At 39.3% G+C, this 288,358-nt stretch overlaps 1 protein-coding gene across 1 annotated transcript; it reads right to left on the bottom strand.

Annotated features, from left to right (window-relative positions):
- Positions 1-75,912: 75,912 nt before the first annotated feature.
- Positions 75,913-258,268, bottom strand: CDH8 (cadherin 8). Its single transcript, XM_077830891.1, has 11 exons — positions 258,017-258,268; positions 205,465-205,759; positions 178,737-178,856; positions 157,780-157,947; positions 153,174-153,361; positions 150,483-150,736; positions 141,686-141,822; positions 116,756-116,877; positions 108,332-108,449; positions 77,744-77,995; positions 75,913-76,406 (listed from the first exon to the last, which is right to left on the bottom strand). The coding sequence occupies exons 1-11, from the start codon at positions 258,266-258,268 to the stop codon at positions 75,913-75,915; spliced, it is 2,400 nt and encodes a 799-aa protein (XP_077687017.1).
- Positions 258,269-288,358: the final 30,090 nt, after the last annotated feature.

The raw sequence follows: 288,358 nt of genomic DNA, 5'->3' as shown, positions 1-288,358 counted from the left end.
GCTAACCATGTACCTCAACCGTAGTCACTTATTCATCACAACTGGGATTTTCAAGAGAAAATAAGTGTCCTTTCAAAATCCTAGGCCTCCTCTCCAAACTAAAAATCTTTGTCCTAATCTTTTCAGACACTCCTCAAACAAAGTCTCTTCATGCATCTAATCAAAGGGACACCTGTCTCCCACACCCTTCTATTTCCAATATATCTTCCTGAGATAGGGGGACAAGAAAAACAGACAGTATTTCAGGTATACCTTCCGTTTATAAATATACACCAAACAAAAAAAAAGAATCACCACCCCCCACACACCAACTTTGTTGTGACACAGACAGGTGTGTTACATTGTGTAACACTGACAAACTACGTAAGTAAGGAAATGGATTAATGTACATACTCTCTTCCCTTTCATCCACAGGCACACACCTCTCCATAACCACAGTTACCATACATAGCAGACCACACACCCTAACCTTAACTCTACTCCCTAAACCTTCCCTTTTCCACACAGCTCTTTACCAAACAAGCCTCTTAATACTCCTAACTGGTGGATGTTTCATGCATGCGTGAGTTGGTCTGGGAGAAGATCATTTGGTAAAAGGGGTGATGGAAGTCTGGTATCCCAGGGGAGGAGGAAGAGTTAAGGTTGCTGTATATGAGTTATGTTAGTTGTGGTAATAAGGTACATATCAATACATATATACAAATGATAAATATATATCTATATACCTGTACATACACATGTAAAACTATTTACCTCAAACTTTCAAAGTTAATAGTGAAAGAATGCTAAATTTGGATGCTTATCTAGAGGCACCTTAAAAGGGTCTGATTTTTTGAAAGTGCTGAGTGCCTGCTTTCTGAAACCCAGTCCACTCTAAAGTGTATCAAATTGGGCACCAAAAATTTAAGCCATCCAAAAAAAATCACATCACACACAGAATATAAAGTGGTCACCCATTTAAAAAAAATCCAACTAGTTCTACAGTTCATTTTGCACATATCCTATGCAAAAAGCAGGGAGAAACTGTGTTCTCTCAAATACAACCATGTGGTGACTTTAGAATATTGCCTACTACATTTGTAAAACCCATTGATATTAGTTCTATAAATAATTCTAAAAATGTAACAAAAGTTACCCTGAAACAAAATATAATGAGGGCAAACAACCAAGGAAAGGATAATTGGATTTTTCTCAGGCTATGCTCATCTGCAGACTATAAATGCTGTCTGGTTACACTTGAATATTGTCAATTTGCATGTAGCTAGGAGCACCACAAACATATTAGATCATGACTCCTGACACTAAGTGCTCTTTCAGACTTCTCGCATTTCATACTGGAATTAGTTGACTGGGCATAGTTAGACACAAAACTATCATTTTGTAGAGCTATAAATCAGAGGAAATTATTCCTAATACACTTTTAAATTTGAGTGTATATGTATTTGATCAAGTGTTTTCAGTAAGCAAAAGCTAACTACAAGCTATATGCTTATGCCTTGTCTGGTGACAACAATCACTGAGACATTGGTATTCAGACAGTAAAGTGCTTGTGAAGATCAAAATGCTAATCATTGCTTGCTGGGAAATTCAGTTGCTCCCAGCTGTAGTGAAAGCAGCATGTAACTAGAAGCAGCTGCAGCTTATTATTAGTACCTAAATCTTAATTGGAGTAGGATACCTGTGCAAGATATATCAGAAAATGGTCACCAATGAGTCCAGGAAAATTTACAGACCATGTAAATACAGTGCTTGTACTAACCGTTAAAAAAAAATCCAGAACTGGTATCAGAAGACCTGTAATTCTTAAATTAGGTTATAGTTTCATCCAGCAGCAAAACTAAATGCATTTTCTGGGATTTCCTGTAATTCTTCCCCCTCCATATCCTCAGTAATAACCCATTTGCCTACTGCATCCATCCAAGATAAAAGTCATAAATGCCATTCAGTTATGCTGGTTTAAGGTTTGAAAGGTAAATTATACCAACACAAATGCCTCTCTCATCTTTGTGTTTTGCATGATATTCTTCCCACAGGGGTGTGGGAGAGAGGAGGGAGAGCAAAATTACATTTTCATTAAATCTCTGCCTCTTTAGAAATAACATATAAAATAAAATCTATAATTATTTAAGCAAAAGATGAATTTGTGAATATGCTTGGTATCTCATAACATAGCCAGAAATGAGTCAGGGGATACAAAAACTGTTTCAATAAAATATCTAGCAAAGTTAAACACTGAAACCATCATAGGAAAAAAATTAGAAGATGTACCACAGGATGCAAATTAGGACCCTTTTCTGAAGTCAGATCTATGCAGGTGGATCCCTGTGCCAGCGTGAAGCTCCATGGACCTTAATGGAGCGCCATACAGGTATAACTCTGCCCGCATGGCACTGGCTGCAGAATCAGGGACTAAAACATCACTCACACTATCATGCAAAACAGAATTGCTTGGACACACTGAACTACCATACACATTACCTCCAGATCAGCAATTATGTTTATTATGTAATTATGGTGAAATCAGTATATTCTAATCCTAGCAACCTGTCAGAAAGTCATTGTGGGCCACAAAGACCTAATAAAAGGCTTTTTTATTTAAAAAAAATCCTTATAACATGTAACTTTTAAATGCACAATAAAATATTTCATCAAATCCCAACTCTCATCACAGAACTGATCAGGCCAGCCAAGCATATTGATCCACCAGCCTCCCCGTCTCTGAGAACCAGCCACTATCTGCCAGAATTGCAGGGAAAGTTGCCTCCCCATTCAAAGCTAACCACAGGAAGGAGCCTTTTCACCTGCAGAGGGATGTCACATTTTTCCCCACAAATTTAGAATCCCATGCCTACTAGAGATCCAAGATGATAATGCTTTTCCCTAGCTAAACTCATTTATTAGAGAGATCCCACTCAGGAATCTAACTTCAGGAGTGTCATGATATTTACTTGGGCCCTCAAGCAAAAGTTAGACGAGAGTTCTCTGCCACCCACAGTCTGCCCTGTTAGCCTCATGAACCCAGAATATCCAACCAGTCTATGCCACACTCCCATTGCGGTGCTGACTCCCTCCACAATCTGAGTTCAAAACTGTGCCCATCATGCCATTAGACAATCTTTCTGTTTCGGTCTGATGGATTTTCTGCCATGTGTTAGTGAATTATAAACATACTTAACTGGATTGAAATATTAGAATACTTTATCTTTCCATATTCTTCATTCATTTGTACTTAGAGGCATTTTCATGTTTAAGGCTGATGCACATCACTGATGACACACATCTGCCCTTCACACAGAGGGAGGACAGGAGAAAAGAAAAGAAAACTACAACAGAGAAAACCTGAAAGTAACATCAGTGAAACTTATTATACCTGCAGGACCAAAAAGTTATTCCCACCCCACAACACCAGTGACAAACTATAAAAATGTCTAATAGCAAGAAAAAAAAATATAACACTTCTTCTGGAAAATTATGGTTAGTGTCTACCAATGTTCCCTCTAATTTTTGACAGGCCGTGTGCGCAAGAAATTTCTTCTGTGCAAATTGTTGTGCTTCTGTGCAAATTTCTGTGGGTCTGGTGTTCTGCTGTGTGCGGGGGGGTTAGGATCTGTGTGCATGCGTAGACACACACACAGCTTAGAGGGAACAGTGGTGTCTACTTAACAAGTACCACAAACAAGAGGAAAGGGAACTATCTATATTTATCTAGAACACTTATGTTCCCATCACAGTGCGATTAGGCATTTATAGTAATGGTAATGCCTCGTGAAGAAAAAAGGTTCTCACTAACAAAGTACCCGTTAATACTTCTAATCATTCACCCAATAAAATAATTAAGACTTCATGGGGGCCACAGAGAGAATAATCAGGTAACACCACCTAATGCAGATTTTCTCAGTAATCAAGCAACATCTAAAATGAGTTATACTTACTATTTAAATATTTTAAAAGAAGGGAAAAATTGCACAATTATGATGATCTAGTCTGTTGCTAGAGACACATTTCCAGGACACACTCTGCTTACCTTTTCAAGTATTTAATATTAAAAACAGTTGCATTAAACAATGGAAAAGGAGTACTTGTGGCACCTTAGAGACTAACCAATTTATCTGAGCATAAGCTTTCGTGAGCTACAGCTCACTTCTGAGGAACAGCCGGGGGGGGGGGGGGGGAGAGGGGAGGGAGAATAAACATGGGGAAATAGTTTTACTTTACCATCCTCTCCCAGACTCTATTCAAGCTTAAAGTTAATTGTATCCAGTTTGCAAATTAATTCCAATTCAGCAGTCTCTCCTTGAAGTTTTTTTGTTGAAGAATTGCAACTTTTAGGTCTGTAATCAAGTGACCAAAGAGACTGAAGTGTTCTCCGACTGGTTTTTGAATGTTATAATTCTTGACGTCTGATTTGTGTCCATTTATTCTTTTACGTAGAGACTGTCCGGTTTGGCCAATGTACATGGCAGAGGGGCACTGCTGGCACATGATGGCATATATCACATTGGTGGATGTGCAGGTGAACGAGCCTCTGATAGCGTGGCTGATGTAATTAGGCCCTATGATGGTGTCCCCTGAATAGATATGTGGACACAGTTGGCAATGGGCTTTGTTGCAAGGATAGGTTCCTGCGTTAGTAGTTCTGTTGTGTGGTTGCTGGTGAGTATTTGCTTCATGTTGGGGGCTGTCTGTAAGCAAGGACTGGCCTGTCTCCCAAGATCTGGGAGAGTGATGGGTCATCCTTCAGGATAGGTTGTAGATCCTTGATGATGCGCTGGAGAGGTTTTAGTTGGGGGCTGAAGGTGATGGCTAGTGGCATTCTGTTATTTTCTTGGTTGGGCCTGTCCTGTAGTAGGTAACTTCTGGGAACTCTTCTGGCTCTATCAGTCTGTTTTTTCACTTCAGCAGGTGGGTATTGTAGTTGTAAGAATGCTTGATAGAGATCTTGTAGGCGTTTGTCTGTCTGAGGGGTTGGAGCAAATGCGGTTGTATCGTAGAGCTTGGCTGTAGACAATGGATCTTGTGGTGTGGTGTGGATGAAAGCTGGAGGCATGTAGGTAGGCATATCGGTCAGTAGGTTTCCGGTATAGGGTGGTGTTTAGGTGACCATCGCTTATTAGCACCGTAGTGTCCAGGAAGTGGATCTTTTGTGTGGACTGGTCCAGGCTGAGGTTGATGGTGGGACGTAATGTAATGTAGGGAAACAATTGTATTGCAATTAGTTTTCCATTGCTCCCTAGTTTTGAGTGTGGTAGTTTAAGAACATCCATCCCAGAGGACATGCTTGTTCTTGCACTTTAAATAAGCCATTTCACAAATTAATTACTACATAATTCTCAATAAATGCATGCTAACTAGATGCTGTAAACATGTTCCATTTAGCTTCAGCGTATCTACTATTTCTTTTTATACACAGCGTTTTTCCAGAGAGGGTCAATGATGAACCATATTGTCCCTTGAAGTAGTCTAAACATCCAATATTATACCCCTAATAGATTGACATCTATATAATTCTGATGTTATTTCTGAAAGGAACATCAAGCATGTTTTCAAAGATAGCATTACATTTCCTTGGGTATTTGCATGTTGAATTCAAAGACTAAATCTGACATGTTATTCTGGCAACAGGCAATTTTTTGAATAATCAGACCTTGAGCACCTTTCTGAGCTTCTCAAACAGTAATCTGTGATAGCAGAATTGCTCAGTGTCAACTACTACAAAATTTATAACTCATTCTATGAAGGTGAAGTCACTTGTTTTCATCTCCTGTTTACGTGAAGAGTTGCACCCAATTTTTTTCTTTAATGTTATTTTAAGTTAGCAGTCTGTCATTTGGCTGTTTTAGAGCAGCAAAGCACTTTTATGACAAAGCAAATCAGTAATTCCAACAAACAAGTTATAAACTAGATTTGGATGGTTCTTTTGACATTGCATAGTTTTGCAGGTCCAATAAGTCACCAGAATTATCTGAAGGAGAATAGAACTATTAGTAGCCTCAGTAATATTATGTAGGAATAACAAATATATAACTGCCAATTAAATATACTAAATGTCTCTTTTGACCTTGTCCTGAAGTTCAAACACAGACGTAAAGACCTCTGAAGTTGTGAAGGGTGGGAGTAATTTGGGATTAAGGGGCAGACCCTTCTCTAAACAAGTTTCAAATCCCTTTGTAGTTTAGGACTAATCCAGTAACATACTTAATAGGTATAAGTACATGCTTAAATTTAAGCACGTACATATATGCTTTGATGGACTGTGTCTAAGGAACCACCAGTTGACCTCTGTCTATTAAGAAAATTAATATCAGTAGCTTTGAATCTGTTGACTACATCTTGAGAAAGCTCAAGAAATAGCACTCGCTACCATGACCTACGCTTTGATCACTTGAAGATTATGGTCTAAATTCTTCCCTGTAGTGCAGCCATTTTGTGCTGTACTGTCCGTGGGATCTGGCTTTAAAGGTGGTTTAGCTAGTCCATGGAGATTCATACAAGGGGGTAGAGGAAATCCTCCCACAGAACAGAGCTAATGAAAAGACTTTTATGCCATTCAACTTCCCTGCTGCTAGTATACCACGGAAAAGGTGTTGAAGCCTGGGAGCCTATACAGATGGTGATCCTTGCTACATTTTTGGTCCCCCATGGGCATTGCAGCCCAATGTAAGTGTGAGAAATATGCAAGTTGCTTTAGAACAAAACACGGGAATTCAGTTGCACAAGGATCAGTAGAGAGAAATATGATTTTTAAAAGACCTAAGGTGTTGGAGGAAGGAAAGTTTTGGTTTGGTCACATTTGTTGGCTGACTGGCTTGTGTGTGCTAGGATGGAATTTGGTGCTATTTTTCTTTAATAGGTATGTATTTGCATGTAACAGAAAAAGCTGAGGAGACATCTGTGTTTGCGCGCTTTAAAAAAAGTTAAACTAGGATTTCTTTGAAACAGAGGATGTTTATTTATGAATATAAATTCCACTCAGTAAGGAACTGTCTACATTCATTATCAGATTTGCATAAAATGCTCAGATTTTGTAGTGAATACACTGATTTTCCAAGATGTTTTGCAGAAGGAAATTTGAAATATTAATATATTCTGCCTGGCAGGGAGGAATACATCATTTTTTGCAGTATTAAAGTTTAAGAAAATACAAATAAAAAAGGCATTATATTTCCTTGTAGTTTTTATGCGAATGGACAAAGTGCACAGAAAAGGTAAGTATTTTATGAGTTAGGAATTTCCAGACAGTAAAAACAAACCACACCATCCTTCCCTCTACCCTCCAAGCATTCTGGAAAGGTCCTTACTATTTTTGTCATCAACCAGATTTCATTTCAGCTCTGACAAATGTTCCCAAGTTATAATACAGAAATTTCCTCCTATTTCAATGATCCCTGACAATCGCAAAATAAGTTCATATTGGAGGACTGTTCACTCTTATTAGCTGAATATGTTTTCCTCTCTTACAACGAAAAGGTGTTGTTCTTGTTTGACACAAATTATTTCCTCCCCATCCCCAAAAGTGTCAGTGATGTTTGTGTATTAAAAGGGACCAGATCCCTTGCTTTTTAAACTATGTGTACTAATATATGATTTAAAACAAACAAAAGGAAGTATTTCCCCCCACACACACACACTGTGCAGTCAACCTGTGGAACTCCTTGCCAGAGGATTTGTGAAGGCCAAGACTATAACAGGGTTCAAAAAAGAACTAGGTAAGTTCATGGAGGATAGGTCTATCAATGGCTATTATCCAGGAATGGTGTCTCTAACCTCTGTTTACCAGAAGCTGGGAATGGACAACAGGGGATGGATCACTTGATGATTACCTGTTCTGTTCATTCCCTCTGGGATACCTGTTATTGGTCACTGTTGGAAGATGGGATACTGGGCTAGATGGACCTTTAGTCTGACCCAGTATGGCCTTTCTTATGTTATGTACTAATGAAATACTATGATAAAGTTTTACCAGACAGACAACGTAAATCAGTGAAAGCTCATAAGTGATCAAATAGGAGATAAGAAGTAATGATTATGCCAATGAATGTAATGAGCTATCAGGTTATGATTTTTTTAAATGTAAGAAAAATGTTACATCAGCCAGTGACCCTAAAAGAAAATGGTGCAGTACAGAATACCGAACAGCATGCATCTGAATGGTTAACAATCCAACCTACATTTAGCGGTTTACAAATAGGTCTTTGTAACTTATTTTCTGAGATAACAGTTCACACACACAAAACTTGATATACCAGAAGGAAAAAAAAAAGCCATAACTAGAGCTGTTTGGGAATTCTTTGGTGAAATGCTTTTCCACCTGAAAATGCTGATCAAGCAAAACTCAACAACTTCTTTGCAAAGATGTATTGCTTTTGACAAAAGGATTCTCAGGGCCAGACTGGAATTTCTTTTCAAAGTGGAAGAGAACCATCCCAGAATAGCCAAGAGACCAATGAGCAGGGCACTTAAACCTAGGTCACCCACATCCCAGCTGAATGCCCTAACCACCAGGATGGAGTCAGTCTCTCTCTGGTCCATTTAGCAATTTATGTGGAACAGCTTCAACAGAAGAGACTGATCCTGTAGCCTGGTGATTAGGGCATTCAGCTGGGATTTGTTAGACACAGATTCTAGCTCCTGCTTCAAATCAGAGCAGTGACTTGATCTTTGATTGTTTCAGTTAGCTGAAACATTTTTTGCTTTGGAGCAACCCAAAATGTTGTTTATTATTATTAGGTTCACCAAGTGACCAACTATGAACAGTTATTTGCATAGCTGTACTTTAGAGTATGTTAGTCTGAGTCTATCCTCCTCCAAGGATAGATGATCATTATTCAAAGTAAAACTATTTCCCCTTGTTTATTCCTCCCCCACCCCCTCTCACTGTTCCTCAGAGGTTCTTGTTAACTCCTGGAAATGTGCTGGAAATGGCCCACCTTGATTATCACTTCAAAAGATTTTCTCTCCCCCCCACTCTCCTGCTGGTAATAGCTCATCTTAAGTGATCACTCTCCTTACAGTGTGTATGATAAACACCCATTTTTTCATGGTCTGTGTGTATATAAATCTCCACACTGAATTTCCCACTTTATGCATCCGATGAAGTGAGCTGCAGCTCATGAAAGCTTATGCTCAAATAAATTGGTTAGTCTCTAAGGTCCCACAAGTACTCTCTTTCTTTTTGATACTGTTGACTGTTTTTAGTTAAGCATCTATCTAAATGCCTTGTGGAGGAAAAAAAACAGTCAAAACAACAAACAAGAAAATAGCTCTATGCAAAATATGTTTCATTTGAAATATATGTACATATTTATGAAAGTGCAATTTTTCCATAACAATCAGACATGGGAAGGTAAGAGCATCAGTTGAAAAATACAAGCAGATGGTAATTAAGATGCACAAGCAATAAAAACATCTCAAAGTAATAACACCAGTACCAGAACCAGGATGATATTCAATGAAACTGTCACATCAAGAGTTAGAAGAAAGGAAGAATTCACCAGTGTCTAGGGTGCTAGTCTGGGATTCAGGAAACAAAGCTTTAACTCCCTGTTCTGTCAGGATTCTTGTGTGATCTTTAACAAGTCATTTGAAATTGGAAGTTAGGTTAGTGGGATTTTCAAAAGTGCCTTATTGCCTATCTGCATTTTTAGGCACCAAAATACCTTTAAGAATCTGGCCTTTAGTCTCTCTATCCCTCACTGCCCTATCTGTGAAATAGGAATAGTAGCACTTCACTTCTTTACAGGTGTGTTAGGAGGATAAACACAGTTTGTGAGGGTCTCAGGTACTATGGTAATCGGGGACATGTAAATATCTTAGACAGAAGCTTTTGTTGAGACTAACAAAAATAATTTTTAGAATTTCAAATCTCAATCTTTGTTGTTTAATTTTTAAAACCATTAACACTGGTCCTTTAAGGGTAACATTGAATATCCTGTAGCATTAAGGATTTGACATCCTCATTTTCAGAAAGCATCTTCCACCATACTTAGTTTGATGAAACAAAAACTGCTTGAAAAAGAGAGTTGCGTTGATCATTAGGTGAGAAGTTTCAATATTCTTATTCATTTTAGTTAAAAAGGCCTAAAGTTACAAAGAGAACAGTGGGTGTTCTTCTATCAAAGAAAGTTTGATCCTTTTGATCCAAAGTGGAAAAAAAAACAACAAAACGCTGTCTTGTAAGCTGCCAATTGCAGGTGCTATTTTGACATTTTTTGCTCATTGCCATCCTTGTTCCATTTTCCATATTGACATTAGCTTGTCACACCTGACACTACAGGCTACTGCTATCACTACTTTAATGTAGCTCTAATGGAGCCCAGTTGGATCCATTTCTTGGAAGTGGATGAAACTTTTCTTTTTAGTCAGTAAATGCACTGCTATTTTTCTAGCTCTCCTTTTGATTTATACTATATATCATACACCACATTACTGGTACATCTTCTACATCTAATAATTCTATTACATGCCCTAATGTAGAATTATGCCTTCATGGTAAATTGTGTCACACAAGTTAGACTATACAAGGGTCCTGCAGAGAATTAGACAAGAGTTAAGTTCTCAGTACTTATCCCCTCATCTTTTCATTCTAGTTCCTATGTTACACTTGTACAGCAGCCCTCTGTTCTATTGCCTCTTCTTTTTCATAGAGGTTCCATTGGTTTCTCATGAACGATCAGGACAGCTGGAGACCACTTTACATTTTCCCTGTTCCATGGTGGGATAACTTTGGTGTTCTTAAGGCCATCTAGCTTGTGATCATAGGAGTCCCAAGCAGCATAGATCTAATGAAGCTGCACTGTCAGGGACAAGAACAAGATCCACACTGTACTAGGGCTGAGGATCCTCCACTGCCTAGCTCTAGGTATAGTCATTTAACACCCATGCAAGGCGAGTGTAATGCATGCAAAGCACTAGAGAATCAGGGGCAGTAAGTCTGTATGCAGTGCAGTGGTCTGCGCATAGTTGCAGCACATTGACACGTTACATTATGCAGAATTAGTGTTAGGACTGCTGAAATCCATTGTAATTCAGTCCCCATAACTGTATGTCTGTATAAGTATTTAAAGTGACAAAGGACAATTTAATAGCGATAGAGAATGCACTCAGAACCTGAGGAAACCATTGAGAGCCCACTGATGATATAATTGGTGATGAATGTTGATGCATTAGAACTAAAGCTCAAGAAAGGACAGTGGCAAAAGGGACTGGAGTGGGATTCAGGAGATTTGGGTTCAACCTCCTGCTGGGCCACAGACTCCCTGTATGACCTTAGCAAATAACCTGTAGCGTAGGCAAGCCCTTATGTCAGTATAATTTGTGTCACTCAGGAGGTACAGCTGCACCACTGTAGTGCTTTAGTGTAGACTAGCCCTTTAATCACTTAAACCCCATCCCAGCAAAGCACTTAATCATGTGTTTAACTGTAAATATGTGAATGGCACCACTGTAGTCAACCATGTGCTTAAGTGCTTTGAGGGAGTAGGACTTCACTTGCTGTTAGAACGGAAGCATAATCCATATATTTCCTTTCTACCCTCTTTATTTTTATTTAGATTGTAAATTATTCTGAGCTGAGACCTTACTTCAAAATGTTGATAGCAATGGAATTGTGTAGGGAGTAAGGAACTATTCAAAGCAAATCAAGTAGCCCTGGTGCTAATCCCCAGAGTGGGGCTTCTTGCCATAATAGAAAGAAAACACTATAGTGAAACTCTGGAAAAAAATGTATAGGCTGAAGGTAAGAAGTCACAAGTGACTATGCCTATTTTATTAGTGTGAGCTTCAAGCCAGGTGGAGTTGGCATTCATGTCTTTTATAGATGGTGGTAGAACCTTTCATTGGCTGAATCCTTCAGTTCTATACCTTTAATATACTCCATATTTTTGATTTACTTAACTGAAGCTGCTACTATTCTCTTAAATACGTGAAGTAAGGCAAAGGGTTATGTTTAAAACCCACCCAGGGGGACACTTTCATGAATGCTTTCCAACTGGAATTGAACAGGAGAGCAAAGAAAAATTGCTGGCACCTAATACAGGAAATCTGTGCCAACCATTGGTTTGAATAAGATGAAGTCCACATGCTCCTCATTTTACAAGGATATTTATACACAAGTTTCCTATAGGGATTATTTCCCCGCCACACACACACTCACTTGTAAAATCCATGTTATGTGGATACATATGTCATGAAAGTATTTGAGAAAAAATCTGGACTGGATTACTTCTCCAAAGTGATATTTGTTAATGTTACACTATGCCAATATTATGGAACAGTGCCTATATTTACTGTGACAAGTGATGTAATCACAAAGCTAAGTCTTTAAGGAATGATAGTTTTGCCCATCTGTCCAGCACTAGAAAATAGACAATACTTATGGTACAGTATTTCATTTCCCATGTGTTAATCTGATAATGCTCAATTTTAGCATTATCATATGCAATGGTAAGACAAAACTATTTTATGAGGTGTACACTGCACTGAGGACATGCAAAATCATGGACAAAGAATGTATGTTTAATACAGATGTAATCAGGACACCCAGAACTATTTATGGTTTGGCTTAGTTCCAAAGTTACTATTAGTCTGCTTAGTGTGCAGTATGTTGCATGTGAAAGCAAAGCAGAATTCAATCTTGATATTTGGATACCAAATTGTAATGTGCTTCTTTGGCAAATCTGAAACTAGAGCAGAGTTCAAGCCACAGACTCCAAATGAAACTTTCCTAACGTTCAAGGGATTTGGGAGCCAGGGTTTTGGTTTGGGTACCACTATACAAGAAAAAACATTGTATTGAGGGGCTTTCTGCATTGGTAGTGCATAAGGTAACATCTTCAGTGATTGTAGCCATCACCATTAAATTAGATGTCATGTTCTAATCAGGGTATTTCCTTCAGCAAGGAATGATTAGTTATAGATGAAACTCAAAAGGGTCTGAGGTTAAATTAGCTAAAAACTGTATATGGCTTATGCAAAAGTTATCAGAAATAAGTATTCTGGATCTAGGGTCCTCCCGATCCCCACCTTGTCTCCCTGTCCTCAACCCCACAAGATTTCACTTATATCTCAGCTACTTTTATACCAGGCTAAAACTTGGCATAATAAATTTCAAAGCCCAAAGGACACAGACATGAGGCAGAGGGTTAAAAAAACCCACCCACCCAAAAAAACGAACTTCATTAGAAGACAGTAAGAGCCCCATGGTCTCTTTTGACCTTAACACAACATACATAAGAAAAAAGAAAAGGAGTACTTGTGGCACCTTAGAGACTAACCAATTTATTTGAGCATCGTGAGCTACAGCATCTGATGAAGTGAGCTGTAGCTCACGAAAGCTTATGCTCAAATAAATTGGTTAGTCTCTAAGGTGCCACAAGTACTCCTTTTCTTTTTGAAGACAGACAATTCAATTTTTTTCAAACTTGGATCCATTAGCATTTTATTGTAGAGATGATATGCCACTCTTACATTCTAAAAAGTCCTTCAAGAAGCTACATTTTGAAGAAGGTCTTAATAATATATGTAAGAGCATTTTACCTGTAGTACTCATATTATTGATCTAACACCATTAAGGTTTACAACATTTTTAAAAACCCATTACCTTCCTGTGTATTAGCTCTCACTAGCAAAAAGCACACCACTTTCTCTGTTAAAGGCTGGCAGGCATCAACACAAAAGGCAATTTTATCTGCTGTAGTGTCTGCCTGATGGCTTGATAATCTCAGTTAATAAGTAAATTCACTTTCTTACAGTTACTTGTAAAAAAGTCTACTATTGATTCATATGCAAATAGAGAGATACAAAAATCAGAAATGAAGAGTATTCTGACATTTTAATGCTTGGAATAGAAATACATTTATTAATGTGTACTTTACAAAGGAAACAGGGGCTGGAGAATACCAGTTTGGATTTACTACACTGCCCCCTTTCCTGTATGAGTAGCAGGTCACCACAAACACTGGTGAATCATGGAAGAAAGGCCAGAGTTTCAGATAAGGCTGGCACTTGATGATCAATTACTTACTAAGTGCTTTTGTTGAACCATTAGGGAAATCCTTTCCTCTTGCCTCCCTGTCCATTCACCCAGAAGGGAACACTAAATCCTTATTTTAAAAGTTTCACACACAATTTTAAAAGGACCACAGTTAAATAGCAGTCAGGTCAATATATGGATATAGGCACGGGATGAATTGCTCTGCAAAAAAGCCACACCCAGAAATACTGTTACAAGCATGAAAGTGCTTGGATCTTCTTCAGGATTTGATCGCCATGAGCAATTTTGCTGTCTGAGTGGAAGTTTGCAGTTAAACTATTACAGCAAAATGGGTCAACCTCAAAGTATTCAGAGTTCAAGAGCAATGAGTTAAGTTTAGAGGCCTATCTGAACCTCTTGTGGTGTTTCCAGGAAATATTGGAAATTCCTAAGTCCACCCTTTTGGGGAATGTTTGCCTCATATCCTGAGGAGAAAGACCAGAGAATGTGAAAAATGGAAAGAAAGCAAACCAAACATTGCCACGCTCTCCAGTTGCAATTCAGGTCTCATTCAATTGAAGATTTGGGTAGAGGTAGAGCTCAGTACATCTAATGATTTGGGATTCTGGTTTAGTTGAGATAAGTATCTGCCTAGTTAGGATGGAATTCTTATGAGAACAGGCTCTCTCCTAAAACTGCTTGCAATTTTACTTCTTGTCCAAGGTGGAAGTTGTACAAAAAGCAGCCTTGCTTATGGCATTTCCACAATTCCAGCTGGAAACCAGAAGTGCAACTACACTTTTCTGAACATTTCAGACACCTCCAAAGGGCTCACTTAAATCCATACTCTCAACCTTCTCTGTCTATCTCTTCTGTGTAGCCTCAAATGGTCCCATTAAGAGCAATTCAGATTAGCTCTACAGTGAAGAACTTTTTTCTTCTGCCTTCCCAACTCAGACCCAGAACATAAATAATTAAAGAGCCCCTCCACTGAAAAAAACAAAAACTGTAGCATCTGGTCTGGGCAATGGACTCTATGCAGGGCTTTGGACAGTAGACTTGCATAGCTCTTGGAATCACTGATCACAATGCTGATATTGATGCTAGTTTCCACTGCGCATGAAATGCATAGTATTGAGCCCTATGTGAAAGACACTTACAATTTTTGTATTAACAGTAAGTCACTCATTTTTGCATTACATAGCAGGTTTTTTTTTTCTTTAGTATAGTCAAGTATCAAACCAACATATAACAGAGCACATATGTAGTAGTAAACTTTGAAGTTGAGGATAATATACACTCTAACCCATTAAAGATGAAATGTACTATCAGCTTGAATGACAATGGGAGTATAGCAAACAGTATCCATTAGTGCATTAATACTACATGAAGCCATTACACTGTTTCCATCTATTAACATAACTGGTGATAATATCGGGGGTGGGAAATCAATATTTTTGAAGTCTCAAAAAGGGGGAGAGGAAGCTGTACATGTACTTTCAGAACATTTCACACTATGGCATGACTGCAAGACCTATAACGATGCAAAAATACAGAACAGGGTCACATATGTTGGTGTTTACCAAGTGCCTCCAAAGCTGTCTGTTTGTTATTTCCATTTTTAATTTGAACATACAAGCTTTTTGGTCTATCTTCCAGCCACTCAGCTCAGGAGACCACATTTACAAAACTATGGGCTATATCTTTGTGTAAGGCAAATCACTACAGCTTAATTTAATTCAGTGGTGCTACACTGATTTACACCAACTGAAAATCTGGTTCTAAGTATGTGTATATCTACAGATGTGTTTACATACATTTATACTCTTTGTTCTTTAGAGACTAGATTATATTACCCTTACCAAATAGTACTTTGCTACAGAAGTCCTCTCATTCCAGCCCTACATTTTTCAGCTGTACAAAGAGGTGTGTATGCATATGCTCACGTGTCTGAGTACGTACAGGCAGGGTGACAATATCTTTGTCTTCAGACTGTAGAGTGTCTTGAACAATAAAAGAGGCCAAGATTTTCAACTGTAGGTGCCTAAAGCACAGTATGAATTCAAACACATATGCCTTAGTTGTCAGTCCTTAATAGAGATCAGCTAGAGTTATCAAAGCTTGAAGACTGATTATTAATCTGGCACAGCAATATGTACATTCAAATATGCTTTTAATGCGCCTTCATACTGACATAAGAGAACAACAACAACAAGGTTAGTTCCCCATGGTGCTATAAGACTATTATATGGTATCATGATGCTGGCCAAGGTTATCAAATAATTTTGAAACTGTGTCTGGCCACAATTGCCACAAGTATGCATGCAAACATTTGTGTGCACAAATAGGAAAATATGGACTTCTACTTTAACAGCACTTCCAGCTGCCACTTCAAATTTGATTGGCATGTGCCTATCAATTTGATATTTTCAAGGCCAGATAATCATTAGAACCACCAGTCGAGTTTTTAGTTTGAGAATGCCATTTTGAAGCTGGTGTTATGTCAATTGAAGATTGATTGGGGGGGTGGGGGGGAGAGAACGGAAGTGATTGGTTCTTTCCTTTGACTTCAGTAGGCTTTGGATGAGGCTTTTACTGCCTTGTTGCTTAATTACATAATTGGAAGTTATAATGAGTAGGTTTTCCTTTTTAATGATATGAATTGTGCTCCCTGAGATCACAGCGTGTCATAAATATAAAAGGAAGTGTAAACACCTTTAAAATCCCTCCTGGCCAGAGAAAAAAACCTTTCACCTGTAAAGGGTTAAGAAGCTAAGATAACCTCGCTGGCACCTGACCAAAATGACCAATGTGGAGACAAGATACTTTCAAAGCGGTGGGGGGGGGGGGAGAGAGAAACAAAGGTTCTCTCTGTCTCTGTGATGCTTTTGCTGGGAACAGAAAAGGAATGGAGTCTTAGAACTTAGTAAGTAATCTAGCTAGATATGCGTTAGATTCTGTTTTGTTTAAATGGCTGAGAAAATAAGCTGTGCTGAATGGAATGCATATTCCTGTTTTTGTCTTTTTGTAACTTAAGGTTTTGCCTAGAAGGATTCTCTATTTTTTGAATCTGATTACCCTGTAAGGTATTTACTATCCTGATTTTACAGAGGTGATCCTTTTACTTTTATTCTTCCATTAAAATTCTTCTTTTAAGAACCTGATTGCTTTTTCATTGTTCTTAAGATCCAAGGGTTTGGGTCTATGTTCACCTATGCAAATTGGTGAGGATTTTTATCAAGCCTTCCCCAGGAAAGGAGGTGTAGGGTTTGGGGAGGAAGACATTTCCAAGCGGGCTCTTTCCCTGTTATATAAGTTAGACGCTTGGTGGTGGCAGGACTAAAGTCCAAGGGCAAAAGATAAAATAGTTTGTAGCTTGGGGAAGTTTTAACCTAAGCTGGTAAAAATAAGCTTAGAGGGTTTTCATGCAGGTCCCCACATCTGTACCCTAGAGTTCAGAGAGGGGAAGGAACCTTGACACAGTAACACATTTAGAATCCTGTAAAAAGATAAGATTCCTTGCAACCCTGAAAAATATGTTTGGTTACAGTGTCAGTGTGAATTATTATTCTAGACTAGACTGCGCTTCCATTAAATTCAATGTACGTTTCACCCATCACCTTTTCAATGGCAACAGAATTGGTCCGTACACTAGTAAGTGAAATGTTAATTTTAGAAAGGTTTATAAAAATCCAGAGTGACTCTACAGACTTTATTTTAAAAAATCAGGTACCATTATTGCACATATAGTATTACCTCTGTGCTCTAGGAGGCAATGTAGTATTTTTAAAAAATCTGGATAAAACCAATAATGCTGATGTCGTGGATCAAGACAATACTTTAAGCCAAGATGATGGATGCTTGGGGGAAATCCTGGCCTTTGAAGTCAGTGGCTAACCTCCCAAGACTTCACAAAGGCCAGGATTTCACCCCTTAACCTTACCTATTTGATTGCCAGTGCTGGGGGTGGAAAGGGGAAAGAAAAGGCAGGGAAGGGCCAGTGTGTAAAGGGACAGCTCAGATTCACAACTCATTAAAGTCAGGGTAAAAATCCATACAGCTAAATTTGGACATTTGCCCTGATATTTAGTATTTCAAACATTTTTGTTAATTTGCTATATAGCAATAGAATAGAAACATTTCAAAAAGCAATATTGAACACAGGAGAGAACTCAACAGTCTGGTTTTGAACTTGCTAATGATTTCTGCTTAGGATAATGCTGACTACCCAAACTGCTTCAGCTAGTGAGGAAGAAATAGTCTAGATGCAAATTAATATTCAGTCTTTAGGTTACACCCATGTCATCAACACTATGGAACTCTTAGGGAAATAAATGTTTTTCCCTGTGTTATGTATGTACATGCATAATCTATATTCAGACAAATCTACTTGCATAATGATAATATTCAAGTATATCTGGAGCTAGATTCCATTTTCTAGTGCTGTTTCTCTGCTATACTATAAGAATTATTCCCCCGCCACCTCCTTCAGATGAAAAAGAAAAACATAGTTAATCAATTCTAGGTAAGTAGTGGAATGAAGTCATTGTTAACGATTTGGCAACCAGGACTATGGTTAATTACTCTGCTTACTTTTGGAAAGATTTCCATTACCATGGTTAAAATTTAAAACTAGGTTGTCCAGAAATAACAGTTTGGAAATCTTTCTGCGTTGTTTTCAGGACACAGGGCCAGATTCTACACTGAAAAGTTCTCATCTGTTAAGGTTTCAAAACAGTTCTTATTTATGGTGAGGTTGAGATTTTAATCTCAGCTCATACCAAGGACAGCACACAGCTCCAGGAGCAAACCAGGAAATGAACTGTGATCAGGAGTCAGAGCTTGCTCCTGGCTTCAAGAATGAGGCAATTCAGAGATTTTGAGGCCAGGAATTTCATTAGATCATCTAGTATGACTTCCTGTAGAATACAGTTTACAGAATTTCACCAAGTTATTCTTGTGCTGAGTCCACAAAGGGATCCACTTTTGGATACCGGAATCTGGCAGTCACTAACACATGCCTACACAGCTAGTGCTAGACATCTGGGAGGAAAGTGTTTTTTTGCACCGTCCTACCCCACTATGGCAGCCAAGCAAGATGGAAAAAAGTGACCAAGCCGCACGGCAATGGGGCTGGCCCAGTGCCCCGGGAAACTACCGTGGACACCTGCCTCTAAACCAGCCCCATGAATTGCCCTATAAATGATGCCCCCTTGAAAGTATATAACATAGCCTGTAATCTTGCCCTAAACAAGCCATAGATCAGAAATACAATACAAACAAATTATACAATCTTACTTTGCCCTTACCCTTTGGAAGGGTGTGCAGTGTTTCTGGGCCAGATCATCCAGAGGGCAGATTTGAGGAAGATCAATTGAATGAAAAACCCAGTCATGAATAAACCTCCTTCTCTGACAAGGAGGTGAAATGGGTCAGAGCCTCCTGACAGACCCTTCTGGCAGGAATATACCCCAACAGACCCCCATCAGCCATTCCAAAGTCGCTCTTTCACCAACACTACCATCACCAAACAACTCCAAAACCTCCTCCTTTTTTTTCCATAGCCAGGATTCAAGCTCACCCAACTATAGCGTTAAAGTCAAGCCCAAATAGCATAATTTAAAAAGTTCTCACATGACTCCTGTGATTTGCTGTCCACCCAGTCTTTTCTTACTTCTGTCACAGCTCTCCCTTCTGATTAGGGACCACCGGATTTCCCCCAGCATCACCTGATAAATTCAGAAACACAAACAAGTAGTCCTGGGGTTAGACAATAGTCCCACATAATTAGTATCTATCTCATCTCTCTTTAAATCTAACCTGGGCTTCTCTCCACCCCCACTATTCAGTCCCTCAGATGGAGCAGCAAACTTCAGGGCAATTCCTCAGAGCTATTCTCAGATTCTCCCACCAGCACTTTTTTGTTCCTTTACTAGAGAACTTTCAGCTCCCCAGGAACATGCAGCAAAGTGCTCTTAAGCTTTTCTTCATTTGAGAACTCTAGCATCCTTTATGGCTGACCCTACCTGAGCTTCCCAGCTGTAGGCAGCTTCCCCTCTCTAATACAGGTGATCCTACCAAGAAATTCCCTTTTCCCACTATAGTTTCCTCTTTACTTTACCCTGAGCTCCTTTATTTATGAGAAGCTCCTACCCACTCCCTGCTGGGACTAACAACAAAAGGAGCAGGCTCCAGATGGAACCAAATGAGCTAAATAGGCCCTAATGGGAGGCAGCTAATTAGTCACAGAGGGTTGCTGTGGTTCCCTCTTAAAGGGGCAAGGCACCTGTGACAAGGGAAATTAAAACCTCTGGTGCTGTGGTGGGCCATCAGGGTAATCTGACTGCAGGCCACGAGACATTTTGCTGACATTGACGGTCCGCAGGCATGGGGCCCTGCAGCTCCCAGTGACTGCCGTTCGCCGTTCCTGGCCAATGGGAGCTGCGTGAAGCAGCAGGCCGTATGAGAGCCTCTTAGGCCTCACCTAGAATCTGTTCAAAAAGAAATATTTGGTTTTTTTCCCCGCATGCATGCATTCTAAATTTAAAGAGGTTTTAATGAAATGTAGGGTCTGGTCCTCTGTTTTGCATGCATGTGCATATGGCAGAACCTGGTCCTGAGAGGGGCTGAATGCTTTTTTTGAAAGGTCAGTAGGAGTTGAGGGCACTCATCGCCTCATTAGGAACTTGATCCAAAGTCCACTTAAGTCAGTATAAAGACTCTAGTTGGCTTCAACAATCTTCGGATCTGGCCTAGCCCATAATTAATGTTATCTTCCATAAAACCAGCTGAGGCTACTAGGCAAGGAGCAGTAAACCTGGAAACCTAAGCTCACTACCTTCAAGAGATAATTTGCTTTCAATCACTGATAGGCCAAAGAAAATTTCCAGCTCCAACAACAATGCATTCACTGGTTCACTAAATTTGGGCCTTTTATAATGAATAAACCTCAAATTAGATATATTTTCAGTATCTAATTTACATTGTAAGATGTTTGTTTTTTGAATTCCTGAATTTAAGCAGTGGAAGAAAAAGGAAACTTTGATAAGTTTTTAATTAAACTGATAGTATCTTTTTAAAGGCTAAAATACCTATAGTAAAAAGGACCCAAGTAATAATAGACAGGTTGTATAAGGCTTAGCAGGCAGGCTATTATAGCATTCCTTCTTAAGCACATTGCTTGCTTTGTGAAAGAGCCAGACTGCTTTTGTAAAGATGTGTATTTGGTATCTGATTGCTTCTGTGAAGAACATTTAAAGAAGGTTAGTCACCTCTGGCGCTAAAAATCATTCTGTGTTAAAAGTTCCACAATACACCACTGATCTATGCTTCAAAATGGGAGAGCTGTAAACCTTTTCTACTGCATTAAATAGCTTGCCATCTCACGCTCTGGCTCTGAAGCTGGGCTTTGCCCCTGCACACACTAACTTCTGTACTATCAAATATGACTTTACTGTTCAATTACATTGTCATTCCAGTGTAACAGTCAGTCTATTATAAAATATTAGCAATATCCTGCATAGGGCCATATTTTCAGAGTGGCTCTTAATCCTGTCAATGAAAAACTTAGCCGTCTTGGTCACTGCATGTGTGTACCGAAATAGGTTTGTGTGGGTAAACTAGGTAGCAAATGAGGGAGCAAAGAGGAGTGGGAGTCAGGCACCTTTCACTGGAAGCTGACAAAACTCCCCTTTATGCCTGGCCCTTTGAAAACTTCACACTATGTGACCAGCCAGCTGTAAAGATTTTGTTTCATGCATACAAATTTTGACCCTGACTCTGACATCAGAGCCTCACCCAAAGATCCTTATACCCACATGGAGCATGCCTGCAGTCACTGTGTCTTTCCATGGGTGCAGGGGTCTGCCCACACAGTCCTGATCTCAGGATCAAGCCCTCAGAGATGACGATGAGATCATCTGAACTATACTAAAAAGGCCAATCCTCAGCTAATTTAAATCAGGATTCTGACAGACATTGCAACCACATGCAGCATCTTTGAGGACCAAATTGTATTTTAAGTTTAAGTTTAAAGCATAAAACCCTCAAAAAGCCATTACATTAGATGGGCTTTGGAATAATCATAGCCCTGTATATCAATACAGGTGATGTGTAGTTGTGTGTTCTTGGCCGACTGGTTGTGGCTTTCCTGCAGAATCTGGCATGCATATTCTCCAACTCTGTTTATGCAAAAACACAGCCTTTTGAAGCTTTCCCCTAAGGAGAAGACCATTGCCTGCTGATGACCTGTTACAGAAAGCCAGAGTTCAAAAGCACAAACTGTATACATAAATGGCTGAACTGACCTAAGGGCATTCTTGTTCTAGATCTGAAACTTGACATGAACTAGTAACCAAGAGAGCAAACCCTGCTGAGAGTTTTGAAAGACTGACACTCCCAGAGCCCTGTGCTGAAACTGAAGAGGGGTAACTTCTGGTAAGGCTTTAGCATGGATGTAACACTGTTTATTGTTTTTATGTTTTCTCTGTAATGCTTTTGCCCTATAAATAAATGTACTTTGCTTTGGAAGAGATGTGTGGTAACTTGGAACTGCTGGCACACACTGTTCATTGTCCACAAAGTAATTGTTTTTAGATAGACTGGCTTGCAGGAGCTATCTCACTATCTGGCAGGGTTCTGCACAGCCTTTAAACTCCTGCTCAGAAGGGAGTGTGACACAGATCTCTGCCCAGAGATGGGTGACTGCAGGAGGTCTCAGACCTGATTGGGCATTCTTGGAGTTGACTACAGTGGAGGAATACAGGTGCAGTTACTCTGAAATTGTGACAATCATAGCTCCACTGAAGTCCATGTAGCTACCCCAGCTGAGTATCTGGCCCAAAGTCTCTTTGTTTCTTTACATAATAAGGGAAAACTTCTCTTTCACCCATACTGTGAATCTGTGTTGTTAATTCTGTGCAGAGAAAAACCTACTGGTATCAGCATGAGTTCTGTGCATGGATCAAGTGCAGAATATACAATAGCGAACCACGTTGAAGAATGAAAAGGGAGATTTTTCAATAATTTTCCTTTTGCCACCTTTCTCTCCTTGGCTGCATGAAATAATCCAATGATCAGTGCCAAAGGAAGCCATCACAATATTCTATGTAATATTTATTTACCACTCATCTAGCACGGTCCAGATGTCAGAGCCTAACTTCCATTCAACACAATGGGAGTTTGATGTATGGAGGGGCTGGGAGATATTGTTTATTATGTCACTAGAAAGCAAATCACTATTGATTTTGTATTTTCACTGGGATTATTTTGACAGTTTTCCACTAGCTTGATATTTTGAAGGAAGTACCCTATGACTAAATAACCGAGTGCTTTATGTTATAAGTAATTGCAAAGAAAAGAAAGTCATTTATTTCCAGCCCTGTCATTTCTTATCTTAATGAGCCATAAATTGATAGATTAAGCAAGCTAAAATTATGAGTAAGAGCTGGTTTCAAAGTTATTTCCCCATTTATGGAGCTTAATAAAAAAAAAAAAAAAACTTTAACTGCAAATGTATTCATCGTGACCTCCAGTTCGTGGACTAACCTGAGACTCTTCTACCAGAAGCAAAAAGGAGAGATAATTTCAAACAACATTCAAACAATTGAGATGTTCTGAATAATCCATGGTGCAATGCCCAAGAATGATTTTATCTTTACTTACCATATGGCTCTCCTGCTACCATACAGATGTGAATGATGGGAGAAGTATATGAAAGCGATAAGATGGGAGGCTCCTGAAACTGCCCTCTATGGCTAGGAACTGCAGGTAATATCTCACAACTGAAGGAATTATTTGTACCGGAAGGCAAGTTTCTTGCCCTGCTCTTGATCCTGATGGCAGTCAGTACATTGTTTTATAAATACTAGAGGTATTTTCCACATTAATACTAACTCTATCCCTACCATCTGGCCATCTCCACCATCTCTCTCCCTCGATCTCCTTACAAAATACTTATCTGGAGTGTCTGTTGAGGAAGAGTACAGACAAAATGCTCTTCTGCTAGGAACAGCAGAGAGAGAGAAGGCTCTTATGGGTTTTTTCCCAGCTTCTAGCTTCTGATGCTGCCAGCACCAGCTTTATCTTCCTGCAAGTGCCCATTCTTTGATGCTGCTAGCGTCTTCTCTCTCCTACTCTAGTTTAGCTGATTCCCACTGCGAACACTAGCTCCATTCAACTGACCTCATTGGACATCAGTGATGGCTTCTGACATGGCCTAATTTTCTTCGAATGTGACCAAATATTAAGCAATAATATATTAAGGGGGAGGGGGGCGACAAAACAAACAAAATAGAGGTAAATGTGTTTTAATACATAACAGATATGGGGCTATTCCAGATGTTTCAGTTGCTTTATATTGTATTAAGTATATTTTTGACATTTTAAAAATTCTATTCCATACATTTTATGTTTCAAGAACATTATATTAATACAGATAGCATATTTTCTCACATGACTGGTATGTACATGGTGTTAAAATTGTAATCTATTACTTTACACTTATGGGGTTTCCCTGGTCTTGGTTGCAGTGTAAGGGGCTCTGTAGGGAAGGGTGAAATGTGAGTCTAGTAGCAGTCATTTTGACAACAGCCAGCCTATGGTAAGGTGATATGAGTTTTGCCTTTCAGTCTTAGGGAGCAGCCTGCTTTGTCTCTCTCTCTCTCTCTCTCTCTCCATATATATATGTTTTGGGGTTCTTATGTGTTATCATTCTAAGAAATAAAGTAGCATTACTAGCAACCTTCCAGCAAGAGCACTTTGTTTTTATCTAAAGTCTCTGTGTTTGCCATGAACATAACAGCTTTGTTTAAAACAAAAACCAATCAGTCTCTAGGGTCATACTGCTTTCTGGTTCCTACCATCAGTTGAGAACTAGCCAAAAAGGTATAAGAAAGTGGTGAATTTATTACACACATTGTTTTCAAAAGCCATCATATTTTCCCACACTGTAGTGTTACCTTAGGAAAACATAAGCAAGCCAATTTGGGCAATGTGCAAAGCAAGGCACTTGCACAAGTTTTCCATGCTTGCCAGCATGCACAGCCAATTCCCCACACTTCAGAGCACACAACACATTTGTCCCATTATCAGCAGTAATAAAGTCAATTTACAGAGACCAAATGGTAAGCTACTCAGCAACCATGTCAATGCTTTTAAAAGCATTTACTTTAGAGTTTTTCAACCTTGTACATGTAGCATGTTGTTCCATAGAATGAGAAGAAACTGACACATGTTGAGTCATACATATGAAGGGAGAAGTTTTTCTCTGTGGTCAGATACCTCTGAGGCTTTTACACATCAGCTGCTCTGAAAACCATGAACAATCCTCAGCAGAGTTTTACCCATCTATTTATTATGTGCAAGTTTGTACCTGAATATGCCAAACATTTAAGATTTCTGTTATCCTTCACCAACAGCACTGCCAGTCACCATTTAAGGACTCCACTCCCAGCAATATATATTTTATATGCAGTGTCCAAACTTCAGAAACATTTTATTTATCATTTTAAATATTTTTATTCAGTTTTACAGCAGATGAATTAAGAATGTACAAAGCCTCCTCACACCTAAGCTCTGATCTGGCAACTGAACCCACCCAGCCCCAATTAAGTTAATGAGACCCTATAAGAGTACAGGAGTCCACCCATGCAGAGCACATTACATGACTGAGGCCTTCATTTTAAGGACCGATATTTGTAGAACTGAGAGAATAGTGGATCAAATGATTCAAACACATTTTTTGCAGATTTGGAAGGGATTTTCATTTTGGATTGGCTACTTTTCCATTAACATTGGCACTTATTGGTTACTATTTGTCCAGATATTTGGGAAGGAACCTTTATTTGTGTGAATGAGTGGGAATGTTTGTTTGGCTACCCTAGATATGGCTATGTATGTTTGGGAATGGTGACCATGGGGTAGAAAGGTATGGAGGGCAGGAATAGACTAGAAGAATGGTTTAGGATTCACTCATTCTATCAACTAAATCCACACAACATTAGCGTGAACAGCAGAGTGTACGAGGAGGGAAGATACGGTCAGGAGGGATGCCTGAGCTGCACAGACGATTCCTTCAACACACCCATCACGATTCCCGTACTGTAGGTAAGGAAAAGGAGTGAGAAAGAACAATCTGAAACGGGGGGGAGGAGAGGAGGCTGTTTCCTGCAACCTTTTAAATCAGCAAGAGGAGGAAAAGGAGATGGGTGACATTTAGCTAATAGGTGATATACCAGCATAACATCCTTAGACTATGACTTGCAAGGCATTTGAAGTAGATGAATGTGGGCGTACTTTATTTTTTTCCCAAACTGAATGACAGAAGCATGTTACACAAGGATGAAATTTCTCAGGCAGTTTCCTGCTGTTGATGAATACTAAATATAGCTAGGCACGAGGCACACTTTTCAACTTTTTTAGAAACTTTGTCAATAATAAAGTTCTTTGGCTTTTCTAAGTGGTCAGATACCTTGTAGGGAGGCTAGCCTTCCATTGTCCCATTTGGCAAACCAATCTTTCCCAATTCAGCCAGATACTGCACCAAGCATTCACAATTACTAATGTATAACCAAAAAAAACCCTCCAAACAAACAGAAAGGGGTGTGGGCAGAATGACAAAACAGGAACAGAATTAAAGTTGTATGTGGTATACGGTAGTTGTCATGATAAAGTGCACGTCTGATGGCAAAGGAGTAAAGGGCATGTGGCTTAACTTTTCATTTCCTTGTTTTAATGTATTTGTATTATGTATTTGTTACATACCAAATTTAAGTGATTCACAACTTTTTTTAAAAGTTAATTGAACTAACTCTCTCTCTCTCTCTCTCTCTCTCTGAAGGAGTCAAGTAATTATAACAAAGTATATGCAATATGTGAAGACAAGAGATTTGTTCTACATAAACATATTTTATTGAGAAACAGACTGAATAATTTATTTTCATTGGTCCCGCCAAAGGGTTTTCACAGTCAGTATTAAGTGTGGAGAGGAAAGTGACAATTTAGTTCTTACGGATCTTTAAAGTGAAAATAATCATCATTACAGCTAGTGAAATTTTAACATCTATTTCTCTTCTTTAGTATTTGTTTACAGCTGGCTTTAAGATTAAGGGGAAGAAAAAGTAAAAATAAATAAGAACTTCAATTCACAAGGCTAATATAGATATAAGTCAAAGTGATAGGTTATGTGATGTCTTCTCTGATACCTTAGGCTACTTTAGGATGTTCCATTGGCCAGTAAACAGCAGTTCAGTAGGGCATATATTTTTCACTTAGGTTGCCAATATTTTATTCAAATAATGAGTTAATAACATTCAGGATTACTCTGCTGTTCATTTGTATCACTGAGTATACTACACTTTAGTTAAAGCCAGCTTAACAAAACAGCAATAGCATGATTAAGTAAGGTGCATGATATTTTCAGCTGTTTACATCTTGTCAGTTTCTGACGTGTAATACATTCATCTTAATGTCTAATAAATTATCACCTGTGCTTAATTGTTTGTTGGGAAACAATCAACTTTTAAGTTTGGGAATTTTTTTCTGGGTTATTTATTTCTTTTTTCCAATGAAAAATGTTGTGTAATGAGTTGGTGTCAAGAAAATGACATCTTTAGGGGAACATATTTCAAATATTCTTATGTTAACTAAAAGATGTAGCTAGATAATATTATTCCACTGTGTATTAGAAATTATATTCCAAACAAGGATATTTAGGGTTAGATTGTGTCTTTAGGCACAGCCCTGGAAATCAGTTGATGTTTAAACTGTGCCATCCCCAAAATAGCCTTAGAAGACATTAGGACCCAGAGTTAAATCAAAACTTTTCTCCTGCATCTTCCTTGCTCTAGAGAATTCAATGTGCTGCTGGACTTTGCCAGCAGCCACTTAATATGCCCACCTTACACTGGATCAGCTGCACTGACCAGTAGATCCCTAGGGTGAAGCCTAGGCTCTGTTTATTCCTCACCGCTCTCCACTTTCTGCCCTGGAGAAGGAATATATTGGTGCATGATTTGATTTGGCAATCTCAAATGGCTATGAACCTTTGGGACCATAACTGGATCCCTGACCAACTACCCCCTGACCCCACCAGCTCACCAAGCTAAAATTATATCAGCAAATAAAATAACACACACTCTTCACTTCTCCCCCATCAGAGGCCTTGTGCTATGGTAGTGTTCTCTCAATCTGAGGAGAGCTGGACATTGTCCATTCTGAGATTCATCAATATCATATCATCAGCCAGAGAAAGATAACTTGAGAAGGGTTGTTGGTTGTTTTAATGTCTCTTCCAATACTTAGTCTAACTAGTTTCTTTCTGATAACGTTGACATCCATAATTTGTGTTCTGTCTTCCTTGATTTTCTATCTTTCGAACACCACACAGTAGCCTAATCTCAAACGCCTTCTTTACACTTACACACACACAATGTAATCTTACAGCAAATGCTACCTTCTATTTTAAACATCTGTTCTCCCAAATGTAAGCGTTTATGGGCCTGATGCCCAATTGGTGTAAACTGACATAACACTATTCATGTCAATGGAGTTGTGCAGATTTGCACCCACTGAGGATCAGACCCAATATTTTTAAGCTAGGTTTATTTCTGGTTCTGTCTTCATTTTGAGTCCATTAGATGCGGTTTAGAATAAGTGCTACCAGTGAAAGTTAGTAAATTCACAAGTTGAATTACATGTACACAAAATTGCTATTTCACCTATGTCCTCCTGCAGGATAAAAAGTGTACTGTGGGTTTAATCTGATTCTTCTTTTTTAAGTGTAGTAAGAACATGTGACAAAGCTGGAAATGTATTACAGCAACAAAACTAAGTCCAAAGCAGGCTTCACTTGAATCAGACAAACACACTGCCTTTGGTTACTACTGATTCATGACAGTTTCTACTTTGCAACTAAAATGGGAGTCATAGTTAGAAAGCAAATGAAGACATCAAAAGCATCAATCATTTCTAATAGTTCAGATTTGGGTGGTAATTTTGGCAAGAAAATAGCAGTCTCTACATAAAACTCAACAATTTTAACCCTCATTACATCTATTTTTCCTGAATAAAACTGGGGAAACCAAGTGGTGAAATACAAGCCTGCTCTTTTCCAGCTGAAGAAAACATGATGACTATATTGAAATTGTCTCCCCTGGCTATGCTGAGAGCTAATCATCCATAAGACTAGATTTGTCAGAAAAAGGCAATCCATTGAAGAAAGTTGAAAGTAAGATCCAGTCTTCAAAATTTGAGCTGCATTAGGTTTGCACTGAGTCCCAGGGGAGATAATTAGGTCTGCAAGTGTAATCATCCAATGCAATGTAACAGCCTTTATTCTCTCCAGGCAGTACTTATTTCGGTTCACTATCTGAGAAATGGGAATATTCAATGTCAATAATCAATTGACCTAAATAAAGAAAGATCTTGCAATTCAAGGACTTCAGAAGCTTTGTAAAAATCTGGTAGTCTGGGAACAGGTGAAAGATTCCTTTGTCCATAATAATTTGATTGTCTCATATCAGTAATTAAAGGTGTAAAGTGTGGTGCACAGTCTCCACATATGAGATGTAAACAGAATCCCATAAGGGTAGACTTACTGTGAAACTTAATTTAAAATGTCTTTTTTTTTTTGCAAGATCTAGTATAAGCAATATTTAGTCATGAAATTTATTGCTAAAGCTATGAGCTGCATGTAGCATGGGGAGAAGAATATGGGCTATGTTTCAGGATGCAATTTCTGACAAGGCTAAAGTAGGAGTTCTTCTGGCCTTTGACAACAGACCAACTCTTCTGGCTGATGTAGCAGCCGAGAGGGAGGAAAATTTTATTGTCTCTCCCTTCCCTTCCTCTTTCAAACTGCTAGCACAAGCAGGGAGCCATGTTTCATTTCCCCAAAGGCTTCTTAGCACCTACTGAAGAGGAGATTTAATCTGAGAACAAATAATTATGTTTCTGGAAAATCTGAAGAAGAGTCAAACTGATTTTAAGTTGCAGGTCATTTTTTTTCCATTGTAGCTGCCTATCAAACCGTATATAAATCATTAAGAACTTCATAAATCTTACAATGACCATGTAATTAGACTCAGCTCAAGTTTTCAACCTTTGTGTAGGTACCTAGCTTCAGGCACTTAAATAAACAAGGCACTTAAACTGATTTTTCAACATGCTGAACACTGAACTCCCTTTAAAGTTAATGGGATTTGGGTGCCTTCCCGGGGCTGTAGGAGTGTATTTGTACACATAAGAGTTTCCCTTCACCCTCTCCTTCCACTTGTGCATTTGCAAACCACTGGACCCATATTGCTATTATCGATCCTTGTGCAACGAAACAACCATGTGGGGCTTCAGTGGCAGCAACAATTGAACCTGGGAACTCGATCTAAAAACGTGTGCCTAATCTAAAAGACCTAGGTTTATTATCTCAAAGACTGTAGATGCATACTCCTTCATGTAGTACAGCCACTAGAGGGAGACAAAGTCACACTTTGTAAGCATTAGTTACATAAGAAAAAAATGTCAACAACCTGTGTAGTGTGCAGCAATTTGTTTAGGAAATTCAAAAGATTAAAATGGTCAGAATCTTTGAGGCTGCTGCTCACTTGCATCGTCTGAGTTAATAGTTTTTCCGATGAAACAGAAGTGGAACATGTAGTATTTTTTCCATGGGGTCTAACCATGATTTGTAGCATGATTTGTAGCACTTCTAACATTTTGATTCAGATTCTTTCTATTGATTCATCTCAATACCTTATTTACCTTTTTACTATAGCCGGAAACTGAGCTGACAATCCTTCCCTTTGATATATATTTCATACCTCTCATTGGTTATTTTGCTATGGACTTCAAGGGGAGGAGGGTTAGCCTTGAATTTTAGTTGTGCTCTAAATGCATTCCATAGGGTCTGACCCTACATGCCTTGTGTACCCATAACTCCCACTGAATTCCAGCTGGGAGTGATGGGTTCACAAAGAAGGCAGGATTGAGCTCCGTATTACTGATTCTGCTTCCCTTAAACTTGTTTATTGAGGCAAATCTCCCTTTCCTAGTTACATCAACCAGAGATTTGGCTCAGAAAGGTCTCCAGTATTAGGCCTGTGTAATCTATATATTTTAACAATTTAGTCTCCAATCCCACCAGTGTATCCCACTTGTGAATATGTGTTACAGTTATCTCCTCAGTGTCAATTTTCAGAGGATATGAGTTATAATCTCAGATCCAGAGGCTTGGTTCTTTAGCTCAAGCTGTAGTACCTTGTGCTTTTAGCTAAGAACGTGTCCAGTTCAATCCCCAGTGTGTCAGCCGAGCACATGGGGTGGCTGTTGCACCAGAACTTATGCAACATATGCTTAACTTTACTCACTTGCGTAGCCCCACTGAAATCAAGATAACTACTCAGATGTTTAAAATCAAGCATGTGTAAATATTTCTAGGATCAGGCCTTCATAGTCATAATCACCTTACTTCTCACTCAATGAGAATTTCGCTAGAATTCAAATGAGACTAGTAAAATGCATTTCAATTAAAGCTAGGAGAAAGAGTTTGCTCCGAGTAACAGTGTCTTCTTGCTTTACATTTCTTAAATTGCAGTCTGACAGTTTTGCTTGCTGTTCCTGGAATGGCCCAAATTCATCTCAGGTGAATTTGATCCAAGAAATTAATAGCAAAATAATTGATCTTGAAAAATAAAGCAAGTGTTGCACGGGGGTGTTTTATTTAATAGCGTTCTTTGTTTTTTAAATAGTCTCTGTCACTATCTTAAAAAATATACCATTTATTGATAGTATGCTGGTCATGCACAGGAATTTCTTTAAATGATGCATTATTTTAGTAAATTTTCTAATTCATTGTAAAGGGCACTGTATATTTACACATTTGCGAAAATATATTTAAAATAGCTTGGTCTTTCCTATCTGCTGAGTATATTTGCAGAAAACCAAACATGACTAAAAATGGCTGGTATGCACGATACCCCTCTTTGCTTTACCTACTTTTGTTGTACCTGTGGATTTTCTTAAACCATTTACCAAAGAGACTAATCTTACATACGAGAGGAAACAGAAGATGTATTCAAACAAAGAGAGTAGCCGTGCAGAGCAATGACCTGAAGGGTTTTTGTTTTTTTAATTATTAATAGTACTAGCTTCACCTCTTCTCACAGCACATCAGTTTCATTTCAGTTACTATTCATCTGCAGTGCAAATTTTATGTCACACTACCAACCACCGCCAGTATGTATTTTTTGCTAGAGTTTCACTTTGTAAAAATAAACTATTTCCTGTTTGGGAGGTACCCTGGTGATTGACACTGTGTAAAAAGAAAGAGGAATGGTGTCTTCACGTTACCAAATTCTTGTAACCTGAGATACGGTAGAGTTGCTGCCCAAAATGAATGCTTAATTGGACTTCAGAAAGAAGAAACCCCACACTACTGACCCCATATCTCATTCTCCAGGCAAAGCACGGCTGCATAAATCACTGGATACTGTGTGGGAAGGAAAGGAATAAAAATATTCTTAACAGGAAACTGCCTGAAGTTGTGAACATCCAGCAGGCAGGCCTTACTCGTTGTTTTTCCAATTTCCATCTGTGTTAAAATCATTGCACCAAGTCCACCCATGCTATATAACAAATTGTATTTGGGAAGGGAGGCAAATGTGACCTCACAGCTAGGATCAAAAACTCACACAATGCTAAAAGCTATTTCACATAATGGAGGGCTGAAGATCACATAATGTTTAAGATCATTGTTGGTGTAGATAGAATATGAGCAAATGTTGCTCTTTCCATGCACCAACACCTCGCAAAGAGACATTAAAATAGGAGGCCTTTTGATAATTAGGGGCACATACAAATTTCAGTGCCTACTGTAGCTGCTATAGAAGCCCATAGCTGCTGTTTTGCAAAGATGTCTTTTGTCTGCTTATGACATTTTAGAATGTTACTACTCGATTAGCAACAAATATGTGACTATTACTTCATGTTGTAAAAATCACATACAAAATAATCCACAGAAAATCTTGAAAATTCTTTGCTACTTTCCACAAACTTCAAATTTTTTTTCTGTAATTTTCTATTGGTTCTGCTTACTTTCCAGTTCTTAAAGTAATTTTGTACCTAGTGACCTATGTAATTCTACTATACAAAGCAGTGGGAAATGGACATTAAGAAAAAAGTCTCTTGGAAAGCACCTAACATTTTTAAAACTAAATACCTACTTCAGCTTTGTTAGCATTAGCAAAAGTTTCAGGACAACACCACTGAAACACCACCACTCCTAAATGAGTTAGAAACCAAATTAATTTGCAAACGGAAGGTATGTAATATCAGACTCTCTTTTCATAAACATATAATATCACCTTGCCAATATCTCTCTATTTGCCCAGGCTAGATATGTTGCATAGTTACTAAGAAAAACTAAGGATAATCCTCATTTGTGACCAGTGCACTAAGCAGGATGATCTAGCTTGGCTAATGAGGTTGCAGGTGGTAGAGGAAGATCTTTTTCTCTAAGCACCCGCTTGACCTCCCTTGTCCCCAAAATTATGAAATTTCTGGCAGACTGAAGGACGTGCTGAGTGACCTGTGGTATTTCTCTACAAAACAGCTTCAACACATGTGTGACCCAATCCTGCTCCCACTGATTTCCATGGGCACAGAGGCAGGTCCATAGAATATTAATATGTACAACAGTGGTTCTCAAACTTTTGTACTGGTGACCCCTTTCACATAGCAAGCCTCTGAGTGCGAGCCCCCCTAACCCCCTTATAAATTAAAAAACACTTTATATATATATTGCACACCATTATAAATGCTGGAGGCAAAGTGGGGTTTTGGGTAGAGGCTAACAGCTTGCAACCCCCCCATGTAATAACCTCGCGACCCCCAGAGGGGTCCCGACCTCCAGTTTGAGAACCCTCAATGTACAACATTAAACATAAAGGCTTCTGCCAAGCCAAATACTTTTGGCTACTGGAGATTTAGAACCCTGTGTCATGTCTATAATACATATTGATTTGTATATGCCCATCACCCATGCAGCTGGTTGCTTATACAGCTGTAAAACATTACCTAAAATATGGGGTTGGGTAGGAGAAGGGGAAGAAATCACACCAAAGCCAAACCAAATAAATATGTCGGTATCATAGCTGAAAGAATACTAGTGTCTGAGTCCAGTGAACAGTGAAGGGGAGTGAATTCCAAAAGTGAGATTCCTAAAATGACAAAGTCCCAAACCAGGAGAGCTTTGCAAGTCAATGGAAGTTAGAAGCCTAACTCATTTGGCAGCTTTTGCAAAATCCCATTCTGCACCTGTCCACAACTTTAGGCACCTAAATACATTTGTGAATCTGGCCCTAGGAACCCAAGCTTCATTAATAGCCAATGGGATTTAGTGTTCTTAATGCCTCAGTTGCTTTTTAAAATAGGACTTAGCATCCTTTTGAAAACTATATGGGTCTTGCAATGAATTATTTTTACATCAGCTTTGAGGTGTTGGCAATTTTGCACAGCTCTTATTAGTTATGCATGTTTTGGTTTTCTTCTAATTCACATCACAAAAGTGACATATTTATTAGGTATAACATCCAGACTCTGATCACAAGTATACCTCACATTTTGGATACAACAGAGACTTACTGTTTCAAGCTTAGGGGAGGATATAGTGATGCTTGTTTATAAAATGAGTATTTGAGTAACTGTTGTATGCTATAGCTAGCCAGGGAAAAAACAAACGACATTAGACTTCTCCTTTGACAAATAATGATATATATATAATGAAACATTAAAAATACCCAAAGATATGGGAGCTTTAAAAGAAGATTTTGTCTATCCTCTCCCTTTTACAATACGTAGCGGTCTTTCAGCTTGTGAACCTACAAGGAATTTAATTATAGTTAATTACTGTTATTTTAAAATATGTCTGTTCCCACTAATCAGCATTATTTCCAGTGGGTCTTGCTGTGATTTTTCATAAAGGCACGAATTGAGATATTTTAAAGTGACAGGCCTGTAAAACAAACCATTCTTTTGTTTTTCCTACACACAGTGGGGAACTTCCCCATATTCAGTGGGAAAAGAATATTCATTTTATTTTGCTTTCTGCATATTTCCATCTTGCTGCCTGCTTTGAACCAGAATGCATGGCACAGCACTTCCTTCTGGGTCAGGCCAGCGGAGGAGAGAAGGTGGGGAGGTAAGAGGAGAAGAGCCTCTCAGCTGTCCATCATCTGCTCTCAGCCAGAACACAAAGTGATTTCCCCTCCTGGCTGAGAATTCTTTGATTGAGAAGTGCAAAAAAGAGGGCATGCTAGGGTTCAAATGTCACCCTACCCAAGGAGGGTATAGAATGTGGAGTGTCTCAGAGAAGTAGAAGGGATTGGGGAATGAGAAGGGTAATGTACAGTGAGATTGCAGAGGAAGAAAAGCATTGCAAATAGAAAAAAAGGAAGAGCTATTAGTGTGAAGAACAGAAAGAAAGATGGGCTAAAAAAAGGCAAGAGAAAGGGAAGGTTGGGAGGAGAGGAGAGGAGAGTCACAAAAATTAGATTTATGTCAAGGGTCTGCAACCATATTTTAAGTTAAAAGAATAAAAGATAACACCTGCAAGCAACATGTCCTGGCAGCAAGAGATAGATATCTAGAGTTCTCACTGACCCACTACTCTTTCAACAGCCTAACTGTACCAGGTCTAGACATTTTACGTAAATCAAGACTCTGCCAGGACCACACAGTCCCAAGGCCCTGTGATCCCAAGCAGGGAAAAAACACTAGGAAAGGGCGGCAATGTTAAAAAGAGAGAGGGGAAGAGAATGGGATATTTCACACTAAAATGAAAACAACATTTTTGGAGACAAAAAAAATAAAAAAAAAATTTAGAAATATTTGGAGAAAACAGAGAAAGCCAACAACAAGTTTTCACACCAAAATTTCTGGTTCATTTCAAGGCCATTTTACCATCAAAAGAGAAATACATTAAAAAACTCAGCCAGTTCTAAGTCCCATAGGATTGCTCACAGGGTCAAAGCTTTGCAGGATTGGACCTGTAGGACTGATTTATGCTCAGTCTCACACCCAGGAGATACCTGAAAGCATTGTGTTGGACCCTTTCAGACCCTAGGGCATGTTCTTCCATAATGACACCTGTTGGCTGATCCAAACCACTCTACTTTTGCCTCTCCAGCTCAGACACTGTCTGACAGAAGAGGGAAAGCTATTCAAATCCATGCTTCCTTTCTCTTTCCTTTTCCCCCTCTCACATCCTCTATCACATATGGCATTACTCTGACTTCCATCTTACTCCTTCCCAAGTTACTTTCAGATGAAAATCAAGCTGCAGTGCTAGTGAGCTCATTCTGTCATGAGCCCTTAGTGGCATTATTGGGTTCAAAACTCACTCAATGAACTTCTACCTAGGATTTAGAGATTTCAGCTCTGGCTGATGTGATTTTCTTTCAACACTGAACACATAACAAGGATACCACTCACAGCAGCAGACACTCAATCTAGAGTCTAATTAAACAGCCACCAACAGAAGATTTCAAAAAGATGTCAAAGACTACAAGTCAAAGACTTCATCTGGCAACAATTTCAGCATCTGCCAGCTGTCTTCAGCAGATTACAGATGAACAACTAAAGGATGAGACTTGCTAAAAACTTACTCAACTCTGCCAAAGAAGATCAGGTTAAAGCAATCAACTTCCAAAAGATATAATACCATATGGACTGAAATGACCTTCACATTGTTGATGGCCTGCTTCTGAAAGAATAACACACTCTTATCCCAATGGTACTTCAGAAAGAGATGGTCTCCAAAATCCCTGAGGGACATTCAAGGTATAAACAAGTGCAGGACATGAGCACAGCAAGCCATATGGTGGCTCAGTTTGAGTAGGCAAATTCAGACCTCAGTAGAGGGGTGTGATATATGTAACCAGGGAAAAAGGGAGCAGGGAATTTACATCTGAACTACTACTCTCTACAAAGCTACCTGGCAGACCTTGGTAGCAGACAGCCACAGATCTTTTTTTCCCTGGTAAAGACCCACATGCATGATAGCAGTCAATTATTTCACTCATAGCATCAATAGAGCTTAAATCTATGTAGCCGAACATGAAAAAAGGTTGAAAACAGGAGGCTGAAATAAAAAAAATCCTCAGCAAAAGACTGAAATGATCAGCACAGAACAAAAAGCATTACCTAAACTGAGACCAGAGAACAAAGTTTGGCTCAGAAGCTCCCAAACACTTAGAACTGTTCAAAGTATGGCAGAAACTCCCAGATCCCATCTAGCGGAGACTTCAGAAGGACCTTTCCAGAGGAGTCCAGTTCATCATCCTTATTGCCCAACACAACAAAAAGAGACTCCGAAACTGGCAGCGACTCAGTCGGGAAGAGAGTCCCTTCCACAGGGAACTCCACACAAACTCAACAGAAGTGAGAGCATGGTTTGAAAAACTGATCAGACTCCCTCAAAGACTAGACCTACAGAAAAATGCTTAGGACCATTTAACTGCAATTCGTAAGGGGACATAGCAGGATAAATAGTTTTAAGGAATTTGAAGTTTATTTTCAATTATTGTGAATATATACAGTGGTGTATAATTTAAGTTTTAATCTTCGGATTATAAAGGAAAGGAGATGTGGAGTGGGTACAGGATTCCTGGTCCTCCAGGTTCAGTGAGGATCAGGATATGTTGCGTCTGGGAGCTCAACAAATGAAGCAACTTACTGTTTTCAGTTCTCTGGTTGTTGTTCTTTGTGTTTATGTCCTCACACTACACTGGACATGCAAAAAATAGCATTTTCGGCAGTCTCAGTGGTAGAAATTTAAACATTATCTTTAGACTCCCTAACAAATGGATTCAGGTTCATGATGAAAAGGGGGTCTAGAAGGCCAAACAGAAGACAGCTTCCAAGTTAAAATTGACAAGCTTAGACAAGTGCCGTTTGCCTGAGGATGCAGCTGAAGTGAATAGTTTGATAGAGCCCTAGTAGTTCCGGCTCAAGTATGTTTCACTGGAAACAATTCCTAGGAATAATGTAAACAAAACTAGTATTATTCATTCCACTCCATCCTCCCCATTTTTGAGCATTTTCATCTCTAATTTTACTGAAAATTCTGTAGTCTGCCTGGCAAAATGTTGCAGTGATAAATTCATCATTTCATGTTTGGGGGCTAATATAAAACACAGCTTTTGATATAAGAAAATTAACAGATCAAAAGTGGTTTTCAGGCTAAAGGTTCAGTGACAATGCTGCTTGTTATACATAAGTAAGTGATCCCATTGGGACTGACCCTGTACATTTACCTACTGAACTCAATGGGGGTTACAAACACTGAAGACTTGTAGCATCAGGGCCATTCACTTTGATGAGATTACTCACATAAGTAAGGCAAAGCACAATTTGCCCCCAATTAGAGAGATGAATCATTCCTTAGGGAAGATGAAGGTCTTGAAATATTTTTTTTTTTAAAAGGAGGGAAGGCAACTTTTATTTCTATAGAAAAGAGGCCCGAGTTTAGCTTGTAATGGTTCCTTATCAAAATAATAATAATTTAAAAAACTGGGAGTTTTATGTGGTTTCAGAAAAAAATATTGAAGGAAAATGTTATATAATTGAAAAGAGTGAGGTACTGATTTAAAATGTTTCCACCTTCATTATCATTATGCTTTTATCTTTCTTTCTAAAAATAAAAATAAAAACCACTTTCTTGTTTTAATAAGAAAAAGAAACATTTTAAGAGCATACAGAGAGCCTAGCATACACTACTTATTTTTTAAGAGGCTAAAAAGTAGCAGTAATCAGTTCTCCTGTTTCAAAGACAGTAGTAAATAAATAATTTCTCCATATATGAAATTGAAAAATCACTTTTCTTACTAACACAAGCATGTATTTTAGACTACTTCTATCTATAATGTTTCAAAGTAAATGCCAGATTTGTTTACTTTTGCTGGAACTTTATGTATTAATGAACAACTCAATTACTCAGGAATTTTTTGTTAACATCAAACAAAACTGTTAACCCCTACGTTTAGCTCTAAATGAATAGCCCCACTGGAGTCAATGGAACTACTTGTGTGAGTAGCTGTGAATTCCTTACTCATATTGGTAACTCTGTGGGCCAAATGATTCAGCAAAGCATGCTGCATTCAACATTTCTCAAATTCATCAACTTCCATGATTTTAAATAAGAGGCATTTATTATCCAGTAGAGTGAAGGCTGGGAAAAGCAGACACTGTAAGCAGGTATTTTAAAGCCACTCTAGGATTTGAAAACTATTGATTTACTTTTTTCTTTTTTGACATGACCCGCAATCTATGATTTTATCAATTTGACCTGCTTTAAATTCAACTGACAGCATAGCAGAGAAGAAGGGTGATTGAAAGTTATAAGTTTGACCTCATAGATTTGAAATGAAGACCATAGGCCACTTGTTGAATTGAGCCAACTCTAGAAATGTTCGTGTGGGCAGAGTTTTAAACCCAGAGTGGCTTGCTGGAAAGAAAGTCACAATCATTAGGACTTTGGATAGACTTTTAAAAGTTCTCAGAAGAGAATAAGGCAGACATACGTAGGGTTTGGCTCACAGTATCTTAGTGATGCTCTGTGGCCCAGACCTGGTTTTAAGTATCCACAAAGCAGCCTCATGGCCCCTCTGGATAAGCCTCCCCAGTAAGTGCAGAGCTGCCTGTGTAGCTTCCCTCGCAGGGCTCCCTGCCACAGGGCTGTCATGTCCAGTGTACCTTCATGTGTGACATTTTATCCAAAATTGTGCCATGAGCTAGATTGCATCATTTGAAAGGTTTGGGAGTGACAATAGTAATGACAGGTGACCAGTTTCTCTCACTTAGTTCCCTACATGTGGGAACAGTTGTGGGGTGGAAGGACTTTATATCTCATATCCATCAGAAACAGGATGGGAAGAAGGATGGATGAAGGGAGCCAGAGAAAGTCTGAGGGTAAGAATGAACCTGGGAGGGATTCCTAGGTGGTGGCATTGACCTCAGTCTCTCATAAGCTCCTGCACCCATGCTGTTCCACATTTTGCTCCTGACCCTCCCCCCAATCCTTCGGCTGTTGTTCCCCCTCTTTCTCCCTGATTGGACCCTGCTTTCCAATAAGTGCAGCTCCCGCTCATTAATTCCTGTTTGTTCTTCCCATTAGCTTCTCAATGGCCCTATTTATGAGACATTGGCAATTATGATGCTGCCTTCCCTCTCCACACGGCTAAGAATGGACAATGGAGTAGAGAGCAGATCGAGGGGTAGGCAAATAAGCTTTCTTCTCAGCTGTAGCAGCCCCGGCTTTGGCCAAGATCAAATGCAACTCCAATGTTCCTGTTTGTCCAGATGCCAGCTGCATCCATGGCATTAACAGTAGGCTGTGGGTATGCATGAGAGCGGAGTAGCCTGCAGGTGGAAGTGTCACACCAGATATATAATACCTGGCAGATCTGCTGGATGTTTGGGGCATTCTAGTGTGTGTCTGGGAGCAGGCAAGGAGGGTGGTTGTGAGGTGAAAAGAGGTGTAGCTAGACATGCCTATTGCCTGGCTGCCATAAGGACCACAGGGACCATGAGAGCTGGGTGCAAGTTATGACAACCCTCAGAACTGCTCTAACCTGCACCAAGAGTTAAACTGCCCTAAGGATGGGGGCACTGTAATCTGCCTCCCTTCAATTACTGCATGGGGCTCTACAGTGGCACAGGAGTACATCAGGCCGAGGAGCTTGTTGTGGCATGCCTCTTCGCCTCACATATCCATCCCCTCAATTACTTATTTCAAAGCCATTCCTAGTAGGAAAGGGCTCATATTCATCACCGGAAGATTTTTCTGTAAATTAACAGGGCTTAAGCAATGCTAATAAACAGGTAATTCTGTAGTTACAATGGGATCAGCTAATTAAAGTGGTGCCAAATGGGAAATATCCACTGCTCTATTCTGGCAAAGAACACAGAAAAAATATCTGCTTCGAGTATGGAACTTGAGCCAGTAACATCTTTCAGTAATTCCACATTTCTTCCCTTTCTGATTTAAGGATTAAAACTACTTGTGACAGGGTTGCTAATAAGAGAGGAGCAAAAAGGAAAGTTTAGGAAAATTTTTAGTGTGAGATTCTGCTTTGAAATTTGACTGTGTAAAAAAATGGCACCTTTACCCTTTTTCATCAGATCTGATCCCTGTATGTCATCAGTTTTATTTCAGCTCTTGACAAACCCAGGCTTTCATCTCAGGGAGGCAACCAAACAACAACAAACTGGAATATGTTTCCTTGTTTGTTTAATACCGGCAGCCCTCCACAGTCAAAGCAGGAGGGGGCTGAATTCTTCACTTTCTTGGGAATCAGAAACAGAATTGTTTACTGAATTCTAGTCAATTTCACTTGTGTAACTCCACTGAAGATAAGGGGTTGCCAAGGTGTAATGGAAGGCCAAATTCATCCTGCAGAACTTTTATACACTCTTTTAATTCCCAAAACATATTTGATATGAAAATCATTGATATGAAAAACATAGCCTCACATAATGCCATTTTAGTTTTCAGACAAGAACTGAAATGTTTAATTAGATCTGTGCATGCACTTGCAGATTGTAACCTCCATTCACACCTGTTGTGATGGATGAAAGGGGCAAAGACAAAAAAAAAAAAAAAAGGATGAGAGAATAGCAAGATGAGGAATGTATTAAATGTATACATCTATTTTTATGTAGTGATATGGGATCCTCAGTGTGCACTGACTCTACATAAAGCAACTTGGTATAAGATATAAAGCTTGTTAAATTAGCAAATAAATAAGGGTGAAGGGGAATAACCATAGTCTGTATTTATCTGAAGCCTCTTACCAGCAAGAAAGATGATTTTTTAAGGCAGTATAACTAGGGGTGGGTGGGATGAAATTGAGAAAAGAAAAAAAATATGGAGGTGAGTGAGTATTGGAATCACATAAGGGTAATAATGGAAGTCCCATCCCTTGGGTACTTTAGAAATAGGCTAGACAATGCACTAGTAAAGGAGCTGTATGGAATAATCCTGCAGTACCAACACTGATACATAACCTAACACATCTTTTCCAGGTCTATCTTCTGCAATTCTATGATTTTTATAAAATGCTATTATTGGGCAACTACCATTCTCTATCAGAAGCTATGGTTACACATTTTTAGTTCATTTTTAAATTGTCACCATTGACAGCCACTATGTTTCCATCTTTCTGACATTCTTTTAAATACAACTGGAAGTAAAAGACAGAAAATGGAGGAATTATGATATTTAATTTGCAGGAAAAGCAAGTGCTGAAAATTTTCTAATTTGAATTTTCTTTTGTCAGTAATAATGGTTGTATGCTAGCCAATATGCAGTCTTACATGCTGAATGGTGAGCAGTTGAAGGATAAACCAACAAATTCTTTCAATACCAGACAGATCCCATAGATGTTTTCATGTTACTGTATATTTGCCAGCAAAAGGGTCTGCCACTGGATTTACAGCTTTGTTAGGATGAAAATACTCTGTATACAGACCCATTAAGTTTTTATTTATGTTTTCAATAGCATTGCCACACTCTAGTAAGGACCTCATCCTAGAAGAATTATTCTGGCAGTTGCCGGTCAGTGGATCCAATTCAGACTGGGTGTAATTAAATCAGGGGTGCAAGTAGAAATCATTTCTTGCTGGTACTGAACTCATGGGATACCCAAGGAAGGGGACACATGACCTCCCCATGTGACCTCCATGTGACTCCTCCCTGCCCCGCCCCCAGCCCAGGGCCCCCATGCTCTCCCCATTCCCTCTGACACCCCCCCCTTTGTATATACAGATATCAACATGCTTAACTACTCACTTTTCCCCCACATTTGTAGTATTCAGTCTGTTTATATGGAATATGGGAGTTGGGTGAGGAGCCATTTCAGCATATGTATGACTTATTAAAATAGAAATATTAATTAGAACTGTATCCTAAGCTGCTTTATGGTATTGTACCCAAACACTGCATTTCAATGGGGGATTCAACTTTGTTTATAGGAACAGACTCCTGAAACTCTTACCAGGCCAAAAAATTGGTCCATAATCATGCAAACAGTCCCCTTTGTCTTCCATGGGATTGATCAAATGACTAAGGGTTTACAGGATTAGGTTCCAAGTTTGTAAATTGTTCTAGATGAAACTGACAATGCCTGAGCTATCAGACCAGAAGGAGCTTCATTCGAATAAAGGTGGACAGATGTGTGATAAGTCTTAGTCTTAGCTAAGATGAGGAACGTATTTTCAGCAAAGTTCTTGGAAGATTCCTAAGGCAGCTGGTTTAAGGTTGTCAGCATCCGGCATTATAATCACTTATAGTTCTCTCACCCACAAAAACTGGAACAGGGCATTTGTTTTCTTTGTTTTGTTGCTCCATTTCCAGTTAACAAAATGAATGGAAGACAAGTTTGGCTGCAAAGAAGAATTCTATGTACGCTGGGGACAACACCTAATTCCTGTAAGGCTGCAGAACATGCTCTGGTCAGTACAAGCATCCAACCATCCTCTGGTTAGTGCAAGGAGAGGTATTCCTCTAATGCAGTGGTTCCCAAACTTGTTCTGCTGCTTGTGTGAGGAAAGCCCCTAGTGGGCCAGCCAGTTTGTTTATCTACTGCATCTGCAGGTTCGGCCGATCGCGGCTCCCAGTGGCCACGATTCATTGCTCCAGGCCAATGGGGGCTGCGGGAAGCGGCGGCCACTACGTCCCTCAGCCCGCGCCGCTTCCTGCAGCTCCCATTGGCCTGGAGGCAGCGAACCTGGCCACTCAGTAAAAGATTTAAGGGTGGCAATTTTGCAACAGAAAAGCTTCAAAAACAGACTCCAATGAGAAACTGCTGAGCTTGAATTAATATGCAAACCAGATACAATTAACTTGGGTTTGAATAGAGACTGGGAGTGGCTGGGTCATTACACATATTGAATCTATTTCCCTAAGGTAAGTATCCTCACACCGTTTGGGAGCCGCGATCGGCCGAATCTGCGGACGCGGCAGGTAAACAAACTGGCCCAGCCCGCCAGGGGCTTTCCCTGCACAAGCGGCGGAACAAGTTTGGGAAACACTGCTCTAATGATTTGGACTTGATGTGATGCAGAATGGATGTCATGGATAATTCAGACCAACATGGAGAAACAAAATAAAAAATATTGTTTAAAAATCCTTCCGTCCCCCCCATCCCATCCCACCCCTCTTGAGGAATCCTGACGAATGGGACAGCACAATATATATGCTAACAAACTTAAACAAAGCAGCATATGTATTGTGCTGTTAAAGCCATTTAAAGAATGAATGCCCACCTTAGTCGCATTCTGTCCTTTAAGTGTTTGGGGGGAGCTAGCCCCAAGTCTTTCCAGTACCCCATACCCGCTAAAAATCTCTTGCTGGCACTGCATACTCATGGATACCACCGTACTTGCGCTCCTGAATTAAATGCAACTACATTAACTTCAATCCTACTTTCAATGAAGTCAATGGCAACAACAAAAAGAATCCACCAGCAACTCAAATGCAACTGACATCCAGGGGAGTAGCACCCGAACCCTACAGGATAAAGGAAACATTAATAATAATACCTGGCTCTAATATAGCCATTTTCATCCATAGATCTTAAAGTGCTTTACAAATTAAGTCAGTATCTGTATTCCCATTTTACAGATCAGGCGTTGAGGCAGTGAGGACAGTAATGGTCCCCAGCAAAGCAGTGGCAGAGCTGGGACTAGAACCCAGATTTGAGTCCTAGTGCTCTATCTACTCGGTAATGATGCCTCCCCATTAACAATATGAGTTTGTAAAGATCAAAGCTTGCACAATGAACTTTACTGCTCTTTTGTTTTTGATGAAATTATAAAATGAATGGATGTAGTGAATGTAGAAGATAAAATGACCTGTATGAAGAGCAATAGGCACAGCTGACAAGTGAGGACATAGAGGTGGCATTAACCCACTTTTGCAGCCAGTCCTGGGGCTAGCCCCACAGCATAAATTATAGCAGCCTTAAGGCTACTTTAATTTTTGTCCATAGACTCAAGGAGTCATTCTGGCATCTAAGGAATGCTGGGACAACCCAGCCATGCCCCAGTTACTGGGAGAAGGTATCATGAGAGCTGTTTCAATGCCTCCATGCCACGAGGGAGACTCCTCCAACAGCTTGGTAAATTCACTTCAAGGTTGATTTGCACCAGAGATGTGAAAAATGGCCTCTTAGAGAGGGGGATCTCTATGGTAGTAAATGATTAGACACACAGTCTTATGCAATCTTCCAAAAAGCAATTTGAAACGGCTTGGACGCAAGCCAGTTGGACTGAAAACTGACTAAAAAAACTTCAAGCAAATGGTAAAGTTAAACAGCAATGCATTGAGCTGTCCACTCAGACACCAGAAGGAGCAGTGTTCTGTCAGCTCTTATTTAAAGTGTAGCTGTGCACTGGAAAATGGCTTGATAAAATGACACCATCTTCCTTAACACATCTATTTCCTGTGTACAGTCATGTATGATTAGTGATAAAAATTTATTCCTATTACCCTTCAGAGCCAAAACAGTTGAGAGTGAGCTGGAGTGTATTCATGATAGTATATCATCAAAATGGTTTACTAGGTTCCAATCAGTTATACCTGTGTCATTCCATGGTTGCACAGGTGTCATTAAGAGACTAATCTGGCATGTAGAACCTTTATAACTGGTGAAAATGCCAGAGATGGAAAGAACCCTGCTTGACTGTCCGGGCACAGCCTAAGTTTTCAGGGGTGGCAGGCAGACATCTCTTTACATGTCAGCCGAGCACATCCAATGGAGATTCATAAAGGAACAATAAGCATGGAGCCCCACACCACCCTGTTCACAGAGTCACTTTTTAGAGTTGACACACACACTTAACATATCTGTTAATGATCTGAAAAAGGCAGGAAAGAGCCTGCTAATGAAGATCACAATTGACACACAGAAATGAAGGCCTAAAAAGAACAGAAAGGAATATTGGAAAGTTTAAAATACAGTGCACAAAGTAAGCTTTTAAAATAATGGATGCTTAATGTGTAATTATTTTAGTATTTCTGCTCTGGCAATCTCTTAAAATACTTATGCATTCAGTGTCTTAAAGTGTACATAAGCTGATTGTTCTGGAATTGCCTTTAGTTCTGAAAGCAGGATCCATGCAGTGACTAGATACTCCTTTTCTTAGCTGAAATTCTAGTGACTGTCTGGGGAAATGGTACCAAAGCCAGCAGGTGATATCGATTATTTTAAAATAAACTAAGCTAAACGTGTACAATACACTACAATGTTAAAGGTTGCAGCATACGGCATATAATGGATTTCTTGTGGTTCATAAGTAAGCCTCAAGTATTGACTTGGTGTAATAGGAGCTAGTACAAATTGGGGAGGGGAAGGGGAGAGAGAGAAAACTTAAACTAAATTCTAAAGTACTGTGGAACTTTTAAAAAAAAAGTTCTAGTAAACAAGAACATCTGTTAAAAAGAAGTAAAAAGACCCCTACGTGGAATGCGAAACAATAGTCGAAATTTGGATGTTGCTCTGCTGCAAATTTTGACTTAATGGTGACCACTGAAGAATCATTAATCAGAAGAATAGAGTGACTCAAACATTTCTTACTCTTCCTTCAGGTTTTCCAGGAAACAAGAATGCACTACATTTTTTTTCCTGTATCACACTTCCTACTGTAGGGTAAGCCATGAGTAATTCCTTGCTGCAGTATTTCTGCTGTAAGGATTTGTCTACTTACAGTTTCCAACTTGAAATGGATATTTCCCAGGAGGGGGCTTCACAAAATTATATCTCCTGTGACCAAAAAGGAGGGAGAGAGAGAGAGAGAGCGCATTTTTTCCCCCAAAATCAAACAAGCTGTTTCTACAGCAACCAAACACAAATCTCAGAGTAGCAAAAAAAAAAAAAGCACCTCCCTCCTCCCCCCCCCCCATGAAATCCTAATAATATAACAGAGTTCTCCCCAGGCTGTATAAGTTCCCACAGTAGAATCATCTTCCTCCCAGAATTCATGAGGAGGGGACACTTTGGACACAAGTTTTCACCCATCCTGCTCAGAAGGGAGTGCTTCTTGTGGTACCATCCAGCCCTTCTCTGTACCCCACAGAGGGGTCTCCGCTGGTCCAGGCTCTGTGCTGGAGAAGACACAGTAAGACAGAGTGTAGTGGTGAGCAGATTAGGAGGTTAATTAGTGGGGAAAGTGATGAGGAACAGCCATCACTGGAGGAGCCCCTGGTTGAATGGGTCCAATGACCCTGGTTTTCCACAGATTCACCTGGAAGAATGGCGATTCCTCAGTTTTGGAAGGGACGGTCTTGTAGAGTATTTTCAAGGAAGAAACTCCTCTAGCCCCTGACGGAATGATTGGGGAAGAATTCCAAAAGATAATCTTCATAGTGATTTCCTTCCAATATTACCCTTACCCCACATTAGGGGGAATTATTTAGGAGTTCTGGATTGACATCAGCAGAACTTTGTCACAGTTTCCAACGCTCAGAATCCTCCTATTAAGATAAAGGCATGACATTGATATTACATTTGACCCCCAATTATACACAGTACAGAATTTCCCCCAATGTTAGCCTTTCCACATATTTAACTATGTCTAGAAACAAAACCCCGGATCTGAACACCCCAGCCTTCTCAAAGACTGGATCCAAACTTTATGACTCATTCCATTTCTAATTATGTTCAATATCCTCTTTCCACTTGATGTTATACTTTTTAAAGGTTGGCTCTCTCTGAAAAGTAACTCTGTGAAAATAACTGTTACTTTACATTACAAACAGAATGATGCATTGTCTAACAGCTAACCTTGCAAATTTAGCCTTAAATCAGAACATCTGCCTCATATTTCACCAAAACCAAACATTGTGCAATTGGATCTTAGTAAACAATCCCACTGATTATGTTTGAGTCCCAGTAAAATTGTGCTCATTCTCCTCTCACTGCTTTGCAGTGCTGGTAAGAAAACAGTTGTATAAAAGCAAGTTTTCACTCCAAATCAGCAAATATGACTATATAAATAGAACAGATCAGATGGGTGAGAACCTGCCATTTTTAGAGTCACTTGTCAATTAGAATTATACTGCAGAACACCTTTAGTAGCAGTACCTCAAATATCTCCCTAGCTTTATGCTGCCATTGCTTGATTTCCCTTATTGTTAGGGACTTTTTCTTAATGTCTGACTTAAATGTTTCTTTTCATACAGTCGTTTCACATTATTGCTCCTTATTATGCCATTTTCAGCCACAGTCAATAACACAACAGGGATTCTTGCTAGTCAATTATTTGTAGACAGTTATGTCCCTATCATATTCTCCTGTTATTTCCTTTTTTCCTGGTTCTGCATATCAAAGTGTGGTACTAGTTGGAAAGCTGAGATCATGGGATGCAGTATTTATCCTCCATCATTAGCATTTATCATATAAAAATGGTACAGTTTGCATATAAAAATAATTCTCCCACACCCAATGCATCAAACTCAGTCTGCGCTCTGCAAGTCCAGCTGTGTTCCTTCTGCCTCATACACCACCATCTATAACAAAAATTCTGCAGTGGGACTCAGCAGGCAGTTCTGCCGATGATGCAAGGGGATAAATATGGTGCTAAATATAAATCCATTCACTCTTCCATTGTCTCTGAGGTTCTAATAGCAGTAGAAACTAGTTGTCACTCAAGCATAAGTGACTTAATCTGGGGCAAAGCTATGCTGTCAGCATTTTATGCTTAACCTGTCATAGAAGTCCTTACTTTGGTGGATTCGAGTTCTGAAGCTTAACACTGAGAATTTGTGACAATACATTCTGTAGGACAGAAAACTACATCTCTTTTAACTAAGTAATTTCACATGCATTAAACACTATCTTTCATTGTGCTCTTTTCTATTGAACAATTTATTTTCCCACTAGTCCTAAACTGTTATTAAATGTAGTACTTTTTCTAATATGAACTCATTACAGGATTTAGATAGTGTTTGTTTTGTGTGATGTATTAGTGAAAGTAGAAATGGATTTTATAGAATGTTACATATCCTTTAGAAGTACAATGGATAATTTTGAGTTATTGTGCACCAATGTCAAGTCTGCTTGCTTAAATTGGTACTCATGCAGTTTTTATTTGCCTTTTAGTGACCAAATTCTCAAACTATTGACTACATGGTTGTGAAGTTAACCTGGCCATGCCTAAGGTTGCAAAGGAAGTACATAACACATGCTTTGCCACCTTTATTGGACTATGATATGGACATCTTTACAAAGCACCATTTGTTTTCTGTGATGCATGAAATATAGTGTTACAGTCACATGTAATATTTGGCTTTTTAAATAGTAATAATTCAGAGTGCTTGTTCATTTTGTATCAATGCCTCACATATACACTAGGCATTTGTTGAACCTAGAGGAACATTTAATCTGATACTTTTCTATAACTCTCCAGGAACAATTGACTCTCAGATGGATTCTGAAGCCTGGAAGCAACTTTCTAGTATTCTGCCTAACAATTTTTACATTTAGTACAGAGTAAGGAGTCAGACCAAACATTCAGAGATAAAACAACAACAGAAGAGACCATCTTAAGTACTTGGAGGAGATTAGCATTTAGCTCATCAGACCATGTGTAGAAAGGTGAATTTTTTGGGATAAAGCATGTGTCAAAAAAAAAAAATGCAGATTCAGGTCTAGCAAAATGATTTGTGAATTTGTGTTGAATTTTATTATTTTTGGTTGAAACCCCCAATTCCAAAAAAGGTGTGGGGGGATTAGAAAATATCAAAATGAAACAGTACTGCTCAAAATGACTTTTTTCAAATTGTACTTCAATTTTGTAACAAAAAATGTTTCTTTTAATTGAAAATGTAAAAACTAAACAAAAACATTTTGTTTTGAGTTTTAAAGAGCGTTTAGATTGACCCAAAATGCCCCCCCCCCCTTTTTTTTTTTAAATACAAATTGGTTTGGCCACTGAACTGGAAAAATCATGTATCTGCATAGCTGTAGTCATGTTGTATTTTTAGCTGCCTAGCTAATGTATTAGAACATGGTAACTGGACTGCATTGCTTTTATAAGAACAAGAGAAATTAACAGATATGACAAAATACAATAAGATGGTACACCGTGCAGCAATATTTTGAAATTACTTACCTGTTAGCAAATCAAGCACACATTTTTTAATAAAGTTTTTTGTGCAGAGAGTATTACAATACAGAGGGATGTGCAGCAGCTAGAGACACAGGCCTAAATGTCAGACCCTGATCTATTAAAGCACTTTGGCATATGAGTAGTCCACTAATGTCAATGGGAGTGATCACATGCTTAAAGTTAGACATGTTCTTAAATTCTTTGCTGAATCAGAGACTAAATTTGCACTTGATTAGGAACAACATTGTTAATGGTGTGTACCCAGTTATCATAGTCATTGATAGGTTGGCATATAAGATTTAACGCAACCACAAGACAGCTTTTATATCATGGCCGTACTGATAATATACTTAAAGTGATGCAGTCATTTTCTATGTAGAATATAGATATAGAAACCATTCCTAAACCTTGGCCATACTCTTAGATTTTAATAAATAAGAACTACTGTTATTATGAAATAAAATCTGCTAGTTAGAGGAGAACGCAAATTCCCTAATGGACTACTTCTCTATTTAAGGTATTTTAAATTTGATTGGAAACAATTAGGAGATAGAGAGATGCCTATGAGCATTCATTATAATAGGGCATATGGATTGTGACTTGATTTTTTTGCTGTGCATCTAGAGCTGTTTACAGTGATGGCACAGTTTTGTCATAATAAAGATAACTGTTTCCTATAAAGGTTATCCTGGCACAAAATCATATTAAAACATATTAAATCTTTGAGAAACTTTCCAGTGAGAAGCAGCATCTTGTTACCCCAGGGAAATTTCTATCAGATGACAACCGCTCACGGACAATTTAATTTGCTGTTTAGTTTAACAGCTTGTAAGTCTCTCTCCTATAAATAACATGCAGTTGTAAAAGCTGACTGCTAATGAGATGATTGACCCTAAAAGTCATACCAGCAGAATCCCCCATTGTTTGCTTAAGGATATAATTTTCATTTTGTCTAACTGAAAATTGACATTCAAACATACTGTGATGAGGAATTAGACCAAAAAAACAAACTATGTGCATCGTTAGGACTCTCATCTGTTATGGAATTTTCTTTGAGAAACATTTTCACTAAGGGACTAGCTTCGATTGAAATGCTTCTAAAGTTACCCATAGTTTATCAGATGACCCAACAAACAGGGATTCTCTATGTTTTGAATCTGATTACCCTGTAAGGTATTTACCATCCTGAGTTTACAGAGGTGATTCTTTTTACTTTTTCTTCTATTAAAATTCTTTTAAAGAATCTGAATGCTTTTTCATTGTTCTTAAGATCCAAGGGTTTGGGTCTGTGGTCACCTGTGCAAATTAGTGAGGATTTTTATCAAACCTCCCCCAGGAAGGGGGGTGTAAGATTTGGGAGGATTTTGGGGGGAAAGACGTTTCCAAACGGGCTCTTTCCAAATTATATCCCTGTTTAACGTTTGGTGGTGGCAGCGGAAGTCCAAGAGCAAAAGGTAAAATAGTTTGTACCTTGGGGAAGTTTTAACCTAAGCTGGTAAAAGTAAGCTTAGGAGGTTTTCATGCAGGTCACCACATCTGTACCCTAGAATTCAGAGTGGGGAAGGAACCTTGACACAGGGTCTACAGAGGGCAGTTGCAACTTGCATTAAAATGTTGCATTGGATGTTACCCTTGTAGTCTGCACTGCGGGGCCATGTAGACAAGCAGTTAGACTGCCTTGCACAACACTGGAGTGGGTTCAAGTAGCTCTAAGGAAGTCTTACTGAATGCATAGCAGGTTCAGTTGGTGTAAAAGTCTAATTTATATCCTATTACACATCTCATTTGAATTTGGCCCAAGGATTCTACCAGCCCAACAGATGCATATACAAATCAATAAAGATTAATATGTTAAAACAGTAACAATAATACTTTCAAGTACAGAAGCTAAAAGTGAATTCCAAAATGTATGTCGATACAAACCTCAGAGCCCCTCTGTCCATGTCTAAATTTCAGTGTAGTTTTAAAAATCTTCTGGTGACTAATTGAGTAAAAATAAATCCATATGTGAACATTTCTGAGACTTTCTTAAATCACTAAATGTTTTTCAAAGCATTATCTTCCTGTCTTCTCCCTGACATATTTCAGTTTAGTCCCACAAGCATACATAAGGATGAAATAATATGGAATTTTGAGATTACAAGCAAGACTAGTTTATCAGAAGTAAGGGTCTCCATCATCACTCACTGAAATCAGTAGCAAAACCACCACTAATTTTGATGGGAGCAGCATCAGGCCCTAAATATTCAGAATAGGATTTTATCATGCTGCATAATGAGGGTAGACAGTGCTCAGATTTCTGATTTGGTTCCATTAACTAGCTTGGGAACAATCCAAATCTATATCAGGTTCATGATCTAAACTTCATTGCACAGACCCATCGCTAGTTCTCATTTAGTTTAGCAGGCATCTATTGGGCTTCTGTGCCAATCTGCGCCTTGATATACAGAATCACCTGATTAATAACTATCATGAAGTAAATCCAGAAATTATAAATTCTAACCAGAGACAGAAAAGAGAACTAATCATTCAGATTAGTCCAACACTACTCATGAATAATGTATACAACAAATGTTTGCCTGTCAGCTGTCGAGGTATATTTGTGAATAATTTTGCTGATTTGACCAACCATCAGGGAGACAGGGTTATGACAGCAGGCTTGTAGTATCACAGATAGAAAAGATATAGATAACATATCTCAGTACTTGACCTCCTCGATAAAGTGCTTGGAGATATACAGATAAAAGCACTATATATGAGGTAGGCATCACACACAGAGTTTATATCATGATCATTAGTCATGTAGAATGCAAAACTGACCACTTATTAAAAATAATTACTTGTTTCAAAAAGGAACACTTTTGTACATTCTAGAGCAATCTTCCAGCTTTAGGTTTTAAATGAATCACAACAAAATTACTTCAGATGGGCAGTCCCTGGTATTTAATTCACAGCAAACATATACCAGCAGGGTGATTAAGATTAGCATTAATGCTCATAGATCAATCCACAGGAAAATTATAGGCTGTGGGTAGGTGGACGGTACCTCATTTTTAAAGGCATGCATATTCACCAACCTAACAGGAGCTGTGTTGTTTGTATGGCTAAAATAGCTGGCCCATTTACATTTCTAAAGGTTTGACAGCATGGCACAAGGAATTCAAAGTCTCCATAGCAATTCTGTAGGTTGAACATCTGTGCATCTGTTTTCATGAATCAAAAGCGATCTCCATGTTTTCATTCTCCTTATGGTGGCATGCAGGCTTGCTGAGCTTGAATACAGCCCAGCTTTCATTTTGAGCTCTTCTACTTTCTAGCTCACTCTTCAATAGTTATATGCTCTTTTAGGGGCAGGAAGACAGAAGAAGCATCACACTGTTTGGATAGGAAGAAAGAGGAAGAACTGCTTCACTGTAGTGGGTGGAAGAAGGGGTAGGGATTGCTATGGTTTGGAGCTAAGCAGTAGAACTTTCTGATTTTATCAGAAACAAACCGAATCTCCAAACCTCTCCAAATTCCTTACCACTTTGGCAGCCCTGACTCTCCATTTATTCACTGGTTAGAAAGGCAGAATATACAGTCTCCTCAAAGACCAGCATTACCATCAAACAATTAACCATCACCTCTGTGATGTGACCAGTCCTTCAGCCTCACAACTCTTGCCTACACTGGAAAAAACTATATTGCATTAAATACAGCCTACAGTTCTGTGTAATCAGCAGCTGTCATGTTTATCCTAGCATCAGCTATCTCTAGGATCCAGGACATTGCCAGTCTACAATTTGTGTTATTAATGTTATTATATTAGTTAACCTCATCTTTTGGGGTCAGTACCCACCTCTCACAAGCACCCCCTCTGGGTGGGTGTGTCTGCATTCTTTCAGTTCTGGTGACCCCTTTCAGTGGTTCTCAGATGTTGTTTTCAGTGTTTCAACCCTTTGGCCTCACAAGTCTGCATGTGAATTAGAATAGACCCCTTCCAGGGTATACAGTCCTCCAGGGCCTATCTCAGTACCTCTCTAGCCCTCCCTGGGCTCAGTCTTTAAGTCATTGTGGCCCTGGTATGGGGCCAAATCCCAGGGCTTCCTCCCTTTATCTTCCTACAGCCCTGCCTGGGATCAGTCCTTACTCAGTCCCAGCAGCCAGCCAGGGGCTCCCCTTATCCCTGCCAGCAGACTGTCTTTGGCTCAGTCCTAGCAGGCAGCCAGCCAGCAGCCTCTCACTCCCCCAGCCCCTGCCCACACTAAGCTGTCTGTGGTCCTGCTATTCTTCCAGGCAGGCAGGCAGGCAGGCAGTCCTTTCTTGTTCAGCTCCAAGCAGCAACTAACTACTGCTCTGTTCTGCAGCTCCTTTTCATAGGGCCCTCCTGGGCCCTGATTGGCTGTGTCCCCTACAGCCACTCTAGCCTGCTCGGAGGACTTCTCCATTGCTCCTTACCTGGGATGACTGTGCAGGACACTGAGGACTCCTAGAGGAGGCCTTTGAGCCTAGTCCACATTTTCCAGTGTAGAGAAACCATCAAGGGCTAATGAGTCGAAACATCACCTAAATCCTGCTGCCATTACATACATACATACAGTTCTCCAAACGAAAGGAGAACATTTTCAAACAGATGTAAGAAATAGAGCTGTGTGATAAACAATTCTTTAAAAACAGCATGCAATAAGAACGGAAAAAAAAAAAAGTGACAGAGCAAGAGAAAGACAATTCCGGTAGGAATACTTCAGGGATTTGTCAGATGTCTGCATAAAAATATGGTGTGCAGAGATTATCTATCTATCATCTCTTTAGCAACATCAGAAGTGTAATTTTCACTTATTCCCTCAGTTTCTTTCTCTGCTGACCCCTCTCTGTTTGGTTGTTGATTTCCATTGGTGCTGTTCCAAAAGTAGCATCTTTTAATATCTCTACAGAGATGCCATGGATGATGGTAAGGATATTACATTAAACGCAATTTCTAGACCCTCTCAACAATTTGCTTCTTAGCCTGTTGGTGATATTCACAGCCTACGCTAGTCAGCATCATTTCTGTATTAAGGAAATTATGGTTCCCACAGAAAACTGATCTTTGAGCTTGGCTATTAAATTAGAGCTGGGAAAAAAAAATCAGACTAATTGTTTATTCACCAAAAAATGAACTTTCAAGTCTACCATGAATTTGTGTCAAATTATCTGAATATTTCCAGCCAAAAATAAAATACGATAAAAAATTTGGGTTAGATTCATAAGGGGACTTCGGTACCATTTACAAAGAAGGAGAAAAAGGTGCTTTTATACTTTAGTGACTGGAGCACTCACCTAGGATGGGGAAGACCCAGGTTCAAGTCTCCACTCTGCCTGATTTGGTGAAGGGATTTGAATTTGGGTCTCACCTCTCCTAGGCGAGTGCCCTAAGTACTGGGCTGTAGCAGCATATTCTGGGGGTGGGGCTCTCTCAAACTCTTCTGTTCAAGCTGTATTTGTATAAAATACATAAATATTCACTGGAGCAGGGAGTAGAACCCTGGTCCTCCCTCTCCCCCGGGGAATATGCTTACCACCTTAGTAAATGGGTGGCCAAACTCCACATACGATAATCTTCAGAAGTTCGAGAGCCTGCTGGGAGCCAGGGCTCGGGGCTTCAGCCACATTCCTGCTGAAGCCCTGGCAAGTGCGCCATGCCTGGCTGAAGCCCCCAGCCCCCTCTCCCTGTTGGACATAAGTCCCAACCCCACTGCAAGACAGAGGTCCTGAGCTCCCCTCCCAGTTTGCTAGTCAGAGAATAGGGGGATGTGGGGGACATGCGAGCTGCACTTTAACTGTAAAAGAGCCACAGTTTGGCCACCCCTGCCTTAGAGTGTCACACTCTCTCCCTCAATGAATATTCGAGTATTTAAGCAAAGTGAAGCAGCTTCAACTGAAGATACTGAGCGAGACATACCTTCTTGCCCAGTGGTTAGGGCACTCATATGCTGTGTAGGAGACAGAAGTTCAAAGCCCAGCTAAATCAGGCAGAGTGGACTTGAGTCCTATGTAGCATGTGAGTGCTCTAGCCCCCAGGAAGGGAGCCAGCACGTATTTCCCCCTTTGGCTTTGTGAACATCATTTCCAGATTTCCTTTGTTTTTAATAAACTGCAGTGGTTAAAAATGCCCCAAAAGCAAAACAAAATGTTCAATTTCAGGTCAAACAACATGTTTTGTTAGATCCAAGATGATTTTCTTTGTTTGGTTTTGGTTGTCCAAGAAAACTGGAAAAAAAATCAATTCAGTCAACAAGCCAAAAAAATTGATAATTTGCACAGCACTATATCTATCACTGAGGAGCAATCTGGGTATTTTTCTATAAAGGAAGTGAGTCCTGACTTCCTCCCTCCTCCTTAAACTGATGGTTTGCATAGAGACCCGTTGGATTCACGGCTGTGTTTTTAACAGCCAAACAGGTTGCAAGAGAAACGTCATGCCATCTACACAAAGCTAAAGCTAAATGAGGTGCTGGTTGTCAAAGCAACACTCCATTTTACCACTTGGATGCACCCAAAGTTCACATACAATTACTTTAGTGACACAGCAGGTAAAACCATTCCTCATGTAATTTTTGGTTAAAAAAAGATAAACAGAGATGAGTCAAAATGGTGTGAAACTCCTTAATAGTTCTGAGCATAAAAGTGTTGAAAGGCATATAATGGAGTGAGACCTCTTATTCCCTATAGTTTTTCACTGTGCACATTTTAACTGTTGTCAAAAGTGTAAAAGTGAAGCCTCGTGTGTGTGATTTTGTGTGTGCATTTGAAAATGAAAAGTAGTTTTCACAGGTAAAAAAATAGATACTGCTTGAGTAAGGGCAACATTTCACTCCCTTCCCTTCTCTGCTTCCCAAGAAAAAACTGTATTTCCTAACAGAGATGACAAAATTACAACTTGAACCAAATTTGTGACCTTTGGCTTATGATTTTTAAATGAAAAGCTCTAGGTTTCTGTTCCCCCATAATTTACTCTGTATAAAATCTCCATTATTGCATTTTACTAAAATAAATTTTATGTTTTTTTCTACACATACATAATTTTTTTCAAAATATAATACATATCCCTAGTATATCCAGTATTCTATGTACTTATGCATCTGCCATTTAGATTTCTTTTTCATTCATGTAGCTTTACAGCCACTTCATAAAGTGACTATCTAAAATGATAAGCATAGAGGATTGAATTTATGCTATCTGATATTTCCAGGATCTCGTGTGTTTCTTTTCAGTGGCAGAAACACGTAATCCAACAAAATGCATGCAAGAATGTTTGTAAGCCTCCATTACTTTTTAATAAATAACACTTATTACAGTTTACAATCATGAAAGGACAATTATTACCTATTATTTAATGTAATCCATGGCACCTAAATAATTTAGAATCAAGTAGGTGGAAAGAAAGGAATGAAGGATATGGAGAAGACAGAATACACTGGGTGATCCGGCTGAAGGAAAGAAAAGTGGATGGGTAGTATATTTTATTTGCATCACAGTCCTACATGACATGCATGTGGGATGGATTTTACACTTAGGCCTCCAAATCAGCTGAAAGATGCACACAATGGCTTAAGGTTGAGATTTCCATATGTACCATGCATCTGAAGAGACTCTTACTCATTGTTCAGGCCAACTTCCTGAAGTAACTTTTGTTTGTGCAATGTCATGCAGCAACTCTTGTTGTTGACAGCAGTATGAAAACAACTGAAACAGACCTGAAACAGTTAGGGAATCTCAACTTTTTAGTGAATTAGGTGAATATCCTAGCTGAGCTAATAACTTTGGGAAACCAAGACTATCCTGCTGTGGCTAAATAGATTATGCCACATGGCGGGAGGGAGGTTATGAACATGTCTATCACTCTCAGTTTAGAGATGAGCTTTTAAATTCATCTCCAAAAATGAATCCTTGGAAATCTAGCTGAATAGAATAAAAGCATTTAAGACTTAAGCATTTTTTATCCAGGAGAGAATAAGTGTCCTAGGTTTGAAGAGTTGTACTTTATTCATAGCCTGGCAACACAGGGTAATATTCTGTCTTAAAGAATTGTACAAAGGAGTTTATTGGACTCATCTCAACCCCTGGTGAACAAACCTAATTACTAAACTGCCATGGAAACATCAGCACAGTTCCAGTTGATTGATAGCCTTTGTTATCTTCTGAAACACAGAGAGCGAGGAGGAGGAAGTATTTAAGTAAATGAACAATGCTTAAATGTAGGGGAAAATGTTGCCATATTCCTAAAAAACATTGCTGTTTTAAAAGAGTAGTGTGCTTATCAAAACAGGATACATTATCTCTTCCCTTTATCCATAATCACATAATAATAAAACCCCACAACATTCTTTTGCAGGGAGTCTCCCCAAGCCCACCAAATCTGCTGAACCTCCAGAGCAAGAATACAAAGGATCTTCAGATATCTGGAGCTAAAGAAACACTTGGCAACATGAAAAATACAGACGATCAGAGCAAAAGGGTTAACAGAGATCATGGGCCAAACTCTGCTCCCAGTTACACCAAGATACAACCACAAGGGTCTAATCCAAACCCCACTGAAGTCAGTGGAAGTCTTTCCATTGACTTTAGTGTGGATGGTGGATTACACTGTAGCATCGCTGGAATTACCATGGTATCAATAAGAGCAGAATTTGGCCTCGTAGCTAAGAGGATAATTTTATTACCCAAAGCCTTCTTGATCATGCCTTTTACAACATCTCTTGTCTGTTTAGAGAGAGGTTGTTGCAGCCACTCTGTTTACTTAGCTGACAGCCTGACAACCTCATTATGATATAATGAAAAGAAAAATAACAAGGTTGTCAAGCACACACTGTTACATGGATTTAAGTAAGAATTCTTCAAAATCCACAATTTTACTCCAGTTTTACATGGAATGAGTTTCCATTTCCTTGAGCAACATCCATGCCAGCATTTCTTTATCTGCAGTTTGGATCAATGGCTATTTTCATCATAGAAGCTTGCAAAAATTTAATGAGAAATCTATTCTCGCTCAAAACCAGGTAGCTTTGATTGAAAAATTTGCACACCCAGGGCCTCCACACAGCTGATCAGCCCCTCTGTATCGCTTTTTAAGTTCCTCTCCCCCTCCATTCCCAGCAGTACAGCTCATACAGGAACAAGGAGACCGATTTGCCCATAATAAATATATTTACTCCTCAAACTATGGGCAGTGCATTCTGGATTCATGGCATAAACCAATCACCCACTATTTCTATATCTCTTCAGGTAGGGGGAGAGAGAGAGAGAGAGAGAGGTGAATACATTATTGAAATGTACAATTCCAGAGCATGGAAACAATAGTCCTTGCCACATAATCTCCATTGAGATTACTTTAGAGTGACTAGAAACCAAATGCAAACTTTAACATTAGAAATAAATAGTTTTGTGCAGAGCAAACTTTCACCCCTACCCCTTGCTTCTTCCCAGAATTTGTGTTTCCTTTGGCAAGTCATTAAGCCTCTTTCTGCCTCACTTCCTCATCTGTACCATGGGGTAATATTACTTCCCTACTTTACTGGGGTGTTTTGAGGATAAATACATTAAACACTGAGGCATTCAGATACTTGGTAATGGGGATCATATAAGTACTTGGAGAGACAGAAATAATTAGTAGTATATAGAGATAGCTATCCCTCATTTTTTTCTGAAAACACACATCCGATGGCATCAAACTCTAACGATACATTTCTTAAAAGATTTTGAAATCCCAGAGTCTCCTGAGTCCAACTCTTAATGTGCCCTCCCCCACCCCCATGGAAGTGAATAGCCACTCTAATATTTCAAACACCAAATTTAAAAAAGAACCTTTGTGACATCTTTGATTTAAATTACTCTTTTGTGTGTCTTTTACCAATCCAGCTAGCTACATATTGTGGCCTCCTTTCATATTCTGACAGCTAGTACCTTTCCACTAACCTCAGACAATGTGAGGGCAAACCGTTCACATTTTTCTTTATTGATGAGACAGACTCCAGACATTAATTGACTTGAATGTTCCATTTTAATTTATCTTTGGAGACTTTATAATTCAAAATGTAATTGTCTTTGGTCAAGTTGATAAAGATACACATACAAATGGCACCAGTTCCTAACACAGACACAATTTTGGCAGGGGAAATTCTTGTTTAAAGGAATTAGGCTTATTTTTAGCAGTTATATCCATCCAAAAGCCAGGCTAGTTTTAGAAGGAGCTGGAAACAGCTCAGATGTACTACACTAAACAAGTCTATTATTACAAGAAATAATTGCCTAAGTGATTCCTATACTACTGAGGTGCATCTACTTTGAGTGTTTGCCATTAAGGGCCCCACATATCACTCTCTGAATGAAAAAAATAGATTACTTGAAGGAGCAGCAATAAAGAGGAAAATATGTTTCTTAATAAAACCAGGTACTAACCCACACCATGTAAAACAATTGGCGTGTGGCGTATTCCACAGAAACATCATCAGTGACACACAACCATCGATAGATAAAAGCCAGGAATCTTCCATGAACAGCACATAAAATAAGAAACAAGAATAGAGTAATGGCTAATGAGGAACTGACCACTTCTTCCAAAGCACCTACTTGGGAGCAAGCCCTCTTTACTGTTCCTTGTATTATGACAATTCCCATCCCATAACTCAAGTTATTTATAGTGTTATATAATTTATTGATGCTTATTGTATATTTTGACAAAACAAGATATTGAAGCGGCCTTCTTTTAAGTTCTTGAGACAGCTTTTCTTCAATAAAATATGATGCTAGGATATAGCTACCTCACTGTTAGAGTCTAAAGGCAAAGTAAACTGGCTACCAGGTAAACTGTAAGTTCCAGTGTATTCTAGAAGTCTCAAAAGGCCAACGTATAGGATAATAGATAACATACTAGATAATTCATCTGGTCATTTCCACCCCTGTGTCTTTTATAGGCCAAATTCTGATACTATTAAATATGAAAAAGATATGTTACTTAAATCCTACCCAAAGTGAGTAAAGGAATCAGAATCTGACCCTATGATACATCATTTATGAGACAGCAAATTATTTTCATAGAAAGCTGAAGTCATCTGGGTCTTCTTCCAGGCTTTTCTTTTTGGAATATATGGATAATAACAGGCATGTTGTCTGGGTACACATGGCTTATCCAGAGATACCCAACCTACTTGTGTTCCATCTATTTGAAGAAATACTGACAACTAAATTATACTTTGGCAATCATTCACTTTAGAAACAATATACATATTCTTGATAAAAATAAACTCTTCCTTTTTTGGCAAAAGTATCTCTAGGCTTCTATCACAGAAGGATATTAAAATTATCTGATGCGCCAGAGCATCAGCTGGAGTAAATCAGTGCATCCCCAACAGTGAGTGGGTATGGTTATTTATGCCATCTGATGACCTGATTCATGTGCAACTTTCCAGGTCTATCATTATCCAGTCAAATAGTTGAATATCCTGTCCTAATTATTTCCTAACCCTTGTCAGAATCTAAGATCAGCCATTTCTTTAGGTAACTTAATTTTAAGGGTACACATATTGTTTTAATGTATGTCTACACTGCACTCAGATGTGATCCTAGCACATGTAGACATACCCAAGCTAGTTATGATGTAGCTAAATCAAAGCTAGCTTGAGAAACAATAGCAGTGAAGCCATGGCAGCATGCATAGTGGCCACTCAAGTATGTATCCACGGTCATGGGCTGAGGGACACCTCCTGATTGAAGTGTAGATATATCATCAATAGGAGGTATTTGAGAAATTATGGTGTTTATTTGTGGAATCCGAACAGCCGAAACTAAGCTGTTTAAACATACGCTGGTTATGTCAAAAAGATACATGTGTTCTATGATTGTTGTATAGTTCATGATTTCTGTATTCAGAACTGAGATTTTGCTATTCATCCTGAGCCTTGACACTCCATGAACTTCATCTGCAGAAATTCTGTGAAGATGGAAGGGTGGGGGGAATGGATGGCAACAGTCATGTTGCTCTTATGAGGGCCATTGTTTATTAGGTGGTTTTGAAGTGTGTACACTTATCTGTCTTCAGCTCATTCTACATCACCCACTCTAACAAGTCTGATTCATTGTCAGTCTGGTTTGGATTTAAATTTGTTGCTTAAAGATGAAATTTCCTGAGCCATCCACTCCCCTTCAGTGACTACATTAACTCAATGTTAATGTACACTCACCACATGTGATTAGCCCTCCTTCGACCACAGCTTTCACACTTGGTGCAGAGCTCTAACAACCATCCTTCAGCCTCCTCAGTCTAAACAGTTAAATTCTCCTTTACTCTTCTGAGAAGAGCTCAGGATGCTCTTCCCCCTTCAGCCATATAAGCTCCACAGCACCACCATGCACTGTAGTGTGGCCTGTGCCCTCTACAGGCCCTGGGACACTACGTCACAAAGGGGCTGTCTGCATTCCACCTCAAGCCCTCAGCTTTGTTTTTAAGGACTGCTCCCCACAGTGCCTGTTATCCCAAAGCCTGTGGCCGCCAAAGGGTGGAAAGGCCATGGATGATTAAGAGGAGTACGCCTTTAACAGCATATCATTGGGGGAGGGAGGGGAATGATTGTTTCATTGTCCAGCTTTCAGATGTATGGAGAATAATTATTTACAGGGTTTTTTTAGTATCTTCCCAGATTATTTCAGCTCAGCCCTCCTAGGCTATTTCTCAGAGGTTCTGGCACCTGCACCTGCTTGCTTAGCACCACTGCTGCTACTCCTTTCCCTGCTCCCTTAGCAGGGAGTCCCACACCAGATTTTACTTCAATCAAAGCCTTGCCTCAACACTTCCTACTCCCTCCAAGTCTCACTCTTTTAAATGAAGCCACTTTGTTTGTTCCCTGATATTCCTTCCCAGAATGCCTTGCAATACCTTACACTCCCCAGAACTCCTTTTTACTATGCTGCACAGGACCAACCGTGTTAACCTGTATTAAAAGGTCAGTTCTTGAACAGGGATGTGCTAGCTAGAGCTGTGCAATTTTTTGTTTGGATGAATAATGTATTCAGTTAAAAAAATGCACTTTGGGGCAACCTTAAAGTATTTGCAAATTTTACATGATTAGTTTCAACTGGGAAAAACCTTTTTTCCAGGCCAGCAAACTCCTGTGTGTGTGTGTGTGTGTGTGTGTGTGTGCACATGCACACATCCCTTTAACCCAATAGTTAGGGCACTGGCCTATGATGTGGGAAAAACAGGTTTGAATCCTTATTGTGGAACTGCCACTTGAACTCAGATCTCTCCCTTTGAGATGATCAGCCTAACCACTAAGCTATCACAGTGGGGGAGAAAGCTGCTCTCAGTCTCTCCTGTGGAAGCTGTTCCGGAGTGTATACACATTTATATAACCATCAGAGTAGGGACTTAGTTTCACCCCACCCCTTGCCAGGTGAATGTCTTAACCCTAGGCTATTCTGCTCTGAAGTTGTCCTATTGATGATCTTCCATTTTGTATAAATACTTAAATATTCAGTAGGCCAAAGTGAGTGAGAATAGCTCAATAGCCCAGTGATTAAGGCACTTATTAGGGAGATAGGAGATATGGGTCAAATGCCTCTAAATCAGGCAGAAACTATTTGTCTTTTAAATCTATGTTTCCTACTCCACAGCTAAGTGCCTTAATCAGCAGCCTATGAAGTAATGCTCACTCTTTTGCTTTGGCCTACTGAATAATCAAGTATTTATACAAAGTCGAACAGCTTCTACAGGTGAGATTTAGAACAATGAACAATCCACCTCAAAATAGCCTCTTGCCTGGTGGTTAAGCTGCTCAGTCAGGAAAATGGGAAGATAAATTCGAGTCCTTGCTCCCCAGTAAGGATTCAAACCTAGATCTCCCACATCCCATGGAAGAGCCCTAACTGCTGGGCTAAAGGTTATAAGACATGATACACGCCCTGTAATGGCCTGAAAAAGACTTTCTGACAAATTCCAAACACTTTTGGAACAGAACCAAATATTTTTTCTGATTTTTATGTTTGCTTGTCAAACCTGAAAAATCAATTTTTCATCCAGCTCAAGTTCTGGCCTATTCGTAAAAAGGGATAGAATTCCCTGTCACAATTACCGATTTATATATTGTTTTCCACATATATTCTGTAATATTCACTTAAAGTTCAAAATAGTTATGGGGATTCCTTTGTATTTGCTCAGCGTATGAAAGATTCATGTTAAAATTTATCTCCTCCACCTGGGGTACTGGTGTGCCATGCTCACTTCTCGTTTCCCTCTATCAACCCGTAACATAAAGAATTTGTCTGTGTTGGTTTTACAAAAACAAACAAAACAAAACAAAAACACAACCACCAGAAAGCCCAACAACACACCACTTAGGGTAAAATCCTGCAGTCCCTAGTCAGTTCTGCTTGGACAAAATACCCATGCACTTCATTGGGAATGTTTTCTTGATTAAAGATTGACAAATAGACTCTAGCTTCCAAATACTTTCCTCCTTTAAAAATATACTTTTGTGTGTTCACACATGGAATTTTAGACTCTAATGAAAACTCTACATGAACAATCCAGAGACCCCAAGAATATTCAACAATAGAAGAGTAGCTGCTTGAAAGTAAAAGAATGCTTTCTACCAATAACAGTACTTCAACTTTTGGTATGTCTTCTCTTGGGATGAAGGAGAGGATTTTCCCTGTGAACTCTCTATCAAAATCGGAACATTTGGTAAGCATTCCTTGAAGCTATCTCTTGCTCCCCTCCATTATGCAAAACTAACCAGAAGACATTGGCTCCAGTGAGCTGGGAGTAGGGTAACCAGGATCCAATGTTTAAGTGTCAATGGAATCAGTAGCTACACAATGAAAACCAAACAGAACCATTTCCAAGGTTAAAAAAAAAATCCCACAAAGTATCATCTTTTCCTTGTTATTTTAAAATTGTGTGTCTTTGCACTTCTGCTTTCTGCTCTTAATTAAAAGGGGATAGTCACAAATACTCATTCAGTATCAGTCTGTGCTGGTTTGGTCATTTAGATAATGTAGGAGGAAATAAATCCTCGCTATTAACAGATTTTGTTTCATATCAGTGTTAAGAAGATGCTCAAAACAGTTAATTAATTCTTTGCTGTGCTCTTAACTGACAAAATATATATAGAGAAAAGGCAACTGCAGAAAAGACTGAAAAGCAGTTATTAAGACAATCACTGGTTCTTAAGATATTACTTTCCGTCCATAGCTATTATTAGCAGCATGAGAGAAAGGGACTAATTCCTAATAGAGCTGAATCAAACAGCTCTCAAATGGGCTCTTATGTGGATGAGGGATGATAAACATAATAAATGGTTAAACAAGCAAAGTGCATTCATGAGGATAGGATAGAGAGAAGCCACTAATGTCATCTGCCCCTCTGGTCAGATACCAACCTGTTATTATGGGATTCAGCCTGGGTTTAAAAAGTCCTCTTGATTTAGCTATGTGAGATGTAAGAAACATAAAGGATCTGCATTTATACTGTAGAATACTGTAACATCAATTATTTTGACGGGAAGGATTTCTGTTATGCAATTATGGTGATGACTGGTCTTTGGCATGAAATAGGGAGCTTGGAAAATATCAGTTTTAAATAATACAAAGTGTAGAGAGTCACGCTTGACCTTTTTCTGCAAAGATTAATTACTTCTCTTCTGTATATTTTGATGACATTATATTGAACAATGACCTGCCTTCTTTTGGCCTAACATGCTATATTTTCCATGAGACAAACATAGTTGTGGCTGCAAAGGTTGAAAGGTTGAAAACAATGTTAGCTGGAGCTTGGAAAAGTTTACATGATGTGTATTTGCAAAAAAAATTAGGATTGTTTAGGCTTCCAAGGAAGAGTTAGAGAAGGTTTGTTCAGATCTGTAAGATTATGAAGGGTATACTCAAACCTGCTGAGTTTCTCCTTTTGACTTTCCTGTTGACACAGGACCTGTTGGTAGAGTTAATAGCTGGGGAATTAAAAAAAGTTAGTATATGGAAATATCACCTTCTACAGCATGTGTAATTAGGTATTACAGGAGGACATAGGGTCAAAGGTCATGATTCTCCTCTCACTGGCTGGAAGACTGGTCTATAAAGGAAGGATAGTCTCATGGTTAAGTCACTGGACCAGGAGATTTGAGTTCAGGTCTGGGCTCTGCCACAGACGATGTGAAGTTGGACTATAACTCAATATAGATTTTTGCTTCATGCATAAGTAGTCCTTTTCTCGTCCATTTTTTAGGTCATGGCATGTCCCTGGGATAAATCATCAGCAAAGGAAATATGGAAGTAAAGCCCCAGGATAAGCATTTTGGCTCCATAGTTTAAAGATCTGGTTTTCAAAGACCAGCTACCCATTGGAATGAGCAAAACTGCATTCACATTTGCACAGTCAAGCTGCATGCCAAATGCACGTGTAAAACAGATACAAATTCCCAAATGGGCATTCATTTATATGAAAAGCACTCCATTCCCTTATGCAGTCACAGTAATTGTGCAAGCATTCAAGCACACCGAGCTGTTTGAAAAACCAGTCCAGAAGTGATTGTGTATTTATGTCAGGTTTCAGAGTAACAGCCGTGTTAGTCTGTATTCGCAAAAAGAAAAGGAGTACTTGTGGCACCTTAGAGACTAACCAATTTATTTGAGCATAAGCTTTCGTGAGCTACAGCTCACTTCATCGGATGCATACTGTGGAAACTGCAGAAGACATTATATACACAGAGGCCATGAAACAAGGTATTGTTTTGTATTGTATTGTACCTTGTTTCATGGTCTCTGTGTATATAATGTCTTCTGCAGTTTCCACAGTATGCATCCGATGAAGTGAGCTGTAGCTCACGAAAGCTTATGCTCAAATAAATTGGTTCGTCTCTAAGGTGTCACAAGTAATCCTTTTCTTTTTGTGTATTTATGTGGAATTTATGACTTCTGGAATGTTGAATCTTTGTAAAGGGGATTTGACGTTCCCTGTATTGCCACTGCAGCAGCATGTGCAGATATGTTGGTTTTTCATACGAACATCTGAAAATATCTGTAACCTATGAAATATGATGGCACTGTAAGGCTGGGTGTGCTTTAATGCCATCCACTCCTTGGGTCAGTGTTGTGATCAATAGACGTTCCATTTATGAAACTAGAGCAGAATATCCAACAGAGAATTATGCATTGCAAATAAGATATACTATGAACATCAGGGAGGAGAATTTTGCCCTTGTTAAAAAAACAACAACACTAGAAGTTATTATTGTGATACTCCAGAACTCACTAAGACTGAAGATATTGGGCTGTATCTTGGACATATTAATGAGGACATATCTTGATTCTTAGCTTACTGAACAACTGGTATATGTGTTATTATGAGACCCTGATCTGGGCAACTTGATCTCCAGGGAGGTCTGAAGGGCTTGGGGGGACATGACACACCACACTAGCGCATCCTGCTGGTCATCTTGCAGATCAGCTCCATAGGTTGGTACGCTGACTCCTGGTGGTGTCTCACCCGCCATCACTTATGCTCCTCAACCGTTGCTCCAAGGAACATGGAATCCTTTTCAGGACACAGCCCTCCCACTGTGTCGCACTCTGTGCTGTTCCCTTCCGGGGGGACAGTACCATAGTCTGAGTGTCTAGCCACTTCCTCAGTGGTGAGTGTGTGGGGAGGGGAAGGAGACTCAGGCCTGCCCATATGCCAGGTCCCAGCCCAGGGACCCTGTAGATAGCAGCCATGTACTGCATCCCCTCCAACCTCTCAGTCTACTTCCCTAGGCTGCTTCCCCACAGCCCCAGCACCTTCTTCACCCTTGCCTCAGGGCCTCAGCATGCCAGTGTTAGCAGTCAGCTAGGAGCTCACTCTCACTCCCAGGATCCTGCCCAGCACTGCTCTGTCCAAGATGATAGTGTTCTTCCTCCTTTAAGGCAGCCAGATCTCCATCCTCAACCTCCAGGAAGCAACTGAATCTGCTCTGCTCTGCAGCTCTTCTTTTATGGGCCTGTCCAGCCCTGATTGGCTGCTCCTCACAGCCCCACTCCTTACAGGCCAGTTTGGGTTGGACACCCTATCACAGGAGGTAACGAGCAGACTTCACACTTTTTGGATAGGAGAGGAATATCTAGTCAAGGAGCGTTTTGTTTGTGTGTATTTAGAAGGCTTCATTTTCTCCATATGTTTTTCAGGTGCCCTCCATCCACACATTAAACTGAGATGTCATTGTCACACTGAGCATACTAGTGTGGGACAAGGTCCACAGCAGTGTAAGCGAGAGGGAACATGGCTTTGTACATTATATTTCCCCCAAACATGATGACTAAAGCTGCAGCCTTCTCTTCATTTTGTTCATTTTTATTGGATTAATTTATTGGCCAAAAGGGAGCGTGTGGCTGAGGAAGAAGTAGGTGTGTTACAATGCTAATGAGTACATTTGCCAGCCTCTGCCAGAAGCTGACTGCCTCAGCTTGCCTTTGTTAACCATTTTGGAAAATGTCTCAGTTGCAGATGCACAATAGCAGTTGTCAGTGCTTTTATAATTTCTCATTTAGAACACTATGACATTATTTGGAGTAGGACTAGTTCTGCAGCACTCAAGCCTATATCAGTATTGTATAATAGAGCAGCTAGACTCATTTTGCAGTGTGATTACAAAACCCATCACTGTGAATTATACAGCAAGCTAAATTGGTTTCCAACTTCTGCAAAGCCAGAATATTATCTTGCACAAATAGTGTACAAATGTAGAAATAATATGAGCCCGACTTATCTGAATGATAGACGACAGAAAGCTTCTACTGTTCGCTCCATCAGTGCTGTGTCTGCTGCTAATGACACCTACCACATTCTGAAAGTAAATTCTAATAATGCCAAATACTCTTGCTTATTTTCCCCCTACAAAGGCTCAGTTTACTACACCATTCCGCCAATTGCTGAAACATTCTCCCAAACTGAAAATTAATTTTTCAAGTAACTTAACTACATTTCTCTGGGTCAGAAATACTTGTGAACATATTTGATTCTAATGTACATACATCCTGTTAACTGAACATTACTAAGAATGTTTTTGATGTATTTTCTGTATCATTTTACATATAAAACTCTATCATTTTTGATACACTGTAGTTTTATATCATTTTTACATATATTATTTAACAATAAATAACTCAGATTGTTCACTGCAGTTTCCCCTCCTTTTCTTTGTGTGTTTTTTCCTTTAATGTGTTTTATTTTTCATACTGTATTTGATCCATATATTTTTATGCTATAGTTCTGGTCCGTATCTGGAAGAGCAAGCTGACTTTGTGAGGATTTTTTTTATGTAACTGCATATATAAGATAGTGTAGAAGAAGCAGAGGGCTAGATGAACTGAGATATGCTGCCATACCTGGCTGTCTCCTGGTGCTGAGCAGCAACAAGATGAGATAGTGTCAACACCACCTTGGGAGAGGACCACGGGGGAACAATATGTGAGCAGGGAAAAGGGAACCAGGGTAGACTGAGACCTGTGTTAGCTATTTACACTTTTTTGATGTAAGAAACAGTTTCTGGGTTGCAGAAACAGGGTTGGGAAGGAGGGAGGCCCAGTGTGGATCAGGAGAGCAAGCTGAAGAAGATGGATGCCTGGGGAAATAAAGGACAATGAATGGGTGACAAGGCTAAAAGGAACCAGAAGAGCCAAGAACAAAGAGACAGCTGGGAAAAAACCAATGAAGATAAAAATAGGGACCAGGTGAAAGAGAAGAAACTCACCTCATTTGCTCACATGGATGTAAAGAATTTCTCTGTGTAGAAACTTGCAGCTAATGAATGGCATGCAGGGGCAGAAGTGACAGGTGAAAATGAGGGTGTGTAGTGGGCCACAGCAGCATGTGGTGTGAAAAGTGGCTGGATGAGGTAACAGCAAGAAGTTTGGAGCCCTTGATAATCAGGGGAAACAGCTGTGAGTGAGAGCACTCAGGGAGTTAGAACGTGGACTAGGTGGGAGGAGGGTGAGAGGCAGATAGATCAGCTGCTGGAAAGGAAATAGGTTTCTTGGGGCACAGACATCAAAAAGAGCATGTTCTAGTTTTTGCACTGGGCCCAGAGTCTGAACTTTGGCCAGCCGTACATTATGTTTATACACTATGCCCTACATTCTAGACCAGTGGTCTTCAATCTGTTCCAGGCTGAGTCTCCCTTTTCCAAACAAGGACCCTTCCACTGGAATCCCCCCCATATTGTAATGGGGGAATGGCGGGGTAGTTATGACCCCCTGACATATGTTGGTGAACAGCTAGGAGTTAAGAACCCCTGAGTTAGCTCTTTCTTTTCTTAATGAAACTCTGTTTCTTAAACATTATGTGCAGCAAATGGCAACAAAGGATGGGTGACCTGGCTTCATAACATTAGAGCCAGCTTACTCTTCAGTTAAAAATGTTAAGCAAATTTATCCTAACATTAAAAAAAAAAATCACATATACACAACCTTAACTCCTCTGGGAATTAAGATGTGGATAGTTGCATCTGCTATATGTTATACAAATTAGGTGTATCCTTATAGTTTCTGACAACATGCCCCACAGTTGGCTAGATCTTGGGTATCCTTTCCATATCATCCACCAGGTTGTTCCCCAATAAACAGTGTTATTTTTACACATTGTGAAAAAACAACCCCATATGCTTAGTTTCCTCTCCATGTTATATCCAAGGGACCCATTTCTTTGCTATCCTAGGGACAGATTTAAAGGTATTTAGGCACATAAAGATGCAATTTCTAGCGGCTAGGTGTCTAACTCCCATTGATTCTAATGGCACTTTTGAAAATTTCTCTAGGCACTTTAGGAACCCAAATATCTTTAAAGCTCTGGCCTTTGGTGTATGGGGTATTGCATACTATGGCGTTTGAAATGCTATCTTAATGTTATGTAGCATACTGAGACCAATGACTGTTTACTTGAAAGGCAAATGTTAAACTTGAAATGCAAATATGAAACTTTATTTTCCTGATATGTTCCATGGTTTTTCTAAATGCATTTGTGAAAAAAAGCTATAAACAATGGCAGTTGAAATTTTTGTTTTTATTATCATCGCCAAGTGCATGTTCCATGATTTAGGTTAGATTATCTAGCATAAGCACTTGCCATCTCCCACTGTACCATGACTTTAAAGGACAGAGACGAGGAAGATCTTCATATTCAGCCAAATTCTTCGAGCCACAGGTAGTAAAGGTTAATTTTATATTATTTCCTGTTTCTGGGATATATTTCTTATGAGTGCCAAGTGCTGAGAACATTGAACTAGATTCACAAGGAGGATTTAAGCACCTAACTGCCACTTTAGGCACCTCAGTCCAACACTGAGGCACCACAGCATTCACAAAACCACTGCTCAGCTTCCAACTAACCCTGTAGGTGTCTATGCTTCCAAGACGTTTTTCAAGGTCCATACATTTCTGCTCCTGAACATACACAAAGCTGCCTAAATTCCTGACACTGGCAGGGCAGCTCAGTGTATGTTGCCTAAAATCTGGTGGGATTTGCAAACTATTTCTCCACTTATCTCACCTGTGGGATCCCATCCAGTAGGTGTGCTCAGAGGCCACCTAAGAGCATGTTAAGAAGATCAAGGCCTGAAGAAGATGGTGTCTCATTTATAGCCTAGATAACTCACAGGTTCATTTATCCACACAGCCTGATGTGGAGCAGAGACATAAACCCAGATCTCCCCTCTCACAGAGGAGTGTTATAGCCACTGGACTAGTCATTATTCTAGGGTGGGTTTCTCACAATCAATAGTTATGTGTTATCTACAAAATGGAAAAGCTTCAACAGGAGAGACTGAGAATAATCAACCCTAGAATACCTTAAAGCCCAGCATTTAGGTTATTCACATGGGAGATTGGAGACCTCAGTTCAAGTCCACATCAGAGTGGGGATATTAACCTGAATCACTGAAGTCCTAGGGAGTGCTCTAACCACTGGGATATGGAGTGTAATGTCACCACTGTCATCATCACTTTTTTTTTCCCCCAGAGAGGGGTATTTGGCATAGATATGTAACTCTAGGAGAGAGTTCACAACCATGAATGCTGAAATTTAGGTATTTGCCTAACTACCTTTGAGATGTGGCTTAGGCCACACCCTTCTCTTTGGCATTTCCTACTGGCTAGTTTAGGGGGTGCTCCATTCACCTTGCTGTGAATTCCTTTTTCCAGGGCCCAACTCTCCCCATGCACTGGAAAGCCTGGGCACAGAACCAGGCTATGAATTCCATTGTGTGGCAGGGTGCCAAAAGTCATGCTCTGCGATTCCTAAATCCCCGACGTGAATCTATACTATCTTGTCTCCTCTGTGCTTTCACCCATGGGATGATTTACTTTTGTATCCCAAATGAATGAGGTAGCATGGTGGGTCAGGGAGGAAAAGGTAGAATCTAAATTAGCTGGACTCTGGGCTATTTAGGGCTTGTAAGGGATTTGGGGAATTTACCTTAGGAATTTGTAAATGTTATTTCATTCTAATGTAACCCATTTTACTTGTCATTTAAGTTGATCCAACAGCTAAATCAGCCTAATAAAAAGGGACAACAATTATTTTATGTGATTAAAAAGAGTATTTAGATAAAAATGTCTAAATCCTGCTGGAAAATGAGGGTTGGTATGATTCTAATCCCAAGGATTATAAACCATCAACGTGGCACACAAATCATGCAGCACGATTCCTATCCAAAACAATTGCACACTGAACTAATTTCATCCACACACAGTGAGCAAGCACTGAAAACTAGAGGTCAACATTTCACTTCCTAAAGTGAAAGGACCCACAATGCCGTAACTCATCCATTCAAAGTATGCTGAGTTTCCTTGTTTGCCGACTGAACCTTTTTGCCATTAATATTGTCAGATTTAAGAAGAAAACGTTGCATGTTACCATTGGTAGATACAACAGTTCCATTGCTTTTTTGCCCCCTCCTTTTCACTGTTGATGTTTATGTTTAGAAGCTATATGAAAGCACAATTAAAGCAATACCTACTAGTAGTGGTAACCTTATCTTTTCGACTGACAAAGATGAAATTTATGTCATGCTTTACCTCTCCTATAGTGCTAGTGATGGGATTTTTTTGAAATCTTATTACTAGGGTCACAGTCATGGTCTCAGACAGAGCTTTCAATCAAAAAGGCAATCAGAAGGTGATACATTTGTGAGTTTCCCTACAAAGGAGCCCTGCAAAGAGCCACAGTGAACAACAAAACACCTACTCAGGAGCTACTTGCCTTATATCTGTGTGTGGATATAAACAATAATCTCATCCATAATTTACATCACCTTCTTTTGCTCCAAGGAGTGTGGTCTAGATTAGAACTTGGTGTAACATCAGATGGAAATCAGACCTTAACACTTGTGCTACTGTAAGATGGCACATTACACTACACAGCACACTTTCACTTTGGCCAAATGATTAATAGAGCCTTCACAAGAACACATTCGACTGTTATTGAAATATATGACAAAATGTGTTGAGTTTAATTTGAAACCCTGGTGAATGCAGCTTTTCTATCTTTAGATGACTCCTCTGTTTAGTGTACATTGCTGAGAGCGTTGTGTAAAGCTATTCAGATGGAACTTGTGAATACAGCCTAATTTAAATAAATTGGAGACTTCATTAATTTCATTAAAACCTTTACAATGCATTTAGAAGTGGTGTTAGCATATTAGTTATCTGCAAACTGCAGTCATTAAAGGCAGCTGCGGCATAGCTGAAGAAAATGTCAATGTTTCCATTTTGAAATGCATGCAGAGTTGGGGCTGATGCGTCAAGCTATTTTTGTTTGTAGAAGAAACATAACTGAGATTCCTAGAGACAATAATTTCTTTTTATTAGCAACATTCAAAAAAAGTTTGGGAGGTTAATTTTCAGCATGGCACACAGAAAATTAGACATATGCATAAATCCTCTTGTGGTATGAGGTTGCTGCATGTTTAATTCTCCTTGCACTGTCCCCAAATTGCCCCCAACATCTTTTTCTTTTGTTATTCTGACTTTATCCCCTATTTTAAACAGGGTATTGATATGATTACCAATAGTGAACTATTTAATTGATTAATAAATGACTGAAGAAACTGTAGCACTCAGAGGTTTATAAAGAACTTTTTAGCTATTCACAGCTGATGATTCCTCTCTGTAGGGTACAGGTTAAACTGAAAAGAAACAGTGATCACAAGAAAGGTATTTATAAAAATATATTTCACAAAGTAGGAAACAATACAGGAGTTTCTCTGAATACAATACATGAAGTAAATAAACAAATGATAATATAGCATCAAAACAAAGTAGAAAATTAAAATGATTTGCATGTAATACTCAGTCTTATTATACAATTGCTACTTCTAAATGGCAAGTTTGCATTACAAATTGAATATGCTTGCAGCTCCTAGTGCTGTTTTCTGTGTGTGTGCAAGAGCCCTGGTGCATCACCATGAATATTATATAAAAGAAATGCTAGTAACAGAAGCAGTAAAATTATGTACATACTGGTTCCTGCTCTAATACAGTGGAGAACTATAAGCATTGTTTTACTGTACTGTGTAATGTGTGGATTTCTAAAAGTCTACAGTTTAAATATTCACATGAACCAGTTTACTTCCAGCTGTTTGTGCTTGTATTAAAAATGCCAGTTACTAGATTTATGAAGAAAATATAAAACTGTCAAAAGTTTTTATCTGGGAAAGTTTTATTCCTGCCAGCATTCACTTAAAACTCAGCTACTGCAAATGGATAGGTTACTGCTTTAACCTGCAACAAATTGTTATTTTCTTTTCAAAATGTACATGTATTAAACATTGATTTTATATATAGAAAAAACTCTAAAGGTTTGTTAATGGATATAATTTAGTTTTCTTTATATTCTTACTCTATAGATTATTACCCTTAATAAATAAAATCAGTAATGGACATCAATAAAATATTTATTTCAAGGATTAAACAAATAAATTCAATCTTTAGCAATAAAATCATTAATTGTTTCATATATGTAAGTTCATCTCCTTTCACAGTTTCTTTTTCTTTCCCCTTTCAGAAGATGGAGTAGAGGATAAGAGTGTTCCTTCTTCTAGAAAACAATCGTCTTTTAAAGTAGGGTTTTGAACCCCCACTCTTGAACCTCAGCATATTGGTAGGGTTTATAATCCCATCACTGGAATGGATTAAGAACATGTGAATATTTTAAGGCTTGACACAATATTTAAAGATGACATTCAGTCTGTGGTTATGTGGCCAACAATTACTGTATGTACAATGTATGGTCACTGCACAGTAGAAGCCAGTAGGGATTTACAGTGCTGTTTCCATTCAGCATTGCAAAGAAGACCAGATATTGCTTTTAACATTTTTGTGGCAGGATCTTTGTTGGCAATGCGGAAACAAACCATTAGCTTTACATACTGACAGCCGATTCTGTTCAACAGCAGAATCATTGTAAGTCCATTATCTAGAAAAGCACCTTTTTCTTTTCATTCCTTTCATTTCACTGAAGATTATCAAAGATCCAAATCTCCATCTTCAGAGTGGTCAAGTGAATATTGAATATCCAAAGACTTCTAGACACTCCACATACTTTACTTCACACTCCACAAGACTTATACCTCCTAACATATACTTTTTTTTTATTCAACATTACAATGAAGGTGATTTTATGATTTTTTAGATGACTGGCGCTAAACTTGCCTCTAAAACAAAAAGCCACATTAGTCGTAACTAATAACAGTGGCCCTAGAATATTATATGATCCTTAAGTCAAGAGTGAAAAAGTTTGTAATCCACTGTCAAGTTTCTTTGTCACTTTCTCCGACTGAGTAAAGTTCTCCAAGTCTTTTAAAGCGGGGACCCCATTCACTGAGGTAGTCAAAATTCTGATCTGAGTCTGATGTAGAAGACTCCAAAGAACTAAGGGAACCAGCCACTGAGCCTCTTCCTTCATAGCCATAAATCTGGATAGAGTCATAAGGTGGAGCCGTGGGATCATTATCAGCTTCATGAAGCCTTACGTTAATAAATTCATCAACGTCAACACCATTAGGAACAGGTGCAAGCCCCTGCCTGGGCATAAATTGAAGATCAGGCTTAATATCCTTACGGGGTAAAAATCCATTAATTCCATCTGGATTTTGCAAAGTTGCAATGTCAAAAGCTTCTGTATCTTCTTCGCCACCTCCTTCATCATCATAACGGATTATATTTTCCCTCACGTCTTCCTCATCTTTGATAATCAGAGGCTCATTTTTATGTCTTCTCAATGTCACAAACAGCACCACAATAACTGTAAAAAAGCATCACAGGCTGATTAGTTAAGAAAACATCTAATCAAAACATCTGTAAACTAGATTTTTTTGTAGAGGGCTGCAGACGGTATCCTTCTACAAGAGTAATAAAGCCATGATAAAAGCTGAAAGAGCTAGAAATGTAACACACTGGTGGAATGATGAAAATTTGATCAGGAGCTAGGGGGAAGGAGCTCTTCCTTCCTATTACTGTAACCCTATATTTATAAAATAGTTTATTTAGGCCCTTTTTAAAAAAAAGTCAGAATTTTGAATGTCTCCATTTCTAAGCTTCACTTCAGACAGGTTTGGCCTGATTTTCAGATGACTGATTTCTGAGAATTCCCAATCCCAACCGAAATCAATAGGAACTGCTCAGCATCTCTGAAAATGAGACCCTAGTGCCTAGATGCACAAAGGTATTTAGGTACTTAACTCCCATTGATGTACTTTTATGAATCTGGGCCTACTTGTCTAAAGATGGGCAAGCAAAAATGGAAACAACCAAAATTAGGTGACACTTTTTGAAAATATGGCTCTGATCATAGTCACAGGAAGAAATCTTTTGTTGACCTGTTGCTCGAAGGCCATACAGTACCACAGGAAGGAGAGTGAAAATATAATTGGGGGGGAGGAGAGGGTTAGATCATGTTAATTTTAGAATTATCAGTAGGTGCACAAAGAGTTGGGCTTTTGTTACTATTTGTTGGTTTTGCAGCTTAATTCTGAAACCTGTTACTCAGCAGAGCAACAGAGCTCTTCCATCACAGTTCTCTTTTACTTGCTGATGTCATATTCTACTTTTTTATGTGTTTGATTCAAATATACTGTGCTGCTTATCTTGTAAAACTGCAATATCCCCTAAACCATTACTGTCTGGAATAAACTCATACAAGTCTTGGAAGAAATAGCATATAACAAATAATTCATTTTCCATCATCCACAATATAGTCTCAGTTCACCTTCTTATTCAACATTTCTAAAGCCTGATGTGACTTGGTAGATTTGATTTCATAATACAACTTTTATTTAAATTCAATTTCTATGAAAGGATCTTTGGAATAGGGACTGTGCTTTCTGTTTTTGTACAGCATCTAGCACAATAAAGCCAGTCCTGACTGGGTCTTAGGGCACTAATATAATTCATATATATTCTTTTTCTTCTTCTAGCCTTAGTCCCAGCTATATGCAGTTGAAGCAATTCCTCCAAAACTCCACAGCTACTCAAATCTCTCTATATTAATACTAATAATTAGATAATATTTTTCCAGATAGCATCACCTTTACCATTTGGTTTCTTTGTTTATTTATAACCAGAAAAATGTTGAATACATACCTAGCAGCAAAATGATGCATGCTAATATGGCAATTAAGGCTCCCATACTGAGTCCAATAGGAAGTACATAAGCTTCAACATTACAGGACTGGACAACACCATCACTGCTGCAACCGCAGACCCGAATTGTAAGGGTGCTGGTGCTGCTCATGGGAGGATTTCCACTATCACTTATTATGATTGGTAAAAGATACACTTCTTGCTTCTGACGGCTGAATCCACTGTGCTTTGCCAAAATGCTGAGTGTATTATCTGGAAAAGTGAACATTTAAACAGTTGGATCATTTCAAAATAGCTGCTAAAACAATTTTCCCCTAGTTCATAAATCCCCCGCAAAAGCACATACATACTGTGTCACGCACATCACCCCTGTTCCCCAGCCCCAGCCCCGCTTACCAGATACATAAGGCACTGACCTTCTCAGCTTGCCCATTCATAAAAACTAACTTCACTAAACCAGTGCATGGAAAAGTATTATTTTTTAAAGTAATCCCACCTGCTATTAGTTCATTTAATAAAATACTTCAATCAGTCAACACAAATTGTGTTTATTAATTTTACATTGAAGCTACATAGTATTGCTCCCGCAGTAAAAGAAGAATTTTTGTTGTTTAACGTGGCAGAATTGTATAAAAGAAAACCAAAAGGAAGTGATAGTTTGGATTAAAAACTGTGGGCCTGATTTTCAAAGGTGATTAACATTTATTTGAATGGTAGTCATTGGCACCTTGAAAACTAGACCCTGTTTTCTTTTGAAAAAAATAAGAGAAACTGATTCCAGATCATCCTAGCCCGCAATCTTGCAAAGACTTATGAACATGCTTTAATTTTATGCATGGTAGTTGCCCCATTGACTTCAGTGGGATCGCTCGTGTGTAAAGCTACCCTTTACCATTGGCAACATCTCCAGCATTGTGCACTGGAACTGAGCGCAGTCACTAATGCACGAAGAGTGACAAGGGAAGAGAAGGGATTTGCCACAATTACAACTGGAAGAACTGCCTTCACTTTGGCAAGTTTTTTTTCCAGTGGTGTTTTAAACAGAATTTTGGTAGGTTGTTGGTTAGGAGATTCTAGGAAGTCACCATCAAGAGATCAGTTTTGGCCATCAGCTGCCTGTTTGTTGGCTTTGTTTTTTGAAGAGATATATGTGGTAATGAAGTTGTGCTAATATCAAGGATCACTCAGCTAGATGGTATACATGAGCATTTGCTTTACCCATGTGGTTAGGTGAATATTTGATTTACGAATCACACGTACTGCTCTCACACATATAGTTAACCTCTTATACTCTCACAGCTTTCAACCACAGTGGACACAATTAAAACAATCAAGATTTAACTCCTGCAGTAGTTAAATTTACTGTGCTATTTGTGATATTTTAAATATAGGCAATACTGTAAATACTGTGATGTGGCAAATGTTGATTTTGTTTAATGGTACCTAATATGTGTAGCTGTACATCAGATAACTGACTCAGATTCTCAAGTAATTACTGAATTTAGTTCCTCGCTTAACATAAGAGATTTTCTATTGCCTTTAGGTAACCATAGAATCCAAGCATTTACCAGCCCACCCCTTTCTGATATAAATGATTTTGTATGTGGCAGAATGTTCACATTTTAACCACTATAAGTAAGCACTTAAAATATACAAGGCACTTTGATTTATTTACATACCTTTCATTCATCTTAGCTTTTAACTGCTTGATTCAGAGGAACAAATAATAAAAATCAGTGTTTTGAGTCATGCCCTAACAAAATGCATGGTGATTCACGTTAACTTGCTTTGTATATTCCTTCACGAAAAATAATAATAATAAAATAATTACCCCAGACCCCCTATATACAAGTATTATGATGTTTATATGTCTTTCTGAAAACCCTAATATCACTCATGGAAAATGGAAAGATAAAGCTATATATCACATTTGGGGCTGAAGGGTTAGATTGCACTCTTCTCAGTAACCTCTTTTCTCCTGTATTCCCACAGTAAATGTGCTTGAAATACTATGAAAAAAGCAGTCTCCTGATATCTTGTGTTATGAAATGGTTTTGACTTAATCGCTAAATGACATTTCATGGAAAGCAGGGAATTGAAGAGGGAGGATTGTGTGGCTGGAAGGGAGAGAAAATTGAAAGATAGGCAAAGTTCATACAACCGACAGATAGTACAAAGGCCCCTCTCCTGAGATGTGGCTGAAAAACATTCAGTGCAGCTCAAGAGGTGGTGGGTGTACGTGGGCACCAAGGTACCTCTGAGATACCTTTGTGCTCCCTTGATCCTGGTGCCATTCAGGTTTCTGGTCTACACTGGAACTCCCTTAAGGCTGTTCTATTTATACCAAATTTTCACGGCCTCAGGGGCCATTCCAACAGCAATAGATCACTGGGGCAGTGACCACTAGCATGAGCCCAACATAAAAGAAAGCAGGTTCAGTGCCCCCAAAGAGCTTGAATCCTGTAAAATACAAAATAAACTGCAAGAAAGAGACGGAAGGTAGGGGAACGGGTGGGGGGAAGCTATTCAGGTGGTTGGTCACATTCTGATAAAGTTTTAAAAATATAGTGCTCTATTCTTGGTGTGTGTGCCCACCCGTGCATGCACACGCATTCATTTAGGTGAGGGCAGATAGAGAATACAGACAACTCCATACTACCCAACGATAATACCCTAGGAAATACTTACTAGTAGATGTGGTATTAGTGATATAACAGGAGTAACTTCTATAACTGATTGAGCCTGTACCTGGGTATTAGAAACCGGAAAGGTTCTTGTAGCTGACCAATTAGTTCCATAAACAGAAGAAGAAAAGAGGGAGTTGGCTGGTGCTTAGAGCAGGGAAAAGAAGATTAGGACTCCTTGGAACCTACTTCTTCACTCGCATACACCAGTTTCATGATGGTGTAGCCACAAGGACTGGGTGAGAAATGGTTTTCCCATCCCATGAGAATGTAAGAGTTCAATAAATGTCCCCATCCCAAACTGGGAGAAAAAGTCAAATTCTCAAAAAAAAAAATTGTGGTCCAGAACGCCTTCCTCCCCCCCCCCCCCCAAAAAAAAAAAAAAAAAAACCAAACAAAAACCAAACAAAACAGTTCAGGTCATTCAACACATTTTGTTTCAATAATTTCAAAACACTTTTTTTAGATTTTGACCTTGTTTTCCTCTTTTTTATTTTTTTTCATATAAATTAAGTTACATTTCTAACTGAAGTCATTTTGAACTAAAATCAAAACCCCTTTTTGTTTAGAAATTGTCAAAATGGTATATTTAGGCAATTTAAAAACTTTTACTCACCATTTTATTGAGTCAGGAAACCTGTCTAAAACAACCCTTTCCTGTGAACAGTTTCAGTTTCAATGAATCAATATTTTTGGCAAAAAAAGTGTAATCAAAAATTTCCCAACCAGCTCTAATAATCACGTGGGGTGTGTTTACACTGCATCTGGCAACAAGTTTCCCAGCCACGGTAGACAAGCTCCCACTAGCTTGAGTCAAGCGAGCACACTAAAAATAGCAGCATGGATGCTGAAGCTTGGGCTCCCAAGCCCACCTGACCCACTGGATCTGAACTCAGGTGGTAAGCGTCTGCCAGGGCTGCAAAATTCACGCTGCTATTTTTAGCATGTAAGCTTGAGCCAAGCTAATGCAAGTCTATCTACCAAGCTGGCATGCTCCCAGCTTCAGTGTAGATACACCCATAGTGTAGCAGAGGAGAGAACCAGGTCTGCTTCTACCAGGTTCAATTTCAAACATCCCTCCTCCCAAAATTCAGGGGTGCTTAGTTTCACAGTTCTGATTTAAAGAGGACCTAAGTATTTAGATCTGCGTTTGAATTTTAGAAATATTTAGAATAGACATTCAGACAAAGACCACCATAAATCAAAATAGTGAAATTATAAAGGAACATTTTTGAAGTTGAAGCTGATTAGAGCTGAATACCTCTCTAGTACAGAAAGGATTCTCCTTCACTTTTCAACCGTGGGAATCAGATTTTCCTTACGTCTTCTCAAGTTAGCAACAGTCACATCACAACTGATGGCACCATGGAGCTAAATAGATAGTCTAGTCCTTTCTCATGTCCTTTTTGGAATTATAGGAAGCATGCCTGTTTATTAAAGCTAAATTTCAGGTGTGAGTTCTCAAGGATTTAGACAATCCAAACAGCATCAAACTCCTTAATTATACCCCTTATTCTGTGTGCCACTCTGATGTAATGGAGAAGATATATGTGTATGGAATCAATGATTAGTACATCTTCAGAATGAAGCACAAACTGCACTTCTTTACACTGGTTAAAAATGTCAGAGGTGACACTGAAATGCACATATAGTAACAAAATCTCCCTCCTATCTCATACACACTCACCAGCGGAATTGCATGGTATCAAGCATCCAAATATAAAGAAAAAAAGCGACATTACTAAAATTATGCTGTAGTTTAGTTTATTTAAGGGTTTTTTTTTTAAATTAACCTAATTTCTTTTGTAGGAATAATCTTGGAATATCCTAGCAGGGCACGTTCAGCAAGTTGTGTTTTCTCCTTCCTAGTCCCAGTCACTATTTTGGTGAGATTTTTTTTTTAACACATTTCTGTACTTTTTTTTTTTTTTTTTACAATGACCATTTAAAGAGGTTTAAGCATGAGTTAGATCCATAATCCTTTTATTTAGTAAAACAAAACTAAATCCCAGTTCTCCACTGAGAACCACACCCCTGTGTTGAAGTCCATGGGACTGCACATAGTTCTCAAGGAGCAGGACCATATATGGTTGTTTTGTTCACATTGTTCCTATTCTCTCTTCTTTCTCCAGACATGATTTAAAAAAAAAAAAAGCAGCTGAACGTCTTGAGCTCAATCCCTACCCTCTCGCTATCTTGTATCTAAGACATAGTCCTGCATGGGATAGCATCGTGCATGGGGTCATTTTCCTATTGGGAGCTCCAGAGGGGCTTGTGCCTTAAACACATACAATGATTTCCAGTTCCAGAGACCCTCCCACAAAGAAACCACTTGCCTCTGTGACTAGCCAACTCTGCTAAACCTGGCCCAGCCTGCACCCTTTGGAAAGGGTAGCACTACTGTGAGTTCACAGTCTTTATGCTGGTGGAGCACAAAGCCCCCTTGGGAAGGCTCCTTGCATTCCATTCCTGGCCTCCTCCTCCTCTCCCCATTACAGACAGGAAGGGTCAGACACCGGCTTTGACATGAAACAAAAATATATATTTTTTGTTTGCAGCTCCCCCTTCTTTCTGACGCAGTCACTCTATTCCTATTCAGCCCAGTGTCACATGTTGAGGGTGTAGAACAGGCAGATTCAGATGAGTCATGAACAAAAAGGACAGGCTCTGCAAAGAGATATTCTCTTTACTGGGCCCTGCTTGCACAATGAGCTTCATAAATAGCTACTTCTCCCATGCTGCCCTTCCCCTATTACCCTTTCACACACAAGAGCGCATCTAAATCATTCAGCCACTAGGTGGCTCCACTGAAACCTCCATGAGAAAGAACACTGACTCACAAGAATAATGCAAAAACGGCAGCTGCCATTGCATGAAGAGGGGATTCATGTATGTTTAAAGATGTTTACAAACAATGCGATGACAACAGATCTTTCAGTTACAGCACAAGGAAGAGGGGATGGAACAATGTCTACTGGGAGGGCCAGAGAGGGGGAAGAGAGGAAGAACTGGAGAGCAATGTAAGAGGGAGGAATTGGATGCCACGGGGCTAAAGTGGAAAGGCAAAGTGTATGTGTGGGGGCGGGGGGGGGGAATTGGGGAAAACACATGGGAAAAGGACTGGAGAAAATGGGATGGAGGAGACCTGGGATGGGGACAATGAAGGACCCATTTTTTCCACCCTTGCTCATGCTGGGTGGTATGTTACCTTGCAAATAGTCCTATTGATTTCAAGAGGACTACTTCTCACTGAGTAAGGTACTACTCAGTATGAGTAATTTGGCCCAGAAGAAGGGGAAAAGAGAGGACTAAACTTGCTCTTTGGGCAGTGACTGTCATTTACTACATATTTATACAGCTAGCACCTAGCACCATGTGAGCTAAACCTGGCTGGCCTGTAGGTACCAACGTGATATAAGATGAGACAGTAGACAAAAAGAGGAGAGAGAGAGAGAGAGAGAGAGAGCTTTGTGAGCTAGAAGAAGACTACTGTTGAGTTAAATGATAATTAACCTTAAATATGGTGATGTAGATATCGAGGAGACACACGGGTGGGGATCAATGAGATGTGTCCACAGTGGTAACCTGAACCTGTCCTCAGGAAAAAAGCAGAGGGTGACATTAAGAAAATTGTTTTGACAATAGATAGAAGCTGCTAACTGCTGCTGTGGGAATCATGTTAACAACAGCCTCTAATTTGCCACCTCAAAGTAAAAGAAGAAGAAAATGTCACCTAGTGCTGCTGGAAATATGGCCTGTACATGAAAAGCAACAGCCCCCAGCTTGCCTTTTATTTAGTTCCTAAAACTTGAAACTTGCAAATAAATCACACCAGCTGATTACTAATAAATTCAATTTATCTGATTTGCTTTCCCCTCCCTGTGGACCCTTTCTTTATAGTACTTGTAGCTGCAAAAGCAGCAGGCAGCTCCTCCAGGAACAAACACCAATGCTGCTGCATGAATTAACTTGGCAGCAGATGCTCAGCAGGGTAGAGGATGATCACTCTCCACTCATCTCTCTAATTAACCTGCTGATCCTTCATTATAGCGCTGTCCATGTTATTTATTTATTCACACTACTTTTATCATAAAACAAAGAAAATTACATAAAGTGGGGGACAAAAAAAAACCCCAAAACCCTCCATGTATTAATAAAGCTCTGACTGAAGCTGACAGAAGCAGAGATATTCAAAACTGAGGTTCATGGATGCACAGAGGATTCAGACACACTGTTCAGAGAGTCCATGAACATCCAAAGTAGTCACAGTGACAAACACCCTTGCTGCTGAATTCTGCTATGAACTATAGGACATTGATGGAGTTCATTGGAATACCCAAGTTTCTTTAAATATCAGTTGTTCACTGGGGAGGGAACAGGAGATGCATTTTATCCTGAGGCCTGGAGAATGGTGTGATATGAGTCTGGAGTGAAGAATTAGGCCTCTGGTAGCTCAGTCAGCATAGTGGTCAAAAAATTTGTCTTGATTCAAGCGAAATTCTGCTGTTATTTACTCCAATAATTATGTTTTTTGTAACTCAGAGCAGAATTTGGCTTTGACCATTTATTTTAACCAAACACAAAATTGGTAATTTAAGTCTGAGAATGAGTTTCAGTTTCTTGGCATGTCTCAATAGAATGTACTTCAGTGGAGGCACAAAAATGGGAGTCCTGGAACAATGAAATATTAAGCGTATGCTGATTGTGTTGTTTAGTGAAAGCATCATTTTGATAAATAGTTTGGCAATGTCAAATAAATCTGACATCCTATGGAATCACATTGTTTTGATTTCATTTGTGCACCTTATGTTTTTCTTGGAGTTTTTACGATGTTTCCCCCCTTTCACTCTCCTTGTGCTCAAAACTGGCTGAATCATTCTTGCTCAGACTTCCACACACACACAAAAATATCCACAATTTTGGATGGATACCAATCTTAGAATATCTCAGCCAAAATGATGAAAGTTTCAAAAATTACAAGGGACTAAAACGCAGGAGGATAGATTGGATAGTGTGCAACTTTATTTATGCCAGTTGCTGCTGCTCCTACTATCATGAAACAAGGACCAACCCCAATCCACAATATGTGCAAAGCTTGAACATGATCTTTCTAATGATTCAAAAGCAGTTCACTGAAAATATTTAAAAATTAGCGTTGTGGCTGTCTCTGTACTTACAAGTTTTGTCTACAAGTGGATTTGCCAAATTCCCATAAAATAGACAGCTGTGGAAATATTTCCAGCACAACTGAAACCAAGAAGTGACAATGGTGCCAGTACTTGTAAGATGGCTAGTGTGATTTCTAGACCCAAATGGCATGTAAAAGCACCACTTAGAACTTGTTCCTGCACAGGGCTGAGTGCTTCCTGAAGGCTTCCATGAACCCTCAGCTCTCACTGAGCTGTTCTGAGATCGCTGGATGAAATGGTACAAGGGCAAGCGAAAAGTGTTATCACAATGCCCAAAAGTTTCAAAGTAAAAAGCCATGTTCATGTCAAAGTGTGTTGATTTTATTAAGCAAAATGCTAACCCAAAACATATGTACATAAAAGTGACATAGTAGACATGAGTGGGCTTTATGACACTGGCACCAACCTTGATTAACCTGCATGTGAAAATAAAAAGTTGGTCCTCAAAATGGAAAGACGCATACAGAAAATGTGATTTAAGATTTTTTAGCGTTTGAAGAAAGTAACACCAGCAGTCAGTTTACATTCAAGTGTAACTTTGTGCACGCACCTCATCTTGCTTCTTTAATTCCTTGACACACTCTATTTACAGATCAGTAGATTTTCCTGCTGGGTAAGCTTCCACCTTCCTAGCTTTTTTTCTGTCTCTCTCTTTCTCTCCCTTTCACAGTGCCCTCAGAAAGATCAAATCATTAATGGTATTAAAGACTTTGTGGTAGAAATTATTATCTATGCTGGATATATTACTTACATGAAGAAAGAGTTTTTAATTGGAAATTTTACAGCTGGAAACCTCAGCACTGTAGAGCTGTGTATTTCTTCACATTTATTGGAGCTAATATGTATTGTACAGGGTTTGAATAAATACTATTATCATAGGTGGCTTTTTATATACACTTTGGAGAGCTAAAAAGCAGTTTCTCCATAATACAAAGAGCCCTGTCGGATATTATGGACAGCAGTAACGATATCCTTATTAAGATGTTCCGTGCATTTTAGAAGTGAAAATACGAGGACATTTCATTCATTTTTATCTCGTTCCATAAGTGATAGGAGTTCTCCTGGAGAGTTTTAAAGCATTTAATAATAAAGTCATCAGTAAGTAAGTTGGAATGGGAACTCTCACAAAACAAGCACAGAATCAAAGAAATGAAAGTCATACATTTGGTAGCCAAATATAAGTCTATAGAGGGGGAAAATACCAGACAAATGCTTGGAGAACATTTCAGCTCTTTACATGACTATTAATCCACTTTAATCCACATGACTATTAATCCATGATGCCTCCTTACTACTATTAACTATGATAAGTCAATGTCTTCAGATCACCTAGCAATACCTTGTTCATGTATTAACTGCTGATTGACAATTATGGTCAAATTTTCAAAAGGTAGAGACCCCAGCCAACCCCCAATACATGCACATTGAAAGAACTCTAACTTAGATTGTTAGCTCTTTGAGGCAGAGACCATCTTTTTTCTCTCTGTTTGTACAGCACCTAGCACAATGAGGTCCCGGCTCCTTGATTTGGGCTCCTAGGCACTATTGTCATACAGTAATAATAACAAATGAACACTTGGTGCCTCATTGTTCTACACACTGTACATACACAGTAAGAGACCGTCTCTGCATTGGAGATCTGACAGTGTTAAGTTGGGGTTTTAAGGGAGTCTAATACACAAGATAGATACAGAGCGGGAGGAAAGAAGGATTATTATCCCTATTTTACAGTATGGAAAATGAGGCAAAGAGAGATTAAACGACTTTTCTAAGCTCACACAGTAAGGCTGCTATAGACCCAGGGATTGAACCCAGAGCTCCTCAGTCCCACTCTATTGCCTTATCACAAGACTACCTTCAGAGGGGTAGCCGTGTTAGTCTGTATCAGTAAAAACAACGAGGAGTCCTTGTGGCACCTTAGAGACTAACAAATGTATTTGGGCATAAGCTTTTGTGGGATATAACCCACCTCATCAGATGCATGGAGTGGAAAATACAGGAAGCAGGTATAAATATACACATGTGAAAAGATGGCCCCCCACTTCGTAAGGTAACTCCCATCTTTTCATGTGCTGTATATTTATACCTGCTTCCTGTATTTTCCACTCCATGCATCTGATGAAGAGGGTTATATCCCACAAAAGCTTATGCCCAAATACATTTGTTAGTCTCTAAGGTGCCACAAGGACTCCTCATTGTTAAGACTATCTTACTTTCTTGTATTCCTCTATGTTAACACAATCACAGTGACAATAAAAAAGCAGTGAACCCCAAAACTGTAAAGTTTTTATTTGTAGAGGCAGGACCAAAATTAAGTACACACCAAACAAGTCACTCTCACAGTCCTGTACATTTGGGAACCCTCTGTGAGCTCAGCTGTTCAGGAACGCATTTCCCTTTTCTGGTTCTAGCAGACTCAGAGAAAAAGATCAATCTCTTTTCTAGCATCAGGAATTTAGGAGCTAACTCAAAGCCCAGCCCCTTCACCACTCACAATGTAACAGGACACAGAAATCCTAGGTAAGGCTACGTTTATGTCATGGAAAACATGACTTCCAGAGACTTCCCTGTCATTTTCTGCTTCAGCGCCTAGGTCTATGGGACTGGAGCTGGCAGCCAGTGGGGCCCAGGCAGGGTTCCAGAAGGGCGACAGCCTCCTCAGGTTACCCCTACAGGTGTCCAGTGATAGGAGACAGCCTCCTCAGGGTCCCACTACAAGTTTCCAGTAACAGGAGACAGCCTCTTCAGGGTCTACCTGCAGGGTTCCAGTGACAGGCGACAGCCTCCTCAGGGGGCCCTCCTCAGGGTTCCAGCCACCAGAGACAGCCTTGTGGGCACGGGGGTGTGTGTGGGGGAGGAACCCTGCAGCTCCCACCCACCAGGGTGGCAGGGGAAACCATGGAGCCGCAGTAGCAAAAGTCACAGGTAGGTCACAACTTCTGTTAATTTTTGTTTATTGCCCATGACCTGTCCATGACTTTTACTAAAAATAACCATGACAAAATCTTAGCCTTAATCATAAGGCTAGCCTTGCGTTGTAAAACTGGTCTAGGAATCCCAGACTATGCTAGCATACAAGGCACAGACACTAGTTCATTGCTCCTGAAAGGATTTTATTTACACTGCTGAAAGATACATCTGTGGTTCTTTTACTTAACAATGTTCTTTAGTGTCACACATTTAAACCGTTGTAAAAGGGGAACACAGAACAGGACTACTTTTGATGATGCAAGTTACCGTTGCAAACCATATGAGCAAGTGAACATGTGATTAATTTCATTGTGGGAGAGGAGATACAGCATTTTTTTTTTCCTAGAGCAAATTGAATGCTTTGGAATACCTAGTTGTATGCCATGTAGTTGTAGATGTGTCAGTCCCGGGATATTAGTGAGACAAGGTGGGAGGAAGTAATACCTTATATTGGACCAACTTCTGTGGGAGACCTGAGTTCAGTTCCTGCTCTGCCCTAGCTTGTCTCTCTCATCAACTAGTCCAAGTTGGTCCAATAAAAGATATTACCCCACCCATTCTAAAATACCTGGTGCATCACACATATATAACACCGTACAGTAGGTAGGTTCACATGCAAGGTCTGCTTTGAAAAAGGATATTTTAGTAAAAACAAAACGAAGTCATGCTGATCACAAGCACAATATTGCTTGAGTAAAGCCTTTGCGTAATCTATACAATAAAGATAAAAATGTCCCATTGAACCAGAAGGCTTACTAAAATAATCTGAAACTAAATTATGTAGTTTTTATGGTAACTTTTTGGGTGATCTATGATAACTAAGCTTACAGGCACAGAAACATTCATGGATATTTCAAAATGACCTGCTTTTCATGAGAGCCAACATCTATGATGTATCTTCTGAAAAAAACAGATTGATAGCTGTTATCAAATTTGATAGTAGATACCAGATACAAAGAAAAAAAATTGCACTGTACAATTTTAGCTGGCTGATCAAATTATGTCATTTACATCCTATTATGTCACATGTCATGCTGACACATGGCTGCAGAGTATAATTTAAGTCACATAATAGATGGTGGACATACACAATGTAACTTCCTAATTGTGAACTCTATTAGTCTGGGGAAATAGCCTTCCAAGAGAAGTATGGAAGACCTAAATGTCTTGAATCATTTAAAATACTGAATAAAATACCAGAGAACCTAGCAGAGAGAACAATATTGCACAGATGGGGAGATCCACTGAATAATTTCATAAATCTTGTACATCCCTAAATTTATGGTTCTCTGCCAACAGCTTAAATAATACTTGTTTATAACATAAATTAACCACTGGATCAACTGGCGGATAATCAGCCTAATGTGTTTACAGAGTATCTATTCCTATGCTGAGATTAAAGTGTACCACGAAGAATTTCAAAATAATGAACAAACTATTTTGTGGTTTATTGTTATCGTTCTTATAAGTTAAAATTCCTCAGAAATGAAAAACAATAATGTTTATTCTGCTCTAGTGCAGCACTGACATAAAAAGGGATTATTTAAGTAATAAAAAATAGAGGCAAACAATGCCAAGGTGAAGGAATGGACATTTTTTCCTCCCTTTTGAAAAATGTGAACTTTAAATAATTGTCTGAATAATTTCTAGTTCTATGCCTTTGGAAAAGTCAGAATTTTAGATAATTGTCCCTTAAGTATTCTAAAACTTTCCTGTGACCTTTAGTCCAGCAGAGCTGTAATCATACTTGTATGGTCATTTCTAGTCTAGTGGCAACTATTATATTATACATTTGGGTCTGCTAACCCTTTAAAAGCTGGATAGAAACTGCTTTGTCTATGAGGTGATCATACAGAAACTTTGTATTGACAGTATGAGACTGTATTTGTTTTATCTTTAACAGGAAGATGAAGAAACAAGTCAATAATTCAGATGCAGAATCTCTACTTTTTTTTTTCTTAACTTACATGCAACTATGTATGCCGAGGAGTGGGGAGGTACAGAGGACAGCAGCTTTGGTTTCCAGATCTATCTCATGTACCTATACGGTCCCCATCACCATGCAGTCTTGAACTGATTTATCTTCCCAACACCAAATGTGAGGGAGGGAAATGCTACCATCCCAATTACAGATGGGGAATTGAGGCAGAGTGACTTGTCCAGGGTCACACAGGAAGTCTGGGGTAGAGTAGGAACTGAACACCGTCCAAGTTAGTGCTCTAGCCAGTGGAACATCCTTCCTCTCTAAACTCCTATTGACTTCAATGGGGTCAGGTTTTCACCTGAAGTTCTTATCATAGAATCATAGAATATCAGGGTTGGAAGGGACCTCAGGAGGTCATCTAGTCCAACCCCCTGCTCAAAGCAGGGCCAATCCCCAATTTTTGCCCCCTTAAGGATTGAACTCACAACCCCGGGTTTAGCAGGCCAATGCTCAAATCACGGAGCTATCCCTCTGTATATTGTACCCTTGTTTCTGTTATTTCTCTATTCCATAGTTGCCTGGTTTAAAAAAAAATCACTGCTAAAAATAAGAGTCTCTTTTGTGTCTTCAGCACACTTGTGTCTTTATCTGAAATGGCAGAATAGTCACCTGGGATACTAACAGATTTAGGGTCAATTTCTGCTCTCAGTTACACTGTTGGAAATCTGGAGTGATCCATTAATTTCAGTGACCCTTGGATTTTGGTCTTCCCTCTAATTTCTGTGTGTTTTCTCAGTATTAATTGCCACTTATGTGTTTTTCTTAAGAAAGGATGTAGCAGACTTCAGCTGAACCAAGAGGACTCCAAGCTGCACGTGGAACATCCCTGGCCACATAAAATTTTGTGTGTATGAATTACCACAATTTTCACTGAATTGCATCCTGTACAACTTCTTTACAGTCAATAGCCTGATTCTGATCTCACTCACACAGACTCCAGTGGAGCTTCTTCTGATTTATACCCTTGTAAATGGAAATTGGATTCAGACCAATGGAATTGCAAGAGTCATTAAGTTAGCACAAAATTTGGCTCCTCAGTTTTGCCCAATGTACTCAGTTAGCCAGACACCTTTTTTATTTGTAATCATATTGTTTTGACATGTTGAACATTTCATTCGGATCACATCCCCACATATCACGTGTGTTGAACGTTGCAGCTGTAAACTATGAGAATTAATGCAAGATGCCAAGCTCTAGTATGGAAAAGAGATGAAATGGTTGTCAGATGTGCTTAGCATTAAACATACATTATTAACATGGTAATTTGCATCGTCTAATGGATCATTTTCAGCATCTATATATTATATTTAATTTGATTATGTTGTTCATTTAATCAAAAGTTTCAAAAAGTAATAAGGTACTCCATTGGTCATTATTTTAAAATTCTTTGGTGAAACTAGTGGCTATATTCTGACCTGGAGTCATGAACTTCCAATTAATTAGTATTTATATTTGCCAAATTTGAGCCAGGTGCTATGGGGGCAAATAAAAAGCTAATAACCCCATCCAGAGGGCCTTGCAACCTGAATTTTACTTAAAATAGAATGAAATTTCATAGTATTGTGACTGTGCAAGAGGCATTGACATGTGAGATTTAGACGTTGAAAATAATGGAAGATATGCATCTAACCCCCTAAATCATTTTGAAAGTTTCAATTGAGAGAATCTTTCAATGCTCAGCCTCAGATGACATGGGTTTTAGTATACACACACACACATATATTTTATATATATATCTTTCTCTCACGCAGGTTCAATGAAATTCATGAACCTTTCATTAAACAAAGGATGAGTTTCAAGAATCCCTTCCCTAGCCCCATCTCCTTCCCTCACCCAAGGTATTTTCGCACACGTTCTGGGAAGGATTTCTTAGCTTAAATCAAAACCATGAGAAACTATGAAATTACTCTTGCTTTCTAAAAACCAAACTGAACTAAAAAAAAAATGAACCCCATGCTATGAAAAAATAAAATAAAAGCAGAGAGAATTTAAAATATATCTATTTGTAAAAAAAGTGCGTATGGGGAACTTAAGGATCAGGAGTTTCTTTTATATTGGCATTAATCAAATGTTAGCACAAATAACTTAGCATCTCACTGTCAATGCTGAGATGACTCTACGGGTATGTCTACACTGCAAAGAAAAACCTGTGTCACCAAGTCTTTGGGCCTTTCCGGGCTCAGGCTATGGAGCTAAAAATAGCAGGGTAGATGTACCTACTCAGAAGAGCCCAGACTCTGAGACTGTTCCCCCCAACCGGGTTTCAGAGCCTGGGCTCCAGCCTGAGAAAGAATGTCTCCACTGCTATTTTTAGCTCTGCAGCCTGAGCCAATTGACCCAGGTTCTGAGACTTGGCGCTGTGGGTTTTTCTTTGCAGTGTAGACATACCCTTATTCACACAGATGCTGACTCTACACACATCTGGAATTTTAAGAGATTTACCAACAGATCGTATAGCACTCCACTACAGCTGACCTGGGATCAACCATATCAACCATATCAAATTTCTATTAGAACATTTAAAGGGGCAAATGGAGGCCATAGTATTTTAGTATTGCCAAACCATTAATTCTTATAATGTGCACTTTGAGATAGTGGCAGAAAGTGGCCACCTGACTATAAAAACTGACTAGAATTTATCAGTGAAGTGCCTGTTGGTAAGTTGTAATACAGGTTCTGTCAGCACTTCCATTACACATTCTTATTTTCAGGGGTTTATAACTCAGCTGTAACTTGCTATGAGAAAATTTTTAGCATGCATAGTCTTTGCCTAAGATCAGTCCAAGCTAAATGTGGCTTAAATTATCTGAGACACTTTAAGGGAAAAAAAAATTGTCACTTGAAATTTCCTTGGAGCTGCCGCAACTCAAACATTGTGCTGTGGTTTTGACTGTGTCTGATCCCGCAGTCTGTCAAGATGCAAAATTCCATTGGACTTCAGTGAGAATAAAGTGTGGGTGTGACTGCAAAAATGTGCCCTTACATATATTTGTAAATGTAATCCATACTGTAAACTAGTGACAGCAGGGGTTATATTTGCTTTTAAATTTTTAAAGTCTGAAATATTGAGGTGTATAAAGTGGCCCCTGGGCACTGGCAATCCAGTAACTATTTTATAAAGGATTTTAGTGTGCACATTATAAATAATAATAGTTCACTGTTGTTCTTATTCCTGTATAAAGTGCCATGGGATATTCTGGAACCCAGTTTCAAAAGGAAAATGCATACAGGCACCCATTTTCTGCATGTATTACCACCTAGATAGCTATAGATAGCCGCAGCTTGCACGTGCATTTAGGATAGTATATGTCAAAGCAGGTGTGCATATGCACATGCACTGTCTGTGAATATCAACTCCTTAATGTAAGCGCAGTGTGGACAAAGGTCATAACTGAAGACCCACACACAGTAAAAGTCATAGTTCCCAACATATCTAGCTTGGAAAGGTGAAGGGTTGTCAGCATATGACACTTTGCTTCTGGGGCAGAAGAGTTATTTCAAACCTGATGACTAAGCCATGTAAATGCTATAGGCATGCAAACTAATTTGCACCACTGTCAAAACTGGCAGATAAAGTGCTCAACAGTTTTGCAAAAATTGAAACACTTGGCAGGTACAATTCATTTGTGTGTGAGAGGAAACAAAAAGCCTATTTAGTTAGTTAGTTTGTTATGAATCACTTTTGTACCAAGCCAAAAACACGTGAGGCAGAAATCAAATATGGAATCCTTCCCACTGCCTCTTTCCTAAGGGGTCTCACTATGTTGATTTTGTGGCTTCTGGGTAAATTGTCCCTTTTCCGGAATTGCCCAGAATTTTAGATTTGTGCACACAATTGGCCAGTGAGATGCCTCAATTGCTTATGGCAATTAAGTAGATTTTTGCAGTTGCTCTTCTGAATACATGGTCTCAATCTCTGGGGCACAGCTTGCACCAGTGTTACTGATAGCCATATCTTGCTTGCCCCTCTGGATTTGCTCCCTCTATCATCTGTAATTCATGGATGAAGAATCCGTAACGGTACAGACAGTAGCTGAGATAATACAACGTGAGATGGACATAGTAAAAATATTAAAAGGAATAAGAATCTCGAGTGATTCTATTGGCTGAGATTGGGGACATGAGAAGATTTTAACAATAATCCAACAAATAATTTTGATCACTGCAAGAAGGCTGAAATAGCTAAGCAGTTAATCAGAAGAGTAGAGGGAAATAAACTTGGAATAGCATGAGAAATTCTGAAGGAGAATGTTAGGTACTCTGAGAAAGATGTTAGCTTCCTTACTGGATGAAACAGAAGATCACAAGGCCAGATTAAAGGAATCCCAGAACAAGATGAGTGCAAGAATTCTTTATACAAAGTTGTCTGAAGGAACTTCTTCTGAAGTCCATTGAATTCTCAACAACAACAACAACAAAAGGAAAGGCATATTTGCTGGTAGCTTTCTGTGTGCCAGGAGACAGTCACGAAAGAAGCATAAAATAAGAGGGTGGATTTTTCATGAAAAAAATCAACTGGAATCTTTACTGATTTAAAAAATTGAGATGTTACTAGAGAAATGGGACTAGTACCACTTCTGGAATAGACTAAGAAGATGCAGAGTGAGATCTGAAGTGTGGTATCCATCCCCAATTACCCTCCTTTATTTTTTAATACTAGAGATCAGCACAAAGATTGTATCCAGATGAACAAGGAATTGGGGAACCTGCTGGTATGGTACCCACCAGCAGGAGCAACAGTATTTCGTGAGACTAGTCCCGCCATGTAGTTCACTTGGTTGAGACCTAGAAGCATTTACTTATTTATTTTTATGAGGATTTCCTTTGTGGCTCTTATGAAAAATCACAACTTGTATTGATTTATAAGCTGTTATGGTCTCCACCATCATCTGAGCACTAAGCACACATGAAAAAAATGTACCCATACAGCCCTTCTGGGAGATGAGTATTATTCCCATAGTATATACGGGGAAATGACACACACACAATGATTAAAGAAAAGGAGTACTTGTGGCACCTTAGAGACTAACAAATAAGCACTCCTTTTCTTTTTGTGGATACAGACTAACATAGCTGCTACTCTGAAACCTGACACAATGATTAAGTGACTTATCCAAAGCTTGTACTATTTCTAGGGAAAGACACTCTAAATCTCAGTCCAGTTCCATAATTGCAAGGACATCCTTTGGAGTGAGGCTTGCTAAGGTTTAAAGTGATACTGGAATGACTTTCCTGTCAGTTATAGGAAGGAAAATAGTTAGAAAATGGCTACATCAAAGATTATTGTTGTTTATTATATTTATCGTTGTTGTACCTAGGATCCTTAGAGGGAAACTTAGGTATGGCAGTTTACAACAAAACATTTTGATTTCAGTTCTTATGAGTTCCCACCTCCTATATTTTGCTTTGAATTTGGGGTTAGGTTGAATCAAAATCTCCAAGAGAAACTCAAACAATATCATCAAATTCTACCTGGTTTTAGGTGAAAACCATATAAAACCACCAAGGCATTAATTATATCCTAAGAAAAAAAAATAACCAGCTTCCATGTGTGGGACAGGCATAAATCTGCCTAAATGTGCAAATATCAGCAAAGATTGCTCAAGTGACCACCTGATTTTTCTCTTGAACAACCTGAAAATTCTATAAGCACTGTGACAAAATGGCCAATGTTGGTATGGTGAGTCCCACGCTTTTCTTGGTGAGGGGGCTAAGACACTATCCTTTTCCCCTGCTCTTGGGCACCGAGGGCACCGCTAGTAGCCCGGGAAGGTGGTAGAGAAGGGAAGCAAGGGAGGGGTCTGGGTTTGCACCTCACTCTGAGCCCCAGCTCCTCTCAACCCCTGCGGGTTTCTTCCTCTCTTCCCCCTTGGGTAGGGTTACTCTCGGTTCTTGACCCCAGGGGAGGGAGTCTCTCTGGCCTGCTGGGGCAGGGTCTCCCTTCTTTTGGTTCTCTGGTCTTTCAGGTCTCAGCAACACACCTCCAAACTCCACTCCTCTCTCCTTCTTCACACCCCATGACTGCCTGAAGCAGGGTTTTTTTTATTAGTTTTCTGACAGGGCCTTAATTGACTACAGGTGCTCCAATTAACCTGTAGCAACCCTCTCTAGCCTATATGGAACCACATCTTAATTAGCCTGGAGCTTATTTATCTCCCCTCTATCACTGTCCCACTGCTCCCTGGACCTTCTGTATCACCGCACCCAATGGCCTATGATCTTGCTGATTTTACTGAGATGGTTATAAGCGCCACAAGGTAGTATTCTCATTGAAACTCCTGCAGAACTCAGTCTTGCATCCCTTTTCCTATCAGCTCAATTCAAAATATGACAGCCAGATCTTCCTCTGGCATTCTGAATATTATATTTTGGGTCTCTTGTTTAGTGGGTCCCTTAAGGCTCCAGATTGACGGTATTTCCAAATACCAAATACTAAATTCCAAATAAGAAAGAGAACTTTTAGGAAGAGAAATATTTTTGTTAGCTAATCGACCAATATAAATCCCTGCTTTACACTGTATGTTGTCTGCAAACTTGATTCTCTCCCTGGAAGAGGTGTATTTATCTGTTTAACTGTACTATAACTTCAGGCAGTGGGAATATCAGTTAATTCTCATCTACTGAGACCCAATGGTTAGAAGAGAAAAAAAAAATACAACTGAGGGGTGGATGAATTAATTGATATTCTTCCTGACAGCCATTGGAGGATGATTAAAACAGAGCAGGTATGCGGAACCCTTACAAAATTAAATGCAAAACTAAAAATGGACTCATGCCATAATTGCCAATTAGCTGCTCAGAACTACAAAACCAAACACATGCACACAGACCCCCAGCCAATAATGAGGCTGGGGAGAGGGTAGGGAGTGTTTTTTAAAATATCATGTTTTTCCTGACCTGTGACCAGCTTAGGGACAAACATCAATGGCAATTTCCCCTCCTACCAGCACCTCCACTTCTGAGACATTATTCCTTTTACTCAGTGAATAAATGCCACTTAACAAAATATCCCTAACATGGATAGAAAGCATATTGTCCATGAGCACCTCTACTGAGGGACCTGATTTTTGAGTGCAGAAAACTTGGAGGGGTTAATTCCAAATAAGAAACCAGAAGTGTCTTATATTCTGACAGAGGCATCTAAGCTACATGTTGCAGAAGACCATCTCCTGAAAATCTGGAAAAATATGTTCAAGTGTTCCAATGTACATTTGGTAAAAGAAGTCAAGGCAAAGATAGCCACTCTGCTTATATACATGATTCCAGGCAGGAAGCAACAACCTGTGTAAGTTGTGGGGGGATAGTTTCTTTTGCTCCCACATAGGTTGAGTTCTGAATGAGATGCGGTGATCCAGTACATTGTGAACATTGTAAAGCTACAATTGGAGAGATCCAGCAATCATCTTCTTGGAAGAACATTCCCCCTTCATAAACACCTTATACTTCTGGTGCAAACCATCAGATGTTAGAGCAGAAATACTCCACCATGCACAACAACCAAATGAGACTGGCAAACCTGACAAATAATGGTGAGGAACAGACTGTGAAAAGTTTTCCCCTCAAATACACTGATTCTAAGCCCCAACCTATATAGTGAAGTTCCCACACTGTTTCCGAGGAGAATATGGCCCACTGTCCTTATTATTGAAAGACAATTTATATTATAAGTCTTAGCGTTTCTCCATCCACAGCCGAACCCAACATGTGACAGAACACTCAAGCAATTTGTAACAGGGATGGAACAGGAGGACACGAAGAGTTACTGTTACTAAAGTTTGCTTATTTATAGATAAGTTCATTGGTTTAGACATCAGAAAGATACTGTCAGGATACACAAAGATCTGAAACACGGACAAACCTACAAGTGTCCAAGCAGATGTTCCCAGATAAGAAAGAGGAATCATCTCTCGAAACTCCTGTTAATGTTAAGGTTTATTTTTCTCTGGTTTCCTTTCAATCACTTTCTTTATTTTAATCATGGTTAATGCTTATATTAAAATGACAAAACGGGAGGAAATGTGTGTACGTGGGGTGGGGGGGTAGAATATAGTTTAATAGTCTGTGTGTACTGTGGAAGTTTTGGTGAAGAGCTACAATATTGCTGCTATGTTTGACTACATGTTGGCCCCCATTAAAGACAAGTGGAAACTGAAGTGGTACCGAAAATAAACATGATGAAGGAAACATTAAGTCCTCTCATCAAATTATCCTGTATGTGCTGAGGCTTCATTAATTTATGTTTGTAAAACACTTTGAGATCCTACATACAATCAAGACATTGCTGTACATCTGAGAAAATGTCTAAAATTTCAGAGGGATCCAACTTTGGATTCCTTTATTGCTGGGATGCTCCTGGATGTGAAATTAGCACACTTGCTACCATCAAGGCCCGAGGTCCCTTGAGTGTGTCGAGCGGTATAGGTTTAATATGCCATTTTTCATTTTTTCTTTTTCTTTTTTTGCCATATTGTTTAGCTGAAATTATGTCAGACTGAAGCTTTAATTTGTTCTTATCTCTATGTGTCTACTTGGTCTTGTATCCACATTCCAGATTTTCTTTGCTAAAATGAATTTATTCTTTCATGGTGATTTCCTGGCCCATTTTTTTCTTTTTTCTGATTTGTTTTCTTAATCTTTTTTTTCCCCCTTATGTGCTGTTTTAAAATGATGCCACCGTTACTTACTTTACCATATTTCTATTGACAAGTTAATGAAATAATTATTGGAAAAAGAAAGAAAACTATATTAAACGATTGGATCTGGCAAACACTGCAGCAGAAAAATTTGCAATGTTTTCCATTGTAGTGCATATGGTGCTCAACACTGACCTCAGATCTTTTTCACTTAGATTGCATCTGGTTCTTAATGAGTTTGATTTATAAAATGAAACATAACTGACTCCTTGTCAACATTATGTTGCTAGCAGCACAAATCATAAATTATGAATAAGTGAAGTAAAAGCCTTTTATGATCATGTATGCATAATGGCATGCTGTACATATACAATATTATCCCTTCCTTTATTGCTCTCCTTTCATATTTGCTTGTACTGGTTCATGTTCACATAAATATTCTGAAATAAATTGTGTCATTGTGACTGATACATCATGTGGAAAAAAAAGGCTCTCTCTGGAGGGATATGATGCTGTGGAAGTGAGCCCTCCATTTGGGTATATGGATTCCCTGATGATTGGCTGGATACTTTTATCTGTGGGGGTGGTGGAGAAGCCAACACAACAGAGATAGGATGAAGACAGGACTGAAAAGGTTAAAAGAGTATCTGGAACAAAAATGCTCCAGTAGAAGCACTTTGCTAGCTATAAAATTGCAAAAAGAGCAGGAAAAATAAAAATAATAATAATAATAAAAAAACCCCAACAAACAAAAACCCCCAAACCACAGGACAGCTGAAGAAGAGCCTAAGGATGCCTAAAAGAGGACAGTCAGCTTACCAGGTGGCCCCCTTCCTGCTGGCTGGAACATCAGGTTGGCCTGTCCGGTCCAATGAAGCCTTGATTGATCACATCTGGCTTATGGCGGAGGAGAGAGGGGATGTGTCTGGCTGGTGCCCTGCATCCTGAATACAGGAGAGGAGTGAATAAGGTTTCAGCTGGACAGAATAGACATCATGGTCAAAATGCGGAGGAGGTTGGTAGCTGTGCTAGAATTTGTGGATCTGGTTCTGTTATCTGGCACTGGGTTTCAGCTAGAACAGAGGAAGTTCTTTCTCAAGCTGCCAAAAGGAGGGCATTCTTCAGCCTACAGAGGTGGCAAAAACTGCATCAATCATTGAAAGAAAGTGTAGGCAGCAGCCAGGTAGGGTTAAAAGGTATGTTTGAAGAAGAAATTGCACGCAGTCCTCACCTGTTCTGTGGCTCCAATTAGAGGTGAGCCTGGAAAGAGTAGCTGCCTACACGTGAAAAGAAAGATGGGGCAGGTGGCAGAGCACCAGGTATTAGTGGAAGAAGAAGAACAAGATTAAATGTCCAACGTGGAGGGATTACATGTCCAAAACACACTCTGCTACAGTCGTGGCAGTGGGAAAATGCAGGTTCTCCCTTGTATTGCTGTTGTCCTCACTACGGACAATAATGGAAACTTCTTCTCTGAAAGACAGCCGATTTCAAATATCACTCAGGTGATAGCATGGGGGCATTACAGAAAATAGCCTATAGGTGAGGTAGTAGAGGAAGATAGGAGAAGGAAAGAAGGAAGGTCTCAGACATGAAGAATACATGCTGAGCGAAAGAAACAAATGCTGGATTTTCATTGTTACTGGGGTTCTAAATAGATGGGGCACATGCTATGGTTTCTGAATAATGCAGAAAACGTTAATTACTAGCACTGAAAAATGGCATGTTCTAAAAAGTGAAATATGTTATTTACATTAGAATATAAGACAACACCATGGTAACTGAAACACAAGTGTATTTGTACAGTGCCTAGCAATATGACCTCTGGGCATTTCTGCAGTATATCAGAGACTCCTTTGTAAAAATAATCATTTACTTGAAACTCGTGGCTTGTCTATGATTTAGTGTAACTGTCAAGAAGAGTGTGAACACTATGAAAAAAAAAAATCAGATGTTCCTGATCCCTTACTCTCATCATCAGTACATCATGTTGCTGTTCATCTCATGGAGCCACAAACACATCCAACACACTTGCAGGATGATGTCATGTTTCAGAACTTCTTCAGTTACATGACTGAATAGGTTTAAGTCTACTTGCCTAGTTAGTGCTAAGAATGAAAATGTCCACCACAGCCACTGATCCCTGGCAGTTCCCATCAAATCAATCATCTAGGGACTAAGAATGGGTGAACCAATGCAGAACAAACAGATAACCCCGCTCCAGTCTCCATGTCCATTTCTACAAGTGAACCTTTTTGAAACTTTACAAATGTCTTCCCCCAAAAACACCCCTGAAGCTCAAGTTCCTCTCAGCTTTTTTCTTGTTCCAGGGACAATAATTTTCTGCCAGTTTTGAGAGGCAGCAAATTACCATGCCCTCTGTACTGGCTACCTTCCACTTTCTGACATGTTGAGAGGCAGAGGTTAGACATCACCCACATTCCCTATCTAGCCCTGACCACACTCCACCCACGTGCTACAGTGGTGGTTAAGAGTAAGATGGTGGCAACATGTGCTTACCTCTTTGTCTCTGGACCCAGCGTGCTTACATCTTCTTTGCTCCCCTGCACTGGCACAAAGTACAAGTCACAAAACTAGGCCTTTTTTTTTTTTTGAAAGAGTCGACCATGAACAATCACCGACATCTAAACACCCCTGAATTTTGCAGATCTTCTGACTCAAAAACTGAATTTTGTGAATTTGTAGGCCTAGACCTAAATGTTATCTTTTAATTAGAACTGGTCAGAAAATGCTGATTTGATTAAATTGAAAAGTTTCATAAGAACATACCTATTCCATTGATTATTTGCAGGAAATTAGTGAAACCTTTTGTTTCAATAAGGTCGTAACATTTAATTTTGACTACTCTTCTTGACATTTATATTATAATACAAAAGCTAAAATAACGAAGTTGAAACAACATGGTTCAACCTTCTTGAAATGAAATGTTAGATTAAAATGAAATATTTTTTTGGAATGTTTTGCGAAAAATTGTGAGATTTTGACTTTTTGTCCTGATTTGGGACAAAATGAAGTTGATGGAAGTTCCAAATTTTGATCATCTCTTCTTTTAATCCAGTACAATTAAAGATTGTTAATATGATATTGATAACATGATTTATAGGCTTAGACCCAGACACTGCAACGATTAGTGGTTTTGGAGTAAGGTGCCGCTTCTGTCAGTGGGTGGCAGATTGTTTTACACATCTTACCCAATAACCCTAGTGTCCATGAAGTATTTTCAGATGTTCAATTATTTAAATACATAAGCATCCAGTCCACTTAGGGCCAAATACTGGCATCTGCCCAGTGAGTAGCACCTCATTATGCAAGCAGTCCCATTATATGGTCTCCATAGCAATTAAAGACATTCTAACCAGTGGCCTTCCTAGGGCTTAGCAATTTATCTTTTTACATTAATAAAATGCAACTCATACTCTAAGTGCATGTACACACTGCCGGTGCTGCAGATAGGATCTGCAGTAAGTGCTTTGCAATCACATCAGTGATTTTTAAAGAAAAGCGTGACTTGAGATGTGATTTGGTACATTTCAGAATTGCACTTTGAAAAATATGCAAACCACCTTAATTACTATGAATAAAAATGAGGATAATAGTTAAGCACATTAGAAATATGGAAGCATGTGCTTCCCCTGGAGAACTGCCACTGTTAAATGAAATCTGAGCCAGGGTGGATGACAGCTGGCCACAAAGATTCCGGAGGCTCATATAACACTAGAGGAAATGGCAGTGGAATATGAGGATTTATAGCACACGTGCATAAGACAATAGGGGGAGTGCTGATATTCTGGACTTGCAGTGTACATCCATAGGCAGTGATGGGTTTCATGGTGTTGTTGGTAAAGCAATTTGTACTAGAAGTTCTCTTTCAAACTGGGCACAGCAAAGGAAGAGCATTCAGCTAACATATCTTAACTGTCCAAGCTATCTATATCATATATCTCTCTATCTCTCTATATATGAACTTCAATCAAAAACACACTAGGAACTTTTAAAGGCAGTAGAGCCGATGACAGACAGACAGACCGATCAAGGAAAGGAAAGGGAGCACGATACTCAGTGACAGAATCCTGTATTAATTAGCACAACCAGAGTTACTATGGTGGGAGAAAAAGCTATTTTGCCATAGATTACCCTGTGAGTATGCATGTGACAAACACTGCTAAAGAAAATATCTGACAGTTGGGATATTTAGATATTTTTCTCTTTTTGTTTTTATGAAACTGAAGGCAAAGAGGTAACAGAAACATTTTCTGATTTTATATATGTTCTGGACATTAGCTTTTAGCATCTTTATTTTGGACAGTAAAATGAGAGGAAACAATCCCCAAAGGGGTTGCATACTTTTCAGATAATTCATATAGTTTGGAAACGATAGCTTATAAATGGGAAGGAGGTGATGTGGAAAGCAACGTTCAAATAAGGTGAGTGATTCAAGCACAGGATGGCATGTAATCCAACCAGTGCTTGGGGGGTATATAAGGTATTATTATAAAACAGGGTCTCTTAATTTAACCACATGACACGTTGCCTACCAGTTTCAAGTCATCCTACCGAGGAAATAACTGACAGATTAAAATTGTTCAATCCAAGAAGCAAAGCTATTGCACTTTTAAGTATTTAAATATTCTGTGAAATATTGTGTACATGTACACACACACACACTGATAACTTTGTGTGTGTATGTGTGTGTGAGAGAGAGAGCAGAGGAAATGGTGTGATGTAGTCATAAGTGTGAGAGTCTAGATACAATACTGATTGTATATATGAGTATGGTACCTAGGCTACCCAGAAATTGAGAATGGCATTTATAACATTTAATTTTGCTAGGAATAAGCTACACCACAGAAAGGTTTCTCATTAGAGTACATATGATGCTTCAATTTAAAAGCAAAGTAAAAGTATATACTCTTGGTTTTATTAATTATGCCTGCACCAATATTCACTTTGGTCCAGATTCTGGGCACATCGTCTAGCTCAAGTAGCCAGGCTGGGAGATGGGAATGGGAGAAAGGAGAACAGCTTCCCACAAGAGCATAGAATGTCTGTTGAGCTTTTTCAGGAGTATCAATGTGTGCCCCAATGTGGTCCCCTCTGTGCTTAGAGGCAGGTTTTCCCTTGCCTTCCACACTCTGGTGACCCATTATATGTTGAGAGATTGGCCCTATGTGAATAAACATTCTAAGGGTTGAGATACATTGCCAGAGTTTATCAAAATCTATCTGAACATCTTTGTTTGCCTGGACATCTTACAAAATCAGGTTTTCTCCTGAGATTATTTTCAGCATTTCTTGCTTTGGAGGCAGTCAGAAGTAATGCAAGAACAGCATTACTCATGGTATTTCATTCATCCATCCAAAACCAGACACAAAGACATGCAAAAATTAGATAATCACTTCACTCATAATTAGCAACTGTGTGGCCATATAGCTCCAGGTAGCCATGGGATCTGTCCTTGACTCACATGGTTGGGTACCTGGACTGATGTTGCCACATGATTTGTAAGATTGGGTAACCTGATTATGTGTTAACTGATGGAGAGAGAAGGATTTAATGCTTCTGGCCAGCTAACAGAATGATCAGTTCTGTTTGCATCACAGTTCTAGAGACTGAGCCTATCTTTCAGTAGCTTTTCTGTGGCCAGCAGCAGCACATTTTGCTAAATTTAAAAATTACCAACCCATTCAGTGGCACCAGAGAGAAGTGAAGTTTTGGGCTCAGACAGAATGGAAGAAAATCATTGCATATTGTTTGCTGACAGATGTTCTAGCGAGATGCATGAGGTTCCTGATGATGTTCCAGATAACTTTTCTAGTCTAGCCATCAAAAAGGCAGTAGAGATCCCGGTGAGTTATTTCAGGGTGTCTTGTCTATGGAAGAGATTGTAAATATGCAGATTTACCGGATAGAAAAGACAAAACTCTTGTCATGGTGCCTGTAAATCATTTCACAGGAACAGAATGTAGCTATGAACACTGGCCAATTTCCGTGACACATAATGTATTCTTTGGGCGGCGGGGGGAAGGGGGGGAGGGTTTTGCTAGGTGTAAACGAAGGCCCAACATTATGTCAAAAGGTAAATTAAAAACATTTAGTAAAAGCAGGTTTTAGCTATTAGAATATCACTCGTCACCTGTGCAGCACAGTTAAGACAGCTCACAAATTGTTAGATCACCTGGTGACAGTCTGGAAGGCTTAAAAGTCATATTAGCCCATAGGGGATGAATTAAAGTGAATTGATAGTCAGAGGTTTTCGTAAGTATGTTACGAGAACAAACTCAAGCCAGTACTACTATGTAGCGTTTCTTTATTATTTGGGCCAGAAAATATGCCCCTATCAGAAGCAAAACTACACAGCTTTGATTTCCACAACAGATGTCAATCTGCATTGGTTGAGTACTAGTGCCAAGAGAAGAGATCAATTAAAACTATGGCTTCTTCAAGTACAAAAGTGTCTGCCAATCCCAAAAATGCCAGTGCAGCACAAAGGAAGCAATATTAGAGGGTAAGACAGTTTCAGAAAGACCCTAGAGAAGTGGGGGTTTCGCGCAGCATTGTGATTCACAGAGTATAGAGAAAGGCAAGAAATGCTCCAAAAGAAATTAAATAAGCATAAAGAAAATGAAAACACAAATGTAGCAACTTTATAATTAAAAAAATGGATTTGTTGGTTAAGAAGTCACTGAGACACTGGGCTTAATTCCACATTCAGTAATGCTCGGGAAATACTCTAATAGTCACCAAAGCTATTCCTGACTTGTACTATGACACCAAAAGAAGAATTTGGACAAATTAGTTACATTTTATAGGAACAATAGAGTAAATTCATCAGGCATAATCAGTCATGCTGATTGTGAAGATAGAGAACATTTTAAAAGTCATACTTAAGCGTCGATGATTAAGTGGCTTGACTACGTAAGGAGCCTTTATGGCTCTGTCCACATAGACCCTGGGAGTAAGTCTTGTAGCCTGGGTGGACAGAGTTGTTTTTATGGAGCTCGCACTAACATGCTAAAAGTAGCAACGTGGATTTTCCGGCTCATGCTGGAGCTCAGGTTCCAGAAGCCAAGGGAGGGGGGTGGACTTTAGAACCCATGAGCCAAAGCAAGGTCTACACTTCTATTTTTAGCATGCTAGCCTGAACTCCACTAACATGAGTCTGTATAGACATATCCTCTGTGACATGACACCTTGCCTCACCTCAGCTATATTATTCCGATTTTGGGTTTGGCAAGAGTCCTTCCTGTACAAGGGAAGATTTGTTCTAGCAGATAAAACTAGAACTATTTTAAACAGGGTAACAGTCTTGATAAAAAAACATGCTTAAAGGGTGTATATTATAAGTATGTTTAAAGGGAATAATGTTATTAGGCACAGAAAGAATAATGTAACTGTATATCTCACATGGAATTTGAGAAAGTTTATTCCTCAATGGAATCATGTTGAATTTATTTGTGAATTTGTCTCAATGTGAATTTGTTATTCAAAGAAAAAGTGTAGTGGATTTATTATGATTATGATGATGATGATTATTAAAATGTTAATTACAAAACAGTATCTCTGTTGTACACAAGAGTGGGATGTCAAAAAGAATATTAAGGCTCCACTCCTTCTCCCATACTAGTCAATGGGAATTTTGCCATTGACTTCGGTTGGGAGCAAGAGTGAATCTTAAAAGGGTAATAGATTGAAGCAGGAAGATTAATTAGTGGTATGAGCAGACAGTCTATGCTCAAAAAAAGGAATGTAAAAACCTTTGTTTATTCTGTCGTGCTGTGGAAGGTAATCCACTGTTTATGGGAGCTTCATGTTTAGGGCACTTAATTAACATTTTGTTCTATGATTTTTGGATTATGAAGAAGGTTTTTTAGTCACTTTATTTTCTATAATAAATGTACTAACTGTAGAATTCAGTCCTATAATGGCACTTTCATTTCCTTTGTACAGATACATTCATAAGAATATATATATATACACACACACACACAGAGTGAATAATGCTACAATAAACATATCCAAAAAGAGAAAGCCATAATACTTTTAAATAGCTTCATAAATTTATTTTTATAAGGCCATATTTATCAAAACAGTACCAACATACTTCACTGGATGCTACAGCTAGAATAACAATTGGTATGAAAATGGTGTTTTCTTCTTAAATGTTTATACATTTCCTTTACACACACAAATAAAATTTCATATTAATACTAACAAGGCTGACTAGCATGTTTTGATTTCCTTCATAATCATTGCACAAACATGATATAAAAGAGACTGAAATACAGGATGCAATGTTATGAGAAAGAAAACCCTGGCCTGACATACAAATACCAAGGAATGCACTGTTTATAGAATTATTGTGATCATTTCCAGCTCTCTCACTATATGACCTTCAGGTATAGCTGTGTGCCAAGAACAAGGATCAGACAAAATTTATTACTCAAAAAAAGTCAAATGGATTGAATTTGTTTTTTTTTCCTTTTCCCCCCACCATGAATGAATTCCTCTTCTATAGTATTACACAATGAGACTGTGCCCTTCCAGAAGTGCTATAAAACAGCAATTCTAATACAAAGTGCCCTTCAAGACTTTGCTGACCTAATCGTTTTCTCGTCCTAGTTAGAACGTGTTTAACTGTAGTAGTTCAGAATCTGTACACAGACACCAAGCTGGCTTAAAATGCGTTTCCCTTTGGGGATTTAGTAAACATTTCGTTAGATGTTCCTGACTAGATGTGAGCCAACATGGGTTCAATATTTATTTATCAACATAGTTTTAACCACTTATTTTACAATCTCTCTCTCTCTCTCTGATATCTCAAAATCATGAAAAGTATAGTACACATTAAATCTCTCCATTCAAGTTTTATGCAACCCAATGAGTTATTTTCTGGATCTAAATTCTGTTTTTATTTTAGTTTTATTCTTATCTATTGTACAGATATTGGAAATAGTTGAAGATGTATAATTATGATATCATTACACAGATAAACCACATTCTAATCGCTCAAGGGACAAATTGGTAAAGTAAATGGAAGTCAACCAAGCAACGCAAAAGAGAAATAAAATAAGTTATACAGTGCCACACTATATACGTTTTATATTTACCTTCATTTTTCTTGATGGTGAAATTTGGATTGTTGACCATTTCAGGAAGAAGACTATATAGAAAAAAATGTCCATTTTTAGGATCGTCTTTATCAATGGCACTGACAGTTTGAATTACCTGCAATAGAAAAAGGTTACATAAAATCTACAGCCTCAACATAAGTTCTGTTGATCAACAGCAAAGGTTTTATAAATTAACCTGCTAGATATAAAGATACTGAAAATCTGCATTAACTGTTGAAAAGGACATTCTTTATTACACAGGATACATTCTGATTTCTACTTTCACAGGTGTAAGAACCCCTCCACACATCTAAACTTCTATGACAGGTTTCAGAGTAACAGCCGTGATAGTCTGTATTCGCAAAAAGATAAGGAGTACTTGTGGCATCTTAGAGACTAACCAATTTATTTGAGCATAAGCTTTCGTGAGCTACAGCTCACTGTAGCTCACGAAAGGTTATGCTCAAATAAATTGGTTAGTCTCTAAGGTGCCACAAGTACTCCTTTTCTTTTTTCTAAACTTCTATGTGGACTGCCCAGATCTTATAGAAATGTAGGGCTGGAAGAGACCTTGGGAAGTCATCAAGTCCAGCCCACTGTGATGAGGGAGGACCTAGTAAACCTAGACCACTTCTAACAGGTGATTGTCCCACCTGTTCTTAAAAACTTCCAATGATGGGGATTCCCAAACCTTCCTTGGAAGCCTTATAATTAGAAAGATTTTCCTAACATCTAACCTACATTTCCTTTGCTGTAGATTAAGCCCATTACTTCTTGTCCTACCTTCAGTGGATATGGAGAAGAATTGATCACATTCCTTTTTATAACAGCCCTTCACATATTTGAAGACAGTTTTCAGGTGCTCCAGCAGTCGTCTTTTCTCAATACTAAGAATGCCCATTTTTTGTAACCTATCCTCATGCGCGGTAGCCTCTGAGGCACAGTGACTCCTGGGTGACTCATGGTTTGATATAGATTTGCACCGGGATGTGCTTAGAACAGTCCAGCCATAAAACTCCCTCCACCACCATTCTCTTCCCCCTGAGCTGAAAAAAGTTCTTAAAAATGTACCTTTTTGTGTGAAATTTTGCATGTCTAATATCAACCTAACAGTGATGTTTTTAAGTTAGAAGAAAACCTGATTGGCCATTTCAGAACGTATGGAATTGCAAAAACAATCAAAACCTTTTCTTCTTTTAAAAAAATGCTTTACAATTGTTGTGAACCCCCCCCCCCCCGCCCCCACAAAACTAGGTTTGATTTAACATATTAAACTTAGGATGCTTTGCACATTGTCCAGAACATGGCATGTTATTTTAGCTAAATTTGGTGGGGAGGGTTGTTTTTAAATAACAAAATTAGGAAAATGTGGAAATCAACTGCACTTATTCTGCACAATATCCATATTCGGTGGTGCATATGAAATGCTAGCACTGCAGGTACAGTTGCTGATCTTCCTCCAAGCCAAATGGGATTGCAAAGAACAGGGGAGAATAGTATAAGAATACAGCACTTCCAGAAAAGTAGGAGAGGGATTTAATGGGGTTTAAAGTTTGGGACAGACTTAGTTGATTCCAAATATTTCCCCATCAGAAGAAGTGTAGACAGGGAGAGATAGGGACCTAGACAAAGGTCTTAGGGCCTGATACTACACTCTTGAACTCAGTGGGAATGGGAATTTTGCTGTTAACTTCAATTGACGTAGGATCAGACACTTAATGAGTATTATTTAAATTTACATTTCCACACTGAAGTCAATACAAATTTTCTCTTATTGCTTTATTGCCAAAAGCATCAGACCCTAAAACAAACAAACAAACAAACAAACAAACAAACAAACAAACAAACAAACCCCCTCATCATAATAACTAAAAATGTGCAAATTCATCCTGGGACAAATATATTTAAAGAGTCACAGCAAGTTCCAATTAAAAGAAAATAACCATATGTTACTCGTGAGGAGGGACTTGAATGGGCCTGATCCTGCCCAACTTTCAAAGTTAACCAAAGATCAATATTTTCAAAATTTCAAGTTGCTGGCATGGAGGAATAACCGCTAACTGGTGTTAGTGAGAGAGAATAGCTTGATAACATAAATATCTATCACAATGCATATATTATCATATTCAAGATCATTCTCTTCCCTATTCCTTCCCACAGAGTGGGAGCAGGAATTAAAGTCTTCTATATAGCACAACAGATAGTTAGACAGGGCAAACAGCAATACATTAAATCTCTGTGTGTGTGTCTATATATAGTTAGATATAGATACAGAGACAGTAATACTTTTTGGTATAATGTATGAAGTTTTTCTAGGCATGAATTTGGGATGATCTCATTCTCATGCCATCAGGTATTCTGAATAAGTCAAATATGTTACAAATATCTATTTGTAGAAATGTTTTACAAAATTTAATATATCTGTATAATAATCTTGCAGGATTTTCAATCCATCAGTCTGAAACCTTACCCTAGAATGTCGGTTGAGTCAGTTTGAAGTGATGGAAATAGCTACAGTCATATCTGAGTGCTCTTTTTGTTTAGAATATCATCAGGTTTGATCACCACTGGGATTCAGAGTTTGTTACGATTCGGTTTTTAAGTTATCAGCCGTTTTTCAACTCATACATTTTACTTTATTCAAAATGGTCACCATCTGCTATTACTGTCAGTAGGCCTAAAGTCAGCAACATTGCTGCCATTTCCCTTCAGCCTAACTGTATGTGGAAGTGAGTCTTATCTTAATAAAATTGGCTGCCACCTCCCACTGTTTTCAATGATATTGAACCTATGCCCACATGCAAAATGGCTGCCATAATTCAGGGGGTGAAACAGGACACAGGGACTGAGAGGAGCAGCAGAGACACTGTGAAAGGTGAATGGGGAGAATGAGAGGGAGTATGACATTGGGGGAAGCAGGAGGCAGGTTATGGCATGGCAGGGAAATGGGATGCAGTGGTATGTGCGGGGAACGCAGAGGATAATCATGGGGGTATGGGAAATGGAGGAGATAGGAGGGCAGCTCCTCCTGCCTGAGGGAGGTTGTGGGGAAGGGGATTTCCTTTGGAGCAACAAAGGGGAGGGTGTGTTGCAGTGCTTTCATCTCTCACAGACTGACTTTGGGTAACAGCATTGTGACAAGAGGAACCATCATAACGAAGCGAGATGCTCCTCCAATCCTGCAATTTTCAGGGTTGGGCACACTGGCAGAGCTCTCTGCAAGAGTCTTGGGGCTAAGGACACAGACCTACCCCGCCACTGAGCATTGTCTTCACATATGGCCCTAGAGCAGAGAGAGCGTCCGCGGCAGCAAGAGGCAGGGGACGGAGGAGTTGGGGAAGAGGTGCTGCTGGGACCTGGGCAGAAGAGAAGCCCTCAGGCAGCAGCAAGCATCAGAATGGTACTGGGTCCAAATAACTGAGAGAGAGAATGGTATGTCTGAGCTAGGGGATATAAGCCCCAGTTCCACATGTGCTTACATTGTAATCTGACGGTGTGCACATTTTGTATTTGTATACTTTGTTAGTTGCCTAATATTTTATTCCAGTAGTCACTGTGGCTTCACAAGATTTCACGAATTACACCCAGGCTTTCAGCTAGTTTTATTTATATTATATATAGGGCTAACTTTTATATCCCTCCACTTGCAAAGATTTAGTTGCCATAACTTCAAATATATTGTGCTCAAGGGGAAACAAAAATACCTATAAAATAACCTAAAGTAGCATTTCACTGCATGAAAAGTCTCCCAATTAAATAATTGTATCAGAGGACCTCCAAGGCTAGAAGCAAGTGTTGTCTGTCCCACTGCAAAGGTGGGATTTTCCTTTTTCCAGGGGTGTTCAGTTCCAATTTCTGTCTCTGCAGATTTGTAAAATATCAGCCCTTGTCTCTAGCTCAGGACTGAATATTGCTGATCATGGTGTCTTAAAGCAGTGAAGGTTGGAATGGAATTCCAGTTTTTGGAGGAAACAAAATATTGTTGTGCAAGGCTTTTTTTTTTTAAAAAAAACTTTGACTCTTTGAAACTTGTTGGAGGTATGGAATGTTATTGGAAGACATAATGGGGAGATTATTTAGTGTGCAGAGTGAATTTAGGTGCTCAAGTGTGTAGGATAAATGGAATTTATCACATGGGTATGCAATTTAAATATCTTGCTGGTTGCTTAACTGTAGTTCTTTCCAGTGTTATGTGGGGGAATTGTTTCTAATTATTTCTCTCCTTGTCCAGGGTTTCAATGAACTAAAAGTCACTAGCCAGCTACCATAGTGCCATGAACTTTTCAGCTCCCAGAAACTATGCAAGATAGTTCAGGTCATTATTTAGATTGGGAATCTTTGAGAAGTGGAATCCGTGGGCACATAAATTGTTTTTTCTGAACAGATTTGATGCTTCTCAATCTCCAGTGAAACTTATTCCTTACATTGAATTTATTCTCACCCACATGTTATCAATTTATTTCTTTTTTATAAATACATAAAAATATAGTCAAAACTTAGCATTAACAAAATGATACAATTATTATTTTACTGGCATGAGCCAAGAATTTAGGAGTTAGCATTCCCATAGCAACCTTACTCTACTCCTTTCTGTGTATGCATTACAAAAGGATTTTCTTCAGCATATAACATATGTGCCGTAATACTAACTGCTTTCTGGGTGACCTGTCCTCTCATTTCCTCACAGGATTTTCAAATGATTCTGAACAGCACAATAAGGAACTCCACAGAATAAAATTGGTTCCATAAAGGATAGCTTTAAAACCTCTAACTTATTGATATATATATGTCAGGTTGCTACCCTTAAGGTTGCTGAATTCCTCGACATTTTTCCACATAAAATTTCAACCTTGATTTTCTGTTAAAGTTTGTGCATGTGATTGACTATGTATATGTATTAAGAAAGAGAGCACTAAATTAACACCTTGCCTAACAGGCATATCTGAATTAAAATTAATAGCAAAGGTATCCCAGAGGACCGCACACTGTTATATTCTATAACCTTATATTACATTCCTGCAAAGCCACAGATGCCTAAAATTATAGCATTCCTAGAAGAGTATCAGGATAGTAATAGTGAATGCTATGGAAAGGTAAGTAGCAAAATCTTGCAAGTATAATGTATCTATCTCTGTATGATTTTAATGCACAGCATAGTTTTAATATACTCAAAACATACCAGAGCTGAGCAGCAATACAGAGTATGGTTTTATGTGATTACAAAACTTTGCATTGGTAGAAAATGGGAGGAAAGGCAGTCTCAAAACTAAAGTCTAGTTTCTACTATTTGTAACCCTCCCCATGACTAGAATATCACAGACACCAAAACTTTCCCAGAAAGTGCATTGTTGAGGCACACTTTGGGTTATAACTGAACTATCCTGCAGATTCACAGAAACATAGAAGTGGACCCCTGGTCTCTGCAATTGTCTCCATGACTATGCAGCTAGAGCCCACCTTCACCAGTAGCATGGTCTTCCCCTCCCTCACACAGGACCGGTTGACACTGCACACTATTAGTACAACTAAGTAGAATCAAGTTAGAGACAAAATGTCTCAAAGTTGTATTCTATTTTAAACTAGCCTGGCCCTAAGGCCTATGGGCTTGCTGGGTCTACAGTAATTTGAACTTTGTATTAGCAAGGGACAATATCAAAGGCATAAACTGCTTTTCATTCAGCTGGAAAATGCCTTGAGAATAAATCAGATTTTTCCCCTCAAAGGACTTTAGTACTTTCCTGTTGTATGTAAAATGTACAAAGAGCTATATGCATACATGTGTGCACACACTTTTTCTACCAGCTTTGAATTTTGTATTTTGCTGTTACAAATTCAGAATAAAAAGCAAAGAAAATTCATCTGGCAATATTATACATCAACAGTTTTTAATGCATTCTGTCACGTCACCAGCAGCCGTGCTTGCCACTCTCAATTATATCAGGACCCAAAATAGAACACTTGGCAAACTGAACTGTAATAGATGGTTCAGTCAATATATTTAGGGACTGCAAGTAAGGTTTTGTAAAAGGTTCATATGTAATCTTTTCCCTTAAGGTGATTCAAATTCAATTTGAACTTAGGTTTAAGTTAAACTGCAAATGTAAATATACTGATGTAGCATAAAGCAATCACACCCTGACTTCACATGCAACGATGCTGCTTTAAAATTTTAAACACCCAGATAAATTAGAATTTAGATACTACATATTACAGCAGTCACTTTCTCATATTAACCTTCTTATGGCATGGAGATATAGCATTATTTCTCCTTCAAAATGAAAACCTTGGCTTGTAAATATGTTTACTTGCAAAATTTTAACACCGAATCCTAAAAGAAGTAAAATATCAGCCACTGTATTTGCTGAGATTTTGAGATGAGCTGTGTGTTGCATAGTATGACACTGCTAATTTAGAACCTGCTCCTGCAAGTTACAGTGCAATGGTGGATACTTGCACCTGCCCTGACGCAAAAAAATGGAGAATAAGATGCAGAATCAGGGCCACATGCCGCAGTGTGCGAATTAAGAGGATCCACTATTTCATAGGATTTTCTGTCTCTTCTCTTTCTAATGTTTGTGGAACTCTGATACTACAGTGATTAGGGTAGTATAGAGCTGGTTATATTTTTTATACAATTTTTTCATGAACACTTTAAAATGTTAAGTGATTTTGTCAGTGTTGTTACTGGTTTTCCACCAGCTGTTTGAGTTTTTTAATTTAAAATTTTGGAAAAAACACAATTGTGATTTTTTTTTCACCCAACTCCAATGTGGTACAAATGCTGAGCTAGATGGATACTAAAACCACTTCAGAATATATCTCTCTCATTTCAAGCTACATCTAGTACATGCTCACATTTTGAGAACAGTCACTAAGCCTTAGATCAGGATGTAATAGTTAGCATAATACAATATTGGAAACAGAGCTTATGGGGATCTAAAATCCACTCTGAAATTTGGGAGTATAAATATCAATATATTCTCTGGAAAGAAAATACCCTCTAAAAGGAGACTTACAATAATCTTATCTTCAGTGGTTATAAAGAATGTTTACTACTCAAAAGATGCATTTGTGACAGTAAGGGAAAAAAGCAGCTGGAAGGTCAAAACATGGATCTTTTACAACAATCAAATCTTGGCACAAAAAGGTTCTCAAACAGTACTACTAAAATAAAACAATTTCTGATTCTATTGTCAGGTAAGATGTTTTGGCAAATAGTGAGTTTAATGCCTACCACCCACATGAGGCACAAGAATAGTTGGATTAACAACTGTAGTGTCATGCTGTCAGCTGCTGTTTATTTAAAATTAAAATGTCACTACCCAGAATAAATTATGTAGCTGAAAAACAGTGGATTTCTATAACACAGTACTTTGCAAGCTGGACAAAAATGATTACATTTCATCCGCTCTGTATCACTTTATGTAAGGTTATGTCATATCACTGATATTGTATGTGATGTACTCACCCTTAACTCTCTGTACTTCTGTCTAATGAAGGACACATCTGAAAATGCTTGGAGGTTTGGTTTACTTTGAAGAAGTCCCTAAAGGTTAGAATTAACTTCTTAAACATAACCAAATTTATCTGACCTTTTTGAAGTCTCTTGCCCCTTCTTGGCATGCATCCTTCTTCTCTCCTCAATCCATAGTCCATTTCACCAAAACCACGAGATGCACATCACCCACCAAGTCTCTCTCTGAGACTACATCCCTGAACCAAAACCTTCCAAAACTCTATCCATACCCATTGTTAAGGTCCCTGGTTTTGGTCCCAGTTGTGACACACACTTTGATGTTTTATTATACATTCTGAGGTTTCTCCTTCCGCCCCATAATAAATCACTTCCAGCCACAAGCGAAACCTGAGAACTCTAGAGCAATAGAAGAAAACAACTGGCCCAGAAAAGACTGCCAAAGTACATGAGATGGATATTTATAAAGCTGAGAATCAGGAAGAGGGAAGGTCTTCTAAAATGACCTATTTTCACCTAGCATACAGTTTGAGTTATGCCCACCATAGTTTGACATTTGAACAGAGATTGAAGCAGGATCATAATTTTCTCCAAATCAAGGACAAGATCTTGTTAGATGCTGTTGAGCTCCCTGAACTCCTACTGAAGTCAATGGGAGTTTAAGGAACTCGGCACCTTACAGGATCAGGCCCCAAGCTACTTATGTTTATTTCAAACCTCATCATTTTGATTATAAATAAAGTAATGAGGTTTCTCCTAAGCAGTGACTAATAATAGCTCGTACATCTGCAAAGGCAAATATTTTGAGATAAAGGGTGTATTAGCTCAACATTACATTCCAGACAAAATCTAGGTAATTTGGAGATACGATACAACTCACATTTGCTGACAGATTACGGGGAGAATTTACAAAAATTACACAGCACCAACAACATGGAGATATTTACTTGTCCAGGCTTCCCATTCTCACATAAAAAGGCGTCATGCTCTGATGCAAACTCAGGAGCGTTGTCATTTACATCAAGAACTTTGATAGCAACAGGCACTCGGGATACTTGACTGTGGTTCCCTAAGAGAAGAAAACATAGCGTAAAAGGTAAGAATATTTCATTTGGGATTGATGCCATAAAGGGCCCAAGATATAAACACTTCCATATAGAAAGTGTACTCTGCCCATTCTCAATCTTTGCTTAATTGGGGTGCTTTCTTCACAATGGATTATATAATTGGAGCAAAAGATAAAGATGAATAGTCACTATTTATTGAAAGGAGGAAAAAGCAAATAAATCTCTATTGCAAACAGCATTTGTTGTTAGACCTTCTCAGCCTAAATTGCTAGATTTTTCTCTGAAGAAGTTTGTATTGTTTTATTGATAAAGTCCATTATACCATGGAAAGAGAAGGCTGTAAACCACATAGATTTATTTCTTTGTTTATCTTTGGCAGAGCACTGTGCATTTTACTCTATTAGTTGTTTTGGCTGCACATCTATTATTTCTTCATTGCAAATACGATTAATGTTGAGACCGAATTGGAGCGAGATGGGTTGCAGGCTTGACGTCAACGATACTGGATATTACTTGAGATTATTAAAGCACTCTGATTCATTTGCTGTTGACCAGAAAAGTGCCCTATGAACTTCTCAGTTTTCTGAAATAAAGCACCATCATTTTTAATATTAAACTATTTTGCATAAGGTTCCTCAGTGTACATTGCAAAATAACCTTGTTCTTTAGCTCTTTGGAAAACTGAGCTAAAGCAACAATTGGAGTTCTACTTTGACCAAAATTTACAGACAGGTTTTATTGTCCTCTCTGAATTAAAGTGTGTGTGTGTGTGTGTGTGTGTGTGTGTGTAGTTGCATGTGTGTTTGTGTGTGTGGTTGCATGTGTGTGTGTGTGCGCGCATATATTTTAGAGACAATTAATAACTTAGAATATCTGATCTTAGGACCATTTTCCCTAAATAGAAAATATATGATTTATTTAAAAGAGTGATTGTCCAAGTGGCTATTATAATGGTTAGAAAAATATGTTATGAACCGTAATAGTATTTCAGTAGCCTAATGCTAGCTCCATTATCCAGCTATGAATCATAGACTCATGGAAGTGTAGGACTGGAAGAAACCTTGATAGGTTTTCTAGTCCAGACCACTGCACTCAAGACAGGACTAAGTATTATCTACACCATTCCTGACAAGTGTTTGTTTAACTTGCTCTTAAAAACTTCCAATGATGGCGATTCCACAACCTCCCTACACAATTTAATCCAGTGCTTAACTACCCTGGCAGGAAGTTTTTCCTAATGTCCAGTCTAAACTGCCCTGACTGCAATTTAAGCCCATTGTTTCTTGTTCTATCCACAGAGATTAACAAGAATGACTGCCCTGCACCTTTAAGGGGGCCGGGGGGAGGAGGAGGGAAATGTGTCTGGCTGGCCGAATGAAGGGAACAATACTTTAAGGCTGGGGCGGGGAGGGGGAGATGAAAACTGCTGCAAAAAGGATCAGCATGGTCGCTGACTCAGCCCCTGGGAATATAGAGTTTAAAAGGGGCAGCTTGGCACCTGTAGCCTCCCTTTTTACATGGACCAGGCTGAAGAAGGACTCACCTTTGCTCCCTTTTAGGTGGTAAAATACCAGGTTTTTACCTGCTGGGGGGCATTACGCTAGCCGCCCCTTTTTTAGGGGGGCTGGGAAGGAATTTTTCCCTTACCACCTGATTGGCTTGGGTGCAGTTGGGGTTTTCTTTCATCTTCCCCACAGCGAGTTCAGCAAGGGCTTTGTTCGTGCATGGCATGACGGGTGGTAGGCCGTATGTTGCAACTCATTATTTAAGTGTCGGGCGAATGTCCGGTGCAGGTACTCCATAGGGAAGGTCTACAGTGACCAGATAAATGGCTTGGAAAAGGACTTAAAAAGAGATGTTCCTTAAAGGAATGAACAGGGGGCAGTTGGGGACTCCTATGATTGGTACAGCAGGGAGCCAACCCCCCATTCTTATAGCTCATCCTAACCCTCCTACAAGGGGGCAGGGGTGAATGATAAGCCCGGGCAATGGATTTGCTGGAGGGACCTGGATGGAAAAAGAGGGGGAGCTGGTAAAAGCCCCCGAGTGATTATGGAATAAGCATGGGGTTACCTGCACTGTACACTTGTATCTGCCAGGTAGTCCCAGATATCTAATAATAAAGTTGCGGCCTGATTAAACCCATGTCAAATATCTCCTGTTCTTCTTTCAGCATAGCCAGATAATAATTATTCTTCCTCCTCCTTGTAAAAACCTTTAACATACTTGAAAGCCGTTATCATGTCCCCCTCAGTCTTCTCTCCTCCAGACTAAACAAACCCATTTTTTTCAATCTTTCCTCTTAGATCATGTTTTCTTGATCTTTAAAAATTTGTGTTGCTTTCCTCAGGGCTTTCTCCAATTTATCTACATCTTTCCTAAAATGTGTCACCCAGGACTAGACACAATACTCCAGTTGAGGCCATATCAGTGCAGAGGAATTACTTCTCATGTCTTGCTTATAACACTCTTGCTAATACAACCCAGAATGATGTTTGCATTTTTTGTAACAGTGTTACACAGTTGACTCATATTCAGCTTGTGATCCACTATGACACCTAGATTCCCTTCCGCAGTACTTCTTCCTAGGCAGTCATTTCCCATTTTGTATGTGTACAACTGATTGTTCCTTCTTAAGTGGAGTACTTTGCATTTGTCCTTATTAAACTTCATCCTATATTATATTACCTTATTTTACGTCATTTTTTTTTTCAATTAAGTATCAACACTCTGAAGAACTGCCTACTACGTGAGTTCAATTCAGAGCCTGTCTCAGGCAAAACTAATTATCCTGAGCAGAAGTTTTGCCTGAGTAAGTACTGCAGAATCAGTTCGTGTCAGGAAATTGCAGGTTAAAGAACAGGCAGGTTTTCATGATAATGATGGAACCTTAATTAATAACTATATCAGATACCACAATATTAATAATAAGATTTCCCTCTTTTTTAGCACCAGCCATTCAAGAATCTCTAAGGATGTCACAAATGCTATTTAATTATCAGAACATCTTTGTGAAGTACAAGTATTATTATACCCATTATAAGGCAGGTAAACTGGGCCACAGAGGGTACATCTACACAGTGAGCCTCAGCCCCTGACAGTGAGCCACAGAGCCTGGGTCTATAGATTCGGGCTCGTGGGAGTTGGGCTACTGTGCTAAAACTAGATGTGTAAACGATATAGCTTGGGCTAGAGCTCGGGCTTTGAAGCCCAGGGAGGGGATTCTTGCCCTCTGAATAAGTGTTTCTAAACATAAACTCCAGGCAGGTGCTTCCAAACAAATGTCAATAAAACCTTTATACTACACCACAGTACAACCCATTCTAGCAATGCCACATATTTTATGAAGGGGGGGCGGGAATTACTGTACACAAGTTTTATGGAGTTTAAAAAATAAATACTGGGATTATCTTTTATGTCCCTCTACCTGTAACCCAGCTGCCTTAGTTACCATGATTCTCAATATACATTGCTCAGAGGGAAGAGACGTTACCCTAAATACATTCATAAAACTTCTAAAAAAAATTCTGAAATAACATAAAAGTGTCTACTTAAAGATTCAAAAGTGTGATATCAGCAAACCTTGCAGGGTTAGAAGCAAATGCTTGGTGTCAACTGGAAAGCTTGGAACATCCCATTTCCAGTTATATAAGGTATGGGGGTTTACCAGATATTATATCTTAAATGCTTAATGCTTGAAGCTGCTCAGAGTTAGATAGCCTAGGAAAAGTTCTAGGGGACATTGTCTCTGGACAGGATAAACTTGTTCCATCAAAAGGTGCATGATAAATGCAATGAATCAAAGTTTCATAATTTATCACTTTCATAATAACATTGCATTGATAATATGTACACATTCAAAAAAGGTTAATATGCAATTCACAAAGCCAAAACATTTTAAGCACATTTTATTTATCTTTATAATACATAAACAATGAAATGTTTTGGCTTTTCAGAATTCTCAGCACTAGTGTCTCATTTAAACACTAAAGATTTACTTTTATCTAAATTAAAGAAACAATGACAGCTCAAATTTTAAATATATTACCGAGGAATGTAATTAATTAGATAAGCGTCTAAAGAAATTACTCATGTCCCTTGTGACTGCCCCCAAAATGTTTGTCTTTCAAGTGAAATACAAACATTATATTTAAATATATTATAACTAGAAATTTGATGAGAATTAATTAAAAAAATAATTTACTAAACACTACAGAGAGACCCAACTGGTTTGGAAATGCTTGTTGTTTGAGTTCTTCAGACTACAATGAAATAAACTGTCATTTAAGAGAAAGAGAGAGAAATTTACATTGATCACCAATTTTTGTCATTAACACTATGAGTCACACATCCTTGTTATCACCTCAAACACTGCATTGTCTTTTCACTTATGTACATTGCTTTCCATAGAAGTATAAATCAGAACAAATAGCTATTAAAATAGTGAAAACAAACTAAGAAATACTAAGTAGACACGCAGATCTACACTTGGATGAATATAGTATGAATATAAAATAGTTAACATTTCTTTCATATTCCTATTTTGGCACTTCCAGCATACACCTCTTTCTCTATGGCAAAGCACTTGTATGCAATTTATCAGACTCTCAAGTTCAAACCTGTCTGTTAGCTATAGCCCAATACTCTTAGAATCCTCATTCCCTGTTACATATTAGAAAAGCTGTACAGAATATGATGGGGGCTATTCCTCCCATGCAGCTAATGGATTGTTCCAATTAGTTACTCTGGTGCAAAACTATTAAAGGCAATGAGGTTGCACAGGTGTCAGAGGACATCACTAAGGTAATGGGATAGAACAGTTTTCACAATGGACCTAATTTGGCTTCTAAAGATTTTATTACTGATGATGATGATGATGCACAGCAAGAAAAGGCCCAGCTTGAGTCTTGCAACCTAAGGGAGTTTGTAGGGCTGTCACTTAAAATAAAAGAAATAAAATAATGACTTTGTAAATTAAGTATAATTGATATGGATATCAATGATGTGAACAAGGACTCCTACAATGCAATTTTTAGCAAGTCTCTTTTAAGAGCTACACCTTAAAGACCTCATTTTCCATCCTGGTAAGGGCACACCCACTTGGTATTCTGCACAATTGGCACAAACATGTAATCACAATAATTGCACTGCACTTGCAAATTAGGTGCATACACATGGACATGTTGCCTCTTTCCATGTAATTATTGAAGTCAACATTGCTGCCTGTGATCTGCAAACCCTGAATACTTCTGAATTGGCACTGGTGAAAGCAGCCAGACTTCCCACTGTCTAACAAGATAGACATCAGGAAAGGATGCAACAGTGTAAAGGAGCTAGAGGAACCAATTAGCAATAAGTGAACCAGAAAATATTAGAAGTCTCAGCTGAGTTCAGGTCCACAAGTTTAAAGGTTTACCTGAACCACATGTGTCTGAAAAAAGTTGCACTAGAAATTTAATGAAATGTTACTTTATTCCAGCACTGTCTGGACGTGACCTGGAAATACAGGTCAAATCTGGCAGTCATTGCTCAGGCAAGCTATCCATTGATTTGAATGGCAAACTTGCTCAAGGAAGGACTTAAAAGGGCTCCAGCAGTTGACACAAAGTACAAAGAGATGAGAAAATTAGAACTTGCCAAATAACCTAATCAAACTTTTCCAAACCTCCAAACATGATCTTTTAGATTTATTTGAGGACAGTGAGTTGGTTGTTATAGCCAAACAAGTTTGCTGACAAGTTGAGAAAAAAAAATAGATATAACATTTGAATTTAAAACATCACAGTTCAATTATTATTATTGTTGTTGTTTATTAGTATTTATATCTCTGGAGCACATAAGGGCCCTAACCAAGATACAGAATAGAAGACAGTCCTGCCCTAAAGAGCATACAATCAACAAGACAAAATGAACAATGAAAAGCAGTTTGCTAAAAGTGCAACACTTGGTACTGAGCATAGTGGGTCCCTCTGAAACACTATAAGCCAAGTTCTTGGCCTTCACTATGCAACTTATGGAGTAGTGCAAAGCAGCTGTAAAGCTTCCATGAAGGGGTAGCCAAGGATTCCCCCATTGCTGAAACAGCAGCCTTCATTCAAAGTCCTAATTTAGCGCATAGAGATGTACACTTTAATATTTCCTTTATCCAAGTCTATTTTTTTTGTTTAAATAGATTATCAGATTACATCGGTGTTCTGCTTAAATAGTAGTAAACTGTGTTGTATTTTAACTAAAAGCAAGCAATACCTAAATACAAAGTAGAATCCTGGAAAATTACAAGCTTTTTGTCATCCTGTAGCTTGGAAGTGGTTATTTCAAGCTCCTCTGGCTCAGTTAAACTTCAAGTATAATAAGATTTTAAATTAGAAATAGGAGAACCCAGAGAAGTTCCAGTTCTAATAGAGAAATCAAAAACACACAAAATCTAAACTACTGATTAATGAATAACCCCCTCAAACAACCCCCTCAAACAACCCCCTCAAAACAAAACAAACACCACCAAAATCAGAGTTTATTTCACATATCTATTTTTTCAAGCTCAACAAGTTGTATTTAACAGATCATTTTCCTTCACATAATTCTGATAGTATCTGATGGGTCTCATAAGATAATCTACACATATGATAAATTTATTCTGTTTGACTTTACACTCCCCCCTCCGTGTATTCCTTTATCTGTATAACACTGCACCCGATAACAACTCTTCGCCATATAAAACTGACAGAGCCAATCTTGATAAAAAAGGATGCTATTATGAAGCTGAATTTTTATTTAGATGGTACATTCCAACTGTGGAAATACTACAACATAGAGAATGTGTCCATTTGTCCTGAATGCTGCATAATGCCCTGATTTTAACTGGACCTGAGCACCTGAGACTAACTGTGAACTAATTAAGATAAGCCCTATCAGTCTACAACTTTCCTATTAAAAATAATGGATTCTGAATTGGAAAAAAGTCATATTAAGGAGTGGTAATTTTTGAAGGATTAATACTACAAGAAAAGATTTCCTATTTGAAAAGAATGGGGAGATACTGGCATTGAGAAATTACCAAGAATCAGTGTAAATCTACCAGTATATAGGGAAAAGGCTGCTAGAACATGCTGTACAGGAAAAAGATCATTGGTTCCAAATTAATGTTCCAATGGTATTTACCTTCAGCACACCTAAAGAGATGTATTATTGGAATACAGATTAGAGGGAGTATGTGGAAAAGAAGAATGCTGAGCACATTTTTTGAGCCTGTCCCTTAAATCATTCTTTGTGGGGAAAAATAAGGGTGATTGAAAGCATGGTCTGCTCCCAATGGGTTCTTTAGTCATTTTCCAGGTGAAGGAGATAAATAACTCAAAAGGAAACTTATTTAAAATTTTATATTTATAATAACACATTGACATGCGGCCAATTTTTTTTTAACTGTGGACTTTTTCAAATATTTGCCAGTGATGCGCGCTAGATAAAATATTCTCCCTTCTGTTCCTCATCACCACCACATATCCCAGACTCTTGCCAAACCCATGTCAACCCTGATATGGGTGTGTCAAGGACAGCATTATTTACTGGCTGATAAATGAGGTGGAGTTGGGCTAGGGGAGTAGCCTTGGCTTTTGGTGAAAGCAGTTCCAGCAGGGTGGATAGGTTTTAAGGGTAACTTACTTTGAAACTAACATTTTTGTTCACAGGATCCAGCTGCCAACTCTGCTAATAACGTGGCTATGGGTGTGTCTACATAGGAGCTGGAAGGTGTTAATTCCAGTTTAATGAGGCCTACCTCTGCTAGCACTGATCAAGTGAGTGCGCTATAAAAAACGTTCAACTGTGGCAGTGCAAGCAGCAGGATGGGCTAGCCACCCCAACGCACGGTATCTATGGTCTTGGACAGATTCGAATTTGGTGCAGCTACACGTTCCAACTCTATTGTAGACATCCCCTAAGACAGACTGATGTCAGCTAAGCAGTGTACCAAGACTGGTGAATGGTGATGGAATGGTACCTGATACTTTTCCTTCACTTGACCTTCCTCATACCCCTTCTTTTCACTGCTGATATAAGAAACATTTGAGAAATTTTAGAGGTGGAAAATGCAAGCTGCTCCAGAAGATTTTAATTAATTAGGGCCATATCCTTCAAGCTATGTTCAGGCAAAAATCTCAGCATCTTTAATTTTTGCTTGAGTTTTGTAAAGCATAACAATTGCTGAATTTGGCCCAGCGCTATTATGAAATATGGACTTCTTCCTCTTCAAGTGACATATCTGATACGGAAGTTATCAACCACCACCTTCCATCTTTCACAGTCCTGACAGAGTCGTAAAACTTCCACTCTCCTTTGGATACCAGTCCATCTGGAGATGTTTCTGACATAGTTGGTTCTCTTTCTTTAACTGTAATCTTTCCTGATAGTATAAGTGCTGGATTTAAGTCACTCTCCAATCAACCTTCATGTTCACAAAAATATGTTACTCTCTTACCTAGGGTCTCAAGCAATTGTGTTATTTTTAATTCCACCCTTCTCATCACCTCATTTTTCATAGTTTTAGTTACCCAGCTAATTTTAAAAATTATTCCATAACACCCAAACTCAAATATTATAAGTCATGTCTCAGTGTCCTTTTTAAGTGTCCATGTCTCACATCCATACCGTGAACACATGTAGTACTTCAGCAATCTAGTGCAAATGTGCAGTTTTAACTTTCGACAACACAGAAGTTTTTGGAAGTTGCTGAATGCATTTTGTAAGCTGTATCCTTAGCTCTGAAAAATTCACAGAAATGTAAATACCCTGGGACTACAAGACCAAGCAGATTAATTTTATTGGTGATATTCTGCCCATCCTGTATAGCCCCGTTTGCTGTTGCAACATTAATGGATTATATCTTTCACATACTTTTTATTTTTCCTTTAAGGCCTGATTCAGCTCCCACTGAAGTCAATGGGAGTCTTTCCACTAACTTCAATGGAAGTTTGATTTAGTCCTTACTCTTGATATTGTATTGTTCAATTTAATTTCTTTGAAAATATGATAACAGTATTCTTCACTGATTTACACTAGCTCATGATCAGATCCATAATATTTAAAAATTAAACCAGCATATTCTGTACAGATATACACACACACCCCTGGTGGAGTCAAAGGGATGTGAGTTTGAATATCTGAGGGCAGAATGCATCTCAGTATTTATATGGAACCTCTTTGCTACTTTTCCTGTAATTAAGCTGTGTATTGCATTGCTTTGCAGTTATTCAGCAACCTAGTAAATAGTTACAGTGTAATTACCTCTGATCCTCTGTGAATTAAGAAATCCATTTTGTTAGTGCCCTTCAAATCAGCTGAGCAGTAATTAGGGGTATTTGTTTCTTTGCAGAACGCTCTGATTGCAAACATAGCAAAGTCCCTAGAAACTATAGTTCTGCATATTTCATTTTGACTGCAGTGAGCTTCATATTCATTGTGACTCATAACCAAGATATATGTGACACATCAATATGAGTAAACAAATAGATAATTCAAAATAAATTGCCAGTATACCTCCTTGGATAACAGTATTGCAACCTGCTATCTCAGTGTCAAGCTTTTGGAGATCTTTTTTTAAAAGATCCTGCTTTAGTCGTAACTCCCACTGCACATACCTGAAAAAATGTAGGGAACAAACATTCTCCCAGCCACCCTTCCATCCTGATATCACATTACATACAAATTTGGGAATTATCTGGCAATAACTCATACAGTGTAGATCACTTTCCTTCCTCACTCATTCCCACCAATTTGGGGAGGGCTGTTGTCAGTTCCCAACCCCTCCAAACCTGGTCTCACCCCACTGCTGGAATCCCACCTCTGTCTCCTTGCATAACGGCTAAGGGGCTGACTCTGCTGTGCCAGACATTAGGAGCCCCAACCCCATTCACACCTTCTTAAGGGGATGCCTTCCCCTAAGACCACTTCTGACTCTTGTTGACCAGGAAACCAGGCCACCTTTGGAATAACTATGTGCACTGGACATCAGTTACCTGCTAAATTGTGACAGCGTGAACTATACCTCCTGGCTTACCCAAACGGCTCCTGGATTTTCTGTGGAGAAGATGAACTGCAATCTCATTCCTACCCAATCTCAGTACTGAGGGAAAAATTCCTTCCCAGTCCTGAAAACCACAACTAGAACAATGCTCACATCAGACCAAAAAACACCAGTCCTACGCTTATTCCATGAGTGAGAAAGTGGGAGCTGCTGGTCTGGACACGAGAGAGATCTCCATCAAGCAGAACAGGGCATATAGGGGAAATTGGTATGCAGGGGGAAAATGGCATAACTAAACCTCTTCAGCCTGACCTCAGCTCGCGTGATGCCCCCATCTCCTGCTCCCCCAACCCAAAGAAGGAAGGGAACCCTTCAAGGAGCTATGACCCCTTTCTTTCCACTTGGCCAGAAAAAGCCTCCTGCCATTGAGGTTGTAGGTATTGTATTCATTTGAGCCTTTCTGTTAACTGGAGTTAGAATCTATTTACAGCTTCTTAGTAACTTCCGCTCACTCCTTGTGGCAGCTGCCACTTGTTAACTCTTCCAGTATGTGAAAGAGATATTCCTACGGGTCAGATGGAAGTAAGAGTCAGGGAGATATTTCAGGGAATCCAAGGAACAGCTTAGATTTAGGAGACACCCTTGGCTGTGATTAGCATTCTGATATCATTATTATTTGAGTTATCAATAAATCCAAACCCCAGAAGTGGTAAGTTTGTCTTTACGCAATGTGTGTTGTAAACTTTATTTGGAACAGACTGGGATGGGAATGCTACCAGCTTATAGCAACATAAGCACTATAAAATGGATTTCTTATATTTTCAGAGGCTATAAGCAATACCATAATCATTGTTAGGAAGTAATGGGTTCTCATTTCTACACATTACCATGAGTTATTTCCGGAAAATAATGTAGCATCATTATATGACTTGAAATAAACACATAATAAAAGCACTAGGATAAAGAGATTAAGTCTACTCTATAGGATAAAGAGATTAAGGAGCCAGTCTCAGACACAACAAATCTAGCAGGTAAATTCACAGGGCTTGAGTCACCATTGTGTTGCTCCTGTTGTAGGTTGGAATAACTCCATGTTAATCAAAGGAGCTTCAATAGTATAAAGTTGGAGTAGCACAATCAGGAATCAAGCCCACAGTTTAGAGCAATTACAATGTTAATATGGTGATGGTATATCACACATATTAAAAATGCTATAAAATATTGACTCATACAAAACAACTTATCAATTATAATTAGCTTTAAAATTGTATAATGAATAGCAGCAATAATAAATAAATTTTATTGATGACTAGATGTCTGGGATATTTTAGATTTTTAATTTAAAAATAATTTCACGAATAACAAAATAAATAACTCAGAAGAAAACTGACCCAAAAAATTTCAATACATTTTTTTACATCTAAAACTATTATAAAATATGTTTCCTGTATTTATTTGTTTAATAAGTGGGCAGATTTTAAAATATGCTTAGCACCTGGCAGTTCCCATTGTTCTCAAGTGAGCATGTTGAACAATTGGGAAAATCCGCCCCTTTACCTCTAAGCCTGAAAGTACTGTAACTCCTCATCCACAGCAACCTTTGTTAAAACTCACAGTATGCTCCTCTGAGTAGCTTCATTATTTGAGATGGAAATTCCATCCACAAAAGTGCACCAGGGAGACTGACTATCATGGTGTTCAATTATAGATATATCTCCACCCTGTTTCATTCCCAGGCTATGGCCTGCAATCAACCATACACAATTTTCAAGGTACTGGAGTCACATATTGCCCAGAATAATAAGTGTACTCACATCAAAATAGCTGAGTACTCTGCACTACTGATCTGGGGGAAAAAATTCCTTCAGAAATTATAAAATTCAAGGTGCAGATGCCCATTTGGCAATTGTCCAGTTTAGTCCTTTTTAGCTTGCTTCACTTCAGTCTCACACTCATTTTGCTAATTCAATAATGAAATATTGTCAGTTTGTTCTTTCCTCCATTTCTTTTGTGGCAATTAACAAATCAGTCAAGCATATTCAGCCCTTTAGCTAACAGACGAGCTTGCATTTGTATTTATTTTAGTCTTATATGCTCTCCCTTTCTCTCAAACAATCCGTCCCATTCATGCCCATTTTTATGGTGTAAATTTTGATCCATGTTGTCACTCTCCAAAGTCTTTTTGCGAAATCAATGTTTTTCAAAATGTACAGCTTTACAGACTAACATTGCTCCATAAACTTCTGAAACCAGGGATGATGGTTCTTAGTCAGCTGATCCAATCACTCTCCCCATTAGGTATGGTTACCACCTCCTACAAAGTTTGCTTCTTGCATTTTTTTTTTTCAGCTAAGTGTTCATTTTTATAGTTTCCTTGTGATTTTGTCCTTACCAGATAACTGGAAACACAGTTTCCTTGCCCACTTATTCACCTTCTCTGCAGTGCCCCCACCTGCCTGTTGTTCATTCCAGTTCTCAAAGTATGGAGCACATCTTACTATTGAGATCTCTATTCCATTCTATATAGGCTTTTATACCACACTCCTAACCATAATAGCAATGTGACTACATATCTGTCATGTGTTTGTTCTTTCATCTTCTTCACACAGGGAGTGGATTGTTTTGGCACATTTCCACTCCCATTGGCATCCATATAGGCCACTTCCCCTCAGATGAATTCCTGAGGTAAATACATCAATTGCTCACATGGAAAGCAATACAGTCTTTGGAAAGTAGGTAATGCATTTTAGTGCATTTTTCAGTGCAGTTTAGTAGACAGAAGCAAGGAGAGCCAGGATCATGTGACCAAACAATGCCTCAAGGACATCCAGTACTTGCTTTGTTGTCTATAATGGGTATGCCTCTAGCCTGTAGTTATAACCAAATAAACAAGAAATCTAGCTTAGTAAATTCAGGTAGAGCAAAAATTATGCGTTATATAATTTCTATCATGCTGATCAGAAAAGAAAGGGTCTGGTGAAAAGGTTAAGCACTTCTGAGCTCCTGTTTAAACCTTCTCTGATGCTTCTCTTTCCTTTTTAAGCTTTACTGAAATTTATTCAGCCCTAAATGAAAGATAATTATATAGTATACCAAAGTAATTCCCTAAAACATTATAATTATTCTTAATAATGTCAATAGTAGTTTTACAATAAAAGACAAAATAAAATTAAGAAATTAGAAGTATTAACAAAAGAATTCATGACATTAAAATGTAGTTTTCAAGTACATAAAAGGTTGTTACCAGGAGGAGGGAGAAAAAACCATCTTCTTAACCTCTGAGGATAGCACAAGGAGCAATGGGCTTAAATTTCAGACAGGGTGGTTTAGGTTGGACATTAGGAAAACTTCCTAACTGTGAGAGAGTTTAAGCACTGGAATAAATTACCTAGGGAGGTTGTGGAATCTCCATCATGGGGGTTTTTAAGAGCAGGTTGGACAAACTCCTGTCAGGGATGGTCTAGATAATACTTAGTCCTGCCTTGAGTGCAGGGGACTGGACTAGATGACCTCTCGAGGTCCCTTCCAGTTCTATGATTCTATGTGCTTGCTGAATGCACAAACATTAATCTGAAGAATATTTTACTATATGTCTTTCTTCCTTTTTAACTTGTGTCCCTGCATCCTAAAAAACCCACCTGAAATATATAAAGAAGATAGCTTAGCATAGAATGCACTGAGTGATGATTCATAATTGCATTTATATTCTTGATAAACCATAGCCTTTTTGGATTTATGCCTTTTGGATTTATGGATTTTTTCCAATAGGTGACAGAAAGGGACAAAACTGCCCCATATGTCTTCATTTCTAAAGGATGCAGCAAGTATGGGCAATTGACTTTGTTAGTTACATGCCATAGCTTTGTCCTCGAGGTTTCCTATGTCTAGAAAAGAAAATTGTTGTCACACCATTTTTATTTCAAGATCTCTTCTATTTTCTCATCCAGTGCTTTGATGAACTTTGCCAAACACCATCAGGAATTTTAAAATGATTGTTAGAATGACTGTATTATAATGCAAAAATTATGTTACTTAATTTTACACGGAAATGAGTTACAGTGATTTCTACTTTACTGTGTCAGAATTTTTTTTTCAAATAAGCATGGTTCAAGAGCTATTTATTTCATATCACTTCCTAGCGAAAAAGGAATATTTTACATTCTCAAGCATAGCTAAACAATTTCATTATCAATATTTGGTAACCCAACTAATAAGTTTAATATTAGTAAAAGGAGAGCATTGAAGAGAAGGAAAATTCATTCATGGAGGATTCTGAATTTTCAAAATTTGTTTTTATTCCAATATGGAACAAACCCCCACAATTTGAAAACACTCCACAAAAGAATTTCCATCCATCCAACCATTCAGGATTGATTAAAATGTTTAATTTAAATTTTGACTTTTTACATGTATAATACATAATACAATAAAATAAAAAATCAAAATGAAGTCATTCAAAAAGAACAACAAAATGCATTCTGAAAAGTCAAAATATAATGTGTTGACATTTTTAGGAACTATTCTTTCCTCTTTTTCCCCACAAAATGAATTTTTGGCAAAATCAACATGATTTTGCAAAGGGTCCCAATGGCAATGTGTCTTCCAACAGTAAACTGTTCTGAGTTTTTTCTAGCCAGCTTTATTTAAAAGGCAGGCCTTATCTTGCCCTTGGAACCCTTTCTGCTAGGCTAGGGAAGCTGTATTTTAAGAATGATTGAACAAGAGAGTCAATCCAAATCACACAGTCCAGCAGTGGTGCTGTATTTTCAGTGGATAACACATGCCATCCTGCCCACTATTGCCAGGTGCTAAAATCTTGAGATCCCTTGGGCTTTGGACTGTTTAAATTCTCTGTCATATGTCAAGCCCATCAGAACTAGCAAAGGTAGGAGTGCTAGATCAGCAATAAGAGTATGTTTACACTGCAGTCGTAGGTTTTACTGCACCTCAGGTAGAGTTCCGGGCAAGCTTATATAGCCCATGCTGAAGCCCAAGCTGTCATATCTTTACTGCTATTTTTAGCTAAGCTAGTTAGACTAATACCAACCTGTGCTGCAGTGAAACCTCCAATTCAGTGTAGACACATTGGAGGTGTTGCTGCACCCATGATAGAGCAAGAGTGAGAGGTTTCCCTGTGTTTTTTAACATAGCTGCACCATGTTAGAAAAAGCAAATCCTTTCATCTGTGGAAGAGAAAAAATAGCAGGCAAAGCTCAAGCCATGATGGAATTTGTCACTGGTAGAAGTGAGGTTGAAGTAAAAGAAGAAACCTGCAAGAGGTGGAGCCAATGAGAAAAAAATATATCTTTACAGAGAGTTCAATAGTCTCCCAGTTGAAGAGGAAAGAGAAACACCACCCATTGTGTTCTGCTGCCTGTGTATGGATAGAGAACTCCAAGTATTCTGATAAAAGCAAGTAAAAAGTGTGGATGGAAACCAAATACAGAGGTACTGTTTAAGGTGGTCACAGCCAGGTAGTTGGATAGTAGGACTTCAGGAATTAATCTTATTTATGGGTTCTAAAATAAATAATATCTGAATTTAAACCATCTTGCTGTGCAGAGTGGTCCTAGGCAAGGATTTGATTACTATTTTTCTCCTCCTCCTCCGCACCATTTATTACGCTCATGTTTCATCCTAATAGACTGTAAATTCTCTGGGGTAGGGACTGTCCTTTCGCTCTGTGTCTGATCAGTACAGAGCGCAATGAGGCCCTGTGTCTGGCTGATGCCAGTAAGTCAGTAGCATAAAGAACAGAGTGTAACTTACATGTGAGCAACTGGTTATATCTGCATTTCTCAACTGCTGAAAGTTACAAGCTGTCAAACTGATTGAAGGTGTAAATTATGATTCAGAGTCACACAGGCTGAATTTGGGACACACAATGCAACACATATCAAATATTACAAGAACAAATATACCACAGAATAATTAACTCCCGATAAATCTCTCTCTCTCTCTCTTTGCTCCTACATATAGTGTGCATACAAGAAGGGTGTGTATTTTTAAACCTAGGGATGGACTGGCACATTGCAATCCACCCTGAGGGGCAGCATGTTGCTGCACTGTGGTAGGATCAGCACAGACCAACCATTGTGAACTTTGCTCCAAGGCAGATGTAAGCCAAACCTGCCCCTTTTCTAGCTCAACTTACTTCCCCCTCTACAGCTGTGCTGATGGATCTGCTGTGAGGTAGGGAGGAGCCAAGACTCTTACCCATCCCACTACTGGCACCACCCTCACCCACATATGCAAGAGGAGGAGTAGCAGCCTGGGAGAAGCTGTTCCATGTTGTAACCCATAATGTAGGTGGCCGACACAGGGAACGGAAGGAGATCTCTTTTTACTCCCCAGTGTACTCTTTACTCTTTTTACTCCCAAGTGTAGGGGTGTAGGCTGGCTCAACATTGAGCCCATAGAATGCAAGCAGAACATTCCACTTATTTAAGTCTCAGCATCCTCATTTCCATAAGATTAGATGTCACAAACCATAACTGAGATCCACTTGCAATATGGAGTTTGGGGAATCCAAATAAATAAAAAAAGAATAAATAAATAAATAAGCAACACAGCTACACACACACACACACACAAAGAGGATATGTGTTAACCTTGAGTGGCAATTTTTAATGAGCACAGTAGTTCTAATGTCAGGTGAGAGAAAGCTTGTGTATTTTAAAGGGATCATCACTTATTCATCTTTAAAGCTTACCATGTTTTCTTGACTCTTGCTGATCTGAGTCTTTACAAAGATACAGCTTAGAAAATGGAATTTCGTAGAAGTTTTTAATGTTGTAATTTATAACATAATTTTATATTTTTGTGCACATATTTCTGAAACACACTTCATCACCTTTTGCAAGGCCAGTTCAAGACAGGCATAGTTAGTAAGGAGCCATGTCTTATAATAAACCAGACATTTCTTTTAAGATTCACCAGAGCCCCATAATTCAAGTGGACCTCACTTATGAGGTATGCACTCTATGAGATATGAGCATGCAAATATCAGTGTGTTCAGTCTCAGATTAGTTAAATGTTCTGCAGTCATACTATATGACTAATGCACCCCTTCCATGCCCAAGTTATAATGCTGTCTCTGATATAAGCCTTTACCTTGGCTCCCAGCTACATTAAACCTCCATTTATTATTAGTCTTGTTATGCAGTTAATCAGTAATGACTGAAATGCAGGGCATTTCCTTAGCACTAATGACAGACTGGGAGGAATTGATGGCATGAAGAACAGATGAGGAAATAGCCTGAGCAAAGGGTGTTATTGATATTATAAGATGGAGCTGGAAAATCACAGAAGAGGAGTATGAAGGCAGAGGGAAAATAGAAATGTCCTACATATAACGGTGAAAACTAAAAATGTAATGCCCTATACATAAAGCAGTCTGATTGCTTGAGTCATCAAATTCTACTCAGCTTACAATATTTGGATAACATTAGTGAGAATGGTGTAATAAATAATAAATAGTGCGCATTTGACTTTACTTTGATGTTAGAGCTGCAGACACAGTAATTACTGTGTCATCTTAATTGTGTATTGATAGATAAGGCAAAGCTTCCTTTACCCATTTACATGTCAGTGAGACTAGGGACAGGATGGACCAGCAGATTAGCCACTCAGTGGTAGAAGTTATCACAATTTCCATCTATTCACAGCCTATGTCAGTCATTGTTTAATTTATTTTTTTCTATTTTCGTAGGCACATTGTAAATCATTAATTTCTAGTACCATTATACCATATCATATTCCCCTTATTTTCAGAGGATACTGAGTTTCCCTTCACAATGTAAAATGATGTGCTACTATTCATTATGCTGTCAAGTGACCAGTTGTAGGGCTGTGGGAGAACGAAGCCATACTTTTGACACTGGTGTGTGTTTTTGTAGAGTGATATTTATATCCTAAGTGCATGTTTTGTTCAAGGGCAATTCAAATGGCAGGTACAGTTCAAACCTGGACCAATTAGGGCAGAGTTGCCCATCTGACAGGACAATAACACAACTATGGGAAGCATGGAAATTGGGGAGGGGAAGGAAAAACTGACTGGGAAGGAAAATGAGATGCAGGTGTTAGGAAGGATGTGAGCAGATGACTGGGAATTACAAATGGCTGGTGGACTTTTCCCTTATAATGGGTATAGTTAAGCAGTCAGAAAACTGTACTGCAAAGATAGTATAAGGCAAATCAAGGATGGAAGGAACACTGCACAGAAAGAAGAGGAAAGTTAAGGGTGCACCAGAAGTTACTGAGAATGTTGATTTCATTCTTATTGCAATAAAGTTCTGCTCAGTTATCTCAAGCAAGTGTTTTTATGCCTATATATTTCCCCAACCCTTCCTTCTCTTCAGACTGCAACACAGGAAAATAAAACTATGTCAAGTCCCCAGCCATCTCGTGAATTCTCTCAAGCTTCTAATCACAATAAAGACTCCATTCTCAGCGTACATTATGAAGTTCTTTAGATCTCAGTCACATATTACCTTGTAATACAACAAAACAATGTGAAATTCCATTACTCCAGTATCTAAAGTCCAGAGTCAGTGACAGGAAACAAAGTTCACCTTTTATATTCAAAGAACAAAAAGGCATGTTCCTGGTAGGAAAAGGTCACCTGGCCAACAAGACTGTTCCCTTTAGATTTTAATCAACTTCATGTTCTTACTTTATATTCTTCTTGACTCACAAAAGATTCTCTCTCTGGAGCAAACTTGGCAGGGGGGGTAACACACACAAGAATCAGTTTATGTCCCGAGTCATTTTTGGTATCCCTCTTGCTGTATTTTAATAAATGAGTTTCTGCCTTACACTCCGATCTTCTATTTCAGTGTGATTTTGCAGTAAGGTAAAAATCCTTTGTTTTATTCTGTTATCTTAAAAATCAATGTGATGTAATATATCAGCGTAGCAGGATCACTACAGGACAGGATAGGAAATATGTTTAACTGTAAAGGTGCAAACTCTTGTTGAAATACAAATATTTTTCAATAGTAAGAAATGTTTAGTAGAATAAATAAGGGGTGACTTGATTTATGTTTTAAGACTAATGCTTGAGCTTCTCAAAGGAATGCAAGAAGTTTATCCACACATCTTTCCATTTAAATTAATGATACATGGCAATATCTCCTGCACTGGTTTGAAAATCTGAAGCTGTTGTGCAGTGTTTAAGATTACTTTCAGCCCCACATTTTCCACTGATGTCTCTCTGTATAGACACTGAAGCACACCGCATCTTCAGCATTGTGACAATAAATCCAGACTGAAGACTTGTCTGAGAATCACCACTGTGGGACATTCACTTTGTTGGCGAAGACTGTGTGCTATTTAGTTCTTGCAATTTAGGAATGATCTTGCAAATCATCACCTGTCTACATATTGTACAGATTTAAGACTGACAATGGTGATAATTCTGTCAATCATTTATAACGTGTCATATCTGCTTCTGTGTAAAAAAAAATCCACACGGATTCCTTTCTATTGCTAGAAGGAGGTAATCTACCAATGTGACCAGCACAATATCCCTATCCAGGCCAGAAGCCAAACTAAAAGGTGTAAAGGAAGTCAAGGCCTTCATGTGCTTTGATAACATATGCTCAATACTTTTTGATGTTGTTGTTTAGTTTTTAAAATAAAGAAGGTTAGAAGACATACTGGTAGTTTGTGAGATGGTCAGGATCAAGACACAACTTTTTTAGCATGGACCTAATACTTCTCACTTCAGTGAAACTGGCCCTCTGCCTTCTCAAAAGGAATATATTAACAGTTTCCACCAACTAGGGACATCATATTCCTGACCAGCTAATTTTACCAGCTGTGAAAGGTATTGATCCATCTTGTATGTCACAAGATGTAGCTCTGCAACTACATCTTGAAACTGGTTGAAACTCAATTCCCAAACACTGATATTCTACCAGAAGGCAGCCAAAGGCTGTCTGAATCTAATTAATTGTGTTCACCACAAGGTAAATAGAAAGTTTATAGCAAGAAATATTGAACTCTGCTTCCGAGAGAAGGCAGCTCAGATTCACCAAACAATCTACCACCTAAAAGGAGTACCACTATTTAAGACTTCATGTCTGGGTCGTAGAACAAAATACTTTCTTTGTCTTCATCATTGCAGAAGATTGCCAACATTTATTTACGTCAGAACTGAAAAGAATCAGAGATCAGTTTCTACTCAAAACATGACAGCCAGTGGAGGAGGCTATCATGTGAGGATGTGGCAAAAGGAGGAAACACTTAGTAGTCACCTGATTAATAGTCAAGGACAAAAGCCAGTTATTATGTCCTACAGTTGGCCACTAACTAACAGAACTCTGGAACCCAAACAAGTCAATTTCTCTCTACCCCAGCCCACAGTAAGAGTAAAGGTGGGCCCTGAACAGAGCCTGGGAAGTAATGGCCAAGGACTAGACTAGTGATAGACTAGGACAGAATGAGCTCTTCAATATCCATCCAAACCCCATATTGAATATTCTACATATATGTTAACTCTTTATTTTTATGTGCATTAATTCATTGATATCAGACAATTACATTGAAAATGCTTTTTGAATTTCCCTTCATAGTTAGTGACTGAGAGATAGTACACTGCCTCTATTAGATTTCCAAGGAACATACTGTCTCATAAAAAGACCAAACTTAAAGTAACAACAAAATAAAAATATGTTCTTTCTTGTCCCCCTTCCCATGACAACTCACCAAACACACTTATTTCTGTCTTAGAAGCTTTTAAAAATATTTCCTCAAATTAAAAAAACTGTAGGTTTCTATGGTTTTCTGTGAAATTCAGTCTTTGTTTCATTGTAAATGCCACTTAATTACACTGGAAATGTGAAAAAGCCATCAGCAGGAACTCTAATGCTAGGTGCAAGCTGGGTATTATTTTTTTCATAGCCACCCTGTAGGCAGCAGTTTCACAATAGTGATGGATACTGTGACTCACATGAGGCCTAATGATAAGGCTTATTAATAAAAATACTTAAGTATAATTATTTTTTTTAAAAAGCTGGAGAGGGCAGGGTCTTGATTCTGATGTCAATGTAATTTGATTGACTTGGTGGAGCTTCTCCTGATACACACTGGTACAAGTGAATCAGAAACAAGATGGTTAAAGCAATTTATTGAAAAATGTTTTTTTTTTCCCTCTTTAGCTTTTAGAGAGGAAATGGAAAGTGAAATTCTTCTGCATTATGGCAAGTTACATGAGACACCACATGACAAAACTTGTCACCCAAAGTAAGAAAGAAGGCACATTTGGATAATACATTCAGTTTAATCAGTTAAAGGCATTACAGTCTTTATATAAAAACTCCTCTTTTTAAATCAGTCACCTCACCAAACAGCAATGACATTAATGTTACCAGATTCTAATATATTTACACCAGTGCAGGTCAAAGTATGGGGGGAGGGGCGGTGGAACCAAAACAAAATCATGGAAATGTTTGTGAAATATCTTTCCACTTTTCTGACACAATTTTGTTTTTGTAGAAAAATTCCAAACAGCTCTAATTACTATAGACCTTAGATGCCTTATACATCAGATTCCAAAGCAAGCAGCCTCTCTGGCTGGCAGCCCACAGCAATTCTGAGGGTTTCCTAATAAACCTCTCCCTATTTCACAGGATTACTGTCTCCTGGCTTCTACCTATTCTGGAGGATTACTGTCTCCAGGTCTCAGTGCTTCCTCCACTTCTTACTGGTGACGGCAAATGCAATGTACACCCATATACCCAGAAAACACTTTAATTCCACTCTGGTGATGACAGAGGACTTTCCACACCCAACGTCAAGTATTGCTTTTGGAAGTTACAAGAAAACCATATATTCACAAAAAAGAACTACGCAGAAGGTTTACAATAGCGTTAGCATCGCAGTGCCTTTCCTGCAGATTGTGCAACTAAACCAGCAGTGAAACAGACTAACGGAGGAAAGCTCTTTCGCCGTGAGATGTGTTCTTCCATGGGAGGGTTTGCTATATTTTATTTTTGGCCTTATTCAGCAGATTAGCCTTTCTCCTGAACAAGTCAGCCTGCTGTCCTTCCACTATCAATACCTGTCTTTAGCTCAGAAGTCTATGGATGTGCTATGCTGGATGAGGCTCAGGAAGTAATGAAAAACAACCATTTTGCTTGATTTAGCTAGTCAGCGCTGGTGCATTTCTGTTATGGCTGGACTCAGTATTCAATGTCAGTAAAGTTCTGGGTGAAGATATAATGACATATGTTTCAATCCTTGTGGTGAATCTCATAATACAGTATGATGTGACAGAAGTAAGGATGCCTTGAGGAAAACTGATATGGAGAATTTCCTTTGAATCAGTATTTCTACTTCCATAACAATCTAACCATTACACTTTGCAGCTTTCTTCACTAGAGATGGTAGTATTGCTCACTGGCTGATATTAACCCGGGCAGAAGATGCTCCATACAATAGACTCATACTTCTTTCCCCGTCAATGGTTGTTTCCATAGTTTAGGGCTTTTCCAATTGAAAGCACTCAGGCCATGCTATCAAACTGGTGTTAGCCCACAAGATTTAGCAGTAATTAACAGGGCAAGTGTTATTTATAGTACTACACACAAATCACAATGGCAGGTCATATTAATACAGTTTACTGTGCATGTAACTTATAGATTCCAAGGTAGAAGGAACCACTGTAATCATCTAGTCTGACCACCCACATATCACAGGCCATAGAACTTTCCCAACATAATTCCTAGAGCAACATATCTTTTCAAAAAACATCCAATCTTGATTTTAAAATTTAAATCATGACTCTTGATAAATTGTTCCAGTGATTAATTATCTTTACTGTTAAAAAGTTACACCTTATTTCCAGTCTGAATTTGTCTACTTTCAACTTTCAACCATTGGATCATGTTATATCTTTCTCTGCAAGATTGAAGAGCCTGCTATTAAATATTTGTTGCCCATATAGGTATTTGTAAGACTGCATTTCCCATTAACCTTTTCTTTGATAAACTAAATAGATTGAGCTTCTTGAATCTGTAAGTATAAGCCATGTTTTCTAATCCTTTAATCATTCTTGCTGCTCTTCTCTGAATCCTCTCCAATTTATCCATCGTTCTTCAATTGTGAACACAGAACTGGATACAGTATTCCAGCTGTGGTTGTACCACTGCCAAACACGGAGGTTAAATAACTTCTCTACTCCTACTGGAGATTTCACTTTTTATGCTTTGATGGATTGCATTAGCCCTTTTGTCACAGCCTTGCAATGGGAGCCCACGTTCAGCTATTATTTACCAAAACGCCTACATTTTTTTCAGTCACTACTTTCCAGGATAGTCACCCATTGTATAAGTATGGCCTGTGTTCTTTGTTCCCAGACATCTACATTTACCTTCAGACATATTAAGATTGCTCTGTATCAGTGACCTGTCCTGTTCATTATTTACCGCTCCCCGCATTTTGTGTCATCTGCAAATTATCTCAGTGATAATATTTTGTTTTCTTCCAGGTCATTGATAAAAATGTTAAATAGCATGGGGCCAACTTGAGATTTTATTTTATATTCAATTATATTTTTCTTGTTTATGCAGACACTCTGGTTACCACTCATGGCTTTCACTTTTAAATATAAATACTATGGGGAAAATTGACTACAAAAAATATTGTAAAGTCCAAGTAAAAACCTTTTATTCTATCATTCATTCTCATGTTGGAATGATGGTGTTATGAGCTTCATAATTAAAAGTAGCAGTTACTACAGCACCAAATATTTAAATCTGATGGTTGGGTAAGGGTGGGAGGAGGAAAGCTGAAAATCAGTAGAGATCATTAAAATGGTTAGTATGATTATGGTTATCATATCATTAGAAAAGCAGTATGGTTTCTTCAACAGAAGACAACTTTCTTAGGGCAGCGTGGGAAGAGCACATCTACTAATAGAAATTGTGTATACACATTGATGGCAGAATAAATATCTTAGCAAGAACACATATGTATCTCAGCTGAACCTGTAAGAGATGGGAAAACCACTCAGCAACATCATTAAAGAATAAAAGACCAACTTTCCTAAGGTTTCTTTACTGCAAGAAGTTCTCCTTGTCAGGTTTCTTTTCTAAAATAATAATGATCAAACTTGTTTAAGCCCTAACCCCCCCCAAATTGAACTAATTGAGAATTTTGCCTGGTTATGATCTAAGGCCCAGATTCGTAATGGTATTTAGTCGTTACTGTGCTTAGTGTTGCAATGCCTAATTGATTTAGGACCCTAAGCCTAATTCAAAGCCTAGATATCATTCAGTCTCAATGGCACCTAGATTTTAGAAACCTGGCCTAAGACCCTGAATCTTGTGGATACTTAAACACGTATGTAACTTTGATCATGTGCAAACTTTGAGCACTTAATGGACTGGAAGAAAGTAAACACTCAGAGAAAAGACCTCAGGGTTTGGCCCACAGTTGACTTCAATGGTGTGAGGATTTCACCCTCCTTCTATTAGATTCTCACCATGTATTCCTTCTCTCTTACATTTACAGTTTTTCCTGCACAAACATATCCATATTTTCTTTTATAACTATATTCCTCACTTATAAAACACATTTTTGAAAATAGATATGAGAGGAGAACGTCATAAAATTAGCTTAGCTTTCAAAACCTTGTTATTTTAAAATCTAAAGCACGTATACTATAGAATAACTTTCACAAGCTATACAATTTCTAATAGTTATTCAAACATTTGAAACGACAACAGAAAATACTACAAGACAAACAGAACTGAAAGTAAAGCATGGAAAAATGCATAAGCACTTACTAGTTTCCGTAGCTACAATAGTTATGTTGTGCCATATGTTTGTTTCTCTGTCGAGTGGTGTTGCCAAAGTTATTTTTCCGTCATCTGCATTAATGTTGAACTGTCTCTCAAGGTCAGTGTGTCGATCAATGGAAAACCTACAAAATGGACAACCCTGTAAACTTATCTGAGTAGATTGTTTGATCTGTACATATTGTAGGAAAATTTAAATAATTTTCTGAGAACTGCAGTTTTCTAGCCAAATGGATTGAGAAGCTCAATAGTATAATAATTTATAAGACAAAATGAGTGACTGTGTCTCAAGAAACTTAATTATTGTCCAAGGAGTAATTAGCTGCATATTCAACATGAAGGTCATAAACTGCCATCAGGTTCAGTAGGTAACATCTTTAAAAGCCGCTGCTGATTAAGAGTTAATTAGACAACCCATCACATTTATTAGACAGCTTATATAGTATTTCATAGCATCTGCTTATAATTTCAACACCAATACATTAAACACACACAAAAATATTGAGCTTCATGGTTATTTTAAAAGGAGTACTGAAAAACATTCTTTTACTAATATTCTTCAGTTTTAATGAAGCATGAAATATTAACCGAGCATGTTACCTGCTTAGTTTTCAAGCAATTCCATGGACAATAGGTGGTTAATGAATCACCATTTATCAGTAAAGCACTTAAAAAAAAAAAAAAAACAACCAACAACACAGGGATTGACTGTTATATGGATTGACATAATTGGTTTCTAACAAAACAACTTTGATCTGACAGCTAGTCAGAGCTTGCAAATGAGAATATACAGGTAAATTATGCAGCCTAAACATAGCCAGCTTGACTAACAAGAAAGAGCTGCGGTAGACTGCTCCAACAGTGCATTAAGCAGAATGATGATTTAGGGCTCAGCACAAGAAAGCTTTTATATAGGTTCATTTTCACAGAGTTGTTTTATTAATGTATTACTTGTAAAAATAAACTATATTGGAAAATTAAGCCTTCCAATTTTTTTGACGGGTGAGGTGCAAAAAGAATTTATCACAAACTACTGATATGGTACAACAGTCACAGGCTTCAAGGGGTTTTACTGAATCTGAACTGTGGATTTATATAAGAGCCTGTAATGCTTTTGTGTCTAGGTATTATCGAGAATAACAGCATGCACTGGTGGTTCTGCATCTGTTCTGCATTATACCTAGGCATAATGGGATGAGTTAGGATGGAGTGTCAGAGTGGATTACACACTTTATATTGTGGTTATGGTCTGGAGAGTGACTCAAAAATGGCAGTGTCCTATTACACATCTGTTTGTTACTAACACTCTGCACTATATCTGCTTAGTTCACTGATGAAAAACTAGCATATTTCACTTCAGTCGACAAGACAGTTATTAAGATACCAGTTTCATAGAATCATAGAATCATAGAATATCAGGGTTGGAAGGGACCTCAGGAGGTCATCTAGTCCAACCCCCTGCTCAAAGCAGGACCAATCCCCAATTTTTGCCCCAGATCCCTAAATGGCACCCTCAAGGATTGAACTCACAACCCTGGGTTTAGCAGGCCAATGCTCAAACCACTGAGCTATCCCTCCTGCATCATCATCAACTTCCATCAAAGTTCTGGTTCAAGACCCTTTCTTTGTCACGATGACATACGGTGGGGACTGATGTAGGACTAAACAAAACTTGATTAACCAGAACTCATTCTTGGTGTAACTCCACTAATGTCAACAGAATACACCAGGAAGGATCTTGACCCGTCAGACTTACCTACCTAGCTGTCGTAATTGAATCTTAAATCTCAGTGTTACAACAGGTTTTTTGTTTTCAGTATTGAATAGTAAATTGTTTGTTCATATTTAGAAGTAGACAAGGGTTGCAATTCAACTATGTTGCTGGTAATTTAGTAAAATATATTGCCCATTAAAAAAATATTAGTTCACTGCAAATGTTTATTGGGGAAGCTCTGCTGTACAAACATAGCTCTAGGAAAATCTAGTATAGGCCGTAATATTGCTACATTGAATAACTACTGATGGACTTAAAATTAAAAGGTTTCTTTTTCCCAAAAGACATTTTATACTTGATTTATTCCATCTTTAAGGTGTTATTATCTGTATGAAGAACTACGTAGCTAAAAAGAATAGCAAAGAAGGATGCACGGCCAAATTTTCATAAATGGTTGCTTAGGGCAAGGCACCTACATTCATATTCGGACCCTTAAGTAAAGTGATTTTCAGGTGAGCTGAGCACACTCAGTTCCTATTGGCTTGAATAAGAACGAAAATCTTTCCATTTGTACGAGGCCTCCTCTATATCATAATTCCATTCCTGGTTCTGTACTAACAGTATATATATTTTTAAAGTTATATAACTGGGGATTTAACATCAGTGAGTTTATTGTATTGACTTTAATCCTAACAATATTTATTCAGAAATGCATTAAAAATAAAACATTACGTAACACAAGTTACATGGGGTTACAAGGTTGCCAAGAGGGAAAAATCCCCTCTTGACTATAAATTAAGAAATATCTTGTACAAAGTAAAAAAAAAAAAAATAAAATCTGCAGTGCCATGAACTTGGGGAGACTAATAGCATATATGAAGCTACCTTTTCATGATAATGATTATAGCTCTTTTTAATGGAGCTGCATTGTCAAATATATACATGATACATAAAATATACATTTCTATAAAAATGGAAAAGAATATCTCAGAAAATAATATCCTTTGAAATTGCCATAGTAACACCACAATCTATTTGGACTTTTTTTTTTTTTGGCTAGTTTATTAAACTGTGCAGGAGAAAATAGGTGGTGTGATCATAGATTCCTTTAGCAAAAGACTCTGGGCCTGAATCTGATGCTCTCACTAGATTTACCTTGGTGCATCTCCACTGACTTAATTTGAGTTATTCTTGATTTACATCAAGATAAAGAGAGCAGAATGCAACTTTCATAGTTGAAAACTCTCCTTTGCTGATCCTGCTGAGATCTGAATCACAATATTGATCCTATAAATCACCCTATCTCAGTGATGCCAGGCAAAGAGGGCATGTTACTTGGTGACTGAGAAGCAGCTGTACCGAAGAAAGGTAAAAAAATGTTGTATTGAGGTTTTTAAGGCCTGCTGTTAATTAAGAAAACGATGCACTGCTGCCAAAGATGAAGTCTCTCCAGTATGAATTTGAGGGAAACCTTCTACAATGAAGCTTACTTCTCTCACAGAGAGAGACTGAAGGGCAGTGATCATCTCTGAATTTATAGGAGGGCAGAGTGTGTATAGAAAGCACAAGTTATTATGCATGCTTTTGCTATGCATTTGGACCAAAACTTGGCCAAGGCAATAAAACAACAGAAATATGAAATGAGCAGCACTGGAATAAGTCAGAACATATTTGAAGACGAACTTAGAATGATAAAAGATGCTGATGTGATACATTGAGCCACTATAGAGCAGTTTGACTACCTTTACTCAAGTTCAGCAGTGGAACTCCCTACAGAGTAAGGTGCTACTCATTGTGATTAAGAGTATCCCTAGACACAAGTTTAGAACTATAAACTACACATTTATGAAAGTTTTGATGGAATTTGGTAACTGTCTGATTAGCGCACGTTTGAAAAAAGTCTGTTCAAATTTGTGACTATTTTACATCAGGAAAGTTTAAAAGTGAACCAGTGACTAAATAATTTGGAACAGAGAAATTGTAAACATAGAGAAAAGAAGCAGAGTTGATCCTTATAAAATATAACACTGGATTATGAGATGCGGACATTCTATGAGATGCACAAAGAAAATAGCTTTGCTTGGCCATATATTTTTTTCCATATGGACATATTTTAGAACTGATATCTGTGACAATGTTCCTCCTCTGCCTCAGTGGGTCCTGCACTTATTGGCGGATTTGCTTGCCTCAGAGATTCACGGCAGCCCTCAGTTTGGCCACTCTTGCTAGTCGCTCAAACCTGCCATCCACTCAGCTAACCTCATCACTGGCCAGCATGGGGGAAATGGAGAACAATCCCCAGTCTCTGTGTCCCACCTAGTGGGTCGGGGACAAGGCAGATCCCTTTCCAATTTAGACCTTCCCTTCTGGTGTTTCTCACAGACCAGATCAAGTCCTCCTGTGTCCGATCAGGAGTTGGGGGGATGGGAGGGAACCCGGGCCCAGACTCTACCCCGGGTTCCAGACCAGGGCCCTGTGGATAACCGCTGTCCACAATGTTCCCTGTATCAGCTGCGTGACAGCTACAACATCCTGGGCTACTTCCCCATAGCCTTCCCCCCAGCACCTGCTTTATCCTCCCTGCAGGATCTTCCTCCTGAAGCCTGATCATGCTTGAACTCTTCACTCCTCCAGCAGCACACCTTCTCACTCCCTGCTTCTGGCACACCCCCCTACTAACTGATGGGAGGTCCTTTTTAAACCAGGTGTCCTGATTAGCCTGCCTGCCATAACTGAATCTAGAAAGTTCTTAATTGGCTCCACGTATCTTGATTAGCTTGCCTGTCTTAATTGGTTCTGGCAGGTTCCTGATTGCTCTCAGGCAGCCCCTGCTCTGGTCACTCAGGGAACAGAAAACTGTTCATCCAGTGGCCAATATATTTGCCTTCTACCAGACTCCTGTATCCCACTGGTCTGGGTTTGTCACATATCAATAAATAAATCATATGCAAGGGAATACCATAACAGATAATTAAGACAGAATCAACAGCTGGATCTTACATAACTACTTTCCTACTTCACAGAGCACTAGTATCCTTCCACTACCAGACCTACAGCCAGACAGAGGTAGTGTGAGAACGGCCGCATTACACATACACACAAAGCCTCATCCTTCAGTCTGTCCTGCCAAAACTCCCTTTGAATATAATGGAGTTTTGCTGGTATGAAGATTGCAGAATTCAGAATTGAGCAAATCTGTTTGCTATAGGTTATTGCTGTCCCTTATTACCCTTCCTGACAAACAATCACTCAACTGGGCTGGGACCAAACTGTGAGGCTATGAAGAGAAGTAAGACACCCTCTACCACCATTTAGACCAGGGTTTCTCAAACTGTGGGTCAGTACCCAAACTGGGTCATCAGAATGTTTCAAAGGGTCATATGGTAGGTCCTGTGGCTCCTATCCACTGGGGCTGGCTGGGCTCACCCCCCTTCTCCAGGCACTGCAACCTCTGGGGTCCAAGCACCATTCAAGTTTAGCCTAGCCATCATGATGATGGGAGCCCAGGCATGGGCGCTGATTCTGTGGGTGCTCTGTGGGTTCTCCGGGGCTGGAGCATCCATGGGGGGAAAAATGGTGGGTGCTGAGCACCGGCAACCCCCTTAACAGAACCCCCCCCGGGCCTCCTGCCCACTGGTGGGCCCCACCGATCAGCACTCAGTAGGCCACCCAGCCTGTCTGGGTTAGGAGGGCACAACCAAAAAAATTGGGGGGCATGTGACCCCACACATCACCTCTGGTAGGGGAGGAAATATGCTTGCTTGTCCCAGGCGCTAAAATGCCTAGTCTGACACAGAGCCTCCATGCCAGACTATTCACTGGGTCTTAACAGGCCATACACATTTACAAATGGATTCTGAGCCCAAAAAGTTTGAGAGCAATTGATCTAGATGGTGCTTTCTGCATCTCAGCTGAAGTGATGGGAGAGAGCAAGGATGGAAAACACAGTACTTCACAAAATCATATAAATCTCCCTGAAATTTCGTTAGGGAGCAAATAAAGGGGAAAACATCCTATTTTGACATTTTTGGAATAATATGTTTTGATTTTTCCTTTCAAAACAACTTTGTTTCCATTTTTTTAAAAAAAATGTATAATATAATTTTTTTGAAATATCAAAATCAAAACAAAACATTTTGTTTCAGCCCAAATGATTTATTTTTATTTTTTAAATTTTCTTTCAGACTATTTTAAAATGTGTGGGTTTTGTTCCAAAATTGGGACAAAAACAAATTTTGAAATCTCAAAATCCTCCACAAAATGGATTTTAAATTGTATGCCCAGCTCTAGTGGATAATAGAGCTATTGTAGAGATGCAAGGACTCATGACTTTCTTTTATCTTTTAAAATAATTTGGCTAAGAGATAAAAATATATTTAAATTCACTCGGCCTGTCTGCAACCAACTAGTGCTATACTAGCTAGTGCCAGAATTAACCAGTCGTATGCCAAAAATAAGCATGAAAATGCAGAAAATTACACTGTGTACTTTTATCATTTAGTTAACAAGAAAATACTGTGGAAAGATGACAACTTTTTAAAAAAATTAGCCCAATCATCTATTGTATTTATTTTTTAAAGAAAAAAAATTTGAATTTACACTAAAGAATTCGGCATTTCTCATTTTAATAGGCTTGGTTCTGTCCTTTCTTATATCAAGGGTATCTGTGGTATCTATATAATTTGATCAAGAACTAGAATTACCTGGTTCTGCCATTCAGTCTGTATAAGATTTTGGAGAACATCATGAGAGATGTACCATGTGCACATAAGGTGAAGAAAGGGAAGACTTAACCATGTTACACATCCAAAGGGGAATAAAGCAAGGAAGTGGTTCAGATGTCAGGGCTGGGGAATGGGCAACTTGGCCTAGGGGTTAGCGTTAGGCATGTGCCGAGGGTCCAGAAGCCAATTACCAGGAATCAGTCTGGGTTGGAACACCATGAGATTAGAATTGGGAGAAACCAGAAGGCAGGGATCAAGAATCAGTTATCAAGTGTCAGGCCAAGTTAGGATACCAGCAGGTCACGCTCAGAAGGCAGAAACAGGTAAACACCAGTGGTCCATGACAGGAAGAATCCCTCTTGTACAGACAATTTCCTGTTTCCTCCTCTGGCTTAAATAGGGGCTGCAGCCCAATCAAGAGACTTGGAGTTCTCCCAATCAGAGTGTAGAGATCATGTGCCCCAGTTAGGCTTCATGAACTCTTGTCCTAGCTGCTGTCTGTGAGCTGCCAGATGGAGGATTGGAGGGTGATGAATCCACAGAATTAGGGTTTGAGGCCCCTGGGGCCTGATATCAGGCAGATCAAGATGTGTGTATTTTTTCTTCCCTTTTTTTTCTGCAATTTTTTTAATCCTGAGAAAATATGCTGTGCCATTCAAAATAAAGATGTGTCAGTAATTTTTAATTTACTCGATCAGCACTTCTCATAGTCCCTCTGTTGACAATGACAAAAGGGGTTCCAATTAACACTAATTTGGATGTGCCCATTAGGAACTAGGCTGTAATCATCCATTAATTTCACAAAAGAAACTGAAGAGTTATTAGATGTTAACAATCTTTCGTCACTACTAAACTTAACTACATTTTAATTGATGACCTAAAGGTGAAAGGCTCCCTGCTAATGGTAATCTTCCAAACAAACCAGTCCTACAGGAGCTAACTTTTCTGATTCTGCTGAGGAAACAATAATTTCCTGTTACTGTAAGCTAGTCAAACTTAGTGTGCAACATTAGGCTCATCGTGTGATATGGTAAATGATGGTGGTCAGAAAATGGGTGATATGGGTGTAAATGGGTATAAATTTAAAATGGGTGTAAATGTGATATAGTAAATGATGTAAATGATGGTGGTAAGAACATAAGAACGGCCATACTGGGTCAGACCAAAGGTCCATCCAGCCCAGTATCCTGTTTACCGACAGAGGCCAATGCCAGGTGCCCCAGAGGGAGTGAACCTAACAGGTAATGATCTAGTGATCTCTCTCCTGCCATCCATCTGTACCCTCTGACAAACAGAGACTAGGAACACCATTCCTTACCCATCCTGGCTAATAGCCATTAATGGATTTAACCTCCATGCATTTATCCATGGGTGTAAGTGGTAAAATAATGTAATTAGCATCATTTTGACATCCTTATGTGTGCAAAATGAGTATAAACTTATACATCATGAGGGAGGAAAGGTGTGGTGATGGATAATCTTATCAGAAGTCATATGGCTTCAACTTTACCAAATCTTTCAAAATATATGCTCACTGTGGGACTGACTCTGCAGTCTATTTTGATAAGAGTTTTATTGACTTTAAAAGGAGTTTTGCCTGAGCAAATTGTTCCGCATTGGGCCCAGAATTCCTTCATACAGCAAACAAAGTGTTCTTTTGAAACTATCTGATGTTATCACATAAGATATTAGCAAAGGGAAAAGATGTGTGTGAATAAAAAACCAGACAGAAATAATCCTAATTTGCATAAAACATTAATAGTGGATTTTATCTAATTTGGGTCAGATCAAAAAGGGATAAAATATAAATGAAAGAAAAGAAGCAAAATTCTTCCCTGGTGTAAACACTGCTCTTTTCATTGGCATTAAAGCAGGGATGAGTTTGGTTTAAGAAATTCAGTACAGACTATAAAAGAAATATTTCCAACATTACAGCCAATTATGTGGAATTGCTTGTACTCAGGATTGTTAACAAGGAAGCTGGAGGATTATTTCAGACTAAACACAGTAAGTGAAATAAACATTAATGTATCAAATGCTGTGCTCAGATTTCTTATATCCCTATATGTCTTATATCCATTTCATTCCCATTGTTGGACAAGACAACTGAATTGGGAAAGAAACCACACAGCTTATGTTTTTATATATGAAAATGATTTGATTAGAAGTGTGACATATAACGCAGCAAAGCTGTTTTTCAAGTGAAACACAGAAAGACAATGCTTTCTCAAAAATGAAACATGGAGAGTGAGAACAAACTGCTATCCACTCTATCATCCACTGCACTAAAAATATACTTAGAATTCTGACAGCAGCTTCTTTAATGATAACTTTAAAGCAGCACTACCTTATAGGACTAGAAGACACATCAGGGTCATGAGAGGTCACCTGACCAATCACAGAGTTAATAGCAGCATTTTCATGCACTTCCAGTAGATAAGTAGGTGATGAAAAGACTGGTGGTTCATCAGCATCCTCCACTACAATTTTTACGGTTGCTGTATCCTTGAATGGTCCTCCACTGATGAAGCGAGGATCAATATGAACGTTGGCTGCTTCTACCTTCAGAGTATAGGATTTTTTGGTCTCAAAGTCCAGGGGCTGTTAAGAATGACAAAGATAAATGACTTGCACTAATGACCAGAGAAGCCAGAACAAATAAATATAATGCTGATAGATGAAAGTTACATGCATTTAAGTACGTTCACTAAGTTTTCATGCAATCACTTCCTATTCCCTGAACTCCAACATGTAAATTATCTGGGCATTTATTGATATGTTTAGTATTTAGCCTCAGTGAAAGCAGTCCCTCATCTTTTTTTCCTCACTAGAAATTCACAATGATATATTCTCTCTTATGAATTGTACAATCACAATTTCATGTTAGATTCAAGATAAAATTTTACTGGTGATTGATTACCTGGTGTGCATGATAATCATGCATTTAATCAGTGTTCTCTTAATTGGAGATAAGGATAAATCTTATATAAGCTCCATGTGGAATAAATATATATATATTTTTTAGAACAGTGTGAAAAAATGTAAAGAACTAGCAATTATTGTTCTTTACACAGAAGAGGCATTATGCAGAGCAATTTAGAAATAATCATATGAAAAATATTTTAATATTACTACACCTCAAATAACTCTTTGCATCAGTATTTATAGGGATAAATGAGGCAGATCTGTCTCAGGAATTTCTTATAACCACTGCAATTTATATTGCTGTATCGTTCTTTAATTTCAGACAGATAAACATGGAGCCATAACTCTAATCCACCAATGTAACTTCACCATCATTGCCACCGTTTTTGATATTTTAATTCTGTACATCAAAATGTAAAATTTGGAAAAAAAATGTCATTGATGTAAAGGAATGACTCATATAGTAAAAAGCAAGTCTATGATATGTAAGAATTTATGAGTATATAAGATTCAGATCTGCAGTTTCATGCACATCTGCATCAGTATATTCACAATATAATTCTCATGTCTCAGAAGGATTAAAATTTCAAAAACACAAATTTGTTAAGCTTTGAAAGATTTGCATTACAATGTTCAATGGAAAAAAGAAAAGGACAGAGAAGTCTCAAATCTGCAATGCAAATGCAAACAAGAACACAAGCAGGCATTACAAAACTCTTTCAGAACTCTCTGAAAGCTTTAAATATATATTCTTACTTTGAAAATTTGTGTTGATTTTTAGATATGAATCCAGCTCTAATTGGACTTTGCTCTTTCTCAACAATTTCTAGAAAACATGACAAGCACTTACTTCTCTGTCTACTCAGAAATTACTAAGCTTTTGTACTTATGAATAGGTGATTGTAGATCAGCATATTCACAATTTGCCAATCACACCTTCTGTATCATTTTTAGCAATTTCAAATTCTTTATGATAATGACAGTATCCCATAGAATTTGTCACACCTAGTCCCCAGAGTACCATATTCAAAATTTACTCTACATTGTCTGAAATGCTATGAATTTAAAACTGCAGGGGGGCAGGAAGAAATAAAAGAAGAAAAGACATTACATACATTTTCTGCTACAGAGAACAAAAGTGGTTATTGCTGTCAGGATGAATATGCGAAACAACAGTATGTTAGATGATCAGTTATGAAATAACTGGTGAGGGAAACAGGGCAAAAGGCTAATTGCTTTAGTTTATAAAGTAGGCCCACAGCATACAATAATTAACAGAGTATAGGAGCCTGTATCATGTCTTTAACCTGTGGAAAAAAGAATCTAAAGCACAGATGCATACATAGTTTTTCTTTTCTTTATATATTTCTTATGAGTAGGTCTGCACTGTAAATGTATAATAAACCATTTTCATTGGTAGAGGTCTACATTCTGACCTCTTTAATCTAATAACAGCCACAAAGTTGAATGTTAACTATCTAGACATATTTGATCCTTATCTTCCAGCTAGAACATAATGTAGAAATTTATTATATTTGTTTAATTACAAAAGACTATTTTGCTTTATGGTAGGCATGAAATTCAAACACTTTCATGATCACTTTTATAATGTTATCATTTATAGTCATATTTAGAGTCAGGTTTCTAAAAGATGTGAGCGTTGCTATTGACGTCAGTGGAACCAGGATTTCACCCCAGATGTCTTCTGTATGTACATGGCTAGATGAGTGCCGCTTCAGACAGGCAAGTACACAACCATCCATGTTGCATACACACATGCAGTAAGTACACACACAAAAAGGAGTAGTGGACCTGAAGCTTTACTTTGAGCCTGCATTTGCCACCATAACTCATGCTGGGTAGTTCCTTACATCATGATTTGGTCCACATAAATCACTACTCATGGAGTAAAGTAGTGTTCTACATGAGTAGGGGTGGCAGAATTGGTCTCTCTGGATTACAGATACTTTATTACTCATGAAATTATATATTAACCAATCAGGATTCAACTAGCCATACAGCTGGCCAAATACCATAAAAAAATTATTTGACCAATGGCGAAACTGAATAATTGTAAATGGATGAAAGTTAATTGTACACAATTGTCATTTACCTTTCTCAGTCTAATAATACCATCCTGAGTCTGAGCCTCTGACGTGATTTCAAATATATCCATTCCATCTCCTTCAATGATGTCATAGGATGATTTAGCATTTTCTCCAATATCCAGGTCATTTGCTTTAACCCTTCCTATTGGCTCCCCAAGAGCAATGTCTTCCATTACTGAGAAGTGATACAGACCTTACAAACAAGAGGAAAAGACTAAACATTAAGCCTGATTCTAGTTTCCCCTTCTTGCTCTTTGTTCATCTCTGTTTCCCCAAAGTACACGCTTGAGATGTGCAACCGATACAAACCACATTAAAACAAATTATTTACTTAAAGCTGCATAATCTGCTCCATACAGGGGAATGCTCTGTTGACTCAATGTGAATGTTCTTCTTTTCACTTACTATATTATCCCATCTCCTGCCTGCAGGGATGTTCAGTGTTGCCAAACATAAAATATTAAGCTATTTTCAGCACAGAAAGATGCAATGTGTAATTTACTGCAAGGCACTTTTGAACTTACCTTTGTATTTACAGACTTGTAGACCATTTTTGATAAAATCCAATTACTAAACTTCAGCTTGTGCCCTGCAGCAAACTGATCAGATACATTAAAGATGTCTCTTGTGACTTAAAATCCTCACTGCTCTGTAGACCATAAACTTTACCTTCTAGTACTTTCTGGTCAGAATCTAATTGGTCTGTATATTTTCTTCTGTGAGATAGAAAACTCACTAATTAGGAGAGAGGCAGGAAATGTCCTCCAACTCATGTTTCAAAGGAAATAATGCCTACTTCATAATGACGGATTACCATCTTTACAATTTTGCCAAGGGATGACTTAATCCCAATGGAAAGCCCTATATGTGCCCTGCATTATGTGAAAATTCAGTAATTGTATTTTATTTCTTATTTTAATCAGTAACTTCAGACACCTTTATATTCAAATCGGGTTTATTTAAAGGAGATACAAAGTTTGTTTTTATTGAAATACCATGTTTTATCCCTCAGATTACTAGTGTGTTAAGAAGAGAATCAAATTTGGATGAAATATCTTCCTGGTTTTAGCAAAGACCTGGAGGCCAGTAGATGCATGCAAAGCATGCATGGCCTCTGCTTTCTGAAATCCTCTACAGATGGCCAAATTATTGCAGCTTCTTAATAATTTCTCCCCATTGTAGCTACAGGTAAGGGCTGAGCATGTCACCTTCAGGACTGTTTGTTAGTTGGAAGAATTTAAACTTTGCAGACAAGTATGTTACAAACATCCTGTGGTAGAGGATCTGGACCTGTTCTTTTCATTCCCTCTCAATGACAGTTTGCTACACTACAATGTGTGATTTTTAGCTGAATATGCTGCTTTTCGTTTTCTGAAACCATGATTTGCTGATATGCTAATTAGTGTATTAACTACACTGACAACATTCCAATATGAGTAAGGAAACGGGCAAATATACAAAATACGTAAATATATACATTGGATATCAAAAAGCATATATATATAGTCTTCCCTAAAATTAACTGGATTCCTTCCCAAATTTTTCCTTTTCACTTTACACCAACTCTCTCTAGAGGAGTTCATCTCTTTTGATGTCATTAACATTTGTGTCACTGTGTTTACTGTATAAAACTGACATTTGCATGGGGCAGGAAAAGTAACAGCAGTTTAATCTATAATTTATTTTTTCTTTAATGTTTCCCAGGCTGAAGACATAATTTGGAGATCATTGAGAATCCTCAAACACATAAAAGCTCAGAAACAATGAGCAGCCATAGCAATCAGTTTCCTCCAGAGACTAAATTATGTATTTATGATTTATACCGCTGTCCACACATCATGGTTTGTCTCTCTACACAGTTGATTGAAATTCTTTAAGGAGGTATTTTTTTCTCTGATTTACAAAGAAGATATACAAAATTAACATTTATTTTTCCACGTTGTTGACTAATGGATAAAAATAGTCCCTAAGACTTATGAAGAGGTCTGCCATGACATCATAGTTCAGACTGTGACCAGCAATCCATTCTAAGCTTATTTTAAAGCATTCTAACTTTTCTCAGCAGTGAAAAGTTCTTCTGAATATAATCTTATGGTAAACTGTTAGGTTAAAAACTTCAATGTTTTATAAAATGACTCTAAAATGATTTCAAAGAGAGCACAGAAGTAGTGAAAGTTTATCTTTTTCATTTCTAAAACCCAGGAGGCTCTTTCAAATCTAACCATAAACATACATTTGTGTCCTGCCTGCAAACAATAAACCAATAAAACACACTAGGTTCATTATGATTTATTGTGAAAGCAGCAGGTATTACATCTTACGAATTTCCATTTCATTCTGGTAAGTCTCCATTGTAAGCATGATCCTTTCTTATTTTGGCTCTACCAGGCAAATGCAAACTGTGCTTTAACAAAGGTGTCCTAACAAGTGTCAAAGAATTGAACAATGATTGTATAAGATTAGAGCCATGACTAATCTGCAATATTAGCCAGCCTGGCTATGAATACTCAGTTCTAAAAGTCCATAATGACAATAGTGTCCAGATACAATATTTAACAATGTGTATCCTCTTTATACAGGATTTCTTTTTTCTGTTATTGCTTTATATAAATAAAAAAATCTATATATGAATCTTTGCACTGATGAAAAGTGCTGGACATTACAGCTCTTTTTGTATTTATGTTTAGATCTGAAAAAGTATTAGTCCACATTAATTGTCCACCTAGCCGGTACATCACAAGGAGTGGTGGAGCAGGCTTACTCATATTGCCCCGTCAATGTGTTTCAAAATCCAAAGCTGGAAAGACCACATGTGAGGAGTTTATAGGGTAAAAGTACAACTTAGGCCTTGTCTACAATACGGGGGGAGATGGATCTAAGTTATGCAACTTCAGCCTTGTGAATAACGTAGCTGAAGTCGAAGTACTTAGATCTACTTACTGCAGGGTACTACGCTGTCGATGGGAGACACTCTCCTGTTGACTCCCCTTGGGCTTCTCGTTCAGATGGAGTACAGGAGTTACTGGGAGAGTGATCTGCGGACGATTTAGCAGGTCTTCACTAGACCCGCTAAACTGACCGCTGATGCATTGATTGCCGAATGTCGATCCCTCAGTAAGTGTAGACAAGCCCTTAGTCTCCATACCCATTCAGTCCTTGATCTCCAGGTTGAGACTCCCAACAAGAGAAACAATTAGTACCAGCTATGTAATGATTTTCTGATCTGCTCATCTGTTTCATAAGTCCTGGATCGACACTATCAGCTCATTTCATATTGGCATTAAAGCCCTTTGACAAAGGTGTAACTAATTCTGATGTAAGTACAAAAGCTAGATATCTGGCCAGAATAGCCCTGTAGTTACAGATTTATAACTATTGTCCATTACACATATACAAAATAAATGTCTCTGCACTGTGGTGATACAGCTCACATATTAGCTTCATCTATAAATGTTTGCATCATTAAGGGGCACGTCACCTTAGATTGTATAACACTGATGCACAAGGCCATGTGACACAATGTGATGTGAAGTAAGAAACTCAGGGACTTCATCATATAACATAACAAGAGAAAAAAGGGGAAAAAAAGATTGTGCATTCAGTACTTATCACTTATAAACACCACTGAAATTAGGTATTAAAATAACTTTGTTCACAGTAACCCCTTATAGCTGCTTACTTATTTTATTATATTTTCTTCTTCTCCCTCCACTTATATGCACCTATCCTAAGCTCTAGGGATGAAATTTACACTGTGTAGGGGTCTGGCATAAGACACTATTTAAATCCTCAAAAAAGGGCAAAGTGGAGTTTAAAATGGTGCATAGGTATCTCCATCTTGATGGGATGAATTTCACTTTGGACACACAAATAATTTGTTTTAAAATCACATATGTAGAGAAGTATAAGATGACCCAATGTCAACATTAAAATATTTCCCAGCCCTAACTGCCTACCCACTTATCTAATCATCCAGGCTTTTTTCTGAAGAGTTAAGATTACACATTAGAGGAATATATTCTAACATGACATAAAAATACACTATTCCAAATAAAATCAAACCAGTTATGTTTCTTTTTTTAACTTTGAAACAGATTACAAAGCACTGCAGAGAAGCTCAGCAGGGTGCCAAATCATTTTAACCTAACCCAGCAAGACATGCATTGGAACCATAGCAGTAAATATGGATTTTGAATTAAAGGTCAACAATTAACTAGACTCATATTTAAAAAAAAAAAAAAAATCTCCTCTCATACTCAGTCAAACCTTTATTTCTTTTATCAACTATTTTAAAACTAGTCTTCTAAAACTAGTATTACTGTACCTACCTTCACATAAGGCAGGAATAGAATTAAAAGTAACTAGAATCTTAGAGACAATACAATAAATAAATATTTCCTTCCTCCTTCTGCATGCTCATGTGTTTGCTCATCAATGTATATGGGCACAACTCTCTTTCCAAAAGCTCTTAATCAGTCTGTGGTCCAGGATACTGTATTTCGCCCTTGCTACATTTTTGCAAAAAAATCTCTGCAGTAAGCAAATGCAATATAAATGTTAAAATACAAAGACGTGTGTTACACATTAAATCAGGAGAACAGGCACACTTACTCTGTGCAAATTTGGGAGGGTTGTCATTAACATCAGTGAGTGTAATTGTCACTGTTGTGGTTCCAGACAATCCACCCATATGTCCGCCCATGTCCTTTGCTTGGATGACCACAAAGTATTCTTCTTTGGCTTCTCTGTCCATGTTTGGGAGGGCAGTTTTAATTATAGCTGGACAAAAAAAAGGAAGGGGGAAGGAATCATGAGGTTGGTTAGATTCATACCGAATTTACAATAAAGAAAAGAAAAAACACATGATTAAGAACAGAGAAAGTTTTTCATGTAATTTCTATTTAGGCAAATATCAGTATAAAAAGTGAACTCTTATCTGCCCAGTTGAAGTTGGCTCTTTTTGATACCAAGGCAGAAAGAACTTGTAGACGTCCAGAAAAGTGTATGAGAAGTCTCCTGCCTTTTGTCTCATTAAAAATACAATGAAATTATAAACCAGCGGAGCAAAATCAATCAAGCCTCTGATATATTTTCATTTCTACAACTTACTTTCTGACATAAACTTAGATTCTTTCCCCACTGAGGTCAATAGAAATTTTGCCATTAACATCACAAACAGCAGCAAATTACATAGTGCAAACAGAGCTTTTTTTCCAGAATCCCACAGTACAACAATTTAATAGATTTCAAAGCCAGAAGGGCCATTTTTAAATCTGACCTCATGAACAGCACAGGAAATGGAACCTGTGATGCTGTAATTTTGTTTTGTAATTTTGTTTGATGCTGTAATTCCTGCATCAAACCCATAACTTTTGTTTGAGTGATGCAATATCTTTGAGAAAGATCTCCAGAATCAGCAGTCATTCATGTAGTCTTTGCTCAGGCAGAGCTCCCATTGCAAGTGTAGGGCAAGATTGGGTTCATATATTTAAAAGGGTTTTGATGAAGTGAAACAGCTCTGTGATTCTCAGAAACAATATGGTTAATGGCCAAACTAAAACTCCTATCTTGCAGGGAGATCCATGCAGGTAGACTACTACCCCCAACCCTCACCCCACCATAAACCCCCATTAAAGTCACGGTGCCTACATGGTTCTCATGGCAGTATTGGGGCCTGCAATGGGAAAAAAATAAACCTACACAAAATTAAAGAACAATATCACGCTTACAACAGCAGCAATATGATGCTATGCCTTGAAATTCACAACTTCCAATCATATAGAACAGACATAATTTTAAAAAATAATCATTAGCCACATCACCACCCTTAAATCACTGCCATATTCACAGCATTCTCTATACTTAGAATGGGAAATACAACACCAAATATGTAGTGGAAAATTCAGCCATGTCCACCATAACAAAAAGAACCCCTATAACGGAAGCCTCTATAAATGTTAAATCAAAATACAACATAAAGTAGTTTCTCTGGGAAGGTTCCTCCCTGCCCCATTAATCCTGGTTTTGAATAATACTTTTTAATGAAATCATCTGTCTGTGAAAAGAGAGCAAGGAGTTCAAGTTATTGAATCATCTTAGTAGTAAGTGAAGCGTAAGAGTGCCAAGGGAAATCTAATCCACCAGTGCAGTGGTCTTTTTAAACCACGATGCTCTAGGGCTCTTATCAGGCATGGAAAAGAATGTCTCTTTCTAAGGGCCCATATTTCCAGAACTCTCAGCTGGAGGATACTGTTTATGTGGAAACACTTACACTAACTCAGTAAGAATTTAGGATTCACTTTTGTTTTAAAAAGGCAGCAATTCTAATACATGGCATAAAAAAAGAGTCACATGACAGATCACACATCTGTTTTCATTATCTTTTAACAAAATATTTATTTCTATTATGTGCAAATCTAAGAACTGCTTGGGTTATGTTCTCTGATAATCAAGATTTCTTTAAAACAAAATCATTGGATTATTTACCTATTGCGAATAGTACAATCCCGGAGCCTTCAAATGCCTCCTGCTCTGACAAGAAGGCTGATTTACATTAATAAGAATGAGCTCCGGGGAAAAAAGATACTCTGTTCTTGCAGGGCAGCAGGAAGGCTGAGGCTCCAGGATTATATGTATCCAGATATTTACAGTAAATATTATGGACCAAATTTGAAATGGAAGTATGAAGCTAGTCAAGACTGGATGTTTTACTAAAATATCTGCTCCAGAGGTTTTTTGGGGGGAAGTTCTATGGCTTGTGTTATACAGGAGGTCAGAATAGATGATCACAGTGATTCCTTCTGGCCTTGGAATCTACGAATCCTGTCAATGTCAATGGATTGCATCTGTTCATTCCAGGTATGAAATTTTGTCTCGTACCTATCCCAGTTAGAGAGGGGCCTGATTCAGAACTCTGAATTCAATTATCCTTGAACTTCAGTGGTGGCTGGAATTCAAACCTAGAGCTAAATTTTATGGCTGAATATATGGCCAAACCAAAACCATATTGGTGGGGGAGGAGGAGGCATGCTTATAAAAAATGAATACGCTCTCCTGCAGTAATCACATAGATCATTGCACTAGCACTATTATGACAGGTTTCAGAGCAACAGCCGTGTTAGTCTGTATTCACAAAAAGAAAAGGAGTACTAGTGGCACCTTAGAGACTAACCAATTTATTTGAGCATAAGCTTTCGTGAGCTACAGCTCACTTCATCGGATGCATACTGTGGAAAGTGTAGAAGATCTTTTTATATACACACAAAGCATGAAAAAATACCTCCTCCCACCCCACTCTCTTGCTGGTAATAGCTTATCTAAAGTGACCACTCTCCTTACAATGTGTATGATAATCAAGTTGGGCCATTTCCAGCACAAATCCAGGTTTTCTCACCCCCCACCCCCCCACACACAAACCCACTCTCCTGCTGGTAATAGCTTATCTAAAGTGACCACTCTCCTTACAATGTGTATGATAATCAAGGTGGGCCATTTCCAGCACAGATCCAGGGTTTAACAAGAACGTCTGAGGGGGAGTGGGGTAGGAAAAAACAAGGGGAAATAGGTTACCTTGCATAATGACTTAGCCACTCCCAGTCTCTATTCAAGCCTAAGTTAATTGTATCCAATTTGCAAATGAATTCCAATTCAACAGTTTCTCGCTGGAGTCTGGATTTGAAGTTTTTTTGTTGTAATATAGCAACTTTCATGTCTGTAATCACGTGACCAGAGAGATTGAAGTGTTCTCCGACTGGTTTATGAATGTTATAATTCTTGACATCTGATTTGTGTCCATTTATTCTTTTATGTAGAGACTGTCCAGTTTGACCAATGTACATGGCAGAGGGGCATTGCTTGCACATGATGGCATATATCACATTGGTGCATGTGCAGGTGAAGGAGCCTCTGATAGTGTGGCTGATGTTATTAGGCCATGTGATGGTGTCCCCTGAATAGATATGTGGGCACAGTTGGCAACGAGCTTTGTTGCAAGGATAGGTTCCTGGGTTAGTGGTTCTGTTGTGTGGTATGTGGTTGCTGGTGAGTATTTGCTTCAGGTTGGGGGGGCTGTCTGTAAGCAAGGACTGGCCTGTCTCCCAAGATTTGTGAGAGTGTTGGGTCATCCTTAAGGATAGGCTGTAGATCCTTAATAATGCATTGGAGGGGTTTTAGTTGGGGGCTGAAGGTGACGGCTAGCGGCGTTCTGATATTTTCTTTGTTAGGCCTGTCCTGTAGTAGGTGACTTCTGGAAAATCTTCTGGCTCTATCAATCTGTTTCTTCACTTCTGCAGGTGGGTATTGTAGTTGTAAGAATGCTTGATAGAGATCTTGTAGGTGTTTGTCTTTGTCTGAGGGGTTGGAGCAAATGCGGTTGTATCGCAGAGCTTGGCTGTAGACGATGGATCGTGTGGTGTGGTCAGGATGAAAGCTGGAGGCATGTAGGTAGGAATAGCGGTCAGTAGGTTTCCGGCATAGGGTGGTGTTTATGTGACCATCGTTTATTAGCACTGTAGTGTCCAGGAAGTGGATCTCTTGTGTGGACTGGACCAGGCTGAGGTTGATGGCGGGATGGAAATTGTTGAAATCATGGTGGAATTCCTCAAGGGCTTCTTTTCCATGGGTCCAGATGATGAAGATGTCATCAATATAGCGCAAGTAGAGTAGGGGCATTAGGGGACGAGAGCTGAGGAAGCGTTGTTCTAAGTCAGCCATAAAAATATTGGCATACTGTGGGGCCATTCGGATACCCATAGCAGTGCCGCTGATCTGAAGGTATACATTGTCCCCAAATGTAAAATAGTTATGGGTAAGGACAAAGTCACAAAGTTCAGCCACCAGGTTAGCCGTGACATTATCGGGGATAGTGTTCTTGATGTCTTGTAGTCCATCTTTGTGTGGAATGTTGGTGTAGAGGGCTTCTACATCCATAGTGGCCAGGATGGTGTTACCAGGAAGATCACCGATGGACTGTAGTTTCCTCAGGAAGTCAGTGGTGTCTTGAAGGTAGCTGGGAGAGCTGGTAGCGTAGGGCCTGAGGAGGGAGTCTACATAGCCAGACAATCCTGCTGTCAGGGTGCCAATGCCTGAGATGATGGGGCGCTCAGGGTTTCCAGGTTTATGGATCTTGGGTAGTAGATAGAATATCCCAGGTCGGGGTTCCAGGGGTGTGTCTGTGCGGATTTGATCTTGTGTTTTACCAGCAGGAGAGTGGGTTTGTGTGTGTGTGTGGGGAGTGGGGGGGTGAGAAAACCTGGATTTGTGCTGGAAATGGCCCAACTTGATTATCATACACATTGTAAGGAGAGTGATCACTTTAGATAAGCTATTACCAGCAGGAGAGTGGGGTGGGAGGAGGCATTTTTTCATGCTTTGTGTGTATATAAAAAGATCTTCTACACTTTCCACAGTATGCATCCGATGAAGTGAGCTGTAGCTCACGAAAGCTTATGCTCAAATAAATTGGTTAGTCTCTAAGGTGCCACAAGTACTCCTTTTCTTTTAGCACTATTATAAGCTTCAGTGTTGTCAAGAGCTAATCGTGATTTTCTAACTAAATATTTAGTCAAAACTGAAATGGTTCAAGGGAAAGGGTCTGTTTAGATTAATCTCTTGATTCAAAAATAAAATTTTAAAAAAATGAAATTTGTCAAGATTGGATGCTTTGACATTTTGGAAACTAAAAAGAAAAAAAGTGTTGTTTTTTTTAAATGAGTTGTGTTTCAGATTTGAGTTAATTTATACTAAAAAGATTACAAATATGAAAAACAAAACATTTTAAAATTTTCAAAATAAAACAATTCCATTGACCCAATCCATTTCCCTCCCAGGATTCCTGGTTCATGAAAATTTGAGATTTAGACTTTTTGTGACTATTTGGGAAAACATCTCAAAATTTCTGACAAGATGGTAAAACTGTTTCCCACCCAATTCTGTTGTGGACCATTATTCTAAAATACTGTGGGTTTTCTTAATATAATATAATCATATTTTTGCCCTATCTTAATATGGGGCAGTCCTAAATTATGTAACACATTAGGGAGTGGGTGGGTTCTTAATTCTGCATGTTCGTTTTAGTGTTACAGTGTTATAAGGGGTGTGCGGGTCTTGAAAATCTCCTAAAAGTGTATTATGTAATTTATGGACAGCCCCTAAATTCGGAATCAAATCCCTAGTTCTTAAACCTTGCAAATGAAAGAGGCAGGATCTGAATTATTTTTCAACTCAGGTCCATCTCTCTGATGGCTATGCTAAACACCTGCAGTAAGTGTGATTAGGAAATGGTTAATACAATCTAATCTTTCCTCATAAGTGTTAGGAAAACAGCCCTGCAGCACTATGTGCTCATATTATAACTGCTATTTTTACTGCTAGAACCAGTAGCAACCTGTCAACAGGGAACTTAAATTGTCCTTGTTACTCAGGCAAAAAGTCCTATTGACAGCCATTGGAATTCTACGTGCTGAATAAGGGTCAATTGTGGTCCACTGCTTGAAAGAAAAGTGGGAGCAAAAAACTCACTGAAGGGAATGGAAATAATTTCTCAGAGGCACATAGTACACTAAATATGTCACAGGTGAAAAGAGCAGGGCCTTTTACTGCATGGGGAATTCCCACTGAAATCAATGGCAGCTCTCTCAAAAACAGCCAGTACGTTACAACTGACACACATTTGGTTACAGGGCCAGATTCTACTCCCTTATTCATGCTTAATAGAACTTTATGCCATAAACAACTTTCTTGAAATCAGTGGGACCACTCATGATTAAGATTCTACTAATCTTGAGTAAAGATATCAGAATATGGTCCATTATGAGTTTCTTTCGTATCAGGCCTGATCCAAAGATCATTAAAGCCAACCCTCTGGATTGACTTCAATCAGTTTTGGATCAGGCCCACTATGAAAAAGACATGGATTATTGCATTTCTTGGGATAATTCTCACCCACACTGTTTTCCCTCTCACTCACACAGTTAATCCAGATATTTGTCTCTCATTGCATGAAATAGGCAACACTGTGTTTGTGGAGTTGACAAAAAGGGGTGTTGTGGGGTGGAGATTTAAATACTACAAAAACTTTGTATACCATAATAAAGGTTCCAAGTTTCTGATTTTTAAAGCACACAATTTCATTTTGCTGTGTTACCAGCACAACCATGTCATTTCAATGGTTTTAGACATATCCCAACATGAAGTGTCAGTTCATAAACCTTTTGCCATGGGCTGCAAGTCACAGACAAAGCTCAGTCTCAATTTCAAACAAAATAAAAAGGTAAAAAGAAAAAGTTAATAGCATCTGTTACTATCACCAGGTCTGAATGTTCTGTAACATCAAAGAAGTCTGAATTACAAGGGTTTACTGTCACCACCACTACAGCTATGCTCAATATCAATGGTATGCTGTCCAGCAAAAGAACAGAAGTGTCAGTATCTCTTAACAACCAGATTAACAAACACAAAAGCCCCCCTTTTCTCTGCATCTTCAGCTAAATAAGTAATGTGATTAAAACAGGAGAAGATAAGAAGAGTTGAAAACAGAGGGTTTCAGGACTGAGTCTCTGAAACTTATTTATTCTTTCACCTCATACACTGTATCGATCTTCAAGCTGTAGTCACAGGAATTACTCAAACTTTCTAACGTCTCTTAGAAAGCAATTGAAGCTCACCTAATATTAATGCTAATGCACTCCTTAGTGCACACAAAAATTAAGAGCCTGTTCATTCAACCTTCTCAATCCCAACTCAACTCAGAAAAAACCTTGAATAAATAATCTTTGTGATATGCCCTGAAATGTGGGTTCTGGTGGACTAAAATGGGAAAGGAGTAAGTCCCAGAGTAAAGAATTATGGCAGCTAGAGACATAAACTAATGGGGGGGCGAGAGAATTATGAGAGTGGCTTAAAGCTAGGGAGGAGAAGAATAGTAAAGGCTGTGTCAATGAACCTGTAGAGAGTATTTCAGAGAGTCTAGTTGCTGAGGGGAGAGCTTTCTTAGACTGTAATCAATAAATAGATATCTAAAAGATATCTTATCTATGGAATCTATCTTCCCCAAAGTCCCCAGTATAGGAGTCACAATGTTTACGCTATGTTACTTTCCCTGAACAGCTATTGGTGTCACACTGCTCCATAGCAAATAAAACAGCTGCAGGATGGGATTTTCTTTTACAGTGGCCCTAAATGCATTTAGCAATTTGCACAATCTGCCTCACAACTTGAATCAGTTAATATACACCTCTGTGGACAGCTTTCAGAAACTTGTTTGGAAGAGCACACAGTGTCTGACACTGGAAAAGATCAGGAAATAAGAACTGAGGCATCAGAGGCTGCAGATAGTGAGGAGGAAAAGGAGGAGCAAGCAGCACAAAAGTACTTGAGCATTTTTTCCCTTTGCCATTCCCACTCTTTCTATTCTCTTTTTAAAATGTCTATTAATATAGTTCTATAAAACAATACACAACAGTGTATATGTGGGGAAGTAGCAAAACACACGCAAACACTTAAAAAAACCCAACTTGGAATGATTCATTATCTCACCAATACACCACCTCCCAAGTGATCTCCTGTGTCTCATATTCCAATAGAGAAATTTCTGCATATCTGTTGAAAGTAAGATATCAGAATTTTTCAGGTTTCTAAAGATCAGTCTCTGAGGGATGTACAGTTATGTCTGTTTTGTCTCCATCCTAATGCTAAGATCTTGGCACAGAATTTTACTTCTATGTGTAGTAGTAATTTAAGGCCTGATCCAACTCAATGGGAGTATTTTTAGTAAGGGAGGTTTGATTGAGCCCTGAGGCCTGATCCTGCAGGATCCTGAGCCCTATATCTACATGGAGCCCAACAGACTTCTACAGAGCTCTAAGCAGTACAGGGACTCTGCCCTTTTGGAGTCACTTGTGGGATCTGGGCCAAGGTCTCAGCGCTCATACAGACTAGTGGGATTCTACATTTCTTGAACACAAAAGAAATTATGTTAAGATGTGTGTAAAACTTTCCCTCAGTTTCCATTAGGACTAAACTTCATATTGGTCACAATAATTTTAAAAACATTTAGCCATCAAACCATCCTCCCTGGATATTTACCTACTTTTGAGTGCTGTCTTGGATTTTTGGGGATTTTTTTTTTTTTGGTATGTTTGTTTCAGTTTATAACGAGAGAAGGAACTGTCAATGTCGTCTTTATCAGGATCTGCTAATTTTACTCTAATTCTCTGTATAAAGTATTATATATATATATATATATTTATACACTCAGAATAGTAGCACTGAGTTATGAGTTTGTTTAAGATTCAAATGAAAAAGGGCACAATTCTACTTGCTTGCTAAACAAACATTTTAAACCTCTTAAGAAACTCTATATAAGAACCTAGAAACTGTTGTACTTTATTTGTCTAGATCTACCACATTTTGAATATTTTTTGTGACTGCTTACGTATTAGGCTTCCTTTTAATTAGACCTTGCACGTTTCCCATTGTGTATGAACTAACAGCATCTACATTTTCCTCCATATATGCATCTCTCTGTCGTTTAATAAAATCTCTTGAGATAGAAGCTGGTATGTTTTAGTAGACCCTATCTGGGTTTCATAGTTATGGGGAAAACAGTCTTTTCACCTGTTCTTACCAACTATTCAATTTATTCACTCAAGCATAAATTTTCAAAGGTACACACAAAATGTGAGAATAGATGAGATTGTTTTATGAGTGAAAAAGGCAGATGAACATTTTTCACTGCATATCACATATGTAAACCCTGCATCCTTAGGATTTCATTTTATTTCTAATAGTACTCTGCCTAACTATAATTGCCCCTGATATTGCAGAAGAAGAATGATACCACGCACTGAATGAGGCAAGGACCCTGTGGAAAAAAATAGTATGCAGGTTAATTGCTAGGATCATCTGGGTGCATCTCGCCAAATCAATTTGCTGCTATTGCAAGGACCTCATGCACTGGTATTTCTCGGTCCACCCTATTCTCTGCAAGTAGTTTAGTCTCCTGAGGTCTGAATACTTCGGTCTAATCCAGGTTGTTGGGTTCAATACAGGTGTAACTGAGGTGTAATTCACTCTCAGCAAATTTGCGGATGATACTACACTGGGAGGAGTGGTAGATATGCTGGAGGAGAGGGATAGGATACAGAAGGACCTAGACAAATTGGAGGATTGGGCCAAAAGAAATCTGATGAGGTTCAATAAGGATAAGTGCAGGGCCCTGCACTTAGGATGGAAGAATCCAATGCACCGCTACAGACTAGGGACCGAATGGCTAGGCAGCAGTTCTGCGGAAAAGGACCTAGGGGTGACAGTGGACGAGAAGCTGGATATGAGTCAGCAGTGTGCCCTTGTTGCCAAGAAGGCCAATGGCATTTTGGGATGTATAAGTAGGGGCATAGCAAGCAGATCGAGGGACGTGATCGTTCCCCTCTATTCGACATTGGTGAGGCCTCATCTGGAGTACTGTGTCCAGTTTTGGGCCCCACACTACAAGAAGGATGTGGATAAATTGGAGAGAGTCCAGCGAAGGGCAACAAAAATGATTAGGGGTCTAGAACACATGACTTATGAGGAGAGGCTGAGGGAGCTGGGATTGTTTAGCCTGCAGAAGAGAAGAATGAGGGGGGATTTGATAGCTACTTTCAACTACCTGAAAGGGGGTTCCAAAGAGGATGGCTCTAGACTGTTCTCAATGGTAGCAGATGACAGAAAGAGGAGTAATGGTCTCAAGTTGCAGTGGGGGAGGTTTAGATTGGATATTAGGAAAAACTTTTTCACTAAAAGGGTGGTGAAACACTGGAATGCGTTACCTAGGGAGGTGGTAGAATCTCCTTCCTTAGAGGTTTTTAAGGTCAGGCTTGACAAAGCCCTGGCTGGGATGATTTAACTGGGAATTGGTCCTGCTTCGAGCAGGGGGTTGGACTAGATGACCTTCTGGGGTCCCTTCCAACCCTGATATTCTATGATTCTATGATTCTAACTGAGTGGGAGTAGTAACCTCTGATGTGCAAAAGGTCAGTCTAGATGATCTGGTGGTACCTTCTGGCCTTAAACTCTATGGTTATTTGTCATTAGAAATTTCGTATCATAATGCATATACCCAAGGGGGCCAGAATAAGGTTGCACAAAAAATCTCATATTCAGGTATTTCCGAACTTTTCAGTGCTTGACTTTGCAACTTTGATGTTCTTTTAATGCAGATGTTTGAATACATTATAGAAGTAGTTACACTTGTTACAGAGATTGGCTGAGATAGTAGGGTTCTCTCTGTGGGTTTTCAGCGACTCAGCCCTCCGACCAAGCCACATATGCGGTCTTCCCCTCTGAGTATACAGTCCTAAGTTCTTATTATGGTACTGGTATGGGGCCATAGCTCTTAGTCTTCTTCACAGAGGCATTGCCTTCTTCAACCACCCAGCCGGGGCCCATCTCAATACCCTCAGCTGCTGTCCTTTTCAGCAGCCCTCCCTGGGCTCAGTCTGGAACCAGATCAACAAGGGCCATCTCGGAACCCTTGTCTGGTCTAGGCAGGTTCTGTGTTCAGTCCCCTGGGCTCAACCTGCCCGCACTGACCTTTCCTTGGTCCTGCTGCTCATTGAACCAGCCAGGCACCCAGTCTTTGGCAGTCTTCCCTGGGCTTGGCTTTGTCTGGTGAGCTCTCTGCAGTGACCTGTCCGTGGTCCTGCTGTTCGTCTAGCCAGCCTGGCACCGGGTACTCCCCCATCAAGCTCCACAAAGCAGCTAAAGGCTCTGTTCTGCTGCTTGCCTTTTATCTGGCCCTTCTGGCCCTTTACTGGTCGCTCCAGCTGCCCCTCTGATTGGCTGCTCCTCTGAAGTCACTCTAGCCTGCCTGGAGGACTTCTCACTGTTCTATTCTGGGGCAGGGTGACACAGGGCCATGAAAACTCCGGATCTAGTCCATCCTGCCACACAGGGGTAGTCAATAGGTGGATTGTGGGCCAAATCCAGACCACTAGATGCTTTTGAACCGACTGAAATCTTTTTATTTGCTTATACTAATCATCATTATTGTTATTGCGGTGTGAAAAATGTTTCTCTGGAGTCTGGACCTTGACTACACCTTGACAAAAAAGAATTCATTCTATTAAAGAACAAAATTAATCAGACAGAATCAAAAGTCTGCACTTCATACTCCATATCAGGAAGATACCTCAGTCTAATATAATCCACTAGCATTGTGAGGTGATATAGGTATTGATCTGCAGTGTTAGAAATACCAATATTATTACTACTTGGTAAATTTTAGAAGCAGAAATCATCCCTTTAGAGTCCAGACTCCTCTGTTCATAATGTTCTGTTCACTCCTATTTTCCAACCAGAAATCATTGTAATTATTTTCAAACGTCCACAGTGGTTAAATCTTTTCCTTATGAATATGAAAAGACAACTCTTCTCCTGTTGTGATCAAGGGGCCCGATCCTACAGCTTTTACCCACGAGAATTATCCTTTTGACTCACGATTGAAAACAAGGACTTCAGAAATTAGCCCCAGGGCTGCAGCACAAGCAATCTCTCTGCAAAAGACTCTCCCCACTGGGTCATCACCAAGACAACTCACAGGATCTACTAAGGACAGTTAGCCTTATAAATGCCTTAACACATCTCCTAAGGATAAAAGGAGCTTAGTATACAGTGACAGGAAAAACTGCACACTTGCTTTGAAAATGTGGCCTTCTGAGTGCATCTTCAGCACTGCTTCTAGCAATGTCAAACAAAGAAAATTCTACTTAGTGAAGCCAAAAATGAATCACTGCTTCCCAGATTTTGAAACAGGAACTAGATTCTGATTGGACACACCAATGATTAAAATGGAGGTATTCTACATTTACACCAATATAATTGTGATCACAACCTGGCCTGACATTTTCCATTCAAACACTAGGAAGAGCAAGAAGAAAGAGCTGGGAAGATTCTCTGGTTGAGGCATGACAGACTTGCCCCACACCAGTGTAGATTCAAAGATAAGAACACTGGAAAATTCCTCTTGAGCTGTCTTGTCCAGCAATAGTGAGGAGGAGAGGTAAAAAAAGATAGTACTCGGCTCTACTCACTTAAGCTGTGCCCATAATCCTATGTGTGGCTAACAATCTTAAGGGATCTACTAAAATGTCAAATATAAGTACGTCAACAGCTCTAACATTGAAATTGACACCACTGGGGTTCAGTTTTTAACAGCCCTTGTTGATAAATGGGAGTTAGTTTCCACTTCTTTTAGAACTAAGGGGCCAAATTCTGCTTTCAGCTGGAGCTGGGTGAAATTTTTCAGATGAATAGTTTATTTGCCAAAAAAAAAAAACAGTTTTGGTTGACCTGAAACTATTCAAAAATTTGACACGAATTCACCAAATTCTCTCAGACATTTTTTTCTCCCCCTCCCTCAGCTAGATTCACAAGTGGACTTAGGTGCCATTCACAAAACAGAGAAGAAGAATATAGTGATGATCCCCCCTTTTAACATCCAGCCCAGTGGCTAGGCTACTCACTTTGGATATATATGGGAGAACAAGGTTCAATGCTCCACTTTGCCTGAAGCAGAGCATGGATTTGAACTTGGGTTTCTCAGGTGACAGCCCTATTTACTGAGTAATAGGGTATTTAGGGCAAGTCTTTCTCAGGGCTTGTCTACACTTACTGGGGGATTGACACACGGGAACCAATGCATCGGTGGTTGATTTACCGGGTCTAGTGAAAACCCACTAAACTGACCACAGATTGCTCTCCTGTCAACTCCTGTACTCCACTGGATCTAGAGGAGTAAATGGAGTTGATGGGAGGGCATCTCCTGTCGACATCGCATAGTGAGGACCCTGTGGTAAGTAGATCTAAGCTACGTTGACTTGAGTTATGCTATTCCCGTAACTCAAATTGAGTAGCTCAGGTCGATTATTTCCTGTAGTGTAGACAAGGCCTCAGTCTCTCCTGTTGAAGCTGTTCTACTTTGTATATAATATTTTAATAGTCTTTGGACCATAGAGAAATGGAATTGAATTCCAATCTCCCACATCCCAGATGAATGCCTTAACCACTTAAAAGTTGTACAGGGGAAACAACCCCCTTCTCTAGCTAGTGTGTGAATCTAACCCATTAAAAACGCTAGGAAACAAAATCTTTTGGGTTGAACAAAATGTTTTATTTGACCCAAAATTGACTTATTCAATTAACTGAAAATTCCAAAAGTGTTTGGAGTCAGTTTGACTTCAACCTTTTTTCTTTTCAATTTTTCAGAACTGCTAGCAAAGCACCCCACCCCCCCACAAATTTGTTATTTGCACAGATAGACTCTCATTTACATAGGTGCAAATCCTATTATTTTCAGTAGGTGTTATACCTATTTAACAGAATAGAATTTAAACCACAGGTTCACTCTGTCTGCATGCTTATTAAGACAGCACAACATTCAGTCTCATTCAATACACAATCAAAAGAACTAGAAAGTTACAAAAAACTATTTTAAATGAAAGCTTAAATCTGCAATAACTAGTGCACCTCCCACACAGCATTAGCTGGTAAAGAGAGACACAGAGCCATGGCTCAATCAAAGCCCAGAAGAACACAGAGCAGTTTCTCCCTCTGTACTAATCCCAGTAGGGTTTAATTCTAAACTATTTAGAAAGCTTCTAGAGAAAATGAGGACTTGTGGCACCTTAGAGACTAACAAATTTATTTAAGCATATGCTTTCATGAGCTACAGCTCACTTCATCGGATTCATTCAGTGGAAAATACAGTGGACTGTACAAGTCCTCATTTTCTTTTTGCGGATACAGACTAACACGGCTGCTACTCTGAAACCTGTCTAGAGAAAATGGTTCATCTCCCTTCCAAGGCAGTTCATTACACAGCTCCAGATTGCATTTCTTGTATCAAAGCTCAATTTTCCCCATCTCTCTTTCTAGTCTGAGGATGTTACGTCTCCATTTTACCACACATAATTACAATAATAGTCCTTTCCCCTCCCTCTTATTAACACCTGTCTAATATTTGTGCAATGATTTCATATCCTCCCTTAATCACATTTTAATCAGTTTATACAAATAAAGTTCAGTCAATCTCTCATCACATCATATTCTTTCATCACTCTCGCCTTTGTTGGCCACCTATGAACTTTCTCCAGTTTCTCCAATAGCCTTTTTATTATGAAGAACCTTATATCTGCTCGCAGTACTCCTAGGGCATTTTTCCTAAGGCTATACAGTTTATTTATTAATAAACTAGGTGATTTCCCAGCTAGACAGAGGAAGTCAATTGTGCCAGAAACGTTTGTAATGTAATGTATTTTATACTGTTTATATTATTTTGTTTGTACGCTATTCCGAACATGGTTGTGAAATGAGAGGGAGCAAATAAAGACTGAAGAATGATCAGAGTTAAAATACAAGACTCAGGCATGCCCATTTGCAGGTGCAATATCTACCATTAGATTGGCTTACTCATGTATGTTACAGCTTGAGAACCACCAGGTATCTCAACTTCAGCAATATGGCCTAGGGAGAGGGGTCGGACCAAGTCCCAAACAATTTAGGCCTTTGTAGCTTAAAACCAGACACATTGAATTCCACCTAGAAACTCATGGTGAGAGCACATCACACAGTGGTTAGTCCCATTCAAATCAGTAGGCAGTGGCTTCAATTCAGCCCTTGCTTGGCTCACCAGAAATTAATGGGACCAGTGAATGGCTAAGGTACTTCTCAACACAAGTAATGGTGGCGGGATATAGTTTTTATTTTGTAGATTCTCTAAGACTTGCAATCTGAGTTAGTCATGGAGGACACGTGTGTGATATGAACACCTGTCATCTCTCAATTGGATTGGTTTTCTACGGATGTTCAACACATCTGCATCATGGAAACCCTTCAGTTACTAACAATCAGGACTGAATTCAAGTCAATGACCTTGTGTGAAAGTTTCCATATTTCTCTGACAAACGACCTCAGCTCTCTAGATCTCCTGGTTTCCATGTTTTTTATCTCAGTTTTATTGAATCAGACTCTACCCATGACAGCCAGACCAGGTCTAAAGTACCAGCACTACACTGTGCAGCTTGTAGCACCGTAGGACACATATTTCCTACATCGATAGAAGGGGCTTTTCTAAGTGTAGTTAATCCATCTCTCCAAGAGTGGGTAAAAATTCTTCTGTTGGCCTAGCCATGTCTACCCCCAGGGATTAGGTCGTCCTAACTGCCGCACTCAGGGCACAACATTTTTCACAGCTCTGAGCCACATACCTAGGTTGATCTAATTTTTTAGTGTAGACAGGGCCCCAGTGAGCAGTTCCAAGACAGCCTCTTTTAAAATGTAAAACATTTACTGCTTTATAAACAATCAGGGTTTCCGTTTGAATAATATACTGTGCCTTCTAGTATAATAAAGCAATATGTTAAACTGCAGCCTTCACGAAACTTTATTTCAAAGACAGTGTAGGAGTTACAGTATTTTAATAAGTTCATATGAAATGTAAATAAGTCAGACAGTTGAAAATGTATTTTCTCTGACACCTCTATATTGTAGAACACCGTGTCACTTCAGATTATGTTCCATTATGATAATCATATTGTAAAACTGACTGTTGTGATTTAATATCTTAGGAAAAGCTGAAAAATGAGAACTATTCTTGAGCTTCTTCTTGGGGAAAAAATTGTAAGTGTGTGACTTATTGGAGAGTAAATGCAATTTGCATACCTTTATAAATAATATCAGAATCCTGTCTTAACACCGAACATTGGAAAAATTAAGCCACGGCTCCATATCTGTCTGACAAGCTATAGTTATGATTTATGGAGGTGACAGTTATTTAGTCCAGTGAGAGTTACATCACTAATTTGGTGTCATAACTTGGTGTCATACAAAACTTCATTTAAAAAAATATTTATTTATTTTTCCTCTCTAACTTATGAATTAACAGCCTTGTTAAAACTCATCTGTAGAAGAAACCATGCAGGTGGAAAGGAGGAGAGAATTATATCCAGAAAGTATTTTCCTCAAACTGTGATAATGACGTTTAATAGAAAGATTAATAATATAATGACATTTAATAGAAAGACTGGATTACTTTCTGGGATGTGCACTATAACCTACATAATAGAGTTGGAAAATCATAATTTGAGAAATACTATGGAATACTATGAAAATGCATTTTTCATAAAAGGTAATGGAAAATGACTGTTTTAAGCAGGGGTCTTCTACCAATACTTATGACTATACATGCAGCCACACAGAAATGTGCCAAACAAACTGAAAACCAGTGTCAGAGTCTTGACTAAGGATCTGATTCAACAAGATCCTGTAGCCCATTTATGGCAGGTAGGCAGGTGCAAAGAGGAAGCAAGGCAGCCCTAAGGCTTCCCAAAGAATATCCCCAGGCACAGCAGGCCTCTACAGTGTACACAAGGCAAAGAGACGAGTCTCCCTGCGCTTAACCATCTCTGCTGTGGTGCCCAGTGTACGAGGATATTCCAGGGCTGGGGTGGGCCAGAGGAGGAAGGAAGCAGGAGATGATGTAACTAGGGAAGATCCTATCAGTTCTATGATTTTATACTAACTATAGGGGTCATTATAACAGGCATAAATCTAGCCTGTGCTAGAAACTGAACCTGAATAGAGGAGGCAACAAGCCACCTTCATTCTAACACCGCACTAGGCGCTGGCATCACCACAGAGAGGAATCTGGATGAAAATTTTCAAAAGACAGTCATCTCAGACAATATTGTACTGCAACATCTGAGGGATGGAAAATATAAATATGGATTTTTAAGTAGTTCACATTTTTATATGCATCCATTCATACAGGGATGCTTTTATCTGTGGCACAGAATTGTAGAAATAATATGAGTGCACAAATATCTGTATTATATGTGGAAAGCTCCTGCACTTCATATGGATGTATGAAAATGGAACCACAGAGGAAAAAACAGAAATCTGCTACGCTACTTGAAATTGCCTCCTTCTGAAGGTTTTCCTTCATTTTTACATCTGTTTCTGGCAAGATCCTACGCTAACTCCTCTAAGTTGTTATATTAGTGCCCTATCACCACTGCATCTGAACTCCTCTCAGGAGTTAAACTACCACAAATATTACCACGCTTAGCGTATTAGGAGTACATCGTCCCAGCCTATTCAGCAAGGGGAAAAATACTAGTTATGAGGCACTCACATTTCTAAGATTAGACGCATAGAAGAAGGAGCCCAGGATGTCTACTTTAATTCTGCTTACTCCTCTGAAGACCCAGACTTTTTGTCTTTGTTCATATGCATCCTCCCCCCACTTCACCTGCTAATGTTAATTTTTAAGCTTCACTATTCAAATTGTAAAGTTGCTGAACTCCAAAAATGCGCAGAGAATACTGTCATTTGCATGTTTTATGCATCGCTACCTGGAGAAGGTGAAATTTACAATGCCACAAACTGCTAGGAAATTATAACTATATTTGATCTATTACTGTTGGCTTTCTGAGACTGAATACAACAAACCATAAAAGTGTCCTGGTGTGTATCAGGCATTATCAATTCTATTACTCCCAGATGCTCAGATTATCAGGAAAACTTGCTACATATTTCCTCCTCAGTTTCTCTTTGGAAGCAACTCTTTTGAAGCACCTTGACTATAAACCTTTAGTCTACCTGAATACTCCATGTCAACAGTAACAGTGCAAAGCTGTAGTTTCTACAAGGCTAGTATTCACTTTTGATGTGCCAGATAAATTTTATGTCAATGAGTATTTGTTTAGCCATTTTATATTCTAGACAACAAGGTTATGCAGATGTCATTTCTATGATTTAATATTTAGTATGGCTCATGGTTCCCCTAGGATCTACCCCCAATAACTCCCCAGCATGACACTGCAATTTGTTTTAAAATTTAAAGACAGGATGATCTGATCTGGTATGCACTGGTGTACAGAAATAGAAAGGAACCCTCTCACTCCTCTGTGCTGACAGGCCATATTAAACATAGCAACATGAGTCACAGAGCAGCATCCATGGAGTCACTCCCCTTCCCACACAGGTCAGGAGGAAGTGGGCAGGGAAAGGGTAGAGTTTTGGCTCCTCCCCCACAGCATGTGAGCCAGATCAGATGCCCTGGTGATGAAGGGGATACAATCTGTGCCAAACTTAAATCTGGGGAAAATTATTTCTCCCATAGAGTAAGGAGGAATCCTGGACCCGGACTGTGGGTCACAATATGGTCCCTGGGACTACTTCTGTGGCAGCACACTTATTCAGGATCTGTCACAATTGAACCCTATATGAGTTAATGCATTTTAGAGAACTGATTTATCACCTTTATAAAAAGAACTCACTGAACTGCTACTGATAGCACTGTTGATGAGTGGAAATGAGGTGGGGAAATGTAATACTAATGAAACAGGAGAAAAATCATGATTTGTAGGTTCACAAAAAATCCTCAGAGATTTTACTGGCTTTCATGAAAATAAACATCTGCTTTCCTGGAAGATAAATTGTCATTTCTTGTATTAAGCAGTTTTCCCAGAAAGAAAAAGAGCCAATATTGGTAAAAAAAAATAATAATAATAATAATTGAAATATAAATAATAAACCGAGGGCAAATTCACAACATTTTAGGTTTGGGATTTTTGCCATGAAGGTCATTTTGAATGAAATAAATGAAAAAGCTTCACCTTGGATAAACAAAACACTTTTCAGCTCCTCTTTGAAAGCTGCTAGTTTTGCACAGCTCTTGAGAACAGCTAAAGGACTTATGAACATGTGCATCAGGAGCTGCTCCTTGGAGAATCCAAGAAATTGGTGATCAAAAAGCCCTATTAAGTCTTCTAATGCATCCTCTGACTAAAGCTATATTGTTCTGTACAGTTTATTTTCTAGTGCTTTACCAGGTCTTTCAAATATTTCCAGCAATGGGAATTCTACTACTTCACTTTGATAATAATTTCACAGTATAAAAGATCTCACTGTTAGGTATGGGTTCCCCCGCCTCGATATTCAAAATAAGTTTTCCTTTATTTCATTTTATTATATTACCCTATGGCTATTACCTCCTGGACCACTTTAAACTATTTTTCTTCCTGAAAGATTCTGGTGTCTGAAGCACAGAACACACTGAATACTACATTTGTTGCACTAGATATATACCAATATATCTAACTCTAGTCATTACTATATATAATATTTTGTAATATCTTATGTTTGAAAGGTATTATAGAAACCAAATAATATGTTCTAAGGCCCCAAAAGGGACTCTGCATGGTCAGGCCTCTGCCTACATACATATATGCAGATGCACGAGATAGGGACTAAGTGGTACTGCAGCTAGGATGAGAAAATTCTTCAGTGGGAAGAGGGGACTGCCCTATGCCATTCAATGGACGTGTTTCTCTCTGGCAACAGGAAATCACTATAATTTCATTGTGCTGCATTCAGAAGAGATTTTCATAGACCTGAGATTCACGTAAGGCATACAATGTATTAATAAACCATGCTGCAAAAGGACAGTTCCATAGCCATGGTTGCTTTTGATTTTTCTTCTGACCACATGAAAACACTTTATTAGAGTGATCTCTGTCATATTATATGCATAACACACTATTATAGGCTCACAGACACCTCTGTTTATTACAGTCAATGAACAACAGTTTTCCTTGTGCAACTCAGCTGAAGCCAAGAGGAATTTATTGGTGGTCAAGCAAGGTAAAAATCGGGCTCATTTTAACTGATTTAGGAGCATCATCTAATAATTTCTTCTGAACAGAACTTTTTGGTGTTGATGAAAGATTTAATCTGCATAAGCATGAGATGGCTGCTTTACTTATGAATGGCAAAGTTATTTCAGGTAATTTTAGTTAGACTTTTCTTTTCCTTCTGAGGCCAGCACAACTGACTTACAGTAACTAACATGAAAAAATATGAAAATTAACATTGGGAAAAAAGACAACAGAACAAATCTCTCCAAAACATTTCTCAATAGCTTTTTTGCTTTAAATGTGGCATAAGCAGAATAAACAATGTGGGGTTGGCTTTTTTAGCGCTTCTTTGAAGTGACCTACATTATCAGACACTTACTAATGGCATTGCAAATGACGAGAAATAAAGCCATCTCAAATTCATGCAAATAAAACATATTCTCTGTCCCCAGATCCATCCAATCAAGAAATACAAATATTTCTTAATGAAAGCACACATTATATTCATTAAAATACCCAAGCCAAACCCTACAGTCTTTAGCCAGAAATTCTAAAGTCTTTTATTAAAAAATATAATATATTCATGACAATCCCCAGGCCAAATCAGACAATCCCTAACCAGTTGTTAGTCATACAGTAATGGGCGTTTTGCTTCAGTAACTTCTACAGTATTGGCTTTGGCATTATTATCAGCATCACTAATAGAGGATTTTTTTTTAAAATCATCATCAGATCACGACTGGAAACGAATCAGATACTCATAGATTACAGCCTGACTAATGCTGACAGACACCTCTTTACATATCGTGTTTAAGTGCAATGAGTGAAATATTCAGAAAATGCTGCTTCTTATGTATATTGTTACCTGGAGAGTCCTAATTCAGGGTCACCTACCTGTATGCGGTTCGATGGAGAAGTAAGGCTGTCCTTCCAAAATGCTGTAAACCAGCTTTGCACTATTTCCATAAACTGGATCATCTGCATCTGTGGCCGTTACTTTAGTAACAAAGGTACCTAGTTTAAAAGAATATTTAATTAACATTTCAGTTCTTGCCAGAGATTTGTATGTTTCTTTATGAAAAAAATCAATTTGTTTAAATCTATACAGAAATTCATGAAGTGAGAGATGTCAGTAAAATGAAAAAGTAATCAGTTATGACTTAAAACATTATTCAGAGAGCACAGACAAAACATTATGCTTTGAGAAGAAATATGCCACCAGCTTAACGTTCTAGATAAAGCAAAACCTTTTTAGTAGTTGTATTATTTAAGGTTCCTTTATAGAATGCATTTTAAAGTTACTGTTAGATCTATGCAGACTTCAAGCATTTGCAAAGGGAATCATATCAAAGGGATACGAAATACAAGGTTAATACAGTAATACAATATAATATGTTGCACTTAAGTTTTGAAAAAGCACATTTGAAAGAACCTGGCCAACTTACAGTGGCTGCATAGAAAAGTAATAATATAAAGGATTTTTCTCTCTTTTTCTTTAGCTTCCAGCTACAATAATGGTTTGATGTGGCCAGAGTCAAGGCATTATCTCTTGTTTCTGAAATGACTCCCCATCACTGAGGGGGTCCACTTCCCAGCTGCCATTGTGCCTTCACTAACCTGTCTAGAAAAGAAAATAAACAAAGACATGACAAGAAATTGTTCATTTTCCTTCTCAGACCACACTCTGGCTTCTGATTGTGTAGAAAGCCACATCAAATCAAACTCAAATGTGCTTCATGGTTTTGTTGCAGCGACTTCTTTTGAATGACTTTAAAAAAATAATGATGACACTAATTAAGCTAGTTCATATGCGAAAAAGACAATATCGAGAGAGAAAGAGAATGAGAAAGTGAGACAGAGTTTGAGGGCTGAATTATGCTTCTTGTGAGCTGAGATATGCTTGCCAAGGAAAAGAATAACAGCATCCACCAAGATGTGCCCTCTCTCTGGGTCTGCTGGCATTGCTATAAATGATGGCTCACACCTGCTCCTTGTCCCTGTGTGCTGCTGAACCCAGGTTATGCCTGACTCCTGTATGGGAACACTAAGTGCAGGGTCTCCCTTTGCTCTTTACATGTGCTTTGCTCCCCTTTACTGCCCCATATGAGGAGATTCATAGCTGTCAAGTTTTGTGCAACTCTTGACATTTTATGCAAATTATGTAGGGGGCTAATTTGCATGTTTGTAATTACTTTACGTATATCTACCCTCTTCAGTGTCTACACATTATCTCAGGCAGTGGCAGGGGTAGAAAATGGAATTACAAAAAATATTGGCAGCTGTGACTAGGGTACGGTGTGATTAGGAGAGGGCCCTGGGTGTCTGAGGGCTATTTGGTGGACTAGCTTAATGGAGGTGTCTGTGAGGGAAAGTGGTGGCTGGATATAGGGATGAGTTCAGGGGAAAATGATGATTCCCTGGGAAATAGCTGAGTGCTGGGTTCCCTAGGGTAGCTAGAGGTGCTGCATGGGTGGGTCCCAGGGAATATGGGAGTGTTGTGATACACGGAGTTGCTGGGGATGGATGAGCATTGAGGGGAGGAGGGGTGTATGATGAGGGTGATCCTGGTGCAGCTTACTGGAAGTGAAGGAGGTTGTGGCCTACTTTGAGTCCCTCGCCTTGAGCTTGTGGTCTGCCTTGAGTCCCTTGCCTTGTGTCTGCGCTGAATCCCCCATGACCTCTTACTATTGCTCAATCCAAAAAGGTGGGCACCAAGAGGAGAAATAGAGTGGCTGCTTGCTCAGCAGGATCCCCTGGGGCCTTGGCACAGGGGACTCCCCTCCAGCACTCCCCTCCCACTGTAGGTTAAATCAAAACACATACCTCCTTTCATGGGGTCTGATATATGATGTCATTCTACAAAGTGTAACTTGCTTTGTTCGTTGCCCCAGATCACCCTGCACTGGGTCTATGTGAGAATCCTGGCCAGCTCTTGTCCCAGTGCAGGAGACCTTCCCCAGTTCCCTTCCTGTTGTGCTTCAAATGGTCACTCTGTCGGGACAAGAGCCCACAGCTCTCCTCCTGGAGCTAGGTTTAGGGCCTTAGACCACTTCTCCCTCACTAGCCCATTTTCCCCAACCAGTCCTCAAAGAGTTAAGCAGGGTAGCTTTCTCTGGCTAGTGTCTGCCCTGGTGCTCTTCTCCTAGCTCTTCCCCAACTGGATGGGTGAGAGAAGAGTCTTGCCCCACCCTCTTTGCAATGTTCCTGGCCCCAGACCCTTAAAGACATAGTCACAGAATTTCCCACCACTACCCTGAAGAAGGCAGACTACCTTGTCACAGGCCCCATCTGGCAGGATGGCACCACAGCAGGCAAATGCCTGCAGCCTTCCCATAGCTCAACTGTTTGCACAGGAATCCGCCTGGGCTGTGGAAATGTGTGACATGGCAGAGAAATCCAGAAGCGTAAAAATGTACAGAATGTATTACATGACACTTGCAGCCATGGGAGGGACAACTTTATCTGGCCTATGTTATACAGGAAGTCAGATAATCACAGTGGTCCCTTCTGGCCTTGGAATCTATGAGCAATTATTCCTAATTTAAATATAATTTCCTATGAAGGAAACAGCATTTTCCTGAACCCTTTTGCCCCAAACAAAACCAACCAATCATTGGATCCAGTGTTCCATATGATAATTATTTACTTTAATTTGGCAATCGTTGTTCCCATATGGTTAAACTCCTGTAGCATAACATGCCGTCCTCCCACCCCCATGGAAGAAGAATGGAAAAGGCAGACATGGGAGACACACAGAGCCCTGGCATGTGGCGGAGGAAGAAATGGGAAGTACATATGATAAAGAAGTGGGGAATGACAGGGAGGAGGGGCATGAGAGGGCCCACAGAACCCCTAGCAAAGGAAGAGAGTCATGGCCCCATCTGGTGGGGAGGGAAGAATGAGGAACATTGGTGCAGAGCCATCCCTTGGGTACAGCAAATCGGGGCGACCGCTCCAGGCCCCACACTTTGAGGGGCCCCACTGGCCGGTGTGATTGATCAGTGTGGTCGGTCACGGAAGTGATGTGTCAGTCCTGGAAGTGACGTATCCATCACTTCCTCCCCGGGCCCTGCACCCTTCTAGGGATGGCCCTGCATGGGTGAAAGGGGTAATGCGAGGTACCCAAAGCCCTTAGTGTGGGAGGAGGTGCGAGGAGAGTTGCAGGTTGTCCCTGAAATAGAGGGGGATGTGAGTGTGGCAAATGGAGCTTGTGTAGGGGACTATGGGGGGTGGGGTAGAAGAATGCAAGGAGTCCCTCGTGTGTGCAGGGAATTCAGTCTACAGAGGCAATGATTTGTTTGACCCTCTAGTTATTTTCATAGAATCATAGAATATCAGGGTTGGAAGGGACCTCAGGAGGTCATCTAGTCCAACCCCCCTGCTCAAAGCAGGACCAATCCCCAACTAAATCATCCCAGCCAGGGCTTTGTCAAGCCTGACCTTAAAAATATCTAGAGAAGGAGATTCCACCACCTCCCTAGATAACGCATTCCAGTGTTTCACCACCCTCCTTGTGAAAAAGTTTTTCCTAATATCCAACCTAAACCTCCCTCACTGCAACTTGAAACCATTACTCCTTGTTCTGTCATCAGCTACCACAGAGAACAGTCTAGATCCATCCTCTTTGGAACCCCCTTTCACGTAGTTGAAAGCAGCTATCAAATCCCCCCTCATTCTTCTTTTCCGCAGACTAAACAATCCCAGTTCCCTCAGCCTGTCCTCATCATGTGTTCCCTAATCATTTTTGTTGCCTTCCGCTGGACTCTTTCCAATTTTTCCACATCCTTCTTGCAGTGTGGGGCCCAAAACTGGACACAGTACTCCAGATGAGGCCTCACCAATGTCGAATAGAGGGGAAAGATCACGTCCCTCAATCTGGCAATGCCCCTACATATACATCCCAAAATGCCATTGGCCTTCTTGGCAACAAGGGCACACTGTTGACTCATATCCAGCTTCTCGTACACTGTAACCCCTAGGTCCTTTTCTGTCGAACTGCTGCCGAGCCATTCGGTCCCTAGTCTGTAGTGGTGCATGGGATTCTTCTGTCCTAAGTGCAGGACTTTGCACTTGTCCTTGTTGAACCTCATCAGATTTCTTTTGGCCCAATCCTCTAATTTGTCTAGGGCCCTCTGTATCCTATCCCTACCCTCCAGTGTATCTACCTCTCCTCCCAGTTTAGTGTCATCTGCAGACTTGCTGAGGGTGCAATCCACACCATCCTCCAGATCATTTATGAAGATATTGAACAAAACCGGCCCGAGGACTGACCCTTGGGGCACTCCACTTGATACCGGCTGCCAACTAGACATGGAGCCATTGATCACTACCCATTGAGCCTGACAATCTAGCCAACTTTCTATCCACCTTATAGTCCATTCATCCAGCTCATACTTCTTTAACTTACTGGCAAGAATACTGTGGGAGACCGTGTCAAAAGCTTTGCTAAAGTCAAGGAACAGCACGTCCACCTCATCCACAGAGCCAGTTATCTCGTCATAGGAGGCAATTAGATTAGTCAGGCATGACTTGCCCTTGGTGAATCCATGCTGACTGTTCCTGATCACTTTCCTCTCCTCTAAGTGCTTCAGAATTAATTCCTTGAGGACCTGCTCCATGATTTTTCCAGGGACTGAGGTGAGGCTGTAGTTCCCAGGATCCTCCTTCTTCCCTTTTTTAAAGATGGGCACTACATTAGCCTTTTTCCAGTCGTCCGGGACTTCCCCCGATTGCCATGAGTTTTCAAAGATAATGGCCAATGGCTCTGCAATCACATCCGCCAACTCCTTTAGCACTCTTGGATGCAGCGCATCCGGCCCCATGGACTTGTGCTCATCCAGCTTTTCTAAATAGTCCCAAACCACTTCTTTCTCCACAGAGGGCTGGTCACCTCCTCCCCAGGCTGTGCTGCCCAGTGCAGTAGTCTGGGAGCTGACCTTGTTCGTGAAGACAGAGGCAAGAAAAGCATTGAGTACATTAGCTTTTTCCACATCCTCTGTCACTAGGTTGCCTCCCTCATTCAGTAAGGGGCCCACACTTTCCTTGACTTTCTTCTTGTTGCTAACATACCTGAAGAAACCCTATAAACTAGAATCATCTCATATATTTAAAAGTGATATTGGCTTTCTTGTATAATTCAAACTCTAGCTATAATTTACCCAGTGCTTATCAGCTTTGCCATCTTGCAGGATAGGGAGTCTTGTAAGCTTGTCTGATCTACTTCTGCCCTCTTGAACAGACCTGGCCACAGCCCCACCCTCCCAATAGGTTACATTCTGTAGCTGCTGCAATGGAGTGACAATGGAGAGAGTGAGAGAGAGAGAGATTGATGCACACCCCAATTGGATTAGGCTAAAATAGCAGAAGAGATATTTTCAATTTCTAGGAGAGTGGCAGAAGCTACAAAATGTAACCTGCTTGCTACGTCAGTAGGGGTGTGGTCAGACTCTTAGAGGATGTGGCTTGGGCAGGGATAAGATGTAGCTCATTTGGAGAACAGTTGGAACTTTCACAGGTGCTTCTTACCTCGTGGTTGTTCCTTTTGAATTTTATGATATTATCTTTAGAAACAAAGGAACAAAACCACAGACTTTTCTGAGGGTTTCTTTTGCCCAAGTTTCTCCTTCTGATGTAGAAAGAAGATCTGAAAGGTTTATTTATTTGTTTAAAAATAGTTTTTCTATTGCTCATTTAGGAATATTTGGCATGTCAAGTCTGTTTTTTCCTTTCTTAGCTGAGGATCTTTTTTCAGGGATCTTAGAAATATTTGTTCTGAGCTCTCATACCTTAATTGGAAGGTGCATGTGTTAAATCTTTTACAAAGGCATCCTTCTGCCCCAAGTGATCATTAGGTATTGGAGCTAAGTATGCCATAACAAAAACAATCCATCCAGTTGCAAATTTGCTTCCCTACTCTGTTGATCAGCCTCCAGCCTCCTTTCTCTTGTGATATCATAATTTTACCTCTTCTCCTGTCACCAATAGACCTATAGTTCTCAAATAAAAGAATAAAAAATAAATAAAAACAAGCCATTTTCTCATAGCCCTTATCTATACATCATAAAGAAATAAAAAAGGTCATTAGCCCATTTGATTTTCTTTGCAGGTGACTTTTAAAGTCAATGTTTTTTTACCTAATAAAACTAATACACCACTGGCAGAATTGGAAAGGCAGAATATTTTCCAGTCACAGGATCTATTCTCTACACCATACCTCATATTTCCTGAACCACATCTCAAGGGATACCACTTCCTTTTAGTTCCAAGATGACCTCTGTTCGATAGAAATGTGGTGTCCCATCCCCAACACTTTTATTGTTGAAAATGATTTACACAACGAGTTATATACACTAACAGAGTGAATCACACAGCAGTTTGTGTCCCTCATTTTGGATCCTTGTCTCACATTGCATCCTACATCTGGGCCGTGGCAGTTGTGAGGTATGCCACACCCATACATATAGCTCATATTGACACTAATTGGAGATACATGTGCTTACCAAAGCAAATCTTGTCCCATCCATGGCTGTGGAGGACTGCCCTCCTCAGAACTGGGACAGGCGGATCTTAGCAGAGCTCACAAGCCACTGACTCTACCTTCCCCCATGCCCCATATGTTATGGAGCCCAACTCCATGTGGTTTCCTTCTACGTGAACATGAAGGCAGGACTATGAAAATCACCACCCCACCCTACAGATGGGAAAGTACTACAAGCACATGGGATTACTACCACTCTGAGCTGTGGAATCCACAGACACCTCCCCACTCAGCAGAATTCCCCAGATCTCAGACTAGAAACTTAGACTATGAACTTTGCAATAGGATTTGCTCTGCAATTGATAGGCAATTACATGTTAAATATACCTAAATATTGCTATATACATATGCAATGGATGCATTTGTGTATGTTTTTTTCCATTAAAAAAATCCTACCACCACGTTGAGAAAATGCCAAGGTTGCATAGCTAAGCACTCAGTGTTTGTCATTTGAAAATTAGTGTCCCAGAATCTAGCCAGAAAACAAAAGACCAGGATTTTCCGTTAGTGTTTAATTTTGACTGCATTTGGCACGTTTGTTCCTTTGTCAATGCTACAACAAACTAATTTAGCTAGAGACTATAAATTTGACATGGTGCCATTTTCACAAGAAAGCCACTGTTATAATCCAACTTGCTGTTGTCCTAATTATAATAATTTAGCAGTTTTATATAATCTAGTCCAACAACGTAATCACTGTTTCTCCTTTTTGTGTTCATACCTAATACTGCCATATATAATACAAAAACATTTTTAGATAGATGTCTGGGAAAATATTAGCATATTAATTTTAAAACTTTCGGCATCTTTCCTGAGACACATTTCTGCTATGCTAATGACACTGTGATTAAATGTGGACTGCAAAGAGGTTCGACAGATTTTAATTAATGAACACTTCTAATGTGATTTAACTGTTAACCATGGCTGATTGTTTCGCTCTGTTAGTGTCAGGTTTCATAGGTTCCCATTGCCACATGCTAACAACCAGAGACACAGTTAATGATAAAAGTATTTTTATATGACTAGGTAAGGAGGCTTCTGTTTGCTGACAAACTAAGATTAAAAGCCTCCATAAAAATAAGATGTGTGTGCTTGGGTAGTGTTGTTCTATTGTTTTGGCTACGCTTTTTATGTGCAAGTCAAGGTGCAGATTCTGCACATTAGTCAGAAAGAAAAATGCACACACTGCCACGGGGAGTAGGAAAGCAAAGATTTTGGTGTGGCAGTGAAATGTGTGTATTGGAAAAAAATAAAACTTGTATATCCTGGAGGACTGAACAAATAGTCAGCATCTGAAATTTACATGAATCCATATTCAATGAAGCAACCATTTTGTTGAAAGATTGTAATGGCTAGGGAAATACAGAAATGTGACTATATTGAAGTCTTGTGGGACTGTGCTTTTTTTGGTTTCTCTGGAACTTAAAAAAAAACCCTCAAAAGAAAACATCCTCTGTAGTCTTTCCTTTCCCCAAACCGGGTCAGGCTGAAATCTCCAGCTGATTAGGAGATCCAATCACCATTCTAGCTAAGCATTAACAGTATACTTGCATAAAGAAAGTACTTGCCACTATTTACCAACAGATATGTTTTCCATGAGATTCACTTTGCTTTAAAATCTGCAGCTAGCGTTTTACTCTGGCTGATAATGGCTGTGTAGTCAACGATGGTCAAAACAACATGCTGTTTGTATTCACTAGGTCAGATAAGCATTCGTTCCCAAATAAACCCTTTGCCTGATTGTCCTTCTTTTCTATAATCTCACAGGTAGAATGACAGCTGTTGTCATGGTAACTATTTTTTATTGAATAACACCGCAATAATCTCATAAAAACCTGTATAACTTCTTGACATGTAAATTATTGCTGCCTTGAAGCTGAAGGAACTTACTCTTCTTTTTTCTCCTTGAAATTTTTAATGTGTCACCATGAATGTAATATGTTTAATTCATATATGTACACTTTCTTATTTTTACTATACTGAATTCATGCTAAATAGAATTGTGTGTCCAACAATTTACAGCAAAGGACTAGAAATCAGGACTCCTGGGTTCCATTCATAGTCCTACTCATACCCTGCACAGCACCTCTCTGCATCTCAGTTTCCATGTCTGTGAAATAGGTAAAAAATACTTGCAGTGTAAAGAGACTCAGTTAATTAATGTTTGATTTGTTTGTAAGTTCTCAGATATAAGGAGTGTTAAATGCAACATATTAGTAGTAGTAAGTAAATATCCTAAACAGAGAAAAGCCAGATGGGTGAAACATACAGAAGTGCACACAGACCCCCTGCCATGACATAAAAAGGAGGGCTCGGTATGAGGGAAGGGGAAAATGGGGGCACACACAACCTCTGTCACAGGGAGAATAGAAGACTCCAAAACGACGGAGAGGGAATGGAGGCACCCAGAATCCTCGTTGTGGGATATTGGGGAATACGGGAATAAGGGAAGGGGATACCCAAAGCCCTTGACATGGGGTGAAGGTAAGAGTAGGGCACATACAGAGTCCTTTCCACTGGAGTGAAGGGGGGGCCTAGAATGGAGGGAGCAGGGAAACAGGGGAACACAGAACACCAGTAGGGTCAGATTGAGAACCCTGGTATCAGAGGAAGGGAGAAATTGGAGACACACAGAACCCCTGACAGGGGAGAGACTGGGGGAATTTCTGAAATAGAAGGGGTTGGAAGATAGCTCACAGGGAGCATATGGGGTGGAATAGAGGAACGTACAAAGCCCCTGGTGCGTGCAACAACTTCTGTCTAAAGAAGCTATGAAGTGTGTGACCACTTTGTTATTTATTATTTGCTTTTCCATAGAGCCTAGAGGCCCTTATCATGGACCCAGTGCTAGGTGCAGTACAAACAGAACAAAAAGATGGTCCCTGTCCCAAGTAGCTTACATTCTAAATACAAGAAGACAGACAACAGATGGACACAGACAGACGTCGGAGTACAGAGGAACACAAGGAAACAATGAGACTGTATTGGTCAGGATAACAGTCTGTGGTCTCAACACACCATTTTTTTTTTTGTAAGCAAAGGATTGTTGTAAAGAACTATTTGAATAAGGATAATCAGGGAGCTTTGTAGGTATTCACAAGAAATTCCACCAAGCATGAGGGACAGCCTGGGAGAAAACACCAGGATAGTCGTCGAAAAAATTTAAAAGTGAAGGACAGCACCGGCCCAATTGAAAAATGGGAGTCACCATCTCAAAAGTGAGTAAGAGATGACAGGTGGGGAGGGACTGACTGTAAAGGGCCTAGAAAGAGAATACAAGCAGCTGAAGTGTTTATACTAAAATTGTGTGCAGAATCTTGCACCAAGCTACCCCTAGAGAGGGGGATCAAAAGATAGTTTGTTTATTCTTCTTTACCACCAAGAGACAATTTAGATACTTGAGTGATGATGGCCTTATAAATACCTTGTTTGAGAGATGAAGAGGAGACATTATTCAGTCATGTATAAGGCGGTAAAACTAGGATCGATGGGAAATAATTAAGAAAATGTAGGATAACATGCCGGGGCGGGACAGGGGGCGGAGGGGAATCTTCCTCACAACAAGATCTAACAGTATGTGGAATAGTACCTCAAGGGAAATAGCAGAAGCCCCTTCACTTGAGACATTTCACACTACTGCATGAAGCATTAGATAGTGTATTGTAAGGAAAACCCCTATATTGACAGAAAGATAAACTAATGAGCTATGAGGTTTTTTGCAGCTGTAATTTGGTGGCACTGTTATGATTTTTATATTTGTTTGCTGAAAATTTTGTAGAGAATATGAAACATACCGATTTCAGAATATCTGCTTCTTCCATAATATATTGTATATGTATGGGTATGTGTGCGTATATATATACACACATACATTGTATACCTACCCACACTATATATATGGTGGAAGAAGCAGACATTCTGAAACTGGTATGTTTCATATTAATTCATTTTTAAATCAAAATTGAAATATACATGTGACAAAGGTGTAAAATTTTAACAATGAGTAATTAACCATTCAGAGAACTTATCACGGTGACAGACAATTTATAAAATAAACATTGGATTTTTTTCCCCCTAAAAGATATGGTCTAGGAAATATTTTGGGGAAGTTCTAAGGCCTGCATTATAGAGGACGTCAGACTTGATCACAATTGGCCATTATGGCCTTGAAATTTATAAAAGCTATTAAACTATTCACACATACTATCACAAAGCTAAGAGCAAATTTCATATTATTAATAATATTATTTATCATCCGTATTGTAGAAGTATCCAAAAGCCTGTGATATCAGAATTCCCTTGTACTAGGTTCTTTACAAACCTATAGAAAATGACAGACCCTATCCCAAACAACTTACAATCGAAAAAAAAATCAGTTTTATTGGTAATATTTTTTAAAAATGGTCTTATCATGGAAAATCAAAATAATCATAGCAGCTGCATGGACATCACCATAAGTTATTCTGATATACCCTAGTTTCATGGTTTCTTTGAAGTAAATGAAAGGAATACAAATGTTAGGCCAAATTCTTTTCAAACTCCATCAGCAGAATTTTGCTGCTTTGAGGTCCTGACCTCAAAGTAGTCATGCCAGGTTTACACCAGTATAACAGAGTGGAATTTGAATTTCTGTTTCCAAATGTTAAATGTAATTTATTTTAATGTACTTGAAGCGTACATAGTCTAGAAATCTAATGACACTGGAAGAAATGTTAATATAACTGTGAATGACAGGTTTCAGAGTAACAGCCGTGTTAGTCTGTATTCGCAAAAAGAAAAGGAGTACTTGTGGCACCTTAGAGACTAACCAATTTATTTGAGCATGAGCTTTCGTGAGCTACAGCTCACTTCATCGGATGCATACCGTGGAAACTATATCTGCTGCAGTTTCCACGGTATGCATCCGATGAAGTAAGCTGTAGCTCACGAAAGCTCATGCTCAAATAAATTGGTTAGTCTCTAAGGTGCCACAAGTACTCCTTTTCTTTTTGCATAACTGTGAATGAGTCAAAAACTTTCTTTGAACAATTAAATACCCCAGAACACACACAGCAACAAAGCAATGTTTTCAGATTGCTCATCTGTCATTCTAATGAGCCTTTATAATGTGAAGCAAATGGAAAATATATATATTGTCTGGAAAAGTGTAACTAAGAATCTGGAAGGTGCTTGCTATGCATAGAAGAAAACTGTCTTCTGCACAGCACATAGACAATAGAGCAAGCTGGCAGCCTTCAGCATTTTACGACTGTATAATGAGGAGCAATGGAAGCATGGTTGTGAAATCTAATAAGCTGCATATTTTACCATTTCCTGTGCATAAACTAATTGTTTTAGAATTGTGATGCTTCCTTCTTACAGTGGTGATCTTAAGAAAAGTAAAATGTTTCATACTGAGATAGATAAAGCTCTCTCTCTGGAAATTGTCCTTGTTGATGTTACCTACTGTATGGATTTGACTCATGAAAGTAATAAGAAAGGACATCGTCTTTTTAGTTTTAAGTTTGGCAGGTCTATCCAACTACAACTTATAAGACGATGCCGTTAAAAAGCCTGCATGTGCTGCTTTATAAATTCCAAAGTGACCATTTGTTAGCATTAGAATACAGTCTGTAGCATCATAGGCAGCAGCACTGGGATTCACCATATTTTATGACAGATTTCAGAGTAACAGCCGTGTTAGTCTGTATTCGCAAAAAGAAAAGGAGGACTTGTGGCACCTTAGAGACTAACCAATTTATTTGAGCATAAGCTTTCGTGAGCTACAGCTCACTTCATTGGATGCATACTATGGAAAGTGTAGAAGATCTTTTTATATACACACAAAGCATGAAAAAAGACCTCCTCCCACCCCACTTTCCTGCTGGTAATAGCTTATCTAAAGTGACCACTCTCCTTACAATGTGTATGATAATCAAGGTGGGCCATTTCCAGCACAAATCCAGGGTTTAACAAGAACGTCCAAGGAGGGGGGCGGGGGTAGGAAAAAACAAGGGGAAATAGGTTACCTTGCATAATGACTTAGCCACTCCCAGTCTCTATTCAAGCCTAAGTTAATTGTATCCAATTTGCAAATGAATTCCAATTCAACAGTTTCTCGCTGGAGTCTGGATTTGAAGTTTTTTGTTGTAATATAGCAACTTTCATGTCTGTAATTGCATGACCAGAGAGATTGAAGTGTTCTCCGACTGGTTTATGAATGTTATAATTCTTGACATCTGATTTGTGTCCATTTATTCTTTTACATATAGACTGTCCAGTTTGACCAATGTACATGGCAGAGGGGCATTGCTAGCACATGATGGCATATATCACATTGGTGGATGTGCAGGTGAACGAGCCTCTGATAGTGTGGCTGATGGTCATGCGATTACAGACATGAAAGTCGCTGTATTACAACAATAAAACTTCAAATCCAGACTCCAGCGAGAAACTGCTGAATTGGAATTCATTTGCAAATTGGATACAATTAACTTAGGCTTGAATAGAGACTGGGAGTGGCTAAGTCATTATACAAGGTAACCTATTTCCCCTTGTTTTTTCCTACCCCCCTCCCCTCAGACATTCTTGTTAAACCCTGGATTTGTGCTGGAAATGGCCCACCTTGATTATCATACACATTGTAAGGAGAGTGGTCACTTTAGATAAGCTATTACCAGCAGGAGAGTGGGGTGGGAGGAGGTATTTTTTCATGCTTTGTGTGTATATAAAAAATCTTCTACACTTTCCACAGTATGCATCCGATGAAGTGAGCTGTAGCTCACGAAAGCTTATGCTCAAATAAATTGGTTAGTCTCTAAGGTGCCACAAGTACTCCTTTTCTTTTTACCATATTTTATGTTTCTCTTAAAAAGAACTCTCTTTTCTTTTAGACATTATTTTCGTTTCCCTTTTAGACATTGCTGTTATTATAGAACATTAATAGTATTTGTGGGAGAGGAAGAAAATACTTGTTCTATTGTCCAGGACTTTCTAAAAGATGGCATTTGTCTAATCAATTGACTATTTCATCAGCACTCATACAAAACAAGGTGAATTGCCTATTTTATATAGAACTACTAAGGCATAGAAATTGCAAGGTCCCCAGGCAAAGAAAGTACAATTGGATAATCACTACACAGTTATACTTCCATGAAGAGAAAAATTACTGTATTGTTTGTTGACGTACAAAGGAAGCTTCATGTAGGTGCAGTGTATATTTTTTTTTATTTATTACATATGTACACACACACACACACACTTATATGTATAAACAATAATAAAATAGCCCTTGCTGAATGCACAAGGAATTCACTAATTTAAAATGTTACATTATAAAAATAAGAGATTTTCCACAATCTTGCAGTTTCAATTCTGTGTTTTTTGTGTATGTATGTGCATGCGCCCATGCACATGTGTATGTGTGTGTGTCTTTTTCAAAGCCTGATAACGCCAGCAAATATGAGCCAGGTTGCACGAGCAGATTCAGAACTCTTGCTCCCTCAGGCCAGCAGAGAGCAAGCATATGGCAGCAGAGACCACTGGCCTCCAGGGAAAGGGTACAGTCAAATCATCCAGCCAGCAGTCCTCTACAGGCTGATTCATGAGAAAGTGGCATTGACTTTAGCTCCACAGGCAACAGCTCATCTGTATTCACAGAGAAACATTAAGTGTTGCAGATTCAGCAGTTAAACAAAGGCAGAGGTACGGATTCCTAAAGAAAATAATAATATTAAAATAAACTTGGACTGAGGCACAAAGTTCAGATTCTGAATTGAGTCTGAATCTGACTTCTCCAAATTTCAAATGTGTCAATTACATAGAGCTGTAAAATTTGTATCCACTTCTGAATTAAAGGCTGTTCTTCCACAAAGTTTGGGGAGGAGGAAGTTCTGATGTCTATCAATAATGAATTAAAAAAAGGAGCAGGTATAATTACATTACATTAATATAAGCATCTATGAGAATATTATCACATAATGAGATTATTTTTCTGATACTCTACAAGACAAACTTTGGATGTGGTGCCTTGTGACTAGAATTTGTCAAAATTTACCAAAATTTGAAAATACAAAATATAGTCAGGTCTCTTGTCATGTGGTGCTTACTAGTGTCTCAATATTTGGGCAGTAATGTAGATTGGCTTACTACCTCTCATCTGTGTCTTCTCCCAATAAGCTTTGGCCATGCATCCACACTAGTGCCACAAGCAGCGGAGTTTGAAAAATGAGATGGAATGTTTGCAAATATTTCAGTCACAAATTTTGATCTTCTTTCTGTCAAAATTTGACATTTGGAAAAACGTTGAAAAAAAACTTTGTGAAGAGTGAACTTGTCTACATGTCTGAGAGGATAAGTCTACACTGCAATCAGAAGAGTGATTGTAACAGATGTAGACAAAACCGAGCTAGCTTTAATCTTGCTAAAATGAGTATCAACAGCCGTGAAGCTGTGGCACCATGGGCTGTACAAGCCTGCCAGGGACATGAGTGCTTAGGTGACTAGTCTGCACTGAAGTCTGTGTTGCTGCAGTTTCACTGACGTTGGTATTTGCACTTGCTAGATTAAAGCTAGCTCAGGTATGTTTACATGTCCTGCAACCACACCTGCAACTGCAAAGTAGAGATACCTGAAAAGTTATGTTCACACAGTCCAGAATAAAAACAATGCCATGTGACCTAGGCATGCAAAAAAACCCTAACACACACAGCTCAACTTCAAATACAGAATACTGGCAACAAACTGCCTGTGATTGATCTAGAGCAGTGGTTCCCAAACTTGTTCCGCCGCTTCTTCAGGGAAAGCCCCTGGTGGGCCGGGCCGGTTTGTTTACCTGCCGCATCCCCAGGTTCGACCGATCGTGGCTCCCAGTGGCTGCGGTTCACTGCTCCAGGCCAATGGGAGCTGCGGGAAGCGGCGGCCGGTATGTCCCTCGGCCCACGCCACTTTCAGCAGCTCCCATTGGCTTGGAGCAGCGAACCGCTGCCACTGGGAGCCGCGATTGTCCGAACCTGCAGACATGGCAGGTAAACAAACCAGCCCGGCCCGCCAGGGGCTTTTCCTGCACAAGTGGAGGAACAAGTTTAGGAACCACTGATCTAGAGACAAGAATCTCTGCAGAAATTACCCTGGGCACAGATTCTGACAGACCTGTACATAGGGGCACAGAATCAGGAAAGAACACAAGCAGCCCTGCCAACAATGCAGTAGTGCATATTGCCTCAAAGAGTGTGTGGCCATGCCCCTCCCCCCAGTCTGTTGGGCAGGACCAGCATGCAGGAAGAAGTACACAGCACCCGATGGGAAGATGTAGCAGCAGCATTCCAAGGAACTCTGGGAGGCAATTTCTCCCCCAACTCCCGCAAGTGTAGTTTGGCTCTGCTCTGACCCCTTATTCTGGTGTGCAGGCAGTTTGCACAGTGTATCCTCTGGAAGAACAAATACATCCGAGAAACTGCAGACCATACACAGACAGGAAGAGAGGCAACTTTTCCCTAATAAATCATTATAAATTATTCACCCAGTTCTTTGCATAGTTAAGTTTTAGGGCTTAATTCTGCACCCACTGATGTCACTGGGAGTTTTCGTATTGACGGAGATCAAGGCTAAGGGCTTGTCTAGACTTAAAAAGCTGCAGCAGTGCACCTGTAGCATTTTAGCAAAGACACTACCTGCATCTAGGGGACACACTTTTCAGCATAGGTGCTCCACCTCTCTGAGAGGTGGTCGCTTGTCGACAGGAGAATTCTTCTGTTGACCTACTGCTGTCTACACCGGGGGTTAGGTCAGTTTAATTGCATTGCTTAGGGGTGAGGTTTTTCACTTCCCCTGAATGATATAGTTATACCGACCTAATTTCCTAGTGTAAACCAGGCCTAAGGGCATAATCCTGCAAATACCAGCAGTGCTAGCTACTTTGAGGAGTGCACTGGATTGAAGCAGCTCTCCTTGAAGTCTGTGGGACTACTTGCAGTAGTTTGCAGTATACTCTCTAGTGAAAATGTTGGTAGGAATACACCCTCCGATTATAACCTCCTTGGGAACAGTGTCATGACTTCCTCTACACACACTGCCAAGCACACTTCAGCCATTTAGCGAACAAAAGTAATTTTGAAATTTCCAATTCTGAAGGTGATTGAAACCAAGAAGTACAAAGGTACAAAAGAAATTACAACTTTTTTTTAAAAAAGGTGATCAATAGTTTCCTCTCTCTCTCCCCACCCCCCCAAAAAAACCTCAATAAAAGTTAAAATGTTGGTCAAGAATATGTGGTGTTGTTTTTGCCTTTTGTATCCTAACTGATTCTCTCATGCTTATTATTGCCTATCTACCTTTCATTCTCATAAACTCCATTGAGGTTATTCACAATATACATGAAAGATATATATATAATTTCCATTTCTTGAAAAAAATCCCTTATTTAAATGACTCCTCAGTGCCAGAGTTCAAGAAGTTGATTATGCACAAGATGAGCAAGTAGTGGAACAAGAGAAAGTGATGATATACATTTTCTAACAGCTGTTACATTGTAGTCATATTTTACAACATTGACTTTTTTTTCCCTGAGCTTTTGCACTACCTTTGAGTTTACCCTTTGGGCTAATTTGTAGTTGACCTTAGTAATATAGTCCTTTTAGTCAACATTTTTGTGACAGACTATCATTGATTTAACAGTCATGCACAGTGTCTTAAAAATCTATATCTATATCTATATATATATATGGGGGGGAGGGAGGGAAGAGCAAGAGAGTGTGGTAGGACTTGATAATATTACATCTTGGGTTTTTATCACAACTTTACAATTTACCAAGTTACTCCATCATTATTTATACCAGACTTGGGATGTTGATGATTTACAGCACATTTTGTCCCTTTTGGCAAACAATTTGTAACTGGAATAGAATTAATACTTTTGGGAGAAAGGGAAACAGACAGACACACACACACACACACACACACACACACACACACAGAGTGTACCACATGCTTTTTATATGCGTGTTGATGTGAAATATGTCCGTTTTGTACGTGTGAAATAACAGATGGCCAAATTAATTGGAATTACTCCTGATATACAGTAGTGCAACTGGGGGCAGATTTTGGCCCAAAGAAAGCACATATATTCAGATTAAAACTGCAATAATAGCAAATACTAAACTGAAAATCCAAACTCTTTTCCAAGAAAGACATTTTCCATGAAAGAAATCTTTGAGAAACATCATCATAAAGAGATGTTGGATTATTCTAAAATAATTCACTCACTCAATTTTTTGACGCATTGCAGGTGCAATTTATTTTTAGTGCACTGCCATGCTGCATCACACTATGTACTGTGTTTTATTATGACAAGTGATGGGGAACTTTCTAATAGTTGGAGGTTTAGGTCAGATAATCCATGAAACGTTTGGATTTGTCTGAAATTAGCCAAAAAATGTGAATATTCATTTTTCCAGTCTCCCTCTTTCTTCTTTCTCACCTCCTTCCCTGCACCAACACATCTGTCATTCTATTCAATGCATCTTTCTATTCTCCTGAACATTTGCCGCAGACCATTAGCAGACCTCTAAGCACCCTTTGCTCAAAACAGAACTATGGAACCTAGCTCACTGTTCCTTCCCCGAATACCACCACAGAACTGACAACAGTTGAGGAGAAGGAAGCACAGAAGGGGGACTTATCCAGGAATTTTCAATTATACACTACGGGATCAGTTCAGTTTGACCTGGTTCTTCTTCTTTTTTTTTTTTTTTTTTTTAAGCTGGCTTACTCATCTGTACATTATGGCATCATTCTTGGCTGTTACACAGACGATGCAAGTTCAGGAACAAATTTAAAAACAAGTGAACCACTGGGTACTCCACCTTTCTTCTCCATACTTATCTGGATCTCTTTCTAGGGGTTCTTACCTGGGTTCTCTTCCAAAATATGTCCCTTTAGGTCTCATGATGTTTTAAACATATTTGTAAGAATGCAGCTTAAATGCCATTGAAAGCAAGTTATTTCCTACTTCCCAAGTGCACTCCTGTGAGCAGCCCTACTACCATATGCTGCCACACAGGAGACAGGCATTCAGATTTGACTTCCTCCTGCCTTCTCACCCTTGGCTCCTCAGGAGATCAAAGTGTAACCCTTCTGCCCGTCAGAGTTGGCAGCAACAAGGGCCGGGTTCAATATCTAGGGGATTCATTCCAATAACACAATCCAAACTGGCTCGAGCCCCCACTCAGTGACCTGGGACAAATATATACGACCCCCGCTGGGCACCTCCAAGAGGCGATACTTCCCCTCTCGCAAGCACATAGTCTGAGTGTAGCAAAAAGCCTTTTAATAACAGAGAGAAACAATGTGGCATTATGTTGGGGAAACACCATGAACAGGATTCGTAACACAACCCATGAGCAAAAAAACCCGACCCCAAGCAAATTGGGGCATGCTCTTTCCCTTTGGTTCTTTAGTCCAGCAACCCCAAATCACCCAAAGTCCCAAAAGTCCAATGACCCAAAAGTCTCTGTCTCTGGTCATGGCAGCCCCAGAGTTCGAAAGTTTATCTGCAGAGCTTTACCTCCCAACCTGGGTGGAGATGGGGGGGAGGGGAGGAGAGAGGTAAGGGGCACCTTACATGATCTGAAGTTGACCACCCCACAGCTCCATAGGCCTTCGCTCCATTCTGCCAGCCGCCCCACGAACTGCTTCGCTCGCCTCCGCTCCGCTGCCCACAAACAGCTCCCGCCGTTCCACAAACTGCTCCATCAGCCAGTCCACGAACTGCTCCGCTCCACGTCCCACAAGCAGCTCCCGCCGTCCTATGAACTGCTCCACCAGCCTGTCCACAAGGCACTCCAGCCATCCCACAAACTGCTCCACAATATATCTTCAGGCTCCCCCACTACTTAACACAACGCTCAGTGATTTCAGCTCTTAGTCAGTTCAGCTCTTTGGTGATTTCAGCTTGTAGTAGGGGAGCCTCAGTGCTGGTGCACCATTAGCCCAAAGTGAGCTCAGCAGCCTGTAACTAGGCTCCTAATGGAATCAAAATTAGCTCTGATATTCCACAGTGGGGAGAGGAGGAAGTGCAATTAGCATGTAAGGCCCTCATTCAGGGGCCCATGCCACCAAGTATTAATACTTGTCCCCAACCTCTCTCAATTCACAGAGTTTTGGAACCCATGACCCTTGCCTAGCGAGTGCTACTTAGTTGATGGTGAATCCCTCCATCATAACAAAAGGACAAGTACAGTTCCAAGCACAGTTCCCATAATCAGGGTAATAACAATGTATTCTTCCTGCCCCAATAACAGAGACAATGGGGATCCCACAGCAGCCAAAGTGACCATTTGGGCAGCTATGGCCTCATTCTATGCAAATGAGATCGGCCCCTGAAGTTCTTTTCCACAACTTGCCACACCTCACCACCAGATGTCAGGGTGGAGCTCGTCCTAACACTGCTTACAAAAGAAATATGAAAACTGTACAGAACATTCAGTCTCACCGAAGAGGGATGGAGGCTGAGATGGACTAGAAGGATGATTATTGTGGCAGAGCTGAAAGGAAGGAAACTGAGGGTTGAGGTAAGGGTGAATTGTATGTGCTCCTCAGGGCTTTTTCTGGAGCATGAAGCCCACTCCTTCCTCAGAAAAAAGAGAATGATTTCAAATTATTCCTGAACACTGTGACTGTGCACACCATTCACCATTGTAACTGTGCACACCAGTGTGTGTGTGTTCGTGCAGATGCAAGAGTGTGCAGTCAAGACTGCTGAAAAGTCAGCATCGTTCCTACAGGAAATAAAACTGGAATAGAGATTTCCTTGGCATCATTTGCTGGAGGAAGGTCCTGCAAACAGTCATTGCAGGGAAACAGGATTTTCCAGTGTCATTCATATACAACAGATGCATGTGTTCATACTGATTATGTATGTAAATGCATGTATACATGCGGTGTACATGATCTCTAAAGACGGTTTGCATATGCAAAGTTCCAGCTTCCCCACAAACATGATATATTATCCATGCTGTAGATATATATATACAAGAGTGCATGTCAACTGTACTATCCATGCACTTATTCATATAGTTAGCACCTTGGGACAATGTTTTTTTATAGTGCCCACCACATTGCTGTCAAACGAGAAATTATAACATGCAGCAATATAAGATATATCAGCTGTGTATATTATGTTTGAAAAGCTACACTATGTCTGAATCTCAGTGAAAGAGGGATGAGTTAGTTTTGGAATGCTAGAGAAATTAATGTGTATTCACTTGTATCTTGTGTGTTACTTTCTCCAGCTATCCAGAAATGAAATGACTTGTATAGTATTTTCATTGCATAAGCACTACACATACCATATGAGTTCCTCTCCAGTCTCAGAACATTCTCTCTCTCTCATACACACCAGTCCCAAGTTTTCCACACTTACTATCTGATCACCCTAAGAAAACCCTACCTTAGTGAATACTGTGTTAGTGGAAAGTATCACACAGTTGAAATAGAAAAGCTTGGGTGGGTGGAGTTCTCTTAAAGGGGAATGAAGTGGAAAATGGAAGCAAAATAATGAGAGCACAGCAAAAAATAATAATCTCTAACTCTGGAAGAAGAAGAAGTCAGTCTTTCCCCTACATAGAATCATAGAATATCAGGGTTGGAAGGGACCCCTGAAGGTCATCTAGTCCAACCCCCTGCTCAAAGCAGGACCAATTCCCAGTTAAATCATCCCAGCCAGGGCTTTGTCAAGCCTGACCTTAAAAACTTCCAAGGAAGGAGATTCCACCACCTCCCTAGGCAACGCATTCCAGTGTTTCACCACCCTCTTAGTGAAAAAGTTTTTCCTAATATCCAATCTAAACTTCCCCCACTGCAACTTGAGACCATTACTCCTCGTTCTGTCATCTGCTACCATTGAGAACAGTCTAGAGCCATCCTCTTTGGAACCCCCTTTCAGGTAGTTGAAAGCAGCTATCAAATCCCCCCTCATTCTTCTCTTCTGCAGGCTAAACAATCCCAGCTCCCTCAGCCTCTCCTCATAAGTCATGTGTTCTAGACCCCTAATCATTTTTGTTGCCCTTCGCTGGACTCTCTCCAATTTATCCACATCCTTCTTGTAGTGTGGGGCCCAAAACTGGACACAGTACTCCAGATGAGGCCTCACCAATGTCGAATAGAGGGGGACGATCACGTCCCTCGATCTGCTCGCTATGCCCCTACTTATACATCCCAAAATGCCATTGGCCTTCTTGGCAACAAGGGCACACTGCTGACTCATATCCAGCTTCTCGTCCACTGTCACCCCTAGGTCCTTTTCCGCAGAACTGCTGCCTAGCCATTCGGTCCCTAGTCTGTAGCAGTGCATTGGATTCTTCCGTCCTAAGTGCAGGACCCTGCACTTATCCTTATTGAACCTCATCAGATTTCTTTTGGCCCAATCCTCCAATTTGTCTAGGTCCTTCTGTATCCTATCCCTCCCCTCCAGCGTATCTACCACTCCTCCCAGTTTAGTATCGTCCGCAAATTTGCTGAGAGTGCAATCCACACCATCCTCCAGATCATTTATGAAGATATTGAACAAAACCGGCCCCAGGACTGACCCCTGGGGCACTCCACTTGACACCGGCTGCCAACTAGACATGGAGCCATTGATCACTACCCGTTGAGCCCGACAATCTAGCCAGCTTTCTACCCACCCTATAGTACATTCATCCAGCCCATACTTCCTTAACTTGCTGACAAGAATACTGTGGGAGACCGTGTCAAAAGCTTTGCTAAAGTCAAGAAACAATACATCCACTGCTTTCCCTTCATCCACAGAACCAGTTATCTCATGATAAAAGGCGATTAGATTAGTCAGGCATGACCTTCCCTTGGTGAATCCATGCTGGCTGTTCCTGATCACTTTCCTCTCATGCAAGTACTTCAAGATTGATTCTTTGAGGACCTGCTCCATGATTTTTCCAGGGACTGAGGTGAGGCTGACTGGCCTGTAGTTCCCAGGATCCTCCTTCTTCCCTTTTTTAAAGATTGGCACTACATTAGCCTTTTTCCAGTCATCCGGGACTTCCCCGGTTCGCCACGAGTTTTCAAAGATAATGGCCAATGGCTCTGCAATCACAGCCGCCAGTTCCTTCAGCACTCTCGGATGCAACTCGTCCGGCCCCATGGACTTGTGCACGTCCAGCTTTTCTAAATAGTCCCTAACCACCTCTATCTCCACAGAGGGCTGGCCATCTCTTCCCCATTTTGTGATGCCCAGCGTAGCAGTCTGGGAGCTGACCTTGTTAGTGAAAACAGAGGCAAAAAAAGCATTGAGTACATTAGCTTTTTCCACATCCTCTGTCACTAGGTTGCCTCCCTCATTCAGTAAGGGGCCCACACTTTCCTTGGCTTTCTTCTTGTTGCCAACATACCTGAAGAAACCCTTCTTGTTACTCTTGACATCTCTCGCTAGCTGCAGCTCCAGGTGCGATTTGGCCCTCCTGATTTCATTCCTACATGCCCGAGCAATATTTTTATACTCTTCCCTGGTCATATGTCCAACCTTCCACTTCTTGTAAGCTTCTTTTTTATGTTTAAGATCCGCTAGGATTTCACCGTTAAGCCAAGCTGGTCGCCTGCCATATTTACTATTCTTTCGACTCATTGGGATGGTTTATCCCTGTAACCTCAACAGGGATTCCTTGAAATACAGCCAGCTCTCCTGGACTCCTTTCCCCTTCAAGTTAGTCCCCCAGGGGATCCTGGCCATCCGTTCCCTGAGGGAGTCGAAGTCTGCTTTCCTGAAGTCCAGGGTCCGTATCCTGCTGCTTACCTTTCTTCCCTGTGTCAGGATCCTGAACTCAACCAACTCATGGTCACTGCCTCCCAGATTCCCATCCACTTTTGCTTCCCCCACTAATTCTACCCGGTTTGTGAGCAGCAGGTCAAGAAAAGCACCCCCCCCCCAGTTGGCTCCTCTAGCACTTGCGCCAGGAAATTGTCCCCTACGCTTTCCAAAAACTTCCTGGATTGTCTCTCCCAGCAGATATCAGGAAAATTAAAGTCACCCATGAGAATCAGGGCATGCGATCTAGTAGCTTCCGTGAGCTGCCGGAAGAATTTTGATAGATGATGGAAACTGATTTTAAAACAAGCATGACAATACCTAAAAAAGTTAAAATAATTTATATTTACTATAGCTATTGATACAGCTTCTAGTTGGTTAAAAGGAGGGAGAATAGCCAAAGAAGTAACAGTAAAATTGGTAAAACAGCAACGTTCTTGCCTTCAAGATATCAGCCTTGACTTTTAGTCACATTACAGGTTAACAGGAAGAACTGTGTATGCTGCATTGGTTTCATAATTATTCATCATCCACATAATTCAGTGAGATACATGCTCTGGGTTCAGAAGTGGCAGCTCAGAATTAGGGTTTGTATTTGCCATTGGTGCTTTTTTGGAGTAATAGTTGAAAACAAAGTACATCCCATGGAATGCTACATAAAGAAAAAATATAAAGCCTAGGGATATTTAGACACATACACTGTCCTCCTGTCTGCTTCATTCAGCAACATTAGAGTGCACAAACCATATGATAATTATAAATCCAAGCCTTCTTTTGAGATGACTTATGGGTTGTTTTCACCTTGGTTGTTGTTGTTATTAAGGGCTTGAATATTAACTATACCATTTGAAAATACTATGCTTATGGGCCATATTGTACCAGACAGAAGAGGCCCAGGCCTGGTAGGCTCAGGGGCAGAGCTGTCCCACCTCAATGGGAATTTCAAGAGCAATTGTGCATCTCTGTGCTTCTAGAATGAGACGCTGTACCATCCCTACTCTGTCTTCATTGTAACTCTCTTCTCTTTCATATATCCAAGGTTAACATTCTTGATACCAATGTTGGTCTCATCTCCTATAACCTCCATATATAATCTTTTGCAAAGTCCTATCACATCTTCTTTAACATCTCCCCCAAACATCTTTTTTTTCGTTATCCCATCTGCTAAAACTCTTGTCCATATACTTGTCCTCTTGCTTTGATTACTGTAGACTTCTACTGTCTAGATTTCCTACCTCTCACCTTTCCCTCTTCAAGTCTGTCTAAAACTCACTTCTGATTTCATTTACCAATCCTGTCACTCTCCCCATACGCTCCTTTCTCTCTCCATTGATTGTCTGTCCTTTATCATATCACTAGTTTCATTTGTACCTAATCCCATTCACATTCCATATGCTTTTCCCACCCTTTCACTTTACTGGCCCTTCATTGCCTTTCTCCTTCTCCGTTTCTCCCTTTGCTCTCTGCCACCATCTCTTTCCTCCTCAGTTGCCTCATTAAAGATCGTCTCTTTCAACAAAGCCTGCTCCTTCTCATCAGTAACCCCTATGCTTTCCTTCACCTGATCCGCTACACAGTGCCCTGTCTGATTTGCCTTTTCTTACTTAGATTGAAGCTTCCTTGAACAAGAATCATGTGATATCTTAATCTATGTTTCTAAAGTGCTACATACCATTATGGGCTATATAAATTATTCTTAATAATATAATTAATGCTCAGGAACCATTTCCCCCTGCAGGCATATCTTTGTGTTTCCCTTCTAGTTTTTCCTTCGGAATGCCCAGTCGGTCCAGTTCATATAAGGATTAGACTACAATTTCTTTCTTGTCCCTCCCCCTTTCAATTTAATTAAGCCATTTTCTTGCCTAGAGCTTGGCAAAAACATCATCTGAAACCAGGTCTACATTATGTTTGCGCTACTATACAATTAAAACAGCTTAGCATATTAAATGTGTTTTGGTAAAGAAATTGACATTCAGGCTAAAAACGCATATACTAATTTCAGTAGAAGTAATTCAAAGCAACCAAGACATCAAAATCTGGAGAAGAATTATAACTGATATGCAAACCCTATCGTAACTATGCCAGTGCTACTGGGTCTGCTGCAGTTAGATCTGAAAAGTTCCTCATACAACTAATTGTACTGAACTGCAGGAAGATGACAGTTCTAGCCCCATATATCACGCGCGTGTGTGTGTGAGAGAGACTGGAATAGAACGGAATGCTGTTTTCCAAATTCTTTGAAAGGGCACTATTGTGTTTGTAAAGAGGCTTGACATGCCTTCAAGTGAGCATCTATGTATATCTTGCCTTGACAGCCATAGAGTACAAGAATTGCCAAAAAACACATTACTTTCAGTTTAATATTGGTAAACCTTAGAAATCATTGTTTATTTTCTATGGCCCAATTCTGATGTCCTCACTCACACTGAGTGTTCTGCAATTAGTCACGTTGGTTTCAATGGGCCTACTCTCAGAATAAGATACTACACACTGAATTTCAATATATTCTTAGGTGTCTGTATCTACCTATCTGTACAGGTATATGTCTAGACAGCTGCAGATATAGATATATAAAACAAAATGTGCACCAGAATTGCACAATGAAACAAACATATCCCCATTCAAGACATATACAAAAAGACATATGAAGGAATATAAATTAACACATTACCAATGCACTCTATTAACAAGTACGTTTTGCATGTATTTTCCTTTCCTTCAACCACATTCGTTCCCTTCATCTTCTTCTTCCCAGCTTTCTCTATTTGCCCATACTAACTCCCTCGTTTTCAGATCATATGGCTAAGTGGTTAAGCCCACTATCAGTTTCCAGACATAAGATCTTTCATTTTCATGGTTTTGGCTGATTATAGTTATACGTGGAGGAAAATAAATGAGTATGTGTCCACATATTGTAAGTGCTACATCTGTGTACAAATACATACAACCCAATAATTAAACATCAACAAAATAGGATTAGAGTGGCATGTTGGAATAAATCTTGATAAATCCTCCTCAGTAACAATACTCCACAGCATCATAAACAGACTATAAACCTGGGCCAGTGAAGTATTGTTGTGCAAAGAATGCCAATTTAATATAACTGATAGTCATGTTCTTATTACTGAGGATCTCAACCTATTGTCCTACAGCTGAGCACTTTGGTCAAGAAAGGATTTAAAAAATGAAATAGGAATGAAATAAATATATATTTTTTTTCCATCATTAGTGTACTGGGTTATTTTAAAGGGTGACTTTTCAAAGCTCTTTATATGTTTAGGCGTACATACCCACAATGGACATTTCTGGAACAGTGGCATGATATGGGCCATCAAGAAATTCTGGTGCATTGTCATTGATGTCTTGAACCTTAATGATGAATTCTGAAGGTGGCTCCAGAGGTTTGTTTGTATCCCTATCAACTGCTTGCGCTGTTAGTGTGTACTCTGCCTTTTCCTCACGGTCAAGTCTTTTCATAGCATGAATATCTCCAGTCTTGTCATTGATCACAAAGATTGTCCCAGCTCCATCTCCTGACAGGATATACTTGATTTTGCTGCTTCCAGGATCCAAGTCTGTGTGTAACTAAAATGACAAATAAGCATTTTAGTGATAAAAACCAGCATTTACTTTTCGCATTGGTCTAGCCATGCATTTCTCAAGTTATTCTTTTGTACTTTAATCTTAGCTCCTTCGATCCATATCTCAGCTTGAATACGCAAGGAGAGTAAGGACTTGTATGCATACTAATCAAAATTGAATGTAATCATAGGCATAATTAGACTTACTATTTAAAAAGCAGCTGTTTTATATATTTAAATCCCTATTTCTAAACATAAATGTCTTCAGATCTATTATGAGCCAAAATGAACAAACACTAAATGTCCTTAATCAATTAGATCAAGGAGCAAATGAAGGATAAGCAATAATATATTTTTAAATCTAGCTACTTATTTTCATGCATTACTTCCTTTCAGCTTATTTTCAGAAAGTGATGGGTGTTAAAAATGAATTAAACACATTTGGCAAGTTTCATCTGAGTTAATGTTTTTAATTGACAGCATTACCAAAAATCTTACAACTGCATTTTAACTCAGTTGTTGAACTGAACTAAAAAGATTCTTAAATCCTTATTCCCAAAGGGTTATTCATGAAAGAGTGTTTTGTGAAAGCAAGCTACCAGAAAAATGGAGAACGATTATTTTCCTTGGACACACTTTTCTTCACAATTTCTTTCCATCAAAAAAATGATTTTTAAATTGTATTTAGTGCTTCAGCAAAATGAGAAGATAAGATTAGAAAACTCTGAAATAACACAGAAAAATATCCAAATGCAAGCAGCTCTTCTCTTATACTTTTCAGTCTTTGTCAACTAAGTGCTTGAACCAAAGCTCACTGGAGTGGGCTCTGGAACAACCCTAAATGCCAGGTGAAATCAAATAATCAATTAATCTTCAAGTATAAGATGTGTCTTTTATTATTTCAAGTTTATTAATGTCAATATATATTGAAATGAAGGAATATATTATTATAATTCATTTATAGTGATATTAAGCCAACCGGAAGATTACTTTAGTTTATATACATATTTAATGTTCTTTGAACACATTTAGTACGGAAATTGTATAAAAGAGTATCATTTGAATTAAACATCTTGCACATCTTCACAAAATATGTTCTGATAGAGGTTTGTATAACCTGGTAACCAGCAACAAGCACCTAACAGATTTTGCTTTCACAATGGTCTTCACTAGAGGATAAAATGAGATGAAAAAATTCCTTATGTATTTGCTGTCACCCTATACTGTAATTGATGCACCTAAATGATCTTATAGTTATGTGCTTTCATAGATATTTTTCAGATTTGGATCACAAATGTTGATAAATTAGCCCATACCCTTGCTTTGAGGTACTTGGGCTTCAGTAATGATGAGACAGTTTACATAACAATGTTAGAGCACTTTGCCTAGCTTCAGCCTAGATGACTGCAATTGTCCGCTGTGCTTATTGCAACAAGTTTGGTCTTCTGGAGTTGGATTTAGGATTTATACAGTAGTTTGAATTTTGGACAATCAGTTTGAATCTTTGGAAGAGTTGGAGCTGGCATCTGTTATTTGACTTCCAGCCATATGGAGCCAAACAACTTAGTTGTCCCACAAAGATCTTCTGGGTGAAATCCTGGCTCCATTAACTCATTCTATCTCCACCTGCCCTTCATACCCTTTTTCTTGCTCCCTTCCATCTTCTCTATTGCCCTGTCCTCCTCTGATCAAAACCCTAAAACAAACAAAAAACCACAAAACTAGCATGATGTTCACAAACCATCACTCTGTTTGTAGGTTCTATCTCTTTCCCTTATCTTTGTCTATCTTCTTTATAAAGAGTGTAAACTCTTTCAGACAGTAGGGGACAGTCTACTATTCTTTATTTGTACAGTGCCTAGCACAACAGAGACTTGTTCCTGATTAGCCCCTAGGCACTGTTTTAATAAACACAACAAACAATAACAACATTAATGTCAATAGCAAAATCCGCAATGACGTCAAATGTGCCAGGATTTCATCCCTGTGTTTTGATGGGCAATCTACCGTGCGTTGATGATTTATGTCTTAGTATGTTAAGCCCTTAAAAATTATTAGATTTTTTTAAGTAGAAAGAGGGACATATAGAAACTTCAGATGCTGTGAATGGGTTGATTCCCCAGTCTGCTATTAACCTAGCATGGACACACAAACACAAGACTGAGCATGCATGCGCACGCTGAATGTGCAAAACTCAATCTTATCTGCAAAACACAAGTCTTTCTTCTCTCTTTCTAGGATTTTCTTGTTTGTTAAGAACAAACAACATAATGCAAGACTGACTTTCCTCCTGATTTGGCTGTTCCTCTCCTCCCTGCACAAACAGAACTAAGTATTATTCACCTTGTACAGTTGTGTTTTCTCTGAGCATGCTCAGTTGAGTTAGGTTGATGTGATATTAGAATATGCCTTTGGGCACTTAATCCCTATTCAACAAAGTACTTAATTTAACTAATTGATTTAAGTGTGCTTACAGGCCTTTCTAATTAAAGACTTATTCTGGAAAAAAAAAAAATCCTGAAAGTATTTTTCTGATGCATCTACACTGGCTAATATTTGGGACTTTGCTAATAAGGAGTGGCCAAACCACCAAAGCTTAAGTCTAAGAACTAGCTGAGTAACAACACAAAGAACACTTTGATTTGTGAATCAGAATTTGGCTAATTAAGTGTAGAATCATGGAAGAGGAGTTGTGGAAGACAGCAAAATCATTAAGTGATGGCAATGATTTTTTAAAGAAACTGCTCAGTTAAGGGAAACTGAGTTAACCATTGAGAGAAGTATGTGCATTCAATAACTGCACAAGACCCATCACCATGGTAGAGACTGAGACTGCGCTAAAGAAGATGAAACATGGGAAGGCAGTGGGACCTTACAGTGGACCAATTATGGCAGTTAAAGCATTAGACCTTGAGTGGGTGGGGATGATGATAAACTTCAACCATTTAATCCCCCAAACTAGAAAAACGGCCAATGAGCAGCAGAAGACCATGCTGGTACCTATCTTCAAGTGTGAAATGTATGTGCAGAGGAATTACAGACGCATAAGGTTAATGATTCATGCAATTAAATGGTTGGAAAGAATTATCAGGAAAAGACATTGTAAGTGACTAGAGCATCAAATAAATGACAGTAAATTCGGATTTATGGCAGGAGGGTAAACAACTAGAAGTACAGGGAGAATCATAATGAATAGCATTTAGTGTACACTGAGAGAAGGCTTATGACAGAGGTTCTAGAGAATAGATATGGGGTCTGTGGCCACACAATCTACCAGAGATGTGTTCAGACTATCATGGACGTGTCGGAGGGCACTACAACATCACTGAGAAGCAGCTGCAGCTACAGTGATCCATTCACAGTGAGGGTAGGTCTATATCCAAGGTCAGTCTTAAGTCCATTCCTATTTGTGATTGCAATGATACCTTCATTCAGGAGGTTAGGGAAGAGGATCCATGCAGTCTGCACTGTGCTTATGATATTATATTGTGTTGCAAAAATAAATTCAAACTGGAAAAGTATTTAGAATGATGGAGGAGTGCATGAGAAGAAAATGGTTTATGGATTAGCCAACAAAAAATTAAATACATGCAATGCTTCATTGAGCGGGACAATGAGAAACCAGTAAAACTAGGTGATATAGAGTTAACCTCTGTGCAACAATTCAAATACCTCAGTTTAGTAATGAGCAATGATGGGCATGTGGATGTGAATATCAGGAGTCTCATGAAGAGTGGTTGGTGCAAATGCAGGGAGTTGGTGGGAATTCTCTGCAATAAGACTATGTTAATTAAAGTGTATAAAACCATGATTAAGCCATCCATAATGTAAGGATTGGAATGCTAGCCAATGAAGAAGAGAGAAAAATAACTACTTCACACTGCTGACTGAAAATGCTCAGGTGGATGCTGTGTGAGATGAGAGCTGACAGCCTACAGAGAAATGATACAAGCCATGATATAGGTAGCTCCCCTCATGAAAAAGCTGAGGGAGCATGAACTGAGATGGTTGGGTCATGTGAGATGAGACATAGGATTTGTTGGCCAGAGATTACAAGAGCTATTAGTCACTAGTCAAATACAAAGACTCAGAAAATGGTTGTTCGAGATGCAGAAGGAGTTCATGAAGATCAGTGTCACCTTAGAAAATGCACTCAACAGGAATGCTTGGACATGAAGAACAGGAATCACTAACTCTGACTAACAGGTCACAGTGAAGGCAAAGAAATCTAGAGCCATGGAAGATTTGCAGAAGTTGTTTAATCATATACTAGTGAGACATTGACATTTGGACTGAATACAGCTCATGGTTACTATTAGCACATTGGAAATGTGCCCAAAAGAGGTAGGAGTGCCCAGAAGCATTTTATAACCTTTAAACTGCAATTGATTAGGATCAATGGAAAATACATTTAACTCCCCCCCCCAAAAAAAAAAAAAAAAAAAAGATTAATCTGGGTCAAAAACTATAGTGTCAGGCACCAGCCTGCAGCAGAGCCAGTCTCCTGGCAACCCAGTGAACACAGCTGGTCCTGATATAAGTTCTCTGATAGACTGTGGCACCTTATTGGTTGCAGGAGTCAGTAGGCTGGCTGATACTTAAACTCAATAGCACCAGCAGTCCAGTCAACAATCATCAACGCACGGTAGATTGCCCATCAAAACACAGGGATGAAATCCTGGCACATTTAGCACAGTCCTAATCTGCAGGTGTGCTTTATACTGTCCCTGCCTCTGCCCTCTCTAGCCTTGCTTTAGCCCCAGCCTGTACCATGTCCTGCTCCAGCCTGAACCTGTTCTTGTTCTAGCCCCCAGCTTCCTCCTGACTTCTGATTCGTGGCTTAGACCCTCTTCTCCTTCTGACTGCGACTCCTGTTAACTCTTGGCTTTAGGGCTTTGTATTCTGACTCCTGACCCTGACCCCATCCTGGATCCAACTCTAATAGGTAAACCAGACTCTTGCCTGGTCACTGGCCACCTGGTCACTGACAGTCATATATTCCCAGCCCTTTAATATAAAGCAAATGATAAATGTTGCATTTATTCAAATTGTGTTAATCCTTTATGGTGAGAATCCAAAGTCAAAGGTCAAAACAGCTTTCTGAGATATTAAAGTGCTTTAATACGGAAACTTTATAATAAATAACCTACATAGGTACCAATGTTTCTGAATTATTTTATTGTTTTGATTTTGGATCTAACTGACATCATCACCTTATAGCTTCAAAGCACAAAACTAAGTGATGTTCAAAGTCAGAGAGCATATTATTTTTTCCAACTAACATTCCCTCTGTTGTATGAGATATGAATGATAATAAAAAGCTATTGTCAAGCTTCAGCAGGCTGCGTTCGTGTGAAGGTTCAAGATCATTTCACTCATAATTCTATAGGGTCTAGGTGAATTGATAGAGAGGCATAATCAAGAGGATAAACGAATCTGAGTTTCTGCTGAAAAGTCTTCACAGATGTTGGAAATATGAAACTGCTTTCCACACCTGTACCTTTATTCATTACATCTGTGCCTGGAAGCTAGCCTCCTATTTTTCAGAGTGGTATTCAGAATTGTAACAAAAACATATATTTAACAAAGGGGAAATCGCTATTTATCACCCAGATTCCAGTACTAGACATGATCCCAGAATTAAGAGGAACATATACCTAATGGAAAACTTAATTCTATCCAGAGATGGTGACATTTAGTTCCCTTGCATGAGACCCAATTAATTAGACTTTCTGACAGAGAAGTCCCAGGGCAGTGAAATCCCTCTCAACCCCTGGCCAGGCTGTAGAGTTGCAAATGCAAACATCCCCGTCTCTTGAAGTAGCAATCACAGTTCCTCTATCCAACATATTCATGTGCTAATTGCCCTTAGATTGTCCATGCATCCTTCCCATAGCATACCTCTGGTCCCAATGGTGATACAGATGTCTTGTGTTAATACTCTGAGACCCTCAGTATAGCCTTAACACAGTCTTAAATAGCACAGAGGGCTTTACAGTACTTCTCCACATCAAGACAAATTTCATCCAGCAATGAACCCTACAATAACTAATATTCATTGGTATAATACAGCTGCTGATCAGTGACTTCAATATTATTAATATCATATGTATTGTACTGCCACAATACTAACTTTATTATTCACCGATTAATGAACACATACAAAAGAGTGTTGCCAACACATTTAGTCAGATATAGCATATAGTTATAGTCTTCCACATACATACCTTACAAATACACAATTACCCTCAATGCAGGAGAGAAATTGCAGAGACAAATACTTTTTCTAAGGACCTCTCTATTTGCAGATTTAAAAGTACCACTGCACAATAAAAAAAGGTAATATACTGGAATGCTGATTATTCAATTCCTATTAAACAGTCATAGCCTATAGAAGTTCAACTTCTTGGCTAAATCTGTATACTTTTATAAATCCGTTGTGTGTTTGTGGTTTTTGAAAAAACCTAGAACTAGATGTGTGGTAACCGACTCCAGCACAACCATGGGAGAAATCAACAATAATTGATCTTGAGTCTCTAGCTTCAGTTCTGGGATCCAGTGGGAGATCCACTGTGCTTTTGGCGGGTGGTAAAATGTACTCCCTTCTGCTTCCAGTCACCTAATCTTCCCAATATGGGGATGGGTGTGGCCATGACTCTTCTCTCAAGTGTATCCTCCCTGCCCTAGAAGCTATACGCTCTTGGGAGCACAGGGCTGGAGCAGCAACTGTGCTCGCTGATCACATTGTGACTGCAAGCTGTGTGGCTGCACAGAATGTGGGAAGAAGGAAATAATGCTCTTAGGGTCTGACTCAGCTCTATTGAAGTCAATGGGAATCTTTCCATTGACTTCAGTGAAAGTATGATTCAGACACAAGAGCCATCTCTGACCCTGGTGCCCAGGTACTGGTGGAGACATAATCCAGCTTGTAATGAGCTAGAGTGTCTAAACAGAGGAGCTGCCACCCCCATGTCAACATATTAGGGGTGAAACAAGCATAACCGCAGCAATAATCCAAAAGTGAAAAATCACAGCCTATTAGAAATATGCTCTTGGATATTTTTAATTAGGAAAAGAAAAGACTGCACCATGAAATGAAGTTTTATTTGAGTTCATTAGAGAATAATTAATTCAGCCATGTATAATTACAAAGGAATTACCCATCACTTCTTTCAAAGGAAATTACACAATCTGCATTTTAAACTTCATTTTAAAGCCTTGCATCATTCTTCTGAGAAAGCACCACATGCTGCTCTCACTTTTAGAATTTCTAAGTATATTTCTTAAAGGGATCACTGGTAAATCATTGATTCCATTCACCTCTGTGAAACTTTATATATTATCCTAATGCTCCTTCTTTTCCCCTTTTCTGTGCCTGGTATGGAAATCCTGAAGGGGAATCTTTCATTTCAGAGGCAGATCACATTTAATGAACCCAGAGAGACAGTTTCTTTAGCTTTCTGGACTCTTTCACCAGTCCCTATGGGTTCTAAGGCGCTCTAGCTCATTCTGTAAAACATACTGAAAGATTTCAGTGGCTTCTGCATTCATTTATATACATCACTGCTTCCAATAATTGTAACACCTTTCTCATGCTGTGATCCTTTTCCTAGTTATCTGTCTATTCTTCCTGTGTGTCTTCTGGTTTTGTTAGATATATGAAAACAATTAGGTGGTAAGAAAAATTTTGCTTTGTATTTTGGTGAGTTGTGACAGAAGATGATGTGTGTGCTCATCAACAACCCAAGGTATAAAGGATCATTCAGCATTAAACTCCATAAGACAGGCTGCAATTTATTTGTACACAGTGTGGAATTAATAAAGTGATTGTAATTTCAATTCAATAGCATCTATTATTTTCTTTATGGATGTGCTGGTCCCTTTAATAGTAATGGGAATTATATCTGCATAGCAGGGGGAGGGAAACCAAATATTCTGCATTGCCATAGAGTAATAACAAACACGGGGCACAGCCTTGTTCTCACTGAAGTTAACATCAGTACTTCCAAGTATTCTAACAGGAGAAGGAAAATGCCCATGAGGTATTTATGGTTTCACTTAAGATATTAGGATCATGTAACTATAGTATTTATCAATTGACTTTCCTGTTCAGCTGCAGTTTCATAACCATATTCAAAGAGAAGTAAAGCAATAATACCCTTAATACTTTCATCCAATGGTGTAACCACTGGGTTTGTCTGCCTCAGTTTCCTACACTGTCAATTACAACATCTTTGATTCTCGATGCCTTCTTTTATGTTTCAATGTATTCTTTGCCATTGCTTTTTTATTTCATTTGATTTGCTAATTCAGTGTGTGCTTCATGCCTCAACTGTGCATAAACAGATTTTTATCATGTACCTCTCACTATCTCCTTATGAGGTATCAGAGTGCGCTGTGGGCTAAAAATAGAGCAAGGACTGGGAGCCAAGAAACTCCTGACTGTAACATTGACTGGCTCTGTGGCCTTGGGCAAATCACATAGGTCTGAATTCATTCTTGTGCCATGCTTGAACCCCTCATACCATCATCATGCTCACACACACACGATACTGAGCCTGCCAAGGGTTGCTTCAGCCCCACTGCCGGTTAGGGCATCAAGTGGTTCCCTAATTTGCTCCTGGCTACCTTGTATCAGCCAGAAAATAGCCAGGTCATGGGACACACTGGCCACACACACTGTCATTACAAGACCATTCCCAACTTACCCTAGGATTCCCAGTTTGAAGGGGGCTCTTGGGAGGGTGAGGATTTGGCTTCACCAGTCCTGCACCTAGCAGGGAAGACCTCTTCTGCCAGGGGTATTTGGCTTCACCAGCTCTGGCCCCTGACACAGACCCTAACAGCACATTTCCATGGCAGCTATGGTACAGCCAGGTTACAGCTGTCCCCAGAACTCCTGGAGGTAGAGAGCAGAAAAGATAGTACAGCCTCATATTGGTTGTATTTCTTTATTTCAGCTAAACTGAGGGTTGCAACCACAACCTTTACTTGCCTACTCCCATCCCCAAACTGGCCAGCTGTTGTCTCTCTTTCCTACTATGCACCTAGACTCAGACTGAGACCCAGACCTCTGGAACACATCCTATGACATCCAGAGGATAAGGTTTGCAGTGTCGCAGAGACCTCTTACCGCTCTCCATTTAATAGAAACAAGGGTCATTGTGTATAGGAATGTCTCTATACACCACTCTAGGAGGAATTTGGACAGTCCCATCCAATGTGTCCCTTTTTAATTTCTTTAAAATTCTTCTATTTATTTACACTGAATTTATTTCTTCTGTGCTATATTTTTGAGCCATATTTTTACTTTCCTCTTCTAAAAGTCTTATTATAACTTGCTACCCTATATACTCAGGCAGAGAGATCATCAAACTTGAACATTAAGACCTTTTTGTGTTTTTCAAATGATTTTCTCAAGTGAATGTCAAAGCAATATCTAATAATACACACTCTTAGGATTGCAGAATAAAATATAAAATTAATCACTGTGTACCCACAGCAGTAATTTGAAGCCTGCTTACTAAATCTGTCAAACCAGACAAGCTGTAGCCTACATCTGCAAAGGCAGAAAAACACAATAAGCCAGTTAGGTCAAAGGTGACAGAATGTTTCTATTTACTTAAGCATATTTAAGTTGTCATGATTTTACAGTTCTGCATTATCCTGCTGAACACATTGCCAAAATGCTATGCTTTTAGCTGCTTTAACCACACTGACTTCTGCACACCATGACTGGTAGGTTGCCAGAGATAATATATTAATGTGTCTTCCTTTTTAGTTTCAGAATTTCCATACAGATAGAGTGTGTTTTGTTATTTCATAATATTACAAAATTAACCTGAAAATGGAAAAGTACAATTTTGTGAAAGTAACAATTGTTCAGACATAAGGTCACATTTCAGTGTTTGAACATCTGGGAGGTGAGCGTTCTGTCTAAGGCCACAGAATGTGCAAAACTGACAGTGTGAATAGAAAGCTCTCTTCCGGCAATTGGCTCTCAAACACATCCTGAATTTAAAAATGTAAACATTAGTTATGCAGCCAGCCAAAATCGAAAGCCATTGGGAAGGTGACTACTTTATCAGTAGGAGGAAGACGACTAAAATATGCATTGTGAAGAGGATTTAAATATTAATTATAATATAATTATGCTGGTATAATATAACTATTTTTAAGCAGACCCACATGCCTGGACATAGTAAATTGAAACTTTAAACAGCTAGTGTAGAATTTTCAAGTTAGATAAATGTGTAGGACGAAAACCTAGACATATGACAAATTCCTGTGTAGGTCCTGAACCAAGCATTAATCCCAAAGCAATATTGTTGTATTTACAGTTATACAACATTAAGGCCCTCACATTTCACAGCCAAGTAGAAATGTGTCAGGGCATTCTTAATTTTTCCATTCTCTCTCAGTTCGAAAAAGACCATGATAAATAGCCGTACAATGATAATCCATTACAGAAAGTGTTGGTTGAAACCAGTTAATATGGTTTTGTGCAAGTTAACATGAAAATCTTTGCCAGTTCATTTGCATGGCTTTCAAGTTTTCTGGAAATAATTTTCAATGGATTTCCATAACCTCATGCATTCCTGAAAATCTCTTGAAGATCAACTCGCAACATTGAAGTTTAGCATAATACAGAATGATTTTGAAATTTCATGCATTTGAAATTTGTCATGATAGTATTACGGCTGCTGTCTTTGACGATATTGACCTGGGGAAGGATAGGAGAACACAAAATACCACACACTCACCTATATTATACGTGCAGACATACAAACACCTGTGAGGGATGGTTGAGGCACACTTAGTCCTGCCTTGGATATGGAAGAATGGACTAGATGACTTCTTCAGGTCCCTTCCAGCCCTACATGTATAGGATTCTATGCAGACACACAAATATGCATGGGCACACATGTGCTGTCCTGGTGAGATGAGGATGAATGTATACACTTATGTACGTGCTGGTTCCACAGGAAGCAATATCCTGTAGCCAGCATTTGGATCCTGTAGCCAGCATTTGAGTGAATACTGAAACTGATGGCATAATGATTCTCATTATTATCTATCATGACAGCACATAAGCCAGCCTGTTTCCCAATAGTGTAGCCAAACGCGTTGCTGATTTTTAAGATACGGACTATGGGCTTGATTCTCATTTATACTAAAGTGTTCTGGCCTATGAAAACCAGGGAATAATGTAAAGAAAGATACAAAATGGCAGGGAATAATGTTAAGAAAGATACGAAATGGATTCAGCCATTCTACATATAACAGCAAATTACAAACTAGTATCACAATGGCCAAAATATAAAAAACATGATATAAACCAGCCTCAAGATGCATGATATAAACCAGCTCCATATAAATCTGGGGTGGGCAGTTACCTAATAAAGTTTAGTCTGGATGTTTATCCAAACTATAAAAACTCATAGAGATCACTACCAAAGCATATTACCTGCTCCACAGCCACAGTTCTCCTTAAAGCTTGGCTGGAGATGTATTCTTGTGTGAAATGACAGCCAACCTTCTATTCCACTCCAGGGTCTTCCAGGGGTGTAGGTATGAAGTCCATGCAATGCCACATAGGGCCACTAACATTATAATTGTCATTACAGAGTCAGAAGGGGGAATCTTGAATTCTTACGAGCCCATGGTCTGGGTGATACTTGGATTTAGTCAGCTTCTTATAACTGGCCAACACCTGGGGCACTCAGGGACATTTTATTTGGCCGCACATGTCAGTGAATTTTACAATGCTTCCTACTGTGTCCAAAAGGAGCAGTGACGGGAAAGAAACAGTCACACAGAAGAGATTGGAGAGTTACAGCCCCTTCCTCCAGATGACATCAACTGATTGTGCTGGGGGCTGTCTAGGAGATGGAGTATTGGGAACCTGTCAGAAGGGTACATGGGAGGGCATAGGAGAGAGGGAGAAGTCTTGTAAAGAGGAGAAGGAGGGACAATTTCATTTTTTTAATTGGGGGCTATGAATATGATCCAAACATCAGGCTACACAAATCTGACTAATGTTCAAATCTTAATATTATATTATTTGCATGTTCCTAATATAATCCGAAAATACCTCAACCAAGATTATGAGAACCTCCAAATAGTTTTGGACAGCTGGTGTGACCACTGTAGGATCAGTTGTATTGATCTTATTAGTATTTGCATTATGGAAGCACCTAGAGGTCACAGTTGACATTAGGGCTCCATAATATTCATACAGATAAAAAGTCCCTGCCTAGATTTCACTATCTCTGATTAGGGTGAAGCTACTCTTTCACAGCATTGAACTGCTTTTTCCACAATTAGAGTAAATCCAGAACAAACACTTGTAGTAGTAGCTAATCAGAAACTGTCTAACTTCTAGAAATATCACCTACTGATCAGTATGACTCAAACTTATGGACAAGAGATGTGTTTTGTTTCTGAAATACATTTATATTTGTAAAAGGAAAGATGAACTATTTCCTTTGCAGGACAGAGGTTCTGGGGCCTGAACTCAGTGGGACTTTCCCTGGACTTCAGTGGACACTGGACCAGGACCAAATTCTCAGAAATTAGGAAATGCTAGAATTAAGGGTGTTTGTGCAACCTTAATTCAGCCTCCTTGTGCATATGTATTATGATACAATCTTTAGTTACATGATCACATAATATTTTTTAACAGCTTTAGTGGGGAGACTTTTCTGCCCATTCCTCCCCAGCACAGCCCCTCTTGACCCGCCTCCAACCTGTTCCTGTCCCAATCCTGTTTCTTCTCCACTCCTGACTCCTCATTCCAGTTCTATTTGCCTCACCTAGCAAGTCCTGGCCTCCACTACTCTGTATTCGCATCCCAGTCCCGGTCTCTTTGCTCAGCAAGTCTTAATCTCACCCCTCCGGACTTGCTGTTCCAGTTTCCCCCTCCAGACCCCTCAGTCCCAGTTCCAATCTCCTTGTCCAGCCATTCCCAGTCTCCCTCTCCCAGTCCCGGTTTATTCCCCAACTCCTTGTCCCCGGTCTTCTTCCTAAGCCAGTCTCAGATGCCCCCACTCTTGATTCCTCAACCAAACTATTTTCCTTGCCTCTAGTCACTCTCCCAACCTCAAATCACTGACACCTAGTCCCAATCTCCTTCCCCAGGTTCCTCAACCACTCTCAATGCACCTACCTTTGGCTCTGTGTCCTAGCCTCTTTGCCAAGCCAGTCCCTGTCTCCACCCAAACTCCTCATCCCAATCTACTCTCACCACCCTCAAACAGGTCCAACTCTTGTCCCCTCTGCATTTGAGTCAGGCAATTTCCTCCTCCACACTGCTTGAGCCCAGCAGGGGCAAATCACTGAGAGCACAAGAAAGACAGGCTCCCTACTATCCGATTCAGTTGCTTGGCCTTGACCCCAGCCCCAGCTAGCCCACCATAACCCACCTACAATTACAGGGAAAGTAATGCTCATCTTCAGCTCAAGCATGCTCCGTAGGGAACCTATAGGGAACTTAGCTGCTAAAATCTAAGTCTCTAATGAGCATCTCTGAACTGCAATTTTTCAAATACTTATAACTACACCAAATTCAGGCAGATTTTCATGGGAATTGCAAAAGGCACATCTGTGACACATATCCCATATCCCTGTCAAATTTCAAGTCCTTGCTTCAAAACATGGAGGTGCTGGAGAGATTCAAAGAAAAGGCCACCAGAATTTTTTAACCTGGGAAAACAATGTACTTTTCTCTGGCTTCATTCCTGGAAGTGGCTAGACTATTTTGGCTGAAATTTTCCAGAAGGATTACACCTGAGACAGACACCCAGCATGGAAAATTTCAGCCTGAACAGCTAAAGTTTAGCAAAGTTATAAGAAATGTAAACCTGGGTCTTAGAATGGGAAATGACAGATTACTTGAATAATAGGCAGTGCTATCAACCTACCTATATTAATATGCCCTGCATGTTCAGGAGGTGAGTTTTACTATGGCATATTATTTCTTATATCTAATTATGCATTCATCGTATGACAATTTATTGGAAGTCCAATTAAAATGCTAATTTACCACTAGCCTACAAGTTTATTATTTATACCTTTCTAATAACTAATAAATCACATGTAATTGACTTTAATAAAGCAAGATACATAACAAGACCAACAATTATCTGATTATGAGATAATAAAGTCTTGAATACAGCAACAAATTGAAGTAAAGTAAAATATTTGAGATAATTTATGGTCAGAAAAGCTTTCTTTCTATATTTACTTAGTATATAAGAAGTAGCGCACTTTGTCTACCTAAACAGATAAGTATGTCACTATCATTATGCAAACAGGTAATGATGTAAAAATTAGCTGAAAAGATAATCTACAGTCTGATGCTCCCTTAGCAAAATAATATTAGTTTAAATGCTTTGTTATTTGTGTTAGGGCAGTTTTCTCCACAAACAAAAGCCACATGTAGATAATGAATTTGTCATGGATTATAAAATTCAGCTCTTCTTTCCTGACTCAAACTGGAACCATGAAGGCAGTCAAAATATGAAACACAACAAAACTAAATCTTTTATTTTCCCTGAATATTATCAAATATTTATTGACTTATTAAATGTTTCATTATTGACTACAATTGGTTTCTGAGCATCTATGTGCTTTTCAGCTACACTATAGTTCACTGTCTCTGCTTAGCTTTTGCGTAGCTTTTCTGAGAGAAAGACAGAAGCCTACAGGATGAGAATGCTGGAAGCCAAAATCTTCTTCAATGTAGCGCATAACTGCTGCTGATTATAGAGCAACATGTTAGCAAGAAGGCTCAACAGGGAAACCCCATGGGGTTTCCATTCTCTGCTTCTTTTCAGTGTACGTTCTGAGAGAGTATGACACAGTGGTAGAACAGGCTCACGTAATATTTTTAAGAGACAAATTAGCAAGACTATAACTGTCCTTTTAACTAGTGTGAGCAATCCCAACCTGACAACAAGAACAACAAAAGAAAAGAAAATATACAGTAATTTCATGGGAATGCAAGACTATTTTCATATAATTGGATATGACCCTTCCCCCCCCACACACACACCCATAAAACCAGAGAGAGCTATAGACTATTGCTTTGTTTCACATATTATTGATATACAGGCTTAACAAACAAGTTCTGGTCTATGATGAAATTTTCATAAAGATAAACTGGAAAATCAGGAAATCTTTATTTAATAAAAATAATCACAAATAGCTCAAAGAACAACTGCCTAATGATGATCTTTAATAAATAATAATCATACATTATAGTGACCAAGCTATATAAAAACATTAACAGAAGCCATTTGTTAAAAGATTGATTTCTATTGTTTAGTAAATCCTAGAAAATTTACTTCCCCCCGTCAACTCGGTGACTCTGTCCTTTCACAGCTGGTTTCATGATTCAAGTTTGATGGTTTCAATTCAACCTATAACTCAAAATCTCCCCACACAGTTTGACAATATAACCACCCTCTGCGTTGCCAAAACCAAGCTGCTAACATGAATTCTAAATTACTTCTTACCCCCCTCTGGACCAAGGCTGAACTTATTCAAAAAAATAGAGCATAGTAGAAAAGCCAGAATCACAGCTCATGTGTAAATAAGAGAAAGCAAGAGAGAGAATTTCAATATAAAAGGGATCCTGATGGTTGCCCTTTTCTAGCAGGAGGGAGTGAAGTGGTGCAAATTAAGTGATTATATATAGGGACAGAAAATAGTGAAAGCCTGGATAAAAGGGTCAGTCTAAGGGATGCAATATTTTCAGAAGTAATGGGGAGTCTCCATTTGCTGAAATCTGTTTCCAAGAGGGATGGAAAGAATGAGGGGAAAAACAACAACACAGCAATAAAACTGTCAGGGAATAAAGTGAAAACAACAAAAATTGCAGCAGCAAACGGAAAAGCACTACAAAGGACTAAACAAAGAGCAATGTGGAAACAATGGGATGGGACAGAGAGATAGCTAAAAATGCCATTCAGAAGAAAGTTACAAGAATCTTTGACAATTTTAATCCTGCATAGAAAATGAAGCTGAGAACTAAACTGCCAGATGCCAGTTTATTGATTACAAGATGTCATCTGGTTACATACACAAAGACCCTCCAGATACCTAAAAGCTAGAAAGAAACAAGCTATGTACACTTGTGATAATGCTTACCATAAGGGTTATATGGAGAGCTTTACATTTGCTTAAGGACCTTTACTTTTAAAGAGAAAAAACAAGACAGAACAGACTAGATTTCACAATGAATGCACTTCTTAAGCCAACTGTAGAGAAGCAGGGGAGTGCAGACACAATAAAAAGAATGAAAGAGTAGCTTGAAGAGAAGTAGTTATTCCAAGAGCTGCATACAAGGAAAAATGAGAAACTACAGCTGGATGATATCAAGGAAAATATGTTACTGAAATGTGGGCAACAAGTTATTTAGAGAGATAACATAGATTGCAAATAGCTTTTCTGGTTGCAGACGAAAGCTGAATGAATGGATACAGAGCATGAGAGGAAGTCACACTATCCAAAAGTGGGCTTGAGACTTTATTTAGTCTAGTAAGTAATGGACAGTATAGATCTCATCACATCCATAGAAACTGCATTTCTTTTCTAGAAATACTCCCAAATCTTATTTATTTTGTCTGGTACCTTATTACCAACCTCATTTCTTCTGACAGCCCATGGCTACAGTTCCCTTCTGGCCAGAGTCTTTTCCAGAATTGTCATTTAATATTAATATTAATAACCCAGGAGGAGATAGACATCATGAAACCAGCCTTGTCACTCAGCCCCAGACTCCAAAATGGAGTGGGCATGCATCCTCAAATGCAGATATTCACTTGGAATCTCACAGTAAACCCAGCTAACATTTTATTTGTCTTCCCATGATAAGGGAATTCTTATCATTAGCATTTATTAACATACATTTAAATGGTGTGACCTCATCTGGAATACTGTGTGCAACTTTGGTCTCCCATGTTTAAGATGAATACAAACTGGAATAGGTGCAGAGAAGGGTTCCTTGGATGATCAGAGCAATGGAGATCCTACCTTATGAGAGGAGACTTAAAAAGCTTGGCTTGTTTAGCCAAACAAAACAAAGGCTGAGAGGAGCTAGGACTGCTCTCTATAAATACATCAGAGGGATAAACACCAAGGAGGGAGAAGAATTATTTAAGTTAAGGACCAAATGCTGACATAAGAACAAATGGATAAAAACTGGCCACCAACAAATGTAGGCTTGAAATTAGATGAAGGTTTCTAATAATCAGAGGAGTGAAGTTATGGGAAAGCCTTCCACGGAGAGCAGCGGGGCAAAAAAAGGCTGAACTTGATAAGTCTATGGAGGGGAGGGTATCATGAGATTGCCATCTGCAACTATTAGCAAATATCTCCAATGACCACAGATTGGGCACTAGATGAGGAAGACTCTGAGTTACTACAGAAAAATTCATTCCCAGCTGTCAGGTGGGTGGGTTTGCCCACATGTTCATGGTCTAACTGATCATCATATTTGGGGTCAGGAAGGAATTTTTTCCCAGGGCAGATTGGCAAAAACCTGGGGTGGGGTTTGCCTTCTTCTGCAGTGTGGGACCTGCGTCACTTGCTGATTTGAACTAGCGTAAATGGGGGATTATCTGTAACTTGAAGTCTTTAAACAAGATATGAGGACTTCAGTAACTCAGCTAGAGGTTATGGGCCTATTATAGGAGTTGGTGGATGAGGTTCTGTGGCCTGGAATGTGCTGGAGGTCAGTATAGATTATCATGATAGTCTCTACCAGCCTTAAAGTCCATGAGTATCAGTGCACCTCACAAAAATTAGTTAATTTAGCCCCACAACACCTATATAAGGCAAAGAATGATCTTTACTCCCATTTTGCAGATTGGAAAACTAAGACACAGAGCAGTATTAGGCCAAGCACTGGTCTGGAATATTTTTGCTGAAAAATGCGGATTCACTGAAACTGAAATTGTATGAGAACCACAGTTGTTTTTGATGAATCTCCCAATTCAAAAAATGTTTCAGAAAAAATGTTTTGAAACAATCAAAACATCCTGCTCTGACATTTTGAAACAGGAAGTTTCTAGTTTTTTAGTATAAACTATTTTTTGTCTTGGAATTTTAGTAAATTTAGACTAAGGGAGGTTATAAAGGGGGGGGGGACTGTCAAAATTGAAATGAAAGTTTTTGATTGACCCAAACAAAATTTCGGAGGAGGGGAAGATCTTCAGTTTTCAAAAATATTCAAGTTTTTAACTTTTCTTCCTGAATTGGGATGGAGGGTTTGTTTTTTTTAATCTCAACATTTTTTGCAAGACATGAAAACCATTTCCTGCCAAGCTTTAATTAGATCTGATTCTCAGAGGAGCTAACCATCTCTATCTCCCTTTGACTTCAATTGCTGCTGTAACTGCTAAGCACCTCTGAAAATCAGACGCTAAATGGCATACCCAAAGTCACATAGGAAGCCTGTAACTGGGTTGGAAACAGACTAGATGATATAATGGTCCCTTCTGGCCTTAAAAATCCATCAGAATCCAAATCTCCTCATTCCTATTCAAATGCCTTAACAGCAAGACCATTCCTGCTGCCTAAACTAAGCTATCTCCCAGCAATGCCACTGCTTCTAACAAAAATGAAGCAATTTATTTCCCTTTATTTACTGCACTGTGAGTAAAATATAGTTTAGGTATTTCACTTGTTAGAATCAGGCTCTTTTTTTAAAAAAAATATGCTATGACTCACTCTTCACGTTAATATGCCTTTTTGTTGTGCCTTGAAATTCATTCTAATCACAAAAATAATTCAACATATGTTTCCTAGGCTTATATTTTAGCATATACATATCAAGCTACATTTTGCTTTAGGTAGAAGATCCTTATTGTTCATGTAATTACTATCAAGAAATAATGCAAATGGACTTCATGTATTTATTGTGTCTACTGGAGACAGTTATTGGGCTCTCTTTTTAAGTTTATAATGACAGCAATGAGAATTGACATTCCACTCATGGAAGTACAACAAACACCCATTTTATTGAATGCCTTAAAGACTTTAAATTAACAAGCTAAGCGGCTCTTGTTCGCATTCATCTAGCATGTATTTATATCTCTAAAATCCAGTCTCAGATTGGATTTCAGCATAATATAAATTAAGTTCTCTCAGATTAGTACATCTCACCCATGAAAAATAAGTATTGTGCTTGAGTGACAAGTAGTAACATACCTATAACCCAGTAGCTGTATGTACAGTATGAATAAGTAATCACAGTGGGATGAGTTGAGGCTAGAGTTAAATCCACATTTATAAGACCCCGCTGAGAGTGTTTAACTTGGGTAGGATTTAGAAAGCCCTTCCTAATTATTTAAACTTTTATTTGTAGTGAGTAACAGAAGTTATTGAATATCAGAGAATAATCTTTTCATATGCTCCTCTTAACTAAGCTTCCCTTGTCATTTCCCACTGGTAGAATTCCCTCTAATGACCAATAATTTAAAAATAAAAGAAAATTAATCCAGCTACAATATGTAAAACTATCATATTTGAATACAAGGCTTTTTTCTACCCATTTGTGAAAATAATCTCAATTACTTGAGACCATATTAGGAAGCCTCAGGGAAGGCTGGGAGATCAGGAACTCCAGGAATCCACACCTGGAATTGACATTCAGATCTGACCCCAGATCGCTGTCCTCAACATATTAGCACAGGTAAGTGAGACACAAGGAACTGATAAGGACAGCCCAGAGTTCCTGAGTCTCAGACCTTCTTCCAGTCCAAACTAACATCATCTCTCCATCCCACAACCCCCTTTTCTTTCTCAAGCAGCCCTTTTTTGCTGATGAATGAAAGGTGCTGCATGCAAGAACATAAGTTTGGCCATACTGGGTCAGACCAAAGGTCCATATTGCCCAGTATCCTATCTTCTGACAGTGGCCAATGCCAGGTGCTTCAGAGGGAATTAACAGAACATGTAATCATCAAGTGATCCATCCCCTGTCACCCATTCCCAGCTTTTGGCAAACAGAGGCTAGGGACACCATCCATCACCATCCTGGCTAATAGCTATTGATGGACTTATCTTCCATGAACTTATCTAGTTCTTTTTTGAACCCTGTTATAGTCTTGGCCTTCACAACATCTTCTGACAAAGAGTTCCACAGGTTGACTGTGCATTGTGTGAAGAAATACTTCCTTTTGTTTGTTTTAAACCTGCTGCCTATTAATTTCATTTGGTGACCCCTAGTTCTTGTGTTACAAGAAGGATTAAATAGCACTTCCTTATTTATGTTCTACACACCAGTCATGATTGTATAGACATCTATCACATCCCCCCTTAGCAGAGTGTTTACTGCTGCTCTGCCAAGTACCAATCTAAAATATTTAATAAGCCCTCAGGAGCCAGGTTGGTCAAGAGAAAGTGCAGTGCTTGAATTTATTACACTAGCACTTGACTCAGGCTGAGCCTGCCCAGGCCTTTGGAAACATCCAGTCTATACTAGGAATCTCCAGAAGCGTTAGCAAATCACTCCCATGCTAATCCTGCATCTTCTCATTACCATAGTCCCACCACAGCAAAACAATCCTTACAGCAGTGGTGGGCAACCTGCGGCCCATGGGCTGCACATGGCCCGTCAGGGTATTCCGCTGGCTGGCCGCGAGACAGTTTGTTTACATTGACCGTCCTCAGGGACGGCTGCCCACAGCTCCCAGTGGCCATAGTTGGCCCGCGCTGCTTCCCGCAGCTCCCATTGGCCAGGAAAAGTGAAGTGCAGCTACTGGAAGCTGCAGGTCGCCATGCATGCTGATGGTCAATGTAAACAAACTGTCTCGCAGCCCACCAGAGGACTACCCTGACGGGCCGTGTGTGGCCCACAGGCTGCTGACCACTGCCTTACAGCCTCCTTCCTACTGGAAAAAAACAAGGAGATGAGTTGGGGAACCTAGAAGAGGAGAAAGACCAAAGGACAGAAGTGGCCTAAACATTTTTGGAGTCCAGCAAAATTTTTTTTGCTAAAGATGTCCTCTTTTTCTTTTGTACCAACAGTAATATGACTGGTTTATCCTAATACAATTTTAAATGGTCACATTGCCTAATGGAGGCCAGTAAAATACAAAAGCTCTAAAGAAAAGGGCTTATGAGATCCTGCAGAAAATCAAGATCGACAGTACAATTCACCGTTTTCTCTGAAGTCATCTCACTGTCCTTCTGTGAGTGTTAAACTGAAAACAAACTAAAATAACCCCTGAGCTTAAAACAGCATTAATGTGCTCTGCCATCATTTCAGACGTATGAAATATACTTAGATGCTACATTTCATTGGTGAGCAGAGAATTCCTTGTATGTGTATATACTGAATGAAAACCATACACTGTTACCCTCATACGAATTCCAATAGCCATTTGGCTGGGAATGTGTAAATTGAAAGACTTGTGCTTGAATATACAATAGCCCATTGAAATTTAGCTATTTTATTTCATTAAGAGTGAATGGGGGAGAAATCAGTATATATTTATTCACATGGAAGAAAAAATATTTTTCATAGAAAATAAAGTAAAAGCCTCTGGAACTCAGGCATGTTTCATTTTTCTTTTTGGCATTTCCTTGTACAGTAAAAATGAAAGGGAATTTTTATTTATTATAGACCCCAGCAAGGTCTATAATGCCTGAGCCTGAATTAAGCTGGCATTATTTCTTGAAAGGCCAAGAAAGTGCAACCACGCTTTGACTCTGTTCAACCAAGCAGTGTCTGTGCTTTGAACTGTTAGAAGCCTTTCTAAGGGCAGAAGCTTAGACAAGCTTATAAAGATGAAGCCACATCATCTGTGGTTGCTTAGATTTAATTCAATACAGCTCTATGCATTGAAAGGTTCTTGTACATTTAATAAAACCCAAACAATGTTTTAAACAAAAGAAACATATATATAACTCAGTTTACATCACAGTAAAACTAGGAACATGGCTATTTTATGAAGACAAGAAATCCTGAACAATTTGTCTAAGTTATTAGATTTTCTAACAGGAAAGAAGCTTCCCATTTCTAATTTAAAACTAAACTGAACAGAGCAACACAAAACATTTCATACATTCTCACTCCACTGTTGTATTTATTTGCCCTAGATCATCTAGATTAGTTGAGTTGCACTTGACACAACACTGGATGGAATGAAGGCAGAAGTAGCTTTAACTGCCCTTTACAATCCCCTTTACTTGGGGCCAGGCAGGGATATGGCACTTGGGCTGCTCGAAATTACATCCTGCTGCCCATGGCTAAGGCTACAATTTTGGCCTGGATATTTTAGTACATTTTATTGCAGAGATGTGAGCAAAATAATAAATAAGTCATGCAAAAGGGGCAGAGGGTTGGAGAGAAAGCCTGCACTACACTCACTCCACAGCAGGGACTCCTGTCCTGCTGTGGCTCAGGGTGATGCAACCTAGTGTACGGTGTCACAGCACAAGTTTTGCCTGTCTGCCCCTCCATCTATGGAGGTATGAACATGCCAAACGTGAATGGTGCCATGACCACACGTGCCAGGCCTCAAATGTTTGGAGCTGGAGCCAGGCCCAGCCCTGTGGGACAGGAACATCCACTGTGGGTTGAGTGTGAAGTGGGCTCATCGCAAACTTTATTCAAAGTCACAGTTACCATGAACACCATGACCTCCAAGCCATGGCTCAAAGGGTCATTTCAGAAGTTAAGTGTCACTGAGTGCAGATCCCCTGGTTATACATCTTTCACACTAAGCACAGTGCCAGGAGGAAGGTGGGTGTAGGGCTGTGACAGTTGCTCTCTGAAAACTGAGGAGGCCCAAACACAGGGGAAGTCCTCAGGTAAATTAATCCACTGGCTTGATGGCTCCTTTGCACCACCAGAGTGGTGCAAAGTGGCTGGAGTGGTGGCCCAGACCTGGTTCATTTCATTTTTATTATTTAGTATCAAGATTAACAGTTCAGTGAATGGCTTGAACAGTCTCTTTAGGATAAAAATCTTGAGCTTCATACTTACTGACAGCTTACCTTTTTTTCCTCCTTGAACACACAAGTGAATGATGCAAGTGAATGATGTAAATTCCAAACACAATGGGGCCCAGCCATGTTCCTCTCACAGTCAATGCAAAACTGCCATCAACTTCAGTGGTAGCAGGGCAAGGGCAAGGTTTTGTGACAGCTTTTGTTAAAATGCAGTGAGATTAAAAATGCAGAACCACAAACAACACTTGGGTAATTCCATGTTGGTTAAACTTTTTCTATGTGGCCACCAGGAGTGCACAGTTAATTTACTATTTCAAACTGATTTTAAAGTAGATTAGCTGTTAATGTAAAATTGCTATGCAAATCATTTCAGCAGAAAGTAGTTATGGGAAGCCGTTATGAGAAGAGGTCATATATGCAAAACTGGGTTTTGCCCAATTGGTTTCTAATTACAAAATCAGAGACTCTAGAGTTGATGCTTAATATGCCTTTCCCTCCACCATGAAATACGAACATACTGCATGCGCTCACACACACTCATATACACACAAAATGTCTCTCATGATTTTAGCAGACAACTACACAAGGCTCTATTTATCTAAGAATGAAGCCTATAATGCCTAGTTGAAGATGTGAAAGAGCCAATTGTTCCTTACATTAAAGCTAGAAAGATAATGTTTGTTTAAAAAAATGGGCAGGTTCTACTGGCAGTGAATATATTAGATATTCTATAATTCTACATTTTCCTTTGTGAAAAAGATACTGGTTCACAATTGGGTATGATTAGTTATTTAAATCTCAACACAAAGTGTAGACTTCTAGGACATCTAGGTCTCTTCTCATTTAATCATTGCAATAAATTAGACAGTTCTTTGGATGAAAGATAGCAGGACAGTACAGGCCTACTTATTAAGTGCTCTTAATGTAAGGATTTTTTGATATACATTATGTATCTACAGTGTAGAGTACAGTGGCATGAAAGTGAACATGGCTTGACTGTAAAGCAGAAACAACTTCAGAAAATCTTTAGTTAACTTATTTTGTTCACGAACATTTTATTCGCGAGTGTAACAGCCTGTGAAATTAATGCTCTCTACTAATTAAGTTGATCCTTGAACAGTAAATCTATAAATATTGTGGACCATTTTCTGGACTGACTTAAATCCAGTGTCTTTGCATGCAATTGTTTGAATAATAAAGTACTACTTAACATGAGCAAGTGCTGCAGACCCTAAGGCCTTGTCTACACCACAGGGAAAATTTGATCTAAGCTATGCAATTTGAGTTATGTGGATAGCATAACTCAAATCTACTTACCGCGGGATCCACACTACACGATGTTGACAGGAGATGCTCTCCCATTGATTCCCCCTATGCTTCTCGATCCGGTGGAGTACAGGAGTCAACAGGAGAGCAATCTGCGGTCAATTTAGCAGCTCTTCACTAGACCCGCTGAATCAACCGCCGATGCATCAATCGCCGCTCGTCAATCCCCCGGTAAGTGTAGACAAGCCCTAAATTTCTTGTTATCCCTGACCCTGATATTCACAAAAGTATAGTTCTGATGCTTGATAGCTGTAAATATTATTCCATAATGGCTGCTAAAATTTGGTCTTATTCATCATTTCTTCCCTAGCATTAAAGGAAAAGAACAAACAAACAGTAAGAATAATAATTTTCTTAAGACATAAATAATTTCTACTTACTACAGACTTCAGACTTGATTCTCTACTACATTATACTAGTTCTAAGTCTGTGGGATTCCATTATCAGTGATGCTCAACCAGTGTAAAAGTGGTGAAACTTAGTGGAGAATCAGGCCTTCTCTCTCTTTCTATACTCCTGTCTCCTTACTACTTATCCAATGTCATATGAAATATTCTGCAAATGGATATTCAGTGCCATGAACACAGTAGTGCATATATGAGTAACAGGTTTTTAATCGTGTACTGCTAGCATACCAGCTTGCAAGCCAGCAGTCAAATTTTGTGGTAGCATCGCCCACAGATGTTTCACAGAAAGTGAGACACAGGGAGTTGTCAACCCACTGTGAATCAATTTATTTGTTCTCACCATCTCTTGAGTCCATTTCACCCTTCAAAGTGCAAACTAGAAATACAGATGTATGCTCTGAAAATCTCTCCAGATTCAGCTGTTAAAAGGTGAGATGAGAGACTTTTGGCTCCAGTCCAGCATAGTACCATCATAATATATCATGTGTCTTTTCCTAGGGAACTATAACCCAAACTTAGAGGTAAATGAACTTTATGAACTAATATTTTTGGTATCAGTCTGTAACTACAGCTCTGTAACCCTAAGACTCTATCCCCCTAACCCCACCCTGGCAGGATGAATTCCATATAATTGTACTGAGTTCCTCAGGGCAGATGGAATTGTAAGGCTCCAGGACTGTGCTAAGGTCTTTAATTAAATACTGAAGTTATGACAGATCCCATCATGGCTCAACAATAGAAGTTCAAGGAGAAGCAGGAACTTGACTAAGTAAAAGTGTGTCCTCTGAAGTTTTGGAATTGATTTAGAACACTATTTAAAGAAAGGTTCTTCTGTCTCTAACAGCTCAAAAGCTGTAACAAAGATATGTTATGACTGCTGTTTAGACTGTAAACTCTTCCAGAAGTGACTATCTTTTTGTTGTGAATTTGTCCAGTGCCTAGCACAGTGGGGTCTTGATTCTGGGTTCATAGAATCACAGAACTGTACGACTAGAAGGGACCTTGAGTGGTCTTCTAGTCCAGTCCCCTGCACTCAAGGCAGGACTAAGTATTATTTAGACCATCGCTGACAGGTGTTGGTCTTATCTGCTCTTAAAAATCTCCCATACAAAGATTCCACAACCTCCTTAGGTAATTTCATCCAGTGCTTAACTACCCTGACAGTTAGGAAGTTTTTCCTAACGTCCAACCTAAACTGCTACTTGCTGAAGTTTAAGCCTATTACTTCTTGTCCTATCGTCGGAGTTAAGGAGAACAATATTTCTCCTTCCTCCTTGTAACAACCTTTTATCTACTTGAAAACTGTTATGTCCCCCCTCAGTCTCCTCTTCTCACACTAACCAAACCTAATTTTTCCAACCTTCCCTCATAGGTCATGTTTTCTAGCCCTCTAATAATTTTTGTTGCTCTTCTCTAGACTTTCTCCATTTTGTCCGCATCTTTCCTAAATATGAAATCCAGAACTGGACACAATACTCCAGCTGAGACCTAATCAGCACGAAGTACAGTGGAAGAACTACTTCTTTTGTCATGCTTACAACACTGTTGTTAATACATCCCAAAATGATGTTTGCTTTTTTTTCCCCAACAGTGTTACACTGTTGACCCATATTTAGCTTCCGATCCACTGTCACACCCAGATCCTTTTCCACACTACTCTTTCCCATGCATCATTTCCCATTTCGTATGTGTGCAACTGATCGTTTCTTCCTAAGTGGAGTACTTTGCATTTGTCCTTATTGAATTTCATCCTATTTACTTCAGACCATTTCTCCAGTCTTTGTGGATCATTTTTAATTTTAATCCTATCCTCCCAAGTGCTTGCAACCCCTCCCAGTTTTGCATTATAAGTGTACTCTCTATGCCATTATCTAAATCAATGATGAAGATATTGAACAGAACTGGACCCAGAACTAATCCCTGATGGACCCCACTCGATATGCCCTTCCAGTTTGACTGTGAACTACTCTCTGAGAATGGTTTTCCAATCAGTTATGCACCCACCTTGTAGTAGCTCCATCTAGGTTGTATTTCCCTAGTTTGTTTATGAGAAAGTCATCTAAGATGTATCAAAAACCTTACTGTATCAAAAGTCAAGATATACCACATCAGCTGTTTCCCCCACAGCATAGGGGCTACCTCAAAACAAATAATAGTAGTAGTAGTAGTGGTTGAACCTGATCTATCAACTTTTCAGTCCCCTAAAATGTAGGGAGATCTTCTTTAACATTTGTAGAGTGATGAAAATTGTGACAATATTGTTCAACTAATGAAGAGGTAGGCTTTACTTGGCTAAACCTACCACATTTTATGCTGATTCCAAGAGGTTTATCATAGTCACACCCTGTCCAAATGGGGTTCAGAAGTATTTTTTTTTATTAGTTATGGTGTTTATTCAGGTTTGCTCTTGGATATTTTGTTTCAAAAGTTGTGTAACAGATGCCAATAGGAGGCAGGAAGAAGTAGAAAAGTCTCACCAGTTATGTGTAAGCCACTCCTTTTTCTATTCAGCTAGGACTGGATAGGGCAAAAAATATTTTATTCTAACCTGGAGATATAAGTAAAATAATGCTATCAATATGCAAAGTTCTTCCTTTATTGAACATTCTAGACCTGAACACTATCAAGATCCAGATCCTGGACTATAAATACAGCTAGAAGCAAGGGCACCAGAACCTTTGTAGAAGTGGGGGGGGGAGGGCAAGACTAAAGTGGATTCCTGCACCCCTTCTCCCCTAACCCCAGCACAATGTTCCTGTGCCCCCTTCACTGCTAACCCTGCACTCTCTTGTTGCTCTAGTCCCCTGCCCCCTCCCCTCAGGCACTTAGTGCAGCTGCCTATAGCTCGCCAGCCATGCAGAATGTGATTCTTTTGCCCTTCCCACCAGCCACTGTCTGGCACCTGCAGCACCATCGTCAGCTTCCCTGTTGTGAAGCACAGCCCCTGCCAGCGCTGCTCCACACCTTCCTGAGGCTTGCAGTTTGGTGGGGCAACACCACCTTTTGCCCTCAAACTATGCCCATGTTAAGACGAGGTGGCACGGCCCACCCACTTTTTAAAAGGTCTCCCCCCCACTCTCCCGAGTTCCAGCAGCAGTGCTTAGAAGATGCATTACTACCAGTTTTATTGGCAATGTTTTCTCTTTAGTTTCAAATTCACTTTGCATTTTTAATCAGTAGATTGTAAGGATCCATGGATGCATGCATACAAGTACCACAGCCCCTCATCAACTCAGCCTGGACTTCCATCTACCTCATCTGGGATACACAGGACAAAGATTGAGGCACACGAGGTAGATATGTGTACATGAAAGCCAACACCTTATAAGATTCAGAATCCAATGCACAGTAAATGTCAGCCTCAAGTCGCCACTGAACTCCTGACTTGACCATTTCAAACATCCAGAAGATGTTGACTGAAGTGATGTCATACAATGAAAAGATAAATGGGCTCTGGTGGAGTGAGGACACCTGTATGAAATGATAGTTTGTTTTCTAAAGAGAAATACTTTTTCTAGCCTCAAAGTATGGACAGATTTTCAAAAATATTTTATGGAAATTCTTGGGATAGCCACCAATCTTTCCAGCACAGTTTACATTCAAGCCTTTTCTAAAGCAATGACATCAATATTCAGAGTACTGGAAGAGTAAACTATAATCCAGACTGATACGGCAATTCACGTGGCAGATTGACTTGCTGTTAGTGAGATCCTTTTCAAAGCTTTTAACACCCTTTGCTGATTGTTTGCTCAAGACATATGGTTTGGATGAGCTGGGCAGCGCACAGTACAGCTGGCAGACTGGATATCAAAATCTGGCATTAAGCCTTAGAATTATTTGGGTCTATGTATTGTAATACATATGGAGGAAAATTCTGCTGTCATTTATACAAAGGTAAATCTTCAAAATACACACATGCACACTCATTTGAGTTATTTCTGATTTACACAGGTGTAGCCAACATCAGTAGTTGTGCAAAAGTATATATTCTTATAAGGGTCTGTAATGGCAACGGTACCTTGCCTCTGGCGAGTGCCCACTTTCTCTATTCAATAGTGCCCGCAATCACAGACTTTTCACAGGGTGCCACCCACTTCTTGTGAGGTGGCTCTGTTTTGGTTGGTTGGGTGTGAACCAGCTTTTGGTTTTAGTTCTTTCAACAGGGTGGCACCTGCCCCTTGCAAGTGTGACCTGCCCCCTGCTACTCTCAATGGGTCTTCAGAGACTCAGCCCTCTGGGGTTTACAGTCCCGAGTTCTTATCCCAGCCCTGGTATGGGGCCAAAGCTCTTATGTTTCTTCCCAGAGGCACTGCCTTCTTCAACCACTTAGCTGGGACCCATCTTGGTATCCTCAGCTGGTGTTCTTTTCAGTAGCCCTCCTTGGGCTCAGTCTGCAGTCAGACAAGCAGGGCCTATCTCAGTACCCTCGCCTGGTCTAGCCAGGTTCTTTGCTCAGTCTGCTGGGCTCAGTCAGCCTGCCCACATTGATCTTTTGATGGTCCTGGTGCTCATCCAGGCAACCAGGCATCAGGTCTTCCATAGCCTTCCCTGGGCTCAGTTCTGCCTGGTGAGCTCTTGGCAGTGAATTGTCTGTGGTCCTGTGGCTCATCTCGCCAACCAGGCACTGGGTCCTCCCTCATTGAGCTCCACACAGCAACTGAAGTCTCTGTTCTGCTGCCTGCCTTTTATCTGGCCCTTCTGGCCCCTTACTGGTTGCTCCAGCAGCCCCTCTGATTGGCTGCTCCTCTGTAGCTGCTCTAGGCTGCCCGGAGGGCCTCTCGCTGCTCTATTCTGGTGCAAGATGACACAGGACCGCCAGGCTTCCAGCAGGGGCACACCTACCTAGCCACAAGGCCAGAAATGAGCAGTGATAATAATTCTTTCCAGTTACAAAATATTTTTCATTCAGTGACCTCGATGAGCTTTGCAAAGATGGGTAAATTTCATTATTCCCATTTTATGGTTTAAGACGCTGGAAGAGAGATTAAGTCCATATACAGAAATGACTGCAGATGTGTGAAGAGAATAAAAGTCCCGTCACCCAGTCCTTTGTTGAAACTACTGCCTGTCATACGTTGAGTGAAGAATAGAATTTCAACTCTGAAATTCATCTCTCTCAAATGTCTACTCAAGCCTCCAACATTTTCTGAATACAATTTTTGTGGTTTAATTTAATAAGTGAAGCATCATTTTTAGACTCTCAGCATAATAAACTCTCATTTGCACTGAATAGATTCATAAATTCATGCTGTTAAAAACTGTTTTCATCAGAGATGGGCCAGCCTCCTATGGTTTTCATTCAAATTCCAGTTCTGAACAGCAGGAGGGAATTTGCCCGTCACAAACATTCAGTTATTAGAGAATTTCCTTGCGTGCTTCTTGAGAAGCCTATATAGATACCAAGAGTGTCTCTCATCTCAAACAAAGTACACAACTGGAAATTTCTGAGTATACACTTCCAGTTTTTCAAGGAAGAGTATCACATTTTTACGCTATATGAGTTCAACATGAGTTGAGATGAATAATAGCACATGTGGAGAAACATGAAACTGTCCGGCACAGATGTGTGAGACTAAGTGTGGGAGGCATGCTCGTAGTAACTAGTACTTTAAAAAATGTGTTGCAGAGCAAAGGGGTCACCTAACTATAACATGCATATTCTTACAAAACCATTGTTTAAATATGTGCATCTCTTCAGAAAAAAACAAAAGAGACAGAAGAGCAGATAGCAGCAGTCTAGATTAAATATTCTTTGTTTTTCACTAGAAAGGAGCAAAACCTTAACATTCCTGGGTCAGTATGTGCTAGATGGCAAGACCTAGCAGATACAACAGCATTCCCAGTACTACAATTTTATGGATAGTGATTTTGATTAACATCCAACATGATAACTAGAGCTGCTTAGAAATTTCAGCAAAAACTGAAAATTAATGTCTTTTTTCTTGTTTCTTCCCCCGTCTTCTGACCAGCTCTAATGATGAAATCCCTACATTTAAGCTCAGGGTGAATACACCTAAAGTTGTTTTCATTGCTTGGACAGATAGCAAAGGGAAGAAAATTCCAAGCGTTTCTCAATCCTTCCTAGATACCCCACCATGTATTACCTTCCCAGTAGAAATATAAAAATAAAAAGTATGAGAAAAGAAGATTGTTTTTTTTTTTCAAGCAAATGTTGACAATAGGCATGTCTTTTCAACATGAACTTAAGAATAATGAATAAATGTTCATAAAACGAGTCCTTTTATAGGAAGAAAGATGTGCATGACCTGAGCACAATAAACGATGTCAAGTATATTGAAGTGGAGTACAGAGAAGTTCATTTTACTGGAAGAGAAGCAGAGGACAGTCTGGAGAAGCTATTCAGTACATAACTTTTTCTTTACTGAGATCATCAAGGGGAAGAGTCAATGTTTCTTGTGACTGTACAGCTTTGTTCAGAATGCTTTATTTGTAAAAAATATCTCCCTTTTGAAAGAAGACGTGGCATATGCTGTCACACATGTAAGTAAGAACTCCACCGACCTCAGACTTCAGTGCTGCTGTGTCATTTAGTGTGCCTGTAATGGAATGTTCTGTAGAGAAAGTGAAAGGACTATGTACTGTTGAAAGAAACTACAGTATGTAGAAAATTTAAGATGCTGAAGTGTGATTTAAAGAGTACAGGTGAGGGTAAAGAGTGCTTTTTCGAATGTGCTCTTATCCAAGCGAAGTAAAAGATTATGCTGGAGAATTAGAACATTTCGAGAAGAATGCCAGATGTTTCTTAACAGGCTTTCAGGTTTCTTTATCTAGCATTAATTTGGAACTGTACTGGCCAAGATGAACAGGCAAACATTATTAGGGATTCAGATGTTTGAGCCCACACCAATTGAAGCAAAAATGTTCAGTTGCTTCCAGTTGGCCCCAGATTTACTTACAAGTATAAGCTGTACAAATTTAAGAGAGTTTAAAACAAAGTTGAACATATCAGGCAATTACAAATGAATTCTTAGCGTACAATAATGTTTGCCTTGTTTTTCCGCTGCTAACCACAATACATAAGATTGTGATGGAGGATACCTAAGTTCTATTCCCGGTCTGCCACAAATTCCTTCATGCTTCAGTTCCCCCTTTTGTAAAATGCTCACAGTGAGAAATAACTACTTCACAGGCGTGTTACATGAATTGCCTGGACAATTATGGTAACTGCCCATGCAAATTAAACAGGGAAGAGAGCATACATTATTGTGCATGCACATTTCTAAAAATCTAGCCCCAAGTATAGAATCAAGAGTAAATATTTTGTATAAATAGTACATTTGTAAGAGAACAGGAGAGTATAATCTCATTTTCTTCAATCAGTTATGCTATAATCATACAGACCAATATACTGCATGTGTTCTTGACATACTACAGGAGATATTATGGGAAACCCTTGTTGTAAACATAAGTGAAACCTGCAAAAGACTGAAAAGGAATGTGTGTTAGGAATTATTAATACTACATTATGTTATTCATGCACATGATACCTCATTGCAGACAAGTACAGACTGAAGCAAGCTAGAATTCTACCACATTATTCATATACTGTGTCTGGTACATAAGAATGTTTTGTGTATTCATTATAATTGTTATCATTACCATTCACAATCATTAACTTTACTGCAGGTCAGCATGATATTCCTTATGTTAGTAGCTTCTAACTACTGCGCAACCCCACTAAGTACTGAAGTGCCTCTGAGTACTCCCTCAGGGCCTACGATGACTCTGCAGTAGCCCCTGCCTCAGTTTCTCCTCCCCAGGGTTTCCATCTCTCCTGGGAATTCATGAGGCTCAGCCCCAAATAAACACCAGCTTCAACTATAGTCCCAAGGTAATATAAACCAAAGGTTTTTGGCTCTTCCTGGGCTCAGCTCGTATTATCAGAGTGTAGACTCTCTTGTTTTTTCCCTGCTGGGAGTCCAAGTACAGCACAAACAAAAATGGCCTTCTTCCCATTCTGGGTTTCCCACTCTACTCAAAGTCTTTAATACTCTTTACCAGAGAAGTGACTCCCAGAGCTTTACCTGGAGTTTGGCCTCTTCTCTGACTTGACAGGTCAGTTTCAGCTCCACCTAGTGGGATTCCTTTTCTCTCCTGCTTTCTCAGGGTCTCCTGCAGGACCCTTCTTGCTCTCTGCAGCTACAGCCATCTCCTCCTCCACTTCTCCCTTTCTACTCAGCCCTCAGGGCTAAATAAGGTAGGGCTTGATTGAATCACAGGACCTTTATTCTCCACAACTGGGGAGGCAAGCTTATTGTGACACAGGTATGGCTGAGACCCATCTTCCTTTTAGAATCCAGCCACCTTGTGTCATCCCCCGTATCCTCTTCTAGAATTATGACCAGACTACATTGTGAAGTGCTAGGAAATTGGAAACAAACTTAAAGAATTCAAAAATGGACAGACAATGCTACAGATACTGATCCAGATTCTTCAATCTGGAGTTGTACAAGTGAATATGCAGATACCTTGAAGACAGTGAGCTTTATTCTCTTGCTTACACTGGTTTAAATAAGTAGTGATCTGATGTAAGTTAGTTAAGTTAGAGGAGTGTGCGAGAAGACATGTACCACTATGTTCAACAGCATGATGATATCCTCTGATCTTGTCCTGAGTATGAAGCGACTGTATCTTCTCATAATTCTCCCATGAAAGATTAAATTTCCACCAAGCATAGAACAATTTTCAGCTACATTTTGATATTCTATTCAGCTATGCACCAAGTTGTATGTACAAAATATGACTTGCAATCCTTGATTAAACAGGTGCTCTTTGAACCAAGCAGCCTTGCATTTTAACATAAATAAACTATTACTAGTTTAAAACCACAGTGACTGTGATTACCTGTACCAGTAAATCATGGTGCCAAGGGCTTTCTTAGATCTCTCTTAATAAACTATAAGTAAGTGATCAAAGAAAGCAACTTCCTAGATGAAAAACTATCTTCTGTGGATGAAAGCTTTATTCAAAGGTGATATAGATGGGCTGTTAACTATAGCACAAAGAAACTAGAGCTTGCAGCCAGCTGTTTGTAGACATCAGAACTCCAGTGATCAAACTCTTTCAAACTTGTGAATTTTAGCCAGAAATTCTTCACTTGCTCCAAGAGGAAGACTAAAGGGATCTGCTGAAAACGTAAAGTGTAATATTCACCATGAAATAACTGAATTAGCACAATCTTATTCAGAATGGACATTAGGTGCACCAGTGTGAAACAAGACGATTGAGAGGATTAAAGATTTATCTGGCTTGACTGAGCTCCTGGAAAGCAAAGATGGACTACCAAAATCACAGTGCAAAACCCTTCCAAATATTTTTAAAAGTTCATTTCAGTATCCAAAAATTGCAGCTTGGACCCTTCTCAAGAGAATTTGTAAGTGTCTGATATTTCTTTTTTCAGGGGTGGGGGTTCATGTGGGGTATGAGTAATTGAACTTTAGCTATACCACAGTAGACAAAGCAAGACAGATATTAGCTGAGTTCTTGTTAGGCCTACAAGTTTGGAGACTTTGAAAAGGCACTGTGCTGAATGACCAGATTTTCCCACTGCTTTCTTAGCAAATCAAAGGGAAGGTTTCAACTAACAGGTAGATAGATAGACAACTAGGCAAACCCGTACACACTGAAAGTATGTATTATTTGCAAAGTCTTGCAAAATAGGGAGAGCTTGAGGTGAGATTTGAGCAAATATGAGATCTGTGCTCAATTAATCCCATGAAACACCAGTGAAATCCCTGGGGTTGAATGTATATATCTATGAGCAGATTTTGGCCCAACTGAAAATAGGATTTTTTTTTTAAATTAATCATCAAGACTATAACAGGGTTCAAAAAAGGACTAGATAAGTTCATGGAGGATAGGTCCATCAATGGCTATTAGCCAAGATTGTCATGGATGTTTGCCGGAAGCTGGGAATGGGCAACAAGGGATGAATCACTTGAGGATTCCCTGTTCTGTTCATTCCCTCAGGGCTACCTGGCACTGGCATCAGAAGACAGAACACAGAGTGAGATGGACCTTTGTCTGATCCAATATGTTCTTAAGGTTAGTAAAAAAACAAAAAAAGGGCTTAGGCAATTACTACCCATTCCTTGCTGTCCAATAATATTAGAATATAAGATTTATAGTTGAAAACAATACAGACAACAACCATACTTCACCTACCACAAAAAATATTCCTGCTCATTCTGAAAAATCTAGTGATTTATTTAAAACTAGGGATGCAGCATTGGTAAATGACAGCTACTCTGTTGGATGACCCTCCATCAGGAAACCCAGAGGGATGCTGGATCTGTTTATGATCAGAAGGATCAAATCATTCATCTATTCTGACTCTCTGCTCTGTTATTTTATGTAGGCATGATGTTGAAAATTACAAGAATTGTGCTCTCTAAGATCAAGCAGGCAGAGCAGTGGAATATGGAGATGTGAGTGTTAAAGCCCACAAACCAAACAAAAGCTCAGAGGTTTCATTTTAGGCCTACCTTGCTAGCCTTGACAGTGTTGCTGTAACAGATCTGTTTTGCCTAAAACTATTCCTTTAGCTTTGCATCTGCAATTTAGCTGAGGATTTCGTCCTCACTTCAGCACATGATTTATTTGGGAAGGAGTGAAATAAATTAACTGTTCTGTACTGTGTTGCAACCCAGAAAATGCTAAATACTTGCCTATTTCTTCCCTGCCCTTTATATTCCTCTTGTTCAACCTTGTAAGTTGAACTAAAACTTCATATATGTTTTGGAGTCTGCAAGTGTCAAGCTGACAAAAAATACAAAGTAACAAATTACAAAACAGTCCATAAGCCAGTGCTTCAAGCCAAAGTTTAAATAATACATACTTTAGACAAACTATATTCATTCCACTGCAGTTCTCCAATAATCAAATAAGGTGGCCTACAGGGGAAATAAAGTACTGGTAACTCAAACAACAACTTCTGTTCACGTTTCCTTCTACAGGCTTACAAGGAGTCCTAATGGTATCCTGAAATTCTTTCTTTTAATGACTAGGTCTGTCTGAAGGTTAACGTTTTGTCCCACTGAAATGAAGGAAAATATGCCAGTGTTTGAGAGATTTGATTACCTGTATGAAATTATGCTCACTTGGTTGTTCCTAAGTAAGGCACTCCTGGGTAAAGGTATATTAAAAGGGGAATAGGAATAGTGTGCATAAAAAGAAAATATTTTCCAATTATGCTTCACAAGATGCTGAAAATATTACTTGTGACAGAGGATTATGAATAAGATAATTACTGAGAGCCGAATGTACCTAAAGCTATAATAAAGGAGAGAGAGAAAAAAACATTATTAAGTGGTTATTGGCTGTTGCTACTGCTCTTTGTAACAAAAGGCCAACACAGTAGCAAGGACAAAGCTGTGCATAGTTTAGGTGTAATGCATTATATACAAGGATACCACTTTACCACATACATTGCCCATCATTAATTCAGATAAATGAAAATTTATCAGCTTTTATTTGACAGCCTGAATGATTTATATCACTACAAACAAGCTTAATAGGATTTTTTTTCTATTAAGAGTCAGGTGAAAAGAAGAGAGATTTAGAAATATATATGATAAATGTTCCCCAGTAAAAATTCTTTCATTTCTCTTCTTACATAACCAGGGCAAGGGTAATGCATTCCCAGTGAGCAAAGCTACATTTCTGAAGGAATCCAGGTTAAACTAAGGTTTGCAAAGCACTGAAACATGGTGGAATTTGATTTCTGGAAATTAAACTCTCTCTTTTTACTCCACTTTTGATAATTCAGTCAATGAAAAGATATTCCAATTATGCAAATGTCAAGATTGTTATTGTCCTCAACAATTAAATCACAGGCTTGAAGACACAAGAAAACAATATTAAATTCAGTTATTTTTAAAGTATTTTGATCCAAAAAAGGTTATGGCATAAATTGCATTGTGTATTACTGAAAAGCCAAAATGTCTCTACTTCAAACAAGGTAGGTATGGTATACAGAGCACTTTCAGCTCAAAAGCTTGTCTCTCTCATCAACAGATGTTGGTCTGTTAAAAGATATTACCTCACCCTCCTTCTCTCTGATATCCTGTGACCAACATGGCTACAACTCTACTTTAAACTCAACTTCAAAAAGTTATTGTGAAGTTAGGGTGATCATTACCTTAACATTAATCCATAATTTACTCTGTGTGGGAGGAAGAATGGTCTTGTGGTTATAGCATGGGACTGACTAGGACTAGGAGATTTGGGTTCTATGGGCCTAGATATATGATGATGCAATGATCTGTGCTCATAGTCCAACTACCTAAAGTCTCACAGCAGTCACTGGGGCTGTAGGTGGCCATGGGTCTAATTTTGGGACTGGGGATTTAATATGTAACCTTGGAGAATCCACGGAACCTCTCCATGCCTCCATTTTTCCATCTACAATATTGTGAGGTGCGGTCTTCTTTCAGGTCTTTTATTCTACCCATTGAGTTATTCAGGAACAGTTATTGCACTTTAAATTCACACCCTATCTTAATATGAAATTAACTTGCAAGTGTAAACAAGCAGTGACATTTGTAAAAGTGTAAACAAGCAGTGACATTTGTGCTTTGAGAGCCTCAGATGGAAAGTGTTAAAAAGTGGAAATAATTTTTATGTACTGAATGTGGGATTTTGAATGTGTGTGAGAGAGCAACAGGAAGGATGTAAAATGCTGACTTTGGCAATTTAGTGACTTTCCTGCTACATAATAGATTTTGGCTGTGATGAAAAATGGTCTCATAAACAGTACATTCCTTTTGAGATGCCAGAACACATCATTGCCACGCAGGGTTTTAAGCAACAATCCTCACAAAAATCATTAATATTTTTAAATGTATGACATAGGTTACAACAGTCATGAGGTCCCAATCCACCATGGACAAGTTGCACTGCTAATGAGAGTGATATTGGATTCTTATACTCCTTTGCTTAATTCTCTTTGGTAGTTACTCCATCCCACTTATAAAACAAGATGTCCTCCCAATTACTGTGGCCCCTCCTGATTAACAAGAAGCCTTCCACTAAACCCTTCCAAAAATACACACACCAGTCATCATCACATTCCCTATTATTTTCATGTCTCTTTCACATCTCCACACTATTCCCAATACCAACTAGCATGGAAGAGCTGAAGAAGGTTACACATTATATCTTGGAGCTTGTAGTGGCAGGGATTAGGAAGGGTCAGTCAAACTGGCTCTGCAGCAGTGCTCAGATTTGCTGAACAGATCTTGGATTGAGTTCAAACTGCTGGATTTAAAGAAGGATATTTTAAAATGCTTGGAATCGCCAGGCCCAGACAATTTGATGAGCTACAAACTGTGATTGAAAACACATTCCAAGGATTTTTTGGAGGGGAGAACAGAAAGTTTCCCTAAATAGAAATTAAGGGTCTAAAACAGTGTTTCCCAAACTTGGGACGCCGCTTGTTCAGGGAAAGCCCCTGGTGGGCCGGGCCGGTTTGTTTATCTGCCGTGTCCACAGGTTTGGCCGATCAGGGCTCCCAGTGGCCGCGGTTCACTGTGCCCGGACAACGGGGGCTGCAGGAAGCGGCGGCCGGTACGTCCCTTGGTCTGCGCCACTTCTAGCAGTTCCCATTGGCCTGGAGCAGCGAACCGTGGCCACTGAGAGCCGCGAACCGTGGCCACTGAGAGCCGCGATCGGCCGAACCTGCGGACGCGGCAGGTAAACAAACTGGCCCGGCCTGTCAGGGGCTTTCCCTGCACAAGCAGCGGAACAAGTTTAGGAAACACTGCTCTAAAATATAACATATTAGAAGGGCTTAATAAGGACAAGAGGTTTACTAGTGGACTTGCTGCGGAAAGAATAAATCAAGGATTGAATATTGTAGGATTACTGGTGTTCCTAAGAATTCTGAAACAAATGTCCCTTATGGCTAATGGGGACATCAGGTCAAATGAATTTCCAGAATATTATGTCCTGGTTTTTACTGTGAGAAAATTACCAAGAGGACAGAATTCTTTTACATTTATTTTGGCATGTACCAGTCTAGATTCTAGTGGATTATTGAAGTTTTGAAAGCCTCTAGAAGTGAAATGGAATTTCAAGGAAATCAACATTTATATTCTTCTAGTGTACAAGCCTACCCTGTTGAAATATGAGAGCTTTGCTCAGACAAAGGAAGTATTTTAGAAAATAAGCCTTCCAGCTCAAGTGATGCATCTCTAGGTTGCTCTTCTTAAAATGGTGAGAGTAATTCTTATATTTTCTGATCTTTGGAGGAATCCATGAAATTTGCAGTAACTAAGAAAGACATCTGCACTGGAGACATCAGTTGGCATGAACATGGACTTAACTTTATTAATATTCTTCTCTTTTCAAATATTGAATATAAACATTTCAGCAACACTTCTGAAAATGATTGTAATGAACCTACAGGTTCATCACTAGATATGGTTGTAACCTGCAATTCAACATATAGCCAGAAAAGGACTCCATAATTTCCAGTGGATAGCTGAGCAAAATAAAGAATTTCAGTCCCACAAGAAATTCCAGTATTTCAACATTTATTTTCATCCCAAAATAGGCCAAAAAGTTGAAATATTGAAAGTTTTGGCAGAATGAAATAGTCTGAAAAAAATTCAATCCAGAAATGTTAAAACATTTTTGCTTTTATTGTAAAAAAACAACCCCAAAACAAACAAACAAAAAAACATTTTGGCATTCCCAAAATTGAAACATTTTATTTCAGTTTATTGAACTGAAATGAAACTCTTCATTTGGGGTAAACTCAACTGCATTTCCCTATTGTGTTTAGTATATGATGGGAGCTGTAGTTGGGAGCAAGGGGCCAGGCTCTCTAACTAGACTACGTCTCCCATTGCACACCCACCTGGCTGCTTGGTCAGAGGGAGGCCACATTGCATCCTAGGACATGTAGTTCTCCATGGAGCCCAGAACACAGGAGAGAATGGGGTCCTGAACTACAACTCCCATTGTGCCATCTGCCACAATAGATTGCCGTTTAATGTTGAACTGACTCAGAACTAAATGTTTTGGGTCATTTAACAAAATGAAATATTACAATTCAAATCAAGTCCAACCAAATCAATATATTTTGGCTTGATTTTCCCCAATGGGAAAGAAATCATTTCCCCCCCACGCCCATGTTTTCCATCAAAAATTATTTTGATGAATAATTCTTGCTCAACTCTACTGTAGGGTGAAGCAAAAAATGAAAGACAAATCAGAGGTCAATGGGAAGGAGTCCATGGCCATGCATGAGGCAGGTTGCCAACTTTCTAACCAAACAAAACCGAACACCTTTGCCCCTCCCCTTCTCTGAGGTCCCGCCCCGCTCACTACATCTCCCATCCCTCCATCACTCACTCTCCCCCACCCTCACTCACTTGGTCATTTTCACTGGGCTGGGGAGGGTCTCTTTTTGACCGGGTGTTCCAGCTGAAAACCGGACACCTGGAAAGAAGCAGCAGGCTGGAGGAAGCAGTCTGGTAGCTTTCTGCAGAGGAAAGGCTGGATAGCAGACAGCCTGGAAGGCAGGGCAGCAGAGTTGGAAAGAGACACAGCCTATTATTAGCAGGGAATCTGTGGAAGGCAGGATAACATAGGGCTGCAGTCAGGAGAATGGTGCAGGGGGGCTGTACTCTGAACTTGCTCCTTTCATATCCCTGAACTGTACTGCACTGCCCCTCGGCATAGGCATTGGGAATTGTGTAGGCTTGTTTTGTTTTGATGATACTATAAAAGCAAGTATGCCGAGAATATTTTCATCTTCGATTGCTGGCAGCCCTAGTAAAGGAATCCTCTATGTTATTCAAAGTGTGCGAGCATTTATGTGAACCCAGTGAGGGCTAGAAACTGGAAGGCCTAGTGTTTGGAGAGGTTTCAGTGCTCACCTCTGAACTCATGGAGACACAATATGCTACCAGACTTTTAGGGGACTGGTGAAGCATGACAACGTGCTGCAGAGAGATTGGCTACAGCATCTTGTGGCCACTTTTGTAACGTTTACATGGTGCATGAGATGTACCTTTAGTATGCGATGTATTTATTTCAGATGGGTGTCCTCACAGGGGTGAAAATCTGGCTTTTCACAATTTGCTAATTTTAAAAATTCCTTTAAAACTCAAAGCATTTGTTAATACATATTCTACTTCTCTTATTTTCAGTAGAATTCTGGCAGCATCCCTCTCTTTGACTCTCGTTCAGCCAAGAGTAGTAGAGGTGGTTAAGACTTTTTAAACACTTTCTTTTTCCTGAACAGTTTTAGTTTTGACAAATCCCAGCCTCACAAAATTTTAGGGAATAAGTTTTGAATTTGTCCGATTTTGATATTTTCAGAACAAAAAGGCTTGGGGACATTTTTTAGTCAAAGTGACTTTTCATGCCAACATGTTAGTAAATTTAAACTAAAAAAAGGTTTAAAAATAAAAAAAAGGTCAAAGGGGAGGGGGAGGGAAATTATCCAAACAACATTTCAATTGACCTGAACCTAAAAAAGAAAAAGAAAGAAAAAAGGTTTGGCAATTCATGCAAATTTTCAAGATTTAGACTATTCCTCCCAATTTGGGATACACAAAGTTTCAAAATTTCAAAAATTCTCATGGGATGGGAAAATTATTTCCCACCCAGATGTAACTTGTGGGCGTCCGTGTGGTGGAGATTTAGGCCTTTGGCAGGCTGATTGATCAAAGAGACACCAATATTGCTGCACCTGAGAAGGATGCTAGAAATCCATCTCAGCAAAACATGAACCATTTCCCTCTAATCATTTTCAAGATGCGATAACACCACAGATACAATGAGCCTTAGGTACAATCAGTTTAAAAACATTCATTTGTTTTATTATAGGAGCTTTTAAATTGTTAATATATGCCGTTGCACGCTCATTATTACCCTATCTTATCTTATTTCTGTCTCACACCAGAAAAAAATCTATCAGATTGATTCCTATCAGAGTTCCATATAGTATTATGTCCAGACATATTGAGAAATCATTGTTCCCATTAGTGATACAATGGTAGGCAGCATGATCTCCTGGATGGAGAATCAGGATTGAAGAGTCAGGAGCCGGGGTTCAGTTCTCAGGTAGATTTGCTGTGTGACATGGGGCAGGTCACTTCACTTCTCTCTGCCTCCATTTCCCCTCCCAACTGTTTGGTCCATTTTGATTATAAGCTCTTGGTGGCAGGGATGATCTCTTATTATGTGTTTGAACAGTGGAAGCAAAATGGGGCACTAATCTTGGTTGGTGCCTCTTGGACACTACAAATAATAATATTAATAACATTAACATGTATGGATGTTTCTTATTTAAGAAGATTTATGATTTATTATTTCACCACCCCAGTGTTCTGGGAGTACATACAATGTTTATAAAAACTACACACTGCAGCAGCAATGTCTAAAGAGAAAGCCCAACCAAAATTCACCATAGGTTAAAACTCACCCCCTACCTATATATGCATCCCCTCCTGCCAAGTGAAATCTTCCTATACACGTTAAATCATTTATATAGTATCTGTTTACTCATATGAAAACTCAGTAAAATGTAAGTTTAATTCCATGTATACATGTTTGTTTAGATCAGCACCAGCTTTCAGTTCATCTGATATTCTAGCAGTTATGTAGCACCTGCAATAAAATCATCAAGATCCATTAATAACAAAAATAAGTTAAAGCCAATACAAGAGTCCGCATTTGTTAAGTCTTGCTTCAGATGATTTTGGATGAAGGAAGAAACACAAACACTTTGCCTCTGGCTTTTTTTTTTTTTTTTTGGTGTCTGTATGATACAGCAACAATGGGAATTGCCACACATGCCAATGATCTACATTCAATGTCTTATACTGCATAGTAATGAGAAAGCACATTTGCCTAATAGACAGATGCTTTTAAAAAAAGACAGCATGGAATGCATATAACAAATGTACTAATAATTATATTAAAACACTATGTTAAAATAATGCTTGTTTGGTTGCAAAGTAAAGCTCTCGAAAGTCAGAAAATACCAGATTTAGGATTGTCTGTTCAGCTTCAAGTCAGCCCCCTTATGAGTTCACCCTGTGCACTGAAGGAGGCAGGGTCTTGTGGGGGAAAAATGGTATGTGGTCATATAATTAAAATCTGTCCGAATGCATGCACACAAGGGGGCCAAATTAACGTTGCTCCGGCAACTGCAGATCTGATGTTTCCTAGCTCTTGAGTACTCAACTATACGACCTAAATAACACTCTTTGAATGTAATATATTATATGTAATTTCCTAGATTTTTGTTAAAGGGAAAAGGTAGATCCAATTATATTATTCACAACAGTAACAGCACCCACATTTTGCATTCTCATCAGGGTTTGAACCTTGAACTTCAACACTGCAGCAAAGACTGGGTCTGTGTACTGGTTCCAGAGAGTAGTTTGGGGGAATCTGGCCTGTTTCTCTCCCCTCTCCTCAGAACTGGGGGAACAGCATCCTCTATATGGGCTCTTAAGGACAGGAGGATAGGCCAATGAAACCACGTTCTGAATTTGGAAGGATTTATAGGCAGTGCTCGGGGGTGAGGGGGAGGGAGGAGTCCAGCCTGGCTCTCTCCCGCCAGCAGCCAGGAGGTGTGGGGAGGTTCATGACACATGTTGTGCATCCAGAGGGGTATTTGGGCACTGGGACCATGAACCTAGTCTGGAAGTGAGAGCAACTTGCCTTCATCCCCCCCATCTTCTGATGCATCTACACCAGCAGTTCCCACATGTTTCCACTGCAGAGCATGCTGCTGCTGCTTTGGCAGCATCGGGAGCCTGGCTGTAGAATGTTTGTGTTTAGTTATTATTTTGGCAAGCTGCAATAATTTTCCTGAGGAACAAAAGTAAGAGAGGGGAAATGGCAATTTTTAACACTTTATATCTCAGTAAAGATCAATGGAATTTGATAGGACACAGACAAGGTACCTCTCTGTCGTGAAGGCTATTCCCTGCTGACTATCAAATGTTTGCTGCAAACAATGGAAATGTGAGAGCTTCTTGAAGAAAAGCTTGAGAAAATATTTTAGAATGGAAAGTATTAGGCAACCTAAATATAGGAATCACTGCCAGCTCCCTCATATAATAATACAAAGCCTGATCAAAAGCCCATGGAAATCAAGGGAAGGATTCCTAACAGTTAGATAGATGGTCTTTGGATCAGGGCCATATAGCAGGTGTCTGATGTAGGAACCCAACTCAAAATGTAATTCTATTAATCCATATTATTTGTAGTGTCTATATTTCATATTTTCCGCAATTAATCTAAAATTGTGTTTTTCTTTCATGGCATTTACTATCCTGATTTCTCATGTTGAGTCATTACAGCAGGTTAGCATTTTTTTTTTTATTAAGCTTGTGGCATGATGACCTTAGAAAGACAGTGATATCCATTCTGATGAAAGAGTTGAAGGTTGGGACTGTCTCCTTTTTCTCCAGTGCCCAGTGCTCATACCCTAGATGTTCAGTGCCACTTACTTGGTGGGATTCTCAGAATAAGAACACATGGTATTCTATGTACGCTACTCTCCAGCAGGGGAAAATAAATTAGACAAGACAGTTGCTGGATTGAATAGAGAAGATGATTGTGGTACTCTCTCCTGCTAAGAAATGTCTGTTTAAATAAACTACCTTTTGTTGGTTTTACCTACAACTGGGCTCTTTGTCTCAATTAGGTGGAATATGATGAAATAAAAGACTGTCTCAGAAAGGATTGCTGGAGGCAATCTAGCAGAAATGCAGAGCACACCAAGTTTGAAATACTAGCTCGGGGCTTCACTCTCTTTTCACAAGGGGCTGGATGCTACAAAGGTAGCAAGCACCAGCACCAGAATGAGGAAAAGGATTTCTTATGTTGCTCCTAATAATTCCTCTGGTTAATTCAGGAATGACATGGATACTCTCCAGGGGGAAGCCACAGAAATCTCTTCTTAGCAGCTGATGTAGTGGCTATGAAATATGGGCCTTGAAGGAAATAGTGGAATGAGAATCTTTTCGGCCATGAGAGATGCTCAGCTGTTCCCCTGGGAGAGAGGAAAGGTATAGCTATACATTTGCTATTAATGGCCCCAACTCAACTAGGTACTTCACGGGAGCTAATGATATGCTTAAAGTTAGGCACATGATTAAATAATTTGATGAAACAGGGCCTACATGTATGATTTTCATACATAATTTCCCCTGAAAACATACTTCAACTTCCACCAGATTAGAGCCTTTAAACAATGCCTAAAATATTTACTGCAGTGCTGTATGGTCCATGGCTTTATTTTTGCAGCTAAGCTGAGTGACTGCTTCACATCCAAAGATTAAACTGTGAAGTCTCTTACGGCCCATTAACTGGAGAGAGAACATCAGCAGTCTCAGATTTGTAGTCTTTGGGACTGTCACACAATGCTATGCAGCACATGAGGTACCAACCAGCTGGATAGAACCAAGATATTTTAAATAAGAGTTTCCCGTGCAGAAAAAAAGATTGTGCAAACCCTTTCTTGTTATTTTCACACAGAGGCTGATTTTCTTCATGACAGTTGTCATATATGTAGGTATTCTAGTCTAAAAATTGAAAACTGGGTGTCTTAAGCATACCTCTCAAATGTCCTTCATTCCAAGTGTCACTCACTTTAGTTCCAAAGTTACCTTTGTGCCCCACCATTCTGATGTTCCCTCTGTTTTGCTGTCAAAAGTTATTTACCTCAGAAACAAGGAAACATGAAACTGTGGTGACACACAGTCCAGCTTGATCCTGAATCCTGAACTGAATCCTGTTGTATTTCATGTTTGCTGCATGAATAATTTTTGTGTCTGTGTCACACATTGCAGCCCACATTTGAGCCTTGGCAGATTGAGAGAGAGATATTTCTCAGGGCTTGATAATGATATATTCAGTCCTTCACCTTAATGGTTTGACTCCGACCTGTGTTGTCAGCTATGGTAAGTCACTACCAACTGATGGTTCTTCAGTGGCTTATGGGAATAGGCTACTTGCCAAACCAGTTCATAGTGGACAGGTGTCTGTTTCAAAAAAACTGCCTGAACAATTGGCACTAATTGGTACCTATGTTGACAAGAGGAACTAAGTCGTCCTGACAGCACTAGAGGTGGTCCCTCCGGGTAGAATCTGAAATCCATTTGAAGAGCAGTGTGGGGAAGTTTACACCATTATGTCATATCTGTTACGTGGTCACAGAGGACTCCACTCAATTTTTCATAGTGTCACTCTAGCACTTTGCATGGACGTTTGAAAACCGTTAAAATTCATTAAAAGAAAAATAAAAAGTTTGGTTCAGTGTATTGATTAGAATAAGCACCTAATTTCCCCACATAGGGAATTAAGCTCAGTTGGATCTACCAATCTTCTGAAAAAACCATCATCCATGAGCCGTCAGCAAAATATGTCAAGGAACAAATGCTAAGTAATAATAATATTAATAGGGCACCAAAATACCTGAATTCCTAGACCGAGTCACTGTGTAATCATACCCACAATATGCATGTCCTTCCTCACGCCTCTCCTTCCTTGTGTGTTATTATATACACCCTAGTCTGTCAAGTCTAAAAGTTAGGGCCCAATCCTGGAAGGTGCCAAGCACATCAGAGAAGTGCTCCTCACCCTTAACTTCATTAGCGGGCACACAGCATGTCTCAGAGGGTGTTCAGCACATTGCAGGACTGAGCCCTTCACGTGTATTCTGCAAAGTGCCTTACACGCAAATAGGTGCTAAACAAAAGTGGGCCGCATCCCAGACCCATCATTTTGCCTTGCTTTCTGCCACTCTAGCAGCATAAAGTAGAATTGATCTCATGGGGGGAAGGAGTCAGGGTGGGCATGGCAGAGTTCTTCTGCACTCAGGAGGTACCCAGCTGGCAGAATAGTCCTTTAAGGCCATTGTCATCCATTAGAAATAAGCAGGAAAAGATGAGGGATGCTGCATAAAAATAGGCAAGAAAATTAATTGTATTGTGTTTACTTCTGAGTGTTTATTAACAAATAACTAGGAAAAAAGTCCTACATTAATGCACTATTAAGGTTGCACAAGAAATGGAAAAGCTAAAACTCCAACAACAGTGGCAGCATTTCAAATCCTGAATGTTTCATGATGCATATTTTAGGTCATAAATAATAAAATACAAAGATAAGCAGAAAACAGGATTAGAAATACTACATATATGTAACATGACTGGCCCTTTCTCTGGTTATAGCTGTAAAAACTTTAATGTTGCATTAACACAGGACCACATCATCCCCTGAAAAGGATACACCCACGAACTGCAAACTTCCACTGCTTAATATTGATTTCCCCCATTCAGGCAAGAAGCCTGTAGTTGAGCCCTTCTTAGATACAGATCCCTTTTGCAACATTAATGAGAACAGCATTAACAGGCAGCCACAAAAAATAATGGAACTAACTAACTAATTAAATAAATAAAAAGGACATAAAAATAAATAAAATAAATTGTACATGCAAATACTTCGTATGATGCACTGATCACATGAACATGGGCAATGCAGAACCCATAGCTCACTCTATCCTCTTCCATTCATGATGCTATTTCCATTTTAAGGCTCAATGCATTGTGTTTTCAGGACACCAGCCCGAGACCCAACCTGGGAACACATCATGTCCCTCTGTACTGTTCACCTCTGAGAGGCTCATAGGAACGTATTGACAGGTTCTCACACCTGTAAAAGCCTTATCCAAAACACATTGAAATCAGTGGAAAGACTCTTATTTACTTCATTGAGCTTTGGATCATGCCCATAGAAAGATACATACAAACATACACAGAAAAGGCAATTGCAACACATGGCTTTGGAGGTAGAAAAAAATCAAACTGAGATCCTGAGAAGAATTGGGAGGGTCTATGGGGACAGGAGGAGCAGCCTATTGAAAGAGCGTCAATCTGACTGTTTGTCAGTACAGCTCCTTTGAGTCTGGGGTTTATTATTGAATTATTCAATATTGACTCCAGAAACGAAAAATAAAAGGCTTCTGTCATTTTCACATCCCTTCTATGTGCATCTACTGTTTTATGTCTCCTGCACTGTACCCATAAATCATAAGTGTAATGCATAAACTAAACAACCTAGGTTTTCCCTGAAAATGTCTGTCTACTACACTGGGCTGTACGCCATTTAACACATCACAAATTGCAAGTACTATATATTTATCTTGGGCTCCATAAGACTGGTAAATGGGAGCTGTGATAACATGTTCTACAATATTTTATTACATTGTGCAGTTGCCTAATATTTCCTAATGTTATTGTCTACTTCATTGTGAATTCTGCTGTTGTCTCCAATGAAAGAACAGTGACATCTGATACACCACAGAGTTTGTGGTACATCTGCCATGGAGTTGTAAATGCATGCAGAAGAGGCTAAGAACATACAGCAGTATATATCAAGTAAAAGTTCTAGCTAACTAATCAAATATTCAGGGGCAGCATGCAGTGTCATCAGGCATATCACTCCACAGTTGAATGAGATTGTCAATCGCTGGAAAGCTGACTGCTGCTGTCTGAAATACACAGTATGCAGGTCCTCCAAAGCTGAAAGTAGTACGTTTGGCAGGTAAGCTAGTCTTACCCTATTGCAGGTCGATATATGTGTGAATAAAAAGGAACAGATCGTCGGAAATAAAAAAGACTGAAAGAAGATTATTTGTAAGTGTAATGTTTCTGTACTGGTTTAAACAACGTATTTATACTTGTGGAGGAGCGTAGCTCCATTTAGTACAGAGCTTATGTGAACTTGAAAGTGAATGACTAGAGTCCATATAGGTTTTTAAAATTGTATTTGCATATGTACAGTATTGGAACAATGACATTTCTTATTATGTTAATAGTACAATAACTAAATATTGATAGGTAAATAATAAGAATTTGTGTAGTATTTTATGGGCATTATCTAATTAATCCTCCCAACAACCCTGACACAATATTTATATCCTCATCTTAAAGATGGAGAACTGGCCACAGGGGGGGTTATGGCATGATCTTGCTCATATGCAAATAAATGGCAAATGACTTCAGCATCCCACTGACTTCAGCAGAGTCAGGGCAAAGTTAGAACCAAGAGCTTCTCCTTCCTAGTCCTTTACTCATTTCACTCAACCACCATACCGACCTTGTTGTCTGTCTATTTCATTTGACAGGAGAAGCTTTCAATTGTCCAGTTAATTTCACCCTCAGATTATTGTCATATCCAAGAGAGACCACATGAAGAGTGCAATTCTTTATGTACCTTGTAGTCCCCAAGGATAATTCACAATAGTACTAGATAAGTGTGAAGCTGTACTGCATCAGTTAAAGTTCTGTCAGCATTTTAGAAGCCCGGTTTAAGGTATCTAACATTTATGTTTCCTAATTCATACTCTCTGCATGTGTGTTTTTACCTCAGCTAGAACTATACTTTAGAAAAAGTTATTTGAACCCGTGTATGTATTTTTCCAAAGAGTTTCAGGATTCTATTTCATTTTGTTTATACACAGGCTTAAGTGCCAATGTCATGAGGTGCTGAACACTTCCTGAAAGGTAATCAGTGGTTTTAGCACCCACTGGGGTGCATGACCTATTATCTTGAGAATTTCTGATTCTTTAGGGGGTGAGTTCTCAAAGGGCCCTATATTGGCCTTAGAAATTGTGTGCCAACTTTTTCTTGTACATGGGTGATTATCTAAGTATGCAAACCCTTGTGTTTGTATTTGCATATCAGAGCAAAGACCTAAAGACCTGATTTGCACACATGGCAGGTCCTTGGTACATATTACCACCGTAACTGTGCAAGCACTCTGATAGTAAGGTGATGAGAGCCATATGAGAACTGATATAAATGGAATAGAAATAGCTATACATTAAATTTAGCCTTTGTTTAACTAGAGTCACTTTTGGAGTTTGGCTCTCAGGTTCACTGCACTTTCAGTCTTGTGATAGCATCGTGTATGTTCAGAGCATTCTGTAGAAGTACAGGTGTATTGTGAATATAAACAGTACTCGTAATATGTAGCAAATGCAACATGTAAAAAGCATTGGCTATGCACGCAGTAGAACACACATGTGCAAGTGAAACAAATGTAACAGCATGTCAGTGTTTTATTTTCTTACTTTCTTATCCTGAGACACTCTACAATAACTCACAAAGTGTACTTTATAGAGTGCCTTTCATACAAAGCATTCAGAAAGCTTTAAGGTCAATCATAAGCTAAAAATGTTCTTGACAGAGGAAGCAACAGAAGTGAAGGAGCAACCTCCAACTGTGCAGAATCATGGTTAGGCGAAAGACTGGAGGAATAGAATAAGCAGGAAAGGGACTTGCAGAATACTGGTATAACAGGGAAAATGAATGCACTGAAAGACCAAGAGGATGATTTTAAATTGGAATCTGGAATAGGTAGTTAAACCAAGGAGGGTGCCAGAGAACAGATATGTCATACCCCCATTTTCTGGAGGCCTTAAAAAAAGCAGCTGCAATTTTAAAGTTGGGAAGAGAGTTAGAACCTGACTTTGAAAATGGTTGAGCACCCGCAATTCCCATTGACTACAATGGAACTTATTGGGGGCTCACAAATCTCAGGGTCAGGCCTTCAGAAAGCAGAAGTAAAGGTGATTTTATGGAGATAGCAATAGACACAGACAAGAGTTACTAGGAAATATTAAGTTTAAATTCAGAAATAAGCCCAAAATTTCTGGCCTTTAGAATGTTTCACTTTTCACTCTCTTCCATCTCTATCATGCTGTAAACTAATTATGCAGCAGTCCCAGCAAATGGGATATCATGGCTTTGTAATAATAAGTATGATTCAAAGTCCTAGCAGACAATGGGTATGATGTCTTTATTAGTTTTGCCTGAGGTCCCGTACCCCCTTCTTTTCTCTTCATTAATGAATTTAAAATAATACAGGAAATTAAATCTAAAAACTACTGAGCATTACAGCAAAGTTAAGGTTATGATTTACACTGAAAAATAAATTCCCACAAAACTGAGATACAGTGTCCTCTCTCACTCCTTCTGGGTAGTTTTCCTTGTGCTTGGGCATTGCTGCACATATGGTACATAAGATCACAAACTTTTCTGATAACCCTGCAATGAAAGGATTAACTAAGGAGTGACTGCCTTGATTCAAGATCATCTTGTCATTTTACGTACTCTACAAAAAGAGGCTCTCTTCATTGCTTTAAATGCAACTGGGAATATTTGTATGTTAATAAGCCTTCTGCGTCCCCATTGATATTGGGATACTTTATTGACTGCAACAAAGAATATTAAGATAAATCTCCCATTGGTGTAAATCAACATTAGTTTAAATTGAAGTCAATGGAGCTATGCCTGTTTGCACCACCTGGCCCAAGATTTGGAACCCAAACTGATCATTTCACAGAATCAATTTAAGATAGCAATGGGTGACAATTGCTATTAGCATATTGGTCCAGCAACAGTTATCAATTCTATACTTTCTCTCTCTTTTCTTCAGTAACATGCATAGCTATTGAAATTCCCTGAAGTACACTGTAATATGTACAGAATGCTTTAACATGAAATTATATATGTTTTAACGCATTGTCTGCCTACATTTTATATAGTTTAGGAGCCAAGGTAATGTGGTAATAATATGTCTGATTATTCAGAGGAAACAGAAAGTTAATGGTATGTTACAGTATTTGACTATTCTGATATAAATCAAACATCCAACAAGGAGAACACATTTATTTGCTAGTCAAGCTTTATGATGAATGCAGATGGCATGATCTCTTTCCAAGGCAAGTGTAATTCAGAATTATTGATTGAAAGAAATGAACAGAGCTGTAAAAATAAACACGGGGCTGGTAATAGACCAGATAGAGTATATGTCAAGGCAAGCATGTGATATTTTACTCATGCTGTCCATCTTCCTGTTACAAAATACTATGCCTATGATGTTATTTTGTATGGCATGTACATCAGGGTCATTCTACAAATATATCTTAGCCTGGTGTCTTCTGTTATATAAGGTACACTTTCATCCTTGTGTTTAGACTTGCTCAAATGTGCATCTCTGAGAAATTTCAGAGCATTTCAAAGCTTTGTGTAGCAGGACAGCAGGTGAAAAGTGACCATAAAGTATCAAAACTTTTGAATACTGAATGTAAATATAAGCACTTAACAAATAGCAGCTTTTAGAAAAGTCTTAAGATGAGAAAAGCTAAGTATGCTGGCTAATGACATTTTAAAAAAAATTGCATCTGTTCTCCTTTATCACCAAAAATAAAAGATGCTTTCTATCTTAAAAATACAAGTTAGAACAGGTTGTCTGTACCCTGAAATCTCCAGTCCACTAAAAAGATCATTCTACTTTCTCCTGTCAGAGTTATACAACTAACATAAATGAGATGATCATCTAAGAGGAGTAAATATCTATAAAACATAAATTTACAGGTATCAGGGAAGACTCAGAATGACCAAGAGCTTTAAACTTGAGCTTGATAGGAGAGTCCCGGCCAATGAGGACCTACATGTACTGTACATTTTCATAGTGAAAGCAAAAAAAAAAAATCTTTACTTACCCGGCCAACTAATATTGGTTCAGGTCCAGAAAATTCTTCTAATACAAACATTTGGTTCCAAACCCAGCCCCTCTTCGAACGGTTCAAAACCTTCTGTTCTCCACTGAGCCCACTTAGTCCTATACTGGATCCACTTGGTAATATTTGAGATTGATTCAGTGGAGCCATATAAATGGAAGGAAGGACAGTAATCCATAATATTATTAATGGAGTCCATACATCCATAAGCATCTCCGTTAGTCTTTCTGGCATTGTACCACGAGCTTAGCAAATCACCACAGAAATGAAACGATTATTTTGCTTTCCTCCAGACGATAGCCATCCAGTTCATCATGCAGTAAAGTACATTTACTTACAGCTCCTCCATATGTTTGCAGCACAGTAAACATAAACAAAAATTGCTTAGCTTATAAAAACATGATCCACTGGGCTTTCCTGTCATCCAAGATTCCTGCAAAGATACGAGTAATACAAAGTTAGCTATAAAGTGCTTGGGAATATATTTTATAAAATCTTAAGTTATTTTCATGTCAGAAAAAGGCCAAAGTCTAGTTTTATATTTGTAGTAGATTATATAAGTGTCTAGGAAATGAATTTTAATGCCCATTTTAAAGGGGGGGAAAAGAACAACTAAGGGACAGGTTCTTCTGTCAATGTTTTGCAGCAGCTTCCTGCATTTGATTTCAAGTCAGAACTACTCCGTGTGAGCCAGCATATTAGAATTTGACCCTGTATAAACCTTTCAGTAAAAGCTAACCACAAATAACTCTGAAGCTGAGCAATAATACTGCAGTGGGTAACTCATTTTTCCTTTTTTATTCTACATGTGCCCTGCTCTCTTTGAAGTCAATGGAGCATACTCAGTACCTCAAAGGATTGAATCCTTCCTCCCCCCTCCCCCCCCCAGGCATTCATAACAGCAAGGGCAAGAATTTTTTTTTTTTTTTAATTCATGTATGGCCACAAATAAAAGTTCAGTTTTAGTAAATATTGTAACATTAAGAAAGAAAATATGAATTTCATTTAGGTAGGCAGAGGCAGGCAGGAGCCAGATTTCCCATTTTGCAGGACTTTCTGCTATTTCTAATTTGTTTTCCTTTCCAAAACAGCACAAAATTCAAAATATTTTGAAATTTTCTCACAAAATGACCCCCCCCCGACACACACACACACTAAATGGTTTTGGCCAACCAAACCTATTTTGTTCCAATAACAACATCAATGTCATTCCACTTTTTATGTTTTTAATTATATTTTAGCAAAAAAAAAAAAAAGAATAAAAATGGAAAATCAAAATATTCCAAAAAGGTTAAAATGGAATGATTCAACCTCATTGGAATGCTCTGTTTCTGTGGTAGTGGTGTTGTTTTCCAAAATTTTATAAAAATCAACATATTTCTGCAAAACATTTCACTTTTGATTCACCAGAATTTTTCAATGAAAAAAAAATCAAATTTATGATCAACCCTATTTACAAGTTCATGTTCCCCTACCTCTGTTTATACAACGTCATAAAACCATTAAAAAACAATCGAAACATAATTTAGCAAAAAAAATAAGACCTTAACATTCAGACAAATAAAACCTGATGTGGAGATCTCATATAAGATATTGAGGGGAAAGGAAGAGGGGAGGAGCGGACAGGAGAAGGTAATAAATAAAAGGCTCAGCCGGGGCCAATTTAAAAAAAAAACACCTTTAAAATAAAATCTTGAAGTGTTTGTTTTTCCTAAGAGATGTACTGAGACGAAGAAGCTAGTTTAACAACTTAAAGCCTGCTATAGTATAGCCACAATGCTCTGAAAACCTTAAATGCAACTGTAGGTTACTTAAAAAGATGTCTGGGACATAACCCAAAGGGGATAATAGCATGGCTGGAGTTTTGTAAAAGGCTTTCTGATATGTAATCATTGACTGGTTCAGAACCTAATGTAATCTTATGGAAAATTACACTCTAAGAGGATAGGTGCAGGGCTGCCAACTCATGATTTGTGTGTGTGTTGCTCAGAGCTGTACAAATCACTGATTGTTTTGGTTAGCTAGCAGTTCTGAATTTTTTAAAAATTTGTTTCATATAGACCCAAACCATTTTTTTTTTTGAAATTTTAGATGAGTCAAATGAAAAGCACACATTTTGGTCACACAAAGTATTTAATTCGACCAGAAACTAAACATTTAATTCAAATGTTGAGCTTTTTTAAAAAAAAAAAACTTAATTTTTGGTTTCAACCAAAACAATTCAGCGATATCAACATGAATTTATGAAATGTTTCACTCAACTTGAATCTGCATTTTTCTGTGAGAAAAAGTTGTGGTCAAAATAATGTCACCCAGCTCTAGTGTCTGATGATATTTGGTGTTTTTCTTGAAGACTAAACTTCTTGAGTCATATGATTATGCGAGACTCACAGCTTTTATTTTTGTATATATATTGTATGGTTCCAGTATTCATGTTTGTGAAGGAAAAACTTGAAAACATGAACATGAATTCTAAAGGCTAACAAAACAAACAGAAGACAAGTAAAAAGACACAAACTGTGGGGTTTGTTTTGTTTAACATAAAAATGGTTCATCTAGCCCGTATCTTGTCTTCCAACAGCAGATGGTCCCAGGTACTTCAGAGGGAGTGAACAGTACAGGCAATCATTGAGTACCCATTCCCTATCACCCACTGCCAGATTCTGGCAATCAGAGAGTAGGGACACCCAGAGCACAGGGTTGCATCCCTGATCATCTTCACTAATAGCCATTGATGACCTATCCTCCATTAACTTATCTAGTTCTTTTGGGAGCTCCATTGTAGTTTTGGCCCTCAAAACATCACTTGGCAACAAGTTCCCAGGTTTGTTTGTTTTGTTTTCATTTCAGTAACTGACAACACAGCTATGGAAACCTCTTGCAAGAAATTCTGAAGCCATGAGAGACTCATATTTTTAAGAAGGCGAAAAGAGCTGTTATGAACTAAAACTTAGTCTGAGTACCTCTGGACCTCGAAGTATGATACTTTTGATAATGCAAAAAGAAATGAGGTAAGTGCCCAGTGAGTCATGGGTCTCAGTGCTGAAGACTGAGTGAGAGAGAGAGTGCAGGAAGGTAATGCAACCTAATTCTCTGAAGAGATTTTCTATGAAATGTGGAAGGAAGAGACGTAACCTGACTTCACATCCCCTAATCGCCTCCAGGGAGTGGTGAGGAGCAGAGTGGAAGGACAGCTCTCTCCTAAGAGGTTGGGGAGGGGTGGGAACAGCCAGCTTCACTCTGAAGACAATGAAAGCATGGGGAACTAGAGGATTTGTAGCTATTGCCCTGTGGATCTTAAAAGGGAGAGGAACCCAGAATATGTTAAGGTAGGTAGGAGGTAATTAGAGGGAGAAGGAACATTCAAGCTTAGATAGAAACAATACACAAATTTTTTGGGGGGAAAAGTTTTTGATATTTTGCTGTTCTTGTGAATCAAAAGAAAAACAAACCTCAGGATAGCATGAACCACCATGAAGTGTAAAGGTCACTATCTTGGCTGACACTAGGGATCAAATCAGGGACCTGCCGAGTTAGAAGCATAAGTCTTTCCAGCTTGAGTTAAACTCTGTAGGTGAGGCTGTAACACTCAGATCCAGTGTGAATTCAACACAGAAGAGAGAAGGGGGCACATAACACACACTGACCTGTGAGTTACACCTGCACCAGAGAAATCTTTCAGATGAACCCACCCGGAGATTGCTGCTGATTTGGACACACCTCTCTAATTGGCACTTTTTTGCCATTCCCATGACTGAATAATAATAAAACACAGCACTTTTCATATTCAAGGGGCTTTTAAAAAACATCAACTAATTTATCTAATTAAGACTGAACTGCTGTCCCCTTTCACTCCAAAGGGTGCTCCCTCCTGAGCAGAGCTGATGCAAATTGGTGGGATAGTGTACACTTGTACTGCCACTCCATATGCTGTATCTTTTTGTTATATAGGGTAGGGAAGGGACATAAGACTTTAGTTACCTGAGCTGCCAAGCTGCAAAACCTAAATTTGCTTAGATGTATATTAAAACAAATACAGGAAGCTCAGATCCATTACTTTTCACGCAATACAGATGGATTAAATCCCATCTAGCTATTGCTAATACATCAAGATTCTTTAGCCATGATTGGATCCAATCTCAGTATAGCTCCATGGGAGAGGCTTCAGCAACACTTCAAACAAACAAAAACAGCAGCAGCAACAACACTGACATACCACGTTTCATTAAACCTAACTCAGTAAAACAACCTGGCAAAAAGCACAGTTAATTTGAGGGCTGTGGTCAGAAATGTGCAATAAGTTCTCCAGCACCAGTGGGAAAGGAAAGCTGCAGCATGTTTTAGGCATCACAGAACAAATCCCCCTCATAACTGCACAGGTTTTTGCTTTTAGCACTGCTATGTATGAGAATATGCACAGCTCACAATGAAGGAGACTCATTAGTATCTCCATAATGAAGGCTGTTCTTCTGGAACTCTTCACTGCAAGCCTCATTTGAACTCATTACTCTGACTTTGCCAGTACTAAGTCAATCCACCTGGAGCTGAGGGGTCTAGGCCTGTTTTAAGGGAGAGGCCTGCAACCAACGCATAGAGAAAGGACTGTCTCCAGAGTCCTGGCCAGTTGTGGAAATGGGTTCTTCTTGCCACTCTAGGTACTGCAATCCATGTGCAGGATGTGGTATTATGGAGCGGTACTATGGCACTTTTCCTGTCCCCATGGCTGCTATTGGTCCATTTGACAGACAGGCAGTCCCTTCTGGTCATGAAGGGGAAAAGACTATTTCTCCAGTTCTGGCACCAGCTAGAGACTGCCCCGGTCCCTAAGTTAAGTTGTTCTAATTTATTCTTGGCTGCACACAGCACAGGAAGCTATTTTGTGGTCAGGGATCGCTGTGAAATAGAGACACTGCAGCCATGTTTCCCTTTTCCTTGATACTCTGTGTATACCAGGGCCTAAGGAAGTGGTGTGGAGCTTGGGTGGTTGCTCTCTGCCATCTGAGGATCCCTTCATGAGGCCAGATCTGCAGGCTCTCCAGCTATTTTGTGCCATCAGAACAGCACAAAACACCTACAGCAGGAATAGAGTCTGGCTCTTAAACTGTTATTTCCATTATTTCCAGTGATTTGGTTTGTTTGTGAAAGTGTACCATTAATGTTTTTTCAAAAGCCACAATGTTCTTTTTCAGAGTAACAGCCGTGTTAGTCTGTATTCGCAAAAAGAAAAGGAGTACTTGTGGCACCTTAGAGACTAACCAATTTATTTGCGCGTGAGCTACAGCTCACTTCATTGGATGCATACCGTGGAAACTGCAGAAGACATTATATACACACAGAGACCATGAAACAATACCTCCTCCCACCCCACTGTCCTATTCTTTTTAGGTTCCATGTCTGATAGGTAAGTCTACAACCGTAATTCTAATTCAATAAAGCTTTTTGCCTGAGAGTATGTATAATACAGATTTGGTTCTCTGAATAGCTCTGTGAGATGAAGATGGGAATGATTTTTTTTAAACAGTCTAGGAGTCCAGATTGTGGGTAAAATAAAGGGATTTTTCAATATAACAAATAGAGCTAGGGAAATGTGACCCTTTTTCAGATAACAGAGTGTTCTCGATAACAGTTTAAAATAATCAAAGTGAAAATATTTGTAAAATGGTTGGTTTCTCAGAGCAAAACCTATAGAGAATCAAATCACAGGTAAAGCTGAATACTTTGTTTTCTGTAACAGGATCTACCTGCTGTATGTGTTGATATGCTTTTGGACAGGCAGCACCAAACCATGATTATTGTTTGGAATCTGGTAGAACTGAGGAGTTCCCGGCATGGACCAATGCTGTACAAACACAGAACAAAAAGCTTACAACCATACTGAATTTACAAGTTAGGTGATGCTCCCCCCACTTGTTGGAATTACGTTGCAGCATTATAAATGCCTAACAGTGTAATATCATTTCCAGATGTAGCACCATCATCAATTGATATCATGTACATTACAGTTACTTTAAGGGCCAAATCCTAGTCAATTGACACAAATAGTCCCATTGACTTATGGGGGCAATAGAATAGGTATGGCAATAGGGAACAATATGGAGTTCACTGTATAATTACTTTAATTCTCATCTTATGTATAACATACCTGTGGGTTATGGTTATTTGGCAGCTGACATATTGGTAACAACCAGTACTAATTTCATTGTGGCTATTTTGCAATTATATTGTAACTTTTAAAAGGTACTAGAGAGATGATGGAATGCAATAGAACTCTTATAAAGATTAATAAAGTTAGAAAAAATTGTTAACACAAACTGCTTACTAAGAAAGAAAATGGAGTAAGGTCATAAAAGCTTGAAAAATCAATTTATTTTTAGATTTGTCAAACGACAGAATGGCTTTCTGGCCAAGTAATCCACTTTATTACAGTGCTGGTGCATTGATTTACACCATGATCCCAGTCAAGGAGATTTTACAGCCTCTCTAGAGTTTCTTCACATCAGGAAATGTTGAGGATCCTCTTGCGAACTGCTGCATCTTCAGGGCAATCCACTTCTAATTTCATTCTGCGTTCATTGCTGCCTTGTTGATCATTGTGATTACAAGCTATAGATAAGTCCTCTGACCTCACCGATTCATTTCGGAGGATTTTGTCAATTTTTAGACAATTGTTTCAGTTACGTGAAAAATCTAGCACTATTGATTTATTTAAATAAATTACACTAGAGATGCCAGACAATTAAAATCGTGAGATATATATTTGTCCAACGTAGGCTTTTTGTAGATACTTCAGCATACACTCAAACAGTCTGTCAGAATGGATAGGAAGTTATCCTTTCATCGTACACTGGGAAGACTGGCTGTGATATAAAATAGCAATAACATGGAAAGAGAGATGGGACATAACGGCATCAGAGGTCCAGTAAAGATGTTTTAGGTAGTAAAGAAACATAGAGCTAAAGGCCAGAAGGGACCATCAGATCATTTAGTCTGGCCTTCTCTATATCCACAGGATCCCACCACCACCTAGCAGCTGCACACCAAGCCCAACTGAAATTAGACCAACTTGCTGCAGGTCACAGCAGACCAGACTATTATGTGCCATTCATGTACTCCACCCTGACACCCTGATTCAATACAGGCAAATGTGCATTAAACATAGGCAGCACAGAACTGGCGAGAAGTATGTTCACCAAGTCATTTAAAGCTTTGGTTAGCATTGGTTGACTTGAGCATGGTGTTCTTGGTATTGTATATACTCCTGAAGTCTCAAAATTCCATCAGTCTCACAGAGGATTTCTTGCCCTGCAGAGAAAATTCCATTGAACAACCTCAAGTCCCTGCGATAAATAAATTAAAGATCCTCCCTTCCTGCAAGACAGGTAGAGCTTTAGATGACAACTTTCACTCAAATTAGGAAAACACATCAGGACCGTTAATCAGAAGCCTTTTACAATAACTAATGTCCTTGGATTAGCTTCCCTTATTTGGAACATACTCATCAACAATGACAGTTTCTGCCCATTATCTCAATGTTCCCTTGGGCCATGATCAGAAACTGAACATGCTGTCTACATGGGTACAAAATCTGCAACTGCCCCTTGTTTTTTTAAATAGCCAACATAGATAGGGTGACCAGACAGCAAATGTGAAAAATTGGGACAGGAGTTGTGGGGTAATAGGAGCCTATACAAGAAAAAGACCCCAAAATCGGGACATCTGGTCACCCTACAACATAGATGATAGAGACACTTTTGTACCTTGCAGCACCTCCTTTGTCAACATCTGGAAGCTCCTTCTTCCTCACTATTGTTCATTTATTTTTCTCTTAGCCCTTTCTCCCCCTCCTGTTTACTTTCCACAGTAGCTAGAATATCATTCCTATTTTCTTTGGCTTCACACTGTTCTATCTGTTCTTTAAACTCAATCCTTTTTAGTTGCAGGTATTGCTTACACTGGCAACACTTCCACTCATGCTTCCTCATCCATTTTTTTCACAGTTCTAACAGGGTTCCCCAGTAATGGCAGTAACATGATACAGACCCTTCCCACTGTGGGAAGCAGAATTATTTTCCCTCTGCTGATGCTCTCCTGGCAATTCAGTAAACCCTGAAGTTTTCTACAGTAGAAACACAAGGGTCGATACTCCGCTCCTCATTCATGTGGGTAATCCTTGCTCACATGAGCCGTCCTACAATATTCAGCATGATAATTTGCTGTTGAAAAACCCAGATAAATAAAAAGCTTTAACAGAACCATCAAGACACAATAACTGACTATGCCAGTAACCTTGGAACATCCTCATCCCACATGCTCTTTGCTGCTCTCAATGATTGCATTGTATCTGACATTTGATTGTACGCAAAGTCTTGTGTTCGGCTCAGTGTGCTTTTTGCCACTGAATAAGTAATAAAGAATAATGATAAATAATAGGATCTCTCTTCCAATAGTGCTTGCTTGATCGTATTTCATTTTCAAGGAAATGACTATTTATATCATTCTTGCTCCTTCATGTAATATAAATACGAAAGAAACTATGCGTTAAAATAAACAGATATTGTAGAGCATGTGCCATGTTTATGCCTTTTAGACTGTCACACCTAGTTTTAAAAAAAAAAGTTTATTTGCCAGAGCATGAGGGTCAGATTTCCCTCTGATCTGTGTCACGGCGTCAGTTCACCTCCACATTGCCTTTCTGAGAAGCTGATGGTGCCAACTCAAAACAGAGAGAAGGAAAATTGTCATATTCCATTTGAACCACCAAAGTGGTCTAGGTGATTATAACACTGAAACGCAATACGGTCACATCTGCCTCAGTTTGTTTGTACAATAAAGGGAAGAATATGACTGAACTCAATTTTTTATTTTCTGCAGTCTGCTGATTAAAGCATTTTTCCTTCCACCAAAATAGAATACTAGACTACATATAGATTTAGTAGTGCTAGCTGGTGCCAATCTCACCTCTCAGACCAATGCTAATTTTTATAAGGGTTTATTACATAATTTGAAATACCTATAACACTTTTAAAAGTGAGAGGGAAAAGTGCAAGTTGTGCATACCATGTTGAGAGCTCTTAAAAGGCAAACAGATTGGCCTGTAACTGAGAATTAGGTGTTAACCATCCTCTGTCTAGGGCATCATTTATCATCAGACTTTTCAGCAACTGAGATGTGCTTATCCTGTTCTTATTGAAAATTGTTTAAATATTAATGGAGGCCATAAATATGTTTTTTCATTCTTTTTCAGTAATCCATTGACATACGACAGAAACCATGATTGTTCTTTCCTTGATTTTCTTTAGAGAATGTCATCTATCGTGCACAATTGAGCAAAGTAGCATAAATAACCTTATTCTGTATCAACCCGAAATGTGACTAAAATGACCCTTGGTCTTTATGGTTTCAAGACTTTATAGGTATGAAGTTCCCCTTGAAATAAATGCCGAAGAATGAAAATCTATACAGAAAAGGAAAAGTAACATTGCCGCGCTTTGTTGACAGTATACAGTAGTTATGGTAGTTATGCTAAGGTTTGGTTATTATCCTCTAACAACAACATGTGACATTAGGGTTTAAGATCTTGCTCCTGCACCACTGAAGTCAGTGGAAGGTTTCTCATTGACTTTAACGGGAGTAGACTCAGGCCTTATATTTATTTTTGACATTTGCATTTGCCATGCTGGACTAAATTTCTTCCTATTGGATATATTTGAAGCATACTCCCTGAGATTAAAGACCACGGGATCACTGGCTTTATACTACTCATTTCAAGTTCAGTCAGGGTAGAAATGAAGGTCCAGTGATCATTTGGTTAATTGAAAGGAAATAATGAGCAGATATATTCAATCCTTAATACTGATGTTCATTGTCAGTAATATGTATTTGCCTGAAAAATTAATGAATTACATTCTTCTACTAGAAGTACACAATTTTCTTTCCACATTGGCATTTAGTTTATATATGTTTGTATGATTAAACATTAGTAATAGGAAAGAGAAAGTGATTAAAAGTGGATTTAAACTGTAAGATGAGTTCCTTAAAGTAGGCTGTGTAGAGTTTCTTAGAATTAACCTGTTTGGATTTAATACACACCACTAAGTTTGAAAACTACAAGCAAGCTGGTGAACTAAAAATTTCTGACATACTATTTTTAACAAAATACACAGCTGCTTCTACTAGGAGTAGAAGCCTGAACAAAACATACTGAGTGGCATTTTTCCCTGTGCATGTTTAACATTTTGGGGGGAGAAAGTTGGCTTTAGACCCCCATACATGCAGTGGAGGCTCCTCAGGAAAAGCAATACATAGGTTTTGCAAAATTGAGCCAAATCCTGCTCATTTTATTAATTCTGAGCCCAACCCACCAAGATTTTGAACATCCTAACTCCCGTTGACTACAGTGATAATAACTAATTCTTAGCACCTTGTTGGACCAGTTCCTCAAGTAGTACCATTGCCATCAAATGGTGATTGATAGTAATGGACTACTCATGAGTAAAACAAGCAGGAATTGGTCTTCTGCTTGGAGTCAGCTGCTAGTAAACTCGTTCTGAGGGCACCTTTCCATGTCAGCTCTTCTTTCCACTTTCAGATGTCATCTGCTTCCACTGCATTTTCAGAAAGAAATCCTGAAAAGTTAAAATTGCATCTGTAGTTGAAATGCCACTGTGCTGATGCTGTTTATTTGATTTGTCAAACTAAGAAATTTAATGAAAGTATTCATGAACTGGGGGAAATAGTTGAAAATGTAAACTGTATTGGCACTTATGTTCAATTTCTAAAAGGGTAAATTTTCTCAGATATTTATGTTTAGAAAGCTATGAAGTGTACCACTTTTTCTATGGCAACAAGGCTAAGAAAAATGTTGAGTTTACAACATCTAATTGAATTCTATTGATGCAGACTTATGGTAGCAATGATGCTTAAAACATTTCAATGCAAAAGTCTTAGAGTTCTCCTCCCACCAGTAAAATTTGATTTGTGTTATTTTTAATCTCACAGCTCACAGAGTCTTATATGGTTTTCTGAAATGCAGATATAATCAAGGTGCACACAATTGTTATTATTAAAAGTTTGTCCAAAAGGTCAGCCTTAATATAGTGTTACAAGGAGGCAGCTTTAAAATGGAAAATGCAATACAATATACATGTGGTTTGTATACATAATAATATATGGTTGGTTATACAAAATGCTGTGAGTAGACATTAACATTTAGACTATGTAGCATTAGCAGTTGCTTTCTTATAAGTACTGTTTATAGATACTCTATCTTGTCATAACTGGTAAAGATTTGCAGCACCATGTGCTTTGAATATGCACTTTGTGTTGACTCTGTCTCTTGTCAAAGAGCTATTCTTGTTCATAAAAATACATATATCATCTCCCTCCCCCCCACCCTCCACCCCCCGTGTTCATGATGGGAATAAAAACAATTTTACTGCTAGCTGAGGTAATAGTACAAGGTCTTTACTTATTTGTATATATCAGGGGTCATACAGGTGAGCCCCCAAGCCCTTAATTCCAACCGCTGACTAAAATGTCCCAGGCAAAGTACACAAGGCACTGAGACCTTCAGGAATCAACATCTTTACTAGGGAATTGACAAATGTGCGGTGAAAAAGAGACAGAACTTCTCTAGAAAGCATCTCTAAAAGTAATAAGCAAATTTATATCTGGTCTGTGACCGTGGACACCCTCTTATAAGCTTTTGGGAAGGGTCAGTGAGCATGGGCTGGCACAACTGAAGCAATCTGTGGAGGATTCCCTCCCATAGTACGATAAAGTTTTTTTTTTTTTTTTTTTTTTATGAAAGATGCTTTAATGTCATATAAACAGATCAACATTTGTTAAGCAGCCAAACATATTATTTTATTTAATGACTTTTTATAAGATAAGAAACCTCACAAGTTGCTTTTTGTGACTAACACATTTCAATTAACAATACAGTATTCCCCCGTATATCATAATGTACCTATGTCCACAAAATACAGCTTCCAGGTAGCATAGCCTCTGCTGCAAGAGGCCCTCAACTTACAAACAGCAATAGAAACTGAAATCCTTTAAAGCCTATGATATTATAAAATAAGTATTTCAGAAAGATTGAAAAGTGCTTCAATAAATAGCAATTTTAAAAAGCAAACAGCAATATTTAGAGGGGAAGATTATGGGTTTCTGCATTCTATGAGGCACAACTGCAAGGTTGAATGGATGGAAAACCTTAGACTAGAATATTATATAAGAATCAGTTCCCCTCATATAGCTTTAAGGTTGAAATGGTCACACAATTAGGCCAGGAGGTTACATTGTAGAGATCTTTTGGTTTTAATGTTATCAGATTTTATATTTGTGGACTTGATGAGTAATGCTTTAACATGTGTGCAAAATACCATCAATGCATTTAGCCATTTTGATCATTTCTCTTTGATTAAGACAGCTGAAAAAGTACATTAGGATCATTTGCTTGTTTTTATTTATTTGCTTGTTTAATATTTTCAGTAAACCTACATGTCCTGGAAACCAATTGTGATATATCATCTTGTTCCTAACAATGGACTGTAGAGGAATATCTTCAGATTGCAGTCATATGGAAGTATCACATATATCTCTTGGTCCTTATTGCAAAGAAACTCCTCAGGAATTTACAAAAGAGGATAAGTAAAGTTAAGAGGATTCTTTATCTAAAGCTTTGTTAGTTATCAGCTATATTCTTTAATTGAAACTGAAGTGAGCAGCTGTTAGCCAACTTTCTATTAAACACTAATGTTGGAGATTTGAAAACAATAGACAATTAAATGTTATTTGATTTCTTACATTCAGCAGCCCAAGGAAACATCTGGCAATGATGACCATGAAGACAAATGGCTAGTCATTGATGAGCTCATCAAGTTGGCTGTTTAAACGTGTCAGCTTTTATGAAAGTTTGCATTGTTTATATTCAGAGGAAGGGAAAGTATAGAAGATTTGGGGAGGGGCGTTGGGGGTAGCAGGAGCATTTGATACCTGTTGGTAACCAGAGCCCTGTTTTATAATGCTATTATGTGCCAGTTTGGATAGATTCAATTCCGTTTAGTCTGGTACTTAATGTAAACTGTTTAAATTGAGAAAGGGTCTAGACATGACTGAATGGCCATCAACCACAAAGGAATCCCTGCTTATGTTAAGCGTTGGCATCTTTATGGTGATAGCCAGTGTCTAAATAAGGACTTGAGTTAATCTTTTCTATATTATCCAACGAGAAATTTGGATAATATTGTATATATGGGTTTTCTATGCTGAAGCTTTGCTGTGCTATAGTCTGATCCGGTGCCTTCTGTGCTCCACAGCTGATCACAATGTTCTTGTAGATCTGATACAGTCTAGCAGGGATGCTATCTGACAGCTCGGGTCTCCCGGTTGGGATGTTACCACCAAGCAGATGTGATATCCAAGCAGAATGTAAGAACATGCTATTCCTCTTGCCTTTCTCAACCAGAGGATCAAACGCATAGTGGAACAGCCCGCGTTAGGGGTTGGCATTCCTGCATTCCTCTCTAGAAGCCTCCGTAATGATACAACTAACAAGCAACCGGAGCTAAGGGGTTTGCGCCCTCTCCTAAGTTTCAGCCGGGTGCATTCACTATTTAGTCAACCAGCACAGGAAAAGAAAACAACTTATGGGAAAGAGATGGCTCTCTTGACTACTTACAGCTAAAGCGTCCTTGCCACCCCAGCTTAGAGAAAGATAGAGCACAACTGACGGGAGACTTTCCTTTCTGAACGGGGGAGAAGGATAAATCAGTCCAATTCCATCCATTGATTTATTTGAGGGGTTTGAGGAACCATGGGGTCGGCAGTGATAATTAGGGGGGAAATCCCCCCCCCCCCTTATGATTCTTCCAGCCTCCACCATTTACATATCTGGCTGGTGGCTGATTTTTATTCTCAGCACGAAAACTGCAATCTACTTCAGTGCATGAATGCAGCCCTGCATCTATTCACCATAGTACAACAGTCCGGAGATTTATTGTACTAAATAAATAAATAAATAATTATTTAAAAAAAAAAACACCGAGAAGAAACGGGTTCTCCAGCCCAGCGAACAGCTCACTGTGATACAAAACTCCTTCTGAACCTTTTAGAAAAAAACAACCCACCCCCAAACTGGCATCCCATTATCAGGGAATTTCAAAGAATCCGAATTAATGAGCCACTACACTTCAGTCTAATAATGCATCTGTTTATAAGGAAACAGACACTGTTTTCCTTCTAACAGATAGTGTCGGTGACAGTGTATGCAAGGTGCACCAAGTCAAAGACAAATCCATAGAGAGAAAACCTTCTACCAGTGAGAAATAAATAACTAGCAAACAATAAAACAGATACTCACTCTTGCAATGACCCAGGAAACGTCTTGCGAAGACCACTTCACAAATGGATTTAAAGGGTCTACTTCAGGGAGAGGAAAATATTAACCAGTCCGTCTGAATGGGCAGGATTCTCCGGATTTCTTTCATGCTTTTTGATGCTGCTGATGCTGGGGGAGAAGCTGGTCACTTAGACTCTCAGGTTTCTGTGCCTGCATAGTAAAGTGCAGTTAGTAATTTCTCCCTTTTGCAGAAATCAGCCGCAGCAGCTCATCGCCAGGAAAGCAGGGATATTCCAAATAAATCCACTAATTCAGGGGCTGAGCGCTCCAATGTGCCTGCCTGCCAGATGTAACTGTGAAGTGATGTGGAAAAGTGAGCTGGGAGCCTCCCCTGACAGCTCTTATTGGGCTGATCTCGGAGGCAGGTCTAGCGCTTGGAAATTCAAGGAAGCATTTTTTTTTTTTTCAATCTAGTAAGCACACAACTTTTCTACAAATTTCAGAGCCATTCATTCCCGAGATCCTTGCCAGGTGCCTTTCCAGCCTGAGGCTGGTGTATTTCACACAAACACTTGGGAAGAGGAGAAGCGGAATGGGAGCTGGGGAGGCGAAGATGGGATGAGGACTGATGGAGATGTCGGGCGGGGGGGGCTCCGAGCAGAGAAGAGAAAGGGGAGCAGCGGGGTCTGCGGAGCAGGAGCCAGCTGACAGAGGCAGCCCAGGGGGAGCAGAGAAGTTGCGGGAGCAAGGCGGGTGGGAGGAAGGGCAGCTGGTGGCAGAGGATGCTAGTTCTTAGGGGTCCTGGACACAAAGGGGTGGGGGGTGGCAGAGGGGGCTGGGCGGTGGTAGGGTACAAGATTTTCATGAAGAGTCCTGGGAGAGAATGTGGGGGCTGAAAGTCAGGGGCAGGGTGTGCTGAGAAGGAACTGGGTGCTGCAACCCCCAAGGTTCAGGGAGGGGAATGGGGGGGAGAGATAAGGGAGAAGTCACAAGAGAAGATTGGGGAGACAGGCATCCCAGGGGCAGGGAGGGAGAAACACCCTGGGAGCAAAAGGAGAGGGGTGCCTCCAGTGGGAAGAGACTCAAAGGATCCTAGGAAAGAAATAGAAAGTCCTCAGGAGACAGACCCTCCCCAAAGTGGGGGTGGGCTGGGGGAGAATGAGGAGAAAGTGTTTAGTGACCCTCTGGAAAGGCGAAGAGTTACCAGGTAATGGGTAATGATATAAGAAACTGAAGGGAAGAGGATGGGAAGAGCAGGGGAAGGGAGACACAAGGAGGCTGGAGCCAAAGGAAGAGGAAGGTTTGGGCAGGGGTAGAAATGTGAGTGGAATGAGATGATGAGGGAGGCCTCAGGACAGGAACGGTGAGGAGTTGGTGGGAGGTGCAGGAATAGGTGAGAGACAAATAAGGGATGATGGTGAAGCGATGAAGGAGAGAAAAGGAAGAGGGAAATGAGGGGCGTGAGAGAGGGTTTGGGAGGATAGAGACCACATAGCATGTGAAAATGAAAGAAGGAATATTCTTAATCAGTATTGTGAAAACAGACCCTGCAGAAGGAAAAATCAATCAAAATGTTCAGTAGAAGGCTTGGGGAAGAAAGGACAGAGGACAGGGAGTTATGCTAAGGGAGCTATTTTTTAAATCATTTATATATAAAAATAAACAAGGCGTGTGAGAGAGAGAGAGAGTCAGGTTTCTCCCCTATCATTGTAGGCCCATATCCAGTGTTCTACAAGTATAGCTGTGCTGGGTGACCCAATTTCAGAGCTTTAGCATGAGGTGGAATGAGGCTAGGTCCCTTCAGTACAACAAGATGTGGCAGCACTGTGGGACAATGGTGTTGTAAGAAGTTCTTTTAACATGGTTGGGCCTCTTGGGATTACAACGGACCTTATGGCTCCTAGTTTCTAGTTCCAGTTTGTCATCACTGATTACCTGTTTTGGTTTTATACAGTGCAATCCCGCAGCAAGCTGAATGCTTTTGAGAGGTACTGAGCATCCTCAGCTCCCTTTTCACTTTAATAAGAGACGAGGGTGCTCAGCACCTATTTGAAACATTCAATACTTATAGAAAGGGCCCAGAATGAAGTTCCTATGCAAAGGATCTAAAGAATTCTGTTATGCAGGACACATGAGGTGATAATAATGATCTCTTCTGACCCTAAAAATCTATTAACTGAGTTTGTGCTTTTTCTTTTGTTTTCACATTGGAAGATGTGTGCCTGAATGTTGTTTTCACTCTGGAAGATCATACACACTCACATATGTATATAAGACTCTCACGTGTGTCAATATATAGTTATGTCTGTGCTGTGTTAAGTGTGTTACAGTTTTTGTATAATTCTTTATATCATGGTTCTGAAGGTTAGTTTTATAAAGGAGTATAGTCTGGCACATTTCTGTTGCAGGTCCTTTAGTGCTCTGTGACAGAAGAGGGGTAGGGATCTGCAGTAGGAGCACAGGGAAAAAACCTCTTTTACTAAGAAAATGTTTCATTTGGGAAGAGTGGTTAAAAATCTTTTTGTAGTGCTGAGGCTAGTTTGTTGTTTTTGAGGGTTATGTTTGTTATTTATTTAAATTGATTTATTTTTATGGTGACATCATTGGGGGCCTCAAACTCATTCTTTTAAGGGGAAGCTCTGGGGGAGGGATAGCTCAGTGGTTTGAGCATTGGCCTGCTAAACCCAGGGTTGTGAGTTCAATCCTTGAGGGGGCCATTTAGGGATCTGGGGCAAAATTTGGGGATTGGTCCTGCTTCAAGCAGGGGGTTGGACTAGATGATCTCCTGAGGTCCCTTCCAACCCTAACTTTCTATGATTCTAAGAAACCTCAAACTTGCCTGGGCTGTCATGACTGTGTAGGAACAAAGGGTCTTTGAAGACTTGATTATAGATGGGAGGTGAACAAAGGAGCCCCCTATTCCAACATAGGGTGAGGCAATAGGCTGGCTTACGTTTATTGCCAATGACAACTATTAAATGTTTTTATATGTTTGTCTAGGTCTGATGGAAAATGCAAACCAGCATTGGGGGTTCTGTGACTTTGATGTGTGGCATTTGTTGTCATAACAGAATGTAATTGTCCCTGGCAAGTTATTCCAGATAACAGGTGTTCTTCCTTTTGCCCAAATTTTTAATTTTGAAAATCCATAAAATCATCAAAAGGAAACAAGACCTGGCATTTTGAAATGTGAAATTTCCAGGGAATGGAGGAGGGATACCTGAATTCCATTTTTTCCTTCAGTTGCTTCTCCACAGATTCCAAATTTTTACTTACCTAGCTATCACTCTGGACTGACTCCTACTGTCTTGGAAAAGTAATTGCATACAATACTTGCCAATGTTATTTTTGTTTGTTGGAGCAAGGAATGATGAGACAGCTTGCAGTGCAATAAATAACATCAGCAATGTGGCTTCACTTTATTCAGATTTGCATTCAAACAAAAAGGTATCTTCCCCCTCCTCTTTTCTTCCACCAACTGAACAATAATATAAGAATATAGATAATGTCATGGTGAGGGATGAGGATGTTTTGTCTGTACTTCTTTACTCCTGGGTATTAATGACAGCTTCCCAAACATTTTCACCTATATTTAGAAAGCCCTCACATACCTGAAGTTTAATACGTTTTATTTATACTGAAAAACAGGAGATTTCTTCATCTTCCAATGTGGGAGTGGGGTGGTGGTGGTTTGAAAGAACAACAACAACAACAAAAATCTAATAATTCATAGATTCCAAGGCCACAAGGGACCTTTGTGATCCCCTAGTTTGACACCCTGTGTAACACAGGCTGTAGAACATCCACAAAATAATGCCTAGGAGCTTTTCTTGGCGCTGTGGATCACGGAGGTATAGACCAGACACCTTTTCCTTGGTCACTAACTGGGAAGAGGGATGACATGGAATGAATAAGATAGCTCTCTGCCATGTATGGATTCCCCTGAAGGGGGCAAATCCTCATATGGCAGGTTAAGCCTTAGCAGACCAGAGAATCTTGCCCCATATTTCTAAATTAACAACTTTATTGTGGGGGAAAAGAGAAAGGAGACAGCTGGGGAATGGGATTTTTTTACTTCAAGAATTCCACCTATGGTAATACACTCTTGTTAATACCCAGTAGTGCTGCTGAGGATGCTAGCTATAGATTATTTCACCTTTAAAAAATAAATTCTAAATGTTGTGGTTACATTCCATACTCAAAGGAAAGCAGTGGCAACTAAAAAGGGAATATGCTTTTAAAATTAATAACTACAATCAAGGAAGAATAAAGAGCATCAGATGTGAAATGTAGGTGAATAATTAAAGAATCTTTTTAAAATGTGGGTGCCTTCTGGATGCACACACTGTACCACAGTTTAATGTCTGAAGAAAACTAGATCTCTGTGCCAGGAAATTTCACACAGAACCAGCTTTTACCTGATCAGGAGCCCCAGGAAATAGAGGTTATTTACTTTTCTTTGTCAAGAAAAGATTTTTTCCCCTCCATAATATTTTGTTCTTATCATGAATAAGGAGGATAGTAAACCTAATGGAATTTCTCATGGTCACACAGAGGCAGAAACTGTCTGGTTTCCGTCTAAAACTGTATGGAATATAAAAGAATACAAATAGCTTTTCATCCTTTTCAGCTTTTGAAAAGGGGATGTTGATTATTTATTGTCTATTTGCCTGCTTTTCAACATTAAAAGAAGTGCCGTAAAATGTTTTCTGTGGAGAAGACAACCGAGAGCTCAAGCCTTATTGAAAAAAAAAAAAAATCAATAGAAATAGCTTGAAGTGAGCTCATAGGGGGTAACTCAACAAACAACTGAGCCGCACAAGGACTGGCTGGTGATGAAAATGATGAACATCATATCATTTAAATAATAATACAAAAGTCAAGAACCTTAAACTGGGGTGAGGGGGAAGAGAGGGGAACCCACTATGTGAATTAAATTCCTGACACTCAGAGTTTAACCCCTGAGATCTTTCAGTGAAAGATTACTTCTTTCAGCACAGTATTTGAAAAGTCAGAGGCTGAAGTTAGTTGTGGATATGTTATATGGACCTGATCCAGAGTCCACTGAGGCTAAGTGAGTTTCTCCCATTGAATTCAGTGGGCTTTTGGTCAGATCCCATATTTATTCATTCAAAATACTGCACATGAATTCCCATAAGCAATGCCACTTAAATAATAAGCAAGGTGTTTCAGAAGTATTAAAATAAAATCTACGCAACAACTGATTGCTTATTTCACCATCATTTCACTAATGTTTCAGAGAGCTGTCTACTTTTGTCAGGCAATATTCAGATTTTACACATAGTTCTTACTTTTTATTCAAAATTATGTGCAGCATCAAGCCCTCCTTTGATTTTCTTCAAAGATTCATTTCATAGGATGTTGTCTGTTCCTTAGCTTTTCAGTATAAACCAGGCAACTTTTACCTAGAAATGGAACTCCACATGGACATAAGGATCTGATTGCAGCACCAAGGCCAAAGGAATTTGAAGTAACTTAGTCAAAACCAACATGCGCATTTGGTAACAAGAGAATAGAATTTGTATTTGATGAGACCATTCATAAAAGTCAAAGACTGAGGAAAGAAAAGAAGAAAGATATGAAATGTTTCTGAATGAGATGTGCACTTTTAGTGGTTCACAGAGTGAATGCAAACATAACTAACGGTGCAAACAGTTTCTTATCACCTTCCTGCAACCTTTAAAAATATACTTGCAAATAGTTTGCATTCCTGAGAAATTTACTATGAGAAACAGTGATCACTAAGTGCTTGGAAAATTATTGAAAGACAGCCGATACTTTTAAAAGCATTATTAAATGATACTTAAAGTTGGCACAAGGGAAAAAGGCAAACCGTGTAAGAGGCCTTTGATATTAGGTCTTTGTCTTTATGCATTGACTGCAGTTCCTGATTTTTTTAAGATGCTACAGCTATAAATAATCTTTCTTTCAGAGAATCTTGTCTAGGTGAACGGTTTTTACAGGAGGATATTTTCATCATGGCCAGGTGTCAGAAGTGATAAGATTCAGGCACCACAACCACAAACACTTGAGAGTGGCAGACTTTAGAAAAAACACTCTCGAAGTGACCAAATAAGGGGATTCTCTCTTATTTAAAAGTACTCTTTTTGCACTCTAGTCTTCTGTCACAGACATTTCAGCAAATAGAAGATCTATTTCCCTAGAAATAGATCAATAATTTTACCGAAGGCATGAGAAAGCAAGAAGCATGTTGGTTCTGACTAAAGTTACATCAAATTACTTGGGCTCTGATGCTGCAATCAGATCCATATGTCCAGGTGGAGTTCCATTTCTAGTCTCTGGTATGGCACACAGGTGCCAAGGGTGAATTCAATTGCAGGACTGGCACCTTTGTGTTCTTAGTGAATTATTTTCCTTTTCCCCTAAATTTCTCCATTTAGTTTTTACAAACATACGTATTTCTGAATCCGCTCCACTCTCTGGAGGATTTCAATTTCAAAATATGGAAGAAAAAATAACTATTAATTTTCACACCAGAAGGTTTTCATATTCACCAATTATATTATAGAATGTATAAAAATACAATGATGCATTAGCAAGTTTCTTACTATTCCTAGGGTACTGTTTGGAATTTTGATTAGTTGTTGTCAGGTTCATTATTAGGAAAACAGATATGTTTTTTATGTGAAACACTAAGATCAAGACAAAATAAAAAGAAAGTTGTGTCAAACAAAGCAATCAACTTACCTATTTTTTGTTGATTAATGCTTTGGATGTGATTCAAGCATCCTAATCCTTTGCTTTTAGCTTCCAATGTATAAGCAAGATACAGGTAACTTGTTCCTTTTTCAGTGGCTATGGAAATATCTTTTGCTCTACTTCAAGTGCCCTCTAGCGTGCAGTAACGAAGCAAGTAGCAATCTAAAAGGAAGGATTTTTTTTTTTCCTAACAGTCACTCTTCCAAATCCCAAAGTAATCTGCAACATTGTTTTCCCTCTCAGAGGGCATATAAACAAAGTTTTCACTGTATTAATTGTTTGTGTATATATAAACAGATCATCTCTTTTATATAAGCGGAGCTCTGAGTGACTCTCTCAGTTTGCTCTCAGGTGTTTACTCTGACATACTTTTCAGTCGCATAGAATTCAACAATCTTTTAAATCAGATATGCTAGGGTGCCTTAGGAGTATGTTTCCTAGCTACACAGCAAAACCAGAACCAACTCTTTGCCTCCCCCACAGGCAAGTTATATAACCAGCAGCAAAATACACTCATAAGCCAAGATTTTCAAAAATAGGAGCTTAAAGTTAGGATCCTGAGACTACTGATTTTCATAAGTGCTGAGCACCAACTGGTGCTTCTACTTTTGAAAATGTCTTTAATTTTTAAGAGGTTGCCAGCAAAAAGGACTTTTATAAAACATATCCTGTAATACATAAGAGGATACATCTAAAACTAGAATACTCTTTGGCACAACTGTGTGTACAACCCCAGTTCTGATTAGGGTGTTTGGATAATACCATAATACACAAATAATAAATAGGTATTGTTTTCGAAGGTGTTTCAGGGTTGTTGTTTTTAATTGCTCCCTATGCTGCACAAACAGAGGGACAGCCATAGAACTACTGATATACACATACAGTGAGGGAGCACCATGGGACTGCATCCTTCCTCAAATCCAAGTCACTAGTTCGGCTACCTGTTGAGCTCATGTGCTGGTTCAAAATACCAAAGTTACGTGGCTGAACATGTTGTGTCAGCCAGTGACAGGAAGCACTGTACTGACTCCGGGCTCGATGCTTCTTCTCCACTACAGGAGGCAATCCATGCAGCTAAGCTGTTTAGCAGCCACATCAGCAGGATGGAGAGGAGAGAGGTGCCCGACAAGAGACAGAGAGGAAACAGAGGATGAAAAGAAAGCACGTTGAGAGACTAAAGAAAGAACAGGAAGGAACACTGAAAATGAAGAGTTAGAAAAAAGGTGTAGTTTAACACGTGGGAAGAAAAGTGAAAAGGACAAATCTTCAATAAGAAAAAAAAGCATCCATATTTCTTGTGGAATGACAATATTTTCAAACAAACATGTTTTTCACACTTTTTCTATGGACTGTCACCTGACCCTGAAAAGGTATTTAAGCACTTAACTCCCACTCTCCCAGACACATACAGATGCTCACATACAGATCTGAAATTCAGTTTTCTAGGAGTTCACAAATCTATCAAATTAATCTTTTATTCTAACTCCCTTTCCCCATTTTTCACTCTGAAATGACTGCAGTGCCAGTGTCTTGCTATAGTTAACAAGAAGGACTTTGCCATGGATTTCATGGAGTTTCTAAATAAAGCTACTTTTTTATGGGCCTGTAAACCACAATTGGTCTGTGAGCACAGGTGCAGCCACCATGTTAAAGGGACATGCTCCTTTAAGACCAGGGGTTGCTGGAGTTGTAGTCTCCAAATAAGGAACATAACGGAGAGTGGTCACTTGACTAAGTATCAGATGACTACTTGCTGGAGATTATATAGAGCAATTCTCCTTGATCAGATTCTGAGTGCAGTGCCTCCATGGGGCCTTGGCAGGACACCTAGGAGATGCGCAGGAATGGCTACTCCAGGAGAAGGGCACGTCCTCTCCCTCTTCCTGCTTTCTGGAAGCTGGAAAGTCCTCTTTTGGCTGTTACTTTGATCCCGTTTTGGAAATATCCTTTAAGTTAACATAGCCTCCAAAAATTTATGGTCAAAAGTGACCATCATGATCATCTAGTCTGACCTCCTGCACATTGCAAGCCACAGAACTTCACCCACCCACTCCTGTAAAAGACCCCTAATCTTTGGCTAAGTTACTGAAATTGTCAAATCAGGATTTAAAGATTTGACATTATAGAGAATCTACTATTTACACTGGTTCAAACCTGCAAGTGACCTGAAGAGGACCAGAAATGGCATTGTATTTTACCTCTTCAGTTGGTGTGCCTGGCCCCTCACCTGTGTGTAGTGGAGAATGCAAGAATGTACAGCCTGAAGATAGAGGTGAAACAATAGCAACAGTTCCTGATAGAAGGGGATGGAAAATGAACAATAGATAGCATGTGCTTACACTCCAGTACTCTGTTACAAAGCCCCTCTGGAATCCCACCCTGCATGTACTGTGTTGGTACCTGAGTAATTCACCTAAGGATAAAGGGAACTGCACGCATACACTGAAGAGAACTGAAAACTTATGATGACACAGACATGCCTACATTTGGCTACTAGTCGCTTTACTAGTTGGACTATCCTTCCCAAAGGTTGTTACACCCATCAGAAGTATATTCCTATTTACCAAAGCATTGTTACCAGGGCTTTTATTTTTATTTATTAAAAAAAATAAAAATAAAAAAAAAACAGTTGAAAAAGGAAGTCAACATATTGCCCATTAAGTGATTGCCCCTATGAATTGCTAATATTGTAGCTCCCAAGCTGATACTGTAATAAGGATTAAGAGGTGATACTGTGGTAAAAATAAAATATCCACTTCCTCTAAATATCACTTTATAATACCTGTACAACAAATATCACTGATGAAAGAGAAAATACATTATTTAAATCCCCCATGGCTTAATGCTGAAGTACTATTTATACAGGACTTTTTTCTTTTTCAGTAAATGGCTAACAGTGTACAGAAACAATCACTTGACTACACAACACACATTTAAATACCTGTTATGGAGGGAACTGAGTAAAATCGCCATACAGCCATTACAAACAGATGTTCTGAGGTCATTTCAGAGCTTAGTAGGTTGAACATATTATAATATTATTAAATGCTTGGTATTGCAATAAAAAAAAACACACTTAAGAGCTGTGGACAAGATACTGTGGATAATAGGACTAGGTCAGCTCAGATGGGAGAATGATCTGACCCAATGTAATCTTGCGGGATTAAAACAAAACAAAAATTTTAGTAATTCAGATTAAAAGAAGTCAAACAAGTTAGAAGAAGATTACATCATGTTCACGTATAGAAAATGATGTGCCCAATCCTGGAGCTGCTATGGGGAAGTAAATGGGAATTCCTCATGGATTGGGGCTGCAAGATGGTGCCCTCAATTAAAATATTAAATATAGCAAAATTATTTGCATATGATGTGCACTACAACTCAGTAGCCTCACACAGGCCTAATTCTCCTCCCATGGAAGTCACTGACAAAGCTCCCAATGAATTGCTTGGGAATCAGATCAGGCCTTCTGTCATTCTGACTAGAGTAAAACATGCAGGGTCTGATTCACCATTGTGGCAGCTCCAGTTTTATATTGGTGCAACTCCATTATAATTCACTAAAACTGGAGTAACACAGTGATGAATAAGACCCATGTTTTTAAATTAAAATACCTAATATTCATCAAATATTTATAAGAATATAAAACAATTAATTGTGGCAAACATTGCATAATAAAGATGAAAGAGAAAATTATCCTTTTGAATTTTTAAGCTGACGAATAAAGACTATTACATTAATAAGACTTAATTGTATCATTAAATATTTAAAATTACTTCCTCTAATAAATGTTTTTATTTAACATATTTCCTTTTTTATCTATTACTTTAGTAACAATCCTATAGAATGTGAGCCAAAAAACCCCCACACAAAAACAGCAGCACTGTTTGCATGTCTACCAAAAAGAGTTGCTTATTTCATTGTGCTTCTACAGGTAATGGGCAAATAAGGAGATATATGTTATCATCCCTGAGTCCAGGTAAACTGCAGGAGAGTAAAAATACACTTCCATGAAACTGAACTCTCTGGCTGTAAGTGGCAGGTAGGTGCTGCTCTTACACTGAAGATTTTCTGACATTCTCCCATTCTTGCTGTAGCTCCAGCTTGGCTCCACAGATGGTAATAACTAGCATAAGTAAGTCTCCTATGGCAATCTGTGTTTTTAATTCTCTGTCATTGTAACTGTAAGAGTGGGTCTGATCTAGTACTCCCTCCCTTGTTACCGCCGGTACAGAAGCACTAGTATGAGAACTGAAATGTTCCAATTGTTGAAAATCATCATAGAATCATAGAATATCAGGGTTGGAAGGGACCTCAGGAGGTCATCTAGTCTAACCCCCTGCTCAAAGCAGGACCAATCCCCAATTAAATCATCCCAGCCAGGGCTTTGTCAAGCCTGACCTAAAAACTTCTAAGGAAGGAGATTCTACCACCTCCCTAGGTAACACATTCCAGTGTTTCACCACCCTCCTAGTGAAAAAGTTTTTCCTAATATCCAACCTAAACCTCCCCCACTGCAACTTGAGACCATTACTCCTTGTTCTGTCCCCTTCTACCACTGAGAATAGTCTAGAACCATCCTCTCTGGAACCATCTCTCAGGTAGTTGAAAGCAGCTATCAAATCCCCCCTCATTCTTTTCTTCTGCAGACTAGACAATCCCAGTTCCCTCAGCCTCTCCTCATAAGTCATGTATTCCAGACCCCTAATCATTTTTGTTGCCCTTCGCTGGACTCTCTCCAATTTATCCACATCCTTCTTGTAATGTGGGGCCCAAAACTGGACACAGTACTCCAGTTGAGGCCTCACCAATGTCGAATAGAGGGGAACGATCACGTCCCTCGATCTGCTCGCTATGCCCCTACTTATACATCCCAAAATGCCATTGGCCTTCTTGGCAACAAGGGCACACTACTGACTCATATCCAGCTTCTCGTCCACTGTAACCCCTAGGTCTTTTTCCGCAGAACTGCTGCCTAGCCATTCGGTCCCTAGTCTGTAGTTGTGCATTCGGTTCTTCCGTCCTAAGTGCAGGATCCTGCACTTATCCTTATTGAACCTCATCAGATTTCTTTTGGCCCAATCCTCCAATTTGTCTAGGTCCCTCTGTATCCTATCCCTGCCCTCCAGCGTATTTACCACTCCTCCTAGTTTAGTATCATCCGCAAATTTGCTGAGAGTGCAATCCACACCATCCTCCAGATCATTTATGAAGATATTGAACAAAACCGGCCCCAGGACCAACCCCTGGGGCACTCCACTTGACACCGGCTGCCAACTAGACATGGAGCCATTGATCACTACCCGTTGAGCCCGACAATCTAGCCAACTTTCTACCCACCTTATAGTGCATTCATCCAGCCCATACTTCTTTAAGTTGCTGACAAGAATACTGTGGGAGACCGTGTCAAAAGCTTTGCTAAAGTCAAGAAACAATACATCCACTGCTTTCCCTTCATCCACAGAACCAGTAATCTCATCAGAGAAGGCGATTAGATTAGTCAGGCATGACCTTCCCTTGGAGAATCCATGCTGACTGTTCCTGATCACTTTCCTCTCCTCTAAGTGCTTCAGAATGGATTCCTTGAGGACCTGCTCCATGATTTTTCCGGGGACTGAGGTTAGGCTGACTGGCCTGTAGTTCCCAGGATCCTCCTTCTTCCCTTTTTTTAAAGATTGGCACTACATTAGCCTTTTTCCAGTCATCCGGGACTTCCCCCGTTCGCCACGAGTTTTCAAAGATAATGGCCAATGGCTCTGCAATCACAGCCGCCAGTTCCTTTTGTACTCTCGGATGCAACTTGTCCGGCCCCATGGACTTGTGCATGTCCAGCTTTTCTAAATAGTCCCTAACCACCTCTTTCTCCACAGAGGGCAGGCCATCTACTCCCCATGTTGTGATGCCCAGCGCTGCAGTCTGGGAGCTGACCTTCTTAGTGAAGACAGAGGCAAAAAAAGCATTGAGTACATTATCTTTTTCCACATCCTCTGTCACTAGGTTGCCTCCCTCATTCAGTAAGGGGCCCACACTTTCCTTGACTTTCTTCTTGTTGCCAACATACCTGAAGAAACCCTTCTTGTTACTCTTGACATCTCTTGCTAGCTGCAGCTCCAGGTGCGATTTGCCCCTCCTGATTTCATTCCTACATCCCCGAGCAATATTTTTATACTCTTCCCTGGTCATATGTCCAACCTTCCACTTCTTGTAAGCTTCTTTTTTATGTTTAAGATCCGCTAGGATTTCACCGTTAAGCCAAGCTGGTCGCCTGCCATATTTACTATTCTTTCGACTCATTGGGATGGTTTGTCTCTGTAACCTCAACAGGGATTCCTTGAAATACAGCCAGCTCTCCTGGACTCCTTTCCCCTTCATGTTAGTCCCCCAGGGGATCCTACCCATCCGTTCCCTGAGGGAGTCGAAGTCTGCTTTCCTGAAGTCCAGGGTCCGTATCCTGCTGCTTACCTTTCTTCCCTGTGTCAGGATCCTGAACTCAACTAACTCATGGTCACTGCCTCCCAGATTCCCATCCACTTTTGCTTTCCCCACTAATTCTTCCCAGTTTGTGAGCAGCAGGTCAAGAAAAGCTCCCCCCCTTGTTGGCTCCTCTAGCACTTGCACCAGGAAATTGTCCCCTACGCTTTCCAAAAACTTCCTGGATTGTCTGTGCATCGCTGTATTGCTCTCCCAGCAGATATCAGGAAGATTAAAGTCACCCATGAGAACCAGGGCGTGCGATCTAGTAGCTTCTGCGAGTTGCCGGAAGAAAGCCTCATCCACCTCATCCCCCTGGTCCGGTGGTCTATAGCAGACTCCCACCACTACATCACTCTTGTTGCTCACACTTCTAAACTTAATCCAGAGACACTCAGGTTTTTCTGCAGTCTACATTCAAGACAATAGAAGGAGCAGTCTGTGGAGAGAAACAGCAGTCCATTCCTGCAGATCCAGGCCAGCACTGCAGAATGCCCTCCTCTTCCTTGCTCACCAATTCCCTCCCTTAAACAATCTCCCTGTCTTGACTCATCTCCCTGCAAGCTGTGTTCTGGATAGGGGATGGGATAGGGAATAGAAGTCTGAGGCAGCATTACTGCAATCTGTCCCCAAAGCTGTTGAGGTTTGTCCAGACTTGTAGAATTAAAAAGTCTACCTAACTTCTGATTTTTTTCTCCCTATCTTCATTCTACATATGTACATGCATCCAAATAACCTATGTATATTATAATTTTCCCTTTGAAAAGCTATGCTTTATAATATATATGTGCAGAAACAGCGATTAAAATCAACAAAAACTAACATAATATTTTTTTCACAATGGATTTATCATAAAGAGAGGCTGATATGTAGTCCTTCAGTGAACACTGTAAGAGTTAAGGTCCACACAAGTAGAATACTCTACCTCTTTAGCTGCTGTACTGTCATGACTCATTCTTTCAGTTTTATCATCTTAGAATGCTTTGCTTCTCTATTTCCCCCCCACACTTTATTTCTCTAACATCTTTTAATATCTCTCTCCTCATTTTCCCCCATTCACCTTCCTTCTATACACTGGCCTTCTTTGAGATAATATCCTCCCTTTCTCCCTGCCCCACCCCCTTTGTTTCATCTTATTTATTGTGATCACAGAAAACTGTTTTCTGGCACACAAAAGAACAGGGCTGCTTGCAGAAGTACTGTCATTATGCACTGCAGGTAGTGTGTAGAATATTAAGGAATCATGTAAATCAACTCCCTCAGTCCAATCTTGCATGCTTTTGAAAACTCTGAAGAATATTCTTCTTTTGCTGAGATCAGTTTACTTGTTTGTGCTTTGGACAACTGTCATCTGCAACAAAATAACATTTATTTTCACTTGGCAGCTGTAGAGTGCACTGGAGATGTAGAATCTTCCAATTAACATGTATGATGCTGCAAATATAAAAGAGGCTATCAACACATATTCTATTACCTATAGCTGACAGTCACACTGTAAAGTATCCTTTTTCCTTTCACTGCACAAGTAAAACATAGAACTACAAAGAAAGAAATACAGTATCAAGCTTTAACTCCAGTACCTTTCTCTTACCATTGTTCCAAGAACCTATTGATCAGGTTACTTTTCTGTAACCGTTCCAATTAAATCTGCCAGTCGTGACAAATGCCAGGTTACGTCCTGGAACTAAGACTCAAATGACAGCAGAAATACTGAATGAACTTTCACCTGCATTTTGGTTTCTTTCCTTTCAAGCTGCAAAAGTAACAATCTTAGGATTTTTGTTTCTATTTGGAGAGGCTCATAAAAATGGCAGTGGCCCTGACTTTATAATTAAAATGCTTATTAACACTATCATGAGTGGCGGTTTCTCAGGAAAGGCACTCAGGTCCACCCCAAAATTGGTCCCTTACTGGATAAATATTTGTATATGCATACAGTATAGGCAGTATTATGGAGTGTAGTGGGTTAGTGGTGGTCCCTCCTCCTCTGGTTCAGTGGGAGGCCACTCTGCCTCACTATGTCAGGCGTTGCCCATGGGAATTAGCAGAGGAGTAAACAGTTTAAGGCTCTGGGCCTTAGGCAGGCCAGAGCTGCAAAGGTATATGGCTCGGGCCTTTGGCAGGGTGGAGCACCAAACAGTCTAAAAGTTTCCAGCCCTCAGGCAAGGGCAGGGCAAATGAGCAGTCTGTGAGCTCTGGCCCTCAGAAAGGGGCAGAGCTGCAATTAGTCTCAGGTCTCCAAGCTCTCAAGCAGGGCAGGGTACCAAACAGTTTAGGAACCCAGGCCTCCAGCAAGAGAGCACCAAACAGTCTAGGGGCTCAGAAGAGGGTTTCTCTGACTTCTGAGGCAGGGCAGAGCAGTAGGCAGTCTACTGCCTGACATCTTGTCTCAGGTAGACAGCAGACAAACACAGGCCTCATGCTCTAAAGTGGGGAGGCTGCCACCCCAGGGGTGGGGTTGCAGGGGGACCCAGACCCACCTGACTCCTCCAGGTCCCAGCCCAGGGCCCTAATAGCAGTGGAGTGTTCCGCCACTGGGTCAGTGGGGAACCCAGCCACAACACGCTGGCTGGGTTTCTAGCAGCAATGCAGCCAGACTGGGGTCAGCTGTCCCTGGGTCACTTCCTCCCCTTCCCTCAGGGTGTACCTGGATCAGGGAGGGAGGGTGGAAGGGGTCCTCTGTTTCCTGAGAGTAGATGGCCAGCAGCACTCCCAGCAAGGCCTCAGTGCCTTGGTTGGCTGGCAGCTCCAGCAGCTCTAGCCAGTCTTAA

The sequence above is a fragment of the Eretmochelys imbricata genome, chromosome 12, assembly GCF_965152235.1.
Source record: "Eretmochelys imbricata isolate rEreImb1 chromosome 12, rEreImb1.hap1, whole genome shotgun sequence".
Lineage (NCBI taxonomy): Eukaryota > Metazoa > Chordata > Testudines > Cheloniidae > Eretmochelys > Eretmochelys imbricata.
This window is presented reverse-complemented; position numbering and strand designations above follow the sequence as displayed.

Excerpts from the sequence above, each read along its gene's own strand:
- CDH8 (XM_077830891.1), bottom strand. The coding sequence starts at position 258,268 with ATGCCAGAAAGACTAACGGAGATGCTTATGGATGTATGGACTCCATTA. Across the intron at positions 157,948-178,736 it reads CTCCATCGAACCGCATACAG|CTATAATTAAAACTGCCCTC; the intron begins GTAGGTGACCCT and ends TTTTTTGTCCAG. Across the intron at positions 108,450-116,755 it reads AGAATGGGAAGCCTGGACAA|GTAATTCAAACTGTCAGTGC; the intron begins GTAAATATCTCC and ends TTTCTATTGCAG.